The 288,358-nt window shown below is 47.3% G+C and overlaps 3 protein-coding genes across 15 annotated transcripts; 1 reads left to right on the forward strand and 2 right to left on the reverse strand.

The window, feature by feature from the left end:
* The first annotated feature begins 9,813 nt into the window (after positions 1-9,813).
* Positions 9,814-56,002, forward strand: RELL2 (RELT like 2). Of its 6 annotated transcripts, XR_014790340.1 has the most exons (10): positions 9,852-9,966; positions 12,533-12,746; positions 19,330-19,392; positions 19,480-19,564; positions 20,495-20,686; positions 26,430-27,015; positions 28,807-28,849; positions 36,313-36,406; positions 41,526-41,631; positions 54,495-56,000. XR_014790340.1 is itself a non-coding variant. In XM_084850957.1 (8 exons), the coding sequence occupies exons 1-7, from the start codon at positions 9,928-9,930 to the stop codon at positions 28,846-28,848; spliced, it is 1,221 nt and encodes a 406-aa protein (XP_084707083.1). In that variant the 5' UTR covers positions 9,814-9,927; the 3' UTR covers position 28,849; positions 54,495-56,002. The 6 variants fall into 6 exon arrangements, 4 of the variants coding, with proteins under 4 accessions (XP_084707083.1, XP_084707080.1, XP_084707081.1 ...); XR_014790339.1 differs by lacking the exon at positions 36,313-36,406; XM_084850957.1 differs by lacking the exons at positions 36,313-36,406; positions 41,526-41,631 and having other exon boundaries at positions 9,814-9,966; positions 54,495-56,002.
* On the reverse strand, positions 54,254-92,761 carry FCHSD1 (FCH and double SH3 domains 1). 8 transcript variants are annotated; one of them, XM_084850949.1, is made up of 20 exons: positions 92,674-92,761; positions 89,793-89,890; positions 87,333-87,378; positions 71,325-71,398; positions 69,202-69,346; positions 68,893-69,029; positions 68,629-68,692; positions 68,330-68,446; positions 66,343-66,465; positions 64,986-65,084; positions 64,784-64,900; positions 63,844-63,948; positions 62,475-62,636; positions 61,776-61,904; positions 61,031-61,114; positions 60,563-60,740; positions 60,077-60,282; positions 58,977-59,061; positions 58,617-58,684; positions 54,254-56,694 (listed from the first exon to the last, which is right to left on the reverse strand). In XM_084850949.1, exons 1-20 carry the CDS (start codon positions 92,692-92,694, stop codon positions 56,632-56,634), a joined length of 2,121 nt encoding a protein of 706 aa, XP_084707075.1. In that variant the 5' UTR covers positions 92,695-92,761; the 3' UTR covers positions 54,254-56,631. The 8 variants fall into 8 exon arrangements, with proteins under 8 accessions (XP_084707075.1, XP_084707074.1, XP_084707073.1 ...); XM_084850948.1 differs by having other exon boundaries at positions 68,330-68,458; XM_084850947.1 differs by lacking the exon at positions 54,254-56,694 and adding an exon at positions 86,464-86,539 and having other exon boundaries at positions 58,348-58,684; positions 68,330-68,458.
* Positions 92,762-94,859: 2,098 nt separating this feature from the next.
* ARAP3 (ArfGAP with RhoGAP domain, ankyrin repeat and PH domain 3) lies at positions 94,860-144,234 on the reverse strand. Its single transcript, XM_084850944.1, has 35 exons — positions 143,988-144,234; positions 143,438-143,622; positions 142,064-143,178; positions 140,976-141,037; positions 140,422-140,492; positions 139,592-139,668; positions 138,736-139,002; positions 137,530-137,599; positions 137,068-137,188; positions 136,349-136,536; positions 135,315-135,421; positions 134,539-134,738; positions 133,979-134,064; positions 133,599-133,781; positions 133,152-133,305; positions 132,383-132,514; positions 132,155-132,308; positions 131,260-131,362; positions 130,673-130,871; positions 130,368-130,431; positions 128,720-128,883; positions 124,033-124,245; positions 121,958-122,063; positions 118,430-118,577; positions 118,272-118,340; positions 117,562-117,636; positions 116,374-116,488; positions 115,421-115,549; positions 114,458-114,591; positions 111,484-111,566; positions 110,193-110,228; positions 109,025-109,088; positions 100,160-100,297; positions 99,165-99,203; positions 94,860-96,214 (listed from the first exon to the last, which is right to left on the reverse strand). The coding sequence occupies exons 3-35, from the start codon at positions 143,134-143,136 to the stop codon at positions 95,603-95,605; spliced, it is 5,436 nt and encodes a 1,811-aa protein (XP_084707070.1). The 5' UTR covers positions 143,137-143,178; positions 143,438-143,622; positions 143,988-144,234; the 3' UTR covers positions 94,860-95,602.
* Between the last annotated feature and the right edge of the window lie 144,124 nt (positions 144,235-288,358).

Below are 288,358 nucleotides of genomic sequence, written 5' to 3' on the forward strand. Positions count from 1 at the left end.
TTCTGATTATTTATTTATTTATTTATTTATTTCTATACCACCCAATAGCCGAAGCTCTCTGGGCAGTTCACAAAAATTAATTGGGTTGATTAATTGGATTAATTAATTAATTGGATTAATTAATTAATTGGATTGATTACAATTAATCACACAAATTGATTAGGATCTCTAATCCCCTGGGTGACTTGACAGTTTTTACTTTTTGTTTTAGACTTTGAGAAAAGGAAAATTTACGCATGGCTAGCACAAAAGCCACTAGACCTAACTGTCTGAACTTTGGCAGGCTCAGTCATCTCTATAGGGGCTTCCAGGTCCCCAAATTCCATGCACATATGTGGAAGTATAAAAAATATATAGGTCTTTGCTTTGACACATTTTCTTGAAAATAGCAAACTTTACCTGTGACTAGCACAAAGGTCACTGGATATAACTGCCTGAACTTTGGCAGGTTCCATCAGCTCCATGGGGGCTGCCAGGTTTCCAAATTCCATACACTTATGTGGAAGAACAAAGAAATTATAGCTCTTTGCTTTGACACATTTTCTTGGAAAAAGCAAATTTTACCTGTGGCTAGCACAAAAGCCACTAGACCTAACTGTCTGAAATTTGGCAGGATCAGTCATCTCTATGGGGGCTGGCAGGTCCCCAAATTCCATGCATGTATGTGGAAGCACAAAACAAATATAACTCTGCTTTGACAGATTTTCTTGAAAATAGCAAATTTTACCTGTGACTAGCACAAAAGCCACTGGACCTAACTGCCTGAAATTTGGCAGATTCAATCAGTTCCATGGGGGCTACCAAGCCTCCAAAGTTAATGTATTTATCATACAAACTAAAAAAAGTTATGGTCGTTTTTGTTTTCCAATGCAAGTCAATAGGAAAATGTAAAAAAAATAAATAAAGGCAATTAGGACAGCTCAAAAGATCTGGGGCCCAGCTCAAAAAAGATCCAGGGCCTATGCCCAGGTGGGCCTTCTGTAACAATGCCCCTGCCTGTGGGCATTCAGGATCCTCCTATGGTCATTTAGAAGGCTATGTTTCTGTATGGGCATTCAGGATCCTCCAACGGGCAGGTAGAAGCCTATGTTTCCCTATGGGCATTCCGGATCTCCCTATGGGCAGTGAGAATAATCTGTTTCCCTATGGGCATTCAGGATCCCCCTGTGGTCAGTGAGAAGCCTATGTTTCCTTATGTGCATTCAGCATCCACCTATAGGCAGGTAGAATCCTGTGGTTCACTATGGACATTCAGGATCCTATGGGCAGGTAGAATCCTATGTTTCCCTGTGGGCATTTAGGATCCTCCTATGAGCAGTTAGAAGCCTGTTTTTCCCTGTGGGCATTCAAGATCATCCTGTGGTCAGTTAAAAGCCTTTTTTTTCCCCTACGGGATTCAGCATTCTTCAAAAAGGGCAAAAAGGAGGAACCTGGGAACTACAGACCAGTCAGTCTGACATCAATCACTGGGAAAATTCTGGAGCAGATTATAAAGCAATCCATCTGTAAGCACCTTGAAAACAATGCAGTGATTACTCGAAGCCAACATGGATTGGTCAGGAACAAATCCTGCCAGACGAATCTGATCTCATTTTTTGATCAGGTCACCTCCCTTGTGGACCATGGGAATGCTGTAGACATAATGTACCTCAACTTCAGCGAAGCTTTCAACAAAGTGCCCCATGATATCCTGATGAGCAAACTAGCTCAAAGTGGGCTAGATGAAACAACGATCAGGTGGATCCACAGTTGGCTACAGAATCGGACTCAAAGAGTGCTTATCAATGGGGTCTTCTCAAAGTGGGGAGAGGAACGAGCAGGGTACCTTCTAGTTATCCACGCACTACTGATGTTCAGGCTGGACTACTGTAATGCGCTCTACGTGGGGCTGCCTTTGAAGATGGTTTGGAAACTCCAGCTTGTGCAGAATGCAGCCACCCAAGTGTTGGTAGGGACGAGGTGCTTCAATCATATAAAGCCTATACTGTGCCAGCTGCACTGGTTACCGGTGTGTTTCCGAGCTCAATTCAAATTTTTGGTTTTAACCTTTAAAGCCTTAAACAGTTTGGGTCCAAGTTACTTGAAGGACCATGTTCACCCATATCAGCCTGCCCCACTTTAAGATCAGAAACAGAGGCCCTTCTCATTCCCCCTGCCCCCCGTGACAGCAGTCAGGTGGGTGAACACATGTGAGAGGGCTTTCGCTGCAGTGGCCCCACACCTTTGGAACAAGCTGCCATCGGAGGTCCACCTTGCTCCGTCATTGCAGGCCTTTAAGAAGGCTTTGAAAACATTTTACCTTGGCCTTCTCTTGATATGACTGCTGTTGTTGCTGTTACCGCTGTTAACATTGTTGCTGGTTTTATTGTTGGCTTTTATTGTTGTTTTTATTGTTTTTATGTTTTTATTACTTTTAATATTTTAACTATTTTTATATATTTTATTGCTGTAAGCTGCATTGGGAGGGCTTCTGCCCTGAAAAGCAGCCAAGAAATGTTTTAAATAAATAAATAAATAAATACATTCTATGATTGTATTTAACAGAATTCTGATTTAACAGAAGCAAATACTATAAAACCTTTCAATTAACAGCCAAGAGAACAAATATGTTTTTTAAGGGTGGAATCTTATGCATGTTTTGACAAAAAAAAGTCCTACAATTCCCAGCATGCCCCAGACAGCAAGGCCAGCTGGGCAATGCTGGGAGTTGTAGGACTTTTTTCTGTGCATAGGATTGTGCCCTAAAGCTCTGTTAAAAGCAGCCATAACTGGAGCCAGCCATATATCTTTTGGGAGGGAATTCCACTGGGTAGAAGTCATCACTGAGAAGGCCCTTTCTCTAGTGCCCATCAGCCTTACTGATCTTATTAGTGGGCCAGTAGGCGGGGTCTCTGCAGATGATCTTAAAGTACAGGCAGGTTCATACAATGGTAGGAGGTCTTTCAAATAACCTGGACCCAAACCATTTAGGGCTTTGGAGTCAACCACTATTGACTCAGTCTGGGAGTCTTCCCCTGTCCCTTTGGTGTATTGACATGTTCAGACTCAGAATCTTTTGTTTCTTTGTAGTCTTTGTTTGATCCCTATAAGAACACTGAGCTTCAAGCCAGAGACATTTGGTAATACAGCTGCTGTGCTGTCCTGCTGGTTGCTGCCTTACAAACCAGAACCCTCTTCAGGGATAATTCCCAGGAGTATAACAACCTCTTGGATCCAGAGGCACACCCCAGGCTTTGAGCCACAGGTCAGCCCTTTGGCTTATGCCAAAGGTTTGCATCTCTGGTAAGGTTATCTTAAGTTACCTGGAGGAGAGGGAAAATGTAAAAGATGACATTGGATCATGGATAAATCAATATCGTAGGAGATGCTCTTCCCGCATTGGTCACCTGGTTTTCAGATTTAGCCAATCACCTGCTGGTGGTAGGAGATGTTTTGTGCAGTTTTGACCAGTGCCTGGAGGCTATAATGGGCTGGATGAGGGCCAATAAACAGAAGCTAAATCCTGACAAGATGGAAGCTCTGTGGTGGTTCCCAGGTATGGGAATTGGGTAAGCAACCTGTTCTGGATGGGGTTGCACTCCCCCTGAAGGAGCAGATGCGAAGCTTGGGAGTACTCCTAGATCCATCCCTGTCACTGGAGCCCCAGATGGACTCTGTGGCCTGGAGTACTTGGGGTCAGCTTAGGCAGATCCACCAGCTACGGCCTTTCCTGGACAGGGATAACCTAGCCACAGTAGTACATGCGCTAGTAACTTCCCAATTAGACTACTGCAATGCACTTTACATGGGGCTGCCCTTGAAGACGACTCGGAAGTTGCAACTAGTGCAAAATGCAGCAGCTAGACTGCTGACCAGAACACCTCATAAAAATCATATAATACCAGTTTTATAAGAATTGCACTGGCTGCCAATATGCTTCTGGTCAGAATGCAAGGTTTTGGTGATGACATTTAAAGCCCTAAGCGGCTTGGGACCTTGATATTTGAGGAAGCACCTCTCCCTATATATGCCTGCCTGAGAACTGAAATCTGTTGGAGGGGCCTTCCTCTGCGTCCCACCAGTACAAGACATACACTAATGTTGGACATTGGAGAGGGACTTCCACCCCAGTTGTGGAATACCCTCCCCTTGGAAGCCTGATTGGCACGGACATTGGTCTCGTTTCGACACCAAGTAAAAACATGGCTTTTTACCAAAGGCTTTGAGGGCTAAATGCATTTCCTAGCACATTGTTTTAAGTGTTTTATTGTTTTAGATTTGAACTGTCATTAGCTTATTTAATGGTTTAATATGTTTTTACGTGTTGGGAATTATGTATTGTTTTATACTGTTTAAATTGATTTTATCTGTACACTGCCCTGAGATCTTAATGATATAGGGCGGGATATAAGTGTTTAATAAATAAATAAATAAATAAATAAATAAATAAATAAATAAATAAATAATAAACAGTTAGTGGGGTACTACCAGGAAGAACTGGTACTATCTATTCTGAAACTTGATAGAGCAACATAAAACCTGTATTATTTGCTTCTGCAAACTTTGTAAAATGTTCCCACAGAAGATTGTAGGGTGGAACAATCAAACTTTACTTAACACTGGTACTCTCATAACAATTGTTCTACTGCTCGAGGTCTCAATCCTTGGTTGTCTCCCCCAGAACTGCTTTCTCCTGACAGAACATTTGGGTTTCTGCTGTCATTATACATTCTTTGGACAATGTGCATCCCTGAAAGCATTTTTGTGCATCCTATTTACTACTCTTGATATCAAAAATCATTTTTAAATGTCTCACCATTGTAGAAACAGTAATTAATTCTGCTTTTAATCTTCCAATACTTAAAATCTATATATCAACACTTGAAAGGATGGATTCACATATTTTGCATTTGGGAGATGACAATTTTGTACTATTGAAGTACTGTAGAATAAGGGTTCCATGCTCCTGTAACAGATCGGCATTCACCATATTGATTAAATTAATTTGCCTAATGTAAACAACCATGATTCAAAAGCTAGCTCTGGGCTTCTTCACTGATACAAAAATATCATATCAACAACAGCCTTGCCACTGTCACAAGTACTGTGTGTAACTGAACTGAAGCAGCACAGCGTAGTCCAGTTTAATTCTGACTTTCCTGGCTTGGCTCAGTATAAAAGTCTATATGCCCCAAATGACATTCCATCTGGACCATGCTTACTGAGTGGTCCAAAAACAGATTTTAACAAAGTATTTTAAGTTAGTTCAATGAACTCCCATGGATTGTGGGTTGCAGCTTTATTCTTACTGCACCTTATACAGTTGGAAGGCATTAATTGCCCTGTTTAAGAGCTTTTGTATTTTTCATCAAAAATTGGAGTAAAAAGGTAAATGTGACCATTTCCAGCATGTTTTAATGCTGTACCTGTGGCAATTTGTATTGGAACAGTTTGAAATTCAGCACAGTTGTAGACCTCATCAAGTGCCTCATGGATACCAAGTTTCAAGTTATTCACTCAGGTGTCAGGCTTATCATGGTGGACCCCCCCCCCTTTTTTTTGCGACTCACCTTAACTAAAGTCAAGTTGCCATTTAGTAACCTAATAAAATTACCTGAATGGGTAAATATTTCCTACATAACAATCTCCTCAAGAATCCACTATGGTCTCCAGCAGCACAGTTAAAAACAAGCACATGCATGAAGCAGCTGTGATGACATCATCTACACAACAGCATCACTGAGCAAGCCATCATCATGAAGTTTGGCTGAGTAGTTCTTTTCCTACCTGGATGGTCATTTCTAGAAGGCAGAGCTGGAAGGCTATTGCTCTGCTCCATGGCAATAATGCTTTGTTGTTCTGCAGGACTCAATTTTGTCCCCACCCACTCACTGTTTAATATCTTACATGAAACTGCTGAATGAGGTTATCCTGGGATTTGGAGTATGGTCTATTCAGTATGCCATTTTTCATTTCTCTTTTTAATCAGTGTCAAGTGAGGCTGTAATGAACCAGTGCCTAAGATTGGCAATGCGCTGGATGAGGGCCAGTCCCATAAGTGGGATATGCTTTTGGTAGCTGGTCCATCTGACTCTGGAGCTGGTGTGTGGGCTGTTAAGACTGGGGTTGCATTTCCTGTTAAGGATCAGGTCTGCAGTCTGGGGGTGCTGTTCAGTCCAGCCCTGCTCTTTGACGCCCGAGTGACCTCAGGGACACAAAGCATCTTTCATCACTGAGGCTGGTGCACCAGTTGCTGCCTCCGTTAGACACCATGGCCAGAAGTCATTTGAGCTGTAGTGATGTTCTGTCCAGATTACTGCACTGTGTAGAATGAGGGGCTGCCCTTGAAGTTAATTCAAAAACAACACAAAATACAGCAGCTCGATGTAACTTCCTGTAACTTGAGCCCATTATTCCATGTCCTGCGTTCTGGGATGATCGAGAAGAGATCCTGGCCTTCCTCTCTGTGACAGCCTTTCAAGTACTTGAAGAGCGCTATCCTATCTCCCCTCAGTCTTCTCTTCTCAAGGCTACACATGCCCAGTTCTTTCAGTCTCTCTTCACAGGGCTTTATTTCCAGTCCCCTGATCATCTTTGTTGCCCTCCTTTGAACCCTCTCCAGCTTGTCTGCATCCTTCTTAAAGTGTGTCGCCCAGAACTGGACACAGTACTCCAGATGAGGCCTAACCAGTGCTGAGTAGAGGAGAACTAGTACTTCCTGGGATTTGGAAGCTTCTATTAATGCAGCCCAAAATAGCATTGGCCTTTTTTGCAGCCACATCAAATTGTTGGCTCATATTCCGCTGGTGATCGACAACAGTTCCAAGATCCTTCTCGCTTGTAGTGTTGTTGAGCCAAGTATCCCCCATCTTGTAACTATGCATTTGGTTTCTTTTTCCTAGGTGCAGAACTTGGCATCAATCCCTATTACATTTCATTCTGTTGTTTTCTGCCCAGCACTCCAGTCTGTCAAGATCACTTTGAACTCTGTTTCTGTTGTCCAGGGTATTCGCTATCCCACCCAATTTTGTGTCATCTGCAACACTGATAAGCATTCCCTGCACTTCCTCCTCCAAGTCATTATTAAAAATGTTGAAGAGCACTGGGCCCAAGACTGAGCCCTGTGCTACCCCGCTCGTTACCTCCCCCCAGTTTGAGAAGATCCCATCGATAAGCACTCTCTGAGTCCGATTCTGTAGCCAACTGTGGATCCACCAGATCGTTGTTTCGTCTAGCCCACTTTGAGCTAGTTTGCTCATCAGGATATTATGGGGCACTTTGTCGAAAACTTTGCTGAAGTCGAGGTATATGATGTCCACAGCATTCCCACAGTCCACAAGGGAGGTTACCTGATCAAAAAATAAGATCAGATTCATCTGGCAGGATTTGTTCTTGACAAATCCATGTTGCCTTCGAGTAATCACTGCGTTGTTTTCAAGATGCTTCCAGATGGATTGCTTTATCATCTGCTCCAGAATTTTCCCAGGGATGTATGTCAGACTGACTGGTCTGTAGTTCCCAGGTTCCCCCTTTTTACCCTTTTTGAAGATAGGGACAGCATTAGCCCTCCTCCAGTCATCTGGCACTTCCCCGGTCCTCCATGATTTCTCAAAGATAATAGACAGTGGTTCTGAGAGTTCTTCTGCCAGTTCCTTTATTTCTTTAGGGTGCAGTTCATCTGGCCCTGAAGATTTGAACTCATTCAAATTAATTAGGTGTTCCTTGACCATATGCCTATCAATCTCGAGCTGTAATCCTGCCCCTTCAGCCTGTATGTCATCTTTGCCAGGAGGCTCATAGACCCTCTTTCAGGAGAAGACTGAGCCAAAGGAGGAAGTGAGCACTTCTGCCTTTTCTTTGTCATCTATCATCTTTCCAGCTTCATTAATAGTTGAACCACCATTTCTTTGTCTTTTACTATGCACGTATCGGAAGAAAGCCTTTTTGTTGCTCGACAAACACCAGTTCTTTTGCAAATTATGGGTATCACCCTCAGTTCTTTCCTCCCGAACCTCACCAGTTTCAGTCACGGACCAAGCCCTTCAGAAACTCCAGTCCTTGCATCAGGTTTTAGGGAAACAACTGGATCAGGCTAAAGAAGCGTATAAATGCTTTGCAGGGAAACAATACCAACCCAGCCTACCCTTGGCAGTGGGAAATTGTGTGTGGCTGTTGACCTGATAGCTCCCTACCTGTCAGCCCATTCACAACCTAGATGCCCAGTTAATTGGCCCCTTTCCCCATTGTGGCCCTGACCAATCCAGTAGTCTTTTGCCTCCAGTTACCCTCATCCATGCAACACCTGGTATTTCACCACTCTCTTCTGGTCCTCAATTTGCCAGCACATCCTCTTTGGGATTGACCTCCACCACCTCCTCCCATCACAGTGGATGAAGAGGATGAAGGAGCGCATATTGTAGATTCCTGGCTGTACTGAGGCCACCTCCAGTATTTCATCAAATGGAAGTGATATGGTCCAGCAGATTGGTCCTGGGAGGATGCACCAGATGGGTACGCGCCAACCCTTGTCTACCAATTTCATCTCCATTACCCAGGCAAGCCAGAGCTAGTGGCTCAGAAGGGACAGGGGAGGGATGTCCTGGGAGGGGGAGGGATGTATACCTGACCCAAGCCAGGATGACTCTTCTGATGATGACCCTGACATTACAGAGCCTAAAGACCCTGTGCGACCCCTGACCCTCGTGAGACCCCAGGCACTTCTGGCATCAGTGGGGAAGCTACACCAGGCCCTTCAACAGTAGCGGACCCTGAGGAACCCCCAGACAGGACCCCCAAGGACCATGCCTCACCCATGGGGTCAGAGGAGGAGACCAAGCATCTGCCCAGCCCTAAAATGCTCCAGAAGGCAGAGGCACAGGCTGCCAGTTGGAGGCAAAGAACATGTCTCAAGATCTGCAGCTACTAGGCTACTCAGGAATAAAGGACTCCTCATGAGGAGGACTTCTTCCAGAAGCCTCTAATGTGCTGCAGCTGAGTCCTGGGTGGGGCTCTGGAAGCTCCAGTTTATAAGCCTTAAATTGGGATTTATAAGCCACTGCAACAACATCTTTATCCAGCTTCCAGCACTTTGAAACTTTGCTTCTTTGACCTTGGTATTCTCATAGTGTTAATTTCTGGTCTTCTGAAGACCCTGTTTTTAGATGCCCTTTTGCTGGGCTGGTAATACTGTGCTGTTGATGTTTTGCCTGCTTGTTGATTTCTCCTGATTTGAACTGCCCTTTTTGTTAGACCAATAAAACTGTGCTTGTCCCTAGTTTGCCACAGAACTGAGCCCTAACCTAGCCATAGCAGGGTAGAGATCTTATGCTCTTTTTTTTTTTTACTGCCTCCTCCATGAGCATCCAGAGCATAATGTGGCAGTCCTCATGGAGTGGACACACCTACTTTTCCTCACATTTTGACCCCTACTGATCAGCACCAAAGCAGAAAGAGAAAGTGTAAGTGTATGAGACACACAGACATCGAAAGAAACCTTTGCTTTTGCACTCACTATCTTTTCTTAGTTTCTCTTACCTGTGCAATGGGGGATGTTGCTAAAGCAGAAAAAATGTGGGTCCAATGGAGTGTGAATCTCCCCCCCACACACACACACTCATTTTGAACTCATGATCTTGATGTTAACTTGACACAATTCACCTTTTCTGTGCAAGGGGTTGCTGCTGTAGATTCAAAAGACTGCTTTGTGTGTTGCTGTGCGGACACCCTATCCCCCTCCGCTTTTGTTTTGGTTTGAACGCCAACTGCTCCAAATGTCTTTTTCAAGGCTGAGCTTTGCTGACAAGGTTCATTTCAAAGACCAGACAAGCTGTGTTTCTGAAAGCTCTAGGGCCAAACTCCTTGTTTGGACTTCATGTGGCAGGGTGTTTCAGATCAGCAAGGTGCAAGAGTGAGATAAAGTTGGTACACTTTCTAAAAGCTAACTGCAACATGGGGCTGACTTGGGGATTCACCCTGCCAGGAACAGAGGTAAGATATGTATTCTCTTCTGAAGCTAACATGCCCTTATGTTGGTGTTGGGATCTTTACTGTTTGTTCATTGGCCACAATTAGGCTTAAACTAGATGTGACACTCTTATATCTGTACAAACTGCAGGCTGCCATTTTAATCCATTAGAGAGAAACAAATCCAAACTCAGGAGCAAGTCCCCCTGTGTTAATATGGATGCTGTTGCCTTTCAAGCCATCCATAATGCTTCACAGGGTTGCACAGCACAACAGGCCTCTGACCTTAGGTTTTTAGCTCCCTCCACAGGTTGCTTTTGCGAAGGGTCCCAGCATGGAAGGGGATAGCAGAGCTGAGCCTCTAGCCCCACCCCAGCATCTGTGCGCCATGTGGGGGCTGAGCGTGGGGAAGCCTATGGGCATAGGCCTCTGTACATCTTCCATTGGGCCCCCAGTCACAGGGGCTGCTTGTGAATACCATCCCACCACTGAGGTCCATGCCTAATGCAGGGAAGTCATGCTGCCTGTTGTGAACAACATGTGAGGAGGGCTGTTCAAAAGTGATCATATTAGAAACTGATCCCCAAAGGGAAGTACAAACACTATAATGGGTAATCCCATTTATGCTGATTATACCATTGTTCTTCTTTATTCAGATCTTGGACTCAAATGGAGCTGGTTAAGCCTATAGCTGGGCTACCCCGCACTTTATACTGCTAGTTGGTATGGGGTCATATAACAGAATGCCCCTGCATATAAAGAAATTCCCCACACACAGAAAACTAGCATGTCAGGAAGAAGGCTAGATCAAAAACCTTCTTCCCAGTCAGTAATTTTCTTGGTGGAGAGGATTTTCCTTTCTTACAGAGGCAGGTTCAGTCACGCGAGGCCCCACCGAGGCTTACCCGGCTCAGTAAGAGGCAGGCCAGAGTGTCATGGCTTGTGCTGAAAAGTGGCATGGGAAACATTTTGGTTAGGGGGTCTGCTAACTCCGCCTCAGCAACTCCGGCCCTATCCTGGTCCTGAGGCAGGGCAGGAGCCCGGCCAGTTCTGCTTCAGAGACACGGGAGGGGGGGATGGCGGCAGGCCATTCCTGCCCCCCCCCCCCCAGCACCGTGGGGCTCCTTCCTCGCCTCTGTGCAAAGGCTCCACAAGTAGCGTTTCAGCCGCTGTTCCCGGCCCTGGCGGAGCCCGCGCAGCCTCTCCCGAAGTTACTGCCCGAGCTTCGGAGGTTTCTGGCGGTGGCGGCGGGGATCTGCTGCTCCTGCTGAAGGGCAGCGGCAGCCTACGGGCGGCTCGCTGTGCTCCCCTCCGTGCCTGGCAGGAGCGAGGGCCGCTCAGAGCGGGACCTGGCAGCAGGCGAGCGGCGTCGCTAGGAGACTGGCGGAGGGGGCGGCGCGGGCCGAGGCAGGGTCCGCCAGGTGGCAGGCCGAGGCGCGGCGCCGCTCTCCAGGCAGGACGCGCCCGCGGAGGCAGCGCGAGGGCGCAGCGCCGGACGGCTCGGGAGGCCTGCTGGTCTGGGCCAGGGGAGGCGGCCGCGTTGCGGGCGCGCCCGCGGAGGAGCGCCGCTGCAGATGCGGACCCTGGAGGGGTCGGGCGGGCAGACGGCGCGGGAGAAAGGGGGCTGCGGGGCGCTGCGCGGGGCAGGCACGGCCGCGCTGCCTGCGCGCCGACTCCGGGCTCGGCTGCGGCCCGCGCGCCCCCCTCGGGGCCGTGACCTTCGCCTCGGAGCCGCGCCCGCTCGCCGTGAGTGGCTTTGGCGGGCAAGGCACGGCGCCGGCGCCGGGCCCGGGCGAGAGGGGCGCGTGGGCTCGCAGGGCGGCGAGGCGGGCCGCGGCGGAGCCCCGCGCCTCTCGGGGGCGAGGGCGTGCTGCAGAGGCGGTCGTGCGGAGCCCGCCGCGTCCTTGGAGGCGCCTCCAGCCCCGAGCAAGGCGGAGCCCGGGCGCCGAGCGAGCCGGCGGCACACCTCGCCGGCCGGCACCCGTGGCGGAGAGCGGCTGCGCCAGGCGGCAGCCCGAGCCGGAGATGGAGCGTGGTCCCTCCTGCGGAGAGGGATGGAGAGGTGGCCGGGCGCTCGCGAGGTGGCGGTGTCCTTGGGAAACCTCCAGCGGGAAAGGAGCGCGGGGGGGGGGGGGAGCTGGCTAGGAAAGAGCGACTGCTGAAGCGGGAAGCGAGAGGGAGCCCGTTTCTCCAGACATCTCTTACGATGGAAGCAGCAAGGGCCCGGAGGGCGGCAGCAGCTCTCTTAACAAGCCCGGTTGGCGGACGGGGGTTTCCTTTGGGACCCCCTTTCCCTCTTCGACCTTGCACCAGACTCCTCTGGTAGACAGCGGCGAGAAACCCTCAATAAGTAGCGAATAGCCTTTTGGGGAGGGCAGATCGGACGTCCCTTGAGGGAGCCCGGCTCCTTGCGGCGATTCCTCCGTAAGCCAGGAATGCTGCTGGGCAGGGGGTGCTTTCGCGGTGGCTGGTGAGCTGTGTCAAACGCCTGCCGGGGGCACCTTGGTGCAGTCAGGCGTCCTAGGCTGGGTGGACAAAACAAGAAGGTGGGTGGGAGGGAGAACCCGGAGCCTGACCACCTCTCTCCTAGATCCGGATGTCAGAGCAGAACAGCACCCGGGATGGGGATGTGGACCCCCAGCACAGCTTGTCTATGCTGTTCCTGCTGGTCCTGGTCTTCTTTGTCATGGGCCTTGTGGGATTCCTCATTTGCCACATCCTGAAAAAGAAGGGCTACCGCTGCCGGACATTCCGCGATGAGCTTGACTCTGACAACAAGGAGTCACTGACCCAACTGCAAGATGGTGAGTACCAGGGAAGGAAGAGGGGGAGGCAATCTTGCCTTGCAACGGACTTTCTTTCCTGGCAGCCAGTCACCACCATAAGTTGTGATGATGAGTTCATTCAAGACCTCTGAACTCCAGTGGCCAGTAGCCACAGAGCTACCTGGATTTTAAAATCATGTTGGGTGAGTAGGGCCTTGAGAAGTCTGCGTCAAACTATTAATATTCTTCTACTCCAACCTAAATTCTGTGAGGGTAATCTGCTGGAGGGATCACAACACTCATGCGTGGGCTGGTGTATTACTTCTGATGGGCAAGCAGCTCACCCCACTTGGCAGCTCCCACCCATTGCAGTTTCCTGACTTCACCTTTTATGCTCAGTTTCACCTTCACCTTTCATAGAGACTGATCCTGTGCACAGTGACTCAGAAATCGATCCTGCTGTGTTCAGTAGGGTGTATTATTGTCCTATTGTGTTAATTAACTTAATAATTAAGTAAGTGTAGAAATATTATTCCCAGGGAAATGTGTATTGGATTGCAGCCACAAGCAATCTTTTTCTCATTTAAGGTAAATTCTTAAATGTTTTTGCTTTTAGCATATATTTTGGACTGTATTCTGAAAATTAAAACCCATTGTCACAGGAGCTGTATGAACAAACAGCAGAACTTCAAGATCAGGGAGAGGTTAAATCTTTTGCATGTTCAAATGTTAGTTCTTACTAATGTGCATCTAATGTGAGAGACACTGTTCTTACCATCAAGTAAGATGATGGTAACATCCATCATACCATGGTCACGTCCAAAGAAAATCTGCCTTTTTATAACTGTTTGATCTACTCCTGCCCTGTGGGGCAGCAAAGAACCCAGGATTTGAGACCCAGGTCTCCAGTCCTGCTCCAACAATAACTACAACACTGCGCTGAGTTTCTCAAAATGCTCAGAGTAATTGTCATTCTTTCATTTATTCATTCTTATTTTTATTTCACTTAAAAAATAATAATGAGCCATTGCTCTTGCTGCAAAAATGAAGCAAGTAATTAATGGATCCCCAACCAGGGATACAAACTGACTAATTAGGGGTGCAGTCCTATCGGGATGGCCTTAAGTCTCTGAACACAGAGGCTTATGTCCATCCAATGCAGAGCAGGAGCACGCCTCCCACCCTGGATTTCGGCTAGATGGGCTTTCTCGCCTGTCTAGCTGGGGCTCTGTGGAGAGGGACAGAGGTCTGGGGATACGGTGTAAGCCACCCTCTCCAGTCCCCACCCCTCCCTGCCCACTGGCATGCCCCCTTTCCCTCTTCTCTGAGATTGCTTTCACAACCTCAAAGTGGCAGCTGGCATGGTTCTCCCCACTTGCAGCATGGTGGCTGTAAGAGCAGGGGATGGAGTGGGTGGGAAGCTTGGATTCCTGGCTCCTAGATCGGAGCGGTGTCTCCAACCTCAGATCCAGGAATGAAAAATATTTTGTGCCAGCCCAGACCCTGTCTAGGGGCCATCAGACTGCTCCCTAAAGGACCAATTCGGTAATTCCAAGGCCAGAGTGAAGGTAACAACTAATTAAAGGGCCAGTAGTCAAGAAGTACAAGCCACCTTAAAGTAAAGGGTGTTTATTTTAGGGACAAAGAGGAAACAACTTATTTAAGAGCCAGTAACAGGGAGAGGCAGTGCCTTTGCTAAGTGGTATTTATACCTGAGTAAATATATATTAGGATCTTATCTAAGAGAAGGGCTTTGCAGACTGTTACAGGGAATATAACACTATATTGTGCCATGTGGAACCACAGTTTTCATTCTGCTTTCAGCTAATTGCAAACGAGCACTGCCTGAGCAGCAAACTTTGTTGTACCTCACAATAATGCTACCTATATTATTACTATAGGTCAGAGTCACACTCACACACCTTTTTTAGGCATAAGGATGCGTGCTTTTGGCAGGTATACTTAGTACTAGGGATGTTGGAGAAATCCGCAATGGCATCCAATGAGTTCGGATTTCTGTGAATCCAACCCATAGAATCTGCAGCGGACCGGCTTTTCCCGAGTCACACAGATTCTGTGAGCTTGCAGACTGCTTTTTCACTTTCTGGAATTTTACACATTATAGAATTTGATTGTAGGAAAAAAAACATAAAATAAGAAAATACCAGCTGAAAATGTGCATTTCTTCCATAGGCTAAAGCATGAAAATGTGCAGGGGGGATTTGTGCATTTTCACAAATGCGAATTCGTGCAAATTCAGGAAATTGGAAAAAATCTGCCTCCATCAATGACCGGCTGACAGAATGAAAGGCGCCTGGCAATCCACAAAATGCAGATGGGACAGATTTTAGAAAATTTGTTCATCCCTACTTAGTACATAGGTTCATTTAGGGTGCAATCCTATGCATGTTTAGACAGAAAAAAAGTCCTACAACTCCCAGAATTCCCCATACTGGCTGGGGCATGCTGGGAGTTGTAGGACTTCTTTTTGTCTAAACATGTGCAGGATGGTAACTGTTTATACTAATTCAGTCTTGGAGAACCTCTGGGGGGCTGCGTGTTGGTGGTGGTGGTTCCAAAAGCAATCAGGGTGGGGCCAACTTACCAGCATGTTTTGGCTTTCAGTTCTCGCTGGTGGCAGAGAAGTCCCAGGAGGGGCATAGAATCATAGAATAGTAGGGTTGGAAGGGGCCTACAAGGCCATCGAGTCCAACCCCCTGCTCAATGCAGGAATCCAAGTCAGAGCATCCCTGACAGATGGCTGTCCAGCCTCGTCTTAAAGGCCTCCAGTGTGGGAGAGCCCACCACCTCCCCAGGTAATTGGTTCCATTGCCGTATTGCTCTGACACTCAGGAAGTTTTTCCTGATGTTCAGCCGGAATCTGGCTTCCTGTAACTTGAGCCCATGATTCCGTGTCCTGCACTCTGGGATGATCAAGAAGAGATCCTGGCCTTCTTGTCTGTGACAACCTTTCAAGTACTTGAAGAGTGCTATCATATCTCCCCTCAGTCTTCTCTTCTCAAGGCTAAACATGCCCAGTTCTTTCAGTCTCTCTTCATAGGGCTTTGTTTCCAGTCCCCTGATCATCTTTGTTGCCCTCCTTTGAACCCTCTCCAGCTTGTCTGCATCCTTCTTAAAGTGTGGTGCCCAGAACTGGACACAGTACTCCAGATGAGGCCTAACCAGTGCTGAGTAGAGGGGAACTAGTACTTCCTGGGATTTGGAAGCGATGCTTCTATGAATGCAGCCCAAAAGAGCATTTGCCTTTTTTGCAGCCACATCACATTGTTGGCTCATATTCAGCTTGTGATCGACGACAATTCCAAGATCCTTCTCGCTCGTAGTGTGGTTGAGCCACGTATCCCCCATCTTGTAACTGTGCATTTGGTTTCTTTTTCCTAGGTGCAGAACTTGGCATTTGTCCCTATTAAATGCCATTCTGTTGTTTTCTGCCCAGCACTCCAGTCTATCCAGATCACTTTGAATTTTGTTTCTGTCTTCCAAAGTATTAGCTATCCCTCCCAATTTTGTGTCATCTGCAAATTTGATCAGCATTCCCTGCACCTCCTCCTCCAAGTCATTAATAAAAATGTTGAAGAGCACTGGGCCCAGGACTGAGCCCTGCGGTACCCCACTCGTTACCTCTCCCCAGCTTGAGAAGGTCCCATTGATAAGCACTCTTTGAGTCCGATTCTGTAGCCAACTGTGGATCCACATGATCGTTGTTTCATCTAGCCCACTTCGAGCAAGTTTGCTCATCAGGATATCATGGGGCACTTTGTCGAAAGCTTTGCTGAAGTCGAGATATATGATGTCTACAGCATTCCCACGGTCTACAAGGGAGGTGACTTGATCAAAAAATGAGATCAGATTTGTCTGGCAGGACTTGTTTTTGACAAATCCATGTTGGCTTCGAGTAATCACGGCATTGTTGTCAAGGTGCTTCCAGATGGATTGCTTTATGATCTGCTCCAGAATTTTCCCAGGGATTGATGTCAGACTGACTGGTCTGTAGTTCCCAGGTTCCTCCTTTTTACCCTTTTTGAAGATAGGGACAACGTTAGCCCTCCTCCAGTCATCTGGCACTTCCCCCGTCCTCCATGATTTCTCAAAGAGAATAGACAGCGGTTCTGAGAGTTCTTCTGCCAGTTCCTTTATTACTCTAGGATGCAGTTCATCTGGCCCTGGAGATTTGAACTCATTCAAAGTAATGAGGTGTTCCTTGACCATATGCCTGTCGATCTCAAGCTGCAATCCTGCCCCTTCAGCCTGTACTTCGCCTTTGCCAGGGGGGTCATAGACCCTCTTTTGGGAGAAGACTGAGCCAAAGTAGGAATTGAGCACCTCTGCCTTTTCTTTGTCATCTGTTATCGTTTTGCCATCCTTATTTAATAGCTGAACAACCATTTCTTTCCTCTGCCTTTTACTATGCACGTAGCTGAAGAAAGCCTTTTTGTTGTTTTTAGCATCCCTCGCTAACCTCACCTCGTTCTCCGGTTTAGCCTTCCTGACGCCATCCCTGCAATTCTGTGCTACCTGCCTGTACTCTTCCTTTGTTACTTGGCCTTCTTTCCACTTCCTATATGTGTCCTTTTTTGTTTTCAGGTCATCCCTAAGCTTTTTGTGAAGCCACATTGGCTTCTTCTGTTGTCTTCCACCTTTTCTTCTTGTTGGAATTGCTTGTGATTGTGCCTTGAGAATTTCCTTTTTTAAAAGCTCCCACCCATCTTGGACTCCTTTTCTCGCTAGCATTGTTTGCCATGGGACCTTACTGATCATTGTTCTGAGTTTATTAAAATCAGCTTTCCTAAAATCCAGGGTACGCGTTTGAGTACACTCGGCTTTTGCTTCCCTTAGAACCAAGAACTCAAGTACAACATGGTCGCTTTCCCCCAGAGTTCCTGTAACTGCTACTTTATCCACTAAGTCATCTCTGTTGGTTAGGATCAAGTCAAGGATAGCCGATCCTCTAGTTCCTTCCTCTACTTTCTGTAGGAGGAAGTGATCCGCCACACAAGTCAGGAATTTCCTGGAGGGGCCATGTTTTGCAGAATTTGTCTCCCAACAAATATCGGGGAAATTGAAGTCCCCCATTACTACTACATCATGCTTCCTTAAAACATTGGCTATTTGCTTTTCAAAAGTTTCATCCTTGGCTTCTCCTTGATTGGGTGGCCGGTAGTAGACTCCGACCACCAGGTTCCTTTTATTCTTTGCTCCATTTAAAAGGCATTCCAGCCTTTTAGACCAGGGGAGAAATGCACAACAGCCAGGGAACCAGCAGACAATCTGTGTTCAGGGGGGAGGCAGCATTGCCTCTGGGGAGCCCAGCAGACCTGGTTGGGACCCCAGGCGCCTGCAGGCCTATGGTTCAGAACCTCTGGTTTATATTTTTTTTATTTATTTCATTTCTATACCGCCCAATAGCCGAAGCTCTCTTATAGCGATGGTCATGCAGTGTGTTGGCGAAAAATATAGCTACTCCTGAGAAACAACCACGCATGGGGAACTGCCTGCCTTCCACTAGTCTTCCTAGAAGGCCTCCCAGTGCTCAGCTGGTTCAGCCCAAATTATACTGGGATCACTGTGGGCAGATGAGAGAGCCCTGCCCTTTGATCAGTGAGAGCGGGGGCCTGCAACCTTCTTGAGCCAGTGGGGACACTTGGAATTTGGGGAGTGTGTCATAGACACTCTCACAAAATGGCTGCTGGAGTGGGGCTTGCTCACTCACAAAATGGCTGCCACAGTGGATGTGGCAAGTCACAGAACACCCATTTTCCAGAAGGCAAACTAATGGGGCTAAAAGAAAATTAAATTGCCCAAGAGCATAAGTACAATGCAGAGGTGGGCTGTGCTCCCCAATTGCCAAGTCACATATTTGTTCCCACAAAGCACAACAAAATACACATTTCACAGAAGGCAAACTCATGATGCTCAGAGAAACACATGCACACACGCAAAGGCAAAACACACACACACACACACACCCCAGCCTGAAAAGCTCAGGCAGAACACACACACACTGAGGCAAAATACACACCACACCCAAAGCAAAAATCAAAACCCCAACAAAACACACAGAGAGAGCACAAGCTAAACACCCCCTCATTCCCCAGAACCATCTGAGCTTACCTTTTTCTTTTTTCTGGGCCACTGAGCACACTTTATAACGAATCATAGTGCTGCAGCCATCCACCAATTTTATTTTCTAAGAATGCCTCTGGGGACCACATGGGGCCCAGAGGCATTATTTGAAATAAGGGTGGTGCTGGAGGCTGGCACTTCAGTCTGCAGCATGCCAGCCTCCCAGGTAAAAATAAAAAGGAATGGAAAGAAGTTACAAAATAATTTTTAAAAAATCAGGAGGGACAGGAAGCTTGGCAGGTGCCACGGGGGGTGTCTGCAAGCACAGCGGTTCCCACAGGAACCACATCGGGGACCCCAGAGCTAGAGAGAGCTGTCAGAGAGAGCAGCTTCTCAGGTGATGTTCTTTTGCAGGAACCTGCAGCTTTCCCTTTTTGGGGTTTGGGGGTGGGTGGGGGGGTGTCTGTCTGTCTGTCTGTCCTGGCATCATAAAGAGTGCCTTTGCTTCCTCACTTACTACCACATTTTCCCATTTCAGATGAAGATGAGCTGAATGAGGACACCGTGGAGAAGATAGTGAACTGCATCATTCAAAATGAAGGTGGGCTTAACCTTGGCTTAATTACTGGGAATCCTTAGCACACTAGGGCCTTGCTTTGAAACTTTTCTGCTTTCTTTCCTCCGTTAGCAAATGTGGAAGTCCTGAAGGAAATGCTGGGGGAAGGTGACGTGGATCTGCCAGTGCCTGTGCCTGTGCCTGTGCCTGTGCCTAGGTGAGGACAGGATCCAAATGCACCTTGGTGCCAGTCACCTCTTGGGAATCTCTGGTCATGTCCCCCTTCCTCTTTCCCAGTCATACCCATTCTGGATAACTGGGCTAGAAGTCTGCTGTCCTTGGAGGAAAAGGCAAAGGGGAAGCCCAGGTTCAGATGCCCACCGTTATATGGCTCTCTAAACATTTTCATCCATTATGATTCAGGCTGTTTTCGATGCCTGAAGCAGAAAATCCAAATGCAACTTTCCCTCCCCAGTCCCTACTGGGATTGTGTCATCTTCTTGCACTGCAGTTTATTTCAGAGGGGCTTCTGCAGGAGAATGTCCTGCACACCGCCCATAGTCAAACTACGGAATCCACTACCACAGGACATAGTGATGGCCGCCAATTCGGATGGCTTTAAAAGGGGGTTAGACAAATTCCTGGAGGGGAAGGCTATCAATGGCTACTAGACTTGATGACTGTGTGCTCCCTGCAGTACCAGAGGCAACGAGCCCATGTACACCAGTTGCTGGGGAACATCGGTGGAAGGGTGCTGTTACACTCATGTCCTGCCTTGGGTTCCTGGTCAACAGCTGGTTGGCTACTATGTGAACAGAATGCTGGACTAGATGGACCCTTGGTCTGATCCAGCATGGCTTTTTATGTTCTTACATAAAAAATGTTCTTAATGTCCTTGCAAAGTGAACCCTATGGGTCATATTTGTCTGTGTTATCTGTAATGATTCCCAAAATCTTCTGCATGAGGTTAAAGCCTGACCTTATCTCATGGTAGGGCTCCCTCTGTGTAGTGGCTGATTAAATCCTGCTTGGAGGGTTACTTGGGAGTAGCTACTTCTCTTTAGATCTAGTGGCCTAGAGTGATTACGTTCCACATTCTAGGAATATGTCAGTATAGGAATATGCCTTTTTGCTCCCTTTCCTCCAGTGGCCTGTATCCACATCGCAGCAGCCAGGATGGTGGCTTACCCCATCACCACACGGTGCACTTGGGCTCAACACAGGCGCCTTGCATTCACTGCAGTAAGAAAAAGAGGCACCCACTGCATCGTCAGGGCCGGTCCAAGGAGTCCAAAGGCAAGATGCAGCCTGGGGAGACCACTGTCTTCTCTGTTGGCAGGTATTTGTTCTGAGAAATCTTTAATTAATTAAAGATACTTTGTACTGTCCTTCACTCTACTGGATTTTAGGATAAAAACACAATACAATGTTTCATAAAACAGAACTAGAGTAATAGCTATAGATAACATACTAAGATATACCGAAAGCAGCAGCAAAATTTAAAGTAGCAGAACATTTCCCATTTATCCAAAAGGGAACTAGAATCCTCTGTCTACACTGAAGCCAACAGCTGAACATGCTATTCTGCTATGAATAAGAGGCCTTTAACATAGGTGCAGTTGAGGACCCTTGAACTGAACATGAGTGATATTCATAAATGGTACCTGTCATTGCAGCTCTTCACAGCTGCTTTATCATATTTGCTGAATTAAAACATTAAGGCCAACAAAGAAGAATACCAATTTGCCCAAATACTCATCATCTTCACACACTTATTTAGTTAAGCCATCAAATTTAACATAAATACAATAATGAAAAACAATATAATACAATATTTTAAACATGGACACAATTTTTTCACCAAACGAGTGAGCCAATATTAGAGCCAGGAGTGAGATCCAGTATTCTGAGTAATCTTGAGTGAGAATTTGTTATTTACATCATACCTAAACCTGTTTACGGCAGATTTTGATACTTCCTAGTACACTCCAGCTGTTTGTGCTACATATATTTGGGTGTGTTGCTTACATCCTCTTTAAACACCTTGCTTAAGGTGGATATTCCCTGCTGTAAAAGATGTTGGGATACTTTTAGGATCCTAGATACATGTCATTGGCCCAACACATGTGACAGGATATACTCCCAATTTGGTTTTCACTACTGGGCAGGAAGATGGTGATCTGGAAGTGGGGGACCTAACACTGGACCCATTGTCATGGTCAGATCACACTCTATTGAGGATTAGACTTCTGACCCCACTCCCCTTCTACAAGGCTGGGTGACCTATTAGAATGGTTTGCTCCCAGAGCATGATGAAACCTGATGGATTCTTGCAGGCTCTGAGGGATTTTCCTGTTGATATGGTTGGCGCTCCTGACAAAACCCTTGTTTCTTGGTGAGATTTGGAGGTGACCAGGGCAGCTGATACAGCCACTGCTGAGCGCTTTCTTCCCTCTGGCTGACCCCATTCGGCACCATGGAATACTGTGGAGCTGAGGGCTGTGAAGAGCAGAGGAAGAAAGCTTGAATACAAATGGAGGAAGATTCATGCTGAATCTGACTGAACACACGTTAGAGCCCGTTATTGAGCTTACTCTGTGGTGGTGGTGTTGGCAAAGAAGAATTTATTTTCCACCATCATTGCATCCTCTCAGTGTCGCTCTGCAGAGCTTTTTGTGTGATTCGTGACCCTGTACAGGCTGACCAGAAGAAAGATCTAATTGAACTGCTTGTTGTGATTGATTTGCAGTACACTTTGGACAAAGCGATTGAGTAGGTGGTTGCTGACCAACTTCAGGCACTGCTGGATGATACTGATTATATGGACCCATTTCATGGGTTCTGGACCTGGTTTGAGGGTGGAGACTGCCTTGGTTGCCCAGTTGGATGACCTTTGCTGGAAGAAAGACAGGGGGATTGTGTCCCTGTTGGTTATTCTAGATCTCTCAGCAGCTTTTGATACCATTAACTATGGTATCCTTTTGGGGAGGCTGTCCGAATTGGGAGCTGGAGCCACTGTTTTACAGCAGTTCCATTCCTACTTGGACAGCCAATTCCAGAAGGTGGTGCTGGGGGACTATAGTTCTGCCTTGCTGAATGCCACAATGGTGTCTCCACAAGACTCTATTTTGTTCTCCATGCTTTTTAAGATCTACATGAAACCACTGGGAGAGGTTATCTGGAGGGAAGGGGGGAAGTATCATCAATATGCAGATGACATCCAACTCTACCTCTACTTTTCATCAAATACAGGTGAGGCAGCAACAGTCCTGAACTGCTGCTTGGACTCAGTAATGGGCTGGATGAGGGCCAGTAAACTGAGACTCAATCCAGACAAGACAGAGGTTCTGTTAGTGGGTGGTTCATCTGTCCAGTTGAGTGGCATTCAACCTGCTCTAAATGGGGTTGCACTCCCCCAGAAGGAGCATTTGTAGTCTTGGGGTGCTTATAAGATCCAGTTCTGTCACTTGATGTCCAAGTGGCTTTGGTGGCATGAAGTGCATTTTATCAGCTTCAGCTGATATACCAGCCAGTGGCAGTGGCAATTGAAGTGCTGGGGGGGGAATTGTCCCCGTGGAGGAACCCCTCCCCCGGAACAAAAACAGACATCGTTGTCACTTTACTTGCAACTACTTATTATATATTTCATTTCTATGCCGAGGCTATCTGGGCGGTTCACAATTCACAAAAAATACAAAAACTACAACATTATAAACATAATACATTATAATAAAATGAGATCTAAAAAAAATTAAAGTACAAAATTTAAAACAATTATATAGCTAAAAACAATTTCAGCAGACAATTTCAATAACAAACCTGTTCAAGACAACTGATGTAAGTGCCCCATAAGCTATTAAATGCCCGGCAGTAGAGGGCAGTCTTAACCTGGCACTGAAAAGATGACAATATTGACATCAGGTGGGCCTCAGGAGGCAGCTCATTCCACAGATGGGGGGCCACCACTGAGAAGGCCACCTCCCTTGTTGCCACCTTCCAAGCCTCCTTTGGAGGAGGCACTTGGAGGAAGGCCTCATATGTTGACTGTAGCATCCAGGTAGGTTATGTCAGGAGAAGCATTGTCAGGTATTGCGGTCCCAAACCATGTAAGGCTTTATGGGTTAAAACCAGCACCTTGAATCGGGCTCAGAAGCATACAGGCAGCCAATGCAAGTGGGCCAGAATTGGTCTTATGCGCTTGGACCTTCTGATCCCACTTATTAATCTGGCTGCCAAATTTTGCACAAGTTGCAGCTTCTGAACCGTCTTCAAGGGCAACCCCATGTAGAGTGCATTGCAGTAATCTAACTTGGAGATTGCCAGAGCATAGATTACGGAAAGCAGGGTATCGCTGTCCAGATAGTAGCATAGCTGGGCCGCTAGCCAAAGTTGGTAGAAGGTACGCGATGCCACCAAGGCTGCCTAAGCCTCAAGTGATGCTCCAGGGGAACCCTTAAGCTATGAACCTGCTCCTTCAAGGGGAGTGCAACCCCAACCATTAACAGGATGCACACCCTCCATCCCGTCAGAAAAACCACCCAATAAGATCCGGTCAGAAAAACCACCCAACTCCTGCCCTGTCAAGAAGACTAGATCAAGCGTGTGTCCTTTTACATGTGTTGGGCCGATGACATGTTGGGACAGCCCCATGGTTGTCATGGCGGCCATGAAGTCCTGAGCTGCCTCGGATATAGTGGCCTCAGCATGGAAGTTGAGATCCCCCAGGACCATCATTCTAGGAGTCCTCAACACCAGGTCTGAGACCACCTCCATCAGCTCAGGCAGGGAGTCTGATGGGCAGCGGGGTGGGCAGTACACCAACAGAATCCCTAATCTGTCCTGGATACCCAACACAAGGTACAAGCATTCAAGCTGTGCACTTGAATGAGCAGGAAGGCTGGAGAGAGGGATCAAATTCCTATAGACCACGGCAATGGCAACCCCCCCTCCCCGAGCCTCGAGTCAGTGTTGGTGCTGCATCGAGTACCCAGGAGGGCACAGCCGGGAGAGAGTGACCCCTCCCAGTTCCCCCACCCAGGTCTCAGTAATACATGCCAGGTCAGCCCCCTCATCCACAATCAAATCATGGATGAGGGAGATTTTATTTTGGACCCACCTGGCATTCAGCAGCAGCAGCACCAGACCTGAGGGCAAGCTCATAAGGCCGCCAGGAACCACCACATTGGGGGAAGAACCAGAAGAGGGGACAGCCATAAGGTGTCTAGCCCCTCTTCTCAGCTGGCCTGTTAATCCCCCACCACCATACCTCCCCCTACCCGTGACCACAGTTATGGAGGCACCTCCCCAACCCCCTGAGTTATTCAATGGACTTCCCAGGCACATATTAAAATGTTAAGATGTAAAATATAAAACAGTATAAAAAAATATTAAAAAATATAAAAGAGCAGCAGCTATGAAGGGGCAGATAAGATCTGCGTTTGCCCCTGTCTTCCTGGTCTTTAAAGCTACTGCCCTCTGCTGCCGCTATTTGCTGCTAGTATCTCTGGTTGCTGGTATCTCTGGAGAGGCGGTGAGTGGATCTTCATATGCTCCTCCATGCGTCTCCAAGTGTGACGCTAAGTACGCACTTGTCGCGAGGCCAAGGCACTGCCTCTGGCAGCCCCGCCTAAGGACCTGTTTAGCAGGGGAAGAAACAGGCTCAGGGTCCACCCGGTGCTCTTCCCCACAGCTCCTTCTAGTGGGCTGATGACATGTTTGGACAGTCCCATGGTTGTCATGGAGGTCATGAAATCCTGAGATGTTCCAGGCAAGGTGCCCTCGGCATGAATGTTGATGTCCCCCAAAATTAGCAGCCTCGGGGACCTCAACATCACATCCAAGACCACCTCTGTCTGCTCAAAGGAAAGGTACAATACCAGTGGAGAGGAATGGTTTGGGAAATGAATGCATGCACCATCCTATTCTGAGTAGAAACCTTGGCAAATGTCAGTAGCTGTGGGTGGGAAGAAAGAAAATGGAAGCAGGAAAACACTGATTAAAATCAAAGGAAAAATAATTGTTTAGAAGCAAAAAAAAAGCTGTACTTCTTAGAAATATGTTGTATTTGGACAGCCATTTCTTGGGGAGCCTTAAGCTTTTCTGCATTGAGCAGAAGGCTGGATTAGAAGCCCTACAAGCCGCCTTCCAACTCTGGGATTCCAGGATTCCTCACTGAAAATAAGTTTACTCAGGAAAATTCCAACCAGCTCTGGTCACTAGTACAATAAAAACGGTTTAGAAATGCATATATGTTAGCATGCTGGAAGAGCTCATATTAGGAGTCACAGAACAAGACTTGCAAGAGCTTAAGTATTAGACAAGATGATGAATTCTGAAGGTGTAGTCCTGGGAAAGAAGTGGAGAGCAGCCAGAAAACCATGCTGATGGAATGCTAATAATGGAAGGTCAAGTTTGGAAATAAAAGATGGCATACTAACTGAACAGAGGTGTGTGTATGTGTAGTTTATGAGATGTCAGTGTTGGCATGCAGATGGGAATGAAACCACATCAGATGTTAGGGTTGGCATGCCAGTGAGATCAGCATGATGAGTGGGGTCCCATGGTCTGGCCCAGAGTGTTCAGGTTTTAGCTTCTCTCTTGAGTCTGAGAAGGAATGAACAAGGTGCAGAGCTAGAAGCAAGTGGAAGATGAAAGAAGTAACCAAGCTTGGTTTCCACAGGGCCCACTCCCAACCTTCTCTCCCAATTCTAAAGTTTAAATCTCTCCCATTCCCTAGCACATTCTTCCACTCTTAGTAGCTTTCCCTCTTTTGTGGGGAGAGTGACAGAGGTGGACACCAATGCAGGCATAATACACCTATTTGAAAACACATGGGAAAGAAGTTCATAATTCTGCTCTGGAGGATCAGCTAGAAGGAGAGAATTGGGATCTCTTTACACAAAATAATCAACTACTTTTGGGTTTTGTTTACTGCTCTGACAGATAATACCCATGAGCTCTTAAGTTCTTCCTCTGGATCTCAGATTCTGAGCCTCAGGAGACCTAGCAACCAAAATGATGATGGTTCTTACAGGATAAGTTGCTATTCTTGATTGATCTGGCATTTATTATTTTTGTCCTAGATTCCGTGTCACCCATATTGGGAAGAAACCGGATTCCCATGAATCACAAGAAGAGTCTCTCCCGGATAGCAAGCAGGACTTTGGATCTGCTGATGTAGACTACAGCAATGAGAAACTCCAATCGGAGGGGTCTCAGAATGGAATATTTCACATTGATCATCTTCAGCAAGGAAGATTTCAGGAGACATATTCTCAGAGTGAAAGAGGAGGACCAAAGAAAGATTGTGCTGATGAGTCAGCTCAAGGAGAGAGTTCCTTGAATGTGGCAGCCAATTCAGATGTCCCTATGATTGGGCCAGAGAAGAAAGAATACCCTAAGGCAAGCTCATTGCAAGAGAGAGGCCTCCTGGATCCTGCCACAAGCTATACATCTCAGACTACCTGCTCTGCAGGACCCAAAAGCCTCTGGTCAGAAGACCTGGAGAAGATGGAGAGGCTGAATAAGACAGATCCCTCTGAGAGTGAGGGTATCCAAAGGGCAGCTAATGAAGTATCAGAAAATAAAGGAAGTCAAGTTCTTCAAATAGGATCCAGACAAGATCTATCTGGAAATGATATGAATAGAACAAGCAACATAGAACTCCAGGTAGATTCATTATATTCTCTTTTTCCTTGTCCTACAGAATTCCCTGTTTCTCTTTCTGTGCACCAGAAGAAGTATAAATGAGAAGTAGAAACCACTGCAGTGATACAAAAAATATTGATGGTTAATGAAGTCTCATTCCATGTAATACCCCCAAATTGTCTGGATGCCACTGAATTAACTGGGAGGTTGTGTTTCACCAATTCTCTTGAGTAGTGGAAAAAAGATAAAGGGCCAGTGGATACTTGTCTACATATGTCAGGAAAGAAATTCTGGAATGAGAGAGCAAACTTAAACACCGAGAATTAGGGTGCATACAGATGTACTGATCTACAATAAACTAGGCTGGAAAGACAAACAGTAGAATTACTGCAGGAAGGTCTCACACTGCAAGGGAGGTCTGGGAAAAATATTAAGCAACCAAACGTTATAGCATCTGAAAATTTAGTTTCTTGGTTATCAAAATATGTTCTTAAAAAAAAAAGTATTTGCAAGGATAAAACCAGGGCAGTGAAGGCTTGCAGTGAGTTGCAGATAACAGTGATCTATGACTGCAAGGAGAAGATGAAGGAAAGAAATGTTTGCCCTGTTGCTTGATGTTAAAAGGAGCTGATGAAATAAACCAGAAGGCGGAAGTGTTTTTGCCTGAGCCATTATTGTAAAGACTGAAAAGGAAATGAATGCAGGTTAGAGAGCTAGAAGGCCTTTGAAGCTTTTCAATAAAAGCTATTCAAATGTACAAGGCCTGTTTTAATAACTTCTAGGGTAGCTGTCATGTGGATCTCTGTGGTCAAAAGGTGGGATACAAATATCTTCAATAAGACAAACTGAAATCATCTCAGAAACAGATTATATTTAAGATGTCAGTGGGCAGTGATGAAGTCAAAGATGGCTGCAAAAGCATATAAAGTCTATCTTTGCAGTGGCAGAAATGAATAATTATTTGAAATGAACTATTTGAAATCTCGTGCTTAAATATCTAGTGCTTTGTTATTCTTTAAACTGGATTGCTTCATATTTGTTCTTACAGAATAACACAATGTTATGGTATAGCCAAAATTTCCTTGTTTTGACAGAAATAGCTTAGTAGAAGCATAGATAAAGAGAAAATCCAAATGCCACCCCCATAGTGGTAGAAATGTAACAAACTGTCAAAAGTAATAGTTGGCTGCCATTTAATATTACCCACATGTGCTACCTGAGTCATGCCACCTCACCATGCCACCTCACCATGCCTAAAGGTAGGGCCAGCCCCAACTCTTGTCTTTTTAAAAAGAAGTGTTTCCCTGAGACACATGGGGTAAGCATGACATTCTTTCAGTCTTTTAGCAAGTGTACAGTGTGGGTCTCTAGGTCCCATTAAAATAGCATATGAAGTGCTCTTTCGGCTGGTAATGCTTCCTGGCCTGGGTTTATAGTCATTGCTGTAGCTCTCTAGCCTGCCTCATACAGCCTCAGTGAGGACTAATTAAGTACTGCCTGCTATACTCCTTTAGGGTTTCCTGGTGCTTAGGAAGAACAAAGATTCTAAAAAGACTTCTTGTTCCAGCACTGGAACCCTCCATTCTGTGGCACCAGCGCTCTTCTTCTCCCTTCACATGACCGCCTCCTTTCTTCCCCTCCAGCCAGCTAGTAGTGCAGAACATCTTGCCAAATCCAGTATAGTCCTAGGGTACCCAAACTGGTATTCCAGGACCCCTAGGACACTCTCCATCCTAATCCTTAGGACCCGCAATGTCTTTTCTCACAAAATAACCCTTTACTTGTTTCTGTTTCTTGCCTCCTTTCTCCCAGGAACAGAGCTCAGTGGTGCAGGACCCAGGAGTCTCTGTGTGACGTAAGTTCCATGCTCTAGCTGTCAACAATAGGGACTGAGGGTGTGGGTGTCTATATACAGCCACTCCTAGAATTATGGTGTGTGTGTGTGTGTGTGTGTGTATGATTATGTAGAAGTTGGGATGAGCTCCATTCTTACCAGATTAGCAATATGTTATGTGATCTTTTGGCATACTAGGTTCAGGTGAATGCCACTGTTCCCCCAAGCACCACAAGTAAACTTCCACTTGCCCTCCTCTGTTATCCCTGTTCTCTGGACTTGGTTGCTCCAAAGTGCAAGTGAGTGTCCCTTAAGTTTCTACAAGTCTGACCCTTACTTCCAAGGAGAACTCAGCTGTGCCTGCACCAGACACGAAGCCGTTCTAGGATCATGTGAAGAATTAGAACAGGGACACTACCTCCATGAGAGTAGAGTATCTCAGCATTAACCATCTCACTTCCTCACCCTTTAGCCACATAACACTTCAAGTCAATTTATAGTGAAAGGAAGAATTTTATAGGGAAAACAGATGGGCAAGACAATCTTCTGGTCTAGCCAAAGATGGCCACTACCACACTAGACTCTGAAGCATAGACGGCTATAACTAGCAGCTATTATCCTGTGCTGTCTGCACATCAGCATCCAAAGCACAATAAGAGAAAAGAGAGCTAACAAAGGAATGAAGGGAGTCACTGTGCTTACGGAGGGCCTAGCATCACCCTACCATGCACTGGCATCTTACAAAGCCCATGTATGAAAGGCATCAGTTGGCAAGCCGTGGTGGTTGTGTTTTGCAGTTAATGGGGAAGGGGGCCCCATGGGCAAACAAGAATGAAAGATGCAGCCGCAAGCTCACGGAAAATAAGCTTCTTATAGCAGGTAAATGGAAAACAGTGTTACCACATACTCTTGCTTACACAGGCATGCGAAGTGTCATGCGTAGACATGTGTATGACAAACCCATGGGGATCTTTTGCAGAGGTGTGGTGTCTGCAGATCATCTACTGTACCTCAACAGAGTGAGGAAATGAGCTCACCGACAAGGATTGCAAAGAACTAACACAGTTTACAGAAACAAGAAAGTCTGTATACCAGACCCTCTAGCACTAGATTGGCAGATTATTCCTAACAGCAATAACAGAGAGACAGACAGACAGACACGAGGGCAGGGAATCAGAACCCACCAATAGGGAAAGGTGCTGGGGAAATAGTGAGGCAGAGTCTGGGAGGCACGCCATGACAGGGGCTCCTTTTGAGTCTTGATGGCATGGGAATAGGCCACGCAAGGGCAGAATGGATAGATTCGGAGCAATTTTAGGCAGTAGTTGCTGGTGCCCACTGTAGCTGGTGGGGCAGAGAGTGGCCACCGGAGGCGGAGCTTCTCAAGGTGCCCAGGATAGGAGTTTAAGACAGAACATTGTGCAACCAACATTTGTCTGCTCCACCAGCGAGCCACTGAATAGAAAGGGGAAACTGGGGCATAAAAGTGAAATTTAACTGCAGGAATGCAAAACAGAGATTTGGGGGTTTCTCAGACCCATAGAATAGAATAACACCAAAGCACTACCTTGAACTCACATTTTTCTGCTTCACCAGCAAGCCATTGTATAGAAAGAGAAAACTGAGGCAAGTGACTTTAAGGTCTTGAGTGCTGTGAAGGATTGTTGGACTCACCCCAACAACCCTGCAAGGTAGGCCAGGCCCAACTCAGCCACAAGTCTTCCCAAGATTACCCAGTAGCTTCTCTCCCAGGCCAATGGGCACTGTATTTAGTACTGATGTTATACAGGTCACACCACAGCAACTGAAAGTTGGATACAAGTTTATTAGGGGAAAGGAACAAAGAGGAAGGGCAAGGGGAGAGGTGGTAGGTTGTACAGGAAATTACAAGCAAGATTACAATACCCAAAAGCCAGAAACACCAATCACCTGGGCACATACTCCCAGGAGGAAAACAATAAAGTTAGCTAGTCTGTCCTATACATACCAAAGTATGGGCCTCTCAGGATAACCATCAAGCAGCAACGCACCCTAGTACCATCAGGGCAAAAGAAGAGACAGCTGCCCCTTCTTTGCCTCCCTTTTTATTGCCCAGCCCTAGCAACTCAAGGAAGATTTGAAACACCCAATCATTGCCCAGTCCCAGAACACCCCACTCCTCCCTCCAAGGTGGCTGAATCTTCCCACCAGCCACAGCTGTTATCACTTTCCCAATTAGCTGCAGCAGAGGGTGGCCTTGAGCTGCGGGGCTGAGAAATGGTCAAAAAACAGCTCCCATTTGGCTACTTTGTACATGACAACCTGAACAGCCACCATGGCTTCGGCTTCTACTACCCTCATTCTTGACAAGTGCCAAGTGGGGGAGAGATCCACACAGCAACACAAAATCACTCCTTTGGATCCATATTTTTCTGTTACAGCAGTAACCTCCATTGCACAGAGCAGACATCAGGACCAGCAGCCTTGATAGCCTTATCCTCCGTGAATTTGTCCAATCCCCTTTTAAAGTCATCCAAATTGGTGGCCATCATTACATCTTGTGGAAGTTAATTCCATGGTTTAACTATGCACTGTATGAAGAAGTACTTCCTTTTATCTGTCCTGAATCTCCGACCAATCAGCTTCATGGGATGATCCCAGGTTCTAGTATTTTGAGAGAGGGAGAAAAATGTCTCCCTTTCCACTTTCTCCACAGCATGCATAGTTTTGTACACCTCTGTCATGTCTCCCTTTACCCTCCTTTTTTCCAAGCTAAACAATCCCAGCTGTTGTAAGCTTTCCTCATAGGGGAGATGCTCCAGCCCTTTGATAATTTTAGTTGCCCTTTTCTGCCCCTTTTCCAGCTCTACAATATCCATTTTTAGGTGTGGTGGCCAGAACTGGACATAGTACTCCAAGTGCAGTTGCACCGTAGGAGTCCAAGTGTGATCGCATCACCTTGGCTGCCTAGATAATTTTGAGCACTTGTTCTCCAGAAACAGTCAAAAAAGGGTTCATAGAATCATAGAACAGTAGGGTTGGAGGGGGCCTACAAGGCCATCGAGTCCAACCCCCTGCTCAATGCAGGAATCAAAGTCAGAGCATCCCTGGCAGATGGCTGTCCAGCCTCGTCTTGAACGCCTCCAGTGTGGGAGAGCCCACCACCTCCCCAGGGAACTGGTTCCATTGTTGTATTGCTCTAACAGTCAGGAAGCTTTTCCTGATGTTCAGCCGGAATCTGGCTTCCTGTAACTTGGTATATTCCAAAAAGGTTCTGGCACAATAGGTGATGACAGGGAAACCAAATTGCTGGCTGAGCTGTTCTTAGGTACCCTGAAGCCAAATAATCTAGTTGCAAAAATAGAATGTGGAATGAAGAGCCTGAAAGTGAGGGTTGTTCTTGGGCCCTGACTAATCTGAGGAAAGTAACGTACTTTACTTTCCCGGAGAGGAAAATGGCACGGGAACTGAGGGGAAGGAGGCAAGAGAGGGAAAGTAGCTCATAGCACAGGGGGTGGTCTAGGTGGTTGCACTTAACTGGAGACCCTGGAAAGCCTCCACACCATGGCGTAGGCCCCCCGGTGGGTCTGTCAAATGAGCCAGCCACTGGCCTTAGAGTCAGCAGTTCCTGAGGCGTGGTGCTGCTGTTCCTCCCACTGCACAGGCGTTTGAGGGACTGCGACAAGGCCAGCAGTCCCAAGATAGGGGGTTGCATACCCAGAGCAGAGAGGCCTGCAAGTGTCCCAGCCACGAATGGAAACTGGCTGGTAAGCCTCATGGGTGCTTCCCCAGGGAGGGAAGCCTTGTGTGGACATACAAGGTAGTGGGTCTCTCTGGACATACAAGGCAGTGAGGTGGTTCAAGCCAAAACATCAGGGAGAAAAACTGTTCTTGAAAGTGTGGGCTAGGCACCAGATGAAGAGGAGAGGGCTTGGAAGGGTCCCAAGGCACGAGCCCGAGGCGATCACAGCACTCAGAGCCCAGGTGGGGTAATCTGTCCACTTGGAGCTCTGTGAGTGAAGAGTGCATTGGGTGCCTGAACTCAAGGGCAGTTAGAGATGCCACACAGAGGGACAACACCTTTGGGCAGACTCGGGATGTGGGTGTAGAACAAAGGAAGCAATAGTTTGACTTTGTGGGAATGAAAGGGAAGCTCAAGGAGGTTCCCGGATACTTAATTACATTAAAGACAAAACATTACAGAAGTCATTCTTCCAAGAGACTGTTAGGCAGAGGTATGTGGAACAAAATTGGGCAGGTTAATCCATTCTCACACTTTATTTATTTCATTTCATTTCATTTCTATACCGCCCAACACCCGAAGCTCTCTAGGCGGTTCACAAAAATTAAAACCAAAAAGCACACAGTAAAACAATATAAAATATATAAAACATTAAATCCACAATATAGCAATACCACCAGAATAAAACTACGGTAAAACCTAGCAGCAATGCAGAGATTTAAAATACAGATTTAAAACAGCAAAGCTAAAAGTTTAGAAAGCTAAAATGCTAAAATGCCTGGGAAAATCAAAAGGTCTTTGTCTGGCACCGGAAGGAATACAATGTAGGTGCTAGGTGAACCTCACTAGGGAGCTCATTCCACAGCTGGGGTGCCACAGCAGAAAAGGCCCTCCTCCTGGTAGCCACCCACCTCACTTCCTTTGGCAGGGGCTCATGGAGAAGGACCACTGAGGATGATCTTAAGGTCCGGGCAGGCACATATTGGAGGAGGTGATCCTTCAGATAACCTCTCCCCAAGCCGTTGAGGGCTTTGAATGTTAATCCCAGCACTTTGAATCGGGCCCGGAAATGGACTGGCAGCTAGTGCAGCTGGAAAAGTACTAGCATAATATGAGTTCGTTGGCCAGTCCCTGTTAACAATCTTTCTGCCCTATTTTGGACCAGCTGAAGTTTCCAGACTGTTTTCAAAGGCAGTCCCAGGAAGGGGATGTTGGCCACTGGCCTATAACTGTTAACGTCCTCCGGGTCCAGGTTAGGCTTTTTCAGGAGTGGTCTGATTACTGCCTGTTTTAAAGCGGCCAGCACCACTCCCTCTTTCAAGGAGGGAGACACAACCATTCACACGTGTGCATGTGCACACACATACACACATAGGGCACATGGACTAGTATACATCTTCCCGCTCATGCATATACATCCCTCCTCCCCCCGCAATCAGGCTTAAAACAAGCACCTTTGGTGCAGAAGAAATTTCAGATAGCAAAGGGGAATAATATGCAGCTCACATTGTTGGGAAGCAGCTTATGCATGCAGGCAGCAGTTTTAATTCCAAAGCAGCACAACAGCCCTTTTGCCATGGGAAATCACAGGAGGACCCCAGTTCTGTAGACTGGTGGGAGAAAGTGTAATTTGAGAGCCAATGTCACACTCAGCCCTCCCCTGTGGGAACAATGCCCATGGGAGAGAGCCACATTTTTTTGCATGGAGAGGAGCAGGATCGGCTTAAAGAAGCAACAGTGGAGGTGACAATAGCAAGCTCACAGGAAGCAAGGCTGAGCTACCTAGAAGCACAGTGGGGAGGATGCGTTGCTAGGGGAAACAGGAGGGCATGCGTGTCACATTCCACTCCAGGTAAAATAGAAATGCAGCCTCTGTAGGCCTTTGTTTTGACTGGCAACAATATTCTCAGAAGGAGCAGGAGAAGGCAGCGGGAGAAGGCAAGAAGGGGAAAAAAGTAGATTCAAGAAACAACAGACCAGTCAGCCTGACGTCGATATAGGGCAAAATTTTCAAACAAATGATCAGTCTGTGAGCTTCTAGAAGATAAGGTGTTGGTCACCAGGAGTCAACATGGGTGTCAAGGGGGGCATGGTTCAGTGGCAGAGCACCTGCTTGGCAGGCAGAAGGTCCCAGGCTCAGCCCCTGGGCTCTCCAGGTATGCTGGGGTAGAATCCTGCTTGAAGCCCTGGAGAGCCATTGCTGCCAGTCAGTGTCGACAGTGCTGGGCTAGATGGACCCAGGGTCTGACTCGTTGTAAGGCAGCTCCCGACGCTTGTCAGGAATAAGCCATGCCGGACCAGCCTTATCTCCTTCGTTGGACAAGAGTTACTAGTTTGGTAGATCATGGGAATACCTTGATTTCACCAAAACATTTGACAGGTTTTCACATGATATCCTTGTTGCTAAGATGGTAAAATGTGGGTTGGACAATGCTACAGTGTGGTGGGTTCCACAGCTGGGTGAGCAACTGTACTCAACAAGTGCCAATTAATGGCTTGGCATCCTCCTGGAGGGAGGCTTGGAGTGGAGTGCTGCAGGGCTCTGTCCTCAGCCGTGTGCTGTTCAACATTTTTATAGATGACTTGGATGAGGGTGTAGAGGGGTTGCTTATCAATTCTGCAGATGATACAAAGCTAGGAGGGACAGCTAACACCATAGAAGATGGGATCAAGTTTCAAAAGGATCTAGACAAGCTGAAACACTGGGCCAAATCTAATGAGATTAAAGTCTTGCACTGAGGTACAAGAATTCAAAGACACAAGTACAGGATGGAAGAGACCTGGCTTGGTAGTGGTACATGAGAAAAGAACATGTGTCTTAGTGGATCACAAGTTGAAGATGAGCCAGCAGTGCGATGCAGCAGCTAAGAAAGCTTATGCAGTCTTGGGCTGCATTAACAGAAGCAGAATGTCCAAATGATGGGAAGTGATAGTTCTGCTCTATTCTGTGTTAGTCTGGCCACATTTGGAGTGCTGTGTTCAGTTCTAGGTGCCCCATTTTAAAAAAATCATTGACAAGTTGTAGTGCATCCAGAGAAGATCAGTGAGGATGGTGAGGGGTCTAGAAACCAAGTCCTGAGAGGAATGGTTGAAAGAGCTGAGTATGTTTAGCCTGGAGAAGAGAAGATTTAGGGGAGACATGAGAGCAGTCTTCAAGTATCAGAAAGGCTGCCATGCAGAAGATGGAGCAGACTTGTTCTCTGTTGCGCCCAAGGGCAGGACCAGAACCAACAGGTGGAAATTGCAGGGAAGCAGATTTTGGCTAAACATTAGGAGAACTTCCTAACAGTGAGAGGTATCCTGCAGTGGAACAGACTCTGCCTCGGGAGGTGGTGGGTTCTTTGCTGGGGCTATTGGAGCCAAGGCGGGGTGGCCACCTGCCAGAGGTGCTGTACCTGTGCCCTGCAGTGCTGAGCCTGCATTGAGCAGGGAGTTGCCTGGGCTAGATGATCTCCAAGGCCCCTTCCAACTCTATGATTCTATCATTAGTGCCCACAACCCCCTCTACACAGCAGCACTCCAGCTACACAGCCCTGCTCTGCCCTGCCTTTTCTCCTCTCCCCTCCCCACACCATGTATAGATGAGTCCATGCTATATAACCTAGTTCTGAATTGTCTGTCTGTGAGGCTGCAGCTCAGTAGGACAGCACCTGAACAGGGACAGTACACGGAAGGGGGAGAGTGCTATGGCACTCATTTCCTGCTTGCGAGCTTCCAATGGGGGAGCAGCCTGACACAGCATGCCTCTTCTTTCATTATGAAGAAGCCCCGGGTTCAATGGGTTGCTATGGACTCCTAGGACAAAAGGCTGGGAAGAGAGGCACCTAATGAAGTATCCTGCCATAGCAGTGCTGAAGGTGAGTTGTGATGGAGTCACTGCTACCTGTCTCAGCTGGTCTCCACCTGCCCGTTACCTTAGGCAGTCCCATTCATCTTTTCTTGCCATATCTCCCTATGTTCATTTGGCTGGTCACTGGAGGCCCAGGGTGCCGGAGAAATCCACAATTGAGTCAGATGGCCCAGATTTCTATGAATCCAACCTGTGGAGTCTGCAGTGGACTGGCTTTTCCCAAGTTGCACGGACTTGCAGGCCAGTTTTTTACTTTTGCACATGGGGGGGATATTTGTGCAAACGTACACTTGGACTCGACGGCCTTGTAGGCCCCTTCCAACCCTACTATTCTATGACTCTATGATCTATGATTCTATGTTTCTCTGACCCTGATCCCACTTCTCTTCCTCTCTCTTTTCCTCCTGGAGGAAAATTGCCCCCACCCTGTGGAATTATGCTTATAGAATCATAGAATAGTAGGGTTGGAAGGGGCCTACAAGGCCATCGAGTCCAACCCCCTGCTCAGTGCAGGAATCCAAGTCAGAGCATCCCTGACTGGTGGCTGTCCAGCCTCGTCTTGAACGCCTCCAGTGTGGGAGAGGCCACCACCTCCCTAGGTAAGTGGTTCCATTGTCGTATTGCTCTAACAGTCAGGTTAGAGAATCAATTAAGTCAGCTTAGAGAAAAGCTTCCAGTGGAAGGGGTTCCCCACAGCTTAATTGCCATGCAATTTGGGTGATTTGGGGGTGTCACAGCATGCAGGGAAGGGAGGCTTTACCCTTCCCTCCTCGACTGCACCCCCTTCCCTGAAAATTCCACCCCTGCATGGCAGTTAAAATAAAAAGCTTCCACTGGCACCAATAGAAGCATTTTTTTCTACCTGAACTGCCATGTAGGCTGAGTGACGGGGGGGCGGGGGAGAATCACAAGCACATAGGGAATGAAGGGTTAGCTTTACCCTTCCCTCCCCCATCTGTGCCCCCCTAAAAATCCTCTCTACTTCATTGTAATTTACCTTAAAAAAATACCTTCGATTGGCACCACTGGAAGTCGTCATCCCCCTCCCCAAGAGTAATTACTATGGGTGTTTGTGTGTGTTAATGTGAAAGGGAGGGAGGGAGGGAACTAAGAAACAGCCAAAGCTGTTATTGAACAGCATCTATGATAGAGAAAGTTCTGAAAGCAAGACAGATTGGCAACCCTATTAATACCCTTGTTGAAGCAGGGGCTCCAATGTCTTCGAGAGCTGAATGACAGCCAGCCATGTGATGACATTCCCCATGCTAGGGGCTTCTTCACACAGTGCTTTTATCCTGCTGTTGAGATTGGTTACTCACATCTCTACACCAGCCTAAAATCCCACATTTAAAATGGGGCTTTCTGCTTCCGTTTCAAATGCAGGATCACGATGACTCCCTTACATGTGCTTCCTCCCCCCCCCCCCCCCGGTATCTGAGTCTTCCATGATCTTTCATTGATCTCACTCCCCTTCTTGCAGCTTTTCCTTTTTCACTGAGGGAACTCAAGAGGAACACAAGTGGGGTAATTTGATACCTCATTATCACTGATAATGGAATACAGGTCATTTAGCATGGGACATGCCCTGGAGGTTGACGGTGTCATCTAAAGGGCCCACAAACTTCTGTGAGTGAGCATCAAAACAGCAGGATAAAAGCTCTGTGTGAAGAACCCCCTAGGCATAGCACCATCTCCAGTATATAAGCGTGTTCATGAATGTCCGCCTAAGGGAACTTTTGATATTGGTTGTGCTGCATCTTAGGCAGATTTATCCCAATGAACACACACACAGGTCTATTCCAAAACAGGGAAGTTGGTTTTGTTGAACAGGGATCAAAGCGTACATATGATCAGTCATGGGGAATTAGATTGTTGCAGTAATCATAGCAAGCTTCTCCTAATTCTACTATAGAGTCAATCAGTTCATATAAGATGAAGAATCCTAGACATATTAAACAAGTAAAGCACAGAGGAAAATGAATAAGATAGCTGTCCATGCATAGGATTTGAAATGTGTGTGTGGGGGGGAAAGTGCCCAAGCTCCACTCCATGTCTGAACTGGGGGCTGCAGCGCATGGGAAACTAGGCTATGGACATGTGAGGTGTGTGGATTTAAAAGGGGTTGGGCTGTGATTCTGGGGAAGACTTGGGGCTAGGCAAATTAGGGCCCTAACACTAAATGGGAGATGAAAAGGTCTGAGAAGGAGGGCTTGCAAAGTCAGAGAGGGAAAGACTGTTCATGGAGGGTTGTTTCTGACCATGGGCAAAGCACCATGTTCCTGACCGTGGGCAAAGCACCTTGTGCACAGTCACTGTGGCAAGAAAGGAAGGCAGGATGGGTTAGGTATCTACACTGAGCACGCACAACCTGTTTTCCAGGACCTTGTACCCTACTTGCTTTCTCTTTTAGGTATTTGTTGTGAAATAGGAGCCATCAGGACTCCAGATCACACTGTGTTTCAAGAGCTTTTCTGGAAGAATTGGCTGACCAGGATGGGCATAAAGAGGGAGCATAGCGAAGCGGGAAAGGGAGGCCTGGCCATGATACTTCCCAGTGGTTCACCAGGGCTAAGTGACTGGACTTCCAGCCACAAACTGGTTAGAAAGATAGGCTGAATATCTATACACACTCACACACAGAGGTGATAGAACACAAGTGGAGAGTACGATTAGTAAGGAAATGACCTCCAGAAAATATACCAGAGTTTAAAGATACCTTTCCTAGGATCCTGATGGATCCTTCCTGAAGATGGCACTGGGGTGCGGGGAACTCCTGGGCAAGGCTGAAGGACTGTCATGGCTTCAGCTAAAATGCGGACTTGGGCAGCCAGAACCATTTGGCCTGGGGCAAGGAGGCTGCAAGGCTATGTGGCAGAAAACCAGGGTTCTGTGGCTCAATGTGATTTCTGTGAAAGAGTGCGAGCAGCTAGGGCAACGGTGGTGGTACACCACCAAAGAATGATAGCGTCAGGCCCTTGGGAGTATGGCCAGCTCTGGGAGCAAGTGTGGTATCCTGTCTGTGTAGAGGAAGCCAGGAATCAAAGGAGTGATTTCAGCAAACGGAGACTGGTGTGGGTAAGTGGCACAGTGAGGGCTTGAAACCCAGGGGTAATGGCTCTGAGTCCAACTGCATCAAAACGAAAGAGGGGGGGGGAATGGCTCTGAGCACTCTTAGTGCATTCACTAGGATGGATATTGGATGGACCCAAATCCAATTTCCCAGCACTTATCAGTGGCTGTAGCACTCAAAGGTGTGAAAGCCTTTATCTGGCCGCAAAGCTTAACACCAATTTCAGGTAACACCCTGGTGGTATGCAACTCTGTGTCTGGATGTATTCAGATTTATTTCCTGATTTTTATGCCTTAAGCTAATCATGAGGCATTTAATGCTGTTTGGTGAATTTTTGAATCTTTTCCTGTGTACTTGATCAGACACAGAGTCTCATGGTGAGACTGCTTGCTAAATAGTCTGTCTGTCTGTCTGTCTTCATTTCATTTCATTTCTATACTGCCCAGTAGCCAAAGCTCTCTGGGCGGTTCACAAAAATTAAAACCTGCCTGAGAGGCCATCCCCACTTGGCCCATCTTGAACTTCTTAAAGAGACAGTGTCATGTCATGCCAAATACTGGGGTGAAATGACTTCAGCAGCAGCAGCAGGAAAGGGGGCATGGGGAGAGAGGTAGAAGGGGGATGGCTGCACAGGGATTCCTCTGCGACTAGAGCACTTGGGGGCCATTTGTAGAAGGCAGTAGCCACAGTGGCCACAGTGGCATATCTGCAGCCTGCTGGCATCATCATCACTGTCATGGTGCTGCTGCTGCTCCCTGTGGCTGGCACTCCCCGCAGGCTGGTTCCTCCCGACTGCTACGTTGTTGACATTCACAGGCTGGCCGCCGTGGCTCCTGCCTCTTGGCCCTCCCCACAGATGGCCCCTTCTGCAGCTCCCCCCACCCGCCTTCCTCATTCACAGTGACATTGCACAAATCTAATCGAATGTGACTGCGGCCCTTACATTTATTTCCCTCACTGCCATTTTAGCACCGGGGACAGGTGGTGGGTGTTTTTGTTTTACAGTTTCAACATTTGCATGAACATGCGTACATTTAGAATAATTCTTATATGCACTATTTCACTATAGTGAAATTGTGCAAAATTAAAAAGGGGGAGGGGGAAGGGAGGGGGAAAAGGAGAGGGCACTGGGCGGTAGATTGGGAGGGACTCTGCTGTTTTCTAGGCACTGGTGAGCAGAGCTGGCAGGAGAAAGTGCCTTGGAAAGTGTGCAGGTACCTGGGGAGAGAGTAGTAGCTTGAAAAGATCAGCCAGCGGTGGCTGCATATCAGGGGCAAATGGGGCGGTGACACCCCGCCCACTTGGGCCAGAGAGATCCCCTCATCACCAGGTGCATTTGTTCCAGTGATCAGCATTGAGCTGCCAAGTTCCACACCTGGTCTTCTTCTGTCCTCCTCCAGCAATCTCATCACAACCTCAGGCAACTGCCTTGCCTCTGCCCAGCCACCCAGGGGGCACCAGCCACTGCTGGGATCACCCCTCCACTGTGAAGCTCCCCTTGACGGTCTGGAGCAACAGAAGCCCAGGCAGCCGCGAGGAGCACCTGCCGCCCCACCCTGCAGCACGAGGGAGGCGGGGGCATGGCAATTTTTGTTTTTTGTTTTAAAGCCGGCACCAGCACCCACCTTCCCCGGCTTTGGGCCCTCCAGGTGCGTTGAGCTATGATGCCTCGACACATCTGGAGGGTGCCAGCCTGGGGAAAGAGGGTCCCACCCCTCCTTGTCTCTCCTCCGGGGTCTCAGCACGCCACAGGTCAGCTGCTGGCAAAGCGGGGTGGGGGAGACTGAGCCCTGTCAGGTGCCTGATAAACAAAAGGTCATAACCTCTAGGCAGGGAACAGTGTGGTGTGGCAAGAGGCTGGAACTCTCAGGACTCGTTACTCAGGCCAAAATCAGACCCCTTGGAGGAGGGGAAAGAGGCGCGCCCGGGGGTGTGGTGATGACAGGTGCTTCTGGGGTGGAGGGAGTGGGGAGGGCTCCCAGCTCCCAGGGGTGGGCTCCTGGTGGAAATCAGCAGAAGGCATTGTGTAGCTGTTCCATCTTTTTCTCCTTAATAGGTTTTCTGCATTAAGAGAAAAGATAGAAGGAGCTGTAAGAAAACATGGGAGAGCCATGCGTAGATGACAGCAATGTCTAGACCCACCGTGAATGTCCGTGAATGAGGTAGGGTGATGGCACCATAAAAGCCTTGTCCGGAAATGCCCGTTGTGCAGGCATTCCACCTTTTCCTATACTGCTTTTCTGTTTGGGTTCTTCTAGGCAAGACCTTTATTCTGCAATCATCCTGCCTTGTTCACGGAATTTTAAAGGGGATCCAGATGTCATTGTCTTCTACTCACGACCCTCCCATGTTTTCCCATTGCTTCTTCTGTCTTTTTCCTTACTGCAGAAAATCCATTAAGGGGAAAAAGACAGAATTGCTGCACAGTGCCTTCTGAGTGGTAGCGCTAACAAACCTGGAAACACCTGTCATCTTCCACTTGTAACCCTTCTGTGTTTTCCCACTGCTTTGTCCATCCTTTTTCTTTCCCCATAAAAATCCATTAAAGAGGTAAAAAGGAACAGCTGTACAATGCCATTTGATCAGTGATGCCAGGGGCCGTCTGTCTGGGAGCTCCAGAGGGCCGGTTTGCACCTCGCAATAAGCCACACTGAAAACCAGCCATGGTGGGTTGGCTAATTGCTAACTAAGCAATGCTGCTGTTGCTGACAGATGCTCCGGTGCTCAGCAGCTTGCATCGGTTTGTTTCCCTGCCATCCGCCCACCTGCCCACTCCCAGCGCATACCCCAGGGGCTGTTGTGGCCCAGCTCCTCTACACTCCTCCTGTGATGAGTTTCTCCCCCCACCACTTTCTTGCCTTGCAAGCACCTGCGTTGACATATGTATCATATATCTTCGGAGTGGAGGGTGAGAGGGGACCTTACTTTTTAGGATGAGGGTTGGGGGTTTCATTTATTTTCTTTAACACTTAAAAAAAGCCTCATTGGCTGCTCCTTGCAGCCAGGGATGGGCAACATTCCTCTTCCTAGCACCGCTGTGTGTGTACACATGATTGACTTGCTGTGGTAAAACTTACCCCCCAGAGGTAAGTCAATCACGCATACAAACAATGCTGTGCTAACTTAGCTCACAAGAGATTAAAGCCAGTTGCTGTTAAATAAAGCACCGAGCTGGAGGAGGAGGGGCGGAGGGCCTTGGGAGGAGCGGTCAGGTTTTTTATCACTCCTGCCAGGCATCTCTGTAGCCCTTTCGAACAAGCCATGCACAAGCCATCTTGCTGGGTTTGCATATCATGATAAGCCAACCTGAACAACCCAACAGGAAGCCAGGCATTCTCAGGTTGGCTTGTGCGTGGTTAACAACCCACACTTTAGCCATTGTGCTGGCTGGGTTCAGACATCACATCAAGCCACTCTGAAACATACAAGGGCATCAAAGTACCGTGGGTTGTTGTGTTGTACAAACCAGGTCTCGAAAAAACACTTGCCAACCTAAAACACCACATAGTTTCTGGGTGGCTTGTCAAACACCTTAACAACCCACCCTCGCTGGGTTCACGCTTAACAAGAAGGCATGGCACGCCCCTGCCACACCCTGAATATTAAAAATGGCATTTGCTGTGATGAAAAGCCCCATGGAGGAATTCACCCACGGCGGCGTCTTCATTTCATGCAAACCATGTCTGTGGCTTGGTTCGCACAATTATGGAGGGGAAGTAAGCCACAGTAGCTTATCCCCCCCCCCCCATGTGCTAGAGAGATCTGCATAATTACCCTTGGTAGCACAGCTTGTTGTGTCATACAGACCTGGCCAGGGTGGCATGTTGCCATGGGTAACAAGCCACCCAGAACCCATGAGCTGATGAAGGATTGTGAGGTGGTTTGTTAACCACCTCAACAAGCTATCCTGGCTGGGTTCACATGACATGACAAGTTGCAAAGCAACCTCTGTGCTGGTTTGCAGGATCACAGGGTGGTTAACAAGCCAAGGTGGCTTGTTACCCACCCTGCAGGTGCCAGTCACATGTCGGCTGATTGGCATAATTACCCTCCTCGGGCACATCATCTCATGTCATCTGAACCCGGCACGGGTGGCTTATTTGTTACCCACTTCAACAAGTCACCCTCGCTGGCTTTGGACAACACGAGAAGCCCTGGCGGCAGAGGCTTGGATTGGCAGCCTGGCACCTGCGGGCACTACAACCCACTTTGGGTTGTGGTGATCTTGCGAACTGGGTCTCTGTCTGCAGTTTCTCCTTATTTTGCTCTGTCTTGTTAGGCTGCAAGGCAACAGGTTTCATGAGGGTTTGGTCAGCACTTCAGTAGCAATGGGCAGAATGGAGTGGTTGGTGTTTCCTAACCTAGGACTAATGACACTGTTTTCACTGGTACATGGCAGGAGCTCACAGCTAGCCCCCCTTCTGCACAGGGCATACCTGCCCTGAATGGGAGACAATACCTAAGGACGGAGCAAATACGCAATTTTCACGTCTTGTGGATGCCTCATTGGAGACATTTGCAGGAGCAATCATCATATTTGGAACTCATGGAGTCCGTCTCCCCTCTTGCTTAGCTGTCTGGAGTGCTGTGTCCTTGCCTGGCTGGAGTAGAGATTCCCATTGGGTGTTTGTGTGTGGAATGCTGAAGAGAGGTGCATGGAAGGATTCTGACGATACAAGCATTAGCGATATATAATTTCTATATTTGTTGCGCGCTCTCTCTCTCTGTTTGTGCCACATGTCCTTTCACCATAGTTTCCATCACCAACGTTCCTACTTGTGTGCATCAAGTTCTCTAAATATGAGTCCACAACAGTGCAGACCCCTGCTACATTTCCTGTCATCTGAGACATGGGATTATTGTCTGGGGTTTAACCACTCCTGCTGGTGTGCTATGATTGCAGAGTTTGTTGGTATCCTAAGCTGTCACTGTCATAACTTTGTCAGTGTAACTTCACTTTGCTCTTGTAACTGGGAGTCATACTGGTATTAAGGGATTTAGTAGCAATCCTGGCCTTATCTAGCTGGTATTAATTCAAGGACAGGATTGCACTTTTAGTTGCACAAGAAAATAAAAATTGAAGTGCAAACCTAAGGGACAAGCTAGCTTCCTAGTATCCAGACCCGCAGGTTGCCATGCTCTTTATCCAGCCTCAGTGCTGGCCCAGTCATGCTTGGAGCCTTTGAACAACAGGCAAAGTCCTCCTGACCCTTGGTTTTATCAAATGCAAGCTTCATAGCTTTGTGCACTCTGCAGTGGTTGCCCATTCAGGTCTGGGGTCCATGATGCCCATGGGCAATGTGTTTGCAGACACCTCCCTTGGTGCCCAGCAGGTTACCTACCCTTCCTGATTTCAGAAATAAAATAAAATGTTTGTTTATTTAAAAATGGTTTAACTGGAAGGCAGGCAGCCATGCTGCATGGCCAAGTGCTGGCTATAGTGCCATCTTGGGCTCTAGAGGCACTCTTAGAAAATAAAAATGGTGAGTGGCTGCAGCCCAGTGCTGAGCCACCCAGAACAAGGAAGAAGGTGAGCTGGGGGTGGCAGGGCATGTCCTGGGGACTAGGCGGGTGGCAGGGCGTGACAGGAGGCATTCCACCTGTTCTATTTGGGTCCCGCCTTTGGGGGGGCATGTGTGTGTGGTGTGCGCGCGCGCTACTTTGTCTGGTGTAGCGTCTCTTTTGTCTGTTTTTGTGTGCATGCCTGTGTTTTTTGGGTGTGCGGCTGTGTGGTGGTTTGCCTGTATGTGTAAGCTCAGACCCCACTTCTGCCTTGTACTTAAGTTTCTGGGGAAGTTTCTTTTCTTTTCACCTCACCAGTTTTCCTACTATGAAATGGCTGTTTTGTGGCTGGCCACATCCACCATGGCCACCATTTATGTGAATGGGCAAGCCCCCACCCCCATGGCGACCATTTTGTGAGACTGAGCATAACATTCTTCAAAAGTTCCAAATATGCCCACCGGCCCCAAAAGGTTGGGGACCCCTGCATTAGGTCTCAATCTCCTTTTTCAATAAAGTTCAGTTCCCAAGCTGGTTGTACACAAACTTTTCTGCTTTACTCCTAAGACACATGTCGGTCTAGATGGATTCTTAGCCTGGCCTTGATGAGCGTGTGTGACCAGGTGGGGTGGGGCGGGGTCCTTGATGAAGGACTGAGTGGTTTAATCTGGATACCAAAATTTAGTTTACCTTAGCAAATCTAGGTTTTGATGTAATAACTGTGGAGTAGGGAGCGCTAGAGACTTCGCAAGTCAAATATTGATACAAGTAATCTTCAAGAACTGGTCTAAATGGCAGGTTAAGACAACAGGTAGAAGTCATCCTAGTCATTAGCAGGAGTGGGCAACTTAGTGGCCCTCCAGATGTATTGGCCTACAACTCCCATCATCTCTTACATTGTCTATGGTGGCTGGGGCTCATGGCAGTTGTAGGCCAAAATATCTGGAGGACTATTAGTTGCCCACCCCTGCCCTAATCTCTCAGTGAAGAGCAACTTCAAGTAGCAGAGCCGGGGGAGGCATTGATGGCTGCTGGAGGATTTCCCAGGCAGAGGAAGGACGAGCTGTACAGGCTCCTGAGTAAGATGCAAGATGCTTTAGCATCAATTTTATCATCATGGCCTCCCTTAAAACAATCTTGGGGTTTGTAGTTTGGTGATGGTGCTAAAGCTGTTATGGATACCCAATTGCGAAAGTGGAGAAAGGGAAAAACTATTAAACCAATTTAAGTATGTGGTGTAGATAAACCCTCAGATGATGATATTCGGTGACTGAGTTCGGATGACACAATAACCCACAATGGGTTAATTAACCCACAGTGGTTGATCATAGAATCATAGAATAGCAGGGTTGGAAGGGGCCTACAAGGCCATCGAGTCCAACCCCCTGCTCATTGCAGGAATCCAAGTCGGAGCATCCCCAACAGGATGCTATATTAACCCATCATGGATTATCATGTCGTCCGTTGGGAATATTTTTTACCCATGACAGCTTATTTGACCAAAATAACCCACACAGATAACCCACAGTCTGCAGTGCGGTTTATTTAACCCACCATGGATTATCATATCGTCCAGCGGTCACCATGGGTTATTTTGGTCGCCAACTGAGTCACGTGGCAAGAGAGGTAAAAAACCGATGCTGCTCTGCTCCTCCTGAGCTTTGGGAATGCTAAAGTGTCATCTCTGCCACCACTGTCTGGGGGTGGGGGTGGGGGTGGGCGCGCACGCAGAAATGCGCTCTTTCCTTAATGATATAGAGAACAGAGGTGCCATTGCCATAGCCAGCAATGAGGTGTGTGCGTGTGTACGTACTTTCCTTTTATCACAAAGATGCTTCTATTCTGAATATCGCACTTTAGTGCTAAAACAAAAGTGTGGACCCCCCCCCACACACACACACTCCTAGCTAAGGCAAGGATGCTTCTGTTCTTGCTCCTCTGGAGTTTTTACACTCCTCTGGAGTAAATGCACAGGGTTTTGATGGTGGATCAGGTGTTTCCAGACTAGGAGAGGCTGTGTGTGATGTTTGGTCCCGATCCTGCAACCCCCCAAGGTTTTATAACCATATCCCCCTTTTCTTTGCATTTGGGGCTTTTGCTGCTTAGTGAGTGATTGCATCTGGTTTGGATGGTGGGTTGGGTGCCTCCTGACTGGGCGAGGCTGCATATGAAGTTTTTTCTGGATCCTGCAAACCTCCAGCGCTTTAGAGGCAAAGAACTGCAGCAGGACGGGGTGGAGTGTGTATGTGTGTCAAATTGCACACAGTAGCTTAATAAGCTTCTCACAGTAGCTTTTTAGCCCGGCCGTGTGGTGGGGCATTGTGGACTATTTAGAAAATAAATAGTAGCTGTGAGTAGCTTATTAAGCCACCATGGGTTATCGTGACATCTGAACATGGCCAGTCAGTGGTTTTGGCTCTCCATTTAGTCCAGTGGGACGGTTTTACTTGCATGGGCAAAAGAGATGCCATCACTTTACACAGTTGTTTGGGGCATGAGCAAGAGCTGGGGGCATTTAGGAGGGTGGTTTGCCTGCTTACTTGGAAATCAACCCCATTGATTTCAATAGGGCTTCAGTTCTGAGCAGACGATTTTTGCCTCTCCTGATCCCACCCATTTTTGGCTCCTGCATTGGCTGAATTGCACTGCTGTAACTGGAGATTGTTACCGAATGTGTTCTCCTTATAGACACATGAACAAACTCGCCTATGTTCTTAAACATGCATTCACTAAACCACAGAATCTTTAGACATGGCCATAGAGTGTCTGTGGGTAAGAGGAAACTCCACCCTCAAGAATTCACACACCAACAATCTCTAGAGAAAGCCATGTGGCACGTTTATTAATTTCAACAAGAATTTAAAAACAAGTTTTTTTGAGGAAATTCACATGATAGAGCAATTGTACACATTTGCAGACATACAAATGAATGACACAGTTGGCGCCTTCCTTGAAAACGTGTAAATCTGGGAGAATTAGCAACATTCTTGGTAAGGCTGGTTCTGGAGCCCAAAACAAGGCTGTGGACATGCCTGGATGGTTCACTTGGCAGTGGGAGGAATATGGTGGTGTGACAGTACAAGAAGATGGGCATTGTGTAGAGTGTAATCCCTAAGGCTCATGGTAATAGGAAATGAAAGGGGATGTGAGGGTTGGGGTGAGCGATTATGTGTGAGCTGGAAGGAGTAGCTTGGAGGGAAAGCTAGTCTAATGGGGAGGGGGTTGTGATCGGGATACATCCAGTATTCAGTCACCATAGCTTTCAAGACCCAGGGCTTGCAACCAACTCATAGCTTTGTTTACATCTCTAGTGTCTTTTTGCCTCTGAATGCCTTCAGACTGGTCAGGATCCCTGATGCAGTGTCCTCCTGTGCATCACAGGCTGTCTTGAGCATGAGTTAGGGGGTTAGCAATGGGACCCCTGAGCTGACTAAATAGGGGCCCTGGTCACGAAGGCACAACAAGGCGTGCTGCACAAAGTGGCCAGGGCTCTGGCCAAGTAGGATGACAGCCAGATTACTTGAACACACACAAACAAACACACAGAGTCATGGTGATAGAGGGGGTGGAAGATACATTTATAGAAGTACCTCTGAGAGATGTAGGTCCTGGTCCTAAATACTGCAGAACACAGAGACTCCTGGGTTGAGGTGGCACACAAAAAATGTGTCCCTTTTAAAAAGGAGGCTTGTCTGTCTTTGCAAGTGCCCAGTGAAACTACTGTTAGGGTAGTATGTGAAATGCTGTGAGGGGCAGACAGTATCCAGTACCATTGCTGGGACTCTCTAGCTGGGTTTGTCTGAGGGTAAATGGATGCTGGCTTTGTCTTTCTCCCCAGGGGACCAGCCCTAAAACTCTTGTTCAAATGGAACATGTGGACAAACCAGTATCTCAGGGGATGGCTGTGGCGAGAACACAGGAAGGGGGAGGGGGATTCACCCAACCCTGGCTGGCACCAATTCCCAAAGAGAGCAGCACAAGTCACTGTCCTAAAGCCTGAGCTTTGATACTTGTTGAACAAAAGAATTGACATCACAACCTGTGTGGAACCCCAACTAAAGACTTGCAAAACTGTTCTAAGTGTTGGAAGTGGCAGTGCTTGCCCTAAATAAAGGGCTTGATCACCCTGCAAAAACTGTTTTTGACACAAAAAGGAATACTTTACGGAGATGGCTGTTTTTAGCGATTTGCAAGATTCTAGAGAGAACTCACTCTATGTGTGAGACATGTATACCTTGACCAATTTCATCTCTTTTTCCTGCTTTGGGGCATTTGCAGGTTTGGTTAGGATCTGATAAACTAGTCTCAAGTAGTGGCACAGGTGCTTATGCTTATCTCTTTGTCTGTGTTTTCCTATTTCAGCCAAGGTCAGAGGTAAAGACATCTTGCTAACAAGATACACCAGTGCAGAGAAATCTACGCTGCTGTATCTTCAAGATACACCAGAACAGGGGACTAAATGTGCAATGCTCTAATCACTCTGACCTAGGAGTAAGCCCCATTGGACACAGTGGGACTTACTTATGAGTAAACATGCATAGGATTGTGCTGTTAGTATCCTAAAGCACTCCAGTAATTGAGCAAATTTGAGGAACTGCTAAGGGCGCTAAGTATTCCTTTACCTTATGCTAAGCAGGTTGGTCTGGTCCATAGAGCTAAGAGAAGTACAGGAATTCTTGTATTCTTTGATCACCTTTAGTCTTGTTCTGTGCATTTTCATCCATTAGGGGTGCAATCCTGCATGTGTTTAGGCAGAAAAAAAGTCCTACAACTCCCAGAATTCCCCACCCATTCATACTGGCTGGGGAATTCTGGGAGTTGTAGGACTTTTGTCTGTCTAAACATATGCAGGATCACTGAATAATTTCTCTTTTTCAAAATTGTTAGCTAACACTTTGTCCACGTTTTCAGGGAAGTGCTGCTTAACAAAGCTGCTGCTGCTGAATTCAAAACCATCATTTTCAGAGCAGGAGCACATAACATTAGCGAAGGTAACCAGAGCACCATCTGGTCCAGTTGTATTGGATGCATTCTAGGCCCCAAGGATGTGGACAAGTTGTTTGCATGAGTTTGAACGACCACTTGCATGCTTGACCTTTGCCCATCTTGATTTCTTGCATCTAATGATGGGAAGACTGTTTGAGTTCAGGTGGTTATACAGTCAGGGCCAGAAAGATTGGAACAAGGATAACTGTTTTGGCAGTTGGCATCTGTACACCACCACATTGAAGTTGAAAGGAAACACACCCAGATGGGAGCGAAGTCACGACTTTCAGCTGTAATTCAAGGGGTGTGACAAAAGTGGGGCACTAACCATTCAGGAAGGACAGCCAGTGGCATGCATACACACACACACACACACACACACACACACACACACACATCGTTGCTGGCTCATAAGTACTGGAACAAACCAACATCATTTCAAACTTAAGGATTGCCTTTAATACCTGGATGAAAATCCTTTGCAGTCAGTGACTGCCTGAAGTCTGGAATCCATGGACATGACCAAATGTGGAGTTTCCCCCCTCAAGATGCTTTGCCAGGCCTTTACTGCAGCTGCCTTCAGCTGCTGCTTGTTTGTGGGTCTTTCTGCCTTCAGTCTTGTCTTCAGTAAGTGAAAAGCAAGCTCTATTGGGTGGAGATCAGGTGACTGACTTGGCCATTGAAGAACATCCCACTTCTTTGCCTGGAGAAACCCTTGGGTAGCTTTTGCTATATGTTTTGGGTCATTATCCATCTGCAATATGAAGCGGCGTCCTATCAGTTTGGCAGCATTTGGCTGAATCTGAGCAGAAAGTATAGCCCTACACACTTCAGAATTCATCCTGCTTTTATCAGTAGTCAGGTCATTAAAAAACACCAGTGACCCGGTTCCACTGGCAGCCATACATGCCCATGCCATAACACTGCCTCCACCATGTTTGACAGATGATGTGGCATGCTTTGGATTATGAGCTGTTGCTTTACTTCTCCATACTTTTCTCTTCCCATCATTCTGGTACAAGCTAATCTTGGTTTCATCAGTCCAAAGAATCTTATTCCAGAACTGGGCAGGCTTTTTTAGGTGTTTGGTGGCAAAGGCTAATCTGGCCTGTCTGTTCTTGAGCATTACCAGTGGTTTGCACCTTGTTGTGAAGCCTCTATTCATAAAGCCGTCTCTTGACTGTAGATGTTGACAATGACATGCCTACCTCCTCAAGAGTATTCTTGACCTGGCTAGATGTTGTGAAAGGGTTCCTCTTCACCATGAGCAGAGTTCTGCGGTCATCCCCTTTAGTTGTCTTCTGTGGTTTTCCAGGCCTTTTGCTGTTGCTGAGCTTGCCAGTTAATTCCTTCTTTTTCAGGATGTTCCAAACTGTTGTGTTGGCCACTTCCACTCTTTTTGCTATCTCTCTGGTGGGTTTATTTTGTTTCCTCAGCCTAATGATGGACTCCTTCACTCGCATGGACACCTCTTTGGACCTCATGTTGGGAGTTCCAGTGAACAGCTACCAAATGCAAATGTAACACTCAGAACCACCTCCAGGCCTTTTATTTGCTTGATTGGTCATGGGGTGCCCAGGAAACACCTGGCCATGCAGCTGCTTGTCAGCCATTCATTCCATTACTTATGAGCCCCCAACAATGGGGTGTGTGTATGGCACTGGCTGTACTTCCTGAATGGTTAGTGCCCCACTTTTGTCAAACCCCTTGAATTACAGCTGAAAGTCGTGACTTCGCTCCCATCTGGGTGTGTTTCCTTTCAACTTCAGTGTGGTGGTGTACAGAGGCCATCTGCCAAAACAGTTATCCTTGTTCCAATATTTCCAGCCCTGACTGTACATTCCTCCTGGAGAGCAGGAGTTGTATCAACCTTGGTGAAAGAAGCTGCAATTGGAACACTCCTGTTGCAACTTAACCTTGGCCCAGAAGGGCCACTATGGGTCAGTTGCTATCATCCCTTTCTTGCACAAGGTGCCTGAGTGAGTGGTTGCTGATCAGCTCCAGCCACTCTTGGAAGTCTTGATTCATTTCAGTTAGGCTTTAGGCTCCATTTTGGGAAGGAAACTGCCTTGATCACTCTGTGGGATGACCTTTGCTGAAAAGGAGTGCAACCTTGTTGATTTCTCTTGGACCTCTCAGAAGCTTTCAGTGCCATCAAGCATGTTATCCTTCTGGATCTGTAGTCTGAGCTGGGGGCACTGTTTCACAATAGTTCTGTTCCTACCTGCATGGCCATTTCTGGAAGGTGGCGCTGGAGGATGGCTGTTCTGTTCTGTGGCTATTATGTTATGCGGTTCCTCTGGGATCAGTTTTATCCCTCATGCTTTTTAACATCTACATGAAACTGCTGGGGGAGGTTATTGGGGGATGTGAACTTAAGTGTCATCAGTATGCAGACAACACCCAGCTCTACCTCTCCTTTTCATCTAATCCAGGTGAGGCAGTGGATGTCCTAAAGCTTGGTAATGGATTGGATGAGGGCCAATAAACTGAAGTTCAATCCAGACAAGATGGAGGTACTGTTAGTGGGTGGTTCTTCTGGACCGGGTTGCACACCCTCTGAAGGATCAGATGCACAATTTGGGGGTGCTCCTGCATCCATCATTGTCACTTGAAGCATAGGTGGCCTCAGTGGCTAGGAATAGCTTTTGCCAGCTGAGACTAATACACCAGCTGCAACCCTACCTGAACAGAGATATCCATGCTCTGGTAAACTCCTGCTAGGATTACTATAATGCACTCTAGGTGTGGCTACTTTTGAAAATGATCCAGGAACTTCAGTTAGTCCAAAACACAGCTGCTAGGCAACTTACTGGGACTGTTTGATATGACCCTGGGACAACAGTGCTTCATCAGTGCACTGGCTTCCAGTTCATTTCTGGGCCCAATTCAAAGTTTTGATGTTGACTTCTAAAGCCCTAAACAGCTTGGGGGCAGGTTACCTCAAAGATCATCTCCTCCCATAGGTATCTCCAGGCCCTTAGGGTATCTTTGGAGGCTTTCTTCTGGGTGCCCCCATGCCCCCACCAAATACAGTTAGGGGAGAGGCTACAAGAAAGAGGGCTTTCTCAGTTATGGCACCCTGTTTATGGAACACTGTCCCCAAGGACACTGGCTAATTCTGCTGCTCCTCTGCATTGGGAGGGACTGAATGATCCATTCAGGGAGGTGAAAAAAATACACAAGACTAGAGGAGGGAGTCATAGAGAAACACAGAAAGTAGCTTCCTCCATGGGCAGGTATTTGGGCTCAAAAGCATCTTGAATTTGTCAATTAAATTTCTCATGGACCACTAGCAATTTTCTGAAGGCACACGAAGTTGCCCCAACCCAGAAATTGGGACCAATTATACAGTGGCTTAATATTTTGCACCAACACAATATGCCCAGTTGTGTCTTTGGGTTTATGACTGAACCTTTTCACCTTCCTTCATCCCACAAAACTGGCAGAGATGGGGTTGCTTTTGTCAACAATGGTTGGCAGCTAGCCAGCTCTAAACCATCCAGGTCATTCAGGAGGAAAAGAGCAAGAGTATCCTGACTGTTCCTTTAAAATCTGCAAGAAGAACGGACACTGGGATACAGACTATCTCTTTCAGGAGGGTCTCTACCTAATTTGTTGCCCTAGGCTGTGTGGGATCCCTCCTGGGAGGTGTTCTGGATGCCACGGTGGCACAGGCAATCTCCAAGGACAACTCCAAAGCCCATCAAGTAGGGTGCAGTGCCTCTAGGCTACTAGAGCTCTCATTTTCTAATGTGAACACATTTCCTAAACAACACAGTGGGTGAATGAGGTGCAGAGTATTAGTGCAGTGGGGCTGAGGGCTTTGTCAGTCTCTCCCCTCCCATCTTATCTATCCATCTCTAGAATTTATTTATCCTCATCATCGTTCTCTCTTGCCTTTCTCTGGCCAAGGAGCACTCAATAGTGTCCCTGACTTGACAGGAAGAGAGATGTGGTATCATGAAGCAAATCTTTGCACCAACAATTGTGGGGACATAAGACTGGGAGCTCCTGTCCTAATCAAAGAAGAACTTTGAATCTACTTTGAAAGTAGCTACCTTGAGCGCCATTTCCTTGGTGGAAAGGTGGGGTAAACAACAACAAACAAACTTGGAAGCCCGTACAGGTTTCACAGGCCACATGTGCCTGTTTTGCTTAATGTATTCTGCATGGCAACAGACCTATGCAGAACCCTGATGCCTATACAGAACCCTTTGTAATCTTAACCACCATCCTGGCTGGTTCTTTAAGCTGTAAGAGTTGAAAATTAAAAACAACAAGACATGATCTTTTGATTCTCATGTTGCCAAATTTTGTGCTCCATACCACCTTCCATGTTTATACGGGACACAAGGAGCCCACCACATTTATGACTAGGGCATTAAAGTAAAGCTAGCTGCTGAAACAACAGCTTCAGACCTTTGGGGAGCACAAATCTACACTGCATTTGCAGCTGGGAATAGGCCTCCAATAGGTCTGCTTTTGTCTTTGTACAAGTTTCTGTTCAGGATCCTCACCCCGATTTCTTTTTCAGATCCCAGCTGCTCCAGGTTCAGGGCTGCCAAGCAGAGCGATACACGTGGAACCGACCTCAGGCCAGCAAGAACGAAATAGCCAGATCAAGCCAGGCCTGGCCCAGAATGGCTACACCGTGCTTGGCACGGCTGGACCGACATGAGGATGTGCTGCTTCAGCCCGGAAAATGACTGCACCTGGCAAGAGCCTCATCCCCATAGTTACCCCTGCAGCAGCCGAGCAGCTCCCAACAGGAACCGGATCGCGTGGTGGTGTCCAAATTATTGGAAACCGCCGGCCCCTGCCCCTTCTGTCGAAAGCTTTGCTAAGGCCCCTCTTTTGCAGCCATGTGTCATGGACAGGACATATCAGCATGCCTCCCCTTCTTTGCTATGCTGGGGCTTACTGCGTGGTGCTTTCAAGAGTCCCAGACTTCAGTCTCAGAGGCAGCTGTCAAAGGAAAGCAGCTCACCGAAACCACTGCAGCTGCCAGCATTTTAATCTCCCCGCCCTTTCCTCACAACCCTGGGTGACTCAGCCCCAAAGTGCCTCAGGGTCGTTCACTATTGGGGTAACCCCGTTCTGCAGGGGAAAGCAGCTGCTGCCGTTTCAGCAACAGCCCCGTTCTCCTGCATGCCGGTCAGGTCAAAGTGCACTATTAGTGTTAAACATGCAGCTACCGCTTAGAGCGGGAGGACAAAACTCAAGACAATGTAGGTGGAATGAGTTTTGAACTAGGGAAAGGGTTCTAGGTCAAATTTTGTGCTCCATACCAACTTCCAAATTCCCTCTCTGCTTGTAAGGCACAGCCGCACAGCCTAGGCTGCTCTCGGTCACAGGAGTGCCCATTCCCACCCTGGCCAGGAAACACAGGGGCCCTGAGGACTGTGTTGGGCTGGTGGCTGGGCCCTGGGCTGGTGTTGGGCTGGTGGCTGGGCCCTGGGCTCCACCCAACCAGGACGAGCCAGGTGGCCTCCAACGCCTGTGCAGGGCACTGGGCAGAGCTCACTGTACAACTCAGGAGCTGTGGTTCCATTTTCTCTTACTGTGTAAATTCTGCCTCGCTTTGTACAGGGGGAAGGCACTTCCCTCTGAGTGCAATAATTAGACACAAACAAGCACTCTCCTACCTAGTGGTTCTTTGCAAGGAGCCTGCTCTGGTTTCCATTTGCCATACAACCCCCTAAAGAACAGCCATGCAGCGCCATGCGCTGAGCTACTCTGCTGTGGTGCTCAGCCTGTTATGTGTGGGTACTTGCATGGAGTAGGGGGCAGTTTTGATCAGCAAAGATCTTGGAGAGACTCTCAACAACTCTGGATAGGCTTTCCTCCCTCAGTACAGAGACCTGCACCTGACTTTGGAGATCAGCCACTTAAAAACTCCTTTGTATCCGCTCCATCATGATCTTCCGTATATCCGTTAAGCCATGACACAAAGCCACCTCTTCCTTCTCCCGCCATCTTTTCATGTTCAAATATAGTGTAAACAAACAAAAACTAACCTGATTAAAGTCGCTTAAGATGTGCATAATGACGTCTGTTTATTGGGTCAACACCTGCCCATCTATTGCCTCTCAAGGACACCACACAGGAGCCAGCCCACTCCACAAGGGGCAATAAAAGGAGAAACGGGTGTGTAAGAGTACCAGCAATTCACATCCTGCCACTGCCTGTTGTCCTCAGTGGAAGGGCCCCAAAAGCGTCTCTGACAGATAAAGTGCAAAGAGATGCCAGCTAGCAGTATTTAAAGGGAAGAGAGAGAGACCAGCTCCTATCGCAACTGACGGAAAGGAAAAGATGCTTGCATAGCCTCAAGAAGCTGTCCGAGGGAGACCAGAGCCAGACTGGGCCTGCTGTTTCGAGGCACTAGGCTGCAGGGTTCAGTCCCAGCAGAGATGGAGACACACACAAGCCCATTCCTTGGCAAGACTGCTCTAGAACAGTCACTCCATCGGGGTGCACTGAGACAGAGATGTCCATCACAGCAGAGCCCGTGTTCTTGCCAGCATTCCCATCCCACTGTGTATGTGTTTGAGAAAGTGGGCACAGGCTCCAAAGCAGCTACAAGCAGGAACGGCTTTGCTTAGGGGCACCACCAGCCCACCAAGGATGTAAACCTTCCTTCTTGGGAAGCCTAGTCTTCAACAGATGCAGAGTTAATCATGAATCAGTGAATCAGATTCTGGAACCTTAGATGGGGGAGGTGGGGGAGCTCGAACCTGCAGAAAGAAAAAAAGGCAGAATTTGTTTAGTTCGTAGACTCAAGTTGGTGCATGATGCCTTTTGTCTTCAGCACACGTGGTAGGGAGGGCAGGATTTGGATCCTCCTGCTGTACTTCATAAGAATCTCTTGGCAAGGGCCAAAGAAACATCATGGAAAGTTCCAAGATTCTTTCCATCACACCCTGGTTGGGGGAAAGGAAAGGGAACCCCACCAGGAAGTGCGACTTGTGGAGGGCATATTCCAGGTGAAAAATGACGGGGGGACAGAGTTAAGCAGCCCCTCCCTGCCTGCCTTTCCCCCACTCAGGCTTACACCTGCTTAGAGTGGTTGTGAGTTACCCAAAAGGGGAGGGGCAAGGAGGAAAGAGTCAAGGAATTCCTTGCTATGTCTAATGTGGCCCTACATTAATTATTTTATCTGCTAGTAGTGAAAAGAAACTGCTCCTGCTACAAAGCATGTTCAGTCTATGGGAGATAAAGCCTTTGCTGAAGTACAGGAAGAAAATGCAGAATCTGATCGTACCACATGTGGCAACCCTGGTTACGCAAGCACACCTTCATCCACGTGGGGAACCCGTGAAACCGTTGGCCCATCCTTCTCCAGCACGGGGAAGCCACTGAGCTGGGCACCCCCCGCCCACTTCCAAATGCAGAGCCAGGCCCTGCCTACGTCGCTACAGTGTATACTTACTGCAGGGCCTGAAGTGTTGCTGAGATGCTATGGCATGTTACATTTCATTTCAGTTGAAAGACAAAGGACTTTCCCACAAGCAGGCTTTATCACAATCCTCACCATGGAGCCATTCCTGCCCCCTTCCCCTTCTTTCTTTATGTTCATCGTTGTAAAATAAGTATAACAAAAAAATGGAAGCCTGGCACAACATGAACCACTACAGAAAGATCTAGGACCATCTTTAAACACTTGATCTCCAAACTAGACAACAGGTTTGTTAGTGCAGACAGATCACCTCTGTCTATACAGTGACTAGCTGAAGAACACAGATGAATTAAGCTTAAACCACATAGTGCTCTCTAAGAAAAAGTAGGGAAGATCTGAATGGTCTTTATCTGCATCTTTTATCATTGGCTAAGCCAAGGCTGGGCAAACGAAGCATGTTCTGCAGTCTGTATTGTCATGGCAACTCCTGCTGCACTGTATATTTCCCTAGATCATGGAACTGTCCAATTCTAAAATCTGCACTGCTTACTTTAAAAATAATATTGTGGTTTTCTTTGGCTATGCAGAGAAGGAGTATAAGTGTGCCTTTAAGCTAGATGACAAACACAATGGAGTCGCAATTCTATCCTTTTTCTTGAAAGCCAAACACATCTTGGAGAGATGGTGCTGCTGGTTGTTGATTGTTAATAGCAAACACTGCAATTCACCTCAGAAGAGCTCTCAACATTATATTTAAACATAGTAAAATGATAAATGGTTTTGCCTCACTAAATGTGGTATCCTCGCCACATAATTTAGCAAAACACCATTTCTCCTTTCATTCGTTCTTTCAGCTCTGAGAAATCCACTTGGTCTTTTCCTTCCTCCCCATTCTACCTTTCTTGTCTCCCAACATCAGATTCACAGGAAAATAACAAATTGTGGTACGGCACTGTGACATGGCATCAACTCTTTCTGGATTGGAAAAGCTCTTAATTCATCCAATATAATGCTGATTTCACATTCCAGTGCAAAAAAATGCATTGCGGGCAAGGCTGACTGTCAAGCCTCACTCACAGAAATCATCTAGGAGCCCTTCGTTTCTCCCTTTGGCCCAAACTCTTCACAAAGTGTTTTTTTTTTCTCTAGCTGTTGGTTTACAGAACAGACTGGAGTAGGAAGTTGAGTAGTGGTAGAGTTGAACAGCAGGCAGTTCAGGACTATGAGCCATCCCATCATGCTCTGTGGGGAACAACTTACTGGCCAAATGCGTGGTGTGTTCAGGTCAGGTGAACTGTGCCCACTAGCCACGTTTCCTTGCCAACCACCTGGAAACACAAGACACTCATGCTCAAGCTCTTTTGGCACACAGCCAATGTAGGCCTGGCCTCCATGTCCCAGCCCTTCAGTAGGTGTTACAACCCCACCCCACCCCACCCCACGTACAGCCATGTTCTCTCTTGTATACCAGGGTCTGTTCAAGGCTCCGAGTTTCAGTCGTCTAGAAGCTGAACCATACTAGGGATTTGCGGTTTAGCATCTGTCCTCTTTAACAGCACTTGAGTATTCCAGAAACCATCTTCCAGAGAACTCTGAAGGTTGGTTTCTCAAGTAACTCACCTCCCAGTAGAATGTCTGGAAAAGTTCCTGTGCCATGCTCAAGGACTGGAGGGGAGAAGGCTGGAGGAGATGGTGAAAGCAGTTCCTGAAACAGGAAAGCCAGCCTGCCATCAGATGACTCTCAAGGCAGGCAGGACAGGATGGAGAAATCCAGGTGACTGTTTTTCCAAATCCCTCTGTTGGGGTGGGAACCAGGTTCAGCAGGGCTGAGCCCAGGAAGCTATGGCTCAGCCATGGAATATGTGAAGTAACAATGAAGAAAACATGCCTTGGAGCATGTGTGAAGTGCCTTTCCTAGTGAGTAATTAGCCTCACACATCCAGGATTAGGGCTTGCAGACCAGACCGTGGGCACCTCCCATTCTAGACTTGGCACAGACCAGCAATCTATTTAGAAGCACCCTCTTTGGGAGTTTTCAGAAAAGATCACATGATGGCCATTATCCCAGTGCCCAAGGCCACACCCCCTGTGCTACAGGGGGAAGCTAGCTGTTTTATGATCCAAGACAGGCTTGACACACCAGCACCATGTTAATAAGGAGAACACAAGTTCTGCCTGGCTTTTGTAGCCAGACAAAATGTTGTCATCACCAGGCCTCTGCCCACCCCCCCAGTGGGAGAGGAGCATGACCCCACCTATGATACCATGCTGAGTTTCAAAGGTGCTCCAAGGGCTCCAAAGCACAGCACACGTTCAGGGTTGTCACCCCAATTCCCAGCTCCAAGCTCAGGTGGACAGCACTGTGCTGCCCTTCCCAGGCTGCCTGTGGTGCCTCCCAAAGCACAGCATGGCACGGATGAGCCTGGCCTTCCTACCAAGCTTGGAGCTGGACAGGAAGCCGCCCCGAGTCATACTTCCCTCGAGAGCCCCTCAGAAACACAGCACGACTGAGGAGATGGCTCCCCAGCACCCAGCTTGGGAGGAGATCTGGGGCTCGTCATGCGCGCCAGAGGCAGGCGGAACACTCAGTGCAGGGAGCACACGTGTATTTCTCTGATGTTAACTGTTCACAGGCCACCTGGGTACCTGTAGCAGCCCAGGCCCTGTTTCCCACAGGCAGACAAACGGACCTACTCCTCCTGGGCCACGCAGGAGCTCACCTGCTCAGCGCCCTCCCGAGTGCCAGTTATTTCTTGCACTACCAATGATGGAAAGACCCCAACTCTCCCATTGAAGTCCCCTTTCCAAAAGCCATCATCTACAGCACCCTCCTCTCGAGGCAGCACGCGGATTATGGCTCCCTCAGGGAAGCTGAGTTCCTCCGAGCTCTGCCCCTCATAGTCGTAGAGGGCCCGCACCAGTGAAGCTGCAAACAAACAGAGGAGACAGCTGACCTAACAATACATGGGGACTCAGCAACCATCTTGACCCTCAGGAGAGGGCAGGAAAACATGTAAATACATCCTAATATATCCCTTTCAGGAGCAGACAAAGCACCTCTTCTGCTTGGATGCTGACCATGGAAGACTCCATGGGCAGGAACAAGAGCCTTGAAGTGCACACCCCTCCCCCCGATCACAGATGTGCACCCAACTCCCAAATGGCTCACAGCAGCCACAGCCCCCCCCCCCCCCAAGAAGACCCACCTCCAGGCTCCAGCATCAGGTCCATGCTCAGGAGGGCTGCCAGCTCCCTCTCCACAGCTGTGTCAGCGGACCCTTCCTGGCGGCTCCCGTCTGGGGCTGGGAATTCCCTGCATGCCGGATCCAGGAACAGCAGGTACTTCTCAGGGACATACCCGACCTGTCCTGCACGGTTACGTGCCTGAAGGCAGGTGGGAGAAGCAACACTCAGAAACACCTTTGAACTACCAGTCTAGGCTGTGCGCACGCACTCTCTCTCAGGTCCAAGCTGTAACTTAGTGCTTGATTCACACCTTGGCACTGGCATCACTACCAGAACTGGGACACCAAGTTACTCCATGAGCCCAATCATCCCTTGTGTGCCTTACCGAGTTGTCCAGCATCCATTCTTACAGTCACGTATCACCCCAGGCCTGGCTTCTCAAGTCCCATAGCTGAGAGGAAGCTGTGACCCGGCTTCCTTGCACCAACCTTGACCCATTCCTCCATGTCGCCATCTTCAATGACCTCCAACTCCTCACCCTGGGCAATGGACAGCTCATCAGACTGGCAGGCCTGGCAGGCAAGAAGGCACGCAAAGTTACAAGAAAGCAGCAGGCTACCCAAGCACTACCACACTGCTCATGCTGATGGCTGGTGCCAGAGTTCAGCTAGAGTGGACAGACACCAGGGCCCACTAGGCCCATAATGGGCAGAGATGCACACTGACTTAATTCAGACACAAGGACAAGCCACAGTTTGTTATTACAAGAATGAGTGGCAGCAAGCCCCGGGGCATACACTTGCTCCTCCCTTTCACAAGTGAGGGGAGGACATTAGAACCTTCCACTCATGCTTTGCAGCAAGTGGGAATCGGAAGCTTCTAGTCGTCTGCCTCCACGTGTGAAAGGAAGGCGGGAGCGTGTGAACCAGACACTTGCTCCTGCTCATTCGAACTAATCAGGGTTTGTTGTTATGTCTGAGTTGTGCCACTGCTTCTGACTTTCCCAGATTCAGAATATGACGTGAGGGTTTCTTATCAGAGTCCAGGTAAGGGTGAGGAAGATGCAGGTGAGTGCTGGTTAGAATACCGAAGAGGTACATGGCCACATCTTTGGTTAGTTCACACCACCTTCCACACCACCTTGCCTGAGGTAGCTCAAAATTTTGGCGGTCCCCTTGTCCATGCTCCTGAAAAACGCCCAGAGAAGCAGCAGCAGAAGAAAGGAGCTATTACCTGGTATGGCAAGAACACTCGGCAGGAAGAAGGATAGACTCGAGTCAAGTTCGGGCTTGGCCTCATGTCCTCAAACAGGTCTGTGCTGTCATCATAATCTTCAAATTCAGCAAGATCAAAATCCTCTGCCTAGTGGAAAACCTTCAGTTATTACTTTCACAAGTATTCTGTGAGAAGGTAAAGGGAAAGGCCAAGCAAACATAAGAGGCAGCTCCAGTTCAAAGGAAAGCTTGCAAGTCTCAGGTCGTTGGGGTGAGGAACAATCTCACCCCAAGGAAAGATCACACCACTGACAGGAGGGAGATAGGAAGAACCTAGGCCAATGGGACTTCTGTCTAGCAGGAGTGTATTTCCTGCGTGGGCCAAGAGAACACAGGCAGTGCCCAAAGTTTCATGCAGAAAACTGCCTGTTCCCCTGCAACTGGTTTGTCCCTTCCCCTGATCAATGCTAGCTAACTCGGTGCTAACACCAGCGCTTACAAACCAAACAAAGAACTAAAAAAACTCTAATCCAGGCATCTTTCGGATGTACCCCCAACTGCATAGGAGCCACCCTTCCTTCCATGTGTTGATCCCACATGGCTTGAGGAGTCTGACTGTTGCCGCCACACGTGCAGGGGCCAGTCCTTTGTTCCATGAGCTTGCGGTTCCTTTGCGAATGGATCTCTGTCAGTAGTAATGGGGATGGGCAATTCTTACCGTAGGAGTCGACCCTCTCTCGGACCTGCGAGCTTCACTGAGTCGCCGCTCTTGCTCCATTTCATCCAGCACCTGCCCCATGGCACTTGCCAGCCACGTGTCCACATCCAGGCCAGCCTGACGCAGCAGCATTAACCGCGCCTCAGACTTGACCTTGCTGATCTGACAAGAGAGCAGTGACTGTCCTGTGATCAAGCTGTCAAGCAGCAATTCCTCTGGCAATTCACATAATTGCCAAATCTAACCATAAACAGAGCAAAGGGGCAACCGAGAAGACAAGTCTAGCCTTTTAATTAAGAAAGGCACTGGCTGCCAAGGGAGAACTGGAATTACAGTGCAGCACCAAGAATGCCACCATCCTCATGACTTCCATAAGCTTGTGCCTAGGATGTAAGGACTCGATGGAAAGACTCTCTTCCTCAAGGAACGTTTGACTTTATAAATAACGGTGAGCCACAACACACACACACACACACACACCCCATTGCAGCTATTATTTCTACCCCCGATTTGGGCTTTCTTTTTTTGCACTTAGACTGCAAAGTGACTTGAAACATGACAACAGGGGTCTGTTGTCTGAAGTGGGGAAAAGGCAAAAACCAAAAAACCACCCACTGGTTACAGAAGAGTAACATGTTTTCCACATGTGGGCTAGGATCAAATTAAGCTGTTTCTCTGCAAAACATTTAGGATTCATACTCACAGGTTTCACCAGATTCCCCAGCTACCCCAAGCAATGGTGCCTGCTCATGCGCTGAACCTAGGAACCTCACTCTGCTATTGCTTCCAAGTCCTCTCACAGTGCATTAACCCTTTAAGTTCTCCACAGCAAATCTCTCCCCCTGCCCCAATACAAAAATGGATAGAAATTTCTTCGGGATCTGGGTTTATCACATGCAGTGCAGAGTGATGAAGATGGGAAGCTGAGATACATGTCTCCCTATAGACTCAGATCTAGCCATGACTGACTAAACACATCAGGAAGGAATAAGCTATCCAAGTCTCAATTAGATGGAGCAAGAACGTGTTTATGCCAGGATTCAACCCTCATTTCACATCTGCATGAAACTTAAAATAGACAATACATGGGGAAATGGTGGGGGGTGATTCACCATACACTCTTAGAAACGTGGGGCAGCTCCCTGACTATTATGGAGCTTGCCTCCCTCACTCCTGTGAGATCTGCAGCCAAAACAGGAAAAGCACCAGAAAGTGTGTGCACGCGCACACATGCACACACGCAAGGAACAAGCAGCACGGAACGGCAAGCTGCCTGGAGAGGATATCCGTGGCACAAAGCCATATTAAACAGACAAGCATTGCAGACGACTCCATCAACGTGGAATCAGCAACATGGGATCAGACTCACCTCTGCCTTCCGTAGGTTCTCTCTGACCTCCTCCATCCTTTTCTCCATGCTGGCCATCTCTGCCTCAGAGACCTGCTGCCTCCTGGTTTCCATTCTCTGCAGAACCTATATAACCCCACAATGAACATCAAATTGACCCAAACTACACTGCTGCCACTCACAGATCCATGAGACAGTAGCAAAAAAAAAAAATTAAAAAAATGGAGTGTGGACTTTGCATAAGGGTTCTTTATACTTAGAAATGGGAGGACCATCTGTTGATCCCCCTGTCAGTTTCTGGAGGCAGGACCAAACTAAACTCCCTGCCTCCACTGGTGTGGAAACCCCCCTCCCCATTTGAGAGAAGCCATAATCAGAGACAGGCAATCTGTAAGGGCAGGGGAGGGGGCACAGCCCTGCCTGTATGCGTCTTCCATCTTGTTTTCTTTCCACAAAAAATCCACTGAGGAGGGAAAGACAGAACAGCTGCACAATGGCTTTTCTTTGGTGGCACTAGGAGTTGTCCAACTGGAAGCAGCCTACAGAATCTTTCTGTAGTTGCCAAGGCCAATTTGTTAGACGGGGGCAAACTATCTGCTTCTTTGAGTGGAGAGCCAAAACATTCTGGGACTGGAACAACTATCTCTGGGCTCTTGCCGCTAAGAAAAACCTCCTTGGCTCCTAGATGTTACTAGATTCTGAAAGTGTTTTTGGATCAGGGCTCCTTTACTCTGAGGGCTTTAAGGAGTCAAAGAGAAAAAAATCCTCAGCAGGAAATGGCTTCCCATTTCCCAAGGGAGAAACTTGCAGTTCTGGGCCTGCCTTTCTCTTATAGCCACCCACCCAGTGCACCTGTCATGGAAGGCGACGCATACCTAGAAAGGGGAAGCACAAACTCTAATTTCAGACAGGTCCCACTATGTGAAAAGCATTCCTGGGGAAAAGGGGCCTGAGTGCTCACCTGTTCACTGACAGCTTGTATTTTATAATCTTTGGCTGCTCGAGTGGCCCAGCGGCATGCTTCCTTTTCCAGCTCGCTCTCCCCAGCAATGCTGCCGCTTGCATCCAGAAGTGAAGCCTTGGAAGAAAAGTTAGGTGAACGGTCCCGTCTTTCTGCCCCCTGGACCTGGGCTAGGGAAGCTCCCTGGCCATCTCTTCCTTACCACATGGTCAGCTCCTGCTGGCTGGAAGGGCTGCATGTCCACTGCTGAAAAGACAGCATTGTCCTGCAGGAAGAAGAGGAGCTGCTGCTGCCGGCACACCTGCAAGAACAGCCGGAAGGGGAAGAAAACGTCACTCTGCAGAGCCCAAGGGAGGCCGACTGAGCAAGAGGACACTGCACCGACTGCATTAGTCTGCCTGTCCTTGCTGGAAGAGCTGCTGCTGACATGGTCTCTGCTCCAACGTTCCTGCTTTTCTGTGTTCCAAAGAGCGCCAAGTTGCCATCAGCCTCAGTGCACATTTTAAAGAAATGGTGTAAACACGTAATTCTGAGGAAGAGCCACTGAAGGGCTCATTTCCTGTACTTGCACTGGCTAATTCGGGGGAGGAGGCCACTCAAAGCACCCTGAGGGCCACATGCACATTTTTACACACTCAAGGCGGCCAGAAGATGTTAACCACAAAACAGTATTTCAGCCATCTTTTTAACCTCGTATTCTCTTTTTAAGCTGTTCTCTCTCATCATCCCACCGCCTAGCTCTCATCTTCCTCTGCATTCCCATCTGTTAACCCTCACTCTACTACCCAAAGACTCACCCATCTCTTCAGTCCGGAGGCCCACCCACCCCTTGCAGCCCACCTCTCCATGGCTCCCCCGCCCCCTCTGAATGTCACAGCACAATCTCTCCTTTCTCTGCATTCCATCTGCCAGCTATCCCTACCTTACAGAGCTCAGTGCTCATCTGTTACTGTCTTTTTCACCCTTTCCCCCCTGCCCCATCTCTGCTCCTCTGTACTGGGCTCCACAGTAACAGACTTTTAGTCTTCCAGCAATTCACACACTGAGAGAGTCTCTGATGAAGATGAGCCAGGCAGCATGGCTGTTTCCAACAGGGTGGAAAAACCGGTGCCAACTCCATCGGAAGCAGAAACAACGTTCCCCCATTCTCACCGATGGTAGGCCTGCAGGAGCCCACAGGTATTCCAGGAAAAGGTGGGAATGTGCCCCAAAATGGTAGGTGTTGGAAATTCCCCCAGGGGACTGTGAAGGTTCAGGGAGGGACTGCAATTGGGCCTTATGTGGTGCAGGCCTGAATTAGGTTGTCTAATTAAACTGTACCATTGTCTTTGTACTGGACTCACAGAACACCACTCCAGGATGATGAAGACCTACTTCCACCAAGTCCATCTGGGAAAGGACTGTGCTACTGGGAGATCAAACTCCACCAGGCCAAAAGGGGCAACAAGGTCCACATGAGCAAGGCCAGGGGCCCCTGGGGCCCCAAAGAGAAGCGATGCAGGGGATTCATGACCCCATCTCCCAGCTTTAAAAGAAAGAAGAAGAAACAGCCTTGTTACCTGTGCAGAGGCACCTAGAACACCCTGGAAGAGTTCCTGCGTGCCTTGGCAGACCTCTAACTCTGTCTTGGTGACCAGGGTGAGCTGGTCTCTGAGCCTTTCATAAATGTCTCCATCTTGCATCTGGAAAAGAAGCAGTCAAAGCAGGTTGCTGGTGCAAAGCAAGAAAAGGAAGGGGCAGGCTGGTTCCTCCAGTGCTGAGGCACACACTGGAGGAGAGAGTTTGTTCCACTAAGACCTGCTGTAGGCAATCATCCAAAAGGAGAAAACTCTCTACACTCCACAAGAAAAAAATAGGGATCGAGCAGGGAATAGGTCCCCTTGAGGGCAGAGATTTGCAAGGAATTTGTACAACTGGGTTCACGCTAAACCTCAGGGAACAGAGAAAGAGACACTAGTGTATTGTACAAAGCAAGCAAAGGCATCTAAGAGAGGGATGAACTACATGAGTTCCCCCCGACCTGCTTTCTAAGCAGGGACAGGCTGTGCAACGTGTTCCTATTTTACAATCTAGCTGCTCAAAAGTATCCCCCCCTCCTCCAAGGTGCTTTTCCATCAAAGGGTGGGTGGGTGGGTGGGGGATATAGAACTAGGCCATCTTTTTCTTGATATGTGGAAAAGCAGCTGGGGCGGGGGTGTGTGTGTGTGTGAATCTGAGTAGACAAATGGTGGGAAAAGAGCAAACGCCCCGCTCCCTCACACCCCTACTCCTGTTCTGAACTGCAACCTTCCACAGCTGCTTACAAAACAAACCCACCAAACCACCGGGGAGGGGAAGAAGTCGTACAGTTAAGTGTGAACATACACAGCCTTTTGTAAATAGTACAGAAACAACAGGCCTGGAGGCCTGGAGGACAGCCATATAGAAACTAATTCAATCCCAGCCTGTCTCAATAGGGGCCTACAAGGAGCAGGAGTATCTGCTACTATCTGTTCGGGGGCGGGGGGAATGCTCCGTCTCAGACCACACATTGCATTAAAGCATCCAGGGATCAACTCTAGAGCAGAACACTCTTCCTTTCCCATTAAACTGGAGCAGCTGGAGATGCTCACAGGTTCTGGTCGGCTACTGTGTGAACAGAATGCTGGACTAGATGGACTTTTGGTCTGATCCAGCAGGGCTCTTCTTATGTTCCCAGTCACAGTGAGAGGGCTGACTCTGCTCCAACCTCTTTCTCCCACCCCAGCACCATCCGTCCGCTTACAGGTGGAGGCAAGAGACATGGTGCCACAGAGGAAGTGACCCCAGCCCTCTCCATACAGATGTTTAAAAGATGCATCTGGAGTAAAAGAGAGCCAATATCTGCCAACCCAGGAACATGACTGGAGCTTCCCCAGTACCTCACCACATCCCCATGTACCGTTGAAAGGGTACAACTAGGACATCTGGTGGAATGGTTTAGCTCTTCAGGACAGCCTCTCGCAGAATGTAGAGAGACTGAACAGGAACCAGATCACTGCTGCAGTCTTCCCTTTCCTTCAAAACACCATCCCATCAGAAATGTTGCATCACCTCTGCCTGGGAGACCAAGCAGGAAAGCTGTATTTTGGGCAAGTCAGCTACGACAGCACTGCCTGAAGGTCTCCTACTCCACGGAATGACGGAATTCTCACTTGCTGTCCTTTTATGACTGGATTTCCTTCCAGAAACCCCTGCATGGCGCCATCTTTCTTTCAGCCTTTCTTTCAAATCCATCCTTGCAGCCCACCCTTTCCATAAAGCTTTTGGATTTACTCCTTAGTCCTCATCCTTACAGATACGTAGCCTGCTTTCATGCACATTCTTCCCCATTTCTCTTGCTCTCTTCTTGTCAAAACAGAGTGCTAAAAGTTTTCAGGCACAGATGTATCTTGTTGCTTAGGTTACTATAAACTGCCACATACATTGACGGTGCTGTCAAAGAAGAATGTCATGTTCACAAAGTTGTTCTCAGTACAGTCTGGAATAAGAGCAGGATCGCGTGCCGTTTAAGGGGAGAGTTCCTACCTTGATAACAGTTGGTAACGCCACATGGTAGTAGTGCCCCACGTGGGCACTGGCGGCTGCCAGAGTCAAGAGGTACTCATTTCGTGCCACCACCAGCTGCTGTGAATTCTCTGCCAGCTGCACAGAGAACTGCAATGAGAGGAACACACAGCCATGCTGCCCACATTCTAGAAGTCCCTAATCAGCTCCACCGCCCACACCCGGAAGCTCCCTGCCAGACCATTCCTCCACATGCTTGCGCCTCAGGCCTCTGTAACCCACGTATGCTTCCAAACTGGCTGGCAGGATGGGCCTCTGACCTTGGCACTGAGCTTCTGCAAGCTGGCCTTGGTATGGAAAATGCCGTGATCACTCTTCCTGAGCCTGTGGGGGAAAGGGTGGACATCAGTTCCCATGGACCTCCTGGCTGCAAGCCATGGAGAGACCTCAGCACTGGGAAGTCCTCCCTAAGCCCCCAGGAAACAGTGGACTTGCGAGAACAGCAGGACACAGCCCTCAGGCCCATGGGGGCCCTCCAACACTTGCAGTCTTGAACTCCCCTGCTGATAGCACTAGAGGCTCACCTGGCATCCACATCAGCTGCCTTCTCCATGGCTACTTCATTGGCCCGCTGTGTGTGTGTGTAGTGTTTCTTGGTTTTGCTGACTTCCTTCACTGTCTCCAGCAACTCAGCCTGCAAATTCAGTAGCTGTTCCGTGCCCTGGGAGGGTAGGGGGTCAAGCAGTCAGCCCAGAGACATCACCAGCTGCTGCAGCTCAATATCCAGGAATTCTTTCAAAGCATTTACCTCTATCCAGACTTAAACAAGGTTTCCCAGTCCCAAGAAGGGCTGTCACCAGAACCCTCCTGACCCTGTCCCACCCAAGGGGTACCTTCTTGAACAAGTGCTCTTTGGATAGCCGAGCTGTTTTAGCTGCCTCGGTGCTCACGTTGCGATAATTGTCTGAGGCAGCAACCCTGGACTGGCCAGAGGAGATGGTGCTGTCAATCACGCTCTTCCAGACTGCAAAGATGCTTCTGCAGAAATATCAGAGGAAACCAAGATATCACCAGCTCCCATTGGTCCCTGCTGCCATTTCCATGCAGTATCAGGACACTGTCCTCCAGGAACCCCAGGGCTTCCATTTCCTGCCAGTCATTGCACTATGTAGCACACTCTGTGCAGTACAGCCTGGCTGGCTGGCTGGCTGTTCTTGGATATTTGCAGATTCACACTTAGTCCCCAATAACTTAGACCCTGTAACTCTTTAGATTCTGCTATGTGCACAGTGATGCCTCTCTGAAGCAATAAAACCACTTCCTCAGTTCTCACCCTAACCGTCCTTGTCCAGAATACCCCGTCTGGGCTCAGCGATTGTGCTTTATCAAACTACCCCTTTTCTGTATTGCGTCAACCCTTCTGTCTTAAGACCATCCCTCAGGGCACCCGGAACTTGCTAGTGCTATTTCGGCTCAATTCCAAGAAGCCACAACTGAAGGCTGCAGGGGACATAAAACACAAGGCAATGGCTTCTACAGAGAACCAGGTCTTGTCTCAAGGTCTAGTTTCAGCCAGACTGTGCCTCTCCTTCCTTGTTCCTCATAACCTTCTGATCTCTTCTCAAGTGCTGTTGATTTCTGTCCCCATTGCCTGAGAAGTGCAGCTGTTGCATCAGCATCCTCCTCTTCTGGCAATACCCATCATAGGATGTAATGCACTGCATCTCTACTTTCTCCCTCTTGCCCTTGCTTTCTTTTCTTTTTTTTAATACTTTTTATTCTACTTTTATCTTTATAAATGAAAGAAAGAACATAAAGAATGGACTTCCAGTCGGAGCCATGTCACCCTGGGAGCGTTCTGCGGAGGCTATCTCAAACGCTTTTGAAAGGTTGAAAAACCTTTTCATCTTCCCCTGGAATTAAAAGGGGAAGCAAGAGCAGCATCTGGATGAAATCTTGGAAGAGTAGCTCGTTTTGCGAAGCAGCAGAAGGGCTGGATTCCAAGGTTAGTCTGTCAGAGCTTAGACACTGCTCAAAGTTGTTTTGAAACTCCTATCTAATTAGGAGAACACAGTGCTGATGAGTTCCAAATGTAGTATTTAGTGTTTATGGACTAAGGATTGCCCTTGCTTTCTTCACTTTTCAGCTAACAGCACCTCTTCTCTCCCTAACAGTCATGAGAGAGAAAGCAATCAGGGAGGCACTTGCGTCCTAAACCAAAATTCATGGACAAGTGCACGTACACTTGACAGGGATGTGCTGGTGTAGAAGACATAAAGCACAATGTCATTTCAAGAACTACCACACTTTCTGTAAAGATGTTTCCAACAACACTATAGATTAAAGAGATGGCAAGAAAGATAGAGAGGATCTTCTTTCTGTCCCAAATGCATTCAAAGAGCTGGACATCCAAAAGAAGTAAGGTCATGCTTTCCCAGGCATACACATGAGCAGAACTACAAGATTAATTAAACACAGTGCTGTTGGTATTTGGTCAGGCATATATTCTCAACAGGGCCAACCCAAAACATTTGCTGCCTGAGGTGGAGCAGCAAATGGCACCGCAAGTCAAAGTGCACAGTGCCCAAGGCAGGTCAAGTTACTTTGGCACCTGAGGCAGAAATTCCCTCAAGCGCCTCTCCCCCTCCCTAGAAGTAACAATACAACAACAACAAGAAATATCTGACAATTTGCCTCCCCAACCAGCCTAATGGTACACCAGTCCAGATTCTTGACATAGCTATGGACAGCGGTGCTTCCAGCTCGCCATCAGGCGTAGGAGACGGGCAGGAGCCCAAGTGGCTCCCTGATGCCAAGTACTGTGTGTAATGACCACTATACCCCCATCTTCTGCCCCCACCCCGCAAGAAGAAAACAAGCAGAAGTCCACATTGACCGTTTCTGCCGTCCCAGTATCTCCTCAAGCGCTCTCCTGTTTGGCCACACAGCCAGATATACCATCTCCCGGAGAGAAGCAGGGCAGCCCAGTTCCTTTCACCACAAAACCAGTCCTTACCTGGAGTCATTGGCGACACTCGAGTCACGCTGCCAGTCTTTCTTCAAGAACTGACTTGCTAGCCTCTGCAATGCCTGAAAACACACACACGGGTACTTTTTTTAAAAAACTGGCTTTTCCATCCATGCACGTCTCCAAGGCAACTCACAATGAGTAATTAGAAACATCGACCTGAATTTACACGAAGGTGGGGAAAATACTTTCTCCCTTAGTTATGACCAGATACCACCTGCTGCATCAGAGACAGTTTGGGAAGCATGGCTGAAGACCTGGCTGCAACCAGTAGACCTGGCTGCAATATGGATGGGAGACCACTGACAGCCCAAGCCGGCCACTCCAAAGCTTTCAAGGGTCCTGCTCACTGTCTGCCAGTGTTGCAGAACTCAGAGTCAGAGAGACCACGGAGTGAAGGAAAAAGCGTTTCTTTATTTAACGCGCGGGCTTAAGGCTGGAATCATTTCCAAAGAGCCAGAAGCCCCAATTTACATCAGCACATTGTTTTTATAGATATTGTGACACATAGGAAACGGCTCCTCCTCTCCCTCCCGTGTGGGGTTGCAGTCCTCAACATTTCTTCTCCTAGCACCATTGTTTATAATACAAGAAATGAGTTATAGGGTAACCATGATAAGCAGAGAACAGAAGAGAACATGATATACAATAAGCAAAGAACAGGAACATGATATGCAATTTGACTTAACCTTAGCCTTGCTGACAAGTCAGGAGATTTCCACATTTTTGTTTTGCTAAACAATAACTTGGCAGTAACATGAAGCTACTTAGTCTGACCCCCGATATGGCTGCTACATTCCCCCCTTAAATGCATAATTTCATTACAATTATAGCATTTCATTACACAAATAGACATTCTGGTTTGCGAAGCATAACACAGGACTCTTATAGCAACCCTCTTACTTAAAATCTTGTTGAGCTATTGGAGCGTAGAGGGCGGCAGCTTTACTAGCCGAGACATAAAACAGATTAAACAGCGCATAAGACAAGGAATGCAAAGGCATAACAGTATCTCTATGAACAACACTGGTAGAATTAGGATGAACAATGCCTTAAGCCAGCTAAGATCTGGAAGCCAAGGGGTTAACCAATTTAGCTAACTGTTTTGTCCCATTGTTATGTCAGCCACTATATTATGCATGCAGATTATTGATTTGAACATCTACAGCATTACTATTATTAGTCAAATTAAATGATGGAGGAGAAAAAGATAAAAAAAACCTGTTTGCAGGTATATCTCTTGGCAAACAAAAATGTTTTACTCCAGTGATGTTAGCTAAGTGAAGCCAGTAATTATCAGCGAATCGCTGGGACAGATTTCCCTCTCTAGGGCAGACCCCCCTTTTTGCACCTTATTAAGGAAACACAATGCAACACTATTAACACTACAACACGCATGTTTGATCTTCTTTGGGATCTGACCGTACACTGGGCAGCTATTCACCTGGCAAGCTGCAGTAGGGTCTAGTCCCCTGCTTCAATTTTCCTCAGTTGCAGGTCTGACTGTATGCAGGGTGGACAGTCTCCCGGTGTGTCCACAGTAAGGTCTAGCCTGAGTCTTCTTACTGCTTGTTCAGAATAATTTTTAACGGATTTTCAGCTACAGTCCACTTTCCTTTTTGCTTTTTTTTTGACTCGTGTCCAATGTATCCAGGGTTTAACTCCAGCTGCTTTTACAGCTGCGGGGGTGGAAAGTATGACAGTTTTCGGTCTTCTCTACTTGGGAGTTAAAGGGTCATTTTTTCCCTCTTTAACTCATACTTCATCATTTGGTTGGAAAGGATGAACTTCTGTGATGGGAATTGGGGGCTTATTTTCTAAGACAAAGCGACGCTGGGCTTGAAGAACTTTGCCCAGTGTTTGGACTTCTTGTTTAAGGCTAACGTTTGCTTGCTCTTGATGCCGCTCCAGTGTCAATCATGAAGTCAATGTCACGGCCCCTCTCAGTCAATGTCACGGCCCCTCTCAGTCAATGTCACGGCCCCTCTCAAGCTGTCTTCGCTCTCGCCCGTTCTGGCTCCTTTGGTTTTCTCCTTTGTGTATTTGATTCATTTTATTTGGGCATTCATGCCACCAATGTCCATCTTGTTCACACTGGGCACACTGGTTCTTTCTTAAGAATCTTCTGCCTCTGCTGGGTCTTCTTTTATTTTTTCGTCCACGTCTTCTTGGGCCTCTGGGTCGAGGGGGGTATACTGGCGATAGGTATCTAAAAGACGCTCTAAGTACGCTCTGGGGCCTCAGTGGCACCTTGCAGCACTTTATAGACACTTTGGTCATATTAACTGACTTCTTCATACTTGCTTTCATGGCTTCTAACAGCAGGGTTTGATACTGGGTGAGGCGCTCTAGCCCCGCTTGTGTTTTGGGATTCCAGCGGGGGGGGGGGGGGGTTACTTACAAGGAGACTTTATTGGGTAACTTACAGCACACAGGCGTACTTAATGGTTGGATCAGACAGCTTCTCTGAACCACGAGCTATTGGGCTAAATGGGTTTTATACCATACATGTTACCCATGAGGCAGCACAACACTAGCAAGCATTTTCAGCATAGGCTAGAAGTGTTTGGTTCTCAGGCACAGCTTCCTGTAAACAGACTTCGCTTCCCAAACAAAGTGCTTGATAAAACTTTCATTTATTAGTATGGGAACAGAAATCTCTCTCTCTTTCTTTTGCTTTCTTTTTCTTGCTGATCTGCCTGTATTGCAGATCATATTTTAAACTTTTTACATAAAACTTTCTGCTCCATGCACCAGCCTTGTCTCTTCATTTGTCTTTCTCAAGTTAAACTCACTTACTTAAACCTTTTCTGCCCTACACTAGTCCCAATGAGACACATTTGGGATAGGCTCTTCTTCTCTTTCTAGTTACATTTTCTTCATCTTAAAGAACTATTACATTATTGTGGCTACTTTACCCCAGGTAATAAGCTTCAGGCATAATCAGCTGCTTCTAATTCACCCTGGGGGCAACTATGGCCACGCTTCTTCTCTACAAATGTTCTTTCTCTTTGCCTCTTGCCTTCTCTTTCTTCTTTTTTTTCTCCCTTCTCTATCTGTCTGCCACTTTCTCTATTTCTGTCTTTTCTACTTGCCTCTGTCTTTCTCTACTTGACTTTGTCTTTTCTCCTTGTCATTCATTGGGAACCACACACTCAGTATCATTTGGAGTTGCAACTAACACTAATCTGCAAATATCACATTTATTTTATGATATCTTAGAAATCATAAAATATACACAACAAACTTTTTTGCAATTTAACACAATGAATGGAAAACACTTTTTGCATGGTAAGGCATGATGGAGCAGATCCAGCAATTAGCGGGGGAGAAAGCTCTCGGGGCTATCTATCACTAGACAAGCTAGCCAGGGATTTACAATATCACACACACACACACACACACACACACACACCTCTTTTCTTCTCTTCCCCTTAAACTTGGTACACGAAAGCAAAGTGCTGAAACTGAGGACGCTGGGGGGTGATGGGCATCGCTTTATACTTGCATTTTCAGGCAGCCATTAATCTTCTTCGGGGATACAGTGGGGTGATTTGCAGGACTTCAAAGGCAAGCTTCTCAGTTTGTTTGTATTTGTAAATCCCAAGCTCAAAACAGGACACGATGAGGTACAGGGCAGCTAAATCTTTGCTTTGGCACGGGCAACTAAAAACTCGGGTCAGCTTTCTTCGCTGGGGTCTCAAACAGGAAAACAGTCTTAATTTAAAGTTATAACATCACTGACAGCGTCAGCCAGCCAGCTACACAAATCTCACTGTTTTTTAAAACACTCTAATATCTTCTTTTCTTCTCAATCAGGTTGGGTCTCTCAGCTTACACAGTTTATTGCAGCTTCCAGGAGCATGGTAGTAGCGTGATTTTGGCTTGGCCAGGAACATGCTGTCTGGTTTCTCGGTCTCTTCAGCACACACACTCAGGCAGTCTAACACTGGACACTCAAATTAGTGAGATTTCTTCATTGCAGGGAATCCCATGGCAAAAGCTTAACGGTTACGCTCTTCAGAAATCATATAGCTGATGGTCTACAGGCTCTATGAAATTCTAGGACAGTTCAAAGCTAAACACGGCTACCTTGACAGAGATCTTCATCGTGGTCTTTCCGCTTCATTCTGCCTTGGGACAGTCTTATGGCACACTTTTCACTCGAAGAGGGGTCTAGCTTGTGCCCTGGGGCTGATTCTTCACTTTTATTCTCCATTTTGCGCCTTTAACTTCTGGGTCTTCATTTTCAGTTTCCATTTCTTAGGGATTTCATCTCAATTAGGTGAGGTGATGATGTTGCACAACTCAGAACGTTGTGGGCAATTTTCCTGCCCCCCCCCTCCCCCCGCGCGCTAGGCTAACAGCTACTTCTTTGGCCTCGCACTCCCACGCTTCGTTAAAAGCCAGGCTGTCCTGCAACATTTCTCTGATTAACAGCCTCAGATCTTGTTCTTTTTTCCTCTCAGCTCGACCTTGAGCTTTTTCTGTTTCCTCTCTCTATTCTGAATCTTTTAAAAAAAAATCTTTTTCCTTTTTTTTTAAACATACATCTCAAGGGGGTGCAAGTCTTGCTTCCCCCACCTCCCATAGCCTCCCTATTAAGATGAAGATGGACACAAAGAGGGAAGGGGATTGGTCAGCGAGTAAGGGGTCTCACTGACCGACACAAAAGGAATTTCACACCAAGCACTTTGCTACTGGCCTGGGCACCCGGACGGTCGACGGTATGCGACAGAAACCGCAGTAGCCACTCACACAATTATCAATTTTCACCACTTCATTCATATGTCCCTGCCACCCACTTTTCCACTAGAGCGAAGCAGCTTCCTCAGCGCCTTGCTGAGTACTAGTGCCTGCTCGGGGGAGTGATCAAGTCCCCCCTTCTACCCCCAATCGGGTGGGTCACCTTTTGTATACGTATCCTGACCTTACTTCCGAAGGCAGGGCCCTCTTTTTTTCTGCCCAGTGGCCTTACTCCCGAAGGCGGGGCCCTCTTTTTTATTCCATATACTTGCCTTTCTCCCGAAGGCTTCCAATGTGGGTTTCAACTCAATTGCAGCTGCAGTATGGGCAGGGCTCAAGTTCCTTCCTCCGCTTCCCAAGGTTCTCTTGCTGCTCGCTGCCGTTTGGGCGGTCCCGGCACAGGCTTTCTCCCATTCACCCGACAAAAAGGTCGGTGGCGCCAAGAAAGGGAAAAGTGCGCCGAGCTCTCCCTCCCGGTGCGGCGATCAAGAGCAGGCAACTGCCACCTCTCTGTCTCAGAGCCTGCCACATCCGAGTCACGGCACCATTTATGTTGCAGAACTCAGAGTCAGAGAGACCACGGAGTGAAGGAAAAAGAGTTTCTTTATTTAACGCGCGGGCTTAAGGCTGGAATCATTTCCAAAGAGCCAGAAGCCCCAATTTACATCAGCACATTGTTTTTATAGATATTGTGACACATAGGAAACGGCTCCTCCTCTCCCTCCCGTGTGGGGTTGCAGTCCTCAACATTTCTTCTCCTAGCACCATTGTTTATATACAAGAAATGGGTTATAGGGTAGCCATGATAAGCAGAGAACAGAAGAGAACATGATATGCAATTTGACTTAATCTTAGCCTTGCTGACAAGTCAGGAGATTTCCACATTTTTGTTTTGCTAAACAATAACTTGGCAGTAACATGAGGCTACTTAGTCTGACCCCCGATATGGCTGCTACACCAGGGTCTCTAGAAGCACAAGGACTGCCATTTCCTTGCTATTAAAACATGCAGCTGGCCATTCATGCTGTGCTTCCATGGTTTCAATGGGCCAACACAGAATCTAGAACATGGCGCAGATTTGGCTAAGAAACTCCTCTTTCCAGAGGCAAGTCCTTAGACCTCTTATTTGTGAAGAATAATATGACTAGCGTGCTTCAACTAAAACAATAGCATCCCCAAACAACAATCCCTGTGAACTAGCAGTCTGATGTACCCAAAGCAGGTTAAGCCATTTGGCTTTGTGCCCAGCTAATGCACAAAGACTTGCCCCATGCCCTCTCCTTTCCACTTCTTGGTCCCTGTCTTCCTGTTTACCTGACTAAAAGCAAAGACTGGATTTTCAATAATTCTGCAGATGCCCAAGGCTGTAACAACTGAGAAATTACTTAATTAACAGCAGTCTCTTTTCTTCCTGACAGTTACGTACCACCCAAAAGATACATACAAACATATACAAAAAAAATGTGTTCTATTTTTTTTGTACCTTCCTTATCCACAAAATGGAACATGAACTGCAAGAATTCAGTGGACTGAACAAAAACATTTAATTCTTTATATAAGTCCTGCACACATGTGTGTTCAGAACCTCAAGCAACATAAGACAACATTATCAGTGGTTAAGGTTCAGAACACTGACAATTCCTGACTAGGGACACATGAATCTGTCAAGCTTGGTATTGCTCTGTTACACATTTTTCCTACATTATGTTTGTTCTGTCCTGTTTCTACAACAGTTTGTGAATTTGTATTTCTTTAAGCCTGCATGAAAATTCATATGTATTTTGTACACATTTACCTAACTGTATGCATTTTTCCAAATCTAAGTATTTTGTAAGCCTATTTTCCCTAATCGAATGTGGTTTTGTGTGCAATTTCCCCTAACAGACACATTTTTGTGCAGATATTTTCCCCTATTGTACTCATTTTTTTGGTTTATAAACTGCATTGCAAAATTCAGGAAAGTGCAAATACTACCATATCACTGCATTCCAGTTCATGCGTAAGTTCAGGCACTGTAAGTTTTGTAAGTTCTCATTAAAATGCAAACCCAATGAATTTCTCATCCATCCCTATACCTACCGTTCTTCATGGGTAACACAGAGCCAAGTCATACCACCAGTTTTCCCACACATGGTGTTTTTGTTTTACATTGTTGCCGGGCAAACTCCATGTGAAGAGTTGCAAAGAGGCAGACATGGCATAACTGTTGACTCTACAACACGCCAGCCCTTGCATTAGCATCTTAGTCTATAGTTACCGTCTTGCAAGAGCCTCAAGCTCTTGCTCGATCAAGCCCATCTGATCTAAATGCACACTTTGCACAGTAATCAGCTGTGCTGCAGGGACTGCACTGACCCTGGAAACACTAAGGACACAGTATCGTCAATACATCAACCATTAGAGCCAAACAAAGTATTCCTATTCATTCTCTCCCCCACTGAGTTAGGTCAGAACTGTACTAGAAGACTTAGAATCATAGAATCACAGAATAGTAGAGTTGGAAGGGGCCTATAAGACCATCAAGTCCAACCCCCTGCTCAATGCAGGAATCCAAGTCAAAGCATCCCTGACAGATGGCTGTCCAACCTCATCTTGAATGCCTCCAGTGTGGGAGAGCCCACCACCTCCCTAAGTAATTGGTTCCATTGTTGTATGCTCTAACAGTCAGGAAGTTTTTCCTGATGTTCAGCCGGAATCTGGCTTCCTGTAACTTGAGCCCATATTCCAGCCACACCCCCTCAATTCAATTGGAGCTCTCAGGAGCACTGCGCGTACTCCAGCCCACTCACCACTTTGCCTTTGTCTCCTCTTCCACTGCAACTCCCCTGGACAACTCCTGTTTGCTCTCCCTGTTCGCTCGTTCTGATCGCTCTCTCTCTAGGAGCTTGCTTCCTTGTATAGCCCCTAGACCAGCTGGAGCAGCTTCCTCTGCTCAGCTAGGAGACAGGAAACAGACTGAAACTTCCTGCCCACTTGCCAGCCCCAAAAGCAGGGGAAGCCATTCAAAAGTGACCAGGGCCTTCAAAAGTGACCAGGGCCACCCACTTAATTTTGTAGTCTTAAAACAGCAGTTCAAGGTATTATACAAGAACTGACAATGCAGAAACTCACTGAAACACAGGATTGTGTGTAATAAGGTGCAGTTTTCTGACCAATAGTTCTAGTGCCAAATTCCTCTTTAAACACTGGAGAGTTCAGAATTCAGCTAGATGTGTTTGTGTGTGTGTGTGTGGGGGGGGGATTTGGCTTTGAGGAGCTGTTGGGAGGGAAATGCTGAACACATAACTTGAGTATGCTACCCAGGCAAGGCTTTCAGATCACATTCTGAACCACAACCAAGGCAAGCTTGAAATATCTCCCCAATCCAACAGATCCAACTACCTGGCATACAGGCAGGTAGGCGAACAGGAGCCTGGAAGCATCCAAGAAGCCAAGTACAAAAAAGGGCCACAGTTGTAAAAACCGATAAGAAATTGGTGAACACAGTTACACAACTGTAAATGGGTCAGGTAATACTAGTATAATGTTGTAACAATATGAAAACACACAATGAACTTAGTGGGTGTTAGTGAGCTATTTAAGATAAGATTATTGTTGGAACAATATAATTCTACATATGAAAACAATGTGAATACAATTGTAGATATACTGGAAGATAACAGAAGCATCTGTATCACAGGTATATACATATTAATATTATAGTTTGTTCAAAGGATCTTAAAGTCCATCCAAAAAGTCTTTACAGGAATCCAGTGTAATCCTGTTTCACATATGAATTGCTTCTTCAGATAAATAATAACTGTAAAGATATTAAGTTATTACGGTCTATAGTCATTCATATATATATATATATATGCACACATATGCACATACACACACAGCCCTGCTTTCAGGTAAATAATTTTTGATAAGATTATGGTAACAATTCTCAATAAGAACGTTTGTGTTTATTTGAAATAATGTTTTTGTACATGTACATATTATGATAATAACTGACAACTAATGTGAATATAAAAATAATAAATTATGTGTGTGTGTATATGCATAAGCATGTATACACATGTATGTGCATATGTGTGCATATATATATATGACTACAGATCTTAATATCTCTACAGTTATTATTTATTTGAAGAAGCAACTCATATGTGAAACAGGATTACACTGGATTCCTGTAAAGACTTTTTGGATGGACTTTAAGATCCTTCGAACAAACTATAATATTAATATGTATATACCTGTGAAACAGATGCTTTTGTTATCTTCCAATATATGTACAATTGTGTTCACATTGTTTTCATATGTAGAATTATATTGTTCCAACAACAATCGTATTTTAAATAGATCACTAACACCCACTAAGTTCACTGTGTGTTTTCATACTGTTACAACATTATACTAGTATTACCTGACCCATTTATAGCATCCAAGAAGCAACATTCTTTAATGGTGTTTTATTAGTTGTATTAAGTTCTAAAAATTACTCTTGTGCATTCCTTCAGATGCAGCCATTCTAGAGAACACAGCTAATAAGGAACAACCTTAATGCTCAAAGAAAGCTAGGAAGGGGGAGACCTAAATACACTCAGTTCTCTGGTCCACAGGGAGCAAACTTCAGAAATCTTTGTGGCCAGGGTGTTCATCAAAAGACAACTTCATGTTGGAGCCTGCCATAAGATTAAGTTCAATCTGTATTTCACTGTATGAGGAGACTGGAAAAGAGTTTCTGAACACCAGGAAAACTGGTTATGTGAAACAGTTCTCATCTATCCTCCAGTTCAGCTGCCATCAATTTCCATCCTATTTCATCAATTGCCATATCCTTCCTTCATATCCTCTGGCAACACACATACACCACATATCCCACCATATCTCCTTGCACTCCATGCTTGTCCAAGCACATAACAACTGTTCCTCTCCTGGTCAGGATGCACCACAGGAGTGATATCAGGCATAAATACAACAGATGCCTTCCCCCTAATACCATAACACCATGTGCCAGGATTCTACAATGTGTTAACAGCTATGACAACCAAAATGCAGTAATTGCTCAAGGTAGGGGTAACAGATGTAAAACTGACAAGATCTGACTTATATCTGAAAGATCCTACAGATCTACCAGCTTTCTGAAATAAGCCCAACCCCATGAGCACACCCACCGTGCAAGTGCGGAACTGGATTTGAGTGCATAATTCTAGACCTTTATAATACCTGCTTTCATGAAAGAGGGGGAGTTTCTAGCAAAGATAGGCTTGAAAGCCCTGAGGCAAGTGGGAAGATCCTTGCGTTGCAAGAGGGCTGTACACAGTTTCTAGTGTTCATCCAGTGCATGGCAAGGGACAGTTGACAGGGTAGGTAACCCTCGCAAAAGAAGGTCTACTCCTGATGCATACCAGCACACCTACTTGTGGGGAAGTACATCAACCTGTTGTTTCAAGAGACAAGCTTATAGGGACAAGACTCCCCATGATACCTGGACAGACATGTGGCAAGGAATACTGGAAGGAAGTTTATACGGCTTTGAGGGTACAGGCTTTTCTATAATAAGGCCCAGAAGTGAACTCAGAAGAGACACCATGCAGGACCAGAAATGGATTGCACCAGCTGTTTCCAGCGCATCCTGGAGAGGAAAAAACAGCCATTCTTTTATAACGCAAGATGCAGAAGCTAAAAGGAGCTCTGCTCATTTGCCTTTAATGACGAAATACATAATGTTCAAATATTGATACATTGGCCCATGCAGCTCGCTCTATTTTGTCTCCACGGGTGCTCCACGTTATGCAGAAGAACGCAAGCCCCAAACCATGGATCTATCTCAGGGCTGGTGCAATAGCATGGTGTGAATGGGTATTCCGTAGAATCGAGCAGCACAGCATTTCCAACAGGGATGAGGAACCTCCAGGCCAGGGGCCTTTTCAGGCCTGCGGGGGTTCCCCATGCAGCCCAGCAGTATCTTCCCCAGCCCTGCATCCTGGAGTGAACAGCCATCATCTCCAATCACTGTTAAGAACTTTTCTCTGTGGAGCACAGGAGGAGGGAGCTGAGGGAGGAGGCTGCTGAGTCATTCAGTCCTGCTTCCTTCTGAGCCTTGCCCTGCAGAGGCTTTCCCTGCTTACTTGTGAGTAGACATACTTCCTACTAAAAGTGAGTTGCAGTGGAATTTGGTGGGGGTGAGGGGGATGGAGTTTCTTCAGCCCTGCCCACTCTTGCCTCTGGCCCCATCCACCAGGGGGATTCAGCCCCAGAGAGCTTCTCCAACACGAAGTCTGACTCTCAGGCCAAAAATGTTCCCCCATCCCTGCTGTACAACTTCATGCTGCAGGGGATCATGATGCATATTTAAGTGCTCCCCATTACAGAAAAACTCCCTGTACACAGAAAGCTAGCATGCTGAAAAGAAGAGTTCAGCCCGGCCTACTCCCTGACAAGCCAGTTTCTATGGGCATGGAGTTACATGTTACAAAGATGTATAATTGTGTCCCAACATCCTTTTAAATTTTTTTTAAAGCAGAAGGAGTTCTGCTTTAAAAAAAGGAAGGAAGGGAGAGAGAAGGGGTCATTAACCCTTTCTTTACCAGATGTTTCTCTACTCCAGTTCTGCTCCTCAGCCCCTGCAAGGTTCCAAACATGTGTCTGCTTTAGGAAGCACTCATTGGCTTCTTCTGTCATTTAAAAAATATGAGGGGGCAAAATACTAATTTGTTGTTGTTGTTGTTCAGTCGTTCAGTCGTGTCCGACTCTTCGTGACCCCATGGACCATAGCACACCAGGCCTTCCTGTCCTGTGCTCTCTCCCGGAGTGTGCTCAAGTTCATATTCATTGCCTCGGTGATGCTATCTAGCCATCTCATCCTCTGCCGTCCCCTTCTCCGTTTGCCTTCAGTCTTTCCCAGCATCAGGGTCTTTTCCAGGGAGTTTTCTCTTCGCATTAGGTGGCCAAAATATTGGAGCTTCAGCTTCAGTATCTGTCCTTCCAATGAGCACTCAGGGTTGATTTCCTTTAGGATTGACTGATTTGACCTCCTTGCAGTCCAGGGGACTCGTAAGAGTCTTCTCCAGCACCACAGTTCGAAAGCATCAATTCTTCGGCGCTCAGCCTTCCTTATAGTCCAGCTCTCACAGCCATACATTACTACTGGGAAAACCATAGCTTTGATTAGACGAACCTTTGTCGGCAAGGTGATGTCTCTGCTTCTTACTATGCTGTCTAGGTTGGCCATAGCTTTCCTCCCAAGGAGCAAGCGTCTTTTAATTTCATGGCTACAGTCACCGTCTGCGGTGATCTTGGAGCCCAAGAAAGTAAAATCTGTCACTGCTTCCATTTCTTCCCCTTCTATATGCCAGGAAGTGATGGGGCCAGATGCCATGATCTTAGTTTTTGTAATGTTGAGTTTCAAACCAGCTTTTGCACTCTCCTTTTTCACCCTCAACAAGAGGCTCTTGAGATCCTCTCCACTTTCTGCCATTAGGGTGGTATCGTCTGCATATCGGAGGTTGTTGATAATTCTCCCAGCAATCTTAATTCCGACCTCTGATTCATCCAACCCGGCATTTCTCGTGATGTACTCTGCATATAAGTTAAATAAGCAGGATGACAATATGCAGCCTTGTCGTACTCCTTTCCCAATTTTGAACCAATCGGTTGTTCCATGTCTGGTTCTTACTGTTGCTTCTTGACCCTCGTACAGGTTTCTCAGGAGACAGGTAAGGTGGTCTGGTACTCCCATCCCTTTAAGAATTTGCCAGAGTTTGTTGTGATCCACACAATCAAAGGCTTTAGCGTAGTCAATGAAGCAGAAATAGATGTTTTTCTGGAATTCTCTTGCTTTCGCCATGATGCAGCGAATGTTGGCGATTTGATCTCTAGTTCCTCTGCCTCTTCGAAACCCAGCTTGTACTTCCGGTAGTTCTCGGTTCGCATACTGCTGAAGCCTAGCTTGTAGGATTTTGAGCATCACCTTGCTGGCATGTGAAATGAGCGCAATTGTGCGGTAGTTTGAACACTCTTTGGCGTTGCCCTTCTTTGGAATTGGAATGTAAACTGACCTTTTCCAGTCTTGCGGCCACTGTTGAGTGTTCCAGATTTGTTGGCATATTGAATGCAGCACTTTAACAGCATCATCTTTTAGGATTTTAAATAGCTCGGCTGGAATACTGTCATCTCCACTAGCTTTGTTGTTACTAATGCTTCCTAAGGCCCACTTGACTTCACTCTCTAGGATGTCCAGCTCAAGTTCAGTGACCGCACTATCATGGCTATCAGGGACATTCAGATCTTTCCTGTATAGTTCTTCTGTGTATTCTTTCCACCTCTTCTTAATCTCATCTGCTTCTGTTAGGTCCCTGCCTTCTTTGTCCTTTATCATGCCCGCCTTTGCACAAAATGTTCCCTTGAGATCTCCAATTTTCTTGAAGAGATCTCTAGTCTTTCCCATTCTGTTGTTTTCCTCGATTTCTTTGCATTGTTCATTTAAGAAGGCCTTCTTGTCTCTCCTTGCTATTCTCTGGAACTCTGCATTCAGTTGGATATATCTTCCCCTTTCTCCCTTGCTTTTCGCTTCCCTTCTTTCGTCAGCTACTTGTAAAGCCTCATCAGACAGCCACTTGGCTTTCTTGCATTTCTTTTTCTTTGGGATGGATTGAGTTGCTGCCTCCTGAACAATGTTACGGACGTCCGTCCATAGTTCCTCAGGCACTCTGTCTATCAGATCTAATCCCTGAAATCTATTCCTCACCTCCACTGTATATTCATCAGGGATATGATTTAGGTCATACCTGAACGGTTTAGTGGTTTTCCCGACGTTCTTCAATTTAAGCCGAAATTTTGCAAGAAGCAGCTCATGATCTGAGCCACAGTCAGCTCCAGGTCTTGTTTTTCCTGACTGTATGGAGCTTCTCCATCTTTGGCTGCAAAGGACATAATCAATCTGATTTCGATATTGACCATCTGGTGATGTCCATGTGTAGAGTCGTCTCTTGTGCTGTTGGAAAAGAGTGTTTGCTATGATCAGCATGTTCTCTTGGCAAAACTCTATTAGCTTTTGTCCTGCTTCATTTTGTACACCAAGGCCATGCCTGCCTGTTATCCCGGTGATTTCTTGACTTCCTACTTTAGCATTCCAATCCCCTATGATGAAGAGGACATCTTTTTTTGGTGTTAGTTCTAGAAGGTGTTGTAGGTCTTCATAGAACCGATCAACCTCAGCTTCTTCGGCATCAGTGGTTGGGGCATAGACTTGAATTACTGTGATGTTGAATGGTTTGCCTTGGATTCGTACTGAGATCATTCTATCGTTTTTAAGATTGTACCCCAGGACTGCTTTTCCCACCCTTTTGTTGACTATGAGTGCTACTCCATTTCTTCTAAGGGATTCTTGCCCACAATAGTAGATATGATGGTCACCTGAATTAAATTCGCCCATGCCTGTCCATTTTAGTTCGCTGATTCCCAAGATGTCGACGTTCAATCTTGCCATCTCATGTTTGACCACCTCCAGCTTACCTTGATTCATTGATCTGACATTCCAGGTTCCTAAACAATATTGTTCTTTACAGCATCGGATTTTCTTTTCACCACCAGACACATCCACAGCTGAGTGTCCTTTCGGCTTTGGCCCAGCCGCTTCACTCTTTCTGGCGCTACTTGGAAATACCCTCTGCTCTTCCCCAGTAGCATATTGGACACCTTCCGACCTGAGGGGCTCATCTTCCGGCGTCATCTCTTTTAGCCTTGTGATACGTTCCATGGGGTTTTCTTGGCAAGAATACTGGAGTGGGTTGCCATTTCCTTCTCCAGTGGACCACATTTTGTCAGAACTCTCTGCCATGACCTGTCCGTCTTGGGTGGCCCTGCACGGCATAGCTTATGGCTTCACTGAGTTACACAAGCCCCTTCGCCACAAGGCAGTGATCCATGAAGGGGAGGCAGTGATCCATGAAGGTATTAGTATATTTAGTATACTAAATATTCATTAGTATATGAAAATACTAATACCTGTGTTAAATGCGGAATATGTAGTTGCAGCCTCGTGGGGGAAATATTCAAACATAGGATTGCCCTGCCTGCAGCCATCCAGTCCAGGAATGGCATTAACAGTTAATAGTACTGAATGTATAAACAGGATCTAAAAGATGCATGCATCTTTGAGGCCATCTTCCATGTCTAGAACTGGACTTGGAAACTACCTTAGGTGGGGCTCTTTCAAGGCCAGTTCAATTATAACTCTGTAACACCTAAACAGATGACAACACCACTTACCAACATCAGTTAATGACTCACATGAATTAAAACTAGGAGGAACAAAAAGATGATATTGAACAAGATGGCAGCAGACTGAATGTATGAGTGATAAGATACAACAAGGGTCACTTTACCTACTCACGTGCAATCCCAGGTTGAGGCCCCAAAGGATAAGGGCCCAGGCCTCAGTGGGGACAGCCAAGAGAAGCCATCTATTTCTGCAGTGCCCAGATGTAACCAAGAGAGAATCCAAGATTAGGCAGGAGCAGTGCAACCACAGGGTAGGGTTCTGTCAGCAACACCCAACAATGTGGTGACACAAGAGGGAAAGCCAAATGGCTGCTGCAGAGGAAGCTGCAGGGCATGTGGGTTTGAACTGTCTCCTGTTCCCAGAGCCCAAGAAGAAGGCCTCTCCCAAACACACCACAAGCAAAACCAGATCCACAATGAGTGTCACTGCTTAACTAAGTGCCACTGCTTATTACAATACTTTCTAGTGTAGCTGGGCATGCCTCATTGCAAGACACTTTGCCCTACACAAGATCTAGCACAGCTGACTTTGCCTACCTTCATCACAAGGAATTTATTTCACCTCCAGGTCTGGAGAGTCTCAAGAAACAACTGCAGACCACTCTTCAGGGCCAAGAGCTCCAGGAAGAACCAGGGTGGCATCCTCTTCCCCCACCCCCATGTGCACAGCTAAAGTCTTGGGCATTAAAGGGTTATTATGTCTGACCTCAGATTCACTAGCTAGCAGCTCCAATTCTGTGGCCAAGTGCCCTCTCGGTCCCTTGCTTCAGCTGGGGGAGGGTGCTGGCATACAGTGGATGGGATAAGCCTGTAAGCCTAGCCTCTTGATACAACTTGTTACTTAGAGCCCCCAGTCATAAGAAAATGGCTGCAGCTAAAGCTAGTGACTGCAAATGGTTCCTTCATCATCTTCTTCTTCTTCTAAACTGGGACATACAATGCATTTCAAACAAGCAGTTCAGAAATCTTGCCTTGTCTCACCTGCCCATACTCCCTCTCAATAGCAGATCTCTGTTTGCTGTAGGACCTGCAAAGAGACAACAAAGACTCCAAACAATTATCCTTCTGGCACAGAGTCCAAATAATCCATTGTATTAGATGAATTAGTGCTTCTGCTCACAACCATTCACACCAGACATTTACATACAAGCCTCAACTCAACATATTTGCCTTGGGAGCTGCCTTCTTCGTCTGAGTAGAAGGGCTGTAGCTCTGTGGTAGAGCACAGAGCACACCATTTGCACGTAGAACGGCATGAGCTCAGTCCCTGACATGTCCAATTAAAAGGGTTGCAGAGCTGGGAAAGGCCTCTGCCTGTGACACTGGAGAGTTGAATAACGGTCTAGATAGGATAATAATCCAATTCAGTGTAAAGCAACTCCTTACATTTGCAATATTCAAAACAGCTTTCAGCAACACAGGACAGGAATAATGGGGAGCTACCTTTGTGCAAAACCTGCTCTGTCAACCATTACCCCAAACATGACAGATCTCAGTATACATTTGTGTGATATTTAACACCCCAGCCCCGCCAATCATGGAAGGCTATGAAGGTAGGTAGAAGTGTGTGTTTGCGTACATGTGCAAGAGAGAGAGAGACAAACAGAAATACTTGCTTGGAAAGCTGGCTGGGTTGCCCTTTCCTGCTGTTCAGCTGTGAGGGTGGTGTGTGTGTGTGTGTGTGTGTGTGTGGGGGGGGGTTCGTCTAGATTTCTTGGATCTTCTGCAGTGGAAGAATTCAAACCAGCAAGAACTCAAAGGCAGAACTACATGTAACGTGCCCATCCCCCATGATGCTTTTTGCCTCTGCTGGAGTATTCGTCACTTTTATCCAGCAGGGGATAAACACAGCTTTGGGATCATAGGTAGGTGATGGTCAGCAGAATAATGTTGAGGGGAAAAGGTCGGGAAGCTGCCCCCTCCATCTCCCCCTTCAAGCTGCAGCCTCAGCAACTGCATGGGTTATTGAGAAAAGGAGTTCCGAAAGAAAACAATGGGACTGCACAAAATCTCCTGGTTCGGATGTCACAATAAGCAAGGCAGGGGTAGGCAACGTGGTGCCCATGGGCACCAATGTGCCTCTTGACCCTGAACACTCACCAAGATACCCCCCACTTACAGAAACACACACACACTGGGATTGCCACGAAGTAGGTTTCTGTTGGTGCTGAAAACTGTTGATTCAAACGGGTTGCTTAGTGTGTTGTGGCTCAGCCCCCACCTCTGCCTTGTACTTGTAGTCTTTGGCGCTATTAACTTGTCCTTTGCCACACTTGCCATCGAAGCCATTTTGTGGTGGTGCCCATGACAGTGTATCAAATTGCCAAGTGTGCCCACAGCCCAAAAAAGTTGCCTCCCCTGAAGTAAGGGGCTCCAAAGAATCCTGGCTCATCAGGATTGAGCAAGCATGATCGTACACACTGCCCAATTGTTCCTGCTTGGCTCCTCCTGCCAGAGGGAGCAGCTAAGCAAACCATGGGCCCTCCATCCACGGTTTGTTTATTGTGATATCGAACTGGGGATTCCGGCATGTCTCTTCCCGAACGAGCCAGAATAATAAGCCATGGTTTATTGTTGGCTTTTGACTCTGGCTTGTTTTGGAAGGGACAAGCCAGAATCTCCAGTTTGGACACTGATAAACCACAGACAGCAGGTCCTTGGTTTGTTTAGCTGCTTCCACCAAAAGAAGTGACCAGGCAGCATGCACCAGCATACTGCTCAATCCCAGAAAGCCAGCTCCTCCAGAACCTCAATTTATTGTGATTTCTGGCCCAGGGCAATGTGCCATTCTTCCCTGAAGAAAGATTCCAGAGAAGGTCCCAAAAGCTTTCTTAATAATCCAGCAGCCTATATCATTTCAACCCAGGCGGCCTAATGGGTGTGGATGGGAGGGTGCGGAATAGCAGCGGACAGCAGTTGCTTTCCTGGGTCCTGAAATGTGTAGTAATAGCCCAGATATGAGCCCCTGCTATCCAGCTTCAATCTGCTTTACCAAGGAAGAGAGAAATTAATTCCCTCATTTTAACATGACCCCTAGCACTGTCCCTTTGGATCACCTCCAGCAGGATCATGTGGTAGCTAGCTTCAGGTACAGAATCCACACAGGCGGTAGAGCTGGATGTGTGTAACCAGGTGAACCACTAGCTTAGCATATGCCGGATGTGCTCTTAGGGAGAAAACAGTGGGCTCTTGGGGTCTGCCACTTACAGGCCCTGGGTGACGCACTAGTTAGCTGCCAATGAGCACAGCTCCACACCCCAACCAGCCCTCTTTCCTGCAGCTTGGGGGTCTGCAATGGGAAAGCTGTCCCAGGCTGTCTGGCTCGCTTCCTGAGCTGCTTAACAAGGGCGGGAAGGGTCACCCACACACAGTGAGGCCTGCCGCAGAGGCTGACCCATCTTTGGCTCTCTCTCCTGTTCCCCTGCAGGCTTAGGTTGTTACCTGACGTCTTCTAGGAGCTCCAGCTCCCGCTGCTGCTTATTCTGCAGGCTGGACAGTTGCTCTATTAAGCGTACCTTCACCTCCTGGGTCAGCTTAACCTGCCAAGGAAACAGATTGTGCATCCTGTCACGGGGTTGGTCCTCACTCTAGCACAAGGAACAGCTGGCTGCCTCACTTCTCCGCCTATGGTGAGGGTGGGCAACCTGTGGTCCTCCGGAAGTTTTGTCCTACAACTCCCATACTCCTGGCCATTGGCTATGCTGGCAAGGGCTGATGGGAGTTGTAGGCCAAAACACCTGGAGGGTCCCAAGTTGCCCACCCCTGACCTAAGAAAACCCGCTTGCAGCAGGGAAAAAAGTATGCCACTGTGCTGAACAGTATGGGAAACCACGGGGGGGGGGGCGCAGGGGCAGTGGGAAGAGCACCAGCAGGCCGCAATGAACGGCCACCTCCCTCTGCAAGCAGTATAGACCAGTGGACCCAAAAAGCAGCTCAGGGAGCTCTATCCACACAGAGCTGGTGTAGCAACAGTGGCTGAGGACAAGGCTAACATCCGGAACTCCCTGGTTCAAATCTCACCCATCATAACGGCAGCGAGCAGCCTTAGGCGAGTCGCTCTTCTCTCAGCCCCTGCAAAAGGGCTGGAGGGAGAAGTCCAAAACAATGTAAGTTAAGTGCTTTCAACATTCCTACAGTGGCGAGAAACAGTTTGTGAACCCTAATGATAATTACGGAAATTCCATAGTTTTATCATGATAGCCTTTGTGAATCAAAACCAGTCCTTTTCTAAATATCCAGTAGGGTTTACATTAACCAACTGCCTTGTGAAATAAAACGATATATAAATTAGGCAAACAATGAGTACTTAAGAGTCTGGGCATAAGCAAAAGTAAGTGAACCCCTGGTTGCATCAGCTCAATTGAAGGCAATAATTAAATTCAGGTATTTAATTAGTTAGGTAGACCTTCAAGGGTGGGTTTAGGAGGCTGAAAGGATCAGAAACTTTGTGAGGTTGATCTTCACCATATGGTTGTGTGGAAACACGTCATGCCACGATGAAAAGACATCTCGGAGGACTTCAGAAAAGCAGTTATTGCTGCTCATCAGTCTGGAAAGGGTTACAAAACCATTTCTTAGCATTTGGGGCTTCATCAATCCACTGTCAGACAGTCTGGAGACGGTTCAAGGCCACAGTCATTCTACCCAGGAGCAGCTGTCCTACAAAAAAATCTCTCCAAGAACAAACCGGCGCATCATCCAGGAAGACAAAAGGAACCTCAGAGCAACATCGAAGGATTTGCAGGCCACTCTGGCCTTGGCTAATGTGAGTGTTGTGACTCAACGATCAGAAAAAGACTGAACAAGTATGGTGTTCATGGAAGGATAGCCAGGAGGAAACCACTGTTCTCTAAAAATAACTTTGCTGCCCATCTGAAGTTCACTAAAGATCACACAGATGGTCCCCGAGACTTCTGGAACAATGTTCTCTGGATGGACAAGTCAAAGGCAGAACTTTTGGGCCTCGGTGAGAAATGTTATGTTTGGTGAAAAACAAACACTGAGTTCAAACAGAAGAACCCCATCCCAGCTGTCAAGCGTGGTGGTGGGAATATGACGGTTTGGGGCTGTTTTGCTGCCTCAGGGCCTGGACGGCTGGCCATTGTTGACACAGCCATGAATTCTGCAGTGTATCAGAAGATTCTAGAGGAGAATGTCATGCCATCCATTTGTGAGCTGAAGCTGAACTGAAAGTGGGTCACGCAACAAGGCAGGGATCCTAAACATACAAGCAGAACTGCAAAAGAATGGCTGCAGAAGAAATTCTGTGTTTTAGAATGGTCTAGTCAAAGTCTGGACCAAAGTCTGGACCCCATCGGAATGTTGTGCCAAGACCTGAAGCAAGCTGTTCATGCAAGGAAGCCCTCCAATGTCACAGAGTTGGAGCAGTTCTGTAGGGAGGAATGGGCTAAAATTCCCCAAAGCTGATGTGAGCGACTGACAGTTACAGGAAACGCTTACTTGAAGTCCTTGCTGCTCAAGGGGGGCGGGGGGCACCAGATGCTGAATCTGAAGGCTCACATACTTTTTCACACATAGATACTGAATTTTGAATCTGTTGTGGATATATAAATGTTGAAAAAGCATCATGTTTGTATGCCATTTCTTTAATCAGGTTATCCATTGTTCTTTGTCTAGGAAATTATGGGGTAGATTAAGATCCAACAGCATTTTAGGTTGGAAATATGTGACACTCCTATGGGGTTCACAAACTGTTTCTTGCCACTGCATATAAACGTTAGGAATTATGATTATGCCCTGAAGGGTCCAGGGGGAGGAACGGCAGGGGGAGAGCCTTGCTGTAGGACCTGCTCACACCGTGTTGTCAGGAGAGCCTCCAGCCAAACAGCCACTTCAGGATGCCTCTAAGTTTAGCGCAACTCCCCTCAGGCCCAGCCAGCATGGCCAACGAGCAGGGATTACGGCAGGTGTCATCTAAAACGCCTGGAGGCCCCAGGCTGCCTGCGGTCTTCACGTTACGGCGAGCGCGAGCCCCCTTGGGCGCCTTCCACTCCTGGGAGTCGAACCCCCGTGGCACGGATGGTGCGAGCCCGCCAGCGGGAAAGCGAGGCGGGCGCTTCGCAGCCCCAGCTCGTTGTCCGGGGCGCTCTTCCCCGAGCTGCGGGGAGGGCTGGAGGAGTCGCGGCCGCTCTGTCCTGGAGGGCGCGCGCGCGCCTGGACGGGGCTCACCCGCGTGCGGGTGTCGGAGGGGCGTCGCGCCGCTTAGGCCGCCGCTTCTCCTCCCCTGCAAGCAGCAGACGGGTGGGCGAGAGGGCGGCGAGCCAGCCCCGGCGCCGCACCTTCCGCAGCAGCGGGGACTTACTTTGCGGGGCGGCGGCTGCATCGCCCCGGCCTCCTGGACAGACGCAGCGCGCGGCCACTCCGCACAGCAGCGAGCGCCACAGGACTGCGACGAAGGCGCGCCCGGAACTGCCGCGGCTGCGAGCCGCCCCGCCTGGCTCCTCCCTGGGCGCGCACGGCGCGGCCGCTCCTCCTGCGGCCGCCCACCGCGCGACTGCCTGCCTGCCGGAGGTGCGGGCGGGGGCCGGGCCGGGGCTACTTGGCTGCCTGCCGAGAAGCGGCCGTTCCAGCGGGCGCCAGGGCCAGCAGCAGGACGCGCCGAAATCGGGCCCTTTCCGTGAGCCCCGAGGACCGGGAGGAGGCCCCGGGGCGGAGCGCGGCGGCCCCGGGGCCTCCTCCCGGGGGGCTGTGTGGAGCCACGACGTTATAAACACGCAGCTGCTGCCTTCGCGCTGCCTAACGCCACGCCTAGCGCGCGCGCGCAGTCGGCTGCTTCGGCTCTGCCAGCCCCTGGGAAACCCCCTCCCTCCGCCTCGGCAGGCCCGTCTTTCCAACGGGGGAAGGCAGTGGGAGCCAAACGGCGGGAAGGGGAAGAAGTCACGGGGCCGTGCAGTCCGCTGCTCTTCGGCTCCCGGCTGCAGGCCCCTTTTCTGTGGTCATAGTCGTCGTCGTCATCTGATATAATCTGGGCAAAACGAAAGAAACGTGCAACTACTTGTAAAGGTGTAGTTTGGCCCTCAAAAGCCTCCAGGCTGCAAATTCTGTATGCACGGAAGCCCCCGCAGCCTTCGGATTGGTTTTGGCAAACGACCAGAGGTCGCTGCTGGAGGCCACTTCCTAAATACGCCCCTCCGCACGCACGCACGCACAGGCACACCGGGGCAGGGCTGTCGTTCAGGAGGCAGTCGTTTCGCCAAGGCACCTCCGCCCTCCTAGTTACCTCAGGAAATCCCGGCCTCTCTCCCCCCCCCCCCCGGCCCGGCGTTGTCATTCGTGGCGTTTTAGCTCCACCTTGTGGACTGATGTCATTCTCTTCAGAGGAATGCCTCTTCTCGATTTACTCTGCTCAACCGCAGTTTTGCCTTGATTTTCTCTGGCAAGGGGAATTATGTTCAGCCTGGGACAAATGATAAAAGGAGGGACTTTCAGCCCAGGATAGGTAAGGAGATGGTTAGAGGCAGTAGGAGGTTTATTTTTTTTAAAAAAAGAGGAACAGGATGCAAAATCTCCGCCGTTCCTCTTGCCCTGCCTGGCCCTTGTCAGCAGTGCTTTGGATAGATGGAGGGCTATTAAAATAGTGGGAGATCCAGGCATGGGTGTTCCCATGGTCCCATCTAGTTGTGCCCTCCTTCTGGTGGGAGCCCAAGTGATGGAGTTATAGTTCTGATGGCCAGGTTAGAACAGTGAGTCACGTTCTTACTGAGTGCCAAGTGGACTGTTACGGGGTGTGACATTCCCCAAGGACTTGCATCGTCCTCACCCTCACTTTGTGAGCAGCCTCTTTGGTTACCGTATTTCCTTCACCAGTCTTTAAACTTAGTTTAGCTGCTTCTGTTGCTTCTCACAGCATGCAGGTAAACAAGTAACGACTCCAGCAATACCACCCATACACACACACAGGAAGAAAAAGACTGCATGGGCTAGCTTTGCCTGCCACCACCAGCACCAACATACAAGTGAGGAATGGTCCCCCTGCTTGCCCTCTCCGCCCACATATAGCATGCAAGGGGCCTCAAGGTCCAGTGCTGCTGCATGGCTGCCCACTCACATAGTTGCTTCCCTTCAGAGGCTGCCCACGTTGCCACTTTCCTGCTCCCCAGCCGACCACGCTGCTTCCGTTGTGTGGTGAAGGGGGCATGTTTACGAAATGTGTCAAGGGCTGGCAAAGCAAGGAGGGACTGCAGCGGGTCAGGAGAACAGAAGAAAAGCTTCACATGGCCATACGTTTTACTGAAAAAGCACAGGTCTTTCTGTGGGGACCAGGAAAAGTCTTGATGGGTGTATATGCACCGGTAGGTGTCAAGTTGGGTCACCCCTCTTTAAACGTTTGTGACTCATTCATCCGTCCCCATCAATGCCTGAACAACCCATCCTGAGTGTCAAATGGAATGTGTCAGAGTTGTTAGACTGCTGTACTCTGTCATTCCAGTACACAGTAATCACTCTTTTCCAGATTAGTCATTATAAGCAAACCCTCTTGTTCTGTATTGTACAAAATTCCTTTAATTCAATTGGCAGCATAAATATTGCTAGAAGTGCCTCAGGCAGTGGGGCTTCCCTTATCCTTGCAAGAGCATTTACTCCCTGGATTTTGGTAGAAATTTGTGCAAGCCTAAGTATACTCTGTGCTAAACAAAATTATGTGGCTTGGCTTCCCAAATTCTACACCATGAACATCTGAAGTCTGTGATGTATACAAATTATGCCAGTTGAGCAAATCTGCATAATTTCATCTTATTTTGCATGATTTTGCAATTTTTTTCCTTTTTTGCATAACTTATTCTGCTTTGGGTATGCAGTGGAGAACCCCTGAAGCTATGCCATGAATCACTGGAAATCACCGAAACTGCACACAGAGTTGCAAGTATATCTTCTCAGCATAAAGGCTAGAAATTTGTTTTAAATGAAAGCTGAGATTCCAAAGAAACAGAATACTTCACCCAGTACATTCTGCCATGGAATTGAATATGAAGACAGATATATCACATATGGAGATGAACTAGGGCTGAGGTCAGCAGAGGGATGCACCATTCTGCCTCAGCACACACACCCTCCCCTGCCTCCTATCATTTCCTCAGTCTCTAGGAGTGACAGAGGAGGCGGGGGGGCTTCTTAAAGCCACAATTCCAGGCAGAGCATTAGGTTTGTAGTGGGCAGAGATGTGATGCAGCCCAACAGACAGCTCATGAAGCATTATTAGGGCCCAGCACTGATGCCAATTAAGTTCTAGTTTAAGAGTTCCCAGTCCCCAGATCACATGATTCTTCCAGCTGAGCCTGGGCCCCATCCTCAGACAAGAAGTCTTGTGCTCCTGATGCGTTGGTTGTCTGGCACGCATTCTTCCGGAGGATGGCAGTACTCAGTTCCTGCATGAGTTTGTCACTGATGGGTAAGTCCGTCTGGAAGCTTTTCTTCCTGGTGTCGCCAACTCGAGCCTCCATTCCATCTGGAGGTTCCGCAGGGAGGGCTGGCACCTCTGAAGGCTGGTCCTGCTCCCTGCCTGGGCCAGGCAGTGCTTGTGGCAGCTCAGCCTTGCTGTCTGCAGAAGCCCCTAGAGCCACTCTGTGTCCCAGGGCTCTGTCTGCGAGGGGCTCCACCTCCAAGTGGCATGCTTTTGCCAGGTCCATTCCAGGCACTCGTGGGGCTGGGCAGGGGGGCAGTGAGCTGGACATCACCTGCCCTGAGAAAGTTCCTGGCTTTTTGGTCCGATCCACAGGAGGCAGCAGAGAGTTACTGAGCTCAAGAAAACCCATGTCTGCGAAGCTGCCCACCTCCTCATAGACAGGCTCTGACTCCGTTGCCTCCTGCTGCTCCTCTAGTGAGTCCTGGTGCAATTTCTTTGGCTGTGAGAGGCCAAGACAAAAGGCGTCAATTGAGTGGACAGATCTTGGCTTGTGGCAGAAAGAAACATTTCGTATTCATTCTGAGGCTTTGAGAGCTGCTGGGGCATAGCCAAATGAAGTACCCAGGACTGTGTGTGCAAAGGCCCTGAGAGCTCTTCAGGATCACAAGGGAACAGGCATGTGCAACTTAGGACTCTGCAACTGCAGGCAGAAGGAAGCCTCTGCATCAACCAGGCACAGTAGAACTCCTGGGGGCCTCCTGCCCTTGCCTGGTCAACAGAGCAGCGCCTTTTGCTATTTATGTATGTATGTATGTATTTGATTTACAGTCATGTGAAAAAGAAAGTACACCCTCTTTGAGTTGTATGGTTTTACGTATCAGGACATAATAAAAATCATTAGCAGGTCTTAAAATTAGGTAAACACAACCTCAGATGAACAACAACACATGACATATTACACCGGGTCATTATTTATTTTACAGAAATAAAGCCAAAATGGAGAAGCCATGTGTGAAAAACTAAGTACACCCTTACTGCTTCCATAGGTATGAAGAGGCTAAGTAGCAGCCAGGTGCTGCTAATCAAATGCCCTTGATTAATTGATCATCAGCAAGTGTGACCACCTCTATAAAAGCCGAAGTCTCAGGAGTTTGCTGGTCTTGAGCATTCAGGTGTGTGTTAACACAATGCCAAAGAGTAAAGACATCGGCAATGATCTTAAGAGAAGCAATGGTTGCTGCCCATCAATCTGAGAAGGGTTATAAGGCCATTTCCAAACAGTTTAAAGTCCATATCATTCTACAGTGAGGAAGATCATTCACAAGTGGAAAAGATTCAAGACAGTTGCCAATTTTCCCAGGAGTGGATGTCCCAGCAAATTCACCCCAAGGGCAGACAGTGCAATGCTCAGAGAAATTGCAAAACATCCAAGAGTTGCATCTCAGGCTCTACAGGCCTTGGCATGCTAAATGTTAAAGTTCATGGCAGTACAATTAGAAAAAGACTGAACAAGTATGGTTTGTTTGGAAGGGTTGCCAGGAGAAAGCCTCTTCTCTCTAAAAAGAGCATGGCAGCATGGCTTAGGTTTGCAAAGTTGCATCTGAACAAATCACAAGACTTCTGGAACAATGTCCTTTGGATAGATGAGACCAAAGTGGAGATGTTTGGCCATAATGCACAGCACCATGTCTGGCGAAAACCAAGCACAGCATATCAGCACAAACATCTCATACCACCTGTCAAGCACGGTGGTGGAGGGGTGATGATTTGGGCTTGTTTTGCAGCCACAGGACCTGGGCACCTTGCAGTCATTGAGTCGACCATGACCTCTGTATACCAAAATATTCTAGAGTCAAATGTGAGGCCATCTGTCCGAAAGCTAAAGCTTGGCCGAAATTGGGTCATGCAACAGGTCAATGATCCCAAGCACGCCAGCAAATCTACAACAGAATGGTTGAAAAAGAAAAGAATTGCAATGTTGCAATGGCCCAGTCAAAGTCCAGACCTCAACCCGACTGAAATGCTGTGGCGGGACCTTAAGACAGCTGTGCATAAACAAATACCCGCAAACCTCAATGAACTGAGGCAATGTTGTAAAGAAGAGTGGGCCAAAATTCATCCACAACGATGTGAGAGACTTATAAAGTCATACAGAAAACGATTACTTCAAGTTATTGCTGCTAAAGGTGGTTCTACAAGCTATTGAATCATAAGGTCTACTTAAGTTTTTATACATGGCTTCTCCATTTTGGCTTTATTTCTGTAAAATAAATAATGACACGGTGTAATATGTTATGTGTTGTTGTTCATCTGAGGTTGTATTCACCTAATTTTAAGGCCTGCTAAGGACCAGATGACTTTTATTATGTCCTGATACGTAAAACCATAGAACTCAAAGAGGGTGTACTTTCTTTTTCACATGACTGTATTAGCTGCCCATCTGGCTGGCTACCTGGCCACTCTAGGTGGTGTACAATACAAATAATGTGAAATACAACAATATTAAGCTTCGGGCTCCAGCTCAGAGCCCCAGCCCCTTATGCAAATGAGCAGCTGACCCTGCCTCAGGTCTGGGTGCAGCTCCAGGCCACCCACAGCCCCGGCCTGGCCACACTGGGAATGTGCTCAGCTGCAAATCAAGTACAAGCTTGTAAATAAGGCCAGGTGTGTCGGCGTCATGTGCCTCTGCAAAAGTGTAGACCCAGGCTGGTGCCCCCTCTTCCTCTTCCTCCCCCTTCCTCCCAGATGGCATGCCTTGGGAGGGCTAGACGCAGCTTAGCCAAGCTATGCTTGGCTCAGTGCTTTGTCTGGCACTCATAGGAAGTGCTAAGGCTTCCAAAAGGGCCCAGGGAAGGCTAGACTTGGGTGTCCTCCATTCTAGGATATCCCAGATCCAGTCAGGGTTAAACAGGGAATGTTTGCCCATGCCAAGTGCCACTGGGCTTCCTCCGTGGGTGCTGTACTTTGGTCATTAAGCCCTGGTAGGTCAGGCCCTTGTGCCTGGCTCTTTGGCTATGGATTTTGCCCCTAGGATTTGCTTATGCTCACAGGGATGGCCCAAAATATTATTGGACCTGAGGCAGAAAACCCAATTGGTGCACACACATCTCCTCCCTGCCAAAATAACATGGGACATAATCCATCACGAATGTCGCCTGTGCAAACTCTGTGGGAGTAAATGGGAACTGGGCAAAAGAGTTGTTATTCAGTGGGGCTTTTGCAAGAGAATTTCCCAGCAGATTTGTGCCCCATGGATCAGAACTCTCTCTCCTAATGCCACCATTAATGGAGCCCCATGTGAAAGGGGGAAAGGAAAACCTACAGAATGCTTAGGGTAGCAATCAAGCACAAGGCTCTTAGGCCTGCCTTCATCGCCTATGGCTTGCTTTAAGAATTTACATGGGATTTACATTTATGGTTAAATATGTAACAAATGCATAGGTACTTACAAAGAACATGGATAAAGTTCTTCGTGTATGCAGGCGGTGCTGAAAACAAAGAAGAGGAAAAGTAGATAGATGAAACAGTTAATGCCAAAGGAGAGTGACAACGGAGAGCAGAGTAATCAGCATTAGGGCATGCCTTGGAGAGCTCAAAAGGGATGCAGGGGAATTGTTTGCACCACTCTGTATTTTCTTGGTACGAGGAGGGATTCTTTTCTCAGAAGGTTCTGCTGTTGCTCTTTCTGGGCATGCAGTTTATACCCACAAAGAGTACCAGAAGAATTACTTGTAAGTCCTCCAGCCTACCAGTTGAAGGAACAGTTCCTCAACCAGCAACAGAACTGCTCAAGATGAAGCGCTATCAGAGATCTGTTGGCAGGGGGGGGCTTGCGTCAAGGCTGTAAGTTGGATGCCTCGTTGCCAAGAGTTCTACTCGCAAGTGGACTCCTGCCTAACGAGGGAGGCTTGGGGTATCTACTCTTGAGCAGACCCAATGTTCCTCACAACATCTGTCCAGACATGTGGAAACGAATTCCTCTTCTAATGATGAAGTGTCTTTCTCACAAGTACAAGTAAATACAGAAGTGGAATGATTCATCAACGATTCTTCCTGGCATGTGGCATGAACTGCATCAGCTTTTCTCAGGACATATCCCTGGGGTGGGGGTGGGAAGTTGGTGTGTGAAAATGTTTTACATTTAACACAAGAATTTTGTTGCTGATTCACCAACACGAGTTTCCCCCTGCTTAGACAAAATGAGAGAACACTTGCATAGCCAGTCCCTTACACTTTTGCCCCGACCCTTCTAGGCACTACCTTGGTTTACTTCTTGTGTACACACATGCACAAAAGCACACATAGATAGCACAATAATACTATGCTCCTTAGGCATATAAGAACTAAAAATGGCTGCTTAGTGTAATCAATGTAGTTGGGTGTGCTTTGCCATTTGCCCTGGTTTCACAGAAAGTTCAGAAGGAGCCTGGTGGGGTGGCCTTACCAAAGTCTGATTAGCAGAGAGCATGATGGGATTGGTGCTGTCTCCACGCAGAGGGATCAAGGGCATGGTGCCAAACTTCTGCTTGGCCAAGTCAGAAGAAGAGCGTCGACGTAGGATGACTGGGCGGATGCTGTCATGCTATATGGAAGGAAGGGAATAACTGTTTCTTGTTATTACCATTCACAGCATGGCATATTCATGCATCTCATGCTATCCATAGCATGTTTATAACTTGGCCAGTTTGCCTACCTGAGCTCTGCATTTCTTCTACTTATACCCATAGAGATACCTTTAAAAACCTATATTGCAATCATGCAAGATTAAATGTGAAACCTCCCTTCTCTCCTAGCCATAGGGCAAACTTCTGTGATGTTCCAGCTGCAGGGAATTAGACAAGCTAGAAACAGGGAGCGAAGCAAGGATGCAGAAACATCCAAGGTGCAACCGCAAAGAGTCAGACCTTGAAGAGTACCCAGCATGAGTGCCCACAGAAGTGCAGTGCCTCCCTTGGTCATCCCCTGCCCTTGCAGGGCCCAGCAACTTTCCTGAGGCAGCAGGGAAGGCAGCAGTGATGGTTGAGAGTGCTCCAGTGAAGTGTCTTCTTCGACTGGGGATGGGACTGGGGCTACCAGTCCCAAAATCCCCAGCAGAAAAAGGTTAGTATTTGCATCATTTCTGGGAGAAGGCCCAGGGCAAACAGTATTATTTTTTCACTGGGGATTCTAGGACTGGTGGTCCTAGTCCCTTCCCTAGCAGGAGAAGACATTCCACCAAAGCTATGGGAATGTTCACTGCTGCTCCACCACCACCACAGAAACATTATGGGACCCTTGAGAGGTGGGGGTTCTGCTTGAAGCACTGACTTGAACAGGGCCCCATTCATCTTGCTTGTGAGAACTTGGATGGCTTGTGACATAGGGAAGTGAAAGGAAATTTGGCTGTTGAAACCCTCACCAAGGCCCCAAGGACAAATGGGCAGCAGGAGGAGACTGCGGGAATCTCTACACCAGCCTAAAATCCTGCATTTAAAATGGGGCTTTCTGTTTCCATTTTAAATGCAGGATCACAATGACTCCCTTTTTCATAGAATCATAGAATAGTAGGGTTGGAAGGGGCCTACATGGCCATCGAGTCCAACCCCCTGCTCAATGCAGGAATCCAAGTCAAAGCATCCCCGACAGATGGCTGTCCAGCCTCGACTTGAAGGCCTCCAGTATGGGAGAGCCCACCACCTCCCTAGGGAATGGGTTCCATTGTCGTATTGCTCTAATGGTCAGGCAGTTTCTCCTGATGTTCAGCCGGAATCTGGCTTCCTGTAACTTGAGCACATTATTCCATGTCCTGCACTCTGGGATGATCGAGAAGAGATCCTGGCCTTCCTCTCTGTGACAACCTTTCAAGTAGCTGAAGAGCAGTATCATATGTCCCCTCAGTCTTCTCAAGGCTAAACATGCTCAGTTCTTTCAGTCTCTCTTCATAGGGCTTTGTTTCCAGTCCCCTGATCATCTTTGTTGCCCCCGTCTAAACCCTCTACAGCTTGTCTGCATCCTTCTTAAAGTGCGGTGCCCAGAACTGGACACAGTACTCCAGATGTGGCCTAACCAGTGCTGAGTACAGGGGAACTAGTACTTCCTGGGATTTGGAAGCTATGCTTCTATTAATGCAGCCCAAAAGAGCATTTCCCTTTTTCGCAGCCACATCACATTCTTGGCTCATATTTCGCTTGTGATCTACAACAATTCCAGGATCCTTCTCGCTTGTAGTGTTGTTGAGCTACGTATCCCCCATCTTGTAACTGTGCATTTGGTTTCTCTTTCCTAGGTGCAGAACTTGGCATTTATCCCTATTAAATATCATTCTGTTGTTTTCTGCCCAGCGCTCCATTCTATCAAGATCCCTTTGAATTTTGTTTCTGTCTTCCAAAGTATTAGCTATCACACCCAATTTTGTGTCATCTGCAAATTTGATCAGCATTCCCTGCACCTCTTCCTCCAAGTCATTAATACAAATGTTGAAGAGCACTGGGCCCAGGACTGAGCCCTGCGGTACCCTGCTCATTACTTCTCCCCAGTTTGAGAAGATCCCATTGATAAGCACTCTTTGAGTCCGATTCTGTAGCCAACTGTGGATCCACCTGATCATTGTTTCATCTAGCCCACTTTGAGCTAGTTTGCTCATCAGGATATCATGGGGCACTTTGTCGAAAGCTTTGCTGAAGTCAAGGTATATTATGTCCACAGCATTCCCACAGTCCACAAGGGAGGTTACTTGATCAAAAAATGAGATCAGATTCGTCTGGCAGAATTTGTTCTTGACAAATCTATGTTGGCTTCGAGTAATCACTGCATTGTTTTCAAGGTGCTTCCAGATGGACTGCTTTATCATTTGCTCCAGAATTTTCCCAGGGACTGATGACAGACTGACTGGTCTGTAGTTCCCAGGTGCCTCCTTTTTACCCTTTTTGAAAATAGGGACAACATTAGCCCTCCTCCAGTCATCTGGCACTTCACCCATCCTCCATGATTTCTCAAAGAGAATAGACAGTGGTTCTGAGAGTTCTTCTGCCAGTTCCTTTATAGGGTGCAGTTCATCTGGCTCTGGAGATTTGAACTCATTCAAAGTAATTAGGTGTTCCTTGACCATATGCCTATCGATCTCAAGCTGCAATCCAGCTCCTTCAGCCTGTACTTTGCCTTTGCCAGGGGGGTCATAGACCTTCTTTTGGGAGAAGACTGAGCCAAAGTAGGAATTGAGCACCTCTGCCTTTTCTTTGTTATCTGTTATCATTTTGCCATCCTTAAATAGCTGAACCACCATTTCTTTCCGCTGTCTTTTACTATGCATGTAGCTGAAGAAAGCTTTTTTGTTGCTTTTAGCATCCCTCGTTAACCTCAGCTCATTCTCAGCTTTAGCCTTCCTGATGCCATCCCTGCAATTCCGTGCTACCTGCCTGTACTCTTCCTTTGTTGCTTGGCCTTCCTTTCACTTCCTATATGTGTCCTTTTTTTGTTTTCAGGGCATATCTAAGCTTTTTGTGAAGCCACATTGGCTTCTTCTGTTGTCTTCCACCTTTTCTTCTTGTTGGAATTGTTTGTAATTGTGCCTTGAGAATTTCCTTTATAAAAAACTCCTACCCATATTGGACTCCTTTTCTCATTAGAGTCACTTGCCATGGGATCGTACTTATCATTGTTCTGAGTTTATTAAAATCGGCTTTCCTAAAATCCAGGGTATGGGTTTGGCTACACTTGGCTTTTGCTTCCTTTAGACCCATGAACTCAAGTATAACATGGTCGCTGTCCCCCAGAGTTCCTGTAACTGCTTCTTTACCCACTAAGTCATCTCTGTTGGTTAGGATCAAGTCAAGGATAGCCAGTCCTCTAGTTCCTTCCTCTACTTTCTGTAGGAGGAAGTTATTTGCCACACAATTCAGGAATTTCCTGGAGGGGCCATGTTTTGCAGAATTTGTCTCCCAACAAATATCGGGGAAATTGAAGTCCTTCATTACTACTATGTCATGCCTCCTTGAAACACTGGCAATTTGCTTCTCAAAAGTTTCATCCTCATCTTCTCCTTGATTGGGTGGTCAGTAGTAGACTCTGACCACCATGTTCCTTTTATTCTTTGCTCCATTTATTTTGATCCAGATGCTCTCAATGGGGCTACCAAGCTCATCCTCCTGTATTTCTGTGCAGAGATATGTATTTTTAACATAGTGCAACCCCACCTCCCTTTCTGTTCCTTCTGTTCTTTTTGAACAAGTTATATCCTTCAATTGCTGTATTCCAGTCATAAGAGTCATCCCACCAAGTCTCAGTTACACCTATTAAGTCATAATTTCCCTCCTGTATTAAGAGTTCCAGTTCATTCTGTTTGTTTCCCATACTCTGGAAAAAAGGAAAGGTTCCTCCTGTGCAAGTACCGGGTCATTACTGACCCCTAGAGGGACGCTGCTTGCGCTGGCGTTTTCATGGCAGACTATCGTGGGGTGGTTTGCCATTGCCTTCCCCAGTTATGACTACCTTTCCCCCAGCAAGCTGGGTACTCATTTTACCAACCTCGGAAGGATGGAAGGCTGAGTCGATATACAGACATCGAAGACCATGTGCTTCATGGTCTGGCTTTCTTCCTACATGTTTGTGAACATTGTTATTGGGCGCTATTAAAGCTGTTCTCTCCATTGTGGTGCATTAGCCTTTGTCCATTGTTACCCCCAACTTTATGTCTCCCTTCCCCGTAGCATTCAGTTTAAAGCCCTCCTGATGAAGTTCTTCATGCTGTGGCCAAACACATTTTTCCCAGCCTTTGTGAGGTGCAACCCATCCCTTGCCAACAGTCTGTCTTTCAGGAAGTACAGCCCGTGGTCCCAGAATCCAAATCTTTCTCGTCGGCACCACCTTCATAGCCAGTCATTCACCCGGAGTATTTTTCTTTCCCTTTCTATCCCTCTTCTAACTACTGGAAGGATGGATGAGAAAACTATCTGGGCCCCAACATTCCTGAGTTTCCTTCCCAAAGCTTCAAAGTCTGACATGATTTCTTCGTAGCTCCACTTGGCGGTATCATTTGTTCCCACATGGATGAGAAGAAAGGGATACCTGTCAGTGGACTTTATGAGTGTAGGCAACCCTTCAGTCACGTCTGTAATCCGTCCTCCTGGGAGACAGCATACCTGGCGAGTCCACGGGTCTTCGCGACACACTTGGGTTTCGGTCCCAAGCAGCAAGGAGTCTCCCACTACTACTACTCTTCTCTTCTTGTTGTAGGCCTTGGTTTCATCGCCTCTCCTTGGCTGACCTTCAGCCTCTTGCTCGCTATCATGCAAATTCCCCTGTAATTCTTCCTCTGCAGGCTGTCCTCCAGTCTCATCCTCAAGTACCTGGAAACGGTTCCCTAATTCCACTTCCTCCACTGGTGCTGAGTGTCTTCTAGTTCTTCTGCTCCTGTCACCCTTTTCCAAGGAGTATCCTCTCCTTCATTTTTCCTAGCCTCAGCAGTTCCCTCTTCTGCCTCAGCTTGCTGTTGCTCTTCTAACTCCTGTACTCCCCTTCCCGCTCCTTCTCCCCATATCTGAGTCTTCCATTATCTTTTATTGATTTCACTCCTTGCTGCTTCTGCTGTTTTCACAGAGGAAACTGAAGCAGAACACAACAGGGTAATTTGATAGCTCATTATCTGCAATCTATTTAAAAACAGAACAAAGGGCATTTAGTGCAGGAGACACCTTGAATGATCACGGTTGTCATGTAAAGAACCCGCAAACTTCTGTGAAGGAGCAATCTCAATCACAGGATAAAAGCTCCGTATGAAGGAGCCCAAAGACCTGGAAAGCTGAGTCGGGTCCCAGGAGGTATAGGAGGCAAAGACCTGGAGAACAGACTGGAAGAATGGGGCAGATGGGCAATGGACTAAGGAGTGGGAACCTAAGGGAAAAGAGGATGGGGAAGAGAGGACAGGGAACTGAGGAAAAGCACGGGGGGGGGGCAACCAATGAAATGGGGATGTAGAAAAGGTTAACACGGGCAAAGGAGAAGCTCCATATTGCTGGTGCCAATAAGGCGAGAGGCTGTCTGAAGAAAGCAGCAGCAGCGGGCTGAAAAGCAGGGAACTTAAAGAGGCAAAGAGTGGTGGAAACATGGAACTGAGGAAAGGAGAACAAAAGCCCAAATAGGGTCTAGTGTATGCAAGATTGCTTTAGACACTGGAGCATTCTCAACCAGAGAGCAATTCTGCCTTGTCCAGAACCTTAAGGATGTTTACCTTTAAAAGCTGCATAAACAGGAGAATTCTGCCAGGTATGGCCTCTCTCTCAACTGTAGTATGCTGATGGGGACATTTCATTAGGTTATTTCCCCGCTCACTTTCAATGCAGCTGTTAATGGCTCAGGGTCTCTCTCAGGTCTGGACCTGGAAATTGCCTCCTTGGCTGACCTGAAAGCCTAAGGGACAGGGAAGGCCAAAGAGACAATACTGGGCAGAGGGTGGGATCTGAATTTCACAAACTGCGTTGAACTCACAGGTAAAATCCAGCATGGAGAAAGGGAAAACGTGGGGTGATCGGTGCCTGGGCTGCCCTGGACAGGCTGCCTCAGAAAGCAATGAAAGACTCACACGGTGGTGGCTCCTTTACTTTGCACTGCCACTCTTCCTCTGCGGTGGCAGCAGCGTTGTCTCTAAGAGCCATGTCTGCTGCCACTGCTGCTGTTCCCAAGAGCAAGATCAGAGGCCCAGGCCCAGCTGAAACCTTCCTCCAGGCTACAGCCCAGAGATGGGTTACAACAACGGTCGTAGGCCTCTCTTCTCTACTGACATATTGGCAGCTCTCTCCTAGGAAATGGGAGTCTTGAGGTGCTTAGTAAAAGAGACAAATGCAAAGTGCTTCTGAGCTATGCAGGTGACAAGCAGGATGCCTCTCTCAGTCAGCAGGCAGTGTGGGCTGGGGGAGGTCTGATTTAGGAATTCCAGTAAAAACAGGGACACTAAAGATAACGGGCAAGAGAGATTTAAAGTTGGGAAAAAATGTGAAAGTTGTGCAGGTATTCTGAGCTACAACATTTGTGGTAAGACAGTGAAAGTGAATTATTGTGGTTTGTGCAATATGTGGCCCTGAAAATATTACAAACTTGCAGAAAAACTTCAGTGCAAGAGTTCTGCATCTATTTCTGCATGAATTTTGTTTGCTTTCGTCAATGTGAGAAATTTCTCTCTTTTTTGCTCTTTTCTACTGCTAAAAATATCCCTTCGCTTGGACTAAGTGTGGTGAGAGTGGATATGAATGAGAATGGGGTTAATGGGGATTTTGGACTTATACACATTTAATGTTTTTGCCAAGAGCAATATACATTTCATCACTCTAAGACTTTCTATCTTTATTTTTAGGGTTTGCTGTTAGAATTTCTGATCTGTAGTAAATTGTGTATCAATTGCAGCAGGCTACTCTGGTGTATGACTCATAATGCTGCCATTTTGTGATGGGCTCCACCCCTCCCCGCCCCACTATTTTGTGACTGGTTGTGAGTGGTGGATCTACCCTGGCCAAAAAAACCACACCAGTATATCCTGCAAGCCAAAAGTCTGCCCATCCCCTGGCAAGGTTAACTGAAGATGACTGTAAATTGACTACCAAGGAGGAACACATCAAGATAATGTGCCCAGACGGCAGACTTTCTGTGAAGTATTATAGAAGTCTCAGATTAACGAGAGATTGTTTTCTCTTCTGATCTTCACTGGAACACCAGACCCAAAGATTTGGGTAAATATGGACCTTTTCAGACTCTTAGACTTGATACTTTAAATTGCAAATAATTCTAACTCTTTACTTTCTGAGGGTCTTAGAATATGTTCTGAACTTGGGACTTTGTCTCTTTTCTGAAAATGGGACTTGGAATCATTTCCAGACTTGAAGCTATCTTAGAACCAAACATGGTTAACCCATTTAATCCCGAATCTGATTAACCCTTTAAGTGTCATTATGTTTGAGATTCTAGAACTGGATAAACATTTAGAATTTGGGAGGTGCCTTGTGCCTGCTGGGGAGGGCGAGGGAAGGAGGATGGGGCAGCCATAGGAAAGATCGTAGGACTGCCGCCCCTGTCTCCACCCCTCCCCTCCCCTGGGAATGCCCCCTTCTCCCCATCTCCACATCCTGTTTTAGGAGTGCAGAGAGGCAGCCAGTGCGGTTCTCTCCACACTGGCTACGAGGAGGCAGGGAACACAGTTTTCTGGCTCGGAGCTCGGAGCCAGGAAATTAAAAAATTCTATGTTCCCCAGATGCTGTCTAGGGACACAGGATTGCTCCCTAAGTCTCAGAAACTGTTTTATTTAGACCACTTAATTTTCTCTTTTAGACTTTGGTTTATTCACTCTAGGTTCTACGTTTTACTACATAGGTGCCAAGTCTAACTCCTCATAGGCCTAGAAGAAATTACTAATGCTTTAACATTTACTAATGCTTTTAACATTCAAGTAGAGTGGAAGAAGGTCAAAAGGAAGTTAGCAAATTTTAGCATGTTTTAGTTTAGCTTTGAAACACAAGTAGAGTGCAGAAGGGTGCTGAGGAGGAGTCATATTATCTAAACAATAATTCTAGAAGCTCAGTTTGCTATCTTGCACGGTACATTTTTAGTGCCAGCTTTGTCAACTGCAATCCTTTTAGTTAATCTTAGATTTATGTTACATTCTCTTTCACTGCTAATAATATAATCATAAAGAAGCTTCTAAATTATGGTCATGTAACCACCATGCTAATTTTCTAAATTTTTTGTAATTTTCTTAAATAAAGCATTTAATTTGTTTTAATTTACTTTTGAATTTGTGGTAATGTTTGTTTGCTTGGACTTGGCTTGGTTACCAACCAGGGTCTCTTGAATCCAACTGGTATAGGTACTGAAACTAAACAGGACCAAATTAACAGGAGGGAAGCATTCCTTTTCTGGCCCTCTCATTTCGTATTTGACATTTGCTGCAGGGATACTGGGACTGATGGACCCTTCCTCCCACTGGCCATCGAAAGGGACAGCATTTTGGTCCTTTTGGTGAGAACAGGTAAAATTCTCACCTGAAGAAAGCACAGCTAAGCTTTTCCTGAGGATGGTCCATGACAGTAAGATCTCCCACAAGAAGCTCTCACCCAGTGGGTGTTCTCACCACAAAGGGAGGTCATTGCCAGATATGACGATATACAATCCAGGAAGCCTCTTTGATGGAGATGAATCATCACATCAGAGCAAAACTATCACCTCAGCATTATGGTCTGTCACACAGACATTTCATTATCACACAACTGGAAAGCAATTAAATATGCATAACTTTGGACTGAATTAAACATTGCACACTCCCGGCGCAGTGCTTCTCTTCGTTACGCACCTGGGCTTTCAGAATGCTGGTGGTCCAGTCCCATAGCTCAGACTGCCCTGTGCATGCTAAATACCTGCAGAACAGACACTGCCAATTACTGCCAGTGGTGAGGACCTTTGTCCCATCCCACTTTCTGGCTCAGTGGACAGCGGAACATCCCCCAGAGAAGCTGAAGAAGTCTGGAGTCTCCCCAAGGGAAAGACTCATGTGAAGAACTTCAGAACGGTCTGGACAGATCAGGCCAGCATTCTGCTTCTAATCCTGGCTGGCCAGACACCTCTGGAAGCTCAGGTGCTGGACACGAAGGGATAACGACCCACTGTTGTGTGTCCCCAGAATCTCAAGGATAAGTGGCCACTGAACAGGGACGTTCCCTTTAAATTTTATGGGTGCTCCCAGAGGGACGGCTCCTGGCATGTCCACTCAAAAGCCATATAATGCAGCTAGTCAGCCTTTGTCCCCCTGTTTGATACCTTGTGGTAAGAAAAATGCTGGAAGAAGGAGTGGGAAAACACTGGAGGGTTACAAATGGAAGATGATGATTTGTGAACCGCCCAGAGAGCTGCAGCCATTGAGTGGTACAGAAATGTAATAAATAGATTCATAAATGTCTGAACCCCCCATACAATTTGGTGCATAAGGCAATTGCCTCAGCTGGAAGCCCCCTATGACTCGTGAGAATGAGGACTGGGCGATTTGCATTCCCCACCCTGAACCCAACGGGGAAACCTCACACATGCCTCTCTCTCGCCACACCACAAAAGATTCCAAAAGGAGGCGGGGAACAGCGCACCATAACCGTGTCCAGGGCGTGGTGGTTGAGCATTGCTATTCCCAGTGCCCCTCCTCCCCAGTGTTGCCCGAGGGCAGAGGAGCAGTGGGGAGTAGCCAGGCAGCAACTTCACCAGTGATGGAAGCAGCCTTTGAGTAGCAGCCCTGTTAGGCTGGACTGCAGCCAACAAGCAGGTGGACAGCACGCTATCTGCCCTCCCAATAGGGCCATGGGACGGCCTTCATGGACTGTATTGCCATGTGCACAGCACAGGCAGTCCCTTGGTGATGGTTCCTTCCATCCCTCAGTGCTCGAGATGGGAAAAGCTCTGGAAGGAAGGCCACCTGAATGGTAGGGATAGCTCATCTCCCCACACCCACTAGTCAACACAGAAAGGATACTCACAGTTGCTGCTTTTCGAGGCACAGAGTAAAACCCCACCTATGGTGGAGACAAACACAGAGTAAGACAGGAATTTTAAAAAAGACCGAGGGACAAGCTAGACAGGGCTACAGCATGTGCTTGAACACACCACTGCCCAGATCACACAGGAAGAAGGGACGGGGCCTAACCTTAACAGAGCGCCCTTCCAGGTGGAGGGCGCTAGCGCTAGCAGTCAAAGGGCACTGTGTGCAGCTATTCTGTCTCTTCTTTCTTAACAGTATTTTTCTGATAAGAAAAAGGATGGAAGAAGTGGTGGAATTACATGGGAGAGCTACAAATGTTGTCTAGACCCATGTAAAATACCAGACTGGGATGTTCACTTTCTCCTGTGATATTTGATTTATGTTTGGCTTGTGGTATTAGACAGAATAGTAGTATTCATGGATTTGCGCATGATTGTTTAGAACTTAAAATTATTCTTTACGCTGATGATCTTTTATTGTTTATTTCTGAACCCCAGTTGTCTGTGCCAGCATTGATGCAGCTGATTAATACGTTCGGTCATTTGTCTAGTTATTTAATTAACTGGTCAAAATCCTAACTGATGCCGATGAGAGATTCTATATCTTGTAGAGTAGTAGCAGACTGGCAATTCTGATGGTGCCCAGATGTTATTACTCATCTTGGAATACTTATTCCCAGAGATATATCTCAAATGATGCAGTTTAATTTGACTAAATTGATTAATGAGATTTCTTGGGATTTATATAGATGGGTATCTTTAAAAATGAGTTTATGGGGTAAGGTAAATACACTTAAGATGAATACTATACCTCAGATTGTTTATGTTATACGTGGGATTCCCTTATCTATACCTAGTAAATATTTGCTGAAAATCAGTGCTTTGTTTCATAAATTGGAGGGGGATTCCTCTTCGCCAAGATTATATCTGTAAAGGATATAACTTCCAATGAAAGAAGGTGGATTTGGTTTTCATATGAATGTAGGAAACTGCCCTATACGGCGTCAGACCATTGGCCCATCTAGCCCAGTACTCCAGTCTCAGGCACATGAGTTTCTCAGCCCTGTTACTTCAGGACCTTTAACTGGGACCTTCTGCATGCCAAGAGTGTACTCTGCCACTGCCCTATGCCCCGTCCCCCTGTGTGTGGGCCTCTGGGGGCAGGGAGCACATATTAGGTTCCATATATATGCCCATAAAGGGGCGCAGTCATTGCTGAGATGGTGGCTGGGGTTGAGGCAGAGACGCAGCTCGAATGCTCTCCGTCAAGAGGATCCTGCAGTCACTTACTGTGAAGGTGGCTTCAGCTTTTTCCGAATCCCCATGTAGACCTTGGCCATGTCCAGCAGCCACTCTCGCTCTGGCTTGATGCTCTGTGCATGAGAAGAGCAAGGGCATCCTTAGTTCAAAGGCAGGAGGTGTTATTAGCATTGCCAGAATAACCCACCCCCATCTGGCCCGCAGAGGCACCCTCAGCCCCACTCCCGCCGCAAGGCGAGAGGGAATTCTTCTTAGTGCCCTCCGTGCCATCCCAACTCGGGGGGCGGGGGCCTGGCAGGCTACGTGCTTCCCCCGCCCTGCATCCTCCCCCCTGGGGGGAGGCACAGAGTAGGCGAAGCTCCCGCAACCAAGCTGCTGGCTGGAGAAGCACCCCCCCCCCCCGCCTCTCAGGGACCCGTCTCCGCTGTCAGTGGGCTTCTCTTGGCCAGGGCAGCCTATGGCAGTGCAGACAGCCCCCGACTGTTGGGTGGGGGGGTGGCGCTGATGCATGTGGGCCTTTCCTGGACTGGAGCGGCTCCAGCCTGCGCTTCGGCCATAGAGCAGATGACGTCAGGGGCGTGGCCCCACTTGGATGTCACCCACCCTGTGGGGAGCCCTCTGGCCCCCACACCAATAGTATTCATCCCCTCTGTTCCACACCGTGAAATTCCACACTGTCTTTTGGCACAAGCAGCCAAGCCGCTAACAGGGATTCAGAAAGACCCCTTCCAGCTACCAGCTCAGACGGATGGAACTCTCCCCACAAAGGTTCTGCAAATAACTGGTTTTATTCCCAAAAATGGCCTGATGTATTTCAAGCTTGATCGTTTTTTTCCAAGGGTATTTTCCTTTTTACAATAAAGCTCCATTTCAGTTCTTCCGAACTCTTCCTCTTTACTTTCCGCCTCTCTCGGTAAGCCCCTGAGCAACAACTACATTTCGCCTGTTGCAAGGAACTGGATCGGTAAGAAGCAACTGAAACATAATCCAGACAAGCAAGAGGCACTGTTGGTTGGTGCAGCTGGGCAGTTTTAGACCGTGGGCGTAATGGTCTTCCGAGCCCTTTGGACAGCCATGTGCATCACTTCGGCTCCGGAGCACTCGGCCAATGTCCCTCTCCTCCTCTGCCCCCACCACCATCCCCTGCTTCACAGCTGCTTCTACATTCCGGATACATTGAAACAGCCTTCCCAACCTGGTGCTCCCCAGAGGTGTTAGACAACAATTCCCATCATCCCAAGCCATCATGCCCAATGGCCATGCTAGGTGGTGTGATGTAGTCCTATACCTCTGGAGGGCACCAGGTTGGGGAAGGCTGTATTAGAGCAACAAAAACAAGAGCTGATTTTTTTTTGAACAGGAAATACTCTGAGCATGTGCAGTTTTGCATTCTAAATTTACTTAGACCATGGCATCATCATGACTGCACAATTAAAATGGAATTTGCTTCTGCTGCCCTGATCCTAAATACATTTACTGGGGAATAAATGCCACTTGGTTGTAGAAAAGTGTAATATATTTTAAAAGTAGAAATAATGAAAATGAGTGTCTGTACCCATGCACACGCCCAGCTGGCAAGCCCCTTGCTATGGACTATCTTAAAAAGTAAGAACAAGGGCGCTGTGCTGAGCGCTGCCATCCCTGCTGGGGCCCAGCACGCCCCTCCTGGCCTAGGTGCCAACCTCAGGCTGTTTGCTGCTTCCCCCACTCCAGTCACGATGGTGCATGATTTAGGGAAACTTAAAATGCAAAGCTGCATATGCTCAGAGGATTCCTGTTTTTTAATCAGGTTTTGTTTTTGTTGCTCTAATGCAGCCTTCCCTGACTTTCAGCCCCAAGTTCACCCCCACTGCTCCCCTTGGTGGGTGGTCCCTCTGCCTCAGGAGTGTGGCTGTAGCCTAGTTTGGATGGGGTTACACTCCCCCTGAAAGGTCAAGTTCATAGCACTGGGGTGCTCATGACCCAGGTCTGCTGTTTGAGCACCAGGTGGCATTGGTGCCTAGGAGTGCCTTTTAGCAGCTTTGGCTGGTACACCAGCTATGCCCTTTTCTGGAAAACTCAGACCTCATTACAGTAATTCATACTTTAGTCACCTCCAGGCCTGATTACTGCAATGCCCTGTACAGGGAACTTCCCTTGAAAAGTGTTCAGAAACTTTCACCATTGCAGAATGCTCCTGTTTCGGAGCTGATCGATCAGAACACAACACACTGATCTTATTTGATTTGGTTACCTATTTGTTTCTGGATTCAATTCAAGGTGCTGATTTTAACTTATAAAGCCCTTAAATGGCTTGGGATCTGGATACCTAAAAGGTCGCCTTCTCCTCTACACTGTGTTCACGGTCAGAGGCCGTGTTCTGGGTGCCTCTGCCAAATGAGGTTTGGTGGATATCTACCAGGAGCAGGGCCTTTTCAGTTGCGGTGGTGACCCTGTAGAGTGGCCTCCTCAGGAAGGCCTGCGAGGCTCAGACACTGCATGGTCTCAGGCTAAATCTGGAGTCTTTCAGCGCCTGGCTCAGAGAAACAGGCTAAACCGGTTTTAGCCTGGCCTTATTTTTGCTTTGGCTGGCGTGGTGATTGGAGCACTGGACTGGGACTGGGGAGACCCAGGTTCTGACCCCCACTCAGCTCTGAAGCTCCCTGGGTGACCTTGGGCCCGTCACCGACTCTCAGCCTAGCCTACCTCACAGGGCTGGTGTGGGGATAAAATGCGGAGGAGGACTGTGAACGCCATCTTGACTCTTGGGAAGAAAGGCACGATAGAAAGGAAATAAATATAATAATCAATTTTAAAAATATTTTGTTGTTAATTCCTGCTGCTTTCTGTTGCCTCTGTTTGTGCTGGGGGGCTTTTCTTCTTATTTTAGTTTCTTTTCTTTTTATTGATTTGTTGTAAAACTCTTTTAATGTAGTATTTTGTAAGCTGCATTGGGCTGTTTTTTACAAGATTAGGTGAGATACGAACATTTAAAATAAATAAATACATGAGTTGGTTGCAATACCCGTTTCTCTTTCAGCAAAAGCAACTTGTGGTCCTTGATGACAAAGTAGCGTTCCTGAAACTTGCTCCCCAGGAGCTTGGGCAACTCCTCACGGCACTTCAGCAGACCACACTTTGGGCTCTCACGCCTAGCGCCTGCAAGGAAACAAGGGCATGGGGTGTGTGTGTGCGAGAGAGCTTTACAACGAACAAGGTGCTGTACTGGGCAGAGGAGTTCTGGAGACAGCAGTAGGGGCTGACAACAGACAAGCCTCAGCCCCAGCCTCCAGGTTCTAGGTGCATCTGAACCCACGAAGCAGCCATCTGCTGAGTTAGACCCTTGGCCCATCTGGCCCAGCACTCCCTGCTCTGACCGACACTCTGGCAGCACCTACTCCAGGGCCTTAGGCAGAGGATGAACCCGCATGCTCCGTTAAATACGCAGCGTGCAGCTCGCTCTCACCTCGGTTGTTCTATCCAAGTAAGCGTGTAGGCTCCTGATCGGGACTGGCGCAACCACATGCAGGGCAGGGAGGTTCGAGCCCTGCCCACGTTGGCCCCAGCCCTGCCCCCACAGGAATGCCACTCCCAAGAGCTTGCCCACGGCACGTGTAGCCTTTGGCCGCAGAAGGGATCCCACCTGTGTTAACTGGCGATAACAGGGACTGAACCCGAGATCTTCTGAGTGCAGAGCATCTGCTCGAACACTGAGCTGTGGCTCCTCCATAAAATACGCACATAGACTTGGCCATTATGTTATGAACATAGGATTCTGCCTTATTCTGAATCAAACCAATGGCCCATTTAGTCCGGGATTGTCTCCTCTGGCTGGCATCGACTCTCCAGAGTGTCAGGCAGAAATCCTCTCTCAGCCCTGTGGCCCTAGCCGTGAGTCCCAGACTCTACCACTGCATGGACAAGAGGAAAAGCTGGGCAGCGGGCTGTCTTGCTCGTTTCGGAGGCATCGAAGGGCAGGCCTACTCACCTGTGAAAAGGCAGCCGCCTTCCTGGATGGGCACCTTTTTCACTAGCAAATAGGCAGAGCTGGGCTTGGATAGCTTACACCATTGTAGGGCCTGCTCAAGAACCTTTTCCTTGGGATGAAGGGGGCGCTCTGAAAAATGAGGGCAGAAGGCAGTCAGAGTCCAGTATGTGCCCATCTTCAGCTGTTGGGAGATAGGGAGGCATCCAGGAAACTGTGTCAAGGATGCATTACACTTTGGGTGGTGAATGCGTGCATGAAGACCCCAGGAAGATATTCTATATTTCACAGAATCATCACATCTTTGAGTTGGGGGGTCTTGGAGGTCATCTAGTCCAACTCCTCACTCAATTCAGGATCTGAATTGCAACTGCCATATCCCAGGCAGATGGCCATCCAGCCTCTTCTTAAATACCTCCAGCGAAGAAGAGCCCCCTGCCCCCTGAGGCAGTCTGTTGAACAGTTTGTGCCATCAGGAAGTTTCTCCTCACTTTTAGCCAAAATCTGCTTCCCTGCAATGTCCATCACTTGGTTCTAGTCCTGCCCTTGCAAGCAACAGAGAACAATTCTGCTCAGTCTTCTACATGACGGCCCTTTGGATATTTGAAGATAGCTATCATGTCTCCCCTTAATCTTCTCTTCTCCAGGCTAATCATACCCACCTCTTTCAACCATTCCTCTCAGGACTTGGTTTCCAGGCCCCTCACCAATCCCAGTCACCCTAATCTGTACACACTTCAATTCGCCAATGCCTCTCTTAAATGGTGGTGCCCAAAACTGGACACAACGCTCCGGGTGTTTAATTTTGTTGGCTGCTTTGTGGGTTGTTTTGAATAAGAAAAGGTGTGCCATAAGCAAATAAAGCATACGCCTTAGACACATGGGCTCTGAAATACTGCTGCAGCCCTGCTCCCACACAGGCGCAGCAGGAAGGAAGGTGCCGCCCCATCACTCACCGAGCTCGCCATTCTCCAGGACCTCAAAGGTCAGCCAAATGTCTAGACTGGCTGCCACGCCCTGCATTTCCAGCACCTGGTTCGTCAGTTCTTCTGCTCTCATGATAGGGGACACCTGATTGGCAAGCAGAGGTCAGGATCAGCCAACCCACAGCCCAGCAGGCTGATGTTGGCCAAGCCAAGATGCTGAGTCTGACATCAGAAGACTGTATGCCATGTCCTGCTGTCCACTGAGACACTTCAGAATGGAGCTGGGAACGAGTCAAGAGGAAAGCAAGAGCATTCCCATGTCTCAATGACAGCTGCGAGTCCCTTCCCTTCCCTCCACCCAGGGATGGCACAGGGGCTCTGGCTGTGCTAAGGGATCTGCTCACACAAGCCAACTCCCTTCGGGCTGATCTCTCTTCCTGAAAAAAGGCCAGATGTCTTCAGGCGTCTCTACATTAAGCAGCGCCCCTCCCCCCCAGCCTGCATCCTTTCTGGGGCTTTCTGCTTTCGCTTTCTTTGTGGGACTAGGATGGACTTCTTTATCCAGCAGACACATGGTGGTTTGAATCAAGGGAGTGCCTCCCTCCCTCCCTGGCATGTGTGCAAACGAGTTGGAGCTGGGGGAGTCTTGCTTTCCTCACTTGCGTTGTATTGTTTCCTCGCAGCCCTAGGCACACTTACTTGGGAGTAAGCCCCACTGAAGTCAATGGGGCTTACTTCTGAGTAGACATGAGATCATGCTGTAAGTCTGCAACCCTCAGCACACGTACTTGGGAGTAAGCCCCACTGAACTTAATGGGGTGCTCTGAATCAACAGAGGACGTTGCTTCTGACCTTGGTGGGGTGGGGGATCAGATCTGTCTCCTTTTGTTGCAAGGAGGCATTTTACTATCTTCTCCCTCCAATTGGCGATCGAGAGACACGTGATTTGAATCAAGGAAAGTCCTTCCTCGGCAAGTTCATGGCGCTAAGCCAGCATTACACACTGCTGATATGGCACCATTAACTTATATTACTAGTTTATCTCCAATCTTTTTGAAAGTGCAATAAAGGGAAAAGTGTGAGATGTCCTGGAGGTTGACAGCGTCATGTAAAGGACCCGCAAACTTCCATGCAATAAATCGCTCATGTAGAGACACTCTTCCTCTCACATAACCAAGTGATGCCAAGGGGCAGTGGCTGCTGAGAGGCCTTGCTCACCTTAAGAGTGACACAACAGTCAGGATTCTTCTGCTCCAGGTAAACTTCCAGGATGATATCACCAGCCTGTGAGAGCTGTAGGGAGAAAGGCAAGGGAGCAATGAATGGCGGAAAAAAGCAGAAAGAGCTGTAGTGGGCAAGAGTAGGAATGTACTGGACAATACTGGGAACAGCTGAGCAGCACCCATCAGCTTTCCTGGATGGTCAGAAAGGGAGTCTGAACTCCACAGAGGCTGATCTTGCCATTAATAAATTGTTTTTAGCAGGGAGTGAATAGAGGACTGGAACTCCTCCTGACAGTTTCTATCCAGCACCAACCAGGATTAAGTAAATACAATACTAGAATGGTAGCATCCTCTGTAATATCCAATTATTACCCAGTGCTAGGGCTGATGTACAGATGCATATTCATCACTGGATGACTGCAATGTCAAGCACTGACTCTCTCTCTCCCCCTCCCCTGGCCCCCTCTGTGTGTGTGTGAGAGACTGAGACATCGCAGATCAAATGCTATGGACAGAGCATTCCTCTCATCTGATGTCAGCTCAAGCACAATACGTTACAATGGAGTTGGTTCCCACATTCAGTTGCAAGTCATCCAACTTTTAGCAATCCAGTGATTTCAAGCCCTTAAAGGATGCCTGTTTGGCTGTTGCCAGTATGCCTGCTGCTCAGTACGCTGCAAGGATAGGCAGGAGAAGCTGCAGTACCTGCACATCTCTCCAGGTAGTAATCAAGCTGTTCTCCAGGTCCATCTGCAACACCTGGTCTTCATCAATCTGGGAGGCAGAAGAGATGCAGTGAACACATATGCAAAGCAGAGGCCTGTGTGGGGCAGGCAGGAAGGGTGAACAGGCAAGCAACTCACATTGAAGATATGAACATAATTGTCAATCAGGTCCTCCATCACCTTGACTTCCTGCTCCCCCTTTCCATCAGTCTGGAAGAGGCTGGGTGCAAAGAGCAGAGCCAGGTTTCTGGTGCCCATCTGGTTGAGGTCAGCACATTTCTGTACCCTGAAATGAGAAGGGAAAGTGCACAGTGAGTAGCTGTCTGCTGGGCCCAAAGGAGGGTGGCAGTGATGAGAGGAAGAGCTTCAGGGTGTCTCTATGCCTGGGTTTTGTTGTGTATTAGTCATTCCTCAAACACAGAGTTTTCCCAGTGCTTTACATGATGTTGTTGTCCTCCCATGGTTTTCCCATGCTTTCCCCCTGCCTATCCCATGCTATTTCAGAGCATGGAAAATGTGGTATTTTCTCTGGTCACACCATGAAAACTCCAGCTCAAGTACTTGTACCATGCGGAAATGAACCACTGTGTGTGGGTGCCTGCAAGGGTGTGGTTATGTTGACAACGGCAGTGACAACGACGGGGTGAGAGTGTCACCCGCCACGCCTGCACCCTTCCGCCTCCTCCTCATTCTGTATTGTTTGCAGGCACAGCTAACACAGTGGGAGTCCATAAGGGTGACAGAGTGGCGTACCACCACACCGTGATCATGAAACAGCCAAACTTGGAGCAACACAGAACAGCTGGCATGGTGGCATTCCAGTGGTCCACCAGGCAACTGAAAGCCATGTCTTGGGGGCGGGGGTTCGGTGGGGTTACTGTCCATCTGTATTGCGTGGCTGTATCAATAACAACCCACGGACCAGTAATCTGTGAGGGGAGGGAAAGGGGCAGGTACCACACAGGAAATTGCATGATGCCCCTGCCACGTGTAAGGGTTTGTTGTGCAAGAGTTGTGAAGTTTATGAGAGGCTCTGCCCCCCGCTTCCGTGAAAAGATAATAAACGGAATGTAGTGAGATAAAAACAATCAGTGTCAGAGCCCGTGCTTGAACAGGAATTAGAAACAGTGGTACAGCAGTGGGATACATTGGTCATGTGGAGAAGCCCTCGGTGTCTGGCACACATCCAAGCAGGAGACATCCTAGGACCATACATCCTTAATCCTCATGCACATCCTCATGCACAGACATGGTCTCCCTCTGCTGTGTCCCTCCAATCTCTCTAACACTTCCTTCTTCCATTTGTGAAACATAAGGCTGCTCACTGGACCTTCTTCACTGAAGCCACCTCCATCTCTCCCTATATCTTTCTTGAATGATGGTGGGGAACAGCATGGAAAGGAACATATTTTTCCCAATTCCAACATGTGAGTCAAACAGAAAGAATGTTATTCAAAAAGGGAACAGGTAAATTAGACACAAATATTATGTGGGCTTATTTTTTTAAGCCATGCACATTTTTTGCCTCACATGGACTGAATGGTGCTTCCAGACAAGGCTTTTATGGCATCATTGCCCTGCCTCACTCACAGAATTTTATGGGGTGTCCAGATGACATCATCTTCAACCTATAGCCATCCCGTGTTTCTCCACTGATTCTTCTGCTTTTCTCTTACCACAGGTAATCCGTCAAGAAAAAAAAGAGGGGATAGCTGCACAATGCCTTCTCACAGGCAGCACTAGGAGCCCTCCATCTGGAAGAACTCAGAGTGTGTGTGTGTGCGTGTGCGCCCGCACATAGGTGGGGGAACCCAGATGCATGGATTTAATTAGGTTATTTTCAACTGTCCTTAAGAATTGGCTCTCCATGTACTGATACCAACAGATTATGGACATGGCACAGCACTAACTCAAGCTGGTAAGTGGAGATGCTAGCTAGAACTTCAAAGGGCGTTTTTACACGGGGCATTTATCATGCGCTCGTGATTGTTGATTCACAGAAGTTCACGGGTCCTTTTCATGACATTGTCAACCTCTAGTGCCTCTTTCGTTGTTTTTTAGGTTTATTCCACCATTTTAAAACCTCCTGAAAATGCAGTAACAATTAAAAAAACCTGCCAAAAGCCGCATCAAAGAGGTGGCTCATAATTCAAGAATCATACGATATTTTGGAAATCCTGCAGCGCCATCTACTGGCTGAATAAATGAAACATATGAAACATGCCCACAAAGGGACGGGGAAAAACGAGGGTGGGGGAAGTGTGTGTATTGTGCCCACCGTAAACCTGCAAAGGCTCTGGGAGACAAACCCCCGGTAGGTTCATGGGATTTTTCCTTAATGTAGAGAAGCTCAAAGTTATCTATGAGATAGTCATCTATAAGATGGGTTGCTTAGCTAAGCCTCAAAGAGGTAATTTCAATGTAACTTGAATGTGTAGCGGACCATCTAAGGGTGTCTCTACATTAAAGAAAAAACCCACAGTCTTACCAGGCGTTCTCTGTTGTGGAGTCTTTCCACGTTTACCACAGCCTCCCAGATGGAGAACAATGGCGACCACATGATTGCCAAGAGGGGAAGTTTTCAATTTTCAATGCTCCATAGTTTTCAATCAAACAGCACCATCTAGTGGCTGTTTAATAGTGCAATGACAACTTTACCCACTGGGGAAAACCTGTGATAAATTTAAATAGTTAATTATCTCTGGATCTTTTTAAGGTGGAATAACTGGGAAATACCACTGGATATGCCCTGGAGGTTGACAATGTCATGTAAAGAACCCGAGAACTTCCACAAGTGGCCAGTCACGAGCACATGATAAATACCTCATGTAGAAACAGCCTAAATGTGTCACCCTTTTTTAAGGCTTGAAAGCAACTGGAATATGGTGGGGGAGGAATGTGGACCAGGGCTGTGGCATTACAAGAAGAGGTTTTAATGCCTTCCCTCCTGTGCCAGTTCCCCAATTTAAATTATCCCAAGGTACTACTAGCTACAGATGGGCAAGAAAAAAGAGAGAGGAACCCATATTGTACCTGTCCTTTTGTGTCAATGGCTACTACCAGCACCAAAGGGAAGATTTCCATCAGAGAAAAACATGGCAGCCAGGTGAGGGCGGGAGTTAACTTACTCCTGTCCCAGTGCCACAGCCCTGATGCAATCTTCTCCTCCCCACGGCTATTTTTACATCTGAAAAATGGCATTCGGAAATCTAATCATTAAATTCCTGAGTCATCCTATAGAAAGCACCACTAGCTGGTATGTTTTAAATGTTACAAAGAAGAAAAAATAATAACTGATAAGCCTTGAATGTTTAAATGTTTAGAACATTCTATCTTGTTATTAGTCACTCAAGTACACTTTCTTCAGATGTACATACAGACCATTCAAGTCACCTTTTCACAATCAGCATATTAAAAGTCAATCAGGCTTGGCTATTTATCATCCTCTGTCTTATTCTGAAGAACACAAATTAGAGCTCTTCACTGCATTCTTCTGTTGTGGATCATGCATATTAGACCATCTAGATAAGGCATTTCAGCCCTGGTTGAAATAAAGCTATTCAAGCATCTGAATGTTTTGTTTTAATTAAAACTTCTGTTGCAGGAGTTCTGACAAGCAAGAAGTGATATTCTCACATTGACCAGTGAGGGAGAGGATAGACTAACCGATATAGGTGGCCAATCAGAGCAGCCAGGGTCCTGCGGTTGAGGTGGGGCAAGCGATTTATCAGCTCCTTGTATTGCTCCAATCGTTGGGACTTTTGGAAGATTTCTGGAAGGAGGAAGCACAGAATTGAACTTTGGAAAATGTACATCAATTCAGTATATTATATTGTGTTATATATTGATTTGAAGACATGTGCTGTTTTAGATTTTTTTTTATCCTTTTACCTTAACTATTGCAAAATATATTGAGTTGTATATAGGCGCAAGTGGAAAAGCCTCTCAGCAGCTTTCAGTACCAGCCTTCTGGGCTGCCTTGCTGGGATGCAGCTGGGGAACCGTTTTGCAGTGTCTCCAGTCCTTCTGATTTCACAGGGTGGTGCTGGGGGATTCATGCTTGACCCTTTGGTCTTTGGCCTATGGGGTCCCACAGGGTTTGATTTTGTGTCCTATGCTTTAAACGTCTACATGAAACTGCTGGGAGTCATCATCTGGGGATGGAGAGCAGGATTTCATCAGTATGCTGATGATACTCTGCTCCGTCATAGTCTGGGGAGGCCAGGAAGGTTCTGAACTGGTGTTTTGAATCAGTGATGGACTAGATGAGGGTGACAAACTGAAATTAAATCCAGACAAGGCAAAGGTGGTGTTGGTAAGGAAGCCTCTTGGATGAGGATATCAGCTTGTTCTGTGTGGAGTTGCACTCCTCTTCAAAGATCAGGTTTGTAGCTTGGTAGTTCTCTTTGGCCCAGCCTTATTATTAGTTGCTCAACCATCAGCTGTGGCTAGGAATGCTTTCGCTCAGCTTTGGCTGGTGTACCAGCTGCATCTGTTCCTGGTTTGGTCAGACTTGGTCATGGTCCTACATCTTGTTTGGACTATGTGAAAACCACTCAGAAATTTCAACTAGTACAGAATGCAGCTGCTAGGATTTTGACTGGGACAAAGTGCTGGGACCATGTCCCCCTTTATTGTATCAGCTGCAGTGGCTGCCAGTTCATTTCTGAATAAAATTCAAGATGCTGGTTATCACCTTTAAAGCTCTAAACAGCTTGGGACTGACCATCTCCTCCCATGTGAACCTGCACATCCTTTAAGATCAGCAGTTGCACCACTCTTGCATGAGCTGCTACCTTTAGGGACATAGTTGGCGGCAATGCACAAGGGGGCTTTCTTGGTGGCAGCCCCACATATGTGTAACTCCTTGCCCCAAGAGGTTAAATCGTCTTCCTCTATATCTTTGTTCTGCTGGCAAGCGAAGACATTTCTCTTTAAATAAGCATTCAACTCTGCTGTTGCTTAATTTTATTTAGTTACTGTTAGTTTTGTTTTTGCTGCTCGATGTGCTATTGTGTTTTAATGATTAGTTACTGATTTTATGTTTTTTGTTTTGTAAGCCACTTTGAGCACCTCCTTTTTTGGATGGGGAAAACTGGGGTAAACATTTCTTAAATAATAAATAAAATAAAAAGCAAAAAGACCACCTTCGAAAAGGTGTGTGTATGTGCCAGTTTCCTAGGAGATTATTTGGAAACCTTTCTGTATGTCTGATAGAGCCTTCCAGAGCTTTTCGGTGTAAGTAATGCTCTCATTGTACTTTGTCTGAGATTTAAGTGTTTTCAAAGTCAGATTGACTACCCTATTTTGGCCTATCTAGCTCATTATGATCAGTTCTGTTTCTAACTAGCAATGGCCGTCTTGGGTCTCATTCAGGGTTTTTTTCCCAGCCCTGAGATCCTTTTGTCTGGAGGTGCTGGGTATTGAAACTGGGACCCTTTATGAGCAAAGCATGTGCTCAGGGAGCTATGACCCTTCCCCAAGTTTACCTTTGCAATCAGGAAGGCTAAAAAACCTTTCTTTTTTAAAAAGAAGAAGATGCTGAGATTAAACATCTGCTTTGCAGGGTACTACACTGGAAGCCAACTTCTGCAATTTGAAGTTCAGCAGCAGCCTCATGAGGAGCAGAGGTCTCTGTATCTGACTCCCAAGGGTGGCCCCCTGCTGTTGGAATCTAGGGTCTGCAAAGAGGGCCTGGCAGCTGGTCAGGGTGTGAAGGAGCAGCACACCCAGGCTGGTACCTGCGGCCTCTTTCCACTGGGGGTGCAAGTATGTGGTGAAGACAGGATCCTCCAGCTCCCGGAAAAAACGCTTCAGCACATCAGTCACATCCTCAATGAAATTGTCGCTGATGCGCAGTTTGACATTTCGGGCATCTCGCCGGAACTCCTCCATCAGTTGCTTAATACGGGACTTGGCTCCATTCTTCCGATAAATACCTTCATGTTGCAGCCCTGAGGGAGAAGAAGGGGAAGTGGGAGACAAAGCAGCCCAATGAAGAAATGACACTTGGGGTATAAAAAGGTGACTGAGAGGGCTTGTTCAGCTCTCCAGCTGGGAATTTTTAAGGAAAAGTTATTACTGATTTATATTTATATTTAACCGCACCCCAACACCTTGCGGTGGATAATAAAAGCAAACTCTCTGATCTCCAGCAGAACAGAATAAAATGTAACCAAATCCATTTCACTTTCTTTAGCCTTTCCAAACTTTTTTCATTACTAAAGGTTTATTGAGGTTTTGCTTGAGGTACAATAATCAAATATATCATTGCTTCTGGATGCATGCAGCAATAATGAAGCCCCTGAAATGACTAACACCTCCCTTCATCATACCCCCACCCCCCCCAGGAGGGAAAAAGAGGAGTGGACAGATACACACCTATGTTGGATGTGAGTGGAAGCCAAGAAAATTATTCTGGGAGCAATCCTATGGTCTCTGGGAAAGTGTCCCAGGGACCATAAGATATTTCAGAGTAACAGAGTTCCCCTTCTGAGGCTGGAGGAAATCCAAAAGGGGACTGTTTCCCCCACCCCTTCCAGTGCTGCGGAAAGAACAGTGGCACCTCCATCATCAAACTCTGGTGAGTATGCAAATGAGGAGGAAGAGGGAAGAGGCGCTGAGGATACACAAGCCCTCCCAGCTCCGGTTCCCACCCCGTCCTGCGAATCAACTAGACACGCCCCAAAGCACATCTAGCTAAAAAAAAGGATGGAGAGGCGAAGATCACCTCCGTCACTCCTTCTGCTCTGCTGGGTGTCTGCTGGCAGAACATTGGATATTCAGAGCGCTCCGACATCAGAGCTCTCCTTTGGCTCTGCATATCCATGATTCTTTGGTCAGGCTCAAATTACACATGAAACACAGGGTCAATCAAACTCCATGATGCATGCTAAGGAAGGGATTTACAGAATTACACTTCCAAATGATGCCTTCTTCATACTTAGGTGGGAGTATGCAAATGTTCCCATATTTCCACATCTTTGTATATGTGGAACTCCACAAACAGAAGATATTATCCATTATGTATTCTTCTGTGACCTGTATGCTGGTCCCAGGAAAAGATTTATTTTACCTTTGTTGGGAGAAATGTTGACAGAAGTTGGTTGAGCAAATATCTAAACTACTTGTAGATATGGATCCTTATGTAACCAATCAAGTAGCTTTATTTGCTGTGGCTGCTAAAACAGGGGAAAGGTCCTTATAACAGTTGTTGTAAGTTGCGTACATGATGAAATTGATTTGATAGGCTTGTTCAATCTCTCCCTGTGTCTGTGGTTGCTGTCTCATCTTTTCTAGTAAAATTCTAAGAACCTATGGTTATAAACAATAAAAGTGACTGATGGACAGACTAATATGATACAAGAAATGCGGAGTACGCAGCTGACCCTCTCTTTTTTGCTCACACGTAAGTGTGGGGCCCAAATCTGGATTGGGTTGCCACACATAGTTAGAGGAGATCTAAACCTTCCTGTCCTAGGCACTTGTTTCCCTAAATTCATGCACACACATGCAGGCTAAAAAAAGAAAAATGTCTCCATTGGTGCCAATGGAGGCTTTTCTCTTTGTTTTAGCCTCCATGTATGGGGAATTTCAAAGGACAAGTGGCTGGGCTTGGGGGTAGGTTTAAAACTCACCTACCATGCATTTCAGAAGCAAGCCTCATTGAGCACAATGGGAGTTACTTCAGAGTAGACATACATATGCTTGTGCTGGGAAAGGGTGGGGGAGAACACAAAGAGGGAAACAAGCCCCCATTTTAACCCAGAGGACATCATTGGCCACAATGGGAGTTAGTTCTGAGGAGACAGTAATAGGTTTGTTATGGGAAAGAGAGTGAAGGAAAGGAAAGGTTCCCCCTGTGCAACCACCGAATCACTGCTGACTCCTAGAGGGACGCCGCTTTCGCTGGCGTTTTCATGGCAGACTGTAGCAGGGTGGTTTGCCATTGCCTTCCCCAGTCGTAACTACCAGCCCCCATTTTAATGCACAGGATCTCTATATGGAAACTGTGAATGAGTAAGGCAATGGACCGGAGCCTCGAGATCATGCTTAATCGCATTTAAGGAATTGGGCTTAAAAGTGTACCATTTCAATTGAAGGGGAATCTCTGTAAATTCTGATGTAGGCATTCAAAGGCAAGCTTCATTCAGCACAATGGGAGTTACTTCTGAGGAGACACTAATGGGTTTGTTGTGGGGAACAGAGCAAAACCAGCCCCCATTTTACCACACAGGCTCTCTATATGGAAGCTGTGATTGAGTTACGTGCTGAGGCAATGGACTGAAGCCTCAAGATCGCGCTTAATAATGTTTAAGGAATTGGGCTTTGATATGTGCCGTGTCAATTGAGGGGCTTCTCTGTTATTTCTGCGGCCATTGAGAGGGCAAGCCTCATTCAGCACAATGGGAGAACCCAACACAACCCCCCCCCCCCCCGCCGACTGGGGGCATGGGCTGTGTTCTAGTGCTTATTTTCAATGATGTTTTAAAAGTTGGTCCCTCAGCATCCTGCTCCAAAACTGCAATGCAACTTCCAGAAAACAGGGAGGAAAAGGGTTGGGTCACTGAGGTCAGAGCAATACCCCCCCCAAAGGCCGGGCTACATGCCCCATGGGCAGGACTATGAAAGCGGACCCAGTGTGATTGTGGAAACAGGTCAATAATGGAGCCGTGGTAAGCTGGAAAAGTTGTAAAAGCAGTCTCAGAAGAAGTGGTTTTTCAGCAATAAAATGCAGGGCCGGTGCTGAATGGCCACGACATCATGGTAACACAGAGACCTCACTGTGTAGCCAGGTTGGAGTAAATCGCTGGTGGAAACACAGCCACAGTTTCCATTGCTTTGGGATGATCTGGGGCTCAGTGCAAATTAGTTGAAGAATTTATTCCCTTGCCTTTGTCACTCCTCTGGTTTCTACAGCTGCTTTTTTGGGGAGATTATTTGGATGAGAAATTAACTGGCTAGCTTTGCCTCCTGTGAAATTTAAATAAATCCTAGTAATTATTTCTACATTTGCATATATAGATACACATTGACATATGCAATTTTTATGCAGATTTGAGTCTATAGAACTGGGCCCCAAATCTTTCAAGTGCCTAGCAATACCCTGCTTGGGAGTAAAAAAGAGAGGGTCAGCTGTATGGCCCATATTTATTGCATCATGTGATTTGCCCCTCAGTTGTGCATATTTTTACCCAAAGCAGCCATAGAGGCTGCAAGTTTGAGTAAAGTTTGGTGGGCAGGATTGTTTCAACTGTTCACCTCCAGGGCTGCTAAAAATATTTTTCTGGCTGTTTTTCAGCTGAAATTTGCTCTCCAGCTGCTTTTCAAGTGAATGTTGCTGAGCATAAAAATGGCCAGCGGCCCTAGAGGTACAGAAGGTAAACAGCCCCATTCCTTTGCCTTTGTCTCTCCTCAGCTTTCTACAGCTGCTTTTTGGGGGCGAGGAGGATTGAGGAAAAACATATATATGACTGCCTGTCACACATAGCTTGAGAGACATTTGGGTTGCTTTAATGCTAGCTGTGGTTCCAGACAAGGCTTTTATGGTGCCCTCATCATCCCGCCTACTTTATGGGGAGTGTGGACACTGTCTTCTACTCATGACCCTCCTGTGTTTTCTTACTGCTTCTTCCATCTTTTTCCCTGAAATCCATTAAGGAGAAAAAGATGGAACAGCTGCACAATGCCTTCTGATTGCTACCGCCAGGAGCCTCCATCTGGAAGCAGTTTAGTCTGGAATTGCCATGCTTCATTCACTAATTTTTTACAAAAAATCCAAATGACATCTTTGCCATGGTATAGCATTCATATTCTGTGTGTGTGTGCACGCCCTTCTGTCTGTTTTGTAGATCTGATTTGCGCTAACATTAAAAAAATGTAAAATGCCATTGCAGTGCCAATCTGCCCAGAATGAGTTCGCATTGGTAAGGAAGTGTGACTGAGGTTTTTCAGGGCTACTGTGCCTATACCAAAGGTTACCTTTTACAATTTCTGCCTCTGTAACTGCTTTCTGATCACCAGGGATGCAGCATTACTGAACTGTTCTTTAATTGGCCCTTACTTAGTCAAGTCCCTGTTCCCCATGCCATTGGGAAGGTTTTCATTACTGGGCTTAAATCCAGCATTGCACACCTGCTTATGCAACAGGACTTCCCCCTGATGTCCTCTCTGCTGCAGCTCCCTGAACCCCTTCCAAACCTGCTCCAGAGATCTGGGGGGCATGGAGGGTTCTGCAAAAGGGAGGGGAAAACTGTTCTGCCAGCACTTTCCATTCCACTGGCAGATGGTCAGGGTTGGATACAACCCACAGTTTCTTCTCACTCATTTTTGTCCTAGTTTAAAATGTAATCACAGGTAATCAGATCCTTGACATGCAGTCAAGTACATGTCCCTTTGGTCGCTGGGAGGGGCCCTTGAACAACTCACCATACTGGGTGGTGAAGGCAATGCAGCTGTTCACAATGATGGGGATGCCACTCCGGCTGAGCTGCTGGTCTCGCAAGGCATTCCCCTGGCCTCCTGCTGACGCCTGGATAGCCATGCACCACGTGGAAAAGTCCAGCTGGCAGACACCTTGCAGGCAGAAGGTCCTACAAGTGAAGAAGAGAGAGTGAAGAGAGCGCGAGTGGGACTGCCAGGCTGCTGAGCACATGTCCCATTCGCTGTCCACCACGGCATCACTATTTCTTACCCTGGGATTTTCTTCCTGCAACTCCATTGTCTCAAGAATGACACCCTTACCCCTGTCACAGTTAACACTATTTCATTGGCTCCGCTGTGACCTGTATTGCCTGGTCATCACCTCCTCTGTTACCAGCATTCCCTTGATACTGTTTTCTGCAACACAAGATGCTGCTCTTCTTGACCCACACATATTAACTGGGGCGGGGGCATTCTTTTATTGCCACTTCTAAAGCCCTGGCACAGATGGTGGTTGTTCTGAACCCAGACATATCCTATGTCCTGCCCCATTCTAGTTGCTGGAGGGAGGAAAAGAAAACAGCAGGGAGACAAACATCAGAGCTGTTTAGGTGACCCATAGAGGATCCCTGGACCTGGAACAGGGCGGCAGGGGGCAGGGGAGGCAATGGGTGAGCAAAGTATCCATCCTCAGGGACGGTGATGGAAGGTATGAGAGCTCTCAAAGCAGAGACTCCGCCACCTCATTCTCTGGGGCACTGTGGAGGCTTGCCAGAGGAAGGCGCTGCTGCCAGCCTGCGCTCTGCTGTGCTCTGGGTGGCCAGAGGGTGGCACTGCAGCTGCCAGCTCAGCAGGGGACACACGTGGCCAACAGAGCTCTACTGGAGGCCATGCAGCTGCTGCCTGGGGCCTGGCTGGCCCGTCTGAACAGCTCCTTGCCCAGGTGTGGCCTAAGCTGAATTGGACTGTGCTCCTCATTCCACAGTTCCACCACCAGCTTGCCTGGGGACCTCCAGCTCTAATGGCTGGCAATTGTCCCAGATTCTGTAGGACAGCAAGCAGTGGCTACGGGTAGCCAAGTTTTGAGTGGTGGATTTGTAGAAAGAGCAAGGGGGTGACAAAGTTGCCGCAGGCCAGGATTTCATTGTCCAGGGCCTGTTGCTTCTAGAGAAATTGTAAGTGCCACAAGTTTACTGAGGTTTCTATTCCCAAGCTAGTGAGATGGAGCCACTTCCTTGTCTAAGGAGCTTTTGAAAGCGCTCCTCCTTCCCATCAGCCCTGCAGCAGAAGCCAAGCAAGGTGGGCAGAAACAGGCCCCTGTACTGTCCCACCACTTTCCATTCCTCTAATTACCCTGCAGCACTGGTGGCTCCCTCTGCAGACTGCATAGTAGCCCATTAGGATGGGATGGAGGCGAAGGAGAGAGGGGCTGTCTCTGTCCAGTGCAGCCCCCACCCCCCGGCTTCCTCCTTTAGGAAGGTGCTGGAGCATGAGAGGAGGCTGCAGGCTTCCTTGGCCTTTCCACACAGACCCAGCTCCCACGTGCTTTTATCCCGTCTCCATCGCTCCATCGCTGCGAAGAATCTCTTCACAGGGCACGCTGGGATTTGCCCCACGTGATTATCTGAGAGCCCTCCCTCCTCACTCATCTCACCGCCCCATCTCCACCAGGATCAGCATCTCCTTCTTTTCTGGGCCTTCAGCAAGGGGAACCACACCTACGACAAAGCAGCAGACGGAGAAATCAGATATGGGCTCTATGCAGAAGAGTGTGAGCCAGGCACCCTGAGCCAGGCCCAGGTGGGACTCTGGCCAGTAATTTTTGTAAAAAACAAAACACCCCCCCCTTAAACTTACAAACAATTAAATACTGATGATAGCACGTGGACCCCTCTAGACGTAGGGGAGGGGAGCACAGCCCTTCCCCCATTTGTCAGGGGGAATTTGTCAGGGACTCACTGAGCTCCTGAAGCTGCCGCAGGTTGATACTGTCCTCAGCTGCCCCCTCTTCTCCGGGACAGATGAAGAGGTGAGATTTCTGGAGGACAAAGAAACCTTGCAGCCACTGACTGGGATTTAGCATGGACTTGTAGCAGAGCCTGCCCACCCTCTGGAATTCGTAGCCCAGCAGGCAGTGACAACTGAGAGGGGTGAACCACTGCAAAGAAAGGAGGTGTCAGATCTGGAGAAATACCTGAAAAGGACACCCAGGCCCTGAGCATGCAGAGTGGACATGGGCCTATTACCCGCCTGTGACTGACAGGGGCGGCATTTGGACGGGAAGGAAGGAAGAAGGATGTGACATGAGCCTGGATGGGATGAACCTGGCATGAAACCACGAGAGGTCTCCCACATATGGGAAATGGGCACAGCAGAAGGCAGCCAAAGCAACGTCGCAGCTTGGACTTGGGGCTGACAGTGAACCAGGGAAGGATAGATTGACTTGCTGCGCCAGGAAGAGGAGGTGTCTGTGTGGCACAGGAGGTGCACGAACAGCTCCTGCCCTGAGGTCCTAGTGGAGAGCTGCTGCTGTTCTCTGGTGTTACCTTCCCAATGGCGCTGGCCCAGGACTGCAGGCTGTCTGGCCCATCAGCCTCCAACTGCTGAATGCGTTCACTGACCAGATACAGCTCCAGTGCAAAGCGGGACCTGTTTGTAGCAGATGAAGGTGTCACGGAGGTAGGGTGGCCTGGAGAAGCGATGGCTCCACTTTTAGAGCAAGCACTAGCAAGACACAAACCACCGCTCTGGGGGTGGTGGGTGGGTAAACCCTTTCACCTCACATCATTCCTGATAGAATTCTACCCCAACCCCAACGTTTGTTTATTTGTTCAGAACATTCATACAGGAAGCGAGGCAGAGGAGGAGGGGTTCTTCCCTATCATCTTCTGTCTGTGAAAGGGCAGGATCCGGAGATACAAGGGAGATTTCCCAGTAAGTTTTTTGCGTTTCCTCATGAATTTTTCTACTTTTGGGGGAGCGGGGGGGGGGAATTTAGAAATCCTTCCTTGCTTGCTTTTAAACTCAAAGCAAACTCTGATTTCTTTAATGTTAATTAAATTGTACCTCAGTTGCATATTGTACTTTGGGTTTTTCAATCACTGCCTTCTCCAAGCAGCTAGCAGACTGATTCAATACCCAGGTAGCACTGGACTTCTTTTAAAAAGAGGATGTAAAGGCATTCTGATGGCCTAGACAGCAGATGGTGGCAGCATACCAAGGTTTTTGTACATTTTTGCTCCTTGTTCAAGGGGTGGGGGTGTATGGCAGGTCCTCAAGCTGCCACACGGTTCTCTGCCCTGCTCAAAAGGGATGAGTCCCATGCTGTCTCATGGCGTGGCACCATCACCAGCCACATAAATGTGAGCTCACTTTGGCAGGAATTAATTTGAGGGATAATCTGAATAGGAAGAGAACTGGGCACGTCATATTTCCACATACCTGTCTGAGGAGCCAGGACTAGCCAGTGCCTCTGTCCTGTTCACACCCAGTGAAATCACATCGGTCATTTCTATCTTTCCCACTGACTCAGAGCTCCTATCCGTCTCATAGAACAGGAAAAACTTCTCCAGTGAGCACCAGACTCTCTGAAATTCTACATGAGAGAGACCATTAGCCAAAGCCATTGATCCACCACCTTCAGGCTGTAGGCCCATACCTCATACTTACCCTCTCTGCTCTTCTTGGTGACTGTGAGTTTTGTCATGGCTGGGGCCTTGTACAGGTAGCCACAATGGGCAACTGGTTGTGTAATCTCATTGTAGACTCCTTCTGGGCTCAGTGCCTCCCCACTAAGACTGCCTGTCAAATGCACAGAATTCATGTATTTGGTTTCAGGGATACCTATAAATTGTCATATCTATAAAAGATTCTGGGAATGAGACAGGTAAACACATACAGACAAACATCATGCTCTGTGGAACTGAACAGATATTCAGTAACTGACAAAACTGACCCTTTTATATAAGTAACAAAAACTTATTTTTAAAAAATATGTATTTAATTTAAAAATCATAATTTGTCTTTATTCAAACCCAGCTTGTAAAGTCCTATAGTTTGCTTTAAATTTCCAAGAAGTAATTTTTGGTGGCAAGAAAGAAAATTAATGTTTTTTGGTGGGAGATGGTATTGTATATTAAAACACACACACATTAATTTGACATTTACAGGATTTCCTGCTGAGTCTGGTTGATGTCAGGAAGATAATACATAGCAACATAATCTGGGAGTCTCAGTAGGGGATGATGGGGTTTGATTAAATAGGTGTGGCCAATGAAATAAATTATTCTCCCCTCCTATAAATTGTCTGTCTGCCTGTCTTTCCCTCTCTCCCTCTCTCCCCCTCTCTCTCTCTCTGTGTCTCTGTCTGTCTGTCTGTCTCTCTCTCTCTCTCTCTCTCACACACACACACACACACACACAGAGAATCCATGGTTACCTGGGTAGCTCCCTTGCTGACCCTGCCCACTGCTGCACCAGGGCTTGGCCTTCAAAGGGACACTGCAACCTCCCACCTCAGTTTCCAGGCTGGTTGCAAAGAACTGCAACATTGTCTTCAGCAGTCCAGGCCGAGACAGAGCTGCACACAGAGCCTGAGGAAAGGTAGGCTATCAGTGGAACTATTCAAGATAACCATCTCTTACAGGAGCATCAGGCAAATCCAAGCCCCAGGAAAAGACAGCTCAAGAGCCCCCCAGATAGCTCCAAACTGGTAACCGCATGCTCACAGAAGGAGGAAAGAGCTTCTCTCCTCCTGCCTGTGCAGATCTGTGGCCCCTGTGGGACAGTGCACTGGAATTCACATGTGGGAATCAGCCAATGCATCGCTCCCTCCGAGCTTCAAGAGAGATTCCTCAATACATAAAGACTTGTACAATGGGTTTACCTGCAAAACCTTCTCCTGGCTGCTGTACTGCGGGTGTGGCATGCGGTAGCGCCCATAGCGGTACTTGTAAGTGATGAAGTCTCGTCTCTGCTCAGCGCTAGCATCAGGGTACAAGGCCTCAGAAGGCGGGAGGTGCGCTGCCCAAAACACGTTCGCTTGCTCGTTCCCCAGCACGATGAACAGCTTTAGGAGAGAGGGATGGAGTGACAGCGCAGATCGGAGAAGAAGTGCACCTCGCCCCAGAGGGCTTGCACCCCAAGCATCCCAATGTGAAATTAGCCTCCTCAATCCTTCCTTTTGACAGCTGTGGGATTTCTACCAGTTCAGATCTGGTCTCAAGCAATTCCCAGCTTCCAGGCCCTTGGAGAACAGCTTCGTACCTGAACCATTTCATTGCTCCAAATGCTCGTGTCCAGCTTCAGGCTCTGCACCTTAGAAATGCTGGAGCCCAGGCTCCGGTGTTGACCTGTGGGTGGATGCAGTGAGGCCGTGAGCATAAGCTGCATACAGCAGGCATGCGATCCAGCTGCAGATCACCCGAGGGCCAGCCTCACAGAAGCAGAGCCATGTCTGCAACGGCCACAGGAACTGGCCCTGGCTCTAGCCCTCTACAGAGCTGCTCATTCCCGTCAGGACTGAAAGTGTAAAACATTTGGGTGGATGACTGTGGAAGCTGCTCCGATCAGAAGCAGGCACTAATCTCAGACACTGAATCTGAAACTGGGAAATACAGAAGCTGCCATCGCTTGGGTTGTGGGCTCACGTGTTGGTTCTGTTTCCAGTCCCAAGGTGCTTAGCGCTGGCCTGATGCAGGCCTGATGCGGTGGCCTTCTCCTTTAGGTCCTCTTAGGAAGGCACCTGCAGCCACTCTCCTCATCCACCTTAATGCTTGCATATGTGGCTTTGCATGCCAGGCACACTTACGCACGGATGCACTTGCCTGCACACTGCTTGCAGATCACTACACACAGGTTGATGGAAGCCCAGTCCGGGCTCAGGGCGTGGCAGTCGGCACAGAACCTGTTCGCTTTGTTAGACCAGATCTTCTCAGCCACCTCGTAGTCATAGAGCGTCTCAGCAATCGCGTTCTGCAGGGCCTCCATCCACACCCGCTTCTCCCGCTCAGACTCGGCTCCAAAACTGAGGGAACACATCTCTGAGGACATAGAGTCCAGCCTCACAGCACCCCCCCCCCCAGTAAGACCACAGGCACTCTGCTTGCAGCATCCACCACCCAATATGCAACTCTCAGGACTTAAAACACCCCAGGGCTGACATTAGGCATATGATACGACAAGGAGTTATCTGTTATTCTACAGAGATCGTGGATAAGTGTGTGTGCGTGTGTGAAATTTGAAGATCAGCATTCTAAGCAACCTGCAGTCCTTCTGTCTCTTTCATCCTCCCACTTATTCAGAAAGCTGAACAAGTGGGCCCTAGCATCAGGGTTGGCTGCAGGTCTTTGTGGGCCCTCAGACATAGGGTGTCCCTGCTTTCCATCACACCTCCCTTCCTCTCTCTCTCTCTGCCCTCTCCACTGCACCCCCAAAATCAGGGCTCTGAAGGAGAGAGCAGAGCACAAAAAAGTTTCTGCTCCTCTCCTTCCACATGATGAAGCGGCCGCCTCTGGGGCAAGCTCCTTTTTCCCATGCTCCTTCCCAGCATGCAACACTACAGCACTGGAATGTCCCACCTTGTAACCCCGGTTTGTGTTACCTGAAGATCTTGAATGGGGTGATGACCTCAAAGCTGCGGCCTTTGGCTTCTCGTATTGTGGTGCCCTGCATCTCAATCAGGCAGATCGCAATGCCCATTTTAAAGAACTGCAGATGAAATTGGGACAGGACTTCAGCCTGTAGCCAGAATGATCCCCGAATTACAGATGTGACACTGCCCCAATAGGGAAAGCATGATCTCCATCCCCCTCCCCACACCCCAAGGCCTGAAATGGGTGGTGGGGGGACGGGAACAGAAATGCTGGCTGTGACCTCACACAACTTGGACTCCCCATGGCTTAAATGCTCAGACTGCCTCTGGCCCAATACTGACATGTCCCCAGTTCCATTATCAGTCATCTTTGTAAAATCTAGAACCTTACAGTGGCATTAATCCTACTAAAGCTGAGGAGAGGGTCCTTTTCCCTTCCAGTCCTGCCCACAGAAAAATCTCAATACAAAAAACTGATATTCTCTTCCAGTTCTTCATGTCTGAGAAACAGAAAGGGCATGGTGGCCCATAGTTCAGCCTTTGAACCCCTAAGTGTTGTATAGCACCAGATGTGTTTCTGAAGAGGTCTAGGAAAAAATTCTCTAGGGGAGCAATCCTATGGCCCCTAGACATTTCCCAAGGGGCAGTGGGATACTGGGGATTCCCACTTCTGAGATCCCACAGCCGACGCAGAAAGAACTGTGCTGGCTGCCCCACAAGGCAGGAAAAATGGCCTCAGAGGAGGGAAAAACAGGCATTTCGATGGGCAGGGAGGGAAGGAGACTGGAGAGGCGTGATCCTGAGGCCTCCCCAACCTCCTTCCCCCCACTCTGAAGCACCGTTGCTAGAAGAAAAAAAGTCCATCTATAAAAAAAATGCATGGCAGGAGGACGAAGGGGCAAAGGCCGCCTCCACCACTCCTCCTGCCTAGCATTGGATGACCAGACGTCTCTGAGTTTGGGGCCTTCTGATCATTGAGGATGCAACTGATAGGATTGTGCCCTTGATAGGGGCTCCTAATGCTGGAAGGTTCTGGCACTCACCTGCTCACTTTTGTACAGCCACATCTCTGCCAAGATAAGCACCACAAATAGCTTGGATTTGTAGCCCTTGAGTTCAAGGTAGCCAAACTTCTGGAAGTGGGTTCTGCTGCTGAGGCATGGCCGGGGACAAAGCAGCCGCTGCTCAGTCACTTTCTGCTGCAGAGTGCTGCACCATTCGTTTCGCTGGGCTGCAGGGGTGACAGCAAAAGGCCAGAGGGTTGTAGACGCTTTTGAAAGCTACTTCTGCCAGGAACTGGCAGAAGCCTCATGTGCAAACCCCAAGGAACTGTCATCCCTCGCTGCACTTTCCCAACCCCCAAATGAGGGCCAGAATGAAAGGGGCCAGATGCAGCTTCCACCAGGAGGATAAGGGCCAGCAGTGACATTACCTGGTGTGACTTTAGAGATTACTCCATCAAATATAACAATGGATCAAACCGCCAAATACACATGGCTCATTATGGAATGATATCCTAGGCGAATGGACTATTTTGACTGGACAGAGAAAAGGATGGTTTTATATATATTTTATCAGTTATATCACCTCATGCTCTAACATATAGAGCAATTTCCCCTGTATAGCTCAGATGGTAATTTTTGTATCAAACATGCCTATGGTTATTGATTGAATGTTACAGTTTATGTTCTTGGTTACATAAAACTTAATAAAAATATTTTTTAGGAGGGGGGAGGGGCAGGTTCAGGATGGAATTTCTCACCCTCACTTTCAGCTCGGAAGACAAAGACCCTGTGCCTAGTGACGACTTGGAATTTGTTGTCCTTGGTGGAGCGCACCATGTCAATGACAGGGAGAGGGACCACGCCTTTTGGATACGGCTCCTGCAAGAGCCCAAGCATGCAGAGAGTTTCACGTTGACATTTTCCCACCAAAACGTGGTTCCAGCTGAACTGATAATCTAGTTTTACCACCCTCCTCAGATGGAAAGGGGCAGGAGGGCGGTTCATGCACTTCAAGGCATACTGAAATAGCTGGGGAGCGCCTCGCCCTTCCACTGCCATGCCACCTCCCCACAGAAGGCGGGCTCACCCTTCTATCCCCAATTAACTAGGACCTGCCACTGCTTTTCCCAGTGCTTTTTCTTCTGTCTTTGCCTCCAGGCCCATGAGGCCCCCAAACATGTTGTGTTTAGCAGCCAGAGTTTCTGTTATTCTGCTCCCACCTTCTCGTTGTTAAAATACATGAGTTTTTTCCCATCGAATCTGATGAAGCGTCGCTGGAAGACGTAATTCCTATTGAGAATGAAAGGGGAGCCCATTGAGTCCAGAGCCCTTCACCAGGGCCACCCCACTACATTGCTGGAGCTTATGAAAGGACTGTTGGGGCACAGGGTTGTGACATCGGCAGGGCTCAGTCCTACAATCTGCCTTTAAAGCTTATCACTGAAAATGTTTCAGCCCTAGAACAGTGTGCCTCTCAACTAATGCTGAAGAATAAAGAGTATTTACCTTTTTGATTAACCATATTAATCATATTCAAATGCATTAATTATACAGCATATTACCAAAACCTTTATGTAAGTGCTTTATGAAATAAAACTTAGTGTTTGAATGTCTATGTACACAGTAACAGAAACATATGTGACAACCCCCCAATGGCCAGTTTTTCTAGGCAAAGGCACCTTTGAGGTAGGGGGAATTTGGATCAGCGAAGTAGTGCGGGGGGGGGGGGAGTGAATGGGGAATGCACCAGCCCCACATCTAGCTTCTCTCCTCCAGATGGCCCTCTCCTGAAGCTAATTTTTGTGAACCACCCAGAAAGCTTTGGCTATTGGGCAGTATAGAAATTAAATAAATAAATACATTTACATATATGGACTTAGGCTCTAACCAATAAAAGCTACCACTCACTGTAAGAAGGAAAACAGCCTAAAAAATAAAGGATTTAAGTTCCTAACAGCTTATTAAAATTTACCTTCACTAATTAATCCACGAAACCTTGACTCGTTTCATTTACTCATTAAAGCTTGCAGCCGTACTCTGAATATGTGCAGAGTATATTACCTTCGTGGAGGGGCCCCAGCCTCTTCTCAAAAGCCTGGGATTAGGGAGAAAGGGCCTCCTGACTAGGCATGTGTGATCCCCAACATTTAAACTGCTAGAAACTCCTTGGGGAGCGACTGGCCAGGACTTTTCCATTTACCAGTGCTAAAACAGGTGTGTCAACCTTTTGCTGCTGTTTTTATTTAAACCTGTGTCATGCTATTTCCAGGGCTTCACTGATACTTTTAATTGTGCCAATTGCTTTGGGCAATTTATTGGAAAAGAGGCCAATAACAGATGCAAGCAAACACACCATCCATTTCCGCCCAGGATCTGCCCTGGGCCATTTTCCTCACCATGCTGCTTTCTTCCAGCCAGCCACCTACCCCTGTGGAGACAGCTTGTCTAGCCAGCCCGTGAGCACAGTGGATGGTCGCTCTGACAGTGAGGTGTAGCTGGCATAGGGGGAGATGGTCAAGTCTTCTAACATTTCCTTGGGATACAGGTGGTCAGAGAGTCTGAAGGGAGGGTCTTTGGCCCCTGGAGCCTCCACAGTGGAGTAGCCCTCGGTCTCGCTCTGGGCAATGCAGCTGATGAGGGCAGCCTCCCTCTTAGCAGCTTGGCTCTTTTCTTCAGCCTTGGTGCTTCTGCTCCTGAAAAAAATGGATAACATGAAGCACAAACAGCTCACTACAAGAAAAAGCAAAGTCGTCCCTCTCCCATTGCCGCTGGGGGCTTGCCAGCCCCCCGGTCAACAAAGGTGCTCCTCAGTACCTCAGTAAAGGGGCCGTCCTCATATCCTGTTCCTTTCTAGATGCCCTTTGGCAGGGCACTAGAGACAAAGAAGCAGGGAAGAGGAGCCGTGAGTCTTGTGGTAGCCCGCAAGTGGAGGGCTCTATCCTGCTCCCCCTGCACTCCTCATTACATCTGGCAGGGCGGGTGCTAGAAAGGGCAGCTACCTCCCTCTCTGCAGCACAGAGCTAGTCCTGGCTGGTCCTGCAAGTCCCTCTCTGCCTTCTGGTCTTACACCAAAGACAGGCAACCACCACTGGCGCCATCACCTCACTGCCCACAGAGGGCAGCACCTAGAATTGCCCCACAGTACCCAGTGGCCATCTCTGTAGGTTGTACCAAAGAGAGAAACCACCTTTCCAGGCAAGTCCCTGCTCCCATACAGCCCTCTTTTCCATAGGTGGAATAGAGATAAGACGTAGAGACAGAAGTGCAGTTAAGACTACTTACGTGGCCCCTTCTTGTCTCTGGCTTGGGGCATATTCTGGCACCTCTTCGTATTCTTGCCCTTCAAGAGATGCTGCACCCTGGCAAAAGAATGGGAGCAGAATGTTTAGGAGACAGAACCATGACTGGGGGCTTTTGTCCGGTGCTGAGCAAGCTCCTGGCTCTGTGCACAAATGGATGTCTTGCTGGAGGTCCATCTTGTCTAGCTTAGGGATGATGAATCTGTCAGTTTTGTTTCCTTTCACATTCAATTTTTTAAAATCTCAAGGTTTTTTTGTCTTGTTTATGAAGACATTGGTGAATTTGGCAAGTTCTTATCCAAAAAATGAACCAAGTTCAATTCTCCCCCATCCCTAGTCTAGCTTCAAGTTTATATCCCTAGTCCAACAGTGGCCAGACAGACACCTTAGGAAGCTCAGAAACAGGGTGTGAAGGGGTCGGCCACACCCCTTGATTGTCCTCAGCAACATAAATTGATATGGCGTCAGGGTGATGATTACTGGTTTATTATCAGTCCTTAACGGAATAAAATTTCTCGTATTCACAGCCCCAGAACATTGAGTTATTTTCCGTGAGCTATCCAACACAACTCCAAAATCCCTTTCCATGGTATCCTCACAGCCTGTCCCAACTCCATCAGCTTATAGACGGTGTGTGTGTGTGTGGGGGGGGTGTCCTTCTCTTTTTTGCCCTAATGTGCAATGTGCATTTATTTATTATATTTATATAGCCTCCCCAAAACACAAATTTTCTGTGTGGCTCAGAAAACACAGGGGTAGTTACTGCCTGGACAGGAGCTGCATAGTGAGGAAAATGGCCCAAGCTCTGCTCACCTGCTCCTGGGTAGACCAATAATGTCCAAACCTGCTCTCACAATAGGGGCTGATGGACTCCTCCACAGGGCCTGTGGGTAAGGAAAAGTTGGAGAGGCTGTGGTGAGTGCCCAAGTGACAGAGGCAGGGAGAAGGGTCCCCACTTTCCTCAGCAAAGGACAAAACAGGTAAGATGAGGGACAGTAGGCTATTTGCTCCAGATGATGATGTCTTCCACCTGTAAACACTCCCCCCATGTGTCCCCACTGGTTCTTCTGTCTTTTTTCTTACCACAGAAATCCTGTGAAGGAGGGAGCTGCACAGTGCCTTTGGATTAGTAGTGCTCGGAGCCCTCCATCTGGAAGCACCCTGTGTGCCTGAGGTCACATCCCCTCCCCTCCCCTCATTAGTGCATAAGTTTGATGTGGCTCTAGCTGTTCCCACATCATATTAGCTAAGGAGACACAGGAAAGAGGGCACTGAAACCTTCACCCTGGCTCTTACATTCACAATAGCAGGCGAGAAATCCCTCTCCTCCTGTGCCTCCCCAAGAGAACTACAGGCTTCACTCTCACCTGATCCGCTGGCAAGTCCCTGCGGTGTGTGGTGCAGATCCAGGCAGAACGGTCCCAGGGAGCTGAGAGGATGGGGAAGAGAGAGTAATCCAGGAGGCGTGCCATGTTACAGATCTCATTTGAGCTTTGCCTACATTTTGCCAGCCATGTATTCTTGGAATCACTACCCATATCATCACTTCTCATCCCCTTCATGCTACCACTGGGCCAAGGAACCAAATTTCATATTCAGCACCTCCACACAAGCTGTCTCCTTTCATGCTAGCATTTCTTCTACCCTACTGCCAACACAGTGGTTTGGTTTTATTAATTGATATGCCTGCTTAATCAGATAAGTTGCTCAGAGCAGCTTACAAAAATAATTAAAAATAAAATTTCATCCATAAAAATCCATCTATGTTGTTGTTACATTTCGCTTCTTCCTGAGTTAGTGAATTTCCAACTGCAGACCACTGACTTTACGCAAACCTTTTCCTAGAACTGGCAGATAACAAAGCAGGTTTTCACTTTAGATTTCTAGTCTGCCAGTCCTCAGGGGTCTGTACTACAGGGCTGGACTTGGGAGCCTGTGAGAATGCGCACCTTTATTAACCCCATCCCTGGGAAGCAACAGCCAGGCACCTTAAATGACACATTCATAACACTCCCACCTGACCCTTCTGACCGCTAAGACTCTTTCTGGCTGTGGGGAAAGGAGAATGCACAATACCAGCAAAATCTGCTGGCCTCAGGATGCAGCTCCATGCCGCCCTCTTGCCAACATATGAGACATACGTCCCTTGCATGCTGGGTGCCGCAGTTGTGGAACGCTGCTTATTAGCAATACAAGTGTGCATTCCCAGGGCGCGGGAAGGCCTTTGCTCCAGCCCACATACCCCCTTGACCTATGCACCACTGAGGCAAACTGTCTGGCTGCAAGGCCCCACTGGAATCCATTCAGAGATTCCAAAGGAGGTGGGGTGCAGAACTAAGCAGGGACATTGTCTGAGACTGCCATGCCCCCCCCCCCCCGCACTCTGCCCGAGCACCTTCCTCAGGCTTCCTGAACGAGGATATGCTGTACTGCCGGGAGGAGCATGTCCACTCACTTGGCATCCTCAGTGGCCGCAGTCCCATTCTGCATGGGTAGACCAGAGCACGGTGGGCTGGACTGGCTCCGCAGAGTCTCCTTCCCTGCCATGCTCTGAGCTGGCATTGGCAAGAGCACAGTAGTATCTGACACCATCTCTTTCTTAGTCTCTGGAAAGGCTGAGTGGTTGACAGCAGGAGGAGGCAGTAAGGGCTCTCTCTGTACTTTGGTAGCAGCTGGAATGGAGGCTGTTGGACTGGTGCTCACAGATGGGCTCTCAGAGGTGAAACAAATAGGGATGGAAGAAAATGGGCTCTCATCCACACTCTTGACCTCACTGCTCATTTCATTCACAGGAACAAAAGACCACAGAACACCATCTGCGTTACTCTCCCTTGGCCTGCTCGGAAGTGGCAGGACGATGCCTGGGACTTTATCTCCTGGCCCAGCCTGGTGCTCTGGGGTGATCTCAAGCCTCTCAGCATCGGTGGTGCTTTCCCCTGGATCAAATCCCTTGAGGATAATGAATGTTCCTGGAGGTTGTTCAGAGAAAGAAGTGGGCTTACAAATAGGTACCGCTGTTTGTGGTGGCAACAATGGGACTTGCTCTGGGTTGGCTGCTCGGTGTGCAAGAGGGAACACAGTTCTGGGTTTGGGTACCGGCCTGGCCACAAGAGGAGTTGGTTCCTTACTTGATGGTGGGTGTTGGCTGTGATCTGCTGAGTCATGGTCAACCCCAGGGCCAGAAACAGTTTCCGTGATGACTTCTTTTTTTGTGCCAACATCATTCTTCTCCTCTGTTTTAGGCCGATCCAGAGAATCTGCACATTTGCCAGATTTGTGACAGGCATTTCCTGCCATCTGCCCACTTTGGACCCCAACCAGCATCCGAGTTCGTTGCATTAAATTCAGAATCCTTTTGCGGTGCCCAGTAGCATTGATGCCCAACTTCTGTAGGTCCTCCTTGCCGAGAGAGATCACATCTCTCACCAAGCCATACCCGTTCTGCCTGAAGGTATCCCGGTATCTCTCCAGATGAATGATGGCCAGCCAGTCTGTAATGTCAGAGTCCACACAGCACTGAGGGTGCATGTCCCCTTGGCAAGGAAGGAAGGAGCTTTTTCAGCCTACCATCTGTGGGAACCAAAGGAAGCAGTGAAAAGTCTAGCATAGAAAGCCAGCAGCAGCATCTGGAACTGGGAGCAAGGGAGAAGAGAAAGTGCATCGGATGCACCAGTCTGCATTTCCACGCTGGTCTCCAGTTTATGGAGATAAGAGGGATCATACGCCCTCGGCTCAAACCAACAGCTCAAATTGTCCTTCCTCTAGCCTAGCCCCCATGGCCAGCATCCCATTTATGCCAAAAGCTCCTTGAGAGCTGTAATGGTCTCACCCAGAAGACTCCCTTCCCCAGGGAGAGAGGGCTGGCAACTGAATCCACATAAAAGTCGACCCCATGCAGACGCTTGATCCTGATTCTGCATCCATCTGCAATCTCTGTAGTACTGAGAACTACAGAGCCTTTACTCTCTGTGTTTTTCCATGGGAGTGTAGGCGGGGCATTCAGATTCCCATCCTCTGTGAATAAAGGTACAGATCCATCTGAGAACGCAATAACAGGCTTGTGGCTGGAGTGAGATTCTCCCAGGGGGAGGAACTCTGATACTGACCCATATGGGGAGGGGCTTGTGGCTGGAAAGGCACTGCTGTAATCTGCCTTCCGCTGGTTGAGGGCATGAGAGAGGTCAGCGAACTGTGAGTCACACACAGCAAGAACCTCCCGCACACAGCCAGCCAGCAACACAGCATCCAGGCTGCTAGGCAGGCTCCCCCACTGCTTTGCCAACAGAAGCCTTCCCTGCTTTTTGGTCAGAGCAGCTCCCTCTCAAAAGCCACTGTGCTTTCTGCTACTAGATAGAGACCAGTTACTTTCATTTGCATACCTTTGTCTTTAAGAATAGTTAGTCTAAATCTGGAGCTGGCTGGTCTCCTCCCTGGAGAGTCTGCACTCCTGATTAATCAACCTCTTTGCAGCAGCGGCAGAGGTAGTGGTGGTGGCAGCAACACTGTACATGGTGGGTAGGAAAAGGATTGAACACCCTTCCTCCATGGCTTCTCAGGTCCAAATCCCTCCTGCAGACTTGGTTACAAACGTGCGTGTGCAATGCATACGCAGCTCTGCCCTAGCCTGAAAAAGGATTAGGCAAATTCATGAACTATTGACTGTTATTAGCCATGGTGACTAAATCCAACTTCCATGTACAGAAACAGCACACCCCTGAATATCAGATGCTGGGGGCAAACAACGGCGGTGGCCTTCATGCCTCGTCTGTGAGCTTCCTAGGGGCATCTGGCTGTCCAGTGATGGAAACAGAATGCTGGGCTAGATGAGTTCTGATCTAACCAAGCAAGACAATTCCTATCATCTAAAATGAGGTAGTCTCACTTCAGTGTTCCATGGCCTACTTTAAGGGAGCAATCCTATGGCCGCTAGACCGCGGTTAGACGGCCATAAGATATGTTGTTTTCTGGGAACCGCCTTGGAGCCTGTGCTTCGAGGTCAGTTCCTGGAGAACCGACCTCCCCCCAGTGCTGCGTTGCCTCTGAGGCAGCGCGGAACAGCCCTGTCCTCCGCGCTCACAAGAGGAGCCCGGAACTGATGGAAAGGGGTGTGGCTGGGGGAGTTCTGGGGCGGGAGAGCGTAACTGCCCGTACGACACATCCTATGTGTATGTATGTGTCGTAGGTGTATGTATGTGTCGTACAGCAGCCTCCTTCCCCACTCCATCCTCCCGCAGCTAGACAGCTGCAATCGGCTGTCTAGCCAAAAAGCAGGGCAGGAGAAGCACGGAGGGAACGATCACCTCTGTGCTTCTCCTGCCCTGCTTTGGATAGGCGGTTGCCTCCGAGTTCAGAGGCGGCCACCTATCTAGATAGGATTGCTCCCCAAAACACCTACATACACATGTGGGCACACACAAACATAAATCCCCGTAGTCCATCAATGTGTGTTAAATTAACAAAGCCAGGGTGCACACTTAGGATCCGTTATGGCATAATTAGTCTGCCTTAAATGATCCTGAGAAAGCACTTTTACTTAAGAAATTATTTAAGCCTTGCTGAAACATTAGGAAGTCTTGTGGCACCATAAAGATAAACAAATTTATAATGGTGTGAGTTTTCGTGGACCAAGGTCTACTTAGGGCTTTTCCAGAAGGAGGGCTCCCAGCACTAGCAACCAAGAGGCATTGTGCAGTTATTCAGTCTTTTTTTCCTTAACAGATTTTCTGCAGTAAGGAAAAAGACAGAAGAAATGGTGGGGAAACACAGGAGAATTGCGAGTAGAAGACACTGGGTACCTCTATATTAAAGGAAAATCTGGGAGCCCCTGGAGCATTTTGCTTCCATTGCTGTGGTGCAATGAGGACTGGCCCCTTAGATGAGGAATGTGACAAAATGCCCTTGAGGAACGTGACAAAATGCCCTTTCTCAGCCGCCTTCCCAGAGCTTTCTACATTTTTCAGTGAAAACAGTGCCATCTTGTGGCTGAAAAATAGCAGTATATCCCATATTAAACTGTATTTTTTTTAAAAGCTGATTATTTGAGGGGGGGGGGGGTTACAACAGAGTAAACCGGAAAAAGCACAGGAGGGTCCCTGGGTGTTGCCAACATCATGTAATGGACCCACAAACTTCCGTGAGTGGCCAATCACGAGTATGCATTAAATAACTCATGTAGAAATGCTCATCGTCTATGAATGAGGTAGGATGATGGTATCATAAAAGCAGGCCCGGCACAAGGTCTCCAGCTGTCTGAGGCAAGAGAGAAGAAATGCCCATTCCGCCCGCCTCCCCCCCCGCCCCCCATGCTGCCCTTACCTTTACCTTTGCTGCCACCATGTTGGCTCTGTGGAGAGTCTTGTGGCTGGAAGAAGCAGGTGCAGGGCTCTTGCAAGAGTTTGTACCTATCCTGCGGGTCTTGCGAGAACTCCACAGCCGCTTCCTCTGGCTACATGCAACGAGGGAAGGAGAGGGCGGGTGGCTGCTCTAGAGAGCCCCACCTGTTCTAGAGAGTCCCACCTTGGTGCGGCAAATGCCATGGCAGGACAGCATCTGGCAGGGCTCTCTAGAGCACCTGCTGGAGGCCGTGGCAGCGGGCCCTCCTGTCGGAGGTGGGGGGAGCACAGTGGAGCTGCGCACTTCACCCCTCCTCCTGCTCCACTGCCTGATGCAGGCGCCTCATCCTGCTTCATGGGTGGGCTGACCCTGCATAAAAGCCTCATCAGGATGCAATCATAGTCTACCATACTTTGTAAGCATCTCAGGTGTTAGGTGGACCAGCAGTGGACCACAGTCTATCTTCTGTCCACCGTTATTGTCAGACATGTGGGTAACTATCCCATACAGAACATTTGGCTGGGCGTCAAATATTTTGTTTGTGGTTTAAAGGACCCTTTAGCACACAAATTCCTCTCCACCATGATGATAATGACATAACAACAACAACAAGCATTATATAGCACTTCCATGTGTTCAAAGACCTTCACATACATTATCTTGCTGTGAAACTTACAACACCAGTCTAAGGTAGGTCAGTGTGATTATTCCCATGTTGCAGATGGAAGACTGAGGCAGGGTACTTTGCTTAGGGTCACCTAGTGACATCACAGTAAAGGCGAGATTGGAAGCAGAGTCTTTCCTACTGTCTCTCAGCCACTGCTCTACATTGCCTCCACAACGTGCCTTTGGTTTCCCCCATTGCCCCCACTGCCAGTTAGGGAAGCTCTGCCATGCATTTTCTAGACTAGAGTACCTGGACCCTGACTGAACTTTCTGGATACCACTGGAACATGGACAATGCTTACCCTTCCTTACCCTCCTCCTCAGTCATGGTGGGCTCAGCTGCTGGTTCCACAGCAGGGATAGAAGATATCCTTAGAAGTCTTGTTAGAAGAATAATCCTGGGTGGGTGTTTCCCCATGAATCAAGCTGCTCCACACTATGCCATATGTGCTCACTCTGCTGTCGCTGGGTCTTTTTTTCCAGTTCCTCCATTTCCTCCCATTGTTCAGTGCAGGCTTCCTTCCTGTTGCTCTCCCACCCCCAAACAGGAATTATTCAGCCCTGCACTGTGAATGTATATGTGTACATGTGTCAGTGGTACTGTGTGTATAACTGATCTGTTCATGTTACTCAATATGTAGAATGTGTATGTGAACTTATCAGGATGTCAAAGACCTAGTCCTCACTGAGGTGGTAAAACTGTGTCTGGGCTTTAAGACTTCAGATTGCAGGTGAGGGTTCACATCATGGAATGCTCCTCTCCCTCTGCCTAAAAATCTCTGCACATAAAAATCTGGCTGTCCCTAAAAAGGAGTGGTGGTATCCTTTGCAGACCACCAGTGCCTCTCATCATCACAATCACTGCTGTATCCATTCTGCACTTGACAAAAATAAATTCTGCAGCTGGTATAAATTGTATGATTTTGACTAAACAACAAAGGTCAAGTGGGATTAAAATCAGACAGCTGCCAAGTTTACAATTAGACTTGTGTACAAATAATAATGTACTCACTAATAACAGACTTTGTTGTTTACTCGGTCAATCGCTTCCGACTCTTCGTGACTTCATGGACCAGCCCACGCCAGAGCTTCCTGTTGGCCGTTGCCACCCCCAGCTCCCGCAAACTACAGATTGACTAACTAACAGCACATGATAGCTAACACTGTAACCATATGCTTGCTTACTCAGAAATAAGTCTTAGTGTCTTCAGTGGGGCTTACTCTCTAGTGTGTTTAGGATTGCAGTCTAAGGCAACAGAAATTCAACCATGTCAATTAACCAGAAAGGACATGTGAAGCAGTAACTGAATTAATGTTGAGTTATTCTTATATAGTGTGTTATTTAGTGCACCTCCAAACACCATTCCGGCCTCTCTCCGCCCCAGCCTACTGCACTGCGCAGATCTTTCAAGCCACTTACAGTGGTTTCAGGCTGTCCTTAACTCCTTTTAATCACCCTATCCTATTCTCCATCCAGATTGTTAAAAAGCAATATAACAGTAGAATTTCTAAAAAATATATATGACCAAGTACGTAACCAGGGGGTGGTAGCTACTCCAGATTAATGCAGAGTGCAAGCGTTGTGGCCTTGCGCACACAGGTTGAGAACGGCCTTCATTCTCTTCCACTACCAATATTGATCCCAGCCTTCTCCGGTGGGGGCTATATTCCCCCTGGCCCGTGCTTGTCACAGGAAGAATTTAGGGCTCCTTTACACTGGGCTTTTATCCTGCTATGGAGATTGCATACTCACAGAAGTTTGTGGGTGCTGTACACAATGCAGCCTTCATCCAGGGAACCTCCCGCTCTTTGTGAACAATATTGCATTGTTTTCCATGACGAGGGAAGTCCGGCATTTTCCCTTCTCCCACCATGGACTGGACAAAAATGAGGGTGTACAGTTTAAAGTCGGCGCTTTTATTACAAATAAACAACAGCTCCACCTAGTGGCTTTGTAATAAAACACAAAGATCTCACTGAGAAGTTTAGGGGTTTTTTTTAAAACCACGTGGAAAGGACCCGATCTGATCCCACAAAGTTTCCGGAAGCAGAAGCCCCGGTAAATTGCAGGAGTTTTAGCCTTGTGTGATGAAGCCCCTTAAATCTCCTGCATGCTGTTTATGCCTGTTTGTTGCCCATGAAGGGAGAGAAAGGCTTCAGACGAATTCAGACGAGGCTTCTGTACAGTCGCACTGCCTAATTCAGGAATTTTATGGGCGGTCCAGTCAATGATGTCTCCCATTTGTAGCCCTACTGTGTTTTTCCACCACTTCTTCTGTCTTTTTTCTTACCAGAAAAAATCCATTAAGGAAAAAAAGAAGGAATAGCTGCACAACGGCTTTTGAGCGTAAGCACTAGGAGCCCTCTGCCCGGAAGCACCCAAAGTGCTGGAGTGACATTTGTAACAGAAAAGAGCCTTCTGGACAATGCCAGGGGTTATGTTGCACTGCGACGTGCCTGAAAATGCTCCTGCTTCCCTCATAATGCAAACTGTAAAGCCTACACAGGGCAGAAGAATGTCCATTTGCATGACAACGCACCTCTCTTCATACTGCTGTTTCTTCTCACGAACAATGATCGCTAAGGTTTTCAGATGCGGTCAGTGCTCACAAGGGCCAGCGCTAGAATTGCTCTCACCTAGATGGACTAGTTTTAACTCAACATTAAAAAAACAAAGATCACGGCATCTGGCCCCATCACCTCCTGGCATACGGAAGGGGAAGAAATGGAAGCAGGGACAGATTTTATTTTCTTGGGCTCCAAGATCACCGCAGACGGTGACTGTAGCCATGAAATTAAAAGATGCTTTTCCTTGGGAGGAAAGCTATGGCACACCTAGGCAGCATAGTAAGAAGCAGAGACATCACCTTGCCGACAAAGATCCGTCTAATCAAAGCTATGGTTTTCCCAGTAGTAACGTATGGCTGTGAGAGCTGAGTGCCGAAGAATTGATGTTTTCAAACTGTGGTGCTGGAGAAGACTCTTATGAGTGCCCTGGACTGCAAGGAGGTCAAATCAGTCCATCCTAAAGGAAATCAACCCTGAGTGCTCCTTGGAAGGACAGATACTGAAGCTGAAGCTCAAATATTTTGGCCACCTAATGCGAAGAGAAAACTCTCTAGAAAAGACCTTGATGCTGGGAAAGACTGAAGGCAAAAGGAGAAGGGGACGGCAGAGGATGAGAAGGCTAGATAGCATCACTGATGCAATTAATATGGACTTGAGCACGGTCCGGGAGAGAGCGCAGGACAGGAAGGCCTGGCGTGCTATTGTCCATGGGGTCACGAAGAGTCGGACATGACTGAGCGACTGAACAACAACAGATGGACTAGTAATACCATTCTTTCTCTAGATCTGGGAGATCCTGGGCAGTGCCCATGGGTGCAGTGCCCACGGACACCTCTCTTGGCACGTGCCAGGCCCCAGGCTCCTCCTGATTTTTTATTTTATCTCTTAAGTTTTAAAAAAATATTTTTTTTTAACTGGAGCCTGCAAAGCAAAATGCTGCCCTCCAGCACCATCTTTATTTGGGTTCAAAAGAGTGGTTTTGTGCTTTGGAGCTCAGAACCGACCTCTGCCTTGGACTTAGGTTCTCGGTCTTAGGTTCTTTTTATTTTAGTCTCCCCACTTTAGCTTCTGGGAGATAAGTCTTCTGGGACCAGCCATGGCCACCATGGCAGCCATTTCATGAATGGGCAAGGTACGCCCATAGCAGCCATTTTGTGAAGGCACACACAACAAATGTGCCAACTAACCCAGAAAGGTTGGGGGCCCTGCTCTAGGTCATGCTCTTACTGTGAGGCAGAAATGTTGTATCCCAGAGCTTCAGGTCATTCCCTTGTTATGTGGAAGTTAAAACTGGCCCATATTTCCTGTCGCTGGGTCTAGTATGCTGGCAGGTTGGGTTGGGCTGAAGAGAGCAGTAGTGGGGAGGGAGAGCAGTTCCACACAGTTTTAAATCTCTATTTCATGCAGTCAAGTTCAGTGTGTCCAGCAAGAAGAAAGGTTTTCATACAGAGCATTGAGCTCCCAGTGGCTCATGCCACCCACAAAGGGGGGTGGGGGAGGCATCACCTTTGAACTGCCCTGGCACCCTTTGTCTGGGTGGGCACTGTGAGAACAGGATACAGGCCTTTAGTCTGACCCAGCAGGGCTCTTCTTATGTTAAGAATCTAAGGGCATTTCTACACCAGCCTAAAATCCTGCATTTGAAATGGGGCTTTCTGGTTCCGTTTTAAATGCAGGATCACAACTGACTCCCTTTACACGCGCTTCTTTCTCGCCCCCCCCCCCGCCCCTTCTCCTGCCCTGCCTCCTGCTTTTGCCAGCAGGGCTTTGGATAGCTAGAGGGCTCGAGACTGGAACCCTCAGTCTATCAAGTGTCAGTTCCTTAGGATTGTGCTCTAAATGTTTTTAAAATAGCCCAGTACAAATTTCAATGCCAATCCAGTCCTTTATACCCATATTGCAGTTTAGAGGAAAACTGAGATAAAACCGCTTACAATGGCTCCACAATGTATGTTGCATGTTGGGGATCAGGCTGAGAGAGTTGCAGCAAAGGTCAATGCTCAATTGCACAAAGATGTTTTGAGCCCCACTGACCAGGTTCATGTAATCACCACAGCCCACCGTGGCTTATTAAACCATGATGAGTCACAGCACCCATGGGCATCAAATTGCCTATTCAAGCCCCAGGCGTGGCTTGTTGTGTCATCCAAACCTGGGCAGGAGGGGTTGTTTGGGGATTAAACGATCCTCAAATAACCCATGGTTTGTTGTAGGGTTATCTGAAGGCTGTTTAACCCTCAAACAACCTTTGCAGCATGGGCTGGGTCCACATGGCAACTCCCCACAGGGGGTTGAATATTCAAAATGGCCACCTGCACATGCCACAACCCACTGTGTCTTAAATAAGCCACGGTGGGCTGCAGTGATCTTGCGAACTGGCCCACTGACTTGCATGCAAGCTAAAACTCTGACAAAATTATTTTTTCACAAAAATTTGGACGTGAGTTAGAAAGAGCAGGAGCTCATCTCTTTGCTGGTACCAAGATAACATCCACAGAATCATAGAATAGTAGGGTTGGAACGAGCTTACAAGTCCAACCCCCTGCTAAGTGCAGCAATCCAAGTCAAAGCTTCCCTGACAGATGGCTGTCCAGCCCCATCTTGAATGCCTCCAGTGTGGGAGAGCCCACCACCTCCCTAGATAATTGGTTCCTTTCTTGTATTGCTCTAACAGTCAGGAAGCTTTTCCTGATGTTCAGTCGGAATCTGGCTTCCTGTAACTTGAGCCCATGATTCCGTGTCCTGCACTCTGGGATGATCAAGAAGAGATCCTGGCCTTCTTGTCTGTGACAACCTTTCAAGTATTTGAAGAGGGCTATCATATCTCCCCTCAGTCTTCTCTTCTCCAGGCTAAACATGCCCAGTTCTTTCAGTCTCTCTTCATAGGGCTTTGTTTCCAGTCCCCTGATTATCTTTACTGCCCTCCTCTGAACCCTCTCCAGTTTGTCTGCATCCTTCTTAAAGTGTGGTGCCCAGAACTGGACACAGTACTCCAGATACTCCTAACCAGTGCTGAGTAGAGGGGAACTCGTACTTCACGGGATTTGGAAGCTATACTTCTATTAATGCAGCCCAAAATAGCATTTGCCTTTTTTGCAGCCACCTCACATTGTTGGCTCATATTCAGCTTGTGATCTACAACAATTCCAAGATCCTTCTCGCTTGTAGTATTGTTGAGCCAAGTATCCCCCAACTGGTAACTCTGCATTTGGTTTCTTTTTCCTAGGTGCAGAACTTGGCATTTATCCTTATTACATTTCATTCTGTTGTTTTCTGCCCAGCGTTCCAGCCTATCAAGATCACTCTGAATTTTGTTTCTGCCTTCCAGAGTATTAGGTATCTCACCCAATTTTGTGTCATCTGCAAATTTGATCAGCATTCCCTGCACCTCCTCCTCCAAGTCATTAATACAAATGTTGAAGAGCACTGGGCCCAGGACTGAGCCCTGCAGTACCCCGCTCATTACCTCTCCCCAGTTTGAGAAGATCCCATTGATAAGCACTCTCTGAGTCCGATTCTGTAGCCAACTGTGGATCCACCTGATCATTGTTTCATCTAGCCCACTTTGAGCTAGTTTGTTCATCAGGATATCATGGGGCAGTTTGTTGAAAGCTTTGCTGAAGTCAAGGTATATTATGTCCACAGCATTCCCACAGTCCACAAGGGAGGTTACTTGATCAAAAAATGAGATCAGATTCGTCTGGCAGAATTTGTTCTTGACAAATCCATGTTGGCTTCGAGTAATCACGGCATTGTTTTCAAGGTTCTTCCAGATGGATTGCTTTATCATGTGCTCCAGATTTTCCCAGGGATTGATGTCAGACTGACTGGTCTCTAGTTCCCAGGTTCCTCCTTTTTGCCCTTTTTGAAGATAGGGACAACATTAGCCCTCCTCCACTCATCTCGCATTTCACCCGTCTTCCATGATTTCTCAAAGGTAATAGACAGTGGTTCTCAGAGTTCATCTGCCAGTTCCCTTATTACTTTAGGATGCAGTTCATCTGGCCTTGGAGATTTGAACTCATTCAAAGTAATTAGGTGTTCCTTGACCATATGCCTATCGATCTCAAGCTGCAGTCCTGCCCCGTCAGCCTGTACTTCGCCTTTGCCAGGGGGCTCATAAACCGTCTTTTGGGAGAAGACTGAGCCAAAGTAGGAACTGAGCACTTCTGCCTTTTCTTTGTCATCTGTCATGATTTTGCCATCCTTATTTAATAGTTGAACCACCATTTCTTTCCTCTGTCTTTTACTATGCACATATCTGAAGAGAGCCTTTTGGATGCTTTTAGCATTCCTCGCTAACTTCATCTCATTCTCAGCTTTAGCCTTCCTGATGCCATCCCTGCAATTCTGTGCTACCTGCCTGCACTCTTCCTTTGTTGCTTGTCCTTCCTTCCCCTTCCTATATGTGTGCTTTTTTGTTTTCAGGTCATCTCTAAGCTTTTTGTGAAGCCACATTGGCTTCTTCCATTGTCTTCCACCCTTTCTTCTTGTTGGAATTGTTTGTAATTGTGCCTTTAGAATTTCCTTTTTTAAAAACTCCCACCCATCTTGGACTCCTTTTCTTGTTAGAGTGGGACCTTACTTACCATTGTTCTGAGTTCATTTGGCTCATTGTTCTGAGTTCATTTGGCTTTCCTAAAATCCAGGGTCATTGAGTTCATTGTTCTGAGTTCATTTGGCTTTCCTAAAATCCAGGGTACGGGTTTGGCTACACTTGACTTTTGCTTCCTTTAGCACCAAGAACTCAAATATAACATGGTCACTTTCCCCCAGAGTTCCCATTACTGCTACTTTATCCACTAAGTCATCTTTGCTGGTTAGGATCAAGTCAAGGATAGCCAATCCTCTAGTTCCTTCCTCTACTTTCTGTAGGAGGAAATTATCAGCAGCACAAGTCAGGAGTTTCTTGGAGGGGCCATGTTTTGCAGAGTTTGCCTCCCAACAAATATCGGGGAAATTGAAGTCCCCCATTACTACTACGTCATGCTTCCTTGAAACATTGGCAATTTGCTTTTCAAAAGTTTCATCCTCATCTTCTCCTTGATTGGGTGGCCAGGAGTAGACTCCGAGTACCATGTTCCTTTTGTTCTTTGCTCCATTTATTTCAACCCAGATGCTCTCGATGGGGCTACCAAGCTCCTCCTCCTGTATTTCTGTGCAGAGATACGTATTTTTAACATATAGTGCAACCCCACCTCCCTTTCTGTTCCTCCTGTTCTTTTTGGTTGATACCATTATCAACTATTAGATACCATTGGTATCTAATTTTGAATGAATGGTACATGGCCTTGACTAATCTCAGGCCTAGCAGCAGCTTCCTATTTCCTTTCCAACCTTACGATACAGGGAGGCTCCCTGTGTCACAAGCCAAACAGGAAACCTATCCAGCTGTACTCGGTGGGACCCTTCCCCCATTCACAGGCCACATCATTTCCTGGATGTTGAACTCTTCGCTGGGTCTCTGAAAAACACATTCTGATTTTCTTGCCTTCCTTACTCCCACTGGAAAGAATGCAGAACACGAACTAAACTGGACTCTCTGCTCTGACCAAAATCATGTGTTTGGCTCAAGAAATCATGAAATTGTCTCAAAATCCTTGTAGTTTTTCTGTTCTGAATATTGGCTTCTGGTTTGTGGGGTGGGGGAGGGGGCTTGTTTGAGGGGTGTGTGTGTTGCTTCTTGGCTTCCCCTCTCTCCTCTGCATGCATCAAAATAGACAAAGCAGTGAAACTTCCCTCCCCCTCTCCCGAAAGCAGCAAACAGTGAATATTGGCCCTGATTTTTTTTAAAGAATGATTTTCCTATTTTTTCCTAGAAGCCATGACTTGAAAGAAGATCCTGGAATTGAGGGAATTACTGTGAATGAATAAGAATGAATTCCTCCTGCTAACACAGCTCCTGCTTTAAGGGTTCCTTCCCAGTGAGCTTTTATTCTGCGTTTGAGATTGCTCCCTTACGGAAGTTTGCAGGCTCTTTACATGACGCCTTGATCATTTAAGGCGTCTCCTGCTCTAAATGCCCTTTGTTCCGTTTTTAAATAGATTGCAGATAATGAACTATCCCATTATCCCGCTGTGTTCTGCTTCAGTCTCCTCTATGAAAAGAGCAAAAGTGGCAAGAAGAGGAGTGAGATCAATGAAAGATAATGGAAGACTCAGATAGGGGGAGATGGGGGTGGGGAGGAAGCCGGTGCAAAGGGGAGTCGTCATCCTGCATTTAAAACAGAAGCAGAAAGCCCTGTTTTAAATGCAGGATTTTAGGCTGGTGTAGAGATGCCCTAAGAGAGGAAGGCCCATTAGCTGGGGAGCTACAAATGCTTTCCTGTTTATAAGGCTAGAAATCCAATGATGATTTGCTACTTGCTAGAGACATGGACCCCTTCATGGATCCCTGCCTTGTTATGGCGAAGGGGCTTGCGTAACTCAGTGAAGCCATAAGCTATGCCATGCAGGGCCACCCAAGATGGACAGGTCATGGCAGAGAGTTCTGACAAAATGTGGTCCACTGGAGAAGGAAATGGCAACCCACTCCAGTATTCTTGCCCAGAAAACCCCATGGAACGTATCACAAGGCTACAATTGTGCTCATTTCACATGCCAGCAAGGTGATGCTCAAAATCCTACAAGCTAGGCTTCAGCAGCATGTGAACCGAGAACTACCGGAAGTACAAGCTGGGTTTCGAAGAGGCAGAGGAACTAGAGATCAAATCGCCAACATTTGCTGGATCATGGAGAAAGCAAGAGAATTCCAGAAAAACGTCTATTTCTGCTTCATTGACTATGCTAAAGCCAGTGACAGATTTTATTTTCTTGGGCTCCAAGATCACCACAGATGGTGACTGTAGCCATGAAATTAAAAGACGCTTGCTCCTTGGGAGGAAAGCTATGGCAAACCTAGACAGGATAGTAAGAAGCAGAGACATCACCTTGCCGACAAAGGTCCGTTTAATCAAAGCTATGGTTTTCCCAGTAGTAACGTATGGCTGTGAGAGCTGGACTATCAGGAAGGCTGAGCGCTGAAGAATTGATGCTTTCGAACTGTGGTGCTGGAGAAGACTCTTACGAGTCCCCTGGACTGCAAGGAGGTCAAATCAGTCAATCCTAAAGGAAATCAACCCTGAGTGCTCATTGGAAGGACAGATACTGAAGCTGAAGCTCAAATATTTTGGCCACCTAATGCGAAGAGAAAACTCCCTGGAAAAGACCCTGATGCTGGGAAAGATTGAAGGCAAAAGGAGAAGGGGACGGCAGAGGATGAGATGGCTAGATAGCATCACCGATGCAATAAATATGGACTTGAGCACGCTCCGGGAGAGAGCAGAGGACAGGAAGGCCTGGCATGCTATGGTCCATGAGGTCACGAAGAATCGGACACAACTTAACGACTGAACAACAACAAGAGACATGGAGGGACTGTTGAGCATGCTTCTTCTGGTTGTATTTGACAGGGATTCTGGGCTTTTGGGACGGAGGGAATGTTTCATGACAGTGCCCTCTTGCTCACCTTTTTTAGCCCTTCTTCACTTCTTTCACTGTGGTCCTGGAGGTGTTTGCATTCCTCACGCCTGCTTGGTGGCATTCCACCCTCCACTCAAGTGTACTAGAAAATGGAGGCTGTCCCTGGTAAACAGGGAGGGACAACTGGAAATATGCTATTTATCTATCTCTTTCTTTTCCTTTCTAATATCTAGGTCATAACATTCTCTCTTGTACAGTTTCCTAACATTTCATCCTATAGCACATGACTAAGAAATGGGACCAAGAACTGGTAGGCCAGGGGACGGCAACTACTTTTGGTCCGGGGGCCAGATTAAGCTCCCAGACCAAACCATTGGACTAGATGACGTCCAGGGGACAGGGCCCTGCCCCTGAAGCCTTGCCCCCTCCAATGACACTGTCCGCCACACCCATCTTTGATTGTCCTTTAAAGAATCTCCATGCAGTGAGAGGTGTGGAGCTTTCTCTCCGCAGTACAGGAAAGGACGTGGCTGGTGCTTACAGGGGCTGGTTGGTGCTGTGGTGGAGTCCAAGTGGTGTGGGGAAATCCCCAGTGGAGATCAGAAAGAGATTCCGGGCTTGAATAGTGTGGGGGCCCCAGAGGGTGCTTAGCCATGTGGGCCCCCAGCATGTGCTTGATAGGGCCCCAGCACGGCCGGATTACGCCTACAGGCCAGGGGCTGCCCTGCCCTGGGTTAGACAGCTGACAGTGGGTCTCTGCAGATGGGGCTAACTCAGTTCTTAGTGGGTGGCACTCATTAAGTTGTCCGGTATAAAACTGGTGCCCCCAATATGGTGCCCATGGACATCTCCCAGGGTGGTGCCCTCCAGGCTCCATGCCCCTCATGATTTAAAAAAATAAAGAGGTTTATTAATTGCAAAAACATATATAAAATAAACTGGGAGGCTGCAGTGTTGTAAAGCACCGTGGTGGCTTTGAACACTGCCTTTATTTCAAAGAATGGCTCTGCGTGCCCATGGGCCCCAGGGGCATTCCTAGAAAATAAAAATGGTGAGTGGGTGGAGCCCAGCAGCACTTCATTTTGAAGCAAGCCAGCCTCAGAGAAAAAAAGAAAAAAGGAAGGCTGAAGGGGATTGGGAACATCCTGAAGGGCTAGGTGGGTGGAGGGAACATCTTGGTGGTTAGAGGGGATGGCAGGGGGTGAGGGGAATATTTTGCCCGTGGGGTGTGTGTGCATTTATGTGTCTTGTCTGGGTTGTGTTTTTTGTTTTGGTGTGGTGTGTGTTAGCTGCTGGCTTGTTTGCTTGGTTTGGGGTGCGTGTGTGTGTGTGTGTGTGTGAGAGAGAGAGAGAGAGAGACAGACAGACAGACATACAGACAGTATTTCTGAGCATCATCAGTTTGCCTTCTGTGAAATGGATATGGTTGCTGGGCAAGGGCAAATATATGATTTGGCATTTGGGGCTGAGACTCTTTGCCTTGTACTCAGTTTTCTTGGCCAAGTCAATTATTTGTCTCTGAGGCTCATCAGTTTGCCTTCTGTGAAATACGTGTTGGAGCAGAACACTGGGTTCAGAAGAGTGGTTTTGTGTTTTCAAGTTCAGACTGTACTGCTGTCTTATACTTGGGTTCTTGGGAACATTACTTTTCTTTTAGCCTCACCAGTTTGCTTTTGGGAAATGTATGTTTTGTGACTGGCCACATTCACCATGGCAGCCATTTTGTGAATAGGCAAGCTCCCATAGGGCAGCCATTTTATGAGAATGTCCAGAGCACTCTCTCAAAATGTGCTGACAGGCCCCCAAAGTTTGGAGACCCTTGGTATAAAAGAAACAAATTCCATTCCACAACCTAGTTAGGGAGGTTCACGTGAACCCCCCTGCAACACACTGAAAGGCACACTGCCTCCATCATCTGTGGCCGAAACACTTCCCCACCATCTGCATGTTTAGACTGCATGGGAAAGGGCTCTCCACACATAGTGATGTTCACGGGAAGAGCGTCTCCATGTGAGGTGGCGGAGCACACATCTCCAACTCACGTTCCCTTCCTGTGAGGAAGAGACGCACCAGTACACGAGGAAGAGCTCACACCAGTACACATGGAGAGCTCTTTCCCACAGCATCTGAACATCATACGGCGGGGAAGCTTTCTGCTGTGGGCAATGGCAGCAGGGTGTGCAGGGGACACGGCTATCCTGCCTGGGCCAATTGTCTCCTCACATGTTCTTTCACTGTATTAGGGGGTGTCATGTGAACCTCCTGCTTCTCATTGTAGATACTGGGATCACCAGGGCAGGGAACATGTTTAGCCCACATCCCAAGTAAAGTCCTTGAATTGGACCCCTTGACTTTCTCTGAGTGAATGGCTGTCATTATTTTGTTTAGGGAAAAACAAAGTATTGCACTTGCTGGAGACAGTATTGAAACTGGAACAAAAAAGTTATGGTGGCTTGTTCCCCATCAGAAACTCCCCAAGCCCCTGAATTGCTGCTCTGAAAGCAACTCCAGGGCTGCTTGGGAGGGGTGTTTTGTTTCTCCAAATTATAAAGTGGATTAAAAAAGGGACCCCCACTTTGCTGGGCAGGGAGGGACGAATGTCTTACCTCCTTCTTGGGGCCTGGAGGCCATGCTTGGTTTGGGATGAGGGGGGCGGAGACAGCAGGCAGGGCTAGGTATGGAAAAGCAGGCCTCAATGCCACTCTTTGCTCCCTGAGCTAATAATTTCAGTGAATCATAGAATCATAGAATAGTAGGGTTGGAAGGGGCCTACAAGGCCATCGAGTCCAGCCCCCTGCTCAATGCAGGAATCCAAGTCAGAAAACACAGGAGGGCTACAAATGGAGCATAACATCATTGCTGTAAAATCCTGTGAATGAGGCTGTGATTGCACAAGAACAGCCTCATCTGGAAGCAGCCCCAATTATGAATAAAGTCCATTAAGAACAATCTAAAGCTATCCTATTGAAGTACATTATTCTCTTTTTTGTAGCTCTTTTTTGCTAGTTTAAATTCTCTCAAAATGGCCAGGTTATTTTGGGTATCTCCTGTTTTGGAGAAAATCCATAGCATATTCATTAAAAAATGAGGTTTTAAAAATCAGTCATGATGGGCTGCTTCTAAACTTTATGGGCTGCTTCCAGACTTTTATTGTGCAATTGTCCTGCCTTATTCATGGAATTTTACAGGGGGGTCCAGACAATTATGTCTTCCATCCATAATCCTTTCGTGTTTTACTAGTTTCTTCTGTCTTTTTTTGTACCAAAAATAGATGGAATAGGTGCACAATGCATTTTGATAGGTACTACTAGGATCCCTCCATCTGAAAGCAGTCTAAGGGCAAGCCGTACTGCAATCTATGCTCAGTTCCAGGTTGACTCTTCTCAGGTGGAGCATTGCCCCCAAAGAAGTCCGCCAGCAGATTAAGGAGGCTTCCAGCTGCTGAGGTTAGGTCAGGGAAAGGAAAAGGCTGCAGAGGCAAATTCCTGTTTGTGACTATGGGTGCTTCCAGACAAGATGTTTACTCTAGAATTACAAATTTATTCCCTCCAGTTCACAGGGCAGCCACACTACATTGCCATCAAATTATTGCTCTCCCAGGTTTCCCTGTACTACTTGCAGTTGTTTAGGGTGTTTCCAGAAACAGCTTTTATCGTGAAATTGCTCGGCCTCATTCACCGAATATTGTGAGGGGTCAGATGCCGTCGTCTTCCATTTGTAACCCTCCCGTGTTTCCCCACCATTTCTTTCATCCTTTTTTTTACCAGAAAAAAAAACATTAAGTCAAAAAAGCAGAATGAGCCCTTTGACTGTTAGCGCTAAGACGAGCCTTCGGTCTAGAAACACCCTTTCTGGTAAAAAAAAAAAAAGAGAGAGAGAGAGAGAGAGAAAACGTGGGGAAACACAGGATGGCTACAAATGGAAGACAATGTCCTCTTGACCTCCCATGAAAGTTCATGAATAATCCGTCCTAAAAAGAGAGCAGAACTGACACGTGGTCTCTCCCATGTGTGGATAGGAACAAGCACAACCTTGCGGCACACGGGTCTGTGCGGCGCGGGTGCGCGTGAAGCTGCTCCGCCTTTCTCCGGTGCGGGGGCTGCTTTGCTCTCTGATGCGCGGGGCGGGGAAGGCAAGGAAGGCTGGCGGGGGCTGCCTGCTACATTCAGCCCCGGGAGTCTGAAACAAGGAGTGAGAAGGCCATCGGCCCGCCCCTCCGGAGGCAGCCAAGGGAAGCGCAGGCTTCTCCGGCGCGGCGGGCAGAAGCCGCGCTGCGAAGCCAGGCAGGTAAGCAGGAGGCGGCTTCCGCTCCTTTTGACCTGAATAACTGGAGCCACCTCGCCGTTGTATAGGCAGCGGACAAGACACCGCCCTCCTTCTCCAGCCTGCGGAGCCGCTGGGGGCAGGGAGAGGGGGGCTCCTCCAGTCGGAAGGCAGCGGGTGCTGGAGCAACGCTCCTTCCCGCTCTTTCGTCTTGGTCCAAGTACAGCGGCAGCGCCTGTCCGAATGTAGCGTGAGCAGCGTCCGGGGAGAATTCAGGACGCTACCGCAGCCGCTGGTGCGCTGTGAGGTGAACTACTCTCCGGCGCAGCTTGCAGGCGCCGGTCGCTGAGCGGAGGTGCCCAGGGACAAGCACGCCGGCCGGGAGGCATTCTTGTCGGGAGAAGAATCCTTTACGCTTTGTATCACTCCTCTCGCTGGAGCATCACCCGCCCCACCTTGGGGTGTCTGCCGCGTTTTTTGTTCGCATTTTGAGCGGGTGAGGTGGGGGCCGGAGAGCAGCCGCTGCAGGCTCTGTCGAGCTCGGCTTGTTTATGGGCAGGCGTTCGCTTGCGCTCGCGACGTGCGCGCCGACTCTTTTGCGATCCCCTTGTGTGAGCAAACGGCCTTTTGCGCAAGGAGCAGGAAAGGAAGATAATTCCTGTCCCGCCGAGGAGGATCAGGCTGCCCCCCCGACCCTGATTTCTGCGGGCGGGGAGATCAGTCTGGCATCACCGGAGAGCGGCGGAAGAGGGGAATCTGGAGGAACAGAGGAGGAAAAAAGAAGTGTGTGAGTGTGTTGGAGAGATAGTGACGTGCTGCTCAGGCGAATTTTGACCTCGTCACCGGCGTCCTCTGGATTCTGTAGATGCAGTAGTGAGCCTCCAGTTTCGCTTATTTGTCTAACCAGCATTTTTGGCAAGGACTTTTTAGAGCACGGAAAATGCGGCATTGAGTTGTGAAAGTGAAAGAAAGCGTGATTGCCGCTTTATTCTGCAATACCGCAGTGCCAACTAGAGGTTAAGTTGCAGAAAAGCTGGAAAGGAAACACCCCTTGTATAGTGCTTAGATTTTAAGTTTGTGAGAAACCAAAAGTAGATCCAGTGGATTAACAGCCTTGTGTGGAAAAGCTCCAAATGACCTGCAAGCTACTGTCGGGAAATGGCCCAGAATGCTAACTTCTGCGTGAGCCAAACGAACCAAAAACACCACTGCCATTGGACTAGTTGGAAATTATGCAGTGAATCATGAAGCTTTCACAGAATCCAGAAGGAAGATGTGCAAAGACAGTTCCCAAGAGAGCTTGCTGCTTGTTCACTGCTACTTCTACTCAGAAGCCCATAGCCGTGGTGCAGTATGCAGGGGTGTAGTTCTTAAAATATCAGACAAGGAAGGGTGGGACCCACTTGGCCATTCACATCGCTCACCCTATCCTACCTTACAGGGTTGTTGTGAGGATAACATGGGGGGGGCATACTAAAACAAATGACAGTACATGCCCATAGGGAAACCATGAATGCCCATAGGGAAACATAAGATTCTACCTGCCCATAGGAAGATCGTGAATGCCCATAAGGGAACATAGGATTCTACCTGCCTATAGGAGGATCCTGAATGCCCATAGGGATCACACACTTGCCCATAGGAAGACCTAGTTCCCTGCAAGAGCTTCTGCAACCTTGGCAAGGAAACCTTGTCATAGAAAACTCTTTTCAGATTGGGAATACTAAATCCACTTCAGTCGCTTGTTTTAGACATGTGATGAAGACTTCTTTTTGTTCCTGCAGGCTTACTCGATAAACTATACTCAGCTATGTTGTGTTCTTATTTTTTATGTTTCTGTTTTATTTTTATTTTATTCTTTGCTCTTCTTGGCTTGTTTTGCACAGCTTTTGTTATTTTATTTTTGATATATAACACTTCCATTTTTTTTCATTCCTAGGTGGGGTTATATGTGTATAAAAAAATGCCTTCCCATCCATTAAAAACTATTATATTGCTGCTCTGCTTATGCATTTGAAGACCCAGTTCAACCCAGACAGAGCAAGTGAGATAGAACAACTTACTATTGTTGTTCACAGAGACCGTGAAAAATACTCCATGGTTCTGTACCAACTTTCATAAAAATATATTAAGACTGAAACTATCCAAGTTGAACAACTTGTTGAAACTTTAGGGAGAATTTAGTCCAGGTTTATCTCCATTATAAGCTGTTACGTGTAACAAAGAGATGACAGACGAAACACAATTGCGTACTCAATCGTTAGGATTGCGTACTCAATCATGGGCTGATTGACATTAAGGCACTTGGGAATGGCGAAACATTTAAATAATATGAACCAATATGGAATGAATTGCTGAGTTTCCACACTTTATTTTTCAAATGCTTACAGCTTAAAAGTCTAGTCTTGGGGTTGCTAAGGAAACTTGCCTCTGCTCAGGGAAACCCCCTTTTTGTAATCAGGACTGAGCCCTGTGGTACCCCAATTGTTACCTCTCCCCAGTTTGAGAAGATCTCATTGATAAACACTCTTTGAGTCTGATACTGTAGCCAATTGTGGATCCACTTGATAGTTGTTTCATCTAGCCCACTTTGAGCTAGTTTGCTCATCAGGATATCATGGGGCACTTTGTCGAAAGCTTTGCTGAAGTCGAGGTATATGATGTCCACAAGGGAGGTGACCTGATCAAAAATGAGATCAGAGTCATCTGGCAGGATTTGTTCTTGACAAATCCATGTTGGCTTCGAGTAATCACGGCATTGTTGTCAAGGTGCTTCCAGATGGATTCCTTTATCATCTGCTCCAGAATTTTCCCAGGGATTGATGTCAGACTGACTGGTCTCTAGTTCCCAGGTTCCTCTTTTTAACCCTTTTTGAAGATAGGGACAACATTAGCCCTCCTCCAATTATCTGGCACTTCACCCGTCCTCCATGATTTCTCAAAGAGAATAGACAGTGGCTCTGAGAGTTCTTTTGCCAGTGCCTTTATTACTCTAGGGTGCAGTTCATCTGGCTCTGGAGATCTGAACTCATTCAAAGTAATTAGGTGTTCTTCAACCATATGCTTATCGCTCTCAGGCTGCAAACCTGCCCCTTCAGCCTGTACTTCGCCTTTGCCAGGGGGGTCATAGGCCCTCTTTTGGGAGAAGATTGAGCCAAAGTAGGAATTGAGCACTTCTGCCTTTTCCTTGTCATCTGTTACCATTTTGCCAACCTTATTTACTAGTTGAACCACCATTTCTTTCCTCTGCCTTTTACTATGCACGTATCTGAAGAAAGACTTTTTGTTGCTTTTAGCATCCCTCACTAACCTCAGCTTGTTCTCAGCTTTAGCCTTCCTGACGCCATCCCTGCAATTCTGTGATACCTGCCTGTACTCTTCCTTTGTTGCTTGGCCTTCCTTCCACTTCCTATATGTGAGCTTTTTTGTTTTCAGGTCATCTCTAAGCACTTTGTGAAGCCACATTGGCTTCTTCTGTTGTCTTCCGCCTTTTTTTCTGGTGGGAATTGTTTGTAATTGTGCCTTTAGAATTTCTTTTTTTAAAAACTCCCACCCATCTTGGATTCCTTTTCTTGTTAGAGTCGCTTGCCATGGGATCATACTTATCATTGTTCTGAGTTTATAAAAATCAGCTTTCCTAAAATCCAGGGTACGGGTTTGGCTACACTTGGCTTTTGCTTCCTTTAGCACCAAGAACTCAAGTATAACATGGTCACTTTCCCCCAGAGTTCCCGTAACTGCTACTTTATCCACTAAGTCATCTTTGTTGGTTAGGATCAAGTCAAGGATAGCCAATCCTCTAATTCCTTCCTCTACTTTTTGTAGGAGGAAACTATCTGCAACAGAAGTCAGGAATCTCTTGGAGGGGCCATGTTTTGCAGAATTTGTCTCCCAACAAATATTGGGGAAATTGAAGTCCCCCATTACTACTACATCATGCTTTATTGAAACCTTGGTAATTTGCTTCTCAAAAGTTTCATCCTCGTCTTCTTCTTGATTGGGTGGCTGGTAGTAGACTCTGACCACCATGTTCCTTTTATTCTTTGCTCCATTCGTTTTAACCCAGATGCTCTCAATGGGGCTACCAAGTTCATCCTCCTGTATTTCTGTGCAGAGATACGTATTTTTAACATATAGTGCAACCCCACCTCCCTTTCTGTTCCTTTTGTTCTTTTTGAACAAGTTATATCCTTCAATTGCTGTATTCCAGTCATGGGAGTCATCCCACCAAGTTTCAGTTACACCTATCAAGTCATAATTTCCCTCCTGTATTAAGAGTTCATGTTCGTTCTGTTTGTTTCCCATACTCTGGGCATTCGTGTATAGACATTGAAGACCATGTGCTTCATAGTCTGGCTTTCTTCCTACATGTTTCTGAAAATTATTATTGGGTGCTATTAGAGTTGTTCTCTCCGTTGTGGTGCATGAGCATTCATCCATTGTAACCCCCAAATTTATGTCTCCCTCCCTTGTAGGTTCTAAGGGAAGCAAAAGCCGAGTGTAGTCAAACGTGTACCCTGGATTTTAGGAAAGCTGATTTTAATAAAATCACAACAATGATCAGTAAGGTCCCATGGTAAGCGACGCTAACAAGAAAAGGAGTCCAAGATGGGTGGGAGCTTTTAAAAAAGAAAATTCTCAAGGCACAATTACAAACAACTCCAACAAGAAAGAAGGGTGGAAGACAACAGAAGAAGCCAATGTGGCTTCACAAAAAGCTTAGAGATGACCTGAAAACTAAAAAGGATACATATAGGAGGTGGAAGAAAGGCCAAGCTACAAAGGAAGAGTACAGGCAGGTAGCACAGAATTGCAGAGATGGCATAAGGAAGGCTAAAGCTGAGAATGAGCTGAGGTTAGCGAGGGATGCTAAAAGCAACAAAGAGGCTTTCTTCAGATACGTGCATAGTAAAAGACAGAGGAAAGAAATGGTGGCTCAATTATTCATGAAGCTGGAAAGATGATAACAGATGACAAAGAAAAGGCAGAAGTGCTCAATTCCTACTTTGACTCAGTCTTCTCCCAAAAGAGGGTCTGTGTGCCCCCTGGCAAAAGCAAAGTCAGGCTGAAGGGGCAGGATTGCAGCTTGAGATCGATAGGCATATGGTCAAGGAACACCTAATTACTTTGAATGAGTTCAAATCCCCAGGGCCATGAACTGCATCCTAGAGTAATAAAAGAACTGGCAGAAGAGCTCTCAGAGCCACTGTCTATTATCTTTGAGAAATCATGGAGGACGGGTGAAGTGCCAGATGATTGGACAAGGGCTAATGTCCCTATTTTCAAAAAGGGTAAAAAGGAAGAACCTGGGAACTACAGACCAGTCAGTCTGACATCAATCCCTGGGAAAATTCTGGAGCAGATAATAAAGCAATCCATCTGTAAGCTCCTTGAAAACAATGCAGTAATTACTCGAAGCCAACATGGATTTGTCAAGAACAAATCCTGCCAGACGAATCTGATCTCATTTTTTGATCAAGTAATCTCCCTTGTGGACTGTGGGAATGCTGTGGACATAATATATCTCGACTTCAGCAGACCTTTCAACAAAGCACCCCATGATATCCTGATGAGCAAACTAGCTCAAAGTGGGCTAGATGAAACAGTGATCCGGTGGATCCACAGTTGGCTACAGAATCAGACTCAGAGTCCTTATCAATGGGATCTTCTCAAACTGGGGAGAGGTAAGGAGTGGGGTCCCACAGGGCTCAGTCCTGGGCCCAGTGCTCTTCAACAGTTTTATTAATGACTCGGAGGAGGAGGTGCAGGGAATGCTGATCAAATTTGCAGATGACACAAAATTGGGCGGGATAGCTAATACTTTGGAAGACAGAAACAGAATTCAGAGTGATCTTGATAGACTGGAATGCTGGGCTGAAAACAACAGAATGAAATGTAATAAGGATAAATGCCAAGTTCTGCACCTAGGAACCAAACACACAGTTACAAGATGGGGGATACGTGGCTCAACAACACTACAAGCGAGAAGGATCTTGGAATTGTTGTCGATCACCAGCGGAATATGAGCCAACAATGTGATGTGGCTGCAAAAAAAGGCAAATGCTATATGGGGCAGCATTAATAGAAGAATAGCTTCCAAATCCCGGGAAGTACTAGTTCCCCTCTACTCAGCACTGGTTAGTCCTCTTCTGGAGTACTGTGTCTAGTCCTGGGCACCCCATTTTAAGAAGGATGCAGACAAGCTGGAGAGGGTTCCGTGGAGGGCCTCAAAGATGATCAGGGGACTGGAAACAAAGCCCTATGAGGAGAGACTGAAAGAACTGGGCATGTTTAGCCTGGAGAAGAGAAGACTGAGGGGACATAGGATAGTGCTCTTCAAGTACTTGAAAGGCTGTCACAGAGAGGAAGGCCAGGATCTCTTCTCGATCATCCCAGAGTGCAGGACACGGACTAATGGGCTCCGGGTACAGGAAGCCAGGTTCCAGCTGAACATCAGGAAAAACGTCCTGACTGTTAGAGCAATACGACAATGTAACCAATTCTCTAGGGAGGTAGTGGGCTCTCCCACACTGGAGGCATTGAACACGAGGCTGGACAGCCATCTGTCAGGGATGCTCTGACTTGTATTCCTGCATTGAGCAGGGGGTTGTACCCTTGTAGACCCCTTCCAACCCTACTATTCTATGATTCTGTGATTCTCTACCCACTCTGCCTTCTTGGGGGGGGGGGGTCTGCAGGCCAGATGGGTGGGGGCTGGGAGGCTGAATTTGGCCTGGAAGTTGGAGGTTCCCTATCTCTGACGCAGAGGCCTGTTTACATATGAGAAGGCTGGGAGCAGGCAACCCAGAGGCGTGGTATGTGACATCCTCTGAGAACAGGTAATTTGGGGGCATCTCTGCTCCTCTGTGTTTAGGCTTTGTAGAGCTATGATTTCTGGCTGTCTGCCTATATGGAGAAATACACCTTTCTTCTGAGTCTTGTTAGCCTCACTACTTTAATCATCCTCTGTTGCACAGGAGTCCCATACACACCTCCAGCTTTAGTGCCACATACTGTGACACTTTATTCACCACCCGCTTTGGTAACGAACCTAGAAGCAAACCAGATTCATCCATTGCTAAGATTGGGCTCTCACACAACCATCTATACTATACTATAGATTCTATAGCATAACTGCTGTGCTGTTGTGCAGGTCCCACTCATTTCGGTGGGAGGTTGCATAGGAGAACATCCTGCTCAGTTGTACCTCATGGGTGGGGCCATCCATAATGGCCCCCAAATCTGCCACTTCATTTCACAGTAGGGCCCTTCCCTCAGGCCACTTTTGTGCCTGGATTCTCTATTCAGCACCATACCATGCCTGCTTGAATTGTTCTTCTGGCTGCCTTTTATACTTACATATGCTAGCCTAAATAGCAGTGGGGTTGGCTTTTACCACTGATTATAGTGAGCAGCCCAGTATAATAATTCTTGCCCTGCTCTTGTTGGGAAGGATATTCTACCATTTTGGTGGATAAGGAGGTGACCTGTCCTTTAGTGTGATGTAGTGGATGGAATGCTGAACTTAAGTTAAAGAGATCTGGGTTCAAAATTCCCACTTGTCCATGACGTTCACTGGGTGACCGTGGATCAATCACTGCCTGGCCTCCTCACAAAGTTGTAAGGAGGACAAATTAGGGAAGGAGACCATGTGCACAGCTCTAAGCTCCTTAGAGGAAGGGTGAAATAAAAGTGTAATAGTCATGAAATGAATCACCTTTATTTCTCAGCACTGAGTTGGGTTCTGCCTGGAAGAACTTTTTCTCTCCTCCACTGTCACAGCCTCCCCCTTTACCCAACCACTACCTTGGCTTGAGGATGCTCACCTCGAGTGTCCTCTTGGGTGAGTAGTAAAGAACGCAAGCACTGTTGCCAGTTGCCTTGATCAGGTAGCCTGCCTGCAAGGATACAGCCCTCACAAAGTCCTTCAGGGGTGAGTACTTCTGCAGAGAGACCCCACAGTTTAAGGTCTGGTTCATACATGCAGACTTGCATGGGTGCCCACTTGAAAAGGAACCCTTGATCCGCATGACAAGAGCGTGATTTGTGTGCTCTTTGGTTTTAATTTTTGTGAACTGCCCAGAGAGCTTTGGCTATTGGGTGGTATAGAAATGAAATGAAAGAATAAACAAACAAACAAGCCATTTGTGGGAGCAGCTTCACATGCAGTACAGGTTGAGGGAGCTCCCCTACCTTGTCAAAGAGCAGGGCCCATGATGACATAAGGTGGTGGTGAGGCAAGGAGAGAATGGAGCAATGGGCACAGTAACAACCCTACTGTGGTAGTGGCCACCATTTGTCCTTTGAATGGACCAGGAGAGAAAAAGTGAGATGCTGCTGCTATGGTAGCCGGAAATGATTCCCTTGACTTGGAATGAAGCAATGTCATGAAGAAAGGCCTACTTCTAAGGGGTTGCAAAAGGAACCAGAAAAGGTGTGTGGCTGGAGCAACGCTGGCAAGGAGGCCTTCAGGGCCCCCATCAACTTATGGCTTTCTTCAAAACAAAACGAAACACAGTGCTTATATTGTCTGTTGTATTCGTAGTGTTTATACTGCTTGTTGATGTCACCTCAAAGTAAAGCCATATTCAGCTGATTATGTGGAATGAATGACATCAAATTGGAAATTGAAGAATAAACAGACTTTAAATCATGGGAGTTCATTTTTGTAGCTGGTTGTAGGGATGTCCCTCACCTGGAAATCCAGCCCTTCTTGGGCTCGCCAGAGTTTCACAGCGCGTCTGACTTAGCTTGCATTTGCGAGCCGAGCCACAGGTTTTCCCCAAACTCTGGGGACTTTCTACGTATTTGTCTGTGTGTGTCGGCCATAATTTGCACAAATAGAAATTTGCTCAAATTATGGTAAAAATTCATGCAATTTGAGCAAATCATGGTCATTTGCACAAATTGTGGCTGTAATTTGCATCAATTCAAAAACGCCAAAAATCTGCTAGCTGGCTCAACTTGTTGCAGACCAAATCAGGCCGGCTAGCAGAAGACAAACCAGAGTCCGGGGGCCCGAGCCAATGAAAGCTCATTGAGCTCCACCGCCCAACTGGATTCCTTCAACATCCCTAGTTAGTAGTACCCAAACATCCTGTAGAACTTTGGAAAAAAGGTGAAAGACACTCACTGTTTTTCTAGCCTGGCTCACAGCAGACAATACACTCAACAAAGACCACGTCACTGAGCTCAGCTTGGTGCCCCCTTTAGCTTGGCTCCCCGGGCGAACGCCCAGCACACCCATCCCTGAGGCTGCCCTGGGCTGGAGAGCTATACATAAAGGCAGATAATGGGGCAAGGGGAGGCTGAGGAAAGAGTTCTGTGACTCTTCATGGTCAGAGAGCCTGGGATGATAAGGAACTGGATGAGAATGATGATGTCCCTTTGGCAGAGGCCAAAGGAATTTAAAGCTTCCTCCACCCCCTTCTTCATACTGCCCCAGCCCCTTGCTAGCAAGGTATCAAGCCAGGGACAATGAGCATCCCTGCTCCCCATTCTGAGTAATGTAGCAGGACAGCAGGAACCAAAGGATCAGCTGCAAGGAGGAGAGAGCACATGGCTCATGGGATACTGTAGCTGATGACCATGTAGTCACTGCCAAGGGGCAGCCAGGAGTGCAAGGTAACAAAAGCCCTATTCTTCAGAGGACTTGGGCACCTCCCTGCAAGAGAAAAAAAGACTGTTAACAATAACATACTAAAACACAACAGAGTCTTGTGGCACTGGAGTGACTAACACATTTATTAAAGCAGAAACGTTTGTGGACTAGAGTAAAAATGCTAAAACAGAATAAATCAAATCACTGGAATGCAATAGTGCATCACCCACTAGAGCTTTTGACCAGACAATATGGCAATTTTTGATAGATCAGCCAAGGATTTTCCTTTGTCCTACCCTTCTTCTGTTTGGTTCTTCAGCCAAGGAGCTCTCTTCTCCCTTGGCTCAGGTGCATCTTGTCCCTCTGCTCTCATTGAACTCCCCAGTTGTGAAGGGAAAGGACTCTGGAAAGGCACAAACTTCCCAAGCAATACACCCAAGAGGTGGGGAGAAAATCAGAACAGCCTTGAAATACGTTCTCTGGATTGGCTCCCCCCAACTCCCCGCCCAGCTAAATTCCAGGGAATTGGGGGGAGGTGGGGAGGGTCATCGCTAATTAAGTTTCAACCTGACCTGCAAGCACCAGTGTCACTCTCACAGAAACACATTCCACAAATCAATCAATGATTTAATTAATTGATATCCGCATTTCCCGATACAAGATACTACAGCCTGAGCTCTGGGGAAATGTGATATGCGAGGCAAAGTGCAGCCTGACTGGCGAGCTGCAGTGGTGCACTTGGCAGCAGAGGTGGGGGGAAACTGAATGTGCAGACAAGAGGGAGGGCGAGTTGAGACTTGTGGACTGAGCGCAACAATTGCATAGTTTATGTGAAATAAACCGATTATCCAAAAAGAGTCAGTGTAGTGATTCAGAGCAGTGGTTTGGACTGGCATTGGCAAGTGCCGAGTTTAACTCTTGTGTCAGATTGTGTTGAACTTAGCAGTGCCCTTGAGAAAGTCACTTTCTCTCAACCTCTGCCCTGCTCGCCCCCTCTTCTGTTATGGGAATGTAACACTGGGACTACTGTACGTGAAGTGCTTTGAGCATTTGGAAAAGCACTATATAAATTTCTGTTGTTCAGTGGTTAAGTCATGTCCGACTCTTCGTGACCCCGTGGACCATAGCACGCCAGGCCTTCCTGTCCTGCGCTCTCTCCCGGAGCATGCTCAAGTCCATATTCATTGCATCAGTGATGCTATCTAGCCTTCTCATCCTCTGCTGTCCCCTTCTCCTTTTGCCCTCAGTCTTTCCCAGCATCAGGGTCTAATGAAGCAGCTGTAGTGTGTACTTTTCTCGCTCTGCCTAGGAACACAGAGAGCTGCCTTATGCTGAGCCTGACCCTCGGTCCCTCTGGCAGCAAGGGCCCTCCAGGGCTTCAGGCAGGATTCTTTCTTAGTCCCACCAGGAGATGCCAGGGACCAAACCTGGGACCTTCTGCACTCTCCTCCCCAGTGTCCCCCATTGCGCAACACTTTTTTGAGCTGAGCACCAAAGTTTTTGCTGTTTGCTTTTCAGTAGCTATCGCTTCCTCACCGCAATCCCGGTGCCTGTTCAAAATGCCACATTTTAAGAAAAAGTAATAAAATGTTGGTATTCAGACTGACATTTGGTAAGTGATACTCACTTTATTTAATGTGCACAATACAGTCTGGGTGCAAAACAAGTTTTTGGGTTTAGAGAACCCTTGCTGCAGATCTTTTTGGGTGGCGCAAAACGTACAGGACCTGGGTTACTCTGCCTGGGTAGCCCTATGGCAGTGTTTTCGTTGCAAGGCCAGGGGGATACTGGTGCCTCCCAATCACCTCAAGTGTGGCTCCTTGCCCCCCCCCCCTTTTCCTCTGCAGTAGCTGCTCGCTCTCAGCAGGGGCTCTCTAGCGTTGCCTTCCTTGCTTCAGCCGTGTGCCAGCGGCTGTGATCTGAGCTTCTGGAGGAGGCTTTGAGGTGGGCAGTCTGGAGACCTGCCACTCATCAGCTTGGCCATGGGGAAAGAGGGAAATGCAGGAGAAATCAGCCAATTAGCTGTGGTGGAAGAGGAGCCCAAGTGGTAAGAAACAATGTGGTTGGCTAGCTGCAGTGGTGCACTGTGTTGGCACTGGAGGTGGAGGGGACCTGAATGTGAGAGAAAAAGAGCAACGTGGACCTGCACTGAGAGAGACTGCAGCAGGGTAGAGCAGAGTGCTCTCAAGCAATGAGAAAAAGGTCCTTCCCAGTCCACGCGGGCCTGACGAAATTTGCCTGCTTGCTGACTGACTGAGGTTGATTACTTGACAATTGTGTGATTTACTGGTGGACAATCTGCACTGGGAACTGGACAGGCGGAGTGTGTCCCTTTTGGTCCTGCTGAGCCTTTTGGTGGCTCTTAGTACCACTCTGCAGTCAAATGGTGGCTCCGGTCCTTCTTGGAGGGGCAATCTCAGAAGGTAGTGCTGGGAGATTCCAGTGTGATGCCATGGCTGTTGGCCTGTGGTGTCCCTCAAGACAAGACAGAGGTGCTCCTGGCAAGGCAAAAGGCAGATCAGGGGATAGGGGTTCAACCTGTGCTGGATGGGGTTACACTCCCCCTGGAGACTCAGGGGATTTCTACACCAGCCTAAAATCCTGCATTTAAAATGGGACTTTCCACTTCTGTTTGAAATGCAGGATCACAACTGATTCCCTTTACACGTGCTTCCCATAGAGTTATGTTTCCGTGAAGAGGCATTACACACACTCTAGGTTCAGCGATACTTGGCCCTGGGTTCTTGCCCCTTTCCCTCCCCTTGCACATTACTGGTGGATGGCGACTGACACACAGACAGCCCTCCCACCAATCTCCCCGGGCCCCAACTCCCTCTTCCATGCTTTTGGCCAGTCCCTGCTGCTGAACCCCTCTGCTGCTCCTCCTCTCTGCCGCCCCCCCCCGCCACCATGCTCTGCCACTCTGCTGCTCTGTTTTGAACAGGCAGGCTGAAAATGGTGAGGAGCCAAAATGGCTCAGGCGCAGGAAGGCTGGACGCCCATCAGACCGTCATCACCTCTTTCGACATCATGACCATGCCCCCAACAACCACACTCAGCACTTCATTCATGCTAGGGGAGAAATACATGGGGAGGACATGGCGCTCCATTTGCACATATCTGGAAAAATATCCAATTTTTTCCATTTGAAGAAAACACAGGATAGGTGGGAGGAAATAGTGGAATAATGACTGGACAACGACGACGTCATGCAATGGACCCGCACAATTCAGTGAGTGAGCAACCATGAATGCTCAATAAACTTGAGGTGTAGAGATGCCCACAGGCTCGCACTTTAGGTATATTTCTGGACTCTGCCTTGAACCTGGATGCCTAGGTTTTGGCAATGGCCAGGAATATGTTTGCACAGCTGAGGCTAGTGCACCAACTGTGGGCGTTCCGAGAGACATCTGATGTAGGGATGGCGGAGAATTTCGCCACCGACTCCAATGAGGCCGGATTCTTTGGAATCCACCCCCCTGGAGTCCGTGGCAGAACAGACTACTCACCTCCGCCACCCCGCGAAGTCTGGCCAGGATGGACCCTACCTGCCGCCGGCCAGGTCCGGGTCCATCCCCTTGAGTCCGCAGCTGTCCGCTGCCGGGCTGTGGACGCAAATGGCGTCCGGTGTAGTGGATGTCATTTGCGTCCCTGCCCTTTGCCGTGATAGGCTACGTAAATATTTACGTCTGCTATGCCATTTGCATCCCTGCTCTTTCCTGTGATAGGCTACGTAAATATTTATGTAGCCTATCACGGCAAAGAGCAGGGACGCAAATGACGTCCGCTACACCGGACGCCATTTGCGTCCGCGGCCTGGCAGCGGATGGAAGTCCAGCTGGAGATGGGCCTGGTCGTGGCTCCGCAGACTCGCTGTGGAGCAGAGCCAGCTGGGGAGGATTTTGCGGGGAGGGAAGGATGCCCCCCCCCCCCCGCGGACCCACAGCGGACTGATGAGTGGGGTTCATGCACCTCTGATCTGATCTGGCCATGGTCACACATGCCTTATTTACATCCTGTTTGAACTACTATAACGTGCTCTACATAGTGCTGCCTTTGAAAACTGAAACTTCAGCTGTTCCAGAATACTATGTCCAGACTGTTGACAGGGGCTAGTTATAGGGAGCACGTGACTCTTCTTACAGCAGCTTCACTAACTATTGATCTGTTTCCAGGCAGAATTCAAAGTACTGGTTATGACCTATAAAGCCCTACAGAGCTTGTGACTGGGCTACCTGAAAGACTGCCTTCTCCCATATGAGCCTGCCTGGGTCTTAAGATCTTTGGGAGATGCCCTTCTTTTGACTCTGCCACCTTCTGAGGCATGTCTGCTGGCAATGTGAGAGAGGGCCTTCTTGGTGGCCACTCCCAGGCTGTGGAACATCTTGTCAAGGGAGGCTAGGTTGACTTCCTCTTGGACTTCTGTCTCCTGGCAGCCAAAGACCGCTTCATTCAAAAAGGGCTTTGGCGTGTAAGTGGGTCTGTGGGGTTGAGTGCTATTTTTATTCTGTTGTTGCTGTGTGTTTTTTTGTATTTTAATTACTTTATCACTGTTTTAATCAAATTTTAGTTATGATTGTAAGCTGCCTTGACTCTCATTTTTCTTGGTAGAAAGGTGAGGTACAAATCAAATCAATCAATTATTCAGATGCTTCTATGGCATCTACGAACGCATGCCAGAGGGGTAGTCTTTGTGAAGAAAAGCAACAAAGAGTCTTGTGGCACCTTAAAGAATAATGCATTCATTGTGGCATGAGTTATTGCCACTGTAAATCTGCTAGTCTGCAAGGTACCAGCAGTCCTGTTGGTTGTTATTTTCTCAACACTGTGGCTATTCACCTGCAGCCCATTTTCACTGCCAGGCAGATGTACCTTGAAACACAGGTGCTAAATGATTCAGTGTTGCCTTTATAATTGAACACCACTGGTGTTGTATCATCATGTAACCAGACCTGTTGTAATTATTGCCATCATTATGCCAGTGGCAATTACTCCAATCATGTAAGCTAATCACATTGATAGTTTACTGTGTGGTTAAATCATCTTGGATTGTGGGCATGCACCTCTGAGTTAATTAGACTGCAAAGACAGACATTCTCTGGGGCTTCCCAGATCTTGGGGCTGATCACACACACATATTTATTAGCTGATGACCCCAACACCAACTGATGATTTGCATGGATGGATGGTCATCACTGACATAATATCACAGATATAACTTTGATACTTACCCTGTTCAGGTGTTCACCGAATGCTTGAGGGCACTGCGTTGCAGTGAAGGCAGCAAAGAAGGCTTACTTTGCTACCTCCATCGCATCCTCAAGTCGCCGTCCAGCTGAGCTTTTCCGAGTGGTTTGGGGGTTACTTACATCAAACCCAGTGAATCCAATACTGGAACCCACGGAGGCCCACTGTGATGCGTTTGCAAGACACTTCGAGGATAAAATTGTTCACCTTCATGCTGACTTGAACATAGCTATTGATGCAATGTCTGTTGAGGTGTCCAGTGTACTGTCTTATCCTGTTTTGTGAGATCAATTTCAGTTTTTGGAGCCTGAGGATGTGGACAAGATGTTTACATCTGTTTGACCCACCACATGCTCTCTTGACCCTTGCCTATCATACTTTATTCAAGCTAGCCATGGGGGGCTGACCTGGATGGATCAGGGGACTGGTGAACGCATTATTGCGTGATGGGGTGGTCCCTACTGCCTTGAAGGAGGCAGTGGTGTGACCACTCCTGAAAAAGCCCTCCCTTGATCCAAAGATCTGTGCTAACTATGGTCCAATCACAAATACCCCATTCTTGAGTAAGGTGCTCAAGAGAGTGGTGGCGTCTCAGTTGCAGCTGCTCTTGACTGAAACTGATTATCTGGATTCATGCCAGTCTGGATTCAGGCCTGTTTTGGGGATGGAATCAGCCTTGGTTGCCCTGATGGGTGACTTTCTTTGGGAGAGGGACAGGGGGAGTGCATCCCTGTTACTTCTTCTTGATCTCTCAGCAGCCTTTGATACCGTAGACCATGGTATCCTCCTGGACCACCTTCGTGAGTTGGGAGGCACTGGAACCAGTGTAAGTGGCTCAACTCATACTTGCGGGGTTGGTTCCAGAGACAGCATTGGGTGACTGCACCTCAGCCCCATGAACTGTGGGGTACCACAGGGCATTATCTTGTTCCTAATATTATTTAATATCCATATGAAGCCGTTGAGAGTAGTCATCAGGAAATTTGGGGCAAGATGTCACCAGTATGCTGATGACACTGGGCTCTATTTCTCTGTGACATCTGAATCGGGAATGGCCGTGCATGTTCTAAACTGGCGCCTGTATTTATTTATTATTGTATTTAAAACATTTCTTGGCTGCCTTTCAGGGCAGAAGCCCTCCCAAGTTGGCTTACAGCAATAAAATACGTAAAAACAGTTAAAATATTAAAAATGATAAAAATATAAAAACATAAAAACAATAAAAACAACAATAAAAGCCAACAATAAAACCAGCAACAATCAATGTTAACAGCAGTAACAACAACAGTAGCAGTCATATCAAGAGAAGGCCAAAGTAAAATAATGTTTTCAAGCCCTTCTTAAAGGTCTGCAGTGACAGAGCATGGAGGACCTCCGACGGCAGCTTGTTCCAAAGGTGTGGGGCCGCTGCAGAGAAGACTCTCTCACGTGTGATCACCCACCTGACTGTTCTGATGGGTGGGCAAATGAGAAGGGCCTCCCTTTCTGATCTTAAAGTGTGGGCAGGCTGATATGGGTGAAGGCGGTCCTTCAAGTAACTTGCTCCCAAACCGTTTAAGGCTTTAAAGGTCAAAACCAGCACTTTGAATTGGGCTCGGAAACACACTGATAACAAGTGCAGCTGGCAAAGTATAGATGTTATGTGATTGAATCGCTTCACCCCCACCAGGTGGCCGCATTCTGCACAAACTGGAGTTTCTGAACTGTCTTCAAAGGCAGCCCCAAGTATAATGCATTACAGTAGTCCAGCCTGGATGTGACTAGTGCGTGGATAACTGAGGCAAGGTCCATCCTCTCCCAATAGGGCCACAGTTGGTGTACCAGCCTAAGCTGGTAAAAAGCACTCCTGGACACCACAGCCACCTGGGCTTCCCCAGTTAGCTCAGAGTCCAGGAGGACTCCCAGACTGCACAGTTGGTCTTTCAGGGGGAGTGCAACCCCATTTAAGACCAGTTGTAAACCTCCATCCAAAATAGTTGGTTTCCCAACCCACAGTACCTCCGTCTTGTCTGGATTAAGTTTCAGCTTGTTCACCCTCATCCATTCCAAACCAGCCTCCAGATTGTTCAAGAGTTCCACAGCCTCCCTGGGATTTGCAGATGGAAACGAGAGGTAGAGCTGAGTATTATCCGCATACTGATGACATTTCAGCCCAAACCTCCTGATGACTTCCCCCAGTGGTTTCATGTAGAGGTTAAAAGGCATGGGGGACAAGGTAAAACCTTGCGGCACCCCACAAGCTAATGGCCATGGGGTGGAGCCGAAGTCCCCCAGCACCACCTTCTGAGACCGCTCTTCCAGAAAGGACCAGAACCACTTTAAAACTGTGCCTCCCAAGCCCAATCCAGATAAACGATCCAGAAGGGTTGATGGTGTCAAAAGCTGCTGAGAAGTCCAGAAGAGCCAACAGGCTTGCATTCCCCCCATCCATTCCCTGCCGTAAGTCATCAATCAGGGCGACTAAGGCTGTTTCCATCCCATAACTAGGCCTGAAGCCTGATTGGAATGGATCTAAATAATCAGTTTCATCCAAAACAGCATGGAGTTGTGAGGCCACCACATGCTCTAGCACCTTGCCCAAGAATGGCAAATTTGACACAGGGCGGTAATTATTTGGAACCATAGGATCTAAATTTGGTTTCTTCAGCAAGGGCCTCACCACAGCTTTCAAAGCTGCAGGGACCTTGCTGTTCCTCAAGGAGGCATTTACCACCTCTTTGGAAAGAAAGCCCAAAGCACCATTCTTGTTATTTTTCCCTAGGGCTGGGCTGAAGGGAAGGGTCCTTGGCAATAGGACTCAGAAATTCCCCAAGCAGCTGGGCAGACAAGGGTGTGCCAGGAGGTTCATTCTGAGTGGTGGCAGTGTATCAGAAATTCTTTTCCTGTGGAACCCTTGTACAGAAGGGGTCAATTGGAAGGAAAAGTTATATTCCCTCCCAGGCCCCTAACAAAGCCCAAACCATACTCAAGGCTCAGCCACAATTTGCTGTTTGTTGCAGCAACATACAGGCAAGCTTGTCTGGCTTCCAGTCACAATAGGACTTATTCCCAAGTTAACATGAATAGGATGCACTGTAAGTCACTAAATTTTCCTTTGCCCTACTGTGCACAGGTAAATAAGGGTTCGTTTTATTGGTCACTGGTCTTTTCTACTGGTAATGTGTAGCAGAAGAAAATGTTTTGGCCCTAGTGGGGTGGGATGCATGTGTTCTGAGTCAGACTCTTCCTGAAGGCCAAGCATAGCTAAAACATTTGGGTTCCAATGTAGCTCACTGCTGCAGAATACAGTTTTCCATTCATAGAATCATAGAATAGTAGGGTTGGGAGGGGCCTACAAGACCATCAAGTCCAACCTGCTGCTCAGTGCAGGAATCCAAGTCAGAGCATCCCTGACAGATGGCCGTCCAGCCTCGTCTTGAAGGCCTCCAGTGTGGGAGAGCCCACCACCTCCCTGGGGAATTGGTTCCATTGTCGTATTGCTCTAAAACAGTCAGGACGCTTCCTGTAACTGGAGCCCATTAGTCCGTGTCCTGCACTCTGGGATGATCGAGAAGAGATCCTGGCCTTCCTCTCTGTGACAGCCTTTCAAGTACTTGAAGAGTGCTATCCTATGTCCCCTCAGTCTTCTCTTCTCCAGGCTAAACATGCCCAGTTCTTTCAGTCTCTCTTCATAGGGCTTTGTTTCCAGCCCCCTGATCATCTTTGTTTGTTTGTTTGTTTGTTTGTTTATTTATTTCATTTCTATACCGCCCAATAGCCGAAGCTCTCTGGGCGGTTCACAAAAATTAAAACCAAACAACACACAATAAAACAATTTAAAATATATAGAACATTAAAACCACAATATAACAATACAACCACAATAAAACCTAGCAGCAGTGCAGGAGTTTAAAATACAGATTTAAAACAGGAAAGATAAAAATTTAGAAAGCTAAAATGCTAAAATGCCTGGGCATTTCCTGATCATCTTTGTTGCCCTCCTCTGAACCCTCTCCAGCTTGTCTGCATCCTTCTTAAAATGTGGTGCCCAGAACTGGACACAGTACTCCAGATGAGGTCTAACCAGTGCTGAGTAGAGGGGAACTCGTACTTCACGGGATTTGGAAGCTACGCTTCTATTAATGCAGCCCAAAAGAGCATTTGCCTTTTTTGCAGCCACATCACATTGTTGGCTGATATTCAGCTTGTGATCTACAACAATTCCGAGATCTTTCTCACTTGTAGTATTGTTGAGCCACTTATCCCCCATCTTGTAACTGTGCATTTGGTTTCTTTTTCCTTTCTTTTTAAGTGCCATGCCCAAGACTTATTCACATAAGTCTTGGGCATGGCACTTAAAAAAAAACATAGAGAATGAAACTTGCATGCCCTCTTCTTGGCTCCCTTGATCTCTGTTGCAATTTGTGTAAAAAGGAGTACAAAAATTTTTGACAAGAAACCTGAATAGGGAGATTTCTATCTGTAAAATGTGTTTGGAGAGAGATGGCAGAGATTTCTCACAGATAAAAAATGGAGGGAGGAAAAGAGCACCTTTTCTAACAAGGAGCCCTATGCATCTTTCTGAACCTCTAGAACTGGAGCTGGGTTGCAACATTGCACATTCTGCAGTCCTGGATGGAGCAAGACCTTTAGAATGGAGTGCAGCAAAAAGAAGTCAAACTGACCATGGGCAGCAACGTTCTGCTTCATACCCCACCATTACTGGGACAAGGAGCAGGGAGAAGAGGGCCTTGGCAGAAAAGATGGGTCAGAAGAGGAAGTGTGTGTGTGTGGGGGGGCAGCAACCATGTTTCTCCTGGTTGGACCCCTCATTTGCCTGGATTTTCTGGACAGTCGTGCTCTCCTCCTGCAACTGGCTCCACACGGTCACTCCTTGCTTGCTATACTGGCTGCTCCGGCCTCCTGGCTCTCACACTGGTCCCGGAAGGTGTTGAAAGTGCTATTTCCCCTTCCTGAGACATAAATGCAGATTTCTTCAGGACCACCCAGCTCCACCTGAGAAAAGGAGCTGTGACAATAGTAGCCCAGGCAGAAAAGGTTCCTGGCTGGCTTTTTAGAAAGTCTCCCTGGGCTCAAATCTGCCCTGTTGTCATTGTAACAGTCTTGCTCACCGCCATCCGTTTCCTCATGTGGCAGATCAAGCAAATCTTTCATATTTGCATGATCTTACTCCTGCTGCTCAATTAGGCACTTCTATAATTAAATGCAGAGCAGAGCAGAGAAAGCTGCTCCAGGGACTACGGAAGCAAGCAAGCTCCCAGAGAGTGAGCGATCAGAGCGAGTGAACAGGGGGAGCAAACAGGAGTTGGCCGGGGGAGCTGCAGTGGCAGAAGAGACAAAGGAGACAAAGGCAAAGAGGTAAGTGGGCTGGAGGAAGCTGGAGGAAGCCCAGAGGGCTGTCCATTTCCTGCTGAGTGGCTGTGAGCTCACCAGGGGCCCTGAGAGCTTCAGTTAATTGGGTGTGTGTGGCCTGAGTACTCCCAGCAGCTGAGTGGGCCGGAAGCCTCAGTCTGTTTCCCGCCTCCCAGCTGAGCAGAGCAGAGGAAGCTGCTCCAGCTGGTCTAGGGACTACAGAAGCAAGCAAGCTCCCAGAGAGCGTGCGATCAGAGCAAGCGGACAGAGGGAGCAAACAGGAGTTGGACAGGGGAGTTCAGCAGGGCAGGTCAAGGGGGAGGCCCCTAACATTTTTTTTAATTATTTGTCTTGTTACATACACTTCCATACCAGTGGGACTCTGTTTTTAACCTGCAGTGAGTAGAGGACCAGGCACTGGCTACTCTAGAACAACCAGGAAGGTAGACACAAAAAGGGAAAAGGGCCTTTGTAAGGTGCAACCCATTCCTTGCCAGGAGAGTCCATCTTCCAGGAAGTACAGCCCATGGTCCCAGAATCCAAATCTCTCATGTTGGCACCACCTTCGTAGCCAGTCATTCACCCGGAATATTTTTCTTTCCCTTTCTATCCCTCTTCTAACTACTGGAAGGATGGATGAGAAAACTATCTGGGCCCCAAAGTTCTTGAGTTTCCTTCCCAAAGCTTCAAAGTCTGACGTGATTTCTTCGTAGCTCTGCTTGGTGGTATCATTTGTTCCCACATGGATGAGAAGATAGGGATACCTGTCAGCGGGCTTTATGAGTATAGACAACCCTTCAGTCACGTCTCTAATCCATCCTCCTGGGAGACGGCATACCTGGAGAGTCCATGGGTCTTCGCGACATACTTGGGTGTCAATTCCACACAGCAAGTATTCTCTCACTGCTACTACTCTTCTCTTGTTGTAGGCCTTGGTTTCATTGCCTCTGCTTGACTGACCTTCAGCCTCTTGCTTGCTCTCATGCAGGTTCCCTTGTAATTCTTCCTCTGCAGCTGTCCTCCAGTCTCATCCTCAAGTACATGAAAACAGTTCCATAGTTCCACTGCTTCCACTGGTGCAGAGTGGCTTCTAGGTCTTCTGCTCCTGTCACCCTTTTCCGAGGAGTATCCTCTACTTCATTTTTCCTCACCTCAGCATTTCCCTCTTCTGCTTCAGCTTGCTGTTGCTCTTCTGGCTTCTGTACTTCCCTTTGCTGCTGTAGTTGCACTGCTCTGTCTAAGAACTTTTTGTCTTCTCTTATTCCCTGGAGGGTCGACACTTGCTGCTCCAGTCCTCTTAATTTTTCTTCCTGCAGTGTAATCAACTTGCACTTGTTGTATGTGTAGGCCATGTTGATCTCAGGCAAAAAAACAAAACAAAAACCAAACATTGCACAGACCTTGCAGGTCACCACCACTGGAGAGTCTTTTCTTTCCATAGTCTTTGTTTGCCTTATTTTTCTAGCTTTCTGATTGTACTGGGATTAGCCTGTGCTTTATCATCTATCCACTGGAAGTTAACAACAGAGCTCCACTGGTATGAAAGTGTGTGTTACAACAAAAAGAAATTTTAAAAAATTGTTAGGGACTTCCCCCTTGACCTCTCCTTCTGATCTCCTGTTTGCTCCCCCTGTTTGCTTGCTTTGATTGCTTGCTCTCTGGGAGCTTGCTTGCTTTATAGCCCCTAGACCAGGGGCTATAAAGACTCAGCTAGGAGATAGGAAACCAACAGGAAATATGTAAAAAAACATATGCATGCACATTAATCTCCATAAGAAACTTCAAAATTCGATAGTCTTATTCAGATGTATGAAAATTTAGAGTAGAAAGGTTATCTTTGGAATTCTTGGATAAGAAATATAAACTGTAGTAAAAATAGTTTGGGCATATTTTATAGCTTCCAAAAAGTATATTAAAAAGACTCAGAACATGCAACAGGGAAAGCTATCCTTTTGGATCAGCTTTCCCGAATGTGTTGCCTGTAGAATCAACCTGGTAAGCTTGATATTGATTATCATTGAGAACTAGCAAATGTACATAACTCTGCTTAGGAGCCTTGTTTAAGAATGATGTTAGAAGTTTCATGTGTTTAAATTTATGCATGTGTAAGCTCTTGTATTTAGTAGTGTTATGCTAATACTTTGTAGACAGTAAAGGACAAAAAGACAAAATCTTGTCTGAGAGAGTGTTTCTTAAGAACTAGAATTCTGTATTACATGTATCAGCGTAAAGTATTGAACTGATGGTATCTGGTTGTAAGACAAATCTGATTGCATACACAGTAGACAGGTGATCAGTGGTTGCCAAATGTACTGACAATATAGTTTGAGAGAAATCTCTGAACCAGGGCATATGCCACACTCATACCTCTCCTTCCCTAACTCTGGCAGGAGCTCCTTTCTGCCCCAGGCATGGGAGAGAAGGAAATGAATCCCTGCTGCTGCTGCTTCCATAGACTGCATTGCATGGGTTGTTCAGTGCAGAGAGGCTCCTTTCCTGCAGTAGTTATTGCTACTGCTGGGAGCTCAGATATCTTTTCAGTAGGGATGGCGGAGAATTCCGCCACGGATTTCAGTGAGGCCAAATGCACTGGCATTTGGCCCCCCAAAATCCGTGGCGGAACGGCCTGCCCCCCCGCCCCCCCACGGATTCCCCCCGGGACGAGGCTTACTGGATGTAGGGATGTACGAAAGGCACTTACCTGGTCCCACAGCTTGCTTCGCGGTGGGGGGGAGGCGCTTCGGTTCTCCCCCCGAAGTTCAGGCTGGGGGGGGAGGCGCCTCACCTCGCCCGGCCGAAATTCAGGCCGGGGAGAAGCACCCCATCTCCCCAGCCGTGAAATAAAAAAGTGGGGAAAAAAAAACCCACCCGTGATAGGCTACGTAACGATTTACGTAGCCTATCACGGCTGACTTTGGAAATCTAGCTGTGATAGGCTCCGTAAATCGTTACGTAGCCTATCACGGGTGTTGTTTTTTTTTTTTACTTTATTTTGTAATGGCGGCGGCTGCCATGTAATGGCGAACCGCTGCCGAACTCCCGCCGGGACCCGCTGCCGAGAGGGACATTCGAGGGAGATAAGTCCCATCCCGGGGGGGAGGGGGGTGGCGGAGAATTTCACCAACAATTTCGGGTGGCCGAATGCGTTGGCATTCGGCCTCCCCAAGATTCGTGGAGAAATTATCAGCCATCCCTATCTGGATGGCGGCGGCTCCGGCGGCGGCTCTGGCGGCTGATCTTTTGACCGGCTGCCGTGGCCGCCATTTGCATCCTGGTCTTTGCCATGATAGGCTACATAAGTATTTATGTAGCCTATCACAGCAAGCCAATCAACAAAAAAACAGCGTACGCAAATGGCGGCAGCTACGGCGGCCACCATTTGCATTCCCTATTTTTTGCCGTTTTAGTCTACGTAAATATTTACATAGGCTATTACGGCAAAAAAGAAGGGGAACGCAAATAGCGTAGTGGGTGCTATTTGCGTTCCTTCCCCCCCCCCCCCGCCGTTTTAGCCTACATAAATATTTACGTAAGCTATTACGGCGGAAAAAAAAGGAACGCAAATAGCGCCCACTACGCTATTTGCGTTCCCCTTCTTTTTCGCCATAATAGCTTATGTAAATATTTATGTAGACTAAAACGGTAAAAAATAGGGAATGCAAATGGCGGCTGCTGTAGCCACTGCCACTTGCATACGCCGTTTTGTTTTTGTTTTTTCGATTGGCTTGCCGTGATAGGCTACGTAAATACTTATGTAGCCTATCACGGCAGCCTGGCTGGATGCAAATGGTGGCCGCTACAGCGGCTGCCATTTGCGTCCGCAGCAGCCCGTCCGCAGCCGGAAATCTGGCTGCGGACGGCCCTGGCTGGCTGCTCCACAGAGCTGCTGCGGAGCGGAGCCGGCCGGGCAGGATTCCGGGGGGGGGGGAGGACCGTCTCGCCTCCCCCCCATCGAGGATTCCGGGGGGAGGGATGGAGTGCCTCCCCCCCACCGTGAAAAATTCCGCGAAAAGGTGAGTTTTGTACATCCCTACTTTTCAGTCCTGACAAAGGGGATCATGTTTTCCCGAGTAACCCTCTATTATTTGGCAGATAATGTGCACGCATGCACACACATTTCAATTTTTTGTCCCTGTGCAGTCTCTAGCATTCCCTCCTATCCCTCTTCCACTCCTTTTCTAATGTTTGCTTTTATTAACCTGTCTCTGACTTTGCAGCATTGATTTACACAACCAGCTGGGTAGGTACTGGTACCTTATTTATTTAGAATCTGGTCCAAGCTTATTACCCTGCAACAAAAGAGTTGTTGGACTGTTCCTGCCATTATATCCTGGGGCTAAGAGGCAGAATGGACATTCCAGATCAGCTGACTGCTAGATTAAGGTGGTCACTCAATAACCTTTTGCATCTTGAGGTGCTTCCAGATGGACAGCTCCTAGTGCTACCAGTCAAAACACATTGTGCAGCTATTTCATCTTTCCCTCCTCAGTGGATTTTCCATGGTAAGAAAAAAAAATGGATGAAATGTGGGGAAACATGGGAAGGTTACAAATTGAAGTCAACATGCTCCCCCCATAAAATTCTGTGAATGGAACAGGGCAATCACACAATAAAAGCCTCACCTGGAAGCACCCCTTTAAAGGAAAGGTGTCACGAAGCCAGAATGCCATGTTCAAAGTTTAAAAATGCAATGCTCCTATTTCAGAGACAGGGGCCCAACCCAAGCCCAACTGCTCCCTCCTCAGACTCGGAGTAATCACACTGCTCCCACCTCAGACTCAGACCTAATTGCGGCCTAATATCAAGGGGCCTTTAATCCAGCTGCTTCCCCTGCCAGAAGGGCTGGCCCAGGAGACTTTGCTTCCTGAAATGGAATAGCAAATAGCACCCCCTTCTCCCAGTCAAGGTGTGTGGAGCCAAGGTTGGCCAAGTTGTTTTGGCACTTGGCACAGAAAATCCCACAATCTGCCTGATGCAGCCACCTCACTCTTCCTAGTTGTAGAGGCAGCCCTCTCTGTTAGTGATCCAGCAATGCAAGGCATGTTCTATTGTATGGCCTGAATTACCACAGTATTACTTATTCAAATTATATGAAAGACAACCATGTATCTATTAATTAACAAATTCAGTCAGTTAGGCTGTAGAATGAGGGCCTGAGAAGTCTAGGCATCCCCTCATATATATACAAATAGCAAGGGCCTTCTGCCTTCTACCTTCTCTGCAGAGGTAATGTTAGGTAATCTTAAAGATTTGGGGTTCAGGCCGTATGTTAAGGGTGAGCCTGCTGAACTGCATTCCACCATTATAACCAGAAACTGGGGGAGGTAGTAAGTTCTATGGCTTGTACTGAGAAATTGACTCAACAGACTGACCTGAAGCTTGGTGGTATAGGAAATACGGGTTTGAGGATGGGTTGTGTCAGTTTTGAGGTAGATAGGGCAAGAAATGGCTTATTTATAGGAGTTTAAAATTTGATGAGTGCCCACCCGCAGTTTGACAGGTATTGTCTTGTTTTCATAGACTTAGGTGGAGTTTACTTTGTAATAAAATTTCTCCATTTGTACAGTGTCTTTTGGAAAACAGTTTGTCATTTTAGGAAAGGGAGGAGGTGTAGTATGTGCTGTGTCGCAGAAGAGATATTAAGTATGTGTAAGTTTTGAGAAAAAATGCGATTTCCCACCCCATTTTAGCCTATGGCATGTATCAAATGTGCCCACATCTAGATACATTTAGAAAATTGCACACATTCTCACAAGACACACATCCACTGAAACGGACTTTTTGACACTGGCAATAGAGCTTCAATGGGTAAGAAGGCAAGTCCCATCCAAGAGACTCACACTCAGACAAGACTGAAGAGGATAATGTCCCTTGGCAAGTTTATTGAGTTCTGACATGAATTTCAAACACATATCCTGATTTTGGGAAAATTAGCTGAGCAAAGCATTTGCAATAAATACCAAAACAAACATTAAACCAATCATGAATGCTCCGGCTTTCACTGAGAATTGTGCCCTGATGGAGAAATTAGCCACATTCTTGGGGAAGCCAGGCTTTGGGCCTAAGAGTGCAGCCATGGACATCCGTGGACTGGTTGGTTTGCAAGGAAGGAGCAAGTTAGGGTGAAAGAACGAAGTGGAAGGGATTGGGTAAATGGGAGACCCTAATACTCATGGTTGCTGGAAGAGATGGGGAGCAAAGTATTGGGGTGAGGGTTTGGAGTGCGGGGTGGACGGAGCAGGTTAGGAAAAAGCTTGTTCTGAGGGAAAGGGGAGTGTGGCTATTCCAGCATTCACTCACTGTAACTTGCATAACTGCAGGCAGAATCTATCCAAGGCTTGAAGCACTCACACATTCCAATTTGCCTGTGAAAGCCTCTGACCCTGCTGGTGGGACAACCCCTTGCAATGCCACCCTGTGATTCAAGCCAACCTCTCTGCAGACAGTTTGTCTTGAGTACAAGGGGGTTTGAGGGGGAGAGGCCAGATATGCATCAATTTACCTTGCAATATACCTTTTGTGAAAGAAACTTCATTAGCTAAAAGTGAAACTACACGTAGCCAAGAGTTCTGGACAAGTAAGCATGATTATGTAGATTGTGTAAGACAAGCTTGAATCTGATGAGTAGCCAATGAATGATTTTCTCTGCCATTATGTAGCATTTTGTATCCAATCCACTGTTGTCAAATGTGTCTTTGTCTGTATCCAGGTGTAAATAGTCTAAGCATTATTTATTTATTAAGCTGATCCACAGATCCTCTTCCATACATGTCTGTCTATCTTTTGTTCAGCTGAATAATAAAAGTTATTTTATAACTTTTGAAGAACGTTCCAAGAACCCTTGGAAATAAACAGAAGAAAACTTTTTCTTTAACACTTTGCTTGGCTGATGCCCTTTGCTGCAGACTGGAATTAGTAAGCATTGAAACTTCTGGTTTCAGGTGAAGCAGAAGAAATTATTCCCCCTTTTTAAATGATGCTTGTGTTTGCAGGGCACAAAGCAGAAAGCTTTCCTGCCAGGCTACTAACTAGCAAGACAGGCAGAGTGGGGTTGGGGTAGAGCTGAGCAGAACTGCAGCATCTACTATATGAGTTAGATCTTGTTAGCTGGGCTTGTCCAGTAGTAGTGGGAGGCTGAGTTCGCCTTTCTGCCCAAGAGATCAGCCCTAGAACTCTTCCTCGGAGCACACTCTTTGGAGCCTTGGAGGAGGTTCCAATCAGCCACAGCTGGATACCGATGCTTCTCAGAAAAATGGTGACCTCTTGCAACTAAAATCCTATCTTATACTTTCTGCACAAAATAATTGATATCACAGTCAGTATGACTAGTCTGCTAAAATTTGCAAAGCATGCTCCTTTTACAAGGAATGGCAGTACTTGCTATGAGACCCTGATGACTCTTCCTCTCGCATAACAAAAGAAGGTGCTGGTGGATAATGGCTGCCTCAACTATACTTGTAAAGAAAGACTGGAGTGATTTGTTTTCTCTGAGAGTGCCCTCTTCCTTCATTTGGCTTCATGTTTACCTCAAAACGCCTAGGCCTCAGTGCTGCTGTTTGGCTTTTACCTTGTATGTCTTCAGGGAAGGGGCTGCTGAGTTCCTTGTAAGGTAGAGGGCACAGTTATAGGGCTGGTTCGAATTGACAAGGACCTTTTGTTTCTCCCATTGTCGAAATAGGCTGTTTGATCCTTCTGTGTTTGGAAAGGTAAGGCAAAATTCTTGGGGGGGGGGGAATCAAACTACTGTACAATTGCACTCATTTCACATGCCAGCAAGGTGATGCTCAAAATCCTACAAGCTAGGCTTCAGCAGTATGTGAACCGAGAACTACCGGAAGTACAAGCGGGGTTTCGAAGAGGCAGAGGAACTAGAGATCAAATCGCCAACATTCGCTGGAACATGGAAAAAGCAAGAGAATTCCAGAAAAACGTCTATTTCTGCTTCATTGACTACGCTAAAGCCTTTGATTGTGTAAATCACAACAAACTCTGGCAAATTCTTAAAAGAGATGGGAGTACCAGACCACCTTACCTGTCTCCTGAGAAACCTGTACAAGTGTCAAGAAGCAACAGTAAGAAGCAGACATGGAACAACCAATTGGTTCTAAATTGGGAAAGGAGTATGACAAGGCTGCATATTGTCGCCCTGCTTATTTAACTTATATGCAGAGTACATCATGAGAAATGCCGGGTTGGATGAATCACAGCTCGGAATTAAGATTGCTGGGAGAATTATCAACAACCTCAGATACGCAGACGATACTACCCTAATGGCAGAAAGCAAAGAGGATCTAAAGAGCCTCTTGTTGAGGGTGAAAGCAGAGAGTGCAAAAGCTGGTTTGAAACTCAACATTACAAAAACTAAGATCATGGCATCTGGCCCCATCACTTCCTGGCATATGGAAGGGGAAGAAATGGAAGCTGTGACAGATTTTATTTTCTTGGGCTCCAAGATCACCACAGATGGTGACTGTAGCCATGAAATTAAAAGACACTTGCTCCTTGGGAGGAAAGCTATGGCAAACATAGACAGCATAGTAAGAAGCAGAGACATCACCTTGCCGACAAAGGTCCGCATAATCAAAGCTATGGTTTTCCCAGTAGCAACGTATGGCTGTGAGAGCTGGACTATAAGGAAGGCTGAGTGCAGAAGAATTAATGCTTTCGAACTGTGGTGCTGGAGAAGACTCTTACAAGTCCCCTGGACTGCAAGGAGGTCAAATAAGTCAATCCTAAAGGAAATCAACCCTGACTGCTCATTGGAAGGACCGATACTGAAGCTCCAATATTTTGGCCACCTAATGTGAAGAGAAAACTCCCTGGAAAAGACCCTGATGCTGGGAAGGATTGAAGGCAAAAGGAGAAGGGGACGGCAGAGGATGAGATGGCTAGATAGCGTCACCGATGCAATGAATATGAACCTGAGCACACTCCGGGAGAGAGCAGAGGACAGGAAGGCCTGGCGTGCTATGGTCCATGGGATCACGAAGAGCCGGACATGACTTAACGACTGAACAACAATCAAACTGGAGCAGCTTTCAAACACAAAGAGAGTTTCCCCGCCCTGCCTGACCCTTTAACTGCAGCAGCACAAATGAAACAGGTACCGCATTTCAGCAATATGAAGGTACGGTTATGGGAGAAGCTCTGCCTGTTACTAGGGATGGTGGAGAATTCCGTAGGGATGTACGAAAGTCACTTACCTTTCCGCGGATTATTTTAATTGTGGGGGGGAGGCGTTCTGTCCCTCCCCCCGGAATCCTCGTCGGGGGGGAAGCGATCCGTTCCTCCCCTCTGGAATCCTCCACGGCCGGCTGTGCTCCGCAGAAGCTCCGCGGAGCAGCTGGCCAGGCCCAGCCCAGCCCAGAGCCGTCCGCAGCCGGATTTCTGGCCGCGGAGGGCTCTGGGGGAAAAAAACAAAAAAAAACCTGCGTACGCAAATGGCGGCAGCTACGGCCGCTGCCATTTGCATTCCTTATTTTTGGCCATCTTAATCTATATAAATATTTACGTAGGCTAAAACGGTGAATCAAAAAGGGACGCAAATAGCGCCCGCTATGCTATTTGCGTTCCCCTTTATTTTCGCCGTCATAGTCTACGTAAATATTTACGTAGACTAAGACGGCCAAAAATAAGGAACGCAAATGGCGGGGGCTGTAGCCGCCATTTGCGTACGCGGTTTTTTTGGTTTTTTTCTTTAAACCCAGCCATGATAGGCTACGTAAATCTTTACGTAGCCTATCACGTGGTTGTTGTTTTTTTTACAAGACAAGATTGCAAATGGCGGCGGTGGCAGCCGGTCGGAAGACCAGCCGCCGCAGCCACCGCCGCCTGGAAGATCCGCCCCAGGTAAGTCTCGTCCTGGGGGGGATCTGCGAGGGGGCGGGGGGGGGCAGGCCATTCCGCTGCGGAGTTCGGGGGGCCGAATGCACTGGCATTCGGCCTCACTGATATCCGTGGCAGAATTCTCTGCCATCCCTAGAATTCCACCACGGATTCCAGTGAAGCAGGATTCTTTAGAATCCGGCCCCCCAGAATCCGTGGCGGAATGGCCTCTTGGCCTCCGCCCCCCTGCAGAATCCCCCCGGGACAGCACTTACCTGGGGCGGATTCGGCGGCGGCAGTGGCGGCTCCAGCAGCGGCAGCTGGTCTCCTGGCCGGCCGCAGTAGGGCTGCTGCCCCCACCATTGCCGTCCTCGCACTGTGATAGGCTACGTAAGAATTTACGTAGCCTATCATGGCTAATGTAAAAAAACCACAACGCAGCGTACACAAATGGCAGCGGCTACAGCGGCTGCCATTTGCGTGGCCTATTTTTCGCCGACTTATCTTACGTAAATATTTACGTAAGATAAAACGGCAAAAAAAAGGGGAACGCAAATAGCGTAGTAGACGCTATTTGCGTCCCCCTTTTTTCGCCGTTTTATCTTACGTAAATATTTACGTAAGATAAGTCGGCGAAAAATAGCCACACAAATGGCGGCCACCGTAGCCGCCGCCATTTGCGTACGCTGCGTTTTTTATTTGTTTTTTACATCAGTCATGATAGGCTACGTAAATTCTTACGTAGCCTATCACCAATGTCTAGCTGGACGCAAATGGCAGCTGCTACGGCAGCTGCCATTTGCGTCCTCACCTGGCCATCCGCCGCTGGAAATCTGGCTGCGGACGGCCCTGGCCGGCTGCTCCGCGGCCTGGCTGTGGAGCGGAGCCGGCCGTCGAGGATTCTGGGGGGGAGGACCGGATCGCCTCCCCCCCTGTCGAGGATTCCGCGAGGAGGGACGGAGCAAAGGTAAGTGAGTTTCGTACATCCCTACCTGTTACGCGGATTCAGGGGGCCGAGAGGAAAAGGTGGCGAGAAGCCTAACTGTGTGGATCTGAAGTGTGAACTGTGGAGACCTGTATGGGGAGGGACAGCCCGGATCATCCAGCACATCTGTTCTTTATTAAAGCACACTTCCTTGTGTTTTCAGTCTAAACCTCTTCAGCTGCTGTTTCACAAGTCAAAGTTTTAAAGCACGTTTAGGAGGTCAATTCGGTTCGCTCCTAGAAAGACAGCAATTACTTTTCTGGGAAGTAGCCAGACGTGTGCACAAACACACACACATGCATATGCACCCCAAAGGTTCTGCATGACATCACTGGTGGGGGTGAGAGATACATACTGTCTCTGAATGTGGAGGTTCCATTTACTGTCAAAAGAGGCAGGTATATATCAGCTTGCAATCTTAGCAACTAGGGGCTGAAGGAGAAAGCAAGTGAGCTGTTTCAGAGGTGAAAACCTCACCCCTCCTATACTGAAACCACTTTAAATGAAATAATAATAATTTCATTGCTGCACCTGTTTCATTTTTGGAGGAAAGAGTGGTTTAAATCCTATTCAAATCCCCAGTCATTCATGAAGCTCAACTGGGTAACCTTGGCCCAGTCACTATCTTCCAGCCTAACCCACTTTATAGTGTTGTTGTGAGAATAAAATCCTAATTAATGTAGGGTTGTGTTGCTCTGAATGCCCAGGGGCAGAAATGGAGTGCTGCAAATTTCTCATGCCATCTGTATGTGAATCACCTGAGAGAGGTAGTAGGTTTTAACTCTCATTGAACATAATATATTGCATGCCTCCCCCACCACAAACACAAAATGAATTTTAAAATAATTTGAATTCCTTCCATTAGGATCAATAAAAATGCCATTTCCCCTCCCCGCAATAATTTTGAATTACAAAAATTATTTGAATTCCTTTCATTAGGATTTTTAAAACCACCATTTCCCCTCCCCCTCAATACACATCCCTACTGGAAAATGCACATTTGATGTGGGTTTAATATCTAACAGTGGATAACCCTAATCACAGCCCTACAGAGTTTCTTTAAAGCTGACAAAAATGGAATTTAGATGCTATTGAAATGCCCCCACTGGAGGAATCCTCCGTAAAGGAAGAGCTAGAACTCCCAGAGACTAACAACACCATGGAACAGCCCATGTCAGAATATCAGGAGGAACCTGGACTCTTGGATGGCTGGCTGGAGGTTCATTCCTGTAAGAGATAGCCAGTGTGGTGTAGCGGTGAGAGTGTTGGGACTGGAGCCAGGAGGTCTGGGTTCTAGTCCCTACTCAGCCATGGAAGCTCACTGGGCGACTTTGGGCCAGTCACAGACTCTCAGCCCAACCCGCCTCACAGGGTTGTTGTTGTTGTGAGAGTAAAATGGAGAGGAGGAGGATTATGTAAGCCGCCTTGGGTTCCTTGCAAGAGGAAGAAAGGCAGGATAGAAATGCAATAAATAAATAAGGACCCCCTAGCAGTTGAGAGCATAGTTGCCTCAAGAGACAGCGACAGGAACCCCTGTAAGGAGGAGTGTTCTGTTACAGAAGAGGACTCCTCATGAGTAAGGTCCTCCTCATGAATAGGATTTTTGCCAGAGGGCCTGTAATGGACTGCAGCTGAGCTCTGGCTGGAGTTCAGGAAGCTCTGGCTATATAAGACTTCAGTTTCAGGCCAGCCATTGCTGGAACCACATCATTCTGCTGGCTTTGGTGCCTTGTGTCCCTGACCTTGTTTAAGCCATAGCAGGATAGCTATTGTGGACCAGGACCCTGAACCTTCATGCTCAGAGGATCTTGACCCCTTGTCCTCTGAGGAGGTTCCAGAGTTAATAACTCAGGGACTTGGCTGTGGAAGGGCATCATGAGGCTACCCCTCTCCAGGACCCAGTTTGCCTTCTCAGGACCCAGAAGGACTCTAGGAGTTGGCTCCCCTGCATCCAAAGGATATTTGCATTAGTGCCCCTAGACACTGAGGACTAGCATCCCCCAGCCATTCCCATGTTGTCACAGCCTGAAATGGGTAAAACAGTCCAGGTCCCTTCCAGAGACCAAGCCTCCGTCAGCATGGAGGTGGGGCCAACCAGCCTAAATGCAGCTGCATACTTATTTAAGTTTTACTCTGCTCCTTGTTAGAGCAATGAGCAGACAGCCTTGCCTGGCTCCCCCCCCCCCCCAGCTCCACTTCATATTTTTTGTGGTGCTCTTGTCTCTGATGATCTGGTCCAGTCCATAGTAGAACCCTGCAGCCTGAGCAGCATCTCAGAGCATCATTGGAACCCACAGCCTAAAATGAGACCTGTGCTCCCAGTGGGCTTCTAGATGTTGGGGTTTAAGATGTCTTCTTAGGGCAGGGGGGCCTCAGGCCTGGGGGTCAGCTCTGGCCCTCCAAGGTTCCCCAGCAGACCATGCCCCCTGCCCCCACTCCTGCCCCCTAGCCATTGCCTGTGGGTGTCAGGCTTTTGTGCCATTCCCACCACCACCACCACCACCACTCTAAAAGGCTGAAATACCCCTCCTGAGGCAGGAAGAGCTTCAAGCTAAAACCAGCTGGTATTCTGGCCCTGCCCCTTTGTCTCCAGCCCCACCCACCCCTGGAAAGCTACCCTTGAGAGGGTCTCTGAAATGGAGTTTGGCCTTTGGGTGGAAAGAGGTTCTGCCCCCTTGTCTTGGGGCATGGAGCTGCAAAATTACTGTCAGGCTTTGAAGGCTCCATGTTTGCCTGAGAGCACCATAGAGCACTGCAGGCACAGCCTTCTCACAATGCAGTAAAATTCAATGAGCAACAGCCACTTCTTTCAGTTCAGCATGTTGTGTTAAGGGCCTTCCATGCTCACCCATTCCAAAATGCTGGGGAAGGTGCAGCTGCTGAGGGCCACGCCCTTGACAGACACACATTGTTTGGGCAACCTGCATCTGCTGTGGGATCCGTGCTGCAGTTAGTTCCTGCTTGGAGCTGGGTGAGTGTCAGTGGCAGACCTGAGTCCCAGATTTGACTATTTGCAGAAATAGACTCATGGAGACTAGGGGCCGATCTACATTGCACCCGCCATCGCAATGAATTCGATGTCCCGTCAGGTTAAATGCTCTCGCATTAAAATGTGATTATTCACACTCACCCATTTTCCCCATTGCAGTGCGTCATCGAACGCACGAGCTTGGTTCACACTTGAGCGCTGTGCTGTTTTCTGCGTGTGCTTGTCTGATCTCGGATGCTAAGCGGGGTTGGCCCCGGTCAGTAGTTGGATGGGCAACCGCCTGGGAATCAAGCTTCCTGCAATGAGCAGGGGGTTATTCTATCCCTTCAAATGAGATTAAGTTTTACCCCCTCCTATCTCCCGCTCCTGTTTTTTTTTTTAATTAAGGCTTTATCCTCGCAGAATCAGGGCTTCTCCGTGATTTTTTTTTTTCCTAATTCAGGCATGATCTTCGAAGATTCGAAGTTGTGAAGCTGTCCACTGTCCAGTCATTGGGGAAAGGAAGTAAATCTGCTCAGAGTGTCACTCATTGCAGAAGGCAAGAGGTTTCCCAGGCAGCCCCTCACTCTTCAAAAGCATCTTGCTTCGTAACATCGCCTGCTTCCCTGGTTTGCCACCCAGACAAGGCTGGTACTGACGAAGGGGAGTCTACACTGGGATTGCTACTTTAATAGCTAGGAGGCATTTCAAACCATTCTGGGATCAGCCCTCTGCAACCTGATCCTATCCATGTTTGTTCTGAAGTTCTATCATGTTCAATGAAGCTTATCCCCAGGTAAATACATTTAGGACTGCAATCTGAAGCTGCTCTTTGCATTTCAAGGGAAGCCTCCATTGGTGCCAATGGAAGCTTCCCTTGAATTGCAAAGAGCAGTTCTGGAGAGCTGATTTTTGTCCACCGTGATAGGGAGAGAATGCCTGCCAGAGTGGCAGAGCTGCCTCACATCAGCAGCTGTCGCCACCACGGCTTAAGCCAGACCAGAACCCAAGAACAGTCCATGGGTTCAGGTGGGCTTGTTAACCATGGCAAGAAGCCACCCTGTTCACATGTCATGATTAAGCCACGGAGACCACCTGCTGTGGCTCGAATAGTCACAATGGTGTCTGGCACCTGCTGCAAGCCACCATGGCTTAAGGAAGCCATGGTGGCTGCCACTGATTGTGCAACCCCAATCAAAGAATTAAACTCCCCCTTCCCCATGATCCCAAGGCTGCTCAGGTTTCCCCATGGTTGCTACTCACACATTAAAGTGTGCACGTTAATTGTATTCATGTCATTAATGTAACAGCTCACTTGGCCTTTAATAACACATTTTGTGCTCCCAGGGAATAAGCTGCCTTATTACCTCCCCCATCCCTTTAATGACTAATTTCAGAGGAAAGGGCTAGTTTGAAGTAACTTAAGTAAAACACCCACTTTCCATGCCAAATAGGGAATCTTACTTCAGTAATATTACTGCTAATCCTGGGGTCTCTCCTGCAGATGGTGCCTGTGTAGCTAATGGTTAGCATAGACTCCAGAGAAACGCACAAAAAATGGAGAATTCAGCAGCTGGGAGACAGACCTCTAGTGAGAATTGCCTAGATGCACTGCTTTGCTGGGATGACAAATTGCTTAATGAATTTCCAAACCAAGTAATTTTCACAGATTGCTCATTGGCTGTGGAAACAAAACAAAACTCAAATTTCTCAATAGATTTGGAGTTCACTGCAAGCAAGTCAACCAAGATGATTAATGGGAGTTGGTTTTTCAAATAATATATTTTTCTTTTTAAAAATGTACAGCCCAAATGTGTTATAAACAATTCAAAATGCCTGCAAGAGATAAGCACTAATAATGGAAAAGTTTAAAAAGTGGGGAAGACTTTTCCTTCTGCTTGTTCTGCTTCTGCTTGAAGAAATGTAATTGAACAGATGCTGCCATAGAATCATAGAATAGAATAGTAGGGTTGGAAGGGGCCTACAAGGCCACCTTATACTGAGACCATTAATGCATCTAGCCGTCCAGTGTTGTCCATTCTGAAGGGCAGCAGCTCTTCAAGGTTTCCAAGGGAGTCTTTCCAGCCACACTACATACGGGTCAGACTATACATGATGTTAAACTCGTGGTTTGGCATTACTTGTAGCTTTTTAAACTACAAACCGCAGCCAGGCTCTACCCTATCATGACTGTGGCTATAGCACATTGGGAGGGCAGTTAACCATTTCCTCCCATGCAAAAACCACCCTGAAGCTGCTATTTGGCACAGGAGGGGAGCTCCTCTGCCCCCCTGCAGCTTCATATGATTTTCATGTGGACTATAGCATGGAAGGAAAGGGTTAAACCCCCAGTCCCACAGTCCTGATTCCTCCATTGCCCCTGCAGCTACTACTTATAGTTTTAAAGACGATGCATTGCCAAAACAGGTGTTTGTCACATGTTGTCTCTGGTCCTGAGAACCTTTGGGCATAAAATAACACAGAGCATTGTAACTTACAAAAGAATGTGGAATTTTTACCCTTTATGCATGAGCTACTAACACTGTATTTTCATATATTTATGTGCTAGAATCTCTGGAAATCAGCTAGCGCTGGATTTGGTGGTGCAGTGCCTACAGCTGAGCTGACACAGCCCTCCCAAGCACCTCCCTTGGCACCTTCTGAGCCCGACTCGATTTCGAATGGTGTGTGCACACATGTGTGTGTGCATGCATGTGCATCCTTGGGGAATGGGGAGGGCAGCAGGGAATGACCTGGGTGGCTTGGAAGCAGCAGGGAGTTACCCAGAGGGCTGGAGAAGCAGTAGGGATCAACCTGGGGGGCTGGGGAGGCCTGTGGTGTGGCCCAGTTTGGAAGTGGGGAGGACGTCTGAGTGCATTTGGGGAGTGAGGGAGAAATGAATGACTGGTCTGAGTGGATCTTGTGGTGCTGGAAGTGTGGTGAGGGAGTGTGTGTGTGTGTGTGCGCGCACGTACACTCCTGAATAGGAAAGAGAACTGTGCCCAGGAAATACGCCTTTCCGGCAAAAAAATTAACAGGAGGGGACACAGTGCCAATGTGCACTGGGAGAACTGCTGCTGCCCACTGTGATCCTGGCCCGCCCAGGGAGGAAAGAGATGTTTGACAAGCAGCCACGGGAGGGGGCCAGCGCATACACTGCGGGCAGCCAGACACACTGACAGCAGCAGCCTCCATAGGGCGCCTCTGGGCTGGATACAGCCCCCAGGCCTTCCCCATCTAGCCTGCCAGCTTCTTCCCAGGACTCTGTTCCTGCTGCTGAGTTGTAATTTCCCACCAGCAGCTCTTCTATGCTGCATGGTGTGAAAGGGGCTTCCTTTGTCACTGCACAGCTTGGAAATACAGTGAACCACCCATGGAGGGAGAGATTGCTCCCCCCCCCCGCCCTGCAGTTCTCCGCCTTTCCTTGCTGTGCTGTGAGAAAGAGACCCCTTTCACACCATACAGGATGAAAATGCAGCTAATTCTCATGGGGGAAGAGGTTGCTCTCTCCCTCCATGGGCAATTTGCTACTTTTCCATGTGTCTGCATGTGAATTGTTTGTGTGAATGGGGTGTGTGCATGTATGGGCAAGCACATAAGGTGTCACATGCTAGCAGCGGGTGCAGCCAAATCACTTGGGGCTGTGGCTCTTCCCATTGTAGGATTTTGCAAGGCAGTTTTCCAAACAAAAATATGTTTACAAAAATGCATATATTAGGGGAAAGTGCAAAAAGCCCTGCATATATTAATGAAAAATGCACAAAGCAGCATTCCATTAAGGAAAGCTGCTTGCAAACAAGGTGTATATTAGGCAAACAAGAATGCATAATATATGAATACAAAAAGGCATATATTATTCAACTTGTGTACCAAAAGCATATATTGGGAAAAATATACACAAAAATGCATTTGAATTTTTGTGCTGACTTGTTAGAAAAAAAAGTTACAAACTGATGTGGAAATGAGATAGGCAACTGGCACACTTAAGAGAGGCAAAATGAGAAATGGACAGAACCTGAAATTGACAGATACCACTAACATCTCTGTCGGGCTGGTGGTGTATTTTGCGTTCCACTGGCATGAGGAGCTTCCACCAAATCCTTGAGCCCCTCAGCTACAGTACCTTGAGTACTGGATTACACCCTACATTTTCTTAACTCTTATTTGGAGTGGTTTAACTTCCCTTTCACTAGTAAGGCAGCTCCCTTTAACAGGAAAGAAACAACATGTTTATAATGGGATTTGATTGCCACAGTTCTTCGCCTGGGTTTGCTGTAATTAGCTGGCCAGGCCTTCCGCTACAGCAGGAGTGGGGATTCATGCATGGCCCAAGGGCTACATCGGCCCTGGGTTGGGATGTTGGGGGCTGCGTGCCAGCAAAGGGCAGGGCCAGTATGGCTGGGGCCACTGACGGCATATGCTCCACCCCACCCTATGGGGTGCCAGCATTTTCACACCCACACATAAACATACATATGCACCCACCTCTTTGTCTCTCTCACGCACACCATTCATACACACACACACTCCCTAGCCCCACCTCCTCAGCTGATACATGCAGTTCAGTGGAAAGGGGCAAGTTCCCCTGCCCAGCACTGAGAGGGGATTCCATTCTCAGTACTGAGCAGGGGAAATGGCTTATCTCTGAGCAGCAGCAGGCTGGAGAGACCCCTCCCTCCCCACTCTTGGTGCTGGACCAAGTGAAAGGGGCCGGGCCTGGGGAAGAAGCTTGGCAGACATGATGGAGACCCCTAGTGGGCTGCATTTGCCTCGGGGGCAGAGGATCCACATGCCTGCACCAGAGTACATAAACATCACAAGATGGAGGAACCATAGGCTGCCTTCTGTATTTTAAGACATAGGAACCTCAGAAGCTGCCTTATACTGCCCAGTATTGTCGACACTGACTCGCAGCAGCGGCTCTCTGGGGTTCCAGGCAGGATTCCTTCCTAGCCCTACCCGGAGATGCTGGGGATTGAACCCGGGACCTTCTGCATGCCAAGCAGGGGCTCTGCCACTGAGCCAGGGGCCTTCCCTGACAGCCATACGTGAACAGCCTATTTGGTGTTGGGGTCTGCATACACATGTTTTGCTTGTTCCTGGAGAGTTGCAGAAAGCAGGAAATCTCCGTGTTGTCACCCCCTGATATTAAATATAGATACCACCCCTGTTCCCCAATCTCCTATGGTGCCCTTCAGCAGCTTTAAGCAACTGGAGGAAATGCTGGCAGGGGAAATGGGATATTTACACTCTTTCTTCTTCGCAGGAGGCAGCCAGAGGGTACTATACTCTCATTGCTTTTCTCCCAGTGTTTCTCCCAAGTCACAAGACATAAATGCGAGGATTTTGCAGATTACGGCTCGAGGGGGCAATATTCAGCAAGCTCTAAAGCAGTGGTCACCAAACTTTTTTTGATCGTGCACCCCTATCAGTAAAACATTTTTGAGCATGCACCCCCAATATATGTATATTTATTTATAAAAGTTATACATGTATTACTGCACTAATATATTATGTACATTATAAAACATACACAAAAATAAAAATTAAAAAAGGATGAGATAAAGATTAAATAATAAAATAATTTTTAAAATACTGTTTAACAGTATAAAAAACCTTTTTTTGTTCTCATTAAAATATTAATAATATTTTCATTGAGAGCAGTGAGACTGAATATGCTTCATTATTTTTGAAAATCTTGGTTTAACACTTTGTGATACAGCTATTCAAAGGTCTGGTTCTAAGTTCAGTTTATTTTGATATTTGGTTGTAATGGCTGCAGGAAATGAAAGTCACTTACCTTTTCGCAGCTTGGCTTCACGGTGGGGGGGAGGCTTCCTGCCTTGCCCGGCCGAAATTCAGGCCGGGGGGGAAGGCATCCCGCCTCGCCCGGCCAAAATTCAGGCCGGGGAGAAGCGCCCCGTCTCCCCGGCCGCGAAACAAAAAGTAAAAAAAAAAAAAGACCCCGTGATAGGCTACGTGACAATTTACGTAGCCTATCACGGCTAGATTTCCAAAGTCAGCCGTGATAGGCCACGTAAATCGTCACGTAGCCTATCACGGGTGACTTCGAGGAAAAAAAAAAGCGCGTACACAAATGGCGGCGGCCCATGGGCGCCACCATTTGCGTTCCTTATTTTGGCACGTCTAGTCTACGTAAAGATTTACATAGACTACGGCGAAAATAAGGGCATGCTATTTGCGTTGCCCTTATTTTCGCTGTAGTCTACGTAAATCTTTACGTAGACTAGACGTGCCAAAATAAGGAATGCAAATGGCGGCGCCCATGGGCCGCCGCCATTTGCGTATGCGTTTTTTTTTCCCAAAGTCACCCGTGATAGGCTACGTGACGATTTACGTAGCCTATCATGGCTGACTTTGGAAATCTAGCCGTGATAGGCTACGTAAATCGTTACGTAGCCTATGCACGGGTGTGTTGTTGTTTTTTTACTTTAGGGTTTTTTTTTGCAATGGTGGCGGCGGCAGCCGGTCGGGAGACCGGCCGCCGCCCCCGCCTGCAACGAACCGCCGCTGAACCGCCGCTGGGAGGGACATTCGCCAAAGGTAAGTCCCATCCCGGGGGGGGGGGGTGGAGAATTTCACCGCCGATTTCGGGGGGCCAAATGTGTTGGCGCTCAGCCCCCCGAAGATTCGGGGAGAAATTCTCCGCCATCCCTAAATGGCTGCCATAGCTGAAAAAGACACCTCACAAAGATACGTAGATCCAAATGGAAGAAGGGCATCATTGGCTGTGCTTACTAAATCATGATACTTATTTTTCATCCCTATCCACCAATTATGCAAAGGTTTTTGTTGAAATTCAGGTAGTAAACTTCTATCGTCCTTGATGTCAATCAGTTGTTCTTGCAAATTAATCGGAAGGTGTTGCATTTTTATATTTTTAACAAATGGGTTTAAAACTCACTGAAACCCTTTGGAAGATTTTTAAACAGGTTAGAAAATTCAATTTCCAAGGTGTTTGCTTTTTTTTTAAAGCAAGCAGCCAGCCAGATGTAAATGATGCAACAATCCTCTCCCCCCAGTTCTCTTCTCTTACCAGTCCAGCAATGCAGAGTGCTCAGTCCTTTCCATCCATAAAGATGGAAAGATCCATCTTTATACCCTTTCTAAAGGTCAAGGGGGTGGTGGCCAATTATAGTTCTTGTGGGAGCGCATAGTTTGGGGGCAACACAGGAGAAAGGCCTTTCACATGTGCCTGACAAAAAGACCTCTGTGGTTAAAGGTGGTTCCTTTGATAGCCAGGTCCTAAGCCATTTAGGGCTTTAAAGATTAAAACCAACATCTTGAACTGAGCCTGGAAAGCAATTGGCAACCAGGGCAGGTCTTTCAGGACAGGTGTAATATGGCTCTGATTAGGGATGTCCGTTGTGGGGAAATCTGGCCCTTTTAGGGCCTGGCAGATTCCTGCAATGCCCCTGGCTTGCCTTGCCTTTGTGAACCAAGCTGGGGGTTCCATCCCAACAGAGAGAACTCCCCCCTTCTGTAAATGCATTTATCAAAGGGAAAAAAAGAAAAGAAAAACATTCCTGCCGCCAACCCTGGTAGAAAGAGAGGGATGATGGCAGCGTGCAGCTGGCGGGCTAGGGAGCTGAGGCAGGAGTCTCACCTTCCTGCCGCTGCTGCTGCGCTGCCCCACCACACTATCGTCATCCCTCCCTCTCTACTGGGGTGGCCCCGGCAGAAGGAGAGAGGGATGATGGTTGTATGGCAGCGCAGAAGCGGTGTGGGAGGGGAGCCATAGTGCTCTCGTCTCATCCTCTGCCGCCGCCACCGAGCAAAGGCGGAAAATCCGCCAGCTGGCCCAACTCAGTGCAGGCCGAGTCAGGCCAGTAGGCAGATGTCGGATCAGAGTCCGCACGGGCTGAGTAGTTGAAAGCTCACCAAGTTCCACCTCCCATACAGATTAATCTGACATCCCTAGACCCCATGCCGTGTAGCAGTTAGCAGCCTAGCTGCTGCATTTTGCCCCAATTGAAGCTTCTGGACGCTCCCCATGTAGAGTGCATTGTAATAGTCTAAACGTGATGTAACCAAGGCATAGATAACTGCTGCCAAGTCAGACTGATTCAGGAAGGGTCGCAGCTGGTGCACCAAGCGTAATTCTGCAAACGCACTCTTTGCCACCTGAAGATCCATGGATCAAGGAGCTCTCCCAAGCTATGGTTGTGATCCTTTAGGGGGAGTGCTTCCCCCTTCCAGAACAGGTTGAATTCCAGCCCCTGAGTCAGGCTTTCTACTGACCAGCACCACCTCCATATTGTCAGGGTTTAACTTCACCGTGTTTATTTACCTCAGTGGTGCCACTGAATATATGTTATGTGTCAGTAGGGTTGTGGTAGAGGGTAAATAATGCCTCTCTATGTTGTATATTTGCAGAATTTTAAATCTAAGTCAGTCATTCCAGTTTTCCCACTGATAGAAAAGTAATATTTTTATTTTGGAGAAAGTTCTCCTCAATTTGGTTTAGCTTTTTTTTCCAAGATGGTAATTTTGCAGTTTAAAATTTGGCCACTTGGTGTCAGCCAAGTGGTATCAAGAACAACATGGAGGCCTTCTTCTGAAACCTAAATAGGGAGTATGCTGTTAATTTAGGACCTTCAAGCAAGAATACAGCGGTCCCAGCTGGTTAGCATTTATCTTTACCTCCACCCAACCAATGACTTAAATGTGTGGTCTTTCCCCTGAATGTTTCCAATACATCTTTTGCTTCTCAGATCAATCATGTATCCCTGATTTGAAAATTGAAGATAACTGGTTGCAGTAAACCTTTGTTTGCTTCCACAGCACATGCCTCCCCCTTGCACAGAATGTATCTGAAAACATACTGTGCAGCCATAGCTGATTCAACATTGTGAATCAATCTCATAGTTTCCTTGTAGCTCATATGTTCACCGGTGGGATGTGGATAGGGGCAAACCATTGTAAATAATTAGCTTTTGTAAAATAATATTTCTTTCATGCTTCATTTTCTTGCTCATGGATTATGAATCAGGGTCCACATCAAAATAAAAGGAAATAGTACCCTGGAGTGTGTGCTACAGTCATGCCTTGCCCAGCCTGGCCTGTGCCTAGTTCAATCTGTGTCCTGATAAAATTCTATAGGATGCTAGGTGCCAATCAACAGTTCATCATCCTTCCATTTTCCCTGGGACCCCAGACTGTTTGCTTTTCCAAACAATCCTTATAGAAGGTTGCTTGTGCCCATATATTTATTGAAAGCATTTTGTGCCACGTTTTCTTGCACTCAAAGCTTGCATACAGAATAAAGTATACTTTAAACACAAGAAAACATTATACAGCAGTACATTGTATTTAAAAATAACTCAGCAATTACAATAGCAACAGTCTCCAGCTAAAATCACTACCCTTCAAAAGAGCCTGGCAGTCAGTCTCACAAAGCTCAGACCAGAAAAATCTTGTAATCTTTGTAAAAGGCAGACAGACAGGGAGAGGAGAGGAGAACCCTCAGACCTCAATAGGTAGGTTATTCCACAATATCAGGGTTACTGCATTAAAGGCGCTTCCCTTTGTCACCAAAGAATTAACCTCACGAAGTAAGGCCCAAGTTTGTGGAACTCAACAGGACAAGGACTGGTCTAGGGAGAGGTGGTCCCTAAGGAATGTGGTTCCTACGCTGCAGGGGTGAGCAACTTGTGGCCCTCCAGAAATTTTGACTTACAGCTCCCATAATCCCTCATCTTTGGCCACGCTGGATAGGACTGATGGGAGTTGTAGGCCAAAACATCTGGAGGGCCACACCTGCTGTAAAGTGTTCAAAGATAAGCATCAGCACCTTGACATGTTTCTGTCAAGCAAACAGGTGGCCAATGCAGCTGATGAAACACCACTTGAATGTGCCCTTGTCTCTCAACATCCATTAGAAGGTGAGCTGCAGTATTTGGTACCAACTCAAAGCTTCTGAGTTGTTTTCAAGGCTAGTCTCACTGCTCAGAGTACAAGCAACAATAAATCCTGGAGGTTACCAAAGCATGGATCAGTTCTGTGAGGTCACATTCTCTCCGAGAAGGGGCAGAGTGTACCCAACAATGCAGCTTGTAAAATGAAACCCTACTAAAGGGCAAGGATGGTTCCAGGAGCACTCCTAGACTCCAGAGCTTTTCTGATGGCAATACTTCTGTACCAGATACTATAGACATACTTAACCTCCAAGGTGCATGGAATTCCAACCAGCATCACCTCTGTCTTGTCTTGATTGACTTTTAACCTTTCAATTCTCATCCAGTTGGCAGAGGGTGCTTCCAGACAAGGCTTTTATTGTGCAATCACACTGTCTCATTCATGGAACTTCATTGGGGGGTTGTGTGTCCAGACAGTGTCATCTTCAATTTGTAGCCCTCCCATGTTTGCCCAACACGTCTTCCGTCATTTTTCTTACCATAAAAAAATCCATTATGGAAGAAAAGACTGAATTTGCACAACATGCAAATTGTCTACACAAAGGGAAAGAAATGTTTATTGCTGACACACTATCGAGGGCCACACTGAATGCACCTCAAGGTGATATGGAGGAAACCTTTGATGAAAAGGTAATCTGTGACCTCACAGAAACGGAACCAATCAGTGACCAAAAGCTCCAGCCACTGCAGTGTCACACCAATTCTGACTCTGTCCTTCAGAGCCTTAAAGCCCAACAGCTGAACGGATAGCCCCAGAGACAGACGCAACTGAAGCCAGAACTAACGGCATACTGGCCTTTGAAAGATCAAATTCGAATTGAAAACAAATTGCTGATGTTCAGACCAAAGATTATCATCCCTCAAGGTGCACAAAATGACACGCTAAAGCTGCTGCACCTACCTCATCAAGGAGATCAAAGGACCACAGCCAGAGCCACAGCCATAAACGTCTTATGCACTGGCCTAACATGAGCGCCCACATAGAGCAGTGGGTAGACCCACATAAGCGCCCACATAGAGCAGTGGGTAACCCACAATATTAGTTTCTGCAGCCAAGCAATTAGCGAGAACCAGTGCTGCTGCATGAAATCCCTGTTCTCCCTTGGTTGAAGGTTGTAGCAGACATTTTCGAACTCAAAGGATGCTCATATTTGCCGATAACAGACTATTACTGTAAGTATCCAGAGGTTCTTCTGCTTGCAGATAAATCAACCACGACTGTTGTGGCAAAGATGAAAGCAGTTTTTGCTCACCATGGCATTCCCAGGGAGATCATTTCTGATCATGTCCCATTTGACAGCAACAGTGTGCATCAGTTTGCCAGAGAACGGAGTATCATCATGACACATTCAAGTCCAATCGACTAGCTGAGCACATGGTCCAGACCATCAAAAATATGCTAAATAAAGCTCTGCTAGATGGTACAGATCCCCATCTGGCACTGCTAACCTTAAGGAACACTCCAGTTACAGGTCTCCCCTTTGCTCGAGCACAACTCCTGATGGGATGTCTCTTGCGTAGCACACTACCTGCTACCTCGGAAGCATCATCACCTGCAGTACCATCAGGAGTATGCAAATGACTTCACCAGCTCCAACAGCGACAGAAGTCACATTATGATAGGGGAACTTCCCTTTACCACCTCTTCATGTAGGAGACACGGTGTGAATGCAAACAAGCTGGGGAGGGATAGTGGCATCTGTCACTGCGGAGAGGGATGAGCCACAGGCATTTATAGTAAAAACACTAGGTGAAATGACTTACTGAAGGAACAGAAGACATCTGAGGAAAGAGCGGGCTTGTCTCACCCTGACATCATCAGGGGCATCACCAAATACCTCCACTGATCATCTACTTACGGAGGATGGCAATTTAGTGCCCCAGAACTTTATGCATCCACCTGATTCCCCTGAAACATCCATAAATCTTCAAGTAGCAATATCCCATACCAGGAGTGGTTGAGTGGTACAGCTTCCATCCAAATTCAATGACTGTGTTATGGGAAAGTGGTAAAGTCTTGCCCGCAGTGGAATTCAGCACAGCGGACTCCAAACCTCAGAAGTTTGATCAATCTGAAGAGCGAGTATTTCATGGCATCCAGCCAAAGAGGGAGGATGTGGTATATGTGGACTGTCTCTTTAAGAGACATGTGCTTCCTGGGAGCTACACCCCTCCCTGGGTGGCTGAAATAGTTCAGTCTGGTTTTGCTTCTAGATGGTGAACATTTCTTGGCTGTCTTTCAGGGCAGAAGCCCTCCCAAGGCAGCTCTCAGCAATAAAATACATAAAAAACTGAATACATAAAAATACATAAAAATTGAACATTCATTCAACTGAACTTTCATTTGTTGCCTTATTTTCTTTTCCAAAGATACCAAGGCAATTAACTTTTTAAACTTGAAAAGCTGCTTCAGCAGGGGAGAGGGAAGTGTCTTTATGATACAGTGTCCAGCTGTTTGGCATGGTGTATGGCGAGTTTTGGCTGCAAACTGCTCTAACCTGAAAAAATGTCATACATCTGTCCACAAATGTGGTGAGGGCAGTTCCACAGCAGGCTCACCACTCAAATTATGTTTGTCTTGTTACACTCTTTGGCTTTCTTCACACTGAGCTTTTATCCTGTGATTGAGATTGCTCCTTCACAGAAGTTTGCAGGCTCTTTACATGACGCCGTGAACTTCCAGGGTGTCTCCTGCACTAAATGCCCTTTGTTGCGTTTTTAAATAGATCACAGATAATGAGCTATCAAATTACTCCGTTGTGTTCCGTTTGAGTACCCTCTGTGAAAAGAGGAAAAGCGGCAAGAAGAGGAGTGAGATGAATGAAAGATAATGGAAGACTCAGATATGGGGAGAAGGAGGGGGAAAGGAAGTGGGTGAAAAAGGGAGTCGTGATCCTGCATTTAAAACGGGAGCAGAAAGCCTTATTTTAAATGCAGGATTTTAGGCTGGTATAGAGATGCCCTTTGTTAGTATACTAGAGACCGTGTGAGCGAGCTGAGCCATAGGCAGTCATCGAATGAGAGCCAGTAGTCAACAATGGAGATCAGAACCAGAGAAGAAGCCAAGAGTCAGAAAAAACCCAGGAGCAGAGTCAGGAAAGACTATTATGGTTCAGGCAAAGTCCTAGGCTGGAAAGGAAGTCTTGTAGCCTCTCCTGTTGAGGAAAGCTAATGGTCAGCCTAATTGGGCAGGGTCGCTCCAGTACCTAGGAACCGGTTCCTGTTTAGGGAGATGTTCCCACCAGGCAGAGCTGAGCAGTATGTCCAAATAAAGCAAAGGAGGAAGTTAAAGCCCTGGCAGCTCTAGACAGACCCGTGTTCAAAGGTTTGCCTGGTTGGTTCAAGGCAATATGTGACTTTCAGCCTACCTACACAGTAGATAGCCTCCGCCATCCACTCTGTCTTTGTTCCCCTAGCCTCCCTACTTCTATCTTAGAAACCTTTCTCTTAGCCACTCTATCACCTGTGCCATCTTCCCAACCTTTGGCCTTCAGATTTTCACTGGTCTCCTTTCTCTAGGCTTTGTGTGAGGTTTTCATCCCAGGCAAATAGAGCTTTTGCTTTCCTCATAGATGCTGTACTGTTTCAATGGGAGGCTTGCGAACCAAAGAGTGGGAAGCAACAGTGAGCGTCATTAATATAAACACCAGCTGATGGCAATATAACTTTCAAAGGCAGGGGTGAGGGGGACTGAAATTTAGAGAGGCAACATAATGAACATGGCATAATAATGCACATACTTACAATTCTGCCAAACTGAATAGGAAGAGCAGTTGACACCCTCAGGATGATTGTAAATGATTTCTAGTTTATTTATTAGTTAATTAGTTTATTTATTAGTTAATTACTTTCTTTTAAAATTTTAGTATATCAACTCTCAGTCATATTGTCAGACTGATTAATTCCTTGTAACTGAAATTTCTAAGTGATAAAACATCTAAAAATAAACATTACTCTTATGTTTTATAAATAATGTTTCTTTCACGCCTGTTGATGAGTCACTCCCATGTAAGGGGGATAAAACAACGAGGGAGTAAACCTCTGAACTCCTACATGTCTTCTTTCTCTGCAGGAAGAGAAGAGCAGCCCTTTTCAGAAGTGGCAAGCCATGGGATTCCAGAAACTGAAATGTAGCCTGTAACGTGTCCTCCACATTATAGGGTCTCTTCACACATTAAATTTTAAGGCATACACCTAATATCTTTCAAAGTTTATGCACCTAACAGTAGTCCCCTTTGTGCATTCTTTGCACAAAGGGAGCATCGCACCAATACTGAGAAGCAAGGTTGTACTCCTGGCCCCATCACTGGTGGGGCCAGGAGTGACTAGCTCAGAGCACAGCAACTGGCCCAGATGGCGCCACACTTCTGGGTGCCCTTGGACATGGTGCCCCTGAAGGCCCTGGCCCCTCCTCCTCCCTGCTTTTGCCACTGCCTGCTGCTCTACCGCCATGGCCTTCCCCCTCTGCTGCATGTTTCCTCCCTCTCTCCTTCCCTCCCACTGCTGCTGCTCCCCCAGCCTGTTTCTCCCACTGCCCTCCGCTGCCCACTCCCTCGTGCCACTATTGCCCCTCCTCTCCTCTCCCTGCCATTGGCCACCAAATACCTGGCCCTGATGGGTCCTTCCATAGAGACAGGCATTGTGGAGACTGGAGAGGTGTTCCAGGAGATCGCCTGTGCTGCAGATGAACAGCCAGGACACCTCTCCTCCAGAGCAGTCACCCATCCTGTGTTAGCTCTGGCTAAACAGAGGATGGGCAGCTGCTTTCAGGGACAGACAACTGCTTGCTTCCAGTTCCTTCACCTCCCTTCTTGTGCTTCTCCTCTCCCCCATTTCTCCCATGCAATGTCTTAGTCATCCATGGAAGCCCATCCCTCTGGCCCATCTCTCTCTTGGGGCCGAACAAGTCCCAAAACAAGTTTTCTTTTTGGCCCCTCCCTCGGAATGTGTGCAACAGCACAATGCAAGTTGCAACAAGCACTGCGCTGTGTTCCGTTCCTGCCAGCCAGTGGTGGAAGCTAAGGAGAGGCACAGTGTGATGATGTCCCATCATGTGGTTGTGCTTTAGTTATCAGGGAGAGTCAAAGGTGGTGGCAGTTCTGTGTCTCTTCTAACATGTCATTCCGCTATTTTTCCTCCTATCTTTCCGATCCATCATTCCCCCAGTGTCTCCCGTGCTCGCTAATAACTTCCTCATGCACCAAGGCCAGCATAGCCTCTGACAAAGCATGCCTTAACTTCCTCCTTTGCTTTATTTGGACATACTGCTAGGGGTCACATGGAGATGAGTGTGAGAAGCAGGAGAGCAATCTCAGCAAGTGCCATATCCCAACCCTGCTATCCTATCCTATACCATGCAAAATCACAATTCCTAAACTGTTCACAAAGCAAGAGAGGTAGGTTATATTATATGTAGGAACCAACGGAGGAGAAAACAAGCACATATAATGTGTTACACACATTATATGTATGTAATTTATAATATAAAGTTATTTATTTATTTATTTATAAGTAAATACATATTTATTTATAAGTAAATACATATTTGTTTATTTATTTATTTGTGGCATTTATATACTGCTGAATATAATAAAATCTCTCAGCGGTTCACAAAATTAAAATACAATATTAAGACCACAACATTAACACAGCATTAAAACACTAAAAACTCATCACGTGCTGTACCTGACGCTTCCCGTGAAAGCAGCAGCTTGGAAGCAGCAACTGGTGCAAACGTTCTGTGATCCACCTGTTGTTTAGATGGCCTTTTACACATATTCTTGCTCATCTGCACTGGTAACCAATTAGTTTCTCAGCCCTATTCAAGGTACTGGTTATTGTCTTTCACCTTGAAGCTTTAAATGGATTGGGTCCCAGGACTTGTCCTCCCATTAGGCAGAGTAAGATGGCTGCCTCAGGCAGCTGATTTTGGATGTCATGAAAGGCCAGCAATTGTTAGTTATTTAACTTACTATTATTGTATTTTAATTGCCAGGGAAGAGGAGAGTTGCTTCTGGGATTTTCTGTCTCAGGTGCCAAAATACTGGCCTTTGTTGTTCAGTTGTTAAGTCGTGCCCGACTCTTTGTGACCCCATGGACCATAGCATGCCAGGCCTTCCTGTGCTCCACTCTCTCCCGGAGCGTGCTCAAGTCCATATTCATTGCATCGATGATGCTATCTAGCCATCTCATCCTCTGCCGTCCCCTTCTTTTGCCTTCAATCTTTCCCAGTATCAGGGTCTTTTCCAGGGAGTTTTCTCTTCGCATTAGGTGGCCAAAATATTTGAGCTTCAGCTTCAGTATCTGTCCTTCCAATGAGCAGTCAGGGTTGATTTCCTTCAGGATTGACTGATTTGCCCCACTGAGAGCCAGTGTAGTGTAGTGGTGAGAGTGACGGACTGGGAGCCGGGAGATCCGGGTTCTAGTCCCCACTTGGCCATGGAAGCTCACTGGGTGACTTTGGGCCAGTCACAGACTCTCAGCCCAACCCACCTCACAGGGTTGTTGTTGTGAGGATACAACGGTGAGGAGGAGGATAATGTAAGCCGCCTTGAGTTCCTTGCGAGAGGGAGAAAGGCGGGGTATAAATGCAATAAATAAATAAATAAAATAAATTTGACCTCCTTGCTGTCCAGGGGACTCGTAAGAGTCTTCTCCAGCACCACAGTTCAAAAGCATCAATTCTTCGGCACTCAGCCTTCCTTATAGTCCAGCTCTCACAGCCATACGTTACTACTGGGAAAACCATAGCTTTGATTATACGAACTTTAGGTAATATTTATTTGCTTTACAATATTTTTATACTGCTCCACATCCAAAGATTTTGGAGCAGTGAAAAGCAGATAGTATAAAAGAATAAAACACCACGTGAAAATATATGTTTTTTTAAGAAACAGAGTTGTGATAAAATCGAGTTTTGATAAACTGTGGCTGGTCACTCAAGGAAGGCCTCCTGAAATAATGGTGTCTTCAGGAGGGGTCGGAAAACCATCTGAAGATGGTTAGCAGCTTTCCTGCTAGAATGTGATATTTTATGCTGTTTCTAATATATATTTTTAAAATTTTAGTTTTGTACAATGTCTTGAGTGTGTTAAAAGAATAGTGTCTTTATAAATTAACAATAATGTAATATAATTTACATAAATTATGCAGCAGGGCAACTGCAAGAGAACTGGAGTAAATGTACCCCCCTCACCCATATTTGCTAACAGATCTGTACTGGGATAATGTGACCTTCGAAATTACAGTAGCGTAAGTTTTCCCAAATGGTGGCAGTCACCTCTGGCTGCATGGGAAGCATGGTGTGTGTGTGCGTGTGCACATGAGGGGCCTCACCTACACATGCAACACATGTGTAAAGAACTATCACAAGAGGAATTGGTCTGTGCTTAAATCGTTCTTCCCGAAATGCTATTTTTTATTGCAGGTAGTTTTTTAAAAACCTGTGGGGAGCATTCAATAATAGCACCCCCACCCGATCCACATGCACCTCCTCATTTTGGTGGTGCATGTGTAGCCCAGACAAGGGTGAATGTATGTGAGGCTTAATGAGAGGCTGGTGGAAGCCACCGCTGGTTCACCACATCATTAGAAGTCTGCACAGAACTGCATACATGGGAAAAATACATAAGAAAGGCCAGATTGTGACAATATGAGATGAGATTAGATGGATTAGAAATGACTTGAGTAGATTATGACTGCAAGAAGCAGAGGGAAACTTGAAGCACAGGACAATGATTTTCACCTCCACAGCCAATGGGGTGAGATGTTTGGAGTCAGCAGGTAACCTACCCTCCCTCTTTACCCTGTGTTTTTTTTGGGGGGGGGGAGCATATGAAGGGGACTGTAGTAGAGGAAGCATCATTTCATTAATTTATTTTATTACATTTATAGTCCTCCTTTCCTCCAAAAATCCCACCTTTTATCTGCACAACAACCCTGTGAGCTAGGTTAGGTAGAGAGGTGGGTCACTCAGTGAGCTTCATGGCTGAGTGGGGATTTGAATCTGGGTCTCCGAAGGCCTAGTCCAGCACTTTAACTGCTGTGACACACTGGCTCTGCTCCCAATGGAAGAATAGGGACCTAAGCCATTTGAAGGCATGACAATTTGGAGTCCTACAAAGTAATACTTTAATTAGGAAAACACTGATTAGTAGTTTTAGGATCCCACTAATGTCAGCGTTGCATCTACAAGGCATTTCCTCCTCATAACAACTGCCCTTCAGAGCCTTATTCCAATAAACACAAGAAGATTTGCATGAATCTTCCAGTTTCTCCTCCAGTGTCTGGGCAACTTGTGCAAAACTTCCATCCATTCATCTGTTTGATATAACTGAGATATGGGGGAGTTAGGTATTAAAAGTTTGCTGATATGAAATAAAAATCACACTGGAAACATTTAACATACAATTAAAAATTTTCTCTGAGCAATTAGCATGCAGACAACCAATGATTACCTTGTATAACATCCTTGCAAAACACTCTACATATTTATGCAAAATGACTGTTCCTATAGCATTAACGTGCCATTAAAAGAAATACATTCCTATGAAAACATCTTGAAAGAATTGTATGATAAAAAGGGATGGGAAAACCTTTCTGCTTCGATAAGAACAAGCTGGGTTCTTTCATGGTGGGTGCGCTTAGCTTCATGCAGTCTGTTCCTATACATTTATAGGATCCTATCAATTCAAAGGGATTTACAAGACCAAATATGTCAACATGGACTGAAGCTTCAACTGCGGAAGTGCTCACACCTCTAGCCCTGTTCCTACAAAAAATGAAGCAAAACAAAAACACCTCTCCGAAAGCGTTTCCAAGTTTGGCAACCAAAGTGCGGGCACACATCAATCCTAAGTGCGAGACGCAAAGGGTTCTTCACAAAAGCCAATGATCTTCACTGTTCTAAGCTCTGAGACCCATATTTAGCCCCAACCTACAACGTGGGATTTATTTTTAATCTATGACTCTCTGATCCATTTCAGACATAGCAACCCATGGTTTGTTGCTTTGAGAAAAAGCAGATGTGCGCTCCCTTCTCACCTCTGCACATAAGCAGAGGAGACTGCAAGTTCTCACTTGGAGTTTGAAGTAAACCACAGTTTGTCATAATTCTTTACAAATTACGATATCAAACCAGGACCATGGTTCATTGTTAAGTCTGAATTGGGCATATATGCTACGGTCTCCCTTTGCCGTTTTCCCTTCTCCTATTTTCCCTTTTCTTCTTCTACGTCTCTTCTTCCCCTACTTTTGCTTTTCCTCCCCACTCCTTCCCTTCTCTCTCTCTGCTTTTAAAAACAGAAAATGATCACTGGTGTGACATACCTTAGTTCAAATCACAACCCCTTGTGGATTAGGACCCACCAGTTGAAGACCAATGTTGTAAATGAATTTTAAAACCACTAGTTAAAAGTCCTTGATGCAGCCCAATACTATGTATGTTTACTTGGAAGTGTGTTGTACTGGATTCAATGGGATTTATTCCCAAATAACTTTCCACAGAATTTGTGGCCATAGCTGCCTTCAGGCTTTTATGATAAGGTGTGTGTGTGGTGTGTATGTGTGAGAGAGGGAGAGGGCTGGGGGGAGTAAAGATCAAAGGTTTCAGATAAATAAAGTTGTTGTTGTTCAGTCGTTCAGTCGTGTCCGACTCTTCGTGACCCCATGGACCATAGCACGCCAGGCCTTCCTGTCCTGCGCTCTCTCCCGGAGCGTGCTCAACTTCATATTCATTGCATCCGTGATGCTATCTAGCCATCTCATCCTCTGCCGTCCCCTTCTCCTTTTGCCTTCAGTCTTTCCCAGCATCAGGGTCTTTTCCAGGGAGATTTCTCTTCGCATTAGGTGGCCAAAATATTGGAGCTTCAGCTTCATTATCTGTCCTTCCAATGAGCACTCAGGGTTGATTTCCTTTAGGATGGACTGATTTGACCTCCTTGCAGTCCAGGGCACTCGTAAGAGTCTTCTCCAGCACCACAGTTCGAAAGCATCAATTCTTCGGCGCTCAGCCTTCCTTATAGTCCAGCTCTCACAGCCATACATTACTACTGGGAAAACCATAGCTTTGATTAGACGGACCTTTGTCGGCAAGGTGATGTCTCTGCTTCTTACTATGCTGTCTAGGTTGGCCATAGCTTTCCTCCCAAGGAGCAAGCGTCTTTTAATTTCATGGCTACAGTCACCGTCTGCGGTGATCTTGGAGCCCAAGAAAGTAAAATCTGTCACTGCTGCCATTTCTTCCCCTTCTATATGCCAGGAAGTGATGGGGCCAGATGCCATGATCTTAGTTTTTGTAATGTTGAGTTTCAAACCAGCTTTTGCACTCTCCTCTTTCACCCTCAACAAGAGGCTCTTGAGATCCTCTTCGCTTTCTGCCATTAGGGTGGTATCGTCTGCATATCGAAGGTTGTTGATAATTCTCCCAGCAATCTTAATTCCGACCTCTGATTCATCCAACCCAGCATTTCTCATGATGTACTCTGCATATAAGTTAAATAAGCAGGGTGACAATATGCAGCCTTGTCGTACTCCTTTCCCAATTTTGAACCAATCGGTTGTTCCATGTCTGGTTCTTACTGTTGCTTCTTGACCCTCGTACAGGTTTCTCAGGAGACAGGTAAGGTGGTCTGGTACTCCCATCACTTTAAGAATTTGCCACAGTTTGTTGTGAGCCACACAATCAAAGGCTTTAGCGTAGTCAATGAAGCAGAAATAGACGTTTTTCTGGAATTCTCTTGCTTTCTCCATGATGCAGCGAATGTTGGTGATTTGATCTCTAGTTCCTCTGCCTCTTCGAAACCCAGCTTGTACTTCCGGTAGTTCTCGGTTCGCATACTGCTGAAGCCTAGCTTGTAGGATTTTGAGCATCACCTTGCTGGCATGTGAAATGAGCGCAATTGTGCGGTAGTTTGAACACTCTTTGGCGTTGCCCTTCTTTGGAATTGGAATGTAAACTGACCTTTTCCAGTCTTGTGGCCACTGTTGAGTGTTCCAGATTTGTTGGCATATTGAATGCAGCACTTTAACAGCATCATCTTTTAGGATTTTAAATAGCTCGGCTATAATTATGGATAGCTGACTGAACAGCAATGCTGATAAGGAGCAAGACATAAGACTGCAATCCTAGGCACACGTACTTGGAACTAAGTCCTGTTGATCAGTGGAACTTACTCTGAGTAAACAGCCCTGAGTGTCAAAACAGACACTGCATTTTGGCTACCTTTAGCCTACATTGCCTAAAATGTATATGTGGTTTTAAAAATGGATCTCTTGTGTTTCTGGACTGAACAATAATATGAACAACAATAAAACAATAATCACCCATGCACACGAAGAGGTAAGAGAGGCTCAAATACACTTTTTTAAATGCTCGTATTTGAAAACTCCTTTAGGTAAAGACTGAGGTATTTATCTCCATGGGAAAGGTCACTTCATGGATCCTCCCTTGCTTCTGTACTCGTAATGCCTGTAACCCTACTTCTCCTACCAGCAGCCCTATGGGGTGGTAGAATCCATGGGACCTACAGTAGTCAAATGGATGAGGGAGAAAAGTGCTGACCCCAAACTAGCATCTAGTGCCTCCAGCCCACCAGGACCCCTGCTCCCTGGAAAGGGGTGGGGTGGGGAAAACCAGTGAGGAACTTGTAAAACAAAAACTAGGGTTCATTCAACAAGGAAGGAGAAAAGCGGGGAGGGAGCAAAGCAAACATTCAAATGTTGAAATGATTTAAATAAGTCTCTAAAACAATTAAATGGAAGGGAGAGTGTCTGGTGGTTATATAGTCCACAAATCTAGATGATATTTCTCAAAATATCTATATTTCTAGATATTTTGAGAAATATCTAGACTATATTTCTCAAAACCTGTCTCAAGGTGTGCAGTCCAGGCTCAGAGGCTGTACCAGTCTTCAGTTACTGCTGTTTGGTAGTGGGGCTGCTGACTGGTAACTGGCTGAAAGGCAAAATGCTGCTGCTCTCTTTCTGGGTCTTCTGTCAGCACCTCTCTTTTCTGTCTCTTCACAGTTTCTTCTGAATCTTTCCTTTTCAAACTCTGCCTCCTTCCCTGGCTCCTCATAATCTCCCCCTCCCAACATCTCTCCTGTCCTGCTCCAGTGGGTCATCAGGGCCGGGAAGGGCTGAGACACCAGCATTCCACCTGAGGGCTACACTGCACTGGCTCGCACACATAGATTGGGAAAGGCTGATCTGCTATCCTGAAAGAGATTTATGGGAAAAGAGAGACTCCATCTGTGCCCCACGTTACCAGCATGTGGTGAAAGTTTAAAATGAGGCAAAAGGACATCATCCGACAACCTTGACAGGGCAGTAGGGAGAGAAACCTGCCTAGTTTTAAGATCAGAATTTCCAGCAATAGAACTTTGATCCTAACTGCATTGTCATCTGTCCTGTTCACCAAATTAACATTTTTTTTTTTTTTTACTGTGTCTCCAAACAGCTAACAAATCAAGACTCTATAAAACAGTGCAGTCTCTTCCCCCAGCCCCCTTCTCCTTTTTGAAGTTTTGGACATTTGCTCTGACCACTCCATTCCTGATGGAAGAACTCATGGCAACCACCACAGCTGTTGCGGCTATTCCAGGTAGGACTGGGTCCTCCTTTCCCAGGGTTGGTGAGGGAGGCTTGGAGTGGAGACACCTGGGGGATTGTGGCCTGAGTTTGTTTTGGCCCCTCCCACACTCCAGGTATTTAACTATGAACTGTTTCCCAAAGGCAAGAGTGGAAGGGCTCTCATCCTGAGGATCTTTGCTGACTTTTACTGGTCACTGGTCACTGCCAGTTGTGATTTATTCAGCCATACCACATAAAGAACACAGGAGAGGAACCGTCTGCCTGGGATTCCTTGCTACTGTTTCTTCTCCTGCTAACAGCTAAGCCAGTTTGATATGACTGAGAGAAAAGACTGTAGATGCTTCTAAAATGCAGAACAATAATCCACTAGATGAACTACAAACCCTCTTTTAGAGATTTACCTTTCTAACAGGGAACAAAAAGGCAGATTTAATACTACTACTGCTCTTGGGATCCTTTCCTGGCCCCAACCATTTTCTGAGGCATTATCTAGAGAAGCCATGGTTCTTATCAGACAGGCATATAGAACTCTAGGGATTACCTGAGTGTATTCTGCCAACCGTATGGAAGGGACAGATGAAAATTATTCAATATTTCATTTCCAGGGATGAGAAGGAAGAGGAACTTGAATCTAAACTCCCTCCAAGTCCAGTCTGAGACTGGTCACTAGATCTTAAAGGCAGCACCCAAGAGATCAAACAAGATAAAAGTCCTATGGATCTGGCATAACAGCTGGCTCTCGCTGAGATCATGGGTAGTCTCATGGGTATACAGTCCTTAGAAAATGAGATTGTTACATGATCTGATGCAAACCTCGGGGGTCACCTACACATGTGATTTAGTGCAGAAGGAGAGCATTTCAGGGTCATTCATGATACATGGTGTTGTCACCACGCCACAACTTCCCCCTTGAAAACGCACATTTTCTGATAGTTGTTTTAGTGAGTATTTTTCTGTAAATGCAGTTCCTTCGTGCTTCAGCTTCAGTGTGCCCCATTCACCTGAATTAAATCCTACATGTTGTGCCTAAGGGTATGTCTATGCCTGGCTGTCACTGTTGCTTAAGGGGTAGAGCCATTCCCCCCCCCATTTCCTTATATTCCGCCATTCACAGTAGCGTGCTTTTGGGACACAGATTTTTCCCTACGCGCATCTTGAAAGGGTGGACACGAGGCTATAGGTACTCTGAAGTAACTCATTGCCTTTAATTGTACTTTGCTAAGTACAGGAGGAGAGAGGAGTTGGAAAAAGTTAAATTTCCGGATCAGCAAATGTGTGCAGAAGTCTCCCGCTGCCTCCGCCTCTCCTCAGCTGCCTGTTTCTTTGTAGCAGCAGCAGCAGCTGCTTTGGAAGAGCACAGCCAGGACTCCCCTAGGAGCATTTAGACCTCCTGCTTGTCTTTGTTTCCAGCATTTAGACCACTGACCAGAGGGTGGGAATTGGAAGACTTGTCTTCTCCCCTCTGCCCACCCTCGTCCTCAACAGGCGGCTAATAATTCCCTGGAGTTTGCTGGGCGGTGTGTGTGTGTGGGGGGGAATGCCACACACTGTCTTTCCCCTTCCTCTCGCCTCCCTGCCTCTTGGTGGTTTCCTCCCTTAATTGTTGAGAGATCCTCAAAAGCCTAAGGGGGGTGGGTGGGCAAGCCTGTTGCTTCAAAGCTTCGCTCTTACAAAGCTATGAAGGTCAGTAACGCCTCTTGGCAGTTTTAGTCTTTCAGAATAGCTTCTTTTTCCCATTCACAATATCGGAGTAACGCAGTTTCAGTAATTCAGAATAGCGAAGTAGCTTCTTTACATTCACAGTAAGCAGCCTGTCTTTCCCATTCACAAAAGCCCAGTAGCATGGTTTCAGTAATTCAGAATAGTGAAGTAGCTTCTTTACATTCACAGTAGTGCTTTTGGGCACAGGCCCACTTAGCACTACTTCCCATTCACAAGCATTCAGAAACTGCTTCACCTACTGAGATCACGTATAAAACCACAGGTTAGCTGTTCTAATTGGTCAGAATACTGCAGTAGCTGCTTTACTCATTCACAGAGTGCCATCTATTTTCCCCATTCATAAAAGTGCAGTTTCGCTGTTTCAGTGAATCAAAATACTGCAGTAGCGGTTCGGCAATTCACAAAATGCAGCCTGTTTCTCCCATTCATATAAGCCCAGTTTTAATCTTTCATCTTTCACAATATCCCAGTGGTGGATGAAAGGGGAGAGGTGTAGGGCAAACTATGGGGGCTTAATTCAGCACTTCCAGTACACTTCCCTGGAGCAGGGGAGTGTGGAGAGGGGCGAGGAACAAGCCTCTCTCATTCTCTGAGCAGAACCTACCGGGTTGATGACATTCAGTTCTACTCCGCCCACCCAACCCTGAAGTATGGAGGTTTCAAGTGCTGTGTGACTCGTGAAAGTGGGGTTTTAGGTATGTATACTCTGCTTTTCTTTCTTCATTTGCCTCTGATGGACCAAAGCGATTTCATTAAAATCCAGATATAACGGAAAAATGTTTCTCATTCCGTTTCCATATAGATCTGGCCTAGGTTTCTGAGTTGGTTCATAACTCAGCAAATGTAAACAAGAATGAGATCCTTAACCAAGGTGAGGCAAACCAACAGCTGATTTACCAATTGAGGGCTGGTTTATTACGATAATGAAAGGCCTGGAGCATGTTAAAACCTTTCTGTCTGAATGTAACGAATTGTTAACCTTACTAGTAGAAAGTAATAAAAGACTGTTTTGGATACTGGATTGAAAGGATCAGAGAGAGGCTGTCTACAAGATCGGTGGCTAATTACTGATCTAATTACTGATCCACTGATCATACATGTAAGAGTATGTGGACATCCTCTTACATGTCCTGAAAGCATTTTACCAGTGCACATTAGAGGCACTAAGGAACTCATTGATCTAGATAATCTCCAAGAAAATGCACCTTCTCATAATTACCCAGGCAAACAAATTGGTAGAATAAACCTTGACTCAAGATTCAGAGCAGCCATTTAAGAAGGGGAAGTTATATTTTAACCTGAAGGAGAGAGCTCTTTTAGGGCAAGTTTGGACGATCAGCAGGGGAAACAATGCAGCATCAGTTGTTTCCCCTGACCCCTGTGTGTGCCAGTCATGTGACCGGGATTACCCTAACTACCCGCGCTGTGTCGTGGGTTGCTGTGTCATCCAAACTCAGCATGTGTTGTGGGCATAATCCATTTTCACCTATCCAGCAACTCATACTGCACAGTGTTGGTTGTAGGTGAGTAAAAATGAACCATGCCCTGGCTGCATGCCGGGTTTGGACAACACAGCAACCTGTGACGAGGCACGGGTAATTAGAGTAATCCTGGTCACGCAACTAGCACGTGGGGGTGCAGGAAACAACCAATAGTGTGTAGTTTCCCCGGTCATCTGAACATAGTCTTAGACTCCTTTTGCGCTCTACTGTACTGATGCACAGAATGAGTAAAGAGACTTGGGCCCTCTTCACACAAGGCTTCTCTTGTGCACTTGTGATCGGTCACTCACAGAAGTTTGCAGCTCCTTTTCACAATGTCATCAATGTCCAGTGCCTCTCCCGTCGTTTTTAAGCTTTATTCCACCTTTTTTTAAATTGCTGAAAGTGCAGTAATAAATATAAAGTGGCATCAAAGAGGTGGTGTATTTCCAGAATCGTGCAGTAACTCAGTGCCATCTACTGGCTGTATAAATAAAACATATAGAACTTGCTCACAAAGGAAACAGCCCCACCCCAAGGGGGGAGCGCGTGTACCTATTGTGCTGATCATTATCCTGCAAAGACTCTGGAAGAAGAAGCCCCAGATAGTCCTCCAATATCCCCTCAGTATTATCCCACTGATATCTGGCAGCATTTGGAACACTTACTGAGTTGGGGGCAAGGTTTCCAAATGCCTTACTTATACTTCTGGGCAACTTCAATGCCAGAATAGGCTCCTCACTTTTAAAAATACTTGAGCAGGGTGGTATTCAGGAAGATCCCTTACTAGAGGTAAACCACTGGCAGTCCAGAGATAAGAAGATAAACAATAGAGGTCTATGTTTATTTCAGTTAACAAGTGCGTTCAGATTGCAGATCCTGGGCAGCAGTGACCCTAGCTGTATTATTCTTTTACTACTCAGCCCATTCAGGCAGTGTTCTGGACTATATTTGTCTATCCAGGGGAAAAGTAAATCTATTCTCAGGAAAATACGTTAATACTAGGGATGACAGTGATTTTCAACCCCTAACTGTTTTACTGTAAATTTAATGCTCGAGTCTGAATTAAGGCCTGCAATTTACATAGAACAGTGGATCCTACAAAGTCTGGAAATACACTATGAGAAAAGGTTAAAATGGAAATGATGTGAGTAAACTGAAAGCATTTCTTGATTCTGCTCTAGCTATAAGCCTGAGTGATATTATCCCAAGCCCTGACACTGATATTAATATAGTACTTATTGCAAGCATATCAGGATATATGTTGTAAGCTAAGAACTTTTTTTTTAACAACCAGTGTAAGTTTAAATGAAACAAAGCTGTTCTTTATCAGTGGCTTGATAAAGAATGCAGAGCATTGAGGGAGAAGCTGAGAAAACAGATGCAAAGAACTCACACTTTCCCTGATAGCAGTGGACATAGTTCCATGTTAAAACTCAGATGAGTATACAAAAAACCAATTGCAGCCAAAAAAACGTGTTTTTGGGCTAAAGTTTGGGAAATGGTGGCAAATGAGACAAACTCAGCTGACCTGGAAATGGCCACAAATGGGACAAACTCGGCTTATTTCTGCCATTTAGTCTCTGGGGAACATAAGGAAGTGACATTTAATTTTGATATACCTACAGCTGTTTCAGCATGGGAATTTTTTTTTACTTAGACATGTTTAAAGAAGAAATTGCAGCAGGAAGAACAACTTGTTGGAACTTTCCTGTATTGGACATTAATTACCCCGTTATGGTCTCCTGTATCCTCTCAACAGATTAATGCTTATATACAGTCTTTGAAGAATAATGTGAGGATTTTTGGCCACCTGAAAATTTTAAGAGCAATATAGATTCACTTTGGACCAATTTGGACCCCATCTGCTTCAACTTGGATCCAAATCTGAACCATGGTTTGGGCATCCGAATCACTCATTTTGGGCGTTTTCCCATTGACTTGCATGGGGAAGTACAAACGGCCACACCTTTTCCAGTTTTCATGATACATACAGGAAACTGGGGAACTCTCAGCCCCCCTGGAGGGGTGTCTACCTGTCAAATCTCAGGCAATTTGACCCACTAGTTTTTGTGCTAGGCGCAGGTGAAATTTGATGTTTTCCACAAAAACTCTCAAAGCTAAGAGCTGTAACTTTCCACTGCTAGCACAGAGGCGCATGAAAGTTGGGGAACTCTCACCTTCCAAATCTCAAGACAGTTTGGCTCAGTAGTTCTTGTGCCAGGCGCAGGTGAAATGTGCTGTTTCTAGAAACTCAGACCAAACTCAGAAAGGACAATAACAACTAAGGTAAGTGTGTTGAAGCAGCGGACGCTATCCCTTATCTCTGCTGCAGGTTTCTTTGAAGTGCAAACAACTCTTATTCAGAACCATCACAGGCTCAGCCTCTCTTTGGCTGAGTACAAACATTACCTGGCAGGCAGGCAGGCAAGCAGGCTGGCAGAGTATTTTGTGTGTGTTTTTTGGTAATGTGTTTTTTTTCTTCTTCTAGCACACACAAAATGAATACTTTACATTTATTTTATATTTTAATAATTTTTTTAGCCACATCACACCTGCCAAATTTCAGACAGTTTTTAATTTAAAAAATGATGCAGGTGAATTGAAGGAACTGAGAGTGTAGCAAGTGCACATCATTATCCAGTTTAAACTAAATATATATGCAGTTGGTGATCTCCAGTGACCTCAGGCTCTCAGTGGTCTTTTGAGAGAAGCAGGAAGACACAGCAACTCTGCCAGATAGGACCTGTGGTAGTTCTAGAGCTAATACATGGCAACGGGCGCTGACCTCATGTTCTATACGGAAGAGCAGCCTGGTGCTGGAAACAGATCAACAATGCCTTGCCCGCCAGGACATATTATTCTTGAAAGAGGATAATGCCTAGCCCACTAGGGCATATTCGTCTTGAAAATAATTAAGGGCGGCGGGGGTGGGGGGGACCGAAAGAACAAGCCCAGAGAAGAAGCTAACTAATAAAGTATTTTTTTCAATTAATAATCTAGAAAAACAAGAACAATGGAATGGAGAAGGAATGAGTAGGAAAGAACCTGTACCCTCCCCCAAGACCTAACCAAACTTAATGAACAAACACAGCTCTCTAACCCAATCAACTCCCCAGCTCTCGCTGTCGCAAAATGAACAAACACAGGCTTTCCCCAAAATATATGCAGTATCCCCCCCCCCATCACTGATTGGACACTGCTGGTTTAAGTTCAGCCCTAATTTGGCCATTTGCCCAAGCTCACTCCCTCCCCTCCTGCCGATCTTCACATTGATACATTTTGGAGACAGCCTGTCTGGGCTGCTCAGAAGGCATAAGATGAGCTCCAAATATACGAGGCAGACTGAGGCGCCTCGTAGGTGACCTACTTCAGTTCAGGGCACGTCGGTGCTGTTCTGATCTGCCTTGTAGCACAACGAGGCACCTCTGAATCAGCCTGCTTCACCTTGTTATTTGGGCTTCCGACCGAAGTGGTGCACAACCCTAGTATCAGCCCCCAGCCTCTGCTTAGGTTTCAGCTCTACAGTGATTTCTGCAGCTGTACATGGAGCTTCAAAACACCTCTTCAAAGAAACTGAGCAAAACATCCTCTCTCTATATATGCCCAACTCTCCTCTTTTCTTCCACTTTCTGTCCTGAAAACAGTTTTCTGGCTGGCCCCCTTCATCCCTTGGCTTCATCCCTTCATACTATGGGCCTGTGTCTTCAGGACTGCCTCTGCTAATTTACTCAAGCTGGAAGCAAGATATGTTTCTCTCTCTGGCCACCATCCCAGTCATGGTGCAAGCAAATCATGGGCGCAAGCAGAGGCAGGTAACTTTCCAAGTGTCTCTTTCCCCCAACACTTACAGGTTCTGGGTTACCCTCATGACTGGGGCTTGCTTCCGGGCCAGAAGACCTAAAGGGGCTGGATCCCACCCAGGAATGCCATCATGGGGCACCCAAGGGGCAAAGCCAATCAAGGACTTTGTCTCGCCAGTTCCCCAGGGTCTGGTTGCTCCTCTGGCCCACATGCTTCCAGCTTTTCGTCCTCCACCACCTTCTCCTCCTCCAGCCTTTCCTCGTCCTATACTTCTTCCATGGCCACACACAGAGAGAAGAAATCTATCAGCTGCCGCTCTTCTGCTCCAGTCTCCCCAGCGCTGACTTCCTCCATGAGCCGCACAGCCTCCCCCTGGCCATTCTTTTCTGATTCTTGAGGCTTCCCCTCCAGCTCGTTTTCTTATGTGGCTGCTGCATATGGGGCAGAAATCTTTACCAGAAGTTCCCCATCCTCAGGCTCCAGGTTGCCTCCCACCAGGGCACTCCCATCCTCGGTCTTGGGCTGTGCCTGCTCCAGCTTCAGCTTTTCCAGTTTCTTCTCTCAGCATGTTTGCAACCCTTGAGGTTTTTTTCTCCAGCCCCTGGTTCTCCGCAATGCTGGCAGGTTCCTGGACTGGCAAAGCCTCTTGCCTCTCTGCTCCTTACTGCAACTTATCATGGCCAGAGCTCGCCAGCTGCTCATCCACTCCCTGGATCTCCTCAGCTATCCTGGCCTGAGTGCTCTGCAGCTGGGTTCTGGGTCAGCTTTGACCCCTTGCAGTCAAGGGGTCAAAGCTTACTTCTTCACATGGGAATTCAAGAGTCTGCCTCAGGTGTGTACAGGGGGCCTCAAGACGGTCCTTCAGGCTTGCCTTGTAGTCTCTGATAAGCCGCTGTGAGGCATTTGCTGCCATCTATCCTGCCTCAAGGCTTCCATTTACTGCTACAAAGCCTCAGTTTTAGTTCCAAGTTGCAATTCAAACTGACAGCTTTGCTGCTCCATTTGCTGCTGCTCCAAGAGTGTTGCTACTTCTCCTTCCATTTTAGCCCAGGCATACCAACTCACAGTTCCTCTCCCAGGAAACACGGTTCCACTTCTAAAACCAGTGTTATAAATGTGCACCCCACTTCCAAATGCGGAGAAATTTCAGGGCTGCAGTGCTTACTCCAGGGTTCAGTTCCTTAGAAAGAGGCCACTGGAGACTTACAGTGTTTCTGTGACACGAGATTCATTTATACATATTTACAGGTTGAGTATAAGATGAGGGTTCACAGCATTAACACTCCAAAAGATTCCTGCTCCCCATAATGCCACGGGATTTCCTGCAGAAAGCAAAGGCAGCTTGCTGCCTCCTTTTCAAGTCCAGGTCCAGCACAGACTGACTTCCTGCTACATACACAGACCTCACTCGCCCCTCCTTTTGTCTAGTGGGGGAAGAAAGATGAGTCATCTCCACCCGCCATCGATACCTTCTTGGGCCAACCGAGCTCCCACTGGAACATATTACCAGAACTATTGGCTATCAACTATTTTTTGTCAGGTCTTAAGAGATATTGCCTCAGAGCATCCATACAGATAGCTCTACTTACAGAAATCTGAAATTCAAGGATTTCATAATTGGAAGGGATCCTGAATCTCTTTGCAATCATAGGCACTGGGCCATAAGGCCAACCCCAAACCCATAACACCTACCTTAAAAAAATAGTTTCCAAATTTTTCATACTACCTTCACCACTGATGGGGTTAATTACAATAAATTAAAACAACAAAATCGGGATAGGTGGAGAGAGATGATCCATAGAATCGCCAAAAGTCGGACACGACTGAATGGATAATATCAAAACAACAAAATACTATATACAATATTTTAAAAATCTAAACAGTAACATAATAATTAAAACAGCAGTAGGCAAAGTTCATTGAAGCATCTAAAATACTTAAAAGGCCTGTCTGAATAAAAGATCCTTGATCAGGTACCGAAGGCAATATAAAGCAGAGGCTGGGAACCCTTTTGGTCAGAGGGATGCAGGGGTTCCGGCAAGGCCCGTTGGGGGCCACATGCCAGCAGTGGGCCGGCCCAGCAGGCTGCTGACATGTCGCCCTCAGTGGTGGGGTGGTATTGCCATGCCCCCAAGGAAAGCTGAACATGTCAGGTGGCTGTGTGGATCCAAATCAAGAAACCAGTTCTAGCCATTTCCATCTCCACCAGGAACAAAACTTTTGTAAAGCTAATGGGTCTTAACTGCCCATTCAAGACCAAGCCACCCAAAAACACTTTGCATTAGAATGGGAACAACATACTGGCCTGGTTTGCACAATCATTTTCATCCTCTGTGGCTTAAATAAGCCACCATGCTTTGATGCACAGGCTGAGCAGCTGCGGATGCCTGTTCCTTAAGTCAACCCCCACTTGTAGGTTGCTATGTCATCTGAACCTGGCAAGGGTGGGTTGTTAGTGTGGTTAGCCCGTGGGTTCTGGGTTACCGAATGGGCGCCTGCTGAAAATGATTGTGCAAACCCACCCACTGCTTCTGGGAAGATTCATTTCCCTTCAGGGAAATGACTTCCCTCCTGTGGGGACTGCAGCGAAGCTCAGGGGAGACATGAAGGTCTTCGTGTTATATGATGTCACTGTCCCTGCTACTAAAAACGTGCCTGTCCTGCGTCCCTGTGAGCCCAGGCTCCATCACACCACCGCTGGCCCCACACGTGACTAGCCAGGCCCCACTTGTTGCTCAGAGACAGTGTGCCCCCCTCACTGCAAGCAGGCTTCTCAAAAGCCTGATTGCCGCAGAGGAGGGGCAGTTTTTCAAGGGGGGGGCACAGCATTGGCAGGTAGCTCTTTCCTTCCCAGCAGCCCCCGCCCTTGCCCCTGTGCTGCAACTTAGGCTATTCGAAAGCCCCCATTGGCACCAGCAGAGATTTTTAACAGCCTGATTTCGATGGGGGAGGGACATTTTTTCAGGGGGGCCTCACAGTGTGGGGAGTTGAGGGCTAGCCCTTCCATCCCCAGCAGCCACCCATGCCTGAACATGCTTTTTAGAAGCCTAAATGCAGCGTGGGTTGGCAGAGCAGGGAAAGGGTCTTCTCCCTGATCAGAGATGGGTGATAAGATGGGGAAGCTGGCAGCCACCAAAGGTTCCCCATCCCTGGTATAAAGGAAGTTCCACAGGCAGAGTGTCTCAGCTGAAAACGTCCTCTCCGGTCACCACACACCTCACCTCTGTCTGCACATGGCACGGCTGGGCAAATGCCAGGGCCCTGGATCCCAGAGGGCTCACCACAGCTGATGCCAGCACCTTGCAAATTTTATTTAGCACCCCTAAAATATTAGTGGGTGGCACTGGATGGTGCAGCCACTGCCGTCTCCAGTGCTCCAATGCCTCTGAACCCCACCCCCAATGCAGCATTCTTCTGCAACTGTTCATCAGGCCCAGAGGCATTTGGGGGAAATGAACAAGGCGGCAGCTGCATTCAACATCAGACTGAGGAAGCACTGCTCAGCATTTCTGTTCCTGTGGTGCTGCACCTGACCTTGCCATTGCTGCCCTAAAAAGGGAGGCTTTTTTCTCTTGTTAATCCCCATGTGTAGGGTGGGGGTGGGGACTTCAGGAATCAAACAGTGCAGGGGGTGGTGTTAAATCCTCTCTCCCATGCACACTTACGCTAGAGTAAATAAAAAGTGAACCCTGAGCTACACAGTACGCTCCGAGGGTGTCTCTACATGAGCGACTTATTGCACACTCGTGATTACTCACGGAATTTTGCGGGTCCTTTGCATGACGTCAAACTTGCAACCACGCCAACTGGAGGGAGAAGAAAGTAAAATGCCTTCCTGCAATGAAGGGAGACAGATCTGACCAAGCTCAGAATCAAAATCCTTTGTTGATACAGAGCACCCCAGTAAGTTCAGTGGGGCTTACTCCCAAGTAAGTGTGCTGAGGGTTGCAGACTTACATCATGCTCTTATGTCTACTCAGAAGTAAGCCCCATTGACTTCGATGGGGCTTACTCTCAAGTAAGACTCTCCTGCCCTGATCCTTTACAAACGTGCCAGGGAAGGAGGGAGGCGCTTCCTCTATTCAGACCTCATGTCTGCTGTGTAAAGAAGCCTGTCCTAATCCCACAAAGAAAGCGAAAGCAGAAAGCCCCAGAAAGGATGTGGGTTGTTTTGCTTAATGTAGGGACACCCTTAGTTCTCACTTTCTGCTGTGAGTCTGGATTATGTGGACTACACTCCTGGGTTGCCAGACTCCACCATTACCTCCACCCATTGCGCACAAAAGTTCCCTACTTTTATCTGTGGTTTGTTCGGCTATTGGGCGGTATAGAAATGAAATAAATAAATAAATGCCTGGCCCGGGATATACTGTAGAGGTGAATATGGGTACCTAAAGGAGAGGCTCTCCACCTTGGCATGCCTGACAGTGATCATGTGGACGTGGAAGTTTTAAGGGATTCTAATTATGGTCTGCTTGGTGGGATGGCAGGTTCCCATTCCCCATCTGAAGCAAAAGAGTTGTGTGGAGGCCTCTGTTGATGCCAGAGTTGTCTTTCCTCAGCTTTCTGCGAAGCCCAGAGAGAGGTTTCTGGGTTTGAGTCTGTAGCACAGATCATCTTCCCTTTCCAAAAGGGACAGGGAAGGCCTAAAAGCTCTGGGAGCCTCATCTCAGCATCCTACTTGCACCCCAGTTTGCCCTGCTACTTCACAACTGAGAGATACTCAAATAGAGTTCAGCCTGCTTGAATGCTGCTTGTAGGAGGTTTCCTCCCTTGCATATAATTAAGGCAGCAAGAGCCGTAGCACTCAGCAGCGATATGGAGGCTTTTTGGAGAACAAATGAAACCACCACTAGTGCTAGGAAATTCCAGAGCCTGACAGGAGGAGCAAGCATTTTCCTCCACCCAGGTATGGGTGGTAGCAGTAGGGAAAGAGGTCCGCGTACTAAGAAGCTGAAGCCTTTGAGTTCTCAGTGACCCAAGTTGTTCTGCTGAAGCTGTGCAACGAGGCGTGGTCTACACAGGCAGCAAAACACAGTGGTAAAATACTATGCTGCATCAGGTTGCAGGTGAGGTGGGGGATGTCATTTTTGATCGATCCCCTGTGTAAAAACAATCCCTGCAAGTTGAAAGCTAGAACAGCACAAAGCACCCCCCCATTTTTTTTTTCCTTTCCAGGTTTTTCCCCACCCATGGTGCAGCATTCCACATGCACCTCCAGGTCAAGTGATACAGCCCACTCTATCACTTCAGGTAGAGGATTTTGTGCCTTCCTTCTCATATATTTATAGACCAGCCTTCCCCAACCTGGTGCCCTCCAGATGTTTTCGGGGACAACTCCCAGCATTCCTGATCATTGGCCATGCTGATGAGCTTTTGGGAGTTGAAGTCCAAAATATCTGGCCAGTGCCAGGTTGAGGAAGGCTGGTACAGACCAAACCTGGAAATACATTGCTGAAAGGGAAGCAATGTATATTTGGGGGCTCCTCAGTTCCTCTTTACGCCACTGACACAAAGCTTCTCAGAACGGTCGGTTGTTCCCATACTTACACACAGGTTAAGCGGGTTGCAAAATTCTAGGGACATATTTTAGAGGGGCAGGAATGGGGGTGGAGATTAACTAATATTGGAATTGTGTGCATTCTGCCATTAAAAATATTTCTTGTGCATTGCTACACAATTATGGTCAGTGAAGTAGTTTGCTTATTGTCTGCTGCTGCAGGGCAATGGATTTGGGTAGGAGAATTCCCATCCTTACCTGTAACCTCAGGAAGGCAGCAGTGGAGGGAAGTGGACAGATGCTGACTGGATCAGTGCTCATGGTGTCAGTGTGGGCTGCTAACATTAGGGAGGGTGCATATCCAGTCATTGCTGGGAGATTGCCGGGAGAATTATCAACAACCTCCGATACGCAGACGATACCACCCTAATGGCAGAAAGCGAAGAGGATCTCAAGAGCCTCTTGTTGAGGGTGAAAGAGGAGAGTGCAAAAGCTGGTTTGAAACTCAACATTACAAAAACTAAGATCATGGCATCTGGCCCCATCCCTTCCTGGCATATAGAAGGGGAAGAAATGGAAGCAGTGACAGATTTTACTTTCTTGGGCTCCAAGATCACCGCAGACGGTGACTGTAGCCATGAAATGAAAAGACGCTTGCTCCTTGGGAGGAAAGCTATGGCCAACCTAGACAGCATAGTAAGAAGCAGAGACATCACCTTGCCGACAAAGGTCCGTCTAATCAAAGCTATGGTTTTCCCGGTAACAACGTATGGCTGTGAGAGCTGGACTATAAGGACAGCTGAGCGCCGAAGAATCGATGCTTTCGAACTGTGGTGCTGGAGAAGACTCTTACGAGTCCCCTGGACTGCAAGGAGGTCAAATCAGTCCATCCTAAAGGAAATCAACCCTGACTGCTCACTGGAAGGACAGATACTGAAGCTGAAGCTCAAATATTTTGGCCACCTAATGTGAAGAGAAAACTCTCTGGAAAAGACCCTGATGCTGGGAAAGACTGAAGGCAAAAGGAGAAGGGGACGGCAGAGGATGAGATGGCTAGATAGCATCACGGATGCAATGAATATGAACTTGAGCACGCTCCGGGAGAGAGCGCAGGACAGGAAGGCCTGGCGTGCTATGGTCCATGGGGTCATGAAGAGTCGGACACAACTGAATGACTGAACAACAACAAATATCCAGTCAGCAACTGCATGTTTGCATACCGTTGAGTGAGCCCCCCTTCCCTCCCCTCTTGCCTCCCCTTGTCTGCAGCTACAGGTGAGATATTTCTCCTCTTCCCCATTGCTCTGCAGAGGTGGGATGCAGGTTGAAGGAGTCTTACTAGCATAGCGAACTGCTTCACTGATGGCTGTTTTGGTACAATACACATTTCAATGCAAAAAAAAAGAGCACATGCAAATGCAAGCAAAAGAAAGTAGATACAAACACATAACCAACCAACCAAAAGCAAGCAGAATATGCTGAAAAAAGACACAGCAAGATACATTTACATCTTATATGCACACACAAAAATATGCAGATATGCACATGTGTACAAAAGCATACTCATTCTCTTATGCTTTCTTTCTCACCCAGCCAGCTCTACTCCTAGGGAACTGAATCAGTCAAAATGTGGGCTGGGCTGGGCTGGGCTGGGCTGGGCTGGGGAAGTGCTGCTAGGTGGCACTGTTAGACCGAGAAAGTGGCCTCAGCACCTCCCCTCTGAGCTTGCAGTGAGGCTTCGCCATGGTTGTTCTGATTTGCAAGAGGTTTGTCATGGTGCATCGCTGAGCTTAAGGTAAAGTCTGGCCTTGCCCAAGAGTTCACCCAGATACAGGTACAAAATATGTTCGCTGGCTCGAGGCAAACGGCTGCCTTCTGTGCCAGTGGGAAGCTATTACAGTCCTGAGGGAGGATCTTTTAAAACATGGCTGTCACCCAATGTAAGAAATCTTACAGAACGATTCAAGGCTCCCATGAACCAGCGGCCACTAATCACAGTACGACATTAGCGAAGCTTTGTCTGGATCCTATATACTCTCAGCAGAAGAAGAGAATAAAATGACAGCACACCAAACAACAAAGAACCTAGCAACAGCTACCCCCCCCCCCCGCCCATGACCATGGCAACACTGCTGAAGCACAGTGATCATGACGCACGCAGCAAACCAAGGACAGCCCCGCCTCCATCAGCCGTGCAAGCAAGGAGCCACTCTACTCCAGGCGATGGGGACATCATGACACTTTGGTATTGGCCTCCCACTCCCCGTGCAAGGCAAAACTCCATGGGAGGTGCCACAGCGCCCTTAGGCGGGGCAGCCTCTGGGATGCAGGCAGCAAGAGTAGAGAAACCGAGCGGCTGCAGGGATTGCTGTTTGAATCCTCTCAGATCACTCCTACACACAAATGGGGAACAACTACTCTTTTGACTGCAGAAAACAAAGGGAAGCAAAAGCAGGGAGCCCAACCAACTCCCTAGCAAGCTGCGTAGCTCACTTGGCACAAGGCACATCTAGAGAACACGTGGGCTTCCCTGGGACAAGGGCACTCCCTCTGGGTAGCAATGTTCGTCTCAGGCAGAGGAACACTGTGCCAGGAATGGATCAGGAGGCATCGGGAAATGATCAGGAGGCCACAACTGCTCCCTTAAAGAAACAAATCCCATTAGTTCACAGGGAGGATGAAGCAGATTGCAAAACAGATTCTGTATGTTGGAATCCTGCCAGGGGGAACGGCTGTGTCAAGGCAAAACTCACCTTTTGCGTGCCTGGAGAGCAATAGTCACAGCAGAGGCATGGCTAGAACCCACACTTCTTGACCCGGAGATGCTGGCTGTCTGATCATACACCCATACTGCAGAGCAGCCACAAAGTGGGCCTTTTGTAGTTGCCTTTGAGGAAGAATGAATTTTTCTCAAAATATATTAGGCACAACAGTGTGGGGCTCTGTGTGTGTGTGTGTGTGTATTATATAATTCTCAGCAGCCTTGGCATTTACCTCTTGTGTCCCACCCCCCACCCCCTTTTGCTCATGCCTTGGATCCAGCCATAGACAGCCAGACTGGAGTGGTTGTGTGGTGAGGCATACCTGAGAGAAAGGGTATGGGCTGTGCATGGCTGCTGTTCCAGTTTCAAACCCTGTGTGCAGACCTACAACCAGGGCAGCTGGGTCTCCCTGCTCCAAATGCAGTGAGACCCAAACAGAAGGCAGGGTGGTGCTGTCCTGGGTAGTCAAATCACTTGATAGGCCCCCTCTTGTATGACTTGGGCTGCCTCTAATTTCACTCAGACCCACCAACCCCTTCTCATTTGCTTGCCAGCCTATGCCCTGGCTTCTTGAGCCAGTAGCCTCTATTCACCATCTCCTCACACACACACACACCCGCCATGCTACCAAACCATGTTGTGATTTGCAGCAGCAGTGACCACGGGTTCTGGCCCCTTCCTCTTGCTGGGGCTCAGACAGACACAGTGTGGATAAAGCGTGGACCCTGAGTTCAGTGACTTACGCCACCTAGTTTGCCTGCACAGTATTATATTGGCAGAGGGACTAAGAGCAGGGGCTGAGTGAGTTTAGGATTCTAAGTCCTGCACCTGCCCTGACATGCTCCTGGTGGTGCCCATTTTTGGTCCCTATGTCCATGTGGAGTGGCACCAGTGTGTGTGTGTGTGTGTGTGTGTGTGGTGCATTATGCTGGCATACCGTTCCTCTGTCATATCCCTGGTGACATGCCAGCACACACTCTCCAGCACTGGCATATCTCCAAGGTCCTCCAGGACATGAGACTTAGTTGTTACCATAGAACAACTGGAGGTTCTGCACCCGTGGGCTAAATCCTGTGCAGCCTTCTTTGATTTAGAAAAAAAGATATATAGGTTTTACCCTTAAAGGTGGCCTAAAAATAGAGATTTATACTGTCATGAACGGTACTGAAAGAGTAGAATAGAGATAATTTTTTCTCCTTCTCTGAAAACATTGTAACTCAGGGCCACCCAATAAAAGTGACTGGCTGCAGATAGGGGACTAAGAAAACAAAGCCCTCCTTCACACGAATACACAATGAACTTAAGGAATCCGCTGCCACACAAGGAAGTGATGGCCACTAGTTTGGATAGCTTTAAAATGGAACTAGACAAACTCATCGAGGATTATTGTTGGCCATTTGCCACAAGAGCTCCACAGAATCTCCAGAATCACAGGCAATGTACCTCGGAATGCGAATTACTGGGGAACAGACCATGAGGGACAGCTGTTGTCTTCCTGTCCTGCTCGTTTGTAGGCAACCTGAAGGCATCTGGCTGGCTACTGTTGGAAATAAAATGCTGGACTCCACAAATCCAGTGTCTGATCCAGCAGGCTCTATGTTCTTATGTTGTTGGCCATAAAATACAGGGGTGAGGCACAGCTACTGTTGCAGAGAGTACAGGCATTGACATGTAGTGGGCAGGGCATACAAGATGATTAAGGGGTTCCAGTATTGCCACAGAATGCAGAATTCTAAGGCAGATGGGAAAACACTCTTGCACAGATAGATCTCATTGTCTGACATATGGATAGAGCATTGATAATACAGCATGTATCTGTGTGAAGAAGATGAGACACCGAGAAACACTTCCCTTACATACATTGGCAAACTGTAGTATTTGGTGAATATATGCAATGTAATGGTTCTCCAAGTAGTGACAGTAGAGCTGGAGCAGGGAATACAACAGGAAGTACTTCAGAGAAGGAAACAGGTGATTTCCCCTGCTAGATCAGACCGAAGGGCTATCTCCTGTAGTATTCTGTTTCCAGCTGTGGTCAACCATATGCTTCCAGGAAATTTATACGCAGGGCATGAAGACAAGATTTTCTAATGCAGAGGTTTAGAACAACCGCTGTTGTTTGGCACAAATGTAGCTCCGACTCCCATACCAGGCCTGCTAGTCCATGTAGACTACCTGCAGTTAGGATGGAGACTGTTGTCTTGAATATATTGATTGGGAGTAACAGGTGCTCGAGTTACTTCCAGAACACTACTACTGGAAGTGCTATGAAAGTAGTGTAGGGAGCTTAAGGACAACAGAAGAGCCCTGCTGGATCAGACCAAGGGTCCATCTAATCTAGCATTCTGTTCATACAGTGGCCAGCCAACTGTCAATCATAGAATCACAGAATAGTAGGGTTGGAAGGGGCCTACAAGACCATCGAGTCCAACCCCCTGCTCAGTGCAGGAATCCAAGTCAGAGCATACCTGACAGGTGGCTGTCCAGCCTCATCTTGATCAGGAAAACACAAGCAGGGCACGAGTGCAACAGCACCCCCACGGCCCATGTTTCCCAGCAACTGGTGCATAGAGGTATACCACCTCTGGCACTGGAGGTGGCACACAGCCATCAAGACTAGTAGCCCTTGATAGCCTTTTCCTCCAGGAATTTGTCTAACCCCCTTTTAAAGCCATCCAAATGGGTGGCCAACACTACTTGTGGTAGCGAATTCCGAGCTTCTGTTTAGTAATGCTAAGAGCAGTACATAATAAGCAACACTATTGTGCATGTCTGAGGGCATGCACAATTATTCACATATATAAAGCCAGGCTGAAAACCCCACACATGGTGTTTTCAAATCCTTGAGTGTCAGTTCTCTAGGGGCTTTTGCAGCCCTGCACCCAGGCATGACCAGGCCATCAAATGTCTGACTGAATGTGTAACAGAGCTGGAATAATGACTATTTGTGTTGAGTCTCTGCTAGAATGTGTAAAGCAATAGTGACAGTTAAATATAAAAATTAAAAAGATTAAGCATTGCACTGGAAAGTGCAGTGAATGCATATTGCTCCTAGGCATCGAAGGTTCTTGGGAATCATTTGAAAAAGTAAGGAGCAGCAAGTAGCCCTGTGTGCTGGAAAGGGAGGGGGTTATGTGGCTGAGCTCGTAGACAAAAAGATCCAAACTGCCTGTTATCTGGGAAGAATGAAGTGGCACAACATGATGCATGCTAAAGGACAGGGGTAAATAGCTACACAGCCTCACAGCCAGTCCTACCCACCTCCTGTTTATATGTGGACACTGGGATGCACAACACGTCCTGCATGTTTCCTGCTCACCCTTGCCTTCTGTACTGTCCAATAATTCATTCTCCCATTGTATTTGTCACAATATTACTATACACTGTATACACAAACAGGTCAGGCCATCGCCTTCTTGTACATATGCACCCACTTCTGCAGCATAGCTGTGCTCATGTGTGCTAATAAACACACCTATATGTCATTACTCTGTGCCTCCTCTCTGTGATAGGCTGGTTGCTGCTTCCTGGTGCAGAGCTGTCTCTGTGCAGCATATGGCACCTTTTGCTGGGAGCTATCTGTGATTTCGCAGGAAAGCACTTATGAAATCACACTGCTGAGGAAGAACGCTCAGTCTTGAGTTTGCTGCCAGGGGACAGTACAGCTTCTAATACTGTGGTCAGCAAGTGCTCTGAGCCCAACACCCTCCCATCCATAGCATGTAGTGGAGAAGGCAGGCCAAACTGGGCTGACATGTCTCTGGTTTGTCCATTTGTGTCCAAGCCTAGGCCTGCATGCCCCCCTCCTACCCTCCTTGCATGCTCCAATTCCTTTACTCACTTCTTTGTTTGTAGAGACCATAGTCAGCCATTAAACCTGAACCAAGTAAACTGTGGTTTGTGCAAACCAGATCTAAAAACCATATTATGTGTGCAACAGAGCCCTCCTCCACCTGCTACCAGCACCTTCCTCTTCCCCAAGTTGAGGCTTTTTTCCTTGTGTGAAGGGAGAGGGTAGCAGGTCACAGAGAACCAAGTGAGTGCAGTGGCAACTGGTACCCACTGGGGTTGTTGGGGCAGAGCCAAGGGGTCACCAGAGGCAGGGCAGTCTTTTGAATCCCCAGCAGGCTAGCAACCCATGCCATAGATATAGGAAACTGAGGCACATGACTATTAAGATCATGAGTGCAAAGCAGAGGAAGAGAATCTTCCGCACAAAACATAAAACAAGATGATGATGATGATGATATCATCCTCAGAATCACAAAGAAAAGCCGTCTTTGGAACCCAGCATCAAGTTCTGAGAGCATCCAAAATACACTTCTGTGTATCACCAAAGCCTGCCCTTTCCATATCTACACAGAAGTAACAGTGAAAAGCAGCAAAGTATAAAAATCTAGTTTACTCATGTCTGCTCAGAAGTAAAAATAGCTGATTGCTCAGGAGTAAGTATGCATGGGCAGCAAGTTCTGAGAGCATCCCAAACCCACCCCGCTAGCAACCAATAAAAAACCTACTATTTAGCTGACGCTGAGGGTCTGGTTGGCTAGTGCCTGGTCTCCCTCCCACACACACATCCACACACACAGTCTAATTTAATTAATCACACACATACTCAGCTGCAAGCAAACTGCAGCAAAGAAAGTGACTGATGCCTGGTTCCTCATAGAATCATAGAATAGAATCATAGAATAGTAGGGTTGGAAGGGGCCTACAAGGCCATCGAGTCCAACCCCCTGCTCAATGCAGGAATCCAAGTCAGAGCATCCCCGACAGATGGCTGTCCAGCCTCGTCTTGAAGGCCTCCAGTGTGGGAGAGCCCACCACCTCCCCAGGTAATTGGTTCCATTGTCGTATTGCTCTTACAGTCAGGAAGTTTTTCCTGATGTTCAGCCAGAATCTGGCTTCCAGTAACTTGAGCCCATTATTCCGTGTCCTGCACTCTGGGATGATCGAGAAGAGATCCTGGCCTTCTTTTCTGTGACAACCTTTCAAGTACTTGAAGAGTGCTATCATATCTCCCCTCAGTCTTCTCTTCTCAAGGCTAAACATGCCCAGTTCTTTCAGTCTCTCTTCATAGGGCTTTGTTTCCAGTCCCCTGATCATCCTTGTTGCCCTCCTCTGAACCCTCTCCAGTTTGTCTGCATCCTTCTTAAAGTGTGGTGCCCAGAACTGGACACAGTACTCCAGATGAGGCCTAACCAGTGCTGAGTAGAGGGGAACTAGTACTTCCTGGGATTTGGAAGCTATGCTTCTGTTAATGCAGCCCCAAATAGCATTTGCCTTTTTTGCAGCCACATCACATTGTTTGCTGATATTCCGCTTGTGATCGACAACAATTCCAAGATCCTTCTCACTTGTAGTGTGGTTGAGCCACGTATCCCCCATCTTGTAACTGTGCATTTGGTTTCTTTTTCCTAGGTGCAGAACTTGGCATTTATCCCTATTAAATGTCATTCTGTTGTTTTCTGCCCAGCGCTCCAGTCTATCCAGATCACTTTGAATTTTGTTTCTGTCTTCCAAAGTATTAGCTATCCCGCCCAATTTTGTGTCATATGCAAATTTGATCAGCATTACCTGCACCTCCTCCTCCAAGTCATTAATAAAAATGTTGAAGAGCACTGGGCCCAGGACTGAGCCCTGCGGTACCCCACTCGTTACCTCCCCCCAGTTTGAGAAGATCCCATTGATAAGCACTCTTTGAGTCCGATTCTGTAGCCAACTGTGGATCCACCAGATCACTGTTTCATCTAGCCCACTTTGAGCTACTTTGCTCATCAGGATATCATGGGGCACTTTGTCGAAAGCTTTGCTGAAGTCGAGGTATATGATATCTACAGCATTCCCACGGTCCACAAGGGAGGTTACTTGATCAAAAAATGAGATCAGATTTGTCTGGCAGGACTTGTTTTTGACAAATCCATGTTGGCTTCGAGTAATCACGGCATTGTTGTCAAAGTGCTTCCAGATGGATTCCTTTATCATCTGCTCCAGAATTTTCCCAGGGATTGATGTCAGACTGACTGGTCTGTAGTTCCCAGGTTCCTCCTTTTTACCCTTTTTGAAGATAGGGACAATGTTAGCCCTCCTCCAGTCATCTGGCACTTCCCCCGTCCTCCATGATTTCTCAAAGAGAATAGACAGCGGTTCTGAGAGTTCTTCTGCCAGTTCCTTTATTACTCTAGGATGCAGTTCATCTGGCCCTGGAGATTTGAACTTATTCAAAGTAATGAGGTGTTCCTTGACCATATGCCTATTGATCTCGAGCTGCAATCCTGCCCCTTCAGCCTGTACTTCTGAAGTAGACTCTGATAGTAGACTCTGACCACCAGGTTCCTTTTATTCTTTGCTCCATTTATTTCAACCCAGATGCTCTCGATGGGGCTACCAAGCTCCTCCTCCTGTATTTCTGTGCAGACATATGTATTTTTCACATACAGTGCAACCCCACCTCCCTTTCTGTTCCTCCTGTTCTTTTTGAACAAGTTATATCCTTCAATTGCTGTATTCCAGTCATGAGAGTCATCCCACCAAGTCTCAGTTATACCTATCTGGTCATAATTTCCCTCTTGTATTAAGAGTTCAAGTTCGTTCTGTTTGTTTCCCATACTCTGGGCATTAGTATATAGACACCGAAGACCATGTGCTTCATAGTCTGGCTTTCTTCCTACATGTGTCTGAAGACTATTATTGGGCGCTATCAGAGCTGTTCTCTCCGTTGCAGTGCATGCGCCTACGTCCATTGTTACCCCCAACATTACATCTCCCTTCCCCGTAGGATTCAGTTTAAAGCTCTCCTGTTGAAGTTCTTCATGCTGTGGCCAAACACTTTCTTCCCATCCTTTGTGAGGTGCAACCCGTCCCTAGCCAACAGCCCATCTTCCAGGAAGTATAGCCCGTGGTCCCAGAATCCAAATCTCTCTCGTCGGCACCACCTTCATAGCCAGTCATTCACCCGGAGTATTTTTCGTTCCCTTTCTATCCCTCTTCTAACTACTGGAAGGATGGATGAGAAAACTATCTGGGCCCCAAAGTTCTTGAGTTTCCTTCCCAAAGCTTCAAAGTCTGACGTGATCTCTTCGTAGCTCCGCTTGGCGGTATCATTTGTTCCCACATGGATGAGAAGAAAGGGATACCTGTCAGTGGGCTTTATGAGTGCAAGCAACCTTTCAGTCACGTCTCTAATCTGTCCTCCCGGGAGACAACATACCTGGCGAGTCCATGGGTCTTCGCGACATACTTGGGTTTCGATCCCACGCAGCAAGGAGTCTCCCACTACTACCACTCTTCTCTTCTTCTTCTTGTAGGCCTGGGTTTCATCACCTCTGTTCGACTGACCTTCAGCCTCTTGCTCTCTCATGCAGGTTCCCCTGTGATTCTTCCTCTGCAGGCTGTCCTCCAGTCTCATCCGCAAGTACCTGGAATCGGTTCCACAGCTCCGCTGCTTCCACTGGTGCAGAGTGGCGTCTAGTTCTTCTTCTCCTGTCACCCTTTTCCAAGGAGTATCCTCTATTCCATTTTTCTTCACCTCAGCATGTCCCACTGCCTCATCTTGCTGTTGCTCTTCAAGCTTCTGGTCTTCCCTTTGCTGCTGTAGTTCCCCCATTCTGTCCAAGAACTCTTCGTGTTCTCTTATTCCCCGGAGGGTCGACAGTCGCCGCTCCAGTCCACTTACTTTTTCCTCCAGCAGCGTGATCAACTTGCACTTGTTGCAGGTGTAGGCCATGTTGTTCTCAGGCAAGAAAACAAACATTGCACACACCTTGCAGGTCACCACCACTGGAGAGTCTTGTCCTTCCATAGCCTCTTTTCCCTTTTTGTGTCTAGCTTTGTGATTGTTCTAGACTAGCCTGTGCCTGCTCCTCTACTCAGTAGAGGTTAAAAGCAGAGTCCCACTGGTGTGGAAGTGTGTGTTACAAGACAAATAAATGGAAAAAAGGTAGTTAAATAAATAAATAAATAAATAAATAAAAATGTTAGGGGCCTCCCCCTTGACCTCCCCTGGCCAACTCCCCTGGCCAACTCCTGTTTGCTCCCCCTGTTCGCTCGCTCTCTGGGAGCTTGCCTGCTTCTGTAGTCCTTGGACCAGCTGGAGCAGCTTGCTCTGCTCTGCTCTGCTCTGCTCAGCTGGGAGGCGGGAAAGACTGAAGCTTCCCGCCCAGTCAGCTGCTGGGAGTACTCTTTCCATTTTGCTGCTGCTGCTCTTCTCAAATGCATTCTGAAGGAGAACAAATGTTCTCATGGTCTGGTCGCTCACTGTGGAGGAAGTGTACAGGAATGAAAAAAGAAGAAAGGGCCCTCATGGTCCTCAGTGCACGTGTAATCCTGGATAACATCAATGGACATTGGTTATGGGTGACCTACATGAAGGCCCCATTCCCTGTTGGGACTCTTGCACAACCACAGGAGGCGATGAGCTCCATCACATGAGGCAGAAATCGCACCTCCTTACCAAGCTTTCTGCTTGCGGTGTCCTCCCCGAATCACAATGGGCACAATACGCACAATACACGTGCCTCCCCCTTTCCTCCCCTCTTGTTCTTTTGACTGTTTCCTTTGTGGGGGAAGTTCCATATGTTCTATTTATACGGCCAGCAGATGGCAATGCAACATTGCAGCAATACTGTGCTATCCAGGAAGTACGCTTCCTTCATATGCTCTTTCATAGCAGTGTATATTTTTTACAACATTTTGAAATTATTGTAGAATAAATCCAAAATATGGCTGGAGAGGCACTGGAGGATGACGATGTCATGCAAATTACCCATGAACTTCAGTGAGTAATCGATCTTGATTCTACTGCAAATGCTCCATGTGAAGGAAGCCCCTAACATGCCCATATATGAGAGGCAGGCAGGCAGAGCACAGGCACCTTGCCTACCTCCTCTCTTGATTGAGTCTGAAATGGTGAGAGGAAATGCACATGCACACCCACCCACGCATGTGCAGTTCTGAGCCCAGCTGGCATCCAGTCCACTGAGCCCAGCAACAACTAAGAACAGCTTGTGGGTGGCTGGAGTGGGGGAAAGGCAATAAGGAAGAAAGAAGGCAGCAAGAGCCATGGAATTGCTGCAAAGTAGTTTGCTGGGAGTGGGGTGTGTATCTCACTTGTTCACATCGGGTGGGGGGAGGGATGCCACCCTGTTTACAGTCATTGGCAGGTCGCTCTGAGTGGGTGTAAGCAGAATCAAGGCAGAGGAGCCTCTTTGCAATGGTCGGGGCTCCCCTACATTCTCCTCTCTTTCATTCAAGCGGGGGCACAAGAATAGAGAGAGCCCCTCTGCTGCAAATGATCATCCCTTCGCTAGTATCAACATTCTACACTTATATCAGTATTATACCATTATAATTGCCATGACTTTCTCTCCAAGAGTCCTGGGAAATGAAGTTTGCTGAGGGTGCTGGAAATTATGTTAGAGATACCTCTCTTTCCCCTCACTGAACCACAGTTCCTCGGAGCGGGGGAACGAGTTTTGCATCTGTGGTACAGAAATGCCCTTTCAGCAACCACTACCTACCACTGAGAAATTGCCTAACAGAGAAGGGTGGAACTTTCTTCAGCTTGAATAACATGCTAGCATTTTAGGAAGTGGAAGGAAGGCCAAGCAACCAAGGAAGAGTACAGGCAGGTAGCACAGAATTGCAGGGATGGTGTCAGGAAGGTTGAAGCTGAGAACGAGCTGAGGTTAGCGAGGGATGCTAAAAGCAACAAAAAGGCTTTCTTCAGCTATGTGCATAGTAAAAGACAGAGGAAAGAAATGGTGGTTCAGCTATTAAATAAGGATGGCAAAATTATAACAGATGATAAAGAAAAGGCAGAGGTGCTCATTTCCTACTTTCTCTCAGTCTTCTCCCAAAAGAGGGTCTATGACCCCCCTGGTAAAGGCAAAGTACAGGCTGAAGGGGCAGGATTGCAGCTCGAGATCAATAGGCATATGGTCAAGGAACACCGAATTACTTTGCATGAGTACAAATCTCCAGGGCCAGATGAACTGCTCCCTAGAGTAATAAAGGAACTGGCAGAAGAACTCTTAGAACCACTGTCTATTCTCTTTGAGAAATCATGGAGGACGGGTGAAGTGCCAGATGACTGGAGGAGGGCTAATGTTGTCCCTATCTTCAAAAAGGGCAAAAAGGAGGAACCTGGGAACTACAGACCAGTCAGTCTGACATCAATCCCTGGGAAAATTCTGGAGCAGATGATAAAGCAATCCATCTGGAAGCACCTTGCAGTGATTACTCGAAGCCAACATGGATTTGTCAAGAACAAATCCTACCAGACGAATCTGATCTCATTTTTTTTTATTAAGTAACCTCCCTTGTGGACCGTGGGAATGCTGTAGACATCATATACCTCGACTTCAGCAAAGCTTTCGACAAAGTGCCTCATGATATCCTGACGAGCAAACTAGCGAAAAGTGGGCTAGATGAAACAACGATCCGGTGCGTCCACAGTTGGCTACAGAATCGGACTCAAAGAGTGCTTATCAATGGGATCTTCTCAAACTGGGGAGAGGTAATAAGCTGGGTCCCGCAGGGCTCAGTCCTGGGCCCAGTGCTCTTCAACATTTTGATTAATGACTTGGAGGAGGAGGTGCAGGGAATGCTGATCAAATTTGCAGATGACACGAAACTGGGCGGGATAGCTAATACCTTGGAAGACAGAAACAAAATTCAAAGGGATCTTGATAGACTGGAGCGCTGGGCAGAAAACAACAGAATGACATTTAATAGGGATAAATGCCAAGTTCTGCCCCTAGGAAAAAGAAACCAAATGCACAATTACAAGATGGGGGATACGTGGCTCAACAATACTACAAGCGAGAAGGATCTTGGAATTGTTGTCGATCACAAGCGGAATATCAGCAAACAATGTGATGTGGCTGCAAAAAAGGCAAATGCTGTTTTGGGCTGCATTAACAGAAGCATAGCTTCCAAATCCTGGGAAGTACTAGTCCCCCTCTACTCAGCACTGGTTAGGCCTCATCTGGAGTACTGTGTCCAGTTCTGGGCACCACATTTTAAGAAGGATGCAGGCAAGCTGGAGAGGGTTCAGAGGAGGGCAACAAAGATGATCAGGGGACTGGAAACAAAGCCCTATGAGGTTAGACTGAAAGAACTGGGCATGTTTAGCCTGGTGAAGAGAAGACTGAGGGGAGATAGGATAGTGCTCTTCAGGTACTTGCAACGTTGTCATAGAGAGGAAGGCCAGGATCTCTTCTCGATCATCCCAGAGTGCAGGACACAGAATAATGGGGTCAAGTTACAGGAAGCCAGATTCCGGCTGAACATCAGGAAAAGCTTCCTGACTGTTAGAGCAATACGACAATGGAACCAATTCCCCAGGGAGGTGGTGGGCTCTCCCACACTGGAGGCATTCAAGACGAGGCTGGATGGCAATCTGTCGGGGATGCTCTGACTTGGATTCCTGCATTGAGCAGGGGGTTGGACTCGATGGCCTTGTAGGCCCCTTCCAACCCTAGTATTCTATGATTCTATGATTTGAAGGCTGCAAGGGAGAAGAGCCCTTGCAGCTGTTCCTCTCATGCACACTCTCAGGACCTGCCAGCCCTCCTTGGGTGAGGAGCCCTGCAAACCCCAATGCAAGCTAGTGCCAGGAAGAGTTCTCTTCCCTAGTGGTGACTCTGGGACAGCCACTATATAAGGCATGGCACCCTTGGACTCTGATGAATCTAAGGGCATCTCTACACCAGCCTAAAACCCTGCATTTAAAACTGGGCTTTCTGCTTCCATTTTAAATGCAGGATCACAACTGACTGCCTTTACACGTACTTCCTTTCCCCCCACCCCTTTCCCCCGTATCTTCCATTATCTTTCATTGATCTCGCTCCTTATTCTTGCCACTTTTCCTCTTTTCACAGGGGGAACTGAAGCAGAACACAACGGCGTAATTTGATAGCTCATTATCTGCAATCTCATAGAATCATAGAATAGTAGCTCCTTAGGATGAAATCAGGCAAGTGCTTCCAGGATCAGAGCCTCTACTGACATACCAGGGCAGGTGGGGCTGGTGCTGATGCTACATCCTTCCTGCCCAGCTTCTTGTGCCATTAGCAAGCTTTTAGACATCTTCCCTGCTCTTTAAGCAATTGTGCCCTGGACCCTGTCTTCAGTGCTAGTCTTCTGAACTAGATAGCTCCCTATCAACCTTGCAAGTCTGTGATCCCAAGCTTACTTGCTCCTGTACTTGCAAGAGCATCTGCCCCTCTTGATTTTGCACCCTGTGGAGGGCTGCAGAACAGGACATGGCTTCATGTTTGATGGTACTTTAGGTCCTTAACTGTTCAAGGAGAGACAGAGGGCATCTCTACACCAGCCTAAAATCCTGCATTTAAAACAGGGCTTTCTGCTTCCATTTTAAATGCAGGATCACAATGACTCCCTTTACACGCGCTTCCTTTCCCCCCTCCTTCTCCCTGTATCTGAGTCTTCCACTGTCTTTCATTCATCTCACTCCTCTTCTTCCGCTTTTCCTCTTTTCACAGAGGGAACTCAAACAGAACACAATGGGGTAATTTGATAGCTCATGATCTGCGATCTATTTAAAAACGGAACAAAGGGCATTTAGTTCAGGGGACACCTTGGAGGGTCACGGCGCCATGTAAAGACCCCGCAAACTTCCATGAAGGAGCAATCTCAGTCGCAGGATAAAAGCTCTGTGTGAAGGAGCCCAGAGTTTCAAAATTTGGTACCCTTTTTCAGCTATTTTCACCCTGCCCCTGTGAAGTCCAAAGCAAGCTAAGAGATAAATAAGAAGCCTCACAGTGCATGTGAAGTAGTTTAAATGCTGTAAAGCCAGCCAAAGGGGTGCCTCCTGGGCTAGGAACACACAAATGGCTTATCTGGGTTTCAAAGTGGGCTCAGTAAACTGCTATCTACTCTCCCTAACCTCCTCCTTTCCCCAGGCTTGCTCCTAATCCTCGTCTCAAGTGTCCACGTCCCGTCCCCCCTCCCCCCGCTGCTGATAAAGCTCAGGATGGAAGCTGTTCTCTTTCCCTCTGAATGCATTTTTCTTTCCGTTTTATGTGCCACCACCCATTCCCCTCCTTTGTCCCTACTATCAGGCCTGTGCTGCACTTTGTAACAGAAATGAGGTGGGAATTAGGTATGCCAGGAGAGATGCAGGAAAAACGATTTTTCTGCATCCTACAAACCACAGACTATACATGCAGAAAAGACAAACATGATGTGGGGATCTATCAGTAGGATCTCCTGCTACTGTGTTTTTACTCTGTGTGTTGAGCCCTAGTTGAGGTTAATTAGTAACCTGCCATAGCTACTGTGAAGATCAGGTAAGTGGTGCTCTGAGAGAGGGCAACTCTTTCATTCCTTTCCCTTTCCTCCAATGTATATCCCCCTCTCTGAAGCTGCTGCTAGCTATGGAGGGTGGAAAAGACAGGTACAGCACCTCTTTTTCACTCCAAGGAGTGAGTAGCCATTTCAGAGGATGGGTGCGTGGGTGGGATATAGATCAGGCAAAGGAGGAAAGAATTAAATACTCTCGCTTCCAGAGCACCGCTTCCCTGATCTTCAAAGCAGCCATATGGTGCTGCTAATCAGTTCAAAACAAAGCAATGCAAAGCACCCCCCCCCATCCTAATAATGGATCTCCTGTGTCATATCTAACTTGGCTCTCAGTCAAAAGCAGGTTGGCCTGATCTTCACATGCAGCAAAACTGAGGCAGCAGTCCTGAATAACAGAGTGGACCATTCTGTGCAGACTATAGGAGGGATATCACAGTTTTGAATGTTCCCCTATAGTAAAACAACAGCTCCCCACAGTAGAAAGCTAGAGCTTCTCTTACTGCTTTGCTACTGTTTCATTTGTAGGATTTTCTAATGCAAAGAAGCATTAAAATGGCACCCCCCAGCTGCAGCATAAAATAGTATAGTTCACACTTCCACCTTAGCTTTCTGCTACTTCATCTGGCAGAAGGTGCAGCCTAGGCCTTAAGCCCCGCTCCTGTGGATTACCCACAGCTGGTCTTTCTTTGCCTCCCTGCCCCTCATTGTGCTTTGTTCTTCTCCTCCCTCTCCCCGCTTCTCCCTGTGAGCATCAAATCCATGAGTTGACACAGATCCACATGCTATTATCAAATGCAAGAAGGGAGAGCCATAGCACCTACTCATAGGAATGGGCAGTGGCTTCTACTGTAAGGTGGGCCAAAATTGATCTGCCCACCTGCAAAGAGACCTGGGCTGTGTTTCCATGACAGCGGAAGGAGAAGCTAATGGAGGAGTACCGGACTTTTAAAAAGGAATCGGCTTTGCTGTGAACAGGGCTCCACAAGCAGATTCTCTGAACTAGTAAAATCGCTTCACAGAACATACTTGGGGGAGGGAGGATGGAGCGAACATCATCTGACTGGCAGGGGCTGCTCAACCAATAAGAGAGGCTCCCCCCCCTTTCTCCTTTCCCCTGAAAGCTCAGATGCACCTGCATTTCAGGAGCAAAGCTTATTGAGCACAATGGGAGTTACTTCTGAGTAGATGCACATGTGCTGGGAAAGAGAGCAGTAAACACAAAGATGAAAACCTGCTCCCATTTTAACCTGCATGATCCCTATAATGAAGGGTGGAAGTCATTCCTTCCTAAGGCAATAAACCAAACAAAGGAGAATCAGATTCTCAAGATCACACTGTGCCTTGTCAGTTGAGGGGTTTCTCTGTAAATTCCGTGGGCATTAAGAGGGCAAGCCTCATTCAGCACAATGGGAAGAAACACCCCTTGATTGTGAAAGACACACCCCTGGGCAGGGCTAGCATACCTGAGGCCAATGCAGGGGTTGCGGCCCACAGCAACTATACCGAGGAGAACCCGACTTGAGGAAAAGAATCGGACTTTAAGCAGTCTCTGGAAATCCGTTTTTCCCCTGATAAGCTCCGGGGTGGCTGCTGGATGGCCACGCATGTATCCCTAACGACCTCAATACACAGCTGGCTTGGAGTAAATCGCTGGTGGAAACACCCCCCCCCCCGCAAAAAAGGAGGAGGCAATTTGTAACAGCCGTTTTTTTGAGCTGGCTAGCAGAAGCACCTGCTGTGGCTTTAGGACCAGCACTGCTCATGCTTGCTTGCTTGCTTTTGAGCTGCTCATATGTATATTTTAAACAAACAGTTCATTACAAAAGGACAGTGACGCTATTAAAGGCTGCCTTGCTATGTCAACTGGGGAGGCAGCACTAAGGAAAGCTTCAAAAACAGTCAGAGCAGCCAGCAAGCCCCCCCCCCCACAGCCTACCGGAGAACTGGGGGGCCAGGTGGCAGGCTCTGTTGTCTCCAGACCTCCCACCTTCTCTAGGCTGATTCAATGTCCTTAGGCATCAATAACCCCAATACCAAAAGGCATCTATGGTTCTGCCCTTGCACACACTTCTTTAGTCATTCAGTGCTTGAGCAATGCACTCACTTTTCCCACTTCAAGTGGTCATACAATATAGGTCAGTAAAGGGCTGCTAATAGCCATGATTACTAAATGGAACCTCCATATTTAGAGCCAGTATGCCTGAGTATTAGATAAAGGGGACAAAGAAAAGGGGCTTCTGTTAGAAGCAGAATGTTAGACTAAATGGGCACTGGTCTGATCTAGCAAAGCAATTCTCTGCCTTCCCCCTCTCCACCCCTCCTGCAAGCTTCCTGACATTAAACTGTAAGCTGGGAAAAGAGAAGCCGGCATTTTATTTTATTTTGTTTTTGGGAAAAGGGGTTTAGTGCACCTTCCCTGTTAAGGGTTTGACCTTCTCACAATGGGACTTTGGAGTCATGGAAGTGGTGAACTCATTTTTCACTTTATCGTTGAAGTGTGCGTGTAATGAGGTGATCATCTGGATGGTTCCCATCCTTACCTCTCTGGGAAGAGAATTCAATACACAGGGAGCAAATATTGAAAAGGACCTTTCACTTGTAGCCATCTTCGATACCTCACCTGGTGCGGAGACTTGAAGAAGGGTCTTAGCTAATGGCAGGACACTGGTAGTGGCATGTGGGAAGAAGCAATCCTTCAGGTCCCAAACTGTAAAGGTAATTAAAGGTAATCCCCACCACCAGCACTTTAAACTGGGCCTGGAAACAGCCAGGGAGACAGTGAACGTGACAAACCACTAGCATAACAATGCCTAGTCAGTGTTTATGACAGCCCTCAGATTACTAGTTTACCACAAGTTGGAAAGGCTGAAAACAAGCAGCCTTTCCAACTTGACCATGAGAGGTGTGTGAACTGGCCCCTATGGGTGTTACTTATGATATTTAATCATAAGTAACACCCATAGAGATCACTGGGGCTTCCTCTCAGGTAAGTGTTCATAGGAGTGTAGTCTAAATCTCTAAATGGAAGAGGCAGATGCTTCCACACTAGCCATTTTCTCTGGAATTAATATAATGTATTTACTCAGTTACTATGGAGAACCTAGAAAAGGTCATGGCCAAAACGTTGCATTTGGTGTTTTCCATGTTGCCCTCCCATCATTTTAAAGACCAACTTTTAAGATGATTGTCTGACCTTAAATGCCATTGTACCAGTAGCTGTCCAGTGTGGACTGGCAAACTGCAATGAATACTACTGGCACGAAGGATGATCCATGAGGCATTTGGGGCTCTTTTTGCCTTGAACTTCGTGATTCAGCTGGGTGCTATTGCCATGTCCTGCATAGCTGGAATTTAGACCTTTGCTGAATGAAAACTGCAATCTTAAGACCCACATGGAACTTACTTCTGAGTAAACATGGCTGTGATCTTTTCTGTGGGGGTGGGCATTATGGGATTGTTACGGGGAATATAAGCACTGTGTGGAACCACAGAATTTTTAATTCTGATTCTGGAAGACCAATGTCTCAGCAATGCTAAAAAGCCGTAGTCTTGAAAGGAGCCAACAGTGAGAGAACCTAGTTTATCAAGGGAGACATAAAAGACTTGCAGGATCAAATGCAGAGTTCATCTAAACGGCATTCTGTTTTCAGCAGCGGCCAGCCAGAGACATTCAGGCCATGAAGGCAAGAGCCACCACCCATTTTTGTTTGTCACCATGGCAACTGATATTCAAAGGAAGGAACACTGCCTTATGGAGGGTTCTGTTATCATGGCTAGCTGCCACTGACAGGCACAGTCTTTTCCTCTGCAATCTTCTCTAAGGCACTTATGACCATCATCACAACTTGTGGCAGCGAATTCCCCAAGTTTATTATGCATTGTGTGCAGCAGTACTTTCTCTTTTCTGTCCTGAGTTTAGTGCCTGTGGATTAAAGAAATGAACAAGCAGAGGGGGGAAGATTGGCCAAGAGAAACAGACATTTGTGTGGGAGGGCGAGGCATGAGTAAGAGGGGCTGGACAGCAGGAGAGACACAACTGGGTTCGATTTCCTACTGCACCAGGAATGGATCTCAAATGCCAGTAGATCCAGGAGACATGAGCCTGCAGTTCTATGCACACTTATTTGTAAATTTGCCCCAGTGAATTCAGTGGGGGTTGTTTCTGAGTTAAAATGCACAGAATAGGGTAGTAAAACATAAAGCTAGAGGTGTAATGTGTAGTGTTTGACCCTACAGTGGGGGAATTGCTCCTGCCCATTACAGCTCAATGCTATTCATGTTTACTCAGAAGCAAATCTTACTGTTTCCAGTGTGACTTATGCCCAGGTAAGTGCACATGATTTCAGCCATGGAAAGATAACAGAGACCTCTTCCTCTCTGCTGATATTCTATCAACTCTTGCATAACTTGCTCCAAAGCACTGTTTTGAGTTGTGTCCCCCTATTATTCAGCAGGGAGGTTCACCCAACCCATCACACACATTGAAAGAGCACACAAGGGGGTGGTCACAGGGCTGTGTGGCCTAGCCTTGCCCCTGCGCACACCTGTGGCAGAAGTGCTTCCCTGCTTGCATTCAGTCAGCATGGTAAAAGGCTCTCCATGTGTAATAACATACATGTCTAAGATACTTTTGGAAAGGAAGCAATTTGGAATTGGTAACTCTTTTTGGAGTCAGCTTGGTTAAGTTTCAGGAGTTCTGCTTCACCTTTAGAACTAACACTACTTATGTGCATGTGGACTTCTGGCCATTCTGATTAGTGGAAATTATATTTTTGAAATAAATGTAAGTGCTGATGGGAATCTGGCTGGCTGGGTCCAGCGGGGCTCTTCTTATGCCCTTATGAATGTGTGCGGCAGTGACAACAGGGGCAGAAGATCAGGAAGTGGCCCTGAAATCATTGGGTTTGTTCCTGTGGATGCTAATTGTGGGCTCAAAACACCAGAGCATCTCGGCTTTGTGTGATGGATAGTTAGCACGTGGCATGAGGATATGCAGGGGTGAGCCACGTCTCCACACACCAACTCACAAGATCCTGCTTTATGAGCTGCACCATAACCTTGCCAAGGCAAGAGAGTTCCCTTTCAGGTTAGGAGACTGGAACTAGAGGAGCTGCAGTTATTTAGCTGGACTATGAGAAATGTAGTTATTTTTCTGTGTTCATCTTGAAGTCGATACTCAGGGAAGGGCTGCTTAATTATCTCTCTCACCCTCCTAAACCTCTTCATGAGAAACCCTGACTGCAAATCTCCACATCATTGCAGAGTTATTGGCTAGTGCAGTGTGTGGCAGCACCATAAATTAGCAGATTAGAAACTACTGGCTTCCTCTTAGAACCCATAGTTCCAGCTGTATACTGTGTCTGCTCACAATACACTTGCCCATCTACCCCTTGAGGTGTGTGCGCGTGAGTAGAGGTGGTCTCTCTTGAAAAGGCAATAAATGAGTAAATAAATGGAATCACTGTCAGAATATTGCCACTGGAAGCATGAGTTGGAGAGAGGTCAGCAATTACAGGCAGGGATGGGTTTGGGGGAGTGGAGATGCTTGGCATTAGGGGAGGTTACTGCTTCAATGAATATGTGAGCTCATTCCTAGGAGCCTTTGAAGGCTACCTTTAAACAGTAAGGAAAGGAGCCACTGCCTAAAAGTGAAGTTATTTTGCCTTTCTCTCCTACATGTTTGTCCATTGTGGTGAAAAAACTCTCATTAGGTTTGGTGCAAGTGATTTCCAGCTGCAGTCCCAGCTCCAGAGGCCCCCTTTGGCAGCCCTCCCAATGCAGGGGTGGCCTGAAGTTGGAGACTGAAAAAAATGGCAGCTCCAGTGACAGTAAGTCCCAGCTACACTGGTGGCCGCTTACACTGTGTAGCATCAGCATTGCTTTGTTGGGATCATAGAATCATAGAATAGTAGGGTTGGAAGGGGCCTACAAGGCCATCGAGTCCAACCCCCTGCTCAATGCAGGAATCCAAGTCACAGCATCCCTGACAGATGGCTGTCCAGCCTCGTCATGAACGCCTCCAAGTGTGGGAGAGCCCACCACCTCCCTAGGTAATTGGTTCCATTGTTGTATTGCTCTAACAGTCAGGAAGTTTTTACAGATGTTCAGCAAGAATCTGGCTTCCTGTAACTTGAGGCCATTATTCCAATGCAACAAGAACAATTCCTCCTATTGCCACTGGCATCCTCCTAGCCCCTTTCCCGATGAGCACATTTTGAAGAAGTAACCCACCCACCCCCTAATCCAAAGTAAGGACCCTGTGGTCCCACTGAAACCGCAGGCTTCCTCCCCGCACTTGCTGCTCAATGCTACACTTGCTACAACAGGCGTACCTGGACTACATTCCTGAGCTTTCTCAGCAAGAAATGTTCCATGGCTAGGCACACTTCAACCACAATGCTTGCTGCAGTAGTTCTTCCGACACCACACTGATGAGCAGCCTCCCTGTACCCTCCCTGTACACATTAGCCAGGTGCCACATACAGATTGCCACCGGAATTGGCTCTCTCATGTTGGTGATCTGCCTTTCCAGTGCTGGCTGGAGAGCCTCTGCAATTTCAAAGATGGTCCCCCATGTCGTCCTGAAGTTAGCAATTCACTGCTCATCATCCCAAATTATGAGAACAAAGTTCTCCCAGCAGTCCTGGCTGGTAGGGAAACACCACCAGCGCTGCTCTGTTTTGGGTCTGGTCATGAGGAATGCAGCAGGCTTCCCCTTTCGCATAGAGCCACAAGGTGGTTCTCCTCCTATGTCTTCACCTCATATCCCTCCTCAACGTCTTCAAGCAGGACTCCCAATCCTTTAAGAGCAGCAGAAAGGAAAGCATAACCCAAATGTTGGACACCAACATGCAGATCATGGGGATGTACATCTGCACGCACTGAGGACCCATTTTGGAATGGCTGCTCTGTATGTGACCAGGAAGTTTTCCCACATCTGGCCAGATGGAAATGACACGTGTGTGGAGTGGGGGGAGTGGTTCCGTTGGGCTGGTCACCGAGTGGAGGTTCCAGTCAGAGCAAAGATGTACGGCCGGCTCCTTCATTCTTTAGTAGAGATGCGCTATAGAAAAGCTATTGCATTGAAATAATTCAAAATAGTGCATTCGTACAAGAATACATATACTCACTATAGTGCTATAGCAAAATTACACCACACCTCTAGCGAGACACTGAATAGCACTGATTGCAGCTGTGGCTAAACAAAATCGTGATTTAGGTGCACTTTCTAAAGTACTTTGAAAGGCACAAGCACAACTATGGAGGCAGGGCAAAGCCCCCCAGGAAGGAACTAGTCCATCTGATGGTTCCACCAGCCCAAGTTAAATGAAAACAAGGTCCTGAGCATTTAGTCCTGTTCCTATTGCACTATTGTGGTTTTACAGGGAAAATAATAAAAAAAATTGGGGAGGTCGGGCAAAGGTTGGGGAGGCGGGGAGGCAGGGAGCCTAACACACATGCTGGCAAGACAAAGCAGAAAGGGCAGAACAACGCGACAGTGGGAGAGAGTGGGAGGAAGGGAACAGGTTCTCTAAGTGATGACGTGGATGAGAGTCCGCCTAGTAGCCACCCAAACAATTCATGGTAAACTGCTGTGTGACCTGCCCAGAGCTTCAGGCTAGCTTTGGGATAATCCAGATTTTCAACCCCCATGTGTCCCCAGATGGAACAGACACGACTTCCGTAAAAAGTGCAACAAAGCAGAATGTGAACTAAACCCATTGCCATGAAGATTTCCCCCAGGACCAACAACAAGGGAAACCACAGCTACACTCTTGCCGGAGTTATACCCCTGTTACCTCATTGGATAGAGCACTGGGATTGGGAAACAACTGATACAGGCTTAAAAATGCAAGCTCCCCGGTCAGAGTAACCTTAATTTAAAATGAGCACAGCTCCATGTAGGCCCTTACTCAGATTAGGGGTTCATATCCCGTATCTGCTGATCTCAGCCCCAACCTTCCTTAATAACATTGTTTTTTTTTACCTTGGGAAAAGGTTCTGGGGGGTGTCAAGTGGCAGAGGGCTCCTAAAGGGTCTCTTCCTTGGCAAGAAATAACATGTGGAGCATCATTCCCTTCCAGGGATCAAGAGGCCACAGGATCCTCAGTGGGAAAAGGTGTTCCATCTGTCATCTGCCCCCAAGGAGGAGGCCCTAGAAAGCCTCTCCTGTATTGATTGGGAGCCCTACATTGTTTACCTTCCTCAAGGAAAGGCTTTGGGGGCTTGGCGAAGGGGGTGTGATATACTGAGTGTATCTTTAAGGGGTCTGTAAATGAAGTCTGGTGTCTCTGTAATACTTGCTTGGTGTGGAGCCTTTCTACACAAGGCATTTATGGTGTGCTTGTGATTCCTCACTCACAGTAGTTTGTGGGTGCTTTGCATGATGTCATCATCCTCCAGGGTCTCTCCCATTCTTTGCAACCATTAATGTGTTTTTGCCCCTAACGAGGAAAGTCTGGTATTTCCCTGAATGGCCTCATGAAATCCTAGTGTATTTGTACAATTCCACTATACCACAGTGCCACCTAGTGGTTATGTAATAGAACATACAGAAAAGCAGAGAAATAAACCCCCTCAGGAAAAAAAGCATGTGTAAAGGAGCCAATCTTAATCCTATAAAGAATCCAGAAGCAGAAGCCTTGGTAAAGTGGTGGATTAAAAGCCTCATGCAGAAAAGTCCACAACCACTAGATGGTGCTGTGCTGTGCTATAGCAGAATTGCACAAATACACCAGGGTTTCATGCCACCATTCAGGGAAATATCAGACTTTCCTCATTAGGAATCCCCCCCCCCACCACTATAATGGTTGCAAAGGATGGGAGAAGCTTACATGATGTTGTGCAAAGCACCCACAAACTACTGTGAGTGAGGACTCATGAGCACACAATAAATGCCTCGTGTAGAAAGCCTCTGTATAATGGAACACACAGGAAGGCAGAGAAAGCAAATCCCTGGGAAAAAAGCACGTGTAAAGGAGCTCAACGTAATCCCACAAAGAATCCGGAAGCAGAAGCCTCGGTAAAGTAGCAGGTTAAAAGCCTCATGTAGAAAAACACATAGTCCCACTGGGTGTTGCTATTACTAATACTATCTCTGTGTATATGTTGGAACATGTGGAGGTCTGAATAAGATGCTTTGTTACTAGAAGATTATGGGCTTTTCCAGACAAGGATTTATTGAGGAATTACCATGGCTCATTCACTCACCTTTCATGGGTGATCCAGGCAATGCTGTCATCCATTTGTAATCCAGCTGTGTTTTCCCAACAATTCTCCCGACCTTTTGCTTACTGGGGAAAAACTGCTAAGGAGTGAAAGAGCTGCGCATTGATGGTGTGGACAGGAAAATGCAGAATGAAAGCAGGGTGGGAGTTGTCATCCCTGGGGAAGGTGAATGGCGTGTTAAAGACACGTCCTCCTTTCCTGATTGCTTGCCGTGTATTTCCTGTTATTGAGCTGTGTCCTGCAGCAATTTCAGCTCTTCAAAACAGCATTTGTAGCCACTTAATTAATTGCTTGCGAAGAGAAAACTCCCTGGAAAAGACCCTGATGCTGGGAAAGACTGAAGGCAAAAGGAGAAGGGGACGGCAGAGGATGAGATGGCTAGATAGCATCACGGATGCAATGAATATGAACTTGAGCATGCTCCGGGAGAGAGCGCAGGACAGGAAGGCCTGGCGTGCTATGGTCCATGGGGTCACGAAGAGTCGGACACGACTGAACGACTGAACAACAACAATTAATTGCTTCTTTTGCTGCTTTACTCCTGGAATGCAATGTCTTGAGCACCAGTATTAAAATTGCCAGCTTAGTAGTTTGCTTTGGTGCTTTTAAAAAAATGTATGCTACTGGTATTCCAGAAGAACAGACATGCACAAGGACGATACATTTAAAAATAAAATAGAATTATACAATCATACAATCATAGAACAGTAGGGTTGGAAGGGGCCAGTTTGAGAAGATCCCATTGATAAGCACTCTTTGAGTCCAGTTCTGTAACGAACTGTGGATCCACCTGATAGTTATTTCGTCTAGCCCACTTTGAGCTAGTTTGCTCATCAGGATATCATGGGGCACTTTGTCGAATGCTTTGCTGAAGCTGAGGTATATTATATCCACAGCATTCCCACAGTCCACAAGGAAGGTTACCTGATCAAAAAATGAGATCAGATTAGTCTGACAGGATTTGTTCTTGACAAATCCATGTTGGCTTTGAGTAATCACTGCATTGTTTTCAAGGTGCTTAAAGATGGATTGCTTTATAATCTGCTCCAGAATTTTCCCAGGGATTCACAGAATCATAGAATCATAGAATAGCAGGGTTGGAAGGAGCCTACAAGACCATCGTGTCCAACCCCCTGCTCAATGCCGGAATCCAAGTCAGATGGCTGTCCAGCCTTATCTTGAATGCCCCAAGTGTGGGAGAGCCCACTACCTCCCTGGGGAATTGGTTCCATTGTCGTATTGCTCTAACAGTTGGGATGTTTTCCCTGATGTTCAGCTGGAATCTGGCTTCCTGTAACTTGAGCCCATTATTCCGTGTCCTGCACTCTGGGATGATCAAGAAGAGATCCTGGCCTTCCTCTCTGTGACAACCTTTCAAGTACTTGAAGAGTGCTATCCTATCTCCCCTCCGTCTTCCCCAGGCTAAACATGCCCAGTTCTTTCAGTCTCTCTTCATAGGGCTTTGTTTCCAGTCCTCTGATCATCTTTGTTGCCCTCCTCTGAACCCTCTCCAGTTTGTCTGCATCCTTCTTAAAGTGTGGTGCCCAGAACTGGACACAGTACTCCAGATGAGGCCTATCCAGTGCTGAGTAGAGGGGAACTAGTACTTCCCGGGATTTGGAAGCTATGCTTCCATTAATGCAGCCCCAAATAGCATTTGCCTTTTTTGCAGCCACATCACATTGTTGGCTCAAATTCAGCTTGTGATCAAAAACATTTCCAAGATCCTTGTCGCTTGTAGTATTGTTGAGCCAAGTATCCCCCATCTGGTAACTGTGAATTTGGTTTCTTTTTCGTAGGTGCAGATCTTGGTATTTATCCCTATTAAATGACATTCTGTTGTTTTCTGCCCAGCACTCCAGTCTATCAAGATCACTTTGAATTCTCTTTCTATCTTCCAGGGTACTAGCTATCCCGCCCAATTTTGTGTCATCTGCAAATTTGATCAGCATTCCCTGCACCTCCTCCTCCAAGTCATTAATAAAAATGTTGAGGCGCACTGGGCCCAGGACTGAGCCCTGCGGTACCCCGCTCATTACCTCTCCCCAGGATGTCATGGGGCACTTTGTCGAAAGCTTTGCTGAAGTTGAGGTATATTTTGTCCACAGCATTCCCAGAGTCCACAAAGGAGGTTACTTGATCAAAAAATGAGATCAGATTCGTCTGGCAGGATTTGTTCTTGACCAATCCATGTTGGCTTTGAGTAAGCACTGGATTGTTTTCAAGGTGCTTACAGATGGATTCCTTTATCATCTGCTCCAGAATTTTCCCAGGGATTGATGTCAGACTGACTGGTCTGTAGTTCCCAGATTCCTCCTTTTTTCCCTTTTTGAAGATAGGAAGTATAGCCCATGGTCCCAGAATCGAAATCTCTCACGCCGGCACCACCTTCATAGCCAGTCATTCACCCGGACTATTTTTCTTTCCCTTTCTATTCCTCTTCTAACTACTACAAGGATGGATAAGAAAACTATCTGGGCCTCAAAGTTCTTGAGTTTCCTTCCCAAAGCTTCAAAATCTGACATGATTTCTTCGTAGCTCCGCTTGGCAGTATCATTTGTTCCCACGTGGATGAGAAGAAAGGGATACCTGTCAGTGAACTTTATGAGTGCAGGCAACCCTTCAGTCCGTCCTCCTGGGAGACAGCATAACTGGTGAGTCCATGGGTCTTTGTGATATACTTGGGTTTCGATCCCACGCAGCAAGGAGTCTCCCACTACTACTACTCTTCTTGATGTTGTAGGCTTTGGTTTCATCACCTGTGCTTGACTGACCTTCAGCCTCTTGCTCACTCTCCTATAATTCTTCCTTCGCAGGCTGTCCTCCAGTCTCATCCTCAAGTACCTGAAAATGGTTCTATGGTTCCACTGCTTCCACTGGTGCAGAGTGGTCTCTAGTTCTTCTGCTCCTGTCACCCTTTTCCAAGGAGTATCCTCTACTTCGTTTTTCCTCACCTCAGCATTTCCCGCTTCTGCCTCAGCTTGCTGTTGCTCTTCTAGCTCCTGTACTTGGCTTTGCTAGTTCCACCATTTTGTCCAAGAACTCTTCGTCTTCTCTTATTCCCTAGAGGGTCGACACTCGCTGCTCCAGTCCTCTTACTTTTTCTTCCAACAGCGTGATTAACTTGCACTTGTTGGACGTGTAGGCCATGTTGATCTCAGGCAAGAAAACAAATATAGCACAGACCTTGCAGGTCACCAGCACTGGAGAGGCTTTTCCTTCCATTGTCTCTATTCCCTTTATGTTTCTAGCTTTCTGATTGTACTGGAATTAGGGATGTATGAAAGTCACTTACCTTTCCGCGGATTATGTTGATGGTGGGGGGGGGCGTTCCGTCCCTCCCCCCGGAATCCTCGAAGTGGGGGGAGGCGATCCGTTCCTCCCCCCCGGAATCCTCCACGGCTGGCTGTGCTCCGCAGCAGCTCTGATTTTTAAACCCAGCCATGATAGGCTACGTAAAGATTTACGTAGCCTATCACGTAGTTTTTTTATTTTTTTTAACCCAGCCATGATAGGCTACGTAAATCTTTACGTAGCCTATCACGTCCTTTTTTTTTTTTTTTTTTACAAAACTGCAAATGGCGGCGGTGGCAGCCGGTCGGAAGACCAGCCGCCACAGCCGCTGGTGGAGCTGCCGCCACCCGGACGATCCGCCCCAGGTAAGTCTCGTCCCGGGGAGGATCCGGGGGGGGCGGGGGGTGGCAGGCCATTCCGCCACGGAGTTTGAATGTGCATTCAGCACCGTTCAGCCAGTGCATTCGGCCTCACCGAGATCTGTGGCGGAATTCTCTGACATCCCTAACTGGAATAGCCTGTGCTTTGTCCCGTATTCACTGGAGGTTAAAAACACAGTCGCACTGGTATGGAAGTGTGTGTTACAAAAAAAATAAATTATTTAAAAATGGGGGGGGGATGGGGGAAAATGGGGGAAAAAATGTTAGGGGCCTCCCCCTTGACCTTCTGCCGAACTCCCCTGGTGAACTCCTGTTTGCTTTCCCTGTTTGCTTGCTCTGATCGCTCTCTCTCTGGGACCTTGCTTCCTTGTATAGCCCCTAGACCAGCTGGAGCAGCTTCCTCTGCTCTGCTCACCTAGGAGACAAGAAACAGACTGAAACTTCCTGCCTGCACAGCTGCTGGGATTACTCAGGCCACACTCGCTTAATTCAATTGGGGCTCTCAGGAGCACATGGTGAGTACACAGTGACTCAGGATGGAAAGGAAAACCCCCTGGGCTTACTCCAGCCCATTCACCACTTTGCCTTTGTCTCCTCTTCCAGTGCAACTCCCCTGGCCAACTACTGTTTGCCTGCCCTGTTTGCTTGCTCTGATTGCTCATTCTCTGGGAGCTTGCTTCCTTGTATAGCCCCTAGACCAGCTGGAGCAGCTTCCTCTGCTCTGCTCAGCTAGAAGACAGGAAACAGACTGTCAGGAATTTCCTGGAGGGGCCATGTTTTGCAGAATTTGTCTCCCAAGAAATATCGGGGAAATTGAAGTCCCCCATTACTACTACATCATGCTTCCTTGAAACATTGGCAATTTGCTTTTCAAAAGTTTCATTCAATTGTGTGAGATAGCATTATTATGGTGTGTGTGTGTGTGTGTATGTACGTGTGTGGGTGGGTGGGTGGGTGGGGGCACTGAGGCTTTCTTTTTACAAAGCAGGGAGAGGGGGATCTGCTCAGCCTGCTCTTAGCTGCCCACTAGGAGCCCCCTTTCTGGCAGCCATATTTGTTGGGAAACCAAGCAGGAAATTAAGAGACATAGGAGAGCTGTGTGCTCCATAATAGGAAATTAAGGAATTCTGAAGTACTTTACTTCTGGTATTTCTCTTTTCTTTCTTTTTATAGGAAAGTGGTGTGCGCGTGCCTACAATGAAGGAAATGTGGCAAAGGAGGGGTATAGAGCAAGGGGAGGAGGAGGGGCAAGGGGAGAGACAGGGAAACGGCACCTGGACACGTTCTGTCAGGGACCACTCCCCTCATGTGCATAGGAAATCCCATTATGCCCACCAAGGAAAAAGGGCCTGATGTGGACTGCGGGGCGCAAAACCGCAGGCAGCAAAGCCTGATGTGGATACTGCCTAACAGCAGGAAAAAGGCCCCCCCCCCCACGTTTCCATGTGTTCTTAATATAAAGGAAGCTGTTTGCCACTCTGTCTGTCTTTCCTGAATGCTAACCTGAGAGCAGAGTCTATCAGGACAGAGAAGCCTGAGTACTCCTCCCTTGGAACCCACAGGCAAAGCGGAAGAGGGAACGTGGGAGTGGGAGTGGTAGCTGGAAAGGTGGGACTGCTGAGAAGATCAACACAATCCAGTGGTCACAGAAGCAACATCTATAGGAACCCCAATCCACAAGGAAGATATCCATGCCCACTAGCCTGCAACTCTTTTGCTATCACGAGCAAAGTAAAGCTGCCACTAGAGACTAGACAGGCTGTGAACCTCCAAAAGGCCTCAAAGAATGTAACAGCCTTCTTGGAGTCTCCCAGAGGTATTATCTAAATAATAAAACAGCTCAAACTATGTGTGAAAGTTCTGAGAAAATAAAAAAGCCCTTCACTCGCTGCTGAAATCACATTAGGGTCGGCCCCAGCTGAGCCTTTCTTGGGAGGGCATTCCACAAGCCAGGTACCAACACTGAGAAGGCCCTTTCCCCAGCAGATACTTGCCGTACCTTGGAGGGTGGCAGAATCTAGAGACAGGCTGGATTCTCAGGTACTGGGAAACATATTTCCAGTACCAAGAAATAGGACTTCTCCAGTACCAGGAAATTGGATGGAGCCTGGCCTTGATATAGACAACAAAGGGTGCAACCCTAAGCATGTTTTGACAGAACATCCTACAGTTCCCAGCATCCCTCCAGCCAACCATGTTGGCTGGGACATGCTGGGAATGGCAGGACTTTTTGCCTGTCTAAACATGCATGGGGTTGCGCCCTAAGGACGTATTTGACATCCTTCTCTGCAGCTGCGCCAGATGAACTTCATAGCTTGATCCCCTTGAACGCTGGAGCGGGGAGATTTAGAAACAGGATTTGTATAATTCACTGCATTCATTTTTATGTTAGCATAGCAAAGACACTTAGTGTGTGCTAGCTGTTGCTGAGAACAAGGGGATTTGTAAGCCAAAATCAACTGCAACAACTTATGTAGTTCGTGATAAGGGCAATAAAGTGTGAGTATTTGAACTCGAATTTCACTTGTCAGAATCTTTCCTCCACTGATGTGTAAAGATTCTTTGATGAAGTGTGGTTTATAAATTGCCGAAAGAAAGAAAGAAAGAAAGAGAAAGAAAGAAAGAAAGAAAGAAAGAAAGAAAGAAAGATTAATGACTGGTATCCAGGGAGTAATTTGGAGTTGTAGCACTGTGGCAGCTAATTTGGCATTTTTGAGTGCTCCTATAAAACTCTAGTAGCCCCTTGAAGCTTTGGTAGTGATCAGATGGAAAATCTGAAATTCTTAATTCATTTTTGGTGTCAGTAATACCCCTAGTTCAAAACCTGGATGTGACCCCCTACTAGAATAGGATGCGGGGGGCACACAGGCACACCTGGGGGAGTGCATTGCCAGAGCCAATCAGGAGGAGTGGTGCATAAGCACATGCTTGGCTCTTGTATGCTCCAGACTCCTTTGGGGTCACCCAGCCCTGGCCACCCCACTTAACAGACCACCCTCCACCTTGCTCGTTTGCTTGACTACTACCAGCTGCTGGTTATTGCCCCTGCAGAGTTCTTTGGCCTTCAGCCTGCACTTCCTGCAGTCCCGCTCCCTCGCGCTTGCAGTAAGCAGGGGGGCAGCGAGCACCCTGCTTACCTGTGCTGCGGCTCAAATGGACACAGCCCTTTATCTGTTCTGAAGGCAGCAGAGACATGTTACACACACAGAAAGATAGCTGGAAAACAGGCCATGTTTTCATTGCAGTTATGTGACCAGCAGCAGTGGCCAGCATAAATCCACCTGTTCCTCTGTGAGGTTACCAGCCTCCCTTTTCCAGTGGACTGATGTTATACTTTTGCAAGCTACTGGAAAGACAGTTAGGTATTGGTGAAGCCACATGAAGCCTGGGGATGGAGCACTGGGGGATACGATACCATCTACTGTTTGTCATGCAGTAAAGGCACAGGAGCCCTCCTGGGACAAGATGGCTGGCAGCCCCATTCATCTAGTGTCATCTTGGTCTATAATAGGGTGGGCAACCTTTTGGCCCCAAGGGCTGCATGCGGTCAGTGAGTTGGGGTTGGCATCTCTGCACACACACATGTATGCATCTCGCACATACTTTCTCCTATGCACGCTTTCTCAAGCACACTCACGCACTCTTGGGAAGCATTGCTGAGGGGATGTTAGGGCCTCTTGCTGGTGATCCTCAAGGTCAGTGTTTTCTTGTTGCTCTTAGCAGCAAGGAGACAATGATCTTGATGAAGATTGTGGGTGGGGTGGGGTGCTGGGCAGAAGCTTTAACTTTGCCCCGCCCCCCAGTGATCCCCATCAAGATGATTGTCTCCTCACTGCTAAGAGCAGCACGGAAATAGGACGCTTGATGAGGATCACTGGGGGGGGAGGCGTCAGGGATGGCATCAGAGTTAGGCATGGTTGGGCACCTGTGGAGGGCCCACACCCAGCAGATGCACCCGACAAGCATCCCCTGGAGTTGCTTCTCCTCCTCACCAGTGCAACCTCCTTGTTCCCCTGACTCTCACGAGTCTGGCCCAGACAATGGGGTGGTGAGAGGGAGGAGCAGCCGATGCCATGGCCTGCTTGCTCCCTGGCTCTCTGCCTGTCAAGCAAGCCAGTGGGAGCTATAAGGAGAAAGAGGAAGAAGAGCGATAGCAGCTGGTGACAATGGTGATGGAACGGTAGGCCCACTGAGAGAGGGTGCCCACTGAGGGTGTTTTGCCAGCACCGGGGGTGGTGGTGCGGGTGGTGGTTAAAGCTTCTCCCACCCCCAGCGATCCAAATCAGGCACACTGACCACTAACAGCATCACTAACCGCAGCGGTGAAACAGCAATATGTTTCCTGCCAGCAGCTGAGGGCAGATCAGCTGGGAGACAGAAAAAAGTGGGTAGGGCACCTAGAGGTTCCAAAGGCTGCACAGAGAGTGGCTGTGGGCTGCGGGTAGTTGTCCCGAGCACGTAGCTGAAACAAAGGCTGAATCTACACATAGCATTTATACCATTATCATACTGTTATCATAACTATTGGTACACATGACACCAATGGGAACCAATAGTTATGAAAACGGAATGATAACGGCATAACTGCTATGTGTAGATTCAGCCAAAGAGCTTGCTGAGAACTGTGAACCCAGCAAACATCCAAGAGGAAGTGTTCTGTCTCAGCTGCCTTCAGAACAGATGGGACTCTCCTTCCTGGCCCATCACCACCCGTGCTCCAGAATGCTGTGAGAGAACGGAGGAGATTTACAGACCATGGCAGGGCTCGGGATGGGGTGGGAGGTCCTCGCCACAAGTCTCCTGTGGAAGTGAGGTTTGCTGTGGAATCCAAATCCACCAAAGAGGTCTGCCCTGGGTTTGGGGAGCTGACCATTGCCCACATCTGATCTGTAGGAGTTACACCTCCTTGGTCAGGTAACCTCTCCAGCAACCTGCCAGCTTCAAATGTCTGTAGCTGGTTCTGGGAACTCAAGACAGGACTGGGATTCTGTTAGTTTACTGGCCACCCTGATGCTTAACAGTCCCTATGCCTGAGCTGACAGAAGTGATCTCGTGCCGTATTGGGGACCCCTAGGCTGGTGGTCTTGGAGACTACCTTGTCAGGAGCAGCTCAGGACTTCATGGGCCTGTCTCATTTAATATCTGTTCAAATGCACGTGGCAGGAAATACAGTGGGCCTGGTTTTGTGTACAGGACTAGATATAATGATTTCTTGGTGGGGAAAAAGACCCCTTTCAGTTTTGACCATGGTTTCCTTCTGGGTCATTTTTCTGGGTTGGGTTTAGGAGGCATGATGTTATGGTGATTCTCATACTTCCTGGAGGAGTGATTTCAGAAGGTGGATCTAGGGGGACCTCTCTTCCATCCCACGCCATTGACCTATGGCAGAGATGGAAAATCTCCAGCCTGGGGTCCAATCCAACCTTTGGAGGTTCTGATCTGGCCTGTAGAGGCTTGAATATCCTCTGCAAGCCCTCCCCTCCCCCTGGCAGCTCCACCCTTGGAGGCTACTGGGGGCTTGGAGAGGAGGCAGGGAGAGGAATCCTCATAGACTGGAGATAGCAGGGAGATTCCCCCAGTTGGGAGGGGAACAGCACATTAAGTGCTTCACTCACACCATGCCCTCCCCAATGCAGCCTACCAAGTGTTGGTGGGGATTCGGTGGGTGGTTCATGTGGCACCTATATGACACCAGCTGCAGTGGTTGCCAGTGCATTTCTGAGCCCACTTCAAAGAGCTGGATTTAACTTTTGAAGCCTTAAATGGTTTGGGGCGAAGTTACTTGAAGGACCAGTTTTGCCCATGCCAGCCTGCCCACTTTTTAAAGATGGGCCACAGAGGCCCTTCTTGCTTGCTCACTACTAAGAGCAAGCAGGTTTGGGGGTGCCAACAACAGTGCCTGTTGGGCAGCTGCCTCACATCCCTGGAATGCATTACCAACTGAAATCTGTCAAGCAGTGTCACTGCAGGCCTTCAGGGAAGCCCTCACAGTCTTTTATTTCCCATGCCCTTCTCCGGAGTTGTGTTTTCATAGGCCTGCTGATGGTTTGGCTGCAGTTGTTTTTGGGGAGGGATGTCTGATTTATTACTGTCAGTGGGTTTCATTTTTTATTTAATGTTGTATTGGTTTTCTCTTAGGAGCTGCCCTGAGAAGGTTGTATCCTAAAAGGAGGCCTAAAAATATTTTAAATAATAAAAAAAACCCAATCTGTTCTGCTTCCACAATACACCCCATCTGATGGCATTCAATACAGGCAGTCATTTTGTTACAGCAGTTGCTTCTTTGCTGACAGCATTTAGCAATTAAGAATCCTTTCCCCACAAGTAACCTGACTTGCTGAAGCTGGCTGGAGGAGGGGGTTCTCTGTCTGAGGAGGGGCCCAGGCATTTCTCTTCTGCCAGGGTTCAGTGTCTACAACTTCTCCCCACTCTGTTTCCTTGAGCCCCAGCAAGGGCGTGGAGCAGGCCCCCCACAGCTGCCTTGCTGAACCCAGTCTGTGAGGGAGGACTACACATTCTGCAAAGGCAACAGCAGCAGGGCTAGGCGATCAAACGGGGGGGGGGGCGGGCTGAGGGGAGCCCAGGGCAGACAGGGGCTTGTGCAGTGCTCCCTCTGACTGGCTGTGGCAGTGCAGCCTCTCAGGGATGCCCAACTCTTCCTAGCCTTTTCTAGCAGGAACTCACATCCAGCATTTGAACCCAAGGCCATGCAAATCCTGCACTACTCCCCAAAGTTCCTCATGCAATACAGCTGGGTCTGGTGGATGACAGATGGCCCCATGATATGTGCTTCTTTTGTCTGCTGTGGTGGCAATATGGCTAGAGAGTTGCTCTGTGGAGTATGGCTCATAGGCCTGCCCCCGCTCTTTTGTCTCTGACGATTGTTGCTGGCCAGGTGAGTCTGGCTTTAATTCTACCATTCTCTCGGGGAAGCTCAAACTTGCTCTACCTGTTTCCCATCACAGACAGTGAGCCAATGTTGTGGGTGAATGGGGAGGGGGCTCCCCTTGTCGCTTGTCCCAGAGAGGCCTGTGTATTTGTCACACACACACACACCCCAGCCCGTCCTCCAGGCTCTGGGTGTGTGTGCTGCATATCCTCCCCTCCCTTTGTGTGCTGCCGTCAAGAGGGTGGTTATGAGCAGACTGTCTGTGAGTGGTCTAAGAGGATTCAAACCTCCTGTTTTCAGGGATTGTTGGAGGCTTTCACTTGCTGGGCTTTGGGTGCTTCTGTCACGGGAACACACGCTGTGGAGCGTGCTGAGGCGTCCCATGTCAAGCGGCTTGTGCTTTGTGTGTGTGGTAGGGGAGGCTGATGTCATAGAGGCAGCTCCCGGACACCATGTGTGGATTTGCTCAATCCACACATGGCTACTAGGGGTGTCGTCAGCCTGCCACCCAGTGATTGGTTGTGTGCTAGCAGTGTTGCCATGGTCACTGGGGGAGCAGCCGTCAGAGTTGCTATGTTCTCTGTCGTATCGCCTGCTGTTATTTTCTTCTCCATTTTGTTGCGGGGAGTGCAGAGGATCTCAATTAAGCTACACCATTATTACACTGGTGTATGTGGCCATCTGAGTATCTTGGTCCATAGCACTCCTGTGATCATGCACATGTGTTTATATGCATGTGTCTTGTACTAGAGACAAGACACATCGATTGCAAGCTGCACCTACTCAGCAATTTAACTTCTAGAGACCCTGTAGAGAGAAATGAGGAAGAATGACAGCTCTAACAACTTGCACTTGCCACGTATCTCCAAGCAGGCAAAAATGCGGGCAGGGACTAGGAAATTGTGCCTGTCCCTGCTAAATAGCAGCAGTTGGAGTGTGCTGTTAATGACAACTAGGTCTATTTTCCTTTGGTCACTTTTCTGTACCAGCGGCCCAAACCCATGGGCCCTACAGCCAATTAGCGCAGCTTTCTCGGTTCTCATCTCATTGTTCAGGGACATTGTCAGTGTATTTACTGTGTTATGAAATCTGACTTGGGAAAATGGAAACACATCAGGGGAGGGTGCAGGGAATAATGTACCAAGGTGGTCATGCTTATCTCTGTCTTGTGCAAAAAATGTTACCAGCTGATGTCTGCAGGGGAAGCAGGAGCAAGCTAAGCCTCTTTTTTCTGTCAGTTGGCAACTGTAATTGGCAATATTTTGGGGAGTACACAGCTCTGTGGAAATTGAGCCCTTCACAGATTAAAGGTTATCTCTGCCTTCTCTGCACTGAGCCGCGCTCTAGGTGTAGCTATACAGAGCCCCAGCATTCCAGTGAGTAGGTCACATGTGTATGTGAATGAGGGAGCTTGGCTGCTGCTGGTGCTAATGAGGCTGGATGGGACCAGCACTCTGCCTCCTGTGCGGGGAAAGAAGGATGGGGCTTCAGTTCCACAATTGAATTTCCAGTCTACACATGGACAGTGGGTGGGTGGGTGTGCCTCCCCCCCCCCGCCTCCGCCACCATCTTCCTGGGCCCTGTCCAGTTGCAAATAATGGATGGGTCTCCTGGCTAATGGGATATTGATGTGGCAGCACCAGGGGCTCTGCTTTTGCAGCTGCTGCTTAATTGCAGGCTCTGACTGATCACACGCATTTGGCTGCTAACCACACTCTCTAAGAGTACAGGGGAGATAGGAGGGGCCTCATATTAAAATCAAATGTGAAGAGGAACAAAAGGAGAAGAGGACAGAAGCAGGGGACACAGTGATTCAGAAGGTTGTCACTGCTCCACTTAGGAATACAGGAGGACAGAACAGGGTTTGTAGGCCTAGTGGGAGTTTTCAGCATTCACTTGCCCCCCTCTCTCTGAAGGTAGTGGTGGTGAGGGACCTTCCATCTCTGGGCTGTGTGCTGCTAGGGATTAATAGCAGCAGGTCTTGCCACATGTATTGTGAAATACATTCATGGATAAAGCAGGAGAACAATGGGGTCTGCAAGCAGCTTAAGCAAGCAGCTTTGGCTGAGCATGCAGCTGGTGGCCTGGCTTGCTGTGTCATTACAGGCAGATCTGAAGGCTGAGAGAAGCAAGTAGAAAGGCATAGATGGAGAAACTAAATACCACAATGCAGAAGCCCTTAGCTACAACACTAAGGGCGGGGGGGAAGCCAGTGGAGTAGGGGGTGCTCACCAGACAGGTCTGGCTGGGTGTCTCTGCAGATGCCCCCACTTTCATTTAGCACTTAACAAATTATTTTTACATCAAAATTCAAGATTTCTGACAAATTTGATACAACCCAGCCTAAATCTCTTCGCACACCTGATGTCAACAGTTTTAGAGCTGGACGAATATTAAGTGATTAGAGTGAATGTATCAGGAAAGTAATTGTTTGGGAACAGGACTTCTAGGGCATTCATGCTGTGACTCACATAGACATTGTGGATGCTTCCAGACAAGGCTGTTATTGCACTGCCACCCTGCCTCATTCACAGAATTTTATGGGAGTCCAGACATCAGTGTCTTTCACTTGTAACCCTCTCCGTGTTTTCCCAGTGTTTCTTCTATCTTGTTTCTTACCATGGGAAACCCATCAAGGAGACAAAGAAAATAGCTTCACAAAGCCTTCTAACTGACAGCACTAGGAGTCCTCTGTTCGAAAGCACAGCAAGAAGAGGGCACCTCCAGGCTGCTGCTAGGTAGCTAGAGAGAGAAAGCATCCTCCAGATGACACTTTGTCTACCTATTTTGCATTTTGTTTTGTTTCCTTTTGCTCACTCAGTCCTCTTTTACTGAACAGGGCAGGGTACTATTCTATGGGTGCTAGTTCCATGGGCACCAGCATATTTTTCTGTGGGAAACAAGTGAAATTAAAAAAAAAAAAAAACTTCCCTTGATTCATTGACCCAGGGTGTCTGATTTTATAGCCCCGTACTAAACTAGCAAAGGGCCTGTTCACACAACAGGCAGTGTGAGCTTCGTCAGATCTCCTTCCGGCCCGACCTGGTCTCCATGTCATGTCCTTTGACCTCTTCATGTTGTGTCCCCTTTAGTGCCTTGCTTGCCATTGGGTTGTCCATTCTGTTGCCACAGTTCTGCTGGCTTTCCAAGCAGGACTGTTATAGCGCTCTAACTGCCATTGGTGCACATGCACTGATGTCAGAGTGGAGCTGTGCAGTCTGTGGCCAAGAACAGTATGTCTGGGATCACTGAAAATCTCAGGATTTGAATTCCAAGCTCCTGAAGCAACTTTTCATAATCAAAACCTTCCCACTATGGCTGTATGCCATGGGTTTCAAATGACACCATGATGGTACAGGTTTTGGAGCTTTCCCCCATAAATTGACAGGTTATGTATCCATTAATATTTTGAGAGTTTGATGCTAATGGGCCACTTCTATAGATTTGGCCAGGGTAATAGAACACTGATCTTCAGCCCCCTTCCTATTAGAGAGCTGAAAACAATTTTTTCCTATTTGGGGATGGGGATGTCATTGAAGTGAAATAGATCTGTATCTGTAGACTTGAAACATCTTGTGTGTGACAGAGACTCTCTGGATGGGTCCCATGGATCTATGTAATTCTTACTATTCAGTATGTTTGGACTGTAGTGGATTATCTTCCCCTGCTTAAAAAGTCTGTTTTACAGAAGTCAGCAACATTATTGCACGGACAGTCAGTTCTGTCTATGTAGTCTAACTAAGAATTGTAGTATCAAAACTCAAACATCATTTAAATATCTGGTATTAACACTGAAACTGCATTATTTGAATTTTTGCTCCAGCTATTCAGAGGTAAATATCCCAGCAGGGAACCTACAATGCAGCATGAGCCTACGGGCTCAATGCTATGCATGTTTAGACAGAAAATAGTCCTACAACGTCCCCATGCTGGCTGGTGAAAGCTGGGAGTTGGAAGACTTTTTTCTGTCTAAACATGCATAGGATTGTGACCCAAGTACGTTTACTCAGAAGTAAGGCCCACTGAGGTCAATAAAACTTACTCCCTAGTAATCATGCTTAAGACTGCAGCCTTGATGAATTCAATCTCCAATCTGCATTAAAAAATGAACAAATCCTATGGTGGACAGCCTGGTGACTCTGTACTTAGCTGTTCCGTGGATGTAGTTCAAGCTGTCCAATAAGCTGATGAACTGTCCAGTAGCAACTATTAATGTGTGTAAGAACTGAGCAGAAAGTGGCAACCCTCATCCATCATTGTTCAACAAGCTGGAGACCTTTTACTCATTGATCCTTTCAGTTTAGGATATTGTCCCAAAATCCATACAACTAGCTGGTGAGTGTGATTCAAATTGGTCACACAGTAGCACTTGGCCCATATGGACTTGTGTAACTTAATATAATCTTTCTCAACTAAAGAAAATGCACCTTCAAATCTGAGCAAGTCATTTGGAGACACAGCAGTTTCCTCATATATTTAATGTATTATTTATGTATTATATTTATATCACGCCTTTCCACTAAAAGTAGGGCTCAAGGCAGCTAACAATAAAATATAGATGGAATACAAAATTATAACAAAATGTAAAAATACATCAATTAAAAACACACATTGGATCATGCTGTAGGCAGAAGATAGTTTGACAGAGGCATTGGTTTCCATGTTGTATCCCCATGTATTAGTATCTCCTTTGACAAATTCCAAGCTTGATTGCTAGCACTGAAAATTGATTCCATGGTTGAGCTGCTGGTAAGTCCTGTCTAAAGTGACACCCCAAAGCATTGAGGTTTATCTGTCATTGGGATACGATAATAGGTAGTGGCCGCACAGCTAAGCACAGAGAGAACCCTTGCAATTAGCTGGCCTGAGCTGGACCATGCTGAGAAGCCGTGGACATGCTCACCTTTCCTAGTGGGCCCAGTTGGCATGATCTGTTGCAGAAAGAAACACGGGTGCCCTGCTAATGCTTGCAGTTCCACATAAGCACATGCACACATGCGTGCACATGCACATGCACCCCTCTCTCAGCTGGGCAATGCACACAAAGCTCTATTTATGCTTATTGTGGATGCTACTCTCCCTTTGGAATGTTTTTGCTGACACTGTGGACACAGAGCTAGGAAGTGCTGCAGTTTGCAGCATGATGTGCTCCAGCCAGCTTGTATGTGCTCTTGACTTCTAAAGGTGACACTGCAAGATACCTGCCGTCTCATATATTTTCAGTGAGCCTCTGCAGAAATGTTTCTGTATGCTCGACACTCGGCACAATGTCTGTGCTCTCTGTAGTCCGGGGCAACTGTGTACATGTGTGTGTGTGCAGGCACACATGTGCACACACACACACACAACCCATCACACTTGTTTCATGCACTCCATGCTCTTCCCAGGCCATGGCTCTAATGCCATTTCTGTGCAGTCTTCTTGCTCCACCCAGGGCTGCCTCCCACAAAGCTCATTTATACTTGCGTGAAAAAGGGAAACAGTCCATGGCGCCCAGCCATTCCCATCTCAAATCGCTTGCAGTCAGTACCAGAAATTACATGCTGAACTGCTGCCAGCAACCTGTGCCAACTGGCTGCTGAGAGATGAAATGGTTCCCCTTCTGCAGTGCCACCACCCGCCACGACAAGCCATTCCTGGCTCCTTGGTCACCTAGAAAGACGGTCCCCTCTTCCTAACTGACAGCACCAACATTGTGGGTGCGCGGCAAAGAAATGAGTGCTGCATCCCACGGTATTTTAAAATCCCGTGAAAGAGACTGAATGGTAAAGAAAGAGGTATGACTTGAGATTTACACGTGTGCACCTGACTTGATAAGGACCCTGGACCTGTTTTCCATCTACGAGTGACTGCCATGTGCAGTGACAGAGGTCCAGCCCAAGACATTTTGCTCCTTGAGGCAAACACAACATGGTCCACCCTCACTCCACATACAGAAGCCAACGTGGCTGGTCAGCATCCTGCCCTGGTGCACCTAAGGCCAGCAGCCAAACTTAGGAGGTGCAGTGCAGCTACATAAGACACGCAGCCCACCTTGCTATCAATACTCACTATTTTGCCTGGCACCTGATTGCGGCCTGCTTGGACTTATGGTGCAATATAGCAGCAGTGGCGCAGTGTGCATCATGTAGGCAGAGCAATGCATGCACACACATTTCCCCTTGTTTTTTTAGTTTATTTTTTAGTTTTTTAATACACATATACACACACACACACTTGTATATATCCATAGCAATGAATACATATGAAATGGATATATGTGAAAATACAACTTAGTAGCAATTATACACGGCTTCAACGAAAATGAACCATATATCCAAATAATTATTCATTTGAAGGTGTCTATATGTCACCCGTTCAAGTACTAAAAGTGTTACAAGGTCCTCAATCTATTGCATTATAGGAGTGATCATTTATCCCTTCAGCATTGCAATATCACTCTCTAGCTGTCAAGGGGGCACAGAGAATCCATTTATGCTGACCATTCCTTTATGTCCATGAAGCAGGTAAATAATTTAAAAGAGCATGTACATCAGGGAATATTAAAGACTCTTCCAGTACAAAATTTATCTCTGTGTTAAGCTCGCCGCAAAGAGAAGCAACTACTGGACATTGCCAAAACATATGTTTAAAAAAAGCATGAGCTGTATTGCCCTGCTCATTGGATGCTGAGGTGTCCAATAGACATAAACCAAACATTTTTGCTCAATAAGATGCAGTCTAAGATCCATGGACGTGATAGGTACAGATGCCAAAGCGGCGATCCACTGATTAGGCAGAATGGGAGAATCCAATTCCATATTCCATTCTTGCTTGAAACTTTGTATATCATACTTATTCTCTAGTAACTTATTCTCCAGTAACAAGTATTTATAGACATGGATCATAGGTCGCTTTGTCTGACCAGTCTCAGTAAGTGCTTTCAGTAATGATGGAGACTCTGATGCTGTAAAAGCGGCGGGATACTAACCTGGATACTAACAAATGCTGCAACTGCAAGTATTGCCATTCAGCCATAGCTGGCAAGTTGTATTTGCCATGCAGAATATAAAATGACAAAAACTCATAGTCGGCACCCACCAGTTGATCCAAGTAAAAATCACCTTATCGGTCCATGTCTGCCACAAAAACATTTTCCTACCAATTTTTAGATCTGGGTGGGTTAGATTTACACAAGCGCTTTTTATCAGCATTGAAGTGCACTGATAATTGTTAAAGCACATTACATATTCCATATACTGCTTTTCTAGTGTTATTTCCCACTTTTTATTCCATATTATCCAAAATACCACATTGTGTGTGCTACGGAATATAGCATCACCATGATAGGATTGTATCGATATGACATGACCTGTAGATCCTGGATTGCCCCACAGAGTCAGTCAATTTAGCATGAAAAAATGGATCAAAGTGCAACTGACATGAGACTATATGGCACACATCTCTAACTATAGAAACTGTGGGAGGAACCCTATGCATTCTTGTATGTCTAGAATCTAAGGCCATCCATTTAGAGAGAGGAACCAGACAAGAAGATTCCAAAACTGACCAAGCTGGAAGATCCAATGCAGGCGGGAAAGACCAAAATTCAGTACGAGTCGGCAGATAAACCCGATGATATAAGGCAACATCTGAAAACTAAATCAACCTTCTTCAACTGCAAGCTGCATCCTTTTCAGACATAATCTTGGTGGAGAGGAACGCCCCCCCCACACACAGTTATGAAACAAAGCATTGATTTTCTGAAATATTTGCGAGGTAGAGATGCATGCACACACATGATACCTGTTGGAGTTAGTGCACAGCCTGGGCTGACTGCCTGCCTGTCTGCTTACTCAGTCAGGGGCCTTTCTCAATGGTGCTATCTGTGACACATTGGGAAAAGCCAACTAAGTGAGACAGACAGACAGGCCAGTAACAAGCAAGCATTGCAAGTATGACTCAGAGAATAGAAATGGAGGGGCTGGGTTCTGTAGGAGTGGTGGTGGTGGGGAAGAATCCCACTCCCCACCCCCGATCTGCTCCCTGAAGTGACTGTCTCAGTCTACCTAATGGTAGGACCAGCCCTCCAGGCCATTGCCTGCAAGTCTCCAGAGCAGAGTGGGCAACATGTGGCCTTAAGTGCACTCCCACTGTCAAATTTGCTACTGTGGCAGCAGTGGCAAAGCAATTGGCAGCACTGGTGCTGTTGCTGAACTTTGATGGAATAACCATGACAGTGGCCTAAAAAGGCCAAATTTAGTTTTAAAGCCTTTTTACAGCTAAATTTGGCCTTCCTAAGCCTCTGTTGCAGTTTGTTGCAGTGGTAGCAAACCACCAATTGTTTTGCTGCCAAAGTTCTGGAATGCACAACAATGGCATGGCCGCAATGGAGATCTGGGGGTCAAAATTGACCCCCAGAGCCCCCAAACATGCCCACCCCTGCTCTAGAGGGTGAGACTTGTAAACAGATGGCCAGATTTGATTTCTGGGACCACAGGCTACACTTCCTGGAAGATGGACTGCTGGTTAGGGATGGGCTGCACCTCACAAGGGCTGGGAAGAATGTGTTTGGCCACAGCATGAAGAACTTCATCAGGAGGGCTTTAAACTGAATCCTACGGGGGATGGAGACGTAAAGTTGGGAGTAACAAAGGATGAAGGCTCATGCACTACAACAGAGAGAACAGCTCTAATAGCGGCCAATAATAGTCTTCAGAAACATATTGGAAGAAAGCCAGACTATGAAGCACATGGTCTTCGATGTCTATACAATAATGCCCAGAGTACGGGAAACAAACAGAACAAACTTGAACTCTTAATACAGGACGGAAATTATGACTTGATAGGTGTAACTGAAACTTGGTGGGATGACTCCCATGACTGGACTACAGCAATTGAAGGATATAACTTGTTCAAAAAGAACAGGAGGAACAGAATGGGAGGTGGGGTTGCACTGTATGTTAAAAATACATAGCTCTGCACAAGAATACAGGAGGATGGGCTTGGTAGCCCCATAGAGAGCATCTGGGGCTATGTTTACACCAGCGATTTACTCCAACCTGGCTGCAGGGTGAGGTCACTGTATTTCCATGATGTCGTGGCCATTCAGCACTAGCCCCGCATTTTATTGTGGAAAAACCGCTTCTTCTGAGATTGGTTATAGTCCGACTTTTCCAGCTTGCTTTGGCTCCATTACTGACCTGTTTCCACAACCGCACTGGGTTCGGTATCATAGTCCTGCCCCTGGGGCATGTAGCCCAGCCCTTGTGGGTGTGTTGCTCACCTGCCCTCAGTGACCCAACCTTTTCCCTCTGCCTGTTTTCTGGAAGTTTCATTGCCATTTTGGAGCAGGATGCTGAGGGATGAAGTTTTGAAACATCATTGAAAATAAGTGCTAGAACACTATTGTGTATAAGCCCGCTATCACAGGCAAGCAAGTACTCCCACTACAGCCTGAAAATCAGGTTTATTTCAGGTTGTCTTTCATCAATATGCATGCCCTCTATGTCACTATCTTCGAATGACTCTATCACTCAATCGTGAAATAGCACTAACATGCATTTGCGCTATCGTGCGATAGCGCATTTTCTGGAACAAGCCTCCTTGACCTCAACAGGAGTCAGCAGGCACCCCTGGACTAATGCACCATTGTGCAATAGTGCTATTGCGCAATAGTGCAAATGTGTGTTAGTGCTATTTCGCGATCCAGTGATAGAGTCATAGCAAGATACTGACACGGAGGGTATGCGTATTAGAGGGAAAGGGGAAAAAAAGGGGCGGAATCGGGCATATGTCCAGGAAGTCTATTCAGAAGTAACTTCTGTTATGGTCAATGAGGCTTGTTCCCGAGGTTGCCGTTAAGGGGAGTAATGCCTGGAGAGGGGAGCCTCTCTGATTGGTTGAGCAGCCCCTGCCAGTCTGATGACGTTCACTTCCAATCCCCACACCCCACCTGGAAGTATGTTTCTGTGATTGAGGAAATATTCCAACAAAGTTGCAAGCCAGGTGAAGCCGACAACATGGAAACACACCCTGGGTTAAAATAAATGGAGCAAAGAATAAAAGGAACATGGTGGTCAGAATCTACTATCAGCCACCCAATCAAGGAGGATGAAACTTCTGAAAAACAATTTGCCAGTGTTTCAAGGAAGCATGATGTCGTAGTAATGGGGGACTTCAATTTCCCCAATATTTGTTGGGAGACAAATTCTGCAAAACATGGCCCCTCCAAGAGATTCCTGACTTGTGTTGCTGATAACTTCCTCCTATAGAAAGTGGTGACAGGAACTAGAGGACTGACTATCCTTGACTTGATCCTAACCAACAGAGATGACATAGTGGATAAAGTAGCAGTTACAGGAACCCTGGGGGAAAGTGACCATGTTATACTTGAGTTCTTGATTCTAAAGGAAGCAAAAGCTGAGTGTAGCCAAATGCGTACCCTGGATTTTAGAAAAGCCGATTTTAATAAACTCAGAACAATGAGAAGTAAGGTCCAATGGCAAGCGACTATAATGAGAAAAGGAGTCCAAGATGGGTGGGAGTTTTAAAAGAGGAAATTCTAAAGGCACAATTACAAACCGTTCCAACAAGATAAAAAGGCGGAAGACAACAGAAGAAGCCAATGCGGCATCACAAAAAGCTTAGAGATGCTCTGAAAACAAAAAAAGGGACACATATAGGAAGTGGAAGGAAGGCCAAGCTACAAAGCAAGAGTACAGGCAGGTAGCACAGAATTGCAGGGATGGCGTCAGGAATGCTCAAGCTGAGAATGAGCTGAGGTTAGCGAGGGACGCTAAAAACAAAAAGGCTTTCTTCAGATACAGTCAGGGCCAGATATATCGGAACAAGGATAACTGTTTTGGCAGTTGGCCTCTGTACACCACCCCACTGAAGTTGAAAGGAAACACACCCAGATGGGAGCGAAGTCACGACTTTCAGCTGTAATTCAAGGGGTTTGACAAAAGTGGGGCACTAACCATTCAGGAAGGACAGCCAGTGGCATACACAAACCCCCATCGTTGGGGGCTCTTAAGTAATGGAACAAACCATTTCAAACTTAAGGATTGCCTTTAATATCTGGATGAAAATCCTTTGCAGTCAATGACTGCCTGAAGTCTGGAACCCATGGACATGACCAAATGCTGAGTTTCCTCTCTCAAGATGCTTTGCCAGGCCTTGACTGCAGCTCCCTTCAGCTGCTGCTTGTTTTTGGGTCTTTCTGCCTTCAGTCTTGTCTTCAGTAAGTGAAAAGCATGCTCTATTGGGTGGAGATCAGGTGACTGACTTGGCCATTGAAGAACATCCCACTTCTTTGCCTTGAGAAACTCTTTTGCTGTATGTTTTGGGTCATTATCCATCTGCAATATGAAGCGGCGTCCTATCAGTTTGGCAGCATTCAGCTGAATCTGAGGAGAACGTATAGCCCTGTACACTTCAGAATTCATCCTGCTGCTTTTATCAGCAGTCAGGTCATCCATAAACACCAGTGACCCGGCTCCATTGGCAGCTGTACATGCCCATGCCATAACACTGCCTCCACCATGTTTGACAGATGATGTGGTATGCTTTGGATCATGAGCTGTTGTTTTCCTTCTCCATACTTTTCTCTTCCCATCATTCTGGTACAAGTTAATCTTGGTTTCATCAGTCCAAAGAATCTTATTCCAGAACTGGGCAGGCTTTCTTAGGTGTTTGCTGGCAAAGACTAATCTGGCCTTTCTGTTCTTGAGCATTACCAGTGGTTTGCACCTTGTTGTGAAGCCTCTGTATTTACATTCATAAAGCCGTCTCTTGACTGTAGATGTTGACAATGACATGCCTACCTCTGCAAGGGCGTTCTTGACCTGGCTAGATGTTGTGAAAGGGTTCCGAGCAGAATTCTGCGGTCATCCCCTTTAATTGTCTTCCGTGGTCTTCCAGGCCTTTTGCTGTTGCTGAGCTTGCCAGTTAATTCCTTCTTTTTCAGGATGTTCCAGACTGTTGTATTGGTGACTCCCACTGCTTTTGCTATCTCTCTGATGGGTTTATTTTGTTTCCTCAGCCTAATGATGGCCTCCGTCACTCGAATGGACACCTCCTTGGACCTCATGTTGGGAGTTCCAGTGAACAGCTGCCAAATGCAAATGTAACACTCAGAACCACCTCCAGGCCTTTTATCTGTGTGATTGGTCATAGGGTGCCCAGGAAACAGGCCACACCTGGCCATGCAGCTGCTTCTCAGCCATTCGTTCCATTACTTATGAGCCACCAACGATGGGTGTGTGTGTGTGTATGCCACTGGCTGTCCTTCCTGAATGGTTAGCGCCCCACTTTTGTCACACCCCTTGAATTACAGCTGAAAGTCCTGACTTCCCTTCCATCTGGGTGTGTTTCCTTTCAACTCCAATGTGGTGGTGTACAGAGGCCACCTGCCAAAACAGTTATCCTTGTTCCACTATTTCTGGCCCTGACTGTATGTGCGTAGTAAAAGACAGAGGAAAGAAATGGTGGTTCAACTATTCATGAGGCTGGAAAAATGATAACAGATGACAAAGAAAAGGCAGAAGTGCTCAATTCCGACTTTGGCTCAGTCTTCTCCCAAAAGAGGGTCTATGACCCCCCTGGCAAAGGCAAAGTACAGGTTTGGAGGGGTAGGACTGCAGCTTGAGATTGATAGGCATATGGTCAAGGAACACCTAACCCACCTTACTTTGAATGAGTTCAAATCTGCAAGGCCAGATGAACTGCATCTGGCCTTGCAGTAATAAAGGAACTGGCAGAAGAACTCTCAGAGCCACTGTCTATTATCTTTGAGAAATCATGGAGGCTGGGTGAAGTGCCAGATGACTGGAGGAGGGCTAATGTTGTCCCTATCTTCAAAAAGGGTAAAAAAGAGGAAACTGGGAACTACAGACCATTCAGTCTGACATCAATCCTAGGGAAAAATCTGGAGCAGATTATAAAGCAATTAATCTGTAACCACCTTGATAAAAGCAGTGATTACTTGAAGCCAACATGGAATTGTCAAGAACAAATCCTGCCAGACTAATCTGATCTCATTTTCTGATCAGGTTACCTCCCCTGTGGACTGTGGGAATGCTGTGGGCATAATATAACTTGACTTCAGCAAAGCTTTTGACAAAGTGCCCCATGATATCCTGATGAGCATACTAGCTCAAAGTGGGCTAGATGAAACAACGATCAGGTGGATCCACAGTTGGTTACAGAGTTGGACTCAAAGAGTGCTTATCAGTGGGATCTTCTCAAACTGGGGAGAGGTAACGAGTGGGGTACCGCAGGGCTCAGTCCTGGGCCCAGTGCTTTCCAACATTTTTATTAATGACTTGGAGGAGGAGGTGCAGGGAATGCTTATCAAATCTGCAGATGACACAAAATTAGGCAGCATAGCTAATATCCTGGAAGACAGAAACAGAATTCAAAGTGATCTTGATAGGCTGGAGCGCTGGGCAGAAAACAACAGAATGACATTTAATAGGGATAAATGCCAAGTTCTGCCTCTAGGAAAAAGAAACCAAATGCACTGTTACCAGATGGGGGATATTTGCCTCAACAATACTACAAGCGAGAAGGATCTTGGAATTGTAGTAGATCGCAAGCTGAATATGAGCCAACAATGTGATATGGCTGCAAAAACGGCAAATGCTATTTTGGGCTGCAGTAATAGAAGCATAGCTTCCAAATCATGTGAAGTACTAGTTCCCCTCTACTCAGCACTGGTTAGGCTTCATCTGGAGTATGGTGTCCTGTTCTGGGCACCACACTTTAAGAAAGATGCAGACACACTGGAGAGGGTCCAGAGGAGGGCAACGAAGATGATCAAAGGACTGGAAACAAAGCCCTATGAAGAGAGACTGAAAGAACTGGGCATGTTTAGCCTTGAGAAGAGAAGACTGAGGGGGGATATGATAGCGCTTTTCAAGTACTTGAAAGGTTGTCACAGAGAGGAAGGCCAGGATCTCTTCTCGATCATTCCAGAATGCAGGACACGGAATAATAGGCTCCAGTTACAGGAAGTCAGATTCTGGCTGAACTTCAGGAAAAACTTCCTGACTGTTAGAGCAATACGTCAATGGAACCAATTCCCTAGGGAGGTAGTGGGCTCTCCCACACTGGAGGCATTCAAGATAAAGCTGGACAGTCATTTGTCATGGATGCTTTGACTTGGATTCCTGCACTGAGCAGGGGGTTGGACTTGATGGTCTTGTAGGCCCCTTCCAACCCTACTATTATATGATTCTTATTGGTGGATCCCAATGTTAGCAACCTTATTTACACTTATTGATAGAACTGGGAAATTTCCCCAAGATTGGGCAGTGGTTATTGTAGTGCCTATTTATAAAAAAGGCAATCGGTCAGATCCTAAGAATTATCGCCCTATAAGCCTACTGGATGTTATAAATAAGTTGTATGCAAGACATCTTTTAGATAAGCTGGAAAATTGGGTGTTCAGGGAGAATCTCCTAGCTGAAGAACAAGCAGGCTTCCGATGTAGCAGATCTACAGTAGACCATGGTTTTATACTAAAATATTTGGCTGGGAATTATACATCTCCCCCTTATCACTCACTTTTTGCTGCATTTGTAGACCTTTGAGCAGCCTTTGATTCTATATCTAGACCCCGTCTTTGGCAGAAGCTTACAATTTTAAATGTGGATCATAAATTGCTCAGGAGAATACAAGGGCTGTATGAGAATCCTATCTTGCGTGTGAGAGTGTCTTCAGGTGATCTTTCAGACCCCATTATTGTTAATAAAGGAGTGTGCCAGAGATGTTTGCTTGCACCTCTTTTATTTAATCTATATCTTAATGATATAGCTTCCTACTTATCTAGCCCAGACTTCTTCCCACCTCTCTGAAAGGACAGGAGTACTTCAGTGTTATTATATGCAGATGACGCTGTTCTCCTGTCATATACCCAGGTGGGGATGCGTAGGCTTTTAAGAGCCCTAAGCTCATATTCTATGAGAGAAGCCCTTCAGGTCAACTATGAAAAAACTAAAATCTTAGTCTTTGGCAAAAGGAGGAAAAAATACCGATGGCAGCTGGATAACCACCTGCTTGACCAGGTTAATAAATATAAATACCTAGGAGTGACATTTCAAAGTTCAGGATCTTGGTCTGAGCACTTGAAAGCAATAGCCCTGACAACCAATGCAACTAGTAATGCCATTCTTCGTTTTGCTGCAGGACCAGGTGGTAAGATGGTGGCCCCTTTAATAGAGCTATACAAGGGCAAATTACTTCCCCAAATATTATATGGGGCACCTGCCTGGACCCATGTTAATATTGTTTCATTGGAGTCAGTGCAGCATAAATTTCTATCCAGAGTACTTGGGGTTCCTAGATCCACTTCTAAGGCCATTGTCCGACTAGAAACAGCCTGTCACTCAGTGGGAATGCTTGTCCAAAAAGCTGCCACTTTCTTCTGGTTAAAGATAGTGTTCCAACTGGCCTCCCCTTTGGTCTTATTAGTATATGAAGCAATGGGAAGGGGCTCATGGGCAGACAAGATAACCACATCTATTTCTGAGTTGGGCTTTTCACAATCATATTTGCTTGTGGGGGGCTATGATAGAGCTAGGGAGGAGATCTCAAAGAGATTACAAGATGTTGATATTCAAACAATGGCTGTTGCTGCTGAAAGTCGCTCTAACAAGATCTATAAAAGCATCATGACGTCTCTGGGGAAGGTTCCCCCGTATTTGATTTCCATCACCTCACATGAATTGAGATGGCTCATGACTAGGTGCAGACTGAACTCACCTCAATTGATGGAGGTGAAGGTACGTTATAGGACCCATCATGGCATGAGTGCAGATTGTCCAGCTGGTTGCCCCAAGGTAGAGGACATGATGCACTTTCTAGTAGAATGCCCATTGTACATCAATTTGAGGAAGCAATACCTTGAGCCCCTATTAGTTGCGCTTGAAGATACTCCCGGTGCAAGTATAACTCGATTATTATTAGCTGGAACAGATCATTATACATCATATAGGACTGCTACATTTGTCAGTCGAGCCCTGGAGAGGCAAAAGTCATTGACTGTTAAAAAAAACTAAATCTGTAAACATGGTAATAACATGCTGGCAAATATTGTTTTAGGATTTTAAAGTGTTTTTAATTTGTTTTTGTTAATTATTTTATATTAAATATTTAATTTTGTTTTTATGTATTTTGGGTTCCCTTTTGGTTGATATGAGAATTCTATTTGTTTTTGTATGCGGATGGCCTGATTGGCTAAAAAGCAATAAATTTCAATAACATTGGTTGGTTTAATAGTAGACAAATTTAATTTGACAATGACTACATAATTTTGGACTAGGCTATGTTGCTTCTTTTCCTATGTAGGATTATAATATTATGTGTCTTGTTCTTTTGCTTGTAAGAGATACCCCAGAAACTCAATACCCATTCATTACATCGCAGCAGGGGCTACAAGGAGAGAAATCCTGGTATGCACCAAAAGGGGGTGGCACAAATAAACCCAAATAAAAGTTTGCAGGATCGGGACCAAAAGTCAGATGCAGCCTCTCCTAGCCAGGAGGCACCTGTTGCACCATCAAAACCCTACACAATTACCAGAGAAGGGAAAATCTCAGGTGCGACAAATAGAGGACGCCTGCCAGGAGCAGAGCAGCAGCGATCTCAAACGCTCTTGCCGCACAACTCTGTAGGTGACCAGAATAATCCACAGTGACCACCAGATGACACAATAACCCACAATGGGTTAAATAACCCCTAATGAAGACTGTGCGTTAGCAGAGTGAATTATTTCAGCCAAATAAGCCATCATGGATTTAAAAACTCCCAAGAGACAGCATGATAACCCACAATGGGTTATGTTAGCCATTGTGGCTTCTTTAACCCATTGTGGGTTATCGTGATGTCCGAACCCAGTCTTTACCTCATGCCTCTGGCAACATAATATTTATTTAATTGCTACATTTATATCCCACCTACCTTCAAGAAGCTCATGGTGAAATTTAATGGTCTCCCCCAGTTTTGTCCTTGCAACAACCCTGTGTGGTGGGTTAGGCTGAGAGATGTGAATGGCCAAAGGTCAATGGAAACTTCCGGAGCAAGTGGGACTCTGCCATCCTAGTCTGATATTTTAAGCACTGAACTACACCACACCCATGGGCTTCTGTTGGAAATGGTCTTTGCAGATCTTCCCTCTGGATCCTGTAGAAGTTTCATGATTAATTGCATCAGTTCCATCTGGTAAAATGAGAAGTGGTGCATTTGGTTAATTTCACTCACTGAGTAGTTGCCATTCTGGGCTATTTCCCCACAACAGTTTGTGGCTCATTTTGCTCCCTTAGAAGTTGATGTCCCAGCCTGTTTTGTGTAACATGGATTATTCGCGGATTATGTTGATGGGGGGGGGGCGCTCCGTCCCTCCCCCCGGAATCCTGGACGGGGGGGGGAGGTGCTCTGTTCCTCCCTGCCGGAAACCTGGCTGGCTGGCTGTGCTTCACAGGGATTCTGCGGAGCCGCCGGCCGGCTCCGCCAGCAGCCAGACATCCGGCCACTGGCTAGCAGGGACGCAAATGGTGGCGGCTGTAGTCACCGCCGTTTGCGTCCCTGCGGTCAGCCGTGATAGGCTACATAAATGTTTACATAGCCTATCACGGCTGACTTAAAAAACCACAACAACGCGCATATGCAAATGGCGGCGGCCATGGCCGCCGCCATTTGCGTTCCTTATTTTGGCACGTCTTAGTCTACGTAAACATTTACGCAGGCTAAGACGGCGAAAATAAGGAATGCAAATGGCGGCGGCTGTGGCCGCTGCCATTTGCGTACGCGTGGGTTTTTTTTAAGTCAGCCGTGATAGGCTACGTAAACATTTACATAGCCTGTCACGGCTGACTGCAGGGACGCAAACAGCAGCAGCTACAGCCTCCGCCATTTGCGTCCCTGCTAGTCAGCAGCCGGATGTCCAGCTGCTGGCGGAGCCAGCTGGCGGCTCCACAGAATCCCTGCGGAGCACAGCCGGCCGGCCAGGATTCCAGGGGGGGGGGGAGGAACGGAGCGCCACCCCCCCCGCTGAGGATTCTGGGGGGAGTGACAGAACGCCTCCCCCCCAACCATAAACATAATCCGCAAAAGGTAAGTGCCTTTTGTACATCCCTAGTGATAGGCTACATAAACATTTATGTAGCCTATCACAGTTTTTATTTTAAACCTATTTTAAATCTTTACGTAGCCTATCACGTCTTTTTTTTTTTTTTAAACTGGAGATGGCGGTGGCGGCAGCCGGTCGGAAGACCGGCCGCCACCGCCGCCGCTGCCGCACCGCTGCTGCCGCCAGGAAGATCCGCCCCAGGTAAGTCTCGTCCCGGGGGGGGGCGGGGGGGCAGACCATTCCGCCACCGATTTCGGGGGGCCGAATGCACTGGCATTCGGCCTCCCCGAGATCCGTGGCGGAATTCTCTGACAACCGTACTTGGAAGTTGCCGTTCTGGCCTGTTTTGTGCAATATGGACTGTTGCTGGAATGGGTATTGGAACATGGTTTCTGTGGACACTTTGTGGTTTATTGCATCCCTACCATGGAGTTGTGCGGGTCTGGTGAGTTTGGTTGATTTCGCTCATTTGGAACTGTCCGTTCCAGGCCATGTGATCTGGGAATTATGGGGTTAATAATAATACACTATTGCAAGGGTTTTAGTCCTAAAATATTGTTCTCAAGTGTTTCTAACATATGCCACTATTCTTGGCCTGCTTTTTTTTAATATAAAGGTGCTGTTCTGGCCTATTCCGTTCCGTATTTTACACCGTCCCTGTTTTAGAGTCTTTTTCATGAATTAGCTGATCATCATCTAATGCATCATAAATAAAAGCCTTTTCTGTTGCATCTTTCTCCAGCCATTTCTAAGCCTCTCCTGTATCTTCTGGTTTATAATTTTGTGATGCTTTCTGAGACCTTATTTGCGTCTAATACAACAATTAACCTTGTTTTTCATCACTCAAAGTTGTGGCTATTCAGTTTTGTTAATCTTCCAAATTACACCTCCATTAGTATTTGAGGCCATTGTGCAAAATGATCAACAATAAAAAAATAAGATAAAATAAAATAAATCTAAGAACTAGCCTTCTCTATGTGTGTGAAGGGGAAAAAATATTACAAAACAGTCTGGTAAAACCTACTCAGTGTATCAGGGCCCATTAACCTGATGGGAATTATTTGGTATTCTTCTTGCCTCCTGTTAAAAACACAGCTAACAGAGAAAAAACAAAAGGCAGAACAGAATGAACATTTTCCAGCCCCACATGCACACAAGGCTAAAAAAAAGGGGGACCACACCCTTTTCTTAGTGAAGAAAAGGTAAACGTTTATTCTTTCATAAAAATGCAGGCACAGTGTATACTTTCAAACACAGTTTGTTCAGTGCAGTTCTTTGTTCTATAGCACCGTCAGGAGCAAGATAGAGCAAACACAACTGCTCCCAGCAATGGTGGTAGGTCAGAGAGAGAGAGAGAGGGGTGGAAGGAAGGGGAGGAGCACATCACAGGAAACCATACTGTAGGTTATAGAGATCCTAAGGTTAGCTATACTCTCAGCTCCCATGCATTAACTAGCTAAATGTAACACTGTCCCCTTCCTGTAACTTGCAGACAAGGTTGCAATATTCCCAGCACCAACTCCTGTAATTCTTGATTCTAAGATGTCAGTAAGATGGCTGGTAACATTCTGATGATGTGTTTCATTAGGAGCTGGGATGGACCAAGAAGGCATGCTGGAGATGACTCATCTTTTCTTCCCACCATAGGTAGTCTGTGCTGGAATTGGATTTGAAAAGGAGGCAGAAAACAGTCTTCGTTCTCTGCAGGAAATCCTATGGCTCTGTGGGTTCTCCTAGACATCTGGTGGGAATAGGTATCTGTTGGGGTGCTAATGCTGTGAACCTTCATCTTATGCTCATCATATACATACATACATACACGTATATATAGGCTGTGCAGGGACAACCCGATCTCACTCGGAAGCCGCTTTGCGGTTTCTGAGGCGGGCCCAATCCGGCTTGAGCAGATTCGGGGGGGCCCTGACCCGCCTCGGCCCTGAACCTGAAGCGGGTTCCCCCCCGATGCCCCTACGCAACCCCCCAGCTCCTTACCTGGGCCGCCTCCTCCTCTGCTTCCACCTTCTCTGTTGCGTTGCCTTCACCACCGTCATCTTCACTGCCGCCTGCTGCTGCTGTCTTCGCCGCTGCCTCCACAGGCCTGGACGCGTGGCAACTTTTCTTCCAGGGAGTTGCCATTTTTAAAAGCTGCTTTCACCGCCACTGCCGCTTTCGCCACTGGTGCTGCTGCCGGTGCCACCATCTCCTGAGGCCTAGACATGCGGTAACTCTTCTTGCAGGGAGTCACCATTTTTAAAATGGCAGCTTCCTGGAACTGATGAAGGAACATTCTCCTCCCCAGTGCCTGTGTAATTTGGGTGGTGGTACTGGGGGTGGGGTATTTTTAAAGGATGAGATCTTCCCAACTGGATTATCTGAGCTGGGACACTCACACAATCCTTTCAAAGTGGGGAACTTAGGAAAGACTACCTCCTTCCTCCTAGCAAAGAACCTTTAAAAATGTATTTTTTTCCCCCAGGGTGTGCTCTCAAGTGCATAACTGAGATTTAAAAAAAACTGCAAAAGGTAAGTAAGCTTTGCTCCTGTAGCTGAGTAAAAATTATGTTTGGTATTTTATGTCTGGTCAACCCTTTTGGTCCTCTGCAACTTCATCTCACTATCCCAAATTAGACCATTATTTCTCTAAATATTTGCTTGTTTTTCTAGAAATCGAAATCTTGGATGCTGAAGGGAGATGTGGCATACTTTAATGTGTCCAAGGCTCACAGCCACATGAGTATCCACATTATTATGGCAACCTGGATTAGAGCATGTTTGTGACTGAATATGACAGTGTGTGTGTCTGTGTACACACACGCACACACAAAACGACAAGGGTGCCAACCTTTTGCCAGGCTTTGCTTTGCAGTGTTACGTTCATTCCTGCAATCTGCTTCACGCGTTCTTTGCAGCCTGCTGAATATCCTTGCAAAGCACAGGCAGCCCATGCGCCTGGTGCTCCTCCACCTGCTGTAAGCCTCATGTTCTCGTGCAAAGCTAGCAGAGACCGCACCAGGCTGGATGCCTGAGATACGCCGCCTTCCTGATACCGCCTTCTATTGGACTAAGTGACATATGTTTTCAGGGAGAGAGAATCCTCTTCCCGGCTCATGTCCATGCAGGATTCCCACCCCCTCCAGGCTCCTTGTCAGTATCCCACCCCCACTCAGCCACCGCCCTCGCAGCTTACTGCCTCCCAACACGGGGCTGTGTGCTGGGGATGGAAGAGAGAGCCCCGTTTGCTGCTAAGGCGGATTAGGCCGCCTCTGAATAAGCCTGCATGGAGGACTGGCTGCAAATGCCGCAGGCAGGGGCTCATCAGAAAATTAAGTGAGCAGGCAAAGGAATCTTTGTCTCAGGGATGCAGCTCCCACCTCATCTTTGCCTTGCTCTTTCTGAGCCTGTCATGGGAGCACCATCATGCATCAGTTACATGACCCACCTGCCGGAGGGGGATATTTCCCCTGGGCGCACTACAGCAGTGACAGCAGGAACACGAGAGAACTGGGGAGGGGCTTTAATAGCATGTCCCCTCAATGCCCCTCTGGCTTGTCCTGTCACAAAGAGATACGTTGATTGCTTTATGTAGAATTATTATACTCTGTTGCTCTAAGCTTCCTTGGGGGTAGTGTGATAGCAAGGCGGGGGTAGAAATATTTTAAATGAATAATAAATATCCATTTCTAAGCAGAACGTCCAATTGATTTCAGCTGCTGAAATATAATAGTACATTCCAAAACATTCGCAAATACATTCAGTCTTGTCTTTCCCTGAGATGGTCACATGACCATAGGTGCTCCTGGCTTATTTTTACTGCACTGTCTCTACACCTCTTACCACATATGTCAGCTGGATAATATCTACACGACCTACTGATAGCAACGACTCTCCTCTCAAAAACCCAGAGGGGTTGCACCAGTCCACAAGATATAAAAAACAAAAACATGGAAAACCACAAAAATGGGTATAGGCACTTTATTATTTACATCTTCCTCTCCTTCCAGAACCCCTTTTATATCAATTTGTGAACAGACAAATTGTGCTGTCTTGTGCTCTGTGGGTGGCCTGGATTTGGGTAAGAATTGGCTTTGATTGCCTTCTGTGGGAAAGAGTGCAACTCTGTTGATCCTGCTTGATCTTTCCATGGCTTTTGAGGCCATTGACCTCAGTATTCTACTGGATTGTCTCTGTGGGTAGGGGACACTGTTTTACAGTGGTTCTGCTGTTATGGTTCTAGAAAGTAGCATTGGTGACTGTGCCTTGGTACCCTGGCGGCTATGCTCCAGGCTGTCTCCAGTGCTCTTTAACATCTATGTGAAGACACTGGGGGCGGTCTGTGGCATGGTGCCATCAATATTCTGATGACACCCACCTCTATTTCTCTGTGACATCTGAATCAGGAGATGCCATACATGTTCTGAATCAGTGCCTGGTAGCAGTGATGGGTTGGATTAGGG

The sequence above is a fragment of the Heloderma suspectum genome, chromosome 4, assembly GCF_057233095.1.
Source record: "Heloderma suspectum isolate Gila_16-S chromosome 4, 16-S_ref, whole genome shotgun sequence".
NCBI lineage: Eukaryota > Metazoa > Chordata > Lepidosauria > Squamata > Helodermatidae > Heloderma > Heloderma suspectum.

Coding starts and splice junctions, on each gene's coding strand:
- RELL2 (XM_084850957.1), top strand. CDS start 9,928: ATGGGGCTGACTTGGGGATTCACCCTGCCAGGAACAGAG. Junction 12,747..19,329: donor ACTGACCCAACTGCAAGATG/GTGAGTACCAGG, acceptor TTCCCATTTCAG/ATGAAGATGAGCTGAATGAG. Junction 19,565..20,494: donor GTGCCTGTGCCTGTGCCTAG/GTGAGGACAGGA, acceptor CCTTTCCTCCAG/TGGCCTGTATCCACATCGCA.
- FCHSD1 (XM_084850945.1), bottom strand. CDS start 92,694: ATGCAGCCGCCGCCCCGCAAA. Junction 69,347..71,324: donor AGTGTCGCCAATGACTCCAG/GTAAGGACTGGT, acceptor ATATTTCTGCAG/AAGCATCTTTGCAGTCTGGA. Junction 66,466..68,329: donor CGTTACCAACTGTTATCAAG/GTAGGAACTCTC, acceptor CTTCTTTTCCAG/ATGCAAGATGGAGACATTTA.
- ARAP3 (XM_084850944.1), bottom strand. CDS start 143,136: ATGCACCCTCAGTGCTGTGTGGACTCTGACATTACAGACTGGCTGGCC. Junction 132,515..133,151: donor TCAGCAAGGGAGCTACCCAG/GTAACCATGGAT, acceptor TGCATTTGACAG/GCAGTCTTAGTGGGGAGGCA. Junction 114,592..115,420: donor AGGCGGCTGCCTTTTCACAG/GTGAGTAGGCCT, acceptor GTTTCCTTGCAG/GCGCTAGGCGTGAGAGCCCA.